General features: G+C 31.4%; 19 protein-coding genes, 3 long non-coding RNA genes and 2 other non-coding genes across 30 annotated transcripts; 13 read left to right on the top strand and 11 right to left on the bottom strand.

Moving 5' to 3' along the window:
- Window positions 1–22,104: 22,104 nt before the first annotated feature.
- LOC129915054 (cuticle protein 8-like) lies at window positions 22,105–23,083 on the bottom strand. The gene is made up of 2 exons (XM_055994512.1): window positions 23,072–23,083; window positions 22,105–23,006 (listed from the first exon to the last, which is right to left on the bottom strand). Exons 1-2 carry the CDS (start codon window positions 23,081–23,083, stop codon window positions 22,374–22,376), a joined length of 645 nt encoding a protein of 214 aa, XP_055850487.1. The 3' UTR covers window positions 22,105–22,373.
- A 2,508-nt stretch (window positions 23,084–25,591) lies between these two features.
- On the top strand, window positions 25,592–26,422 carry LOC129914836 (cuticle protein 21-like). The gene is made up of 2 exons (XM_055994261.1): window positions 25,592–25,603; window positions 25,679–26,422. Exons 1-2 carry the CDS (start codon window positions 25,592–25,594, stop codon window positions 26,414–26,416), a joined length of 750 nt encoding a protein of 249 aa, XP_055850236.1. The 3' UTR covers window positions 26,417–26,422.
- Window positions 26,423–35,742: 9,320 nt separating this feature from the next.
- On the bottom strand, window positions 35,743–36,281 carry LOC129914848 (U-Kazal-Dg21.2-like). Its single transcript, XM_055994272.1, has 3 exons — window positions 36,210–36,281; window positions 35,971–36,123; window positions 35,743–35,891 (listed from the first exon to the last, which is right to left on the bottom strand). The coding sequence occupies exons 1-3, from the start codon at window positions 36,274–36,276 to the stop codon at window positions 35,848–35,850; spliced, it is 264 nt and encodes an 87-aa protein (XP_055850247.1). The 5' UTR covers window positions 36,277–36,281; the 3' UTR covers window positions 35,743–35,847.
- A 1,388-nt stretch (window positions 36,282–37,669) lies between these two features.
- On the top strand, window positions 37,670–38,974 carry LOC129914845 (U-Kazal-Dg21.2-like). Its single transcript, XM_055994269.1, has 3 exons — window positions 37,670–38,331; window positions 38,403–38,555; window positions 38,633–38,974. The coding sequence occupies exons 1-3, from the start codon at window positions 38,124–38,126 to the stop codon at window positions 38,695–38,697; spliced, it is 426 nt and encodes a 141-aa protein (XP_055850244.1). The 5' UTR covers window positions 37,670–38,123; the 3' UTR covers window positions 38,698–38,974.
- Window positions 38,975–42,664: 3,690 nt separating this feature from the next.
- LOC129914842 (U-Kazal-Dg21.2-like) lies at window positions 42,665–43,395 on the top strand. The gene is made up of 3 exons (XM_055994267.1): window positions 42,665–42,952; window positions 43,021–43,173; window positions 43,241–43,395. Exons 1-3 carry the CDS (start codon window positions 42,721–42,723, stop codon window positions 43,285–43,287), a joined length of 432 nt encoding a protein of 143 aa, XP_055850242.1. The 5' UTR covers window positions 42,665–42,720; the 3' UTR covers window positions 43,288–43,395.
- Window positions 43,396–45,001: 1,606 nt separating this feature from the next.
- LOC129914840 (U-Kazal-Dg21.2-like) lies at window positions 45,002–46,405 on the top strand. Its single transcript, XM_055994265.1, has 3 exons — window positions 45,002–45,345; window positions 45,405–45,557; window positions 45,617–46,405. The coding sequence occupies exons 1-3, from the start codon at window positions 45,120–45,122 to the stop codon at window positions 45,682–45,684; spliced, it is 447 nt and encodes a 148-aa protein (XP_055850240.1). The 5' UTR covers window positions 45,002–45,119; the 3' UTR covers window positions 45,685–46,405.
- Window positions 46,406–47,367: 962 nt separating this feature from the next.
- Window positions 47,368–48,076, bottom strand: LOC129914846 (U-Kazal-Dg21.2-like). Its single transcript, XM_055994270.1, has 3 exons — window positions 47,798–48,076; window positions 47,582–47,740; window positions 47,368–47,518 (listed from the first exon to the last, which is right to left on the bottom strand). The coding sequence occupies exons 1-3, from the start codon at window positions 48,018–48,020 to the stop codon at window positions 47,478–47,480; spliced, it is 423 nt and encodes a 140-aa protein (XP_055850245.1). The 5' UTR covers window positions 48,021–48,076; the 3' UTR covers window positions 47,368–47,477.
- A 16,029-nt stretch (window positions 48,077–64,105) lies between these two features.
- Window positions 64,106–64,582, top strand: LOC129914852 (uncharacterized). The gene is made up of 2 exons (XR_008772255.1): window positions 64,106–64,389; window positions 64,456–64,582. It is a non-coding gene; the product is annotated as an uncharacterized LOC129914852 (long non-coding RNA).
- Window positions 64,583–75,433: 10,851 nt separating this feature from the next.
- On the bottom strand, window positions 75,434–77,365 carry LOC129915053 (uncharacterized). Its single transcript, XM_055994510.1, has 3 exons — window positions 75,951–77,365; window positions 75,582–75,734; window positions 75,434–75,504 (listed from the first exon to the last, which is right to left on the bottom strand). Exons 1-3 carry the CDS (start codon window positions 76,174–76,176, stop codon window positions 75,434–75,436), a joined length of 450 nt encoding a protein of 149 aa, XP_055850485.1. The 5' UTR covers window positions 76,177–77,365.
- A 16-nt stretch (window positions 77,366–77,381) lies between these two features.
- LOC129914849 (uncharacterized) lies at window positions 77,382–78,144 on the bottom strand. The gene is made up of 2 exons (XR_008772253.1): window positions 77,611–78,144; window positions 77,382–77,549 (listed from the first exon to the last, which is right to left on the bottom strand). It is a non-coding gene; the product is annotated as an uncharacterized LOC129914849 (long non-coding RNA).
- Window positions 78,145–78,955: 811 nt separating this feature from the next.
- On the bottom strand, window positions 78,956–79,627 carry LOC129914847 (U-Kazal-Dg21.2-like). Its single transcript, XM_055994271.1, has 3 exons — window positions 79,364–79,627; window positions 79,153–79,308; window positions 78,956–79,094 (listed from the first exon to the last, which is right to left on the bottom strand). Exons 1-3 carry the CDS (start codon window positions 79,575–79,577, stop codon window positions 79,057–79,059), a joined length of 408 nt encoding a protein of 135 aa, XP_055850246.1. The 5' UTR covers window positions 79,578–79,627; the 3' UTR covers window positions 78,956–79,056.
- Window positions 79,628–83,328: 3,701 nt separating this feature from the next.
- Window positions 83,329–84,404, bottom strand: LOC129914841 (uncharacterized). The gene is made up of 3 exons (XM_055994266.1): window positions 83,880–84,404; window positions 83,506–83,661; window positions 83,329–83,447 (listed from the first exon to the last, which is right to left on the bottom strand). Exons 1-3 carry the CDS (start codon window positions 84,106–84,108, stop codon window positions 83,392–83,394), a joined length of 441 nt encoding a protein of 146 aa, XP_055850241.1. The 5' UTR covers window positions 84,109–84,404; the 3' UTR covers window positions 83,329–83,391.
- Window positions 84,405–85,594: 1,190 nt separating this feature from the next.
- LOC129915052 (U-Kazal-Dg21.2-like) lies at window positions 85,595–86,236 on the bottom strand. Its single transcript, XM_055994509.1, has 3 exons — window positions 86,020–86,236; window positions 85,798–85,953; window positions 85,595–85,735 (listed from the first exon to the last, which is right to left on the bottom strand). Exons 1-3 carry the CDS (start codon window positions 86,234–86,236, stop codon window positions 85,686–85,688), a joined length of 423 nt encoding a protein of 140 aa, XP_055850484.1. The 3' UTR covers window positions 85,595–85,685.
- Window positions 86,237–89,470: 3,234 nt separating this feature from the next.
- Window positions 89,471–90,066, top strand: LOC129914839 (U-Kazal-Dg21.2-like). Of its 2 annotated transcripts, XM_055994264.1 has the most exons (3): window positions 89,471–89,684; window positions 89,754–89,909; window positions 89,984–90,066. In XM_055994264.1, the coding sequence occupies exons 1-3, from the start codon at window positions 89,474–89,476 to the stop codon at window positions 90,031–90,033; spliced, it is 417 nt and encodes a 138-aa protein (XP_055850239.1). In that variant the 5' UTR covers window positions 89,471–89,473; the 3' UTR covers window positions 90,034–90,066. The 2 variants fall into 2 exon arrangements, with proteins under 2 accessions (XP_055850239.1, XP_055850238.1); XM_055994263.1 differs by having other exon boundaries at window positions 89,471–89,909.
- Window positions 90,067–95,767: 5,701 nt separating this feature from the next.
- Window positions 95,768–96,476, bottom strand: LOC129914843 (U-Kazal-Dg21.2-like). The gene is made up of 3 exons (XM_055994268.1): window positions 96,236–96,476; window positions 95,995–96,171; window positions 95,768–95,932 (listed from the first exon to the last, which is right to left on the bottom strand). Exons 1-3 carry the CDS (start codon window positions 96,435–96,437, stop codon window positions 95,886–95,888), a joined length of 426 nt encoding a protein of 141 aa, XP_055850243.1. The 5' UTR covers window positions 96,438–96,476; the 3' UTR covers window positions 95,768–95,885.
- Window positions 96,477–100,640: 4,164 nt separating this feature from the next.
- On the top strand, window positions 100,641–100,713 carry Trnak-uuu (transfer RNA lysine (anticodon UUU)). The gene has a single exon. It is a non-coding gene; the product is annotated as a tRNA-Lys (tRNA).
- A 6,299-nt stretch (window positions 100,714–107,012) lies between these two features.
- Window positions 107,013–126,308, top strand: LOC129914834 (leucine-rich repeat protein soc-2 homolog). The gene is made up of 3 exons (XM_055994258.1): window positions 107,013–107,381; window positions 119,625–120,651; window positions 125,409–126,308. Exons 2-3 carry the CDS (start codon window positions 119,732–119,734, stop codon window positions 126,277–126,279), a joined length of 1,791 nt encoding a protein of 596 aa, XP_055850233.1. The 5' UTR covers window positions 107,013–107,381; window positions 119,625–119,731; the 3' UTR covers window positions 126,280–126,308.
- A 412-nt stretch (window positions 126,309–126,720) lies between these two features.
- Window positions 126,721–130,951, top strand: LOC129914850 (uncharacterized). Its single transcript, XR_008772254.1, has 2 exons — window positions 126,721–126,864; window positions 129,633–130,951. It is a non-coding gene; the product is annotated as an uncharacterized LOC129914850 (long non-coding RNA).
- Window positions 130,952–135,578: 4,627 nt separating this feature from the next.
- On the top strand, window positions 135,579–135,650 carry Trnad-guc (transfer RNA aspartic acid (anticodon GUC)). Its single transcript has one exon. It is a non-coding gene; the product is annotated as a tRNA-Asp (tRNA).
- A 402-nt stretch (window positions 135,651–136,052) lies between these two features.
- LOC129914835 (protein CREG1) lies at window positions 136,053–146,444 on the top strand. Of its 2 annotated transcripts, none has more exons than XM_055994259.1 (6): window positions 136,053–136,184; window positions 144,928–145,387; window positions 145,454–145,535; window positions 145,595–146,049; window positions 146,108–146,189; window positions 146,250–146,444. In XM_055994259.1, the coding sequence occupies exons 2-6, from the start codon at window positions 144,935–144,937 to the stop codon at window positions 146,384–146,386; spliced, it is 1,209 nt and encodes a 402-aa protein (XP_055850234.1). In that variant the 5' UTR covers window positions 136,053–136,184; window positions 144,928–144,934; the 3' UTR covers window positions 146,387–146,444. The 2 variants fall into 2 exon arrangements, with proteins under 2 accessions (XP_055850234.1, XP_055850235.1); XM_055994260.1 differs by lacking the exon at window positions 136,053–136,184 and adding an exon at window positions 139,286–139,391.
- Window positions 141,581–142,603, top strand: LOC129915051 (putative nuclease HARBI1; the record flags this gene model as incomplete). The annotated part of the gene is made up of 1 exon (XM_055994508.1): window positions 141,581–142,603. A coding segment is annotated over exon 1 (1,023 nt), but the record flags the coding sequence as incomplete, so codon positions are not given.
- Window positions 146,445–151,921: 5,477 nt separating the features above from the next.
- On the top strand, window positions 151,922–205,006 carry LOC129914833 (transcription factor IIIB 90 kDa subunit). Its single transcript, XM_055994257.1, has 7 exons — window positions 151,922–152,545; window positions 152,605–152,709; window positions 201,097–201,246; window positions 201,304–201,530; window positions 201,587–202,314; window positions 204,451–204,569; window positions 204,636–205,006. The coding sequence occupies exons 1-7, from the start codon at window positions 152,104–152,106 to the stop codon at window positions 204,767–204,769; spliced, it is 1,905 nt and encodes a 634-aa protein (XP_055850232.1). The 5' UTR covers window positions 151,922–152,103; the 3' UTR covers window positions 204,770–205,006.
- Window positions 158,242–182,530, bottom strand: LOC129914832 (BTB/POZ domain-containing protein 3). 5 transcript variants are annotated; one of them, XM_055994252.1, is made up of 6 exons: window positions 182,342–182,530; window positions 173,694–174,208; window positions 162,322–162,699; window positions 162,104–162,251; window positions 161,828–162,044; window positions 158,242–161,772 (listed from the first exon to the last, which is right to left on the bottom strand). In XM_055994252.1, the coding sequence occupies exons 2-6, from the start codon at window positions 174,100–174,102 to the stop codon at window positions 160,864–160,866; spliced, it is 2,061 nt and encodes a 686-aa protein (XP_055850227.1). In that variant the 5' UTR covers window positions 174,103–174,208; window positions 182,342–182,530; the 3' UTR covers window positions 158,242–160,863. The 5 variants fall into 5 exon arrangements, with proteins under 5 accessions (XP_055850227.1, XP_055850226.1, XP_055850231.1 ...); XM_055994251.1 differs by having other exon boundaries at window positions 162,319–162,699; window positions 182,342–182,529; XM_055994256.1 differs by lacking the exons at window positions 173,694–174,208; window positions 182,342–182,530 and adding an exon at window positions 165,449–165,776.
- Window positions 190,595–191,752, bottom strand: LOC129914838 (uncharacterized). Its single transcript, XM_055994262.1, has 3 exons — window positions 191,237–191,752; window positions 191,048–191,180; window positions 190,595–190,985 (listed from the first exon to the last, which is right to left on the bottom strand). Exons 1-3 carry the CDS (start codon window positions 191,389–191,391, stop codon window positions 190,755–190,757), a joined length of 519 nt encoding a protein of 172 aa, XP_055850237.1. The 5' UTR covers window positions 191,392–191,752; the 3' UTR covers window positions 190,595–190,754.
- Window positions 205,007–255,318: the final 50,312 nt, after the last annotated feature.

The following is a 255,318-nucleotide window of genomic DNA, read 5'->3' as shown; positions in this document are numbered from 1 at the left end:
TTTCAACAAAGCCCTATTCCACTCCTCTCGCCACTTCATATTCAAGACCGAAAACTCTCTCTCAGTGAATGCTGAAGTGGCAAGAACAGATAGAATATGGCTTACAATATCGAATTAAAAATATATAGGAAGGTTAACTCAATTTTAAATACCTTGATATTTTACAAGAAAAAATCTAATACTTTGAAATCTTAAACAAAACAAAGAAAAAAAGAGAACAAAATTTGAATTGAAAAAAGATTTAAATTTTAGTAAAAAATTAAATTTTAAGTTTGACTAAGAAACAAACACAAAACAAATAGGTTGTACTAAAACAACGACAAAAATTATAGTGTTTTGTACTCTCTAAATTACAATTGTTCAAATTTAGAAATTATAAGGTCGTATATTTTAAGCCTCATTCTTTTTTTCATTCAATTCTATCTTTAGAAATATGAAAGTTATCCACCAATTTGTAAACGTTAAAATGCTTATGTTTATGTGGTGGCACACTCAGCCTTAAGTAAAAAAATGGTTGGGTACGATTGACCGCATTTTAAAATCTCGTTTTTAAAATCTCGCATCTTAAAATCTCGCATTATGAAATCTCTTATATCGAAATCTCGCAATTACAAAATCTCGCTTAACGAAAGCTCGCAACATTAAAATCTCGCAAATTAAAATCTCGCAATTTAAAATCTCGCATTGAAATAAAATATTTATTAATTCGCGCGCGCGAATTAATAAATATTTTATTTCAATACGAGATTATAAGTCTGTCTGATATTACCTCTGCATAATCTACTTGCTTACTACTTTAAATTGTAATCATAGTAGGTATTATACCTATCAACAAAAAACTGTTTATTCTAAGAGCGAGAAAAACAAAATTGTATTTTGCTACATCTAAAAAGATGCCGTTATTTACATTTTAAGCAGTCAGTAAGTTGGCATCACTCTCTCTACAGCTGTAATATAAATTTATTGTCGAGAGTTTAGTTCTATGGAAAATTTAAGCTGCAGCAATCGAGATCCAAATCCAATAGAAATGCTAAACGAAGGAATAAAACCGTTATTCGCAATACATCTTTACAAAATACATATAAAAAACGACTTCAACTGTCAAAAATTTATTACTTGCGAAGCATAGCTCAAAACCTCTCGCTATCTTAAAATTATTGTTTTTGTATGGAATTATGTATATTATCTTTACTTTTTGTTTGTTAACTATTGAAGTAAATGACTTTCCTGGGAATTTATTTTTTTTGTTTTTGTTGTTTATTTATGAGAAAAAGATAGAAAAGGTAAAAGTTTGTTATATGCATATTAGACTTATATAATTCATAGTGTTCAAGATCAACTGGATTAAGGATTAAAAGGACTTAATTCAATCGAGTTTGTCGAGTTTTACAATGCGAGATTTTTGTGGTGCGAGATTTTGTTATAGCGAGAATTTTATGCAGAAGCGAGATTTTTTCTAAAAATGCGAAATTTTGGTTTCCGGGATTTTGAAAATGCGAGATTTTCTTATGTAAGATTTTAAAAATACGAAATTTTGTTTTGCGTGAAATTTTTAAAAATGCGAGATTTCGTTATAAGAGATTTTAGTTTGCGATCAATCGTACCGCTCCCGTAAAAAAAAGAGTATTTTTACGTACTCTATCAGAGTTATAGATTATAGAGTACACATACGTGAAATAGAGTACAATACTCTTTTTTAGAGTACGGTTGGCAACCCTAGCCACCGGGGATCGAACCTACGACTGTTGAGTTACTAGGCCAGTGCCCTACCACTGTGCTATCTCACTGTTGGAAATGAGTATGATAAACTGCAACTAAAGCTAAAGTGAGCATATAATTTAAAAAAATTTATTTTTGGTCGGTTTTTTTAAGATGAAGTATAAAAGTGCATTGGATGGTTATTTAAAAGTTTACCAATATTTCTGGCGCACTAAACTCGTGGAACAGATCCGCAATCCTTGAATCAAAACCACCCATAAGACCCTGTTTACAAAACATCCTAGTCTAAAAACGGCATAAGAAATTTTGGTCGTATACCAAACGAAGCTCTTTACTAAAACTATAGCGACCCTTTTTGGTCTTTTTTTTTGACACAAGCAGACAAGTTTTTACTGGCGATTTTTTAATTTTTCGACAAGATTTCTAAGGCGCATTATTTTATGCATTTATATTTTATATATACTTTATTTTGTGTTGTGTTAAAGTAATAAATATGTAAATTACAAAAAAAACAAAAATACAAAATTGAAAGCATGTAATTATACTCAGAAAAGACAAAAGATCTTTGAACCTAAGATGCAAATGCACGGGTCAGGTCACACAATGAAATAAAAAATAAATTTAAATAAAACCTTACTAGTGGCCTAACTTTTTTACACAATCACAACAAATGAAGCAGGTTAATTAATATTTTAAAATTAATTTTTCATTTTTAATATTTAAAAATCTTTTTATTCCATTTTGTATATTCCATGAAAAGAGTAATGACTAGGTAAACTACTGATTGCATTGTTTAAATAAGTTTAAACTAAACCATAACTATTCGATTGCGTGTTTAATAAAAGAAACTACAAAATAACTACAAATTTACACGTTGAGTCTTTTGACGAAATATTTATACCGGAACAAACAACTGTCGAACAATCAAGATTCATTTGATTTGTTTTTTTGATATGCTTAATGAATTTAAAATTAAATAAAAAAATCTCAAAAATTAAAAATATATAAAAAAAAATTCCCATCACGTTCTATTTCGTTACACTTTGTTTAAGATGGGCGGTTGGAATACCAATATTTCGTTCCACTTAGATTACACACCACAGAGATATTGTTGGTTGATAATAATATTATGGTCAGGTCACATTGGGCGATAAAATTCGAGCTAGACCAATTAAAACGGTACCAGCCAACAAAATAAAAATAATAGCAATATTTTTCTTATTGTTGTTGTTGTTGGTATAGATATATTGTCTGAGACAGTTACAAATTATTCTTGGATATCTCTAACTCTGGCTCCATAAGTTGAATATGACCAGCAGACCAGTCTTTGGAAAAAAAAAATGAATTAAAAAAAAAAATTAAAGTAAAATAAAATAGAAAGTGAGCTGGTTGTACGCGCGCACTACGCAGTCATGTGATCGTGGACGTGCGTCGTCGTAGGGGGCGACTTACCGCCTCTGTGGTATGCGAATAAGTACCAATATATACTAGCCGTTGGGTAACCACGACATCCAAGAGTGAATTGGCTATCGCGAAGCCTTTGAAAATAAGCTTTGTCATCTAAATTAATATCTGGCAATCTTTTTTTATGTTGTTTTCTTTTTTGAAAAAAAAAAAAATGACCTATATTATTTTTATGGTCACTCTAAATGATCTAATATTAAGAAAAAAACAAGGTGTTATTGCTTATACTTTTGATTTCGATGGCAAATCGTGTTAGTAAAAAAAAAAAAAAAAAACAGATAGAAGTATTGAGTTCCTCAATAAAAAAAAGATCGGTTTACATTTCAATGGGTTGCTCCACATACGAGTAGCAACTGTGAAAAAAGTAGAATGTGTAAAGACGCATAAAATACGTAAAACTGAGTTAAATCCAGCAAAACGTTGTATAGTTTAGGAGATGGAAGAGAAAATAGGTTAGAAAGCATACACAGAGAAAAATATGACCCGCTAAAAACTAACAGATTGCCATATTGTTTTACCGTCCATACATTTCATAAGGAAATCTTATTAAAATCAACGATTAATAAGGTTTTTTTAAGGAGATTTCTTATTATTTTTATAGAGAAAATCTTATTAAAATTTGACTGAAAAGTTGATTTTTTTTGCAACTTAGCACTAGAACAAAAATCGCGATCAATATTTTCATGGCAGGTTGGTTCAGGTGGTAAGGTTGGCGACTAATGATTTGAAGTCTCCAGTTCGATTCCCAGCCTGGTCATCGTTTTTTTTATTTTTTTGTAGATTTTAAAACAATAAGGAAAAATAAGGCATTGTAAAAGTCAAGGTGCTATAGTGTCATGCAAAAAGTGTGGTGGAGCCAGTAGTCGGCCAACTAACTTACTTTTAAGTGGACCTTAAAATTCAGGTTTTTTCGAGATTTAAACGAAATTTAAACTATATGTATGTGATCATTTATGCTTTTTCTTGTGAAAATGATGATGCTAAGAATGCAAAAATATAATGACTCTTGTGTAGTCGGCTCCCATTATTTTCACCTATTATTTATTAGTGCATCCTGATTTAAGGTTAGCATAGCAGAGCAATTTGCAGAAAATGCCCAAAACTCTACTTAAAAAAAAAATCATGTGTGCAATTCACACGTGGTAGAAGTGAAACTTTAAAAAATCATTTTTTTTTGAAAAAAAAAAATAAACCATTAAAAAGCTTACAAAATTTTCCTAAAGAAGAAAGCCATACTAAAATGTTTACTATGCGCAAAAAGTATAAAAATAATTTATTGAAAACAATCATTTTCATCAAAAAAAAGCGAAAAAACACGTAATTTTATTATTTTTTTCCCTAATAACCTATAAAAAATTTTAAACCATCTGAAAGCTTATTGTCCAAGCTCAAAATATAAATATCGATCAGGTCTATGAGACATCTACAAAAAGAGCTAGGATTTTTTGAACTCGATCAATTTCCATAACAAAAAAGCGGAAAAACACGTATTTTTATCTTCTCACGCTATTAAAACCATTTTTTTCCCTAACAACCTATAAAAACTATTACGTCATCTGAAAGGTTATTGTCCAAGCTCAAAATATAAATATCGATCAGGTCTATGAGACATCTAGGTACAAAAAGAGCTAAATTTTTTTAAACTCGATGAAATTTCATCAAAAGCAAAAAAAAACATTTATTTTTATGTTCTCATGCTATTAAATCAATTTTTTTGTTTGAAAACCTATAAAAAATTTTATTTTTTGTGAAAGCTTGTTTCACCTTTCATATGACGTAGGTATCAATCTCATTATAAAGATGCCTACAAGAGAAGTTAGAATTTTTTAAAGTCAACCATGTCGAATTTCCATATTGAGATTACGGTACTTCCTACACTGGTCTCCACAGGTGTTTTGAGGTATTTTTGTAATTTTTTCAATTTAAGATTGTGTAACTTGTAGAGCACGTACCGTTATGTGTAATATATTTAATAAAAGGTTATGTTATCAGCATGCATATTAAAGTTAAATCAAATTTGTATGTGCACTAGATCAAAAGATATAACGTGTGTAGAAAAAGAACATCTTTTTACCGTTTTCTCAGAATTTTGAATATGAAATTAATTATAGTTTATTTAATTACCTATCTACAGTACAAATTCATTCATCGATCTATTAAAACAAAAAAGTTATAAAAAGTTGAATGTTCGTGTCGCGTTTTCGTTTCATCTTGTTTCAAATCACTACGATACTAAAGAAGTTTTCACTTCAAAAATAATTTTCGTTATATTCGAAAAAATTATTTGAAAATTATGTTGAATTATTAAATCCTTTAGTAATTTTAATATACTAGATACACCACATCCCTACGAATTTTCCAATAAAAAAGATATTTTTTTTATTTTTCATATATTTATGTTCTGCTAATTTGAAGTTCATTTTTCCCAATTTTTTTTTTTTTTTTTTAATAATCTCAGAAAATGGTGTACTTAATTTAAATTATTCGAGCACTCAGTTATTCAAGACTATTTTTTTGAAAATTTTTATGTTTTTGAGAAAAAAAAAATCAAGCTAGGAAATAGGCAAAAATCTTTTTTCGTCAAAAAATGAGGTACTTAATTAAAATCAATGCGATAATGTAGTATTCAAAATAGTTTCCAAAAACTGTTTTTTTTATCGACGAAAAAAGATTCCTTAAACGTCACATCTATATTCATATTTAATAACTTAGAATGGAAAAAAATGTCCGCTTTTAAAATGGGAACTTCTATGTTGCAGCCTTTTTTAAAAGAAACATTGTCACATGATTAATTTTATCATAATCTTTATATAGTTTGATATTTTCATTCGTGACAGGTTCCAGCCCAGACGTAAATCTTCAGCATTGAGATTTAACTCTTTATATCTCAAGAGTATATTTTATAAAATAAACAACGTGTTAGCGTTTGCCTTAAATAAACACTTATTTAAAAAAAAAATCAATTAAATGAAATTTTGCATATATTTTTGGCATATTTTTGTGTATATTTTTTGCAAATATTTTGCATATTTTCGATATGCATTAAAATTTGTTATATTTGAATGATAACACGTCTAAATACAAAGTTTGGTATCAATTATGATCAAAAATAAGAAAGTATGTAAAATCCGAGGTCTAAAACAATGGCGCAAGATTTTAAACGGTTTTGTCAATTCAAAAGCCATTTTAACTTACTAAATTACTGAAATTGCTTTAGCAATTTACTTAATCGCTTTTTACTTAATCGCTTCGAACCCAAACTATGAATACTCAATAATAGTAAATTTGTTTTCAGTATAATCGTGTCAAACACATTACAACTAAGAAATATGAATAGCAAAAAGTTATTTTTTAAAATAATAAATAGCAAAACAAATGTTTTACTATCATGTAAGTTACATTCACTGGTCTATGACCACCAAAAAGAACCGAACAACTGAGAAAAAAAAGCTAAAAAACAAAACTCTTTCTGGATCAACATTTTTAATATCTTTTTTTTTTCAAAATTATGACCATATATGTAAAAAAATTGCTTAAAATATTAGCTTGAAAAAAAAATATTTATTGCAAATAAAAAAATATTGCATTAAAAAAATTGTATTGCAACTGAAAAATGTTTGCATTTAAAATAAAATTTCTAATGCAAATGAAAATATTTTGCTATAAAAAAAAATTTTACTGTAGGTACCTATACACAAAATTTTCTGCATTGAAAAAAAAATTCAATGCAAAATGTGTGAAATGTGCATTAAATAATTTTTTTTTAATATTCGTCGAATTTCTTACAATTTTGACAATTTGGCCTTGCATTTGGTTGGTATTAGACTAATTCAAAAAGAAATTATTATTTATTTTGTTCCTAGTTATATCGAAAATATTGTTGGAAATGACGAAAAAGAATCCTGTAAAAGTTACAGCCGTTAATATTAATATTAAGTACTGCGCGCCGTATCGCAATTTTCTATTTCCCATATGAATTACATTGGAAAGATTGTGTTTTTGATTTTGGAATTTTATAACTTTTTAACGGTATATCAAAAAGGCTAGATTTAATCATTTTCTTGTATAAAATTGAACGCTCTACAAAAAAACTCTCGATAAACCGCCCCGGTTCGAAAAAATTTCAGTTGCAATGATATTTTTTTTATGCAATTTTTTTATTTACAATAAACATTTTTAAAATTTCAAATGCACTTTTTTTCCAATTGATATTTTTACAACTCTGGATAAAGGTATGCATGTTACGTATTTAAAGTCAAACTCCCAGTTTCTCAATTAAAAATTTTCAAAACATAAAAATTACTCAAGAAATCAAAACATTCTCTCTTATAAACAAACAAGTATGCACTCTTATTGCAAACATACTCATAAATATAATGTTTTCAATTTCAAAAAAAAAAAAATACTTATGGTGTTCAAATGAAGTCATCGATACCACGATACTGCACCTTAAATGAAATTAATAGCGGCTTTCCATCAGAAGGTATTACAATCACTATCGCGTATAGTGACAACATAACCTCATATAAACACCAGTCCGCATAAAATAAAAATAAAAAAAATAAAAACAAAACAAAGAAACTTGAGCTTTGAAAGAAAAAAAAAAATCTTTGCCAATGAATCTTAATTGAAATTTTATTTGGCATTTTTATTCTTCAGTTGTTTGTTGCAGATAGTTTATTCAGTTATCGATTTACAACAAGATGTGATCATAATAATCACCACTTGACTCGGCGATTGATTAGCAAGTAGGTATATATGATGGCATTAAATTCATATATTATAAAAGTTTCAATATCTTCATTAGGTAGCTAGCTGGCTGCTGAAGTAGATAAACAATGGCTTGATGGATTTTTATAGTGTTACAAAGCAACAAAACAAAAATAACTAACTTATAAGCCGCCCTTGATGGAAGCTATTGTATTGATTTTGCGACTTTGACACAATCTGAAAGAATAAAGAAAAACTAGATGCGGTGATCCGCTAAATAAGATTTTATTACACAAATGCGCGCGACCTATGATGCAAGGTTAGGTCTTTTATCAATGTTAGGTGGGTATTGTATTGAGGAAAGAAATTATTAAAACATATATTGACCCAGAAAGAAAACAATTAAGCTCATTTAATTTTTGAGTCTAAAGAAATTTTTTTTATGGTTCGCACCTCAACTCTTTTGTTTAGATATAAGAAGGGCAAAAATTACATAAACAACTTATTAAATTCAACTAATTTTTTTTTAACAATTGAAAATTTATTTTTCATAAATATTTTAAGAATTTTATATAAAAAAGACATTAAAAACAACTCAAAATATAATTAATTATGTATGTTGCACAATTTGTTTGTATTTTTTTTTTTATAGAACTGTTAACTAGCAGCACGAATGAAATCTCAACAAATTCCGATCCATTAATTGAATGATACAACAACAAACTTCCACTAGAAACAAAACTATTTGCTCGCGTACTCATATTTAAAAAAAATTTATCTCAAATTAAATGTCCTCAAAGAAAAAAAAAAAGAAAACCGCCCAAATTAATGTATTCAATAGAAAAGATATTAAACAAAAACCCTATTACTAAATTCATATGAAATAAAACCAGCATGATTATTTCTTCCAACTCATATTTTTCTTATAAAGCAACCTTACAAATGAGCTCTTTAACTTGCATTATTTATGATCCTATTAAAAACCGATGAATAATTTATCGGCTTTTTTCAATATATTTTTCATATCAACTCTATATCGTTTATATGTTGATAGATCACAATGTGGGGCTGTATTATATGATGGCGATTTATTAAATGTAATTTAGTTCATTTTTCTTTGCAGAATGCAATAGATCAAATTGAATGAATGTATGTAGTTTTGGTATTTCACAAACTGATGGTATGTCACAATCGCAATATCAAGTTGACATATTTTTACTTCTTAGAAAGCTGTTTTTTTTTTTTTAGTTCATTTCAGTTCTTTTTATACTTTTATATTAAATTTGATTTCAACTCTTTATAAATTGAAAACTATCGCATTTAAGATATTAATTAAAAAAACAGGGTAGAAATACACATAATTACGATTCCAAATTTTTTAATTTGCAATATTAAAATCACGGATTGTTGGAAGAGAATGAAATAAATAAAGGTATGGGAGGAACAAATAAGGATGATGCATCAGTCAAATCATCCATTCATGACGTGAAACTTGTAAAAATGAATTTTTGGAATTTAAACCTTAATAGACCTGGATTAGAAATTTCAAGCAAAGACTCTGAATTTAACTCTGAGAATCTGCTGTAGCAGAGAGTTTCCACATCTATAGAAGACCTGCAATTTAGTAAGTAGGTACTTTTATTTTTTGTGGATAATCCTTTTTATCAAATATAAATCGACTTCTATAGATCAAAACTTATATTAACGGTTTTCTTATGGATGTCACTGTCAAAACCAAATTGATATGGGATCACACTGCAAGCATCATCTTTCAAAAACCACAAGAATAATTGAAATCGGGTTTTTTTTTAAATAATTACCTATAGCTTCTTAACGACCATTTGAAGAAAAAATAATGTCAAAATAACTTTTATAGAGAATTTTCGCAAGATGGGGTCCTTGCCATAAAGTTAAGAATGTCACGTTATTCCTCGGTACAAAAATTTAAGTATTGGACCGGTCTGGTAATTTTCTAGGCATGAATTCCATAGAAGTCGTCTTTTGAAGCTTTTCCCCTTTTGTACGTTATTTTTTATGAAAAAGTATCAATTCTTTAACTTTTTTTTAGTCAATCCGTATCTACATGATAGGTGTAAGTAAATGAGACAAAAACAAATTTGAGATATTTCGACAAAAACTTTAAAAATCCAAGAACATGAACCAAAAAATTGCATTTTTTACTAACTTTTGGAGTATGTAGGAAAACCATTTTTCTTATATTCGATTTAAAATCTTATAAGCTTTCATTATCTGAAAGAAAATTTTAGTGCAATTCATAAGAAAAAAAGTTATGCATGTTTAAACTTTGCCGCATATTTATTTTTAATAGAACTGGTCAACAAAATTGAACTTTTTTTTTGCTACAAGAACCAAAATATACTTTTCTAGTAGTTTTTGGGGTGCTAAACTCAAATCCGAAGTCAGATTGGTCTCCGTTTTTGAAATATTACCGTTATAAAAAAGCAAAAAAGCGCAATTTTGGCTGTTTTCGAGGTTATGTTTTTATGTGGGATAATTCATTATAAACAAATTTGTAACGGTGTCTATGAGAACATATTTTATTCTTCCAAAAACTGTTTGAATCTTTCCGAAATCTCTTTTATTAGGTGGTTTTAGGTGGTTTTAGGTGGCCCACTTGAGAAAATTTGACTCATAATCATATTTTTGTGTTTTCATATTTGGTAATTTGAAGTTTCCCGTGATAAATTCAGTTCTGCACAGATTTTTTAACAGACACACCGAAATTATGACTTGCAACAGAAGATGCACTAATTTAAATGTTAAGTTCCGCCGTTTTGCCCGATTTCTTACAAATCGGGGCCTTAACAAGTCTGTCAGTTTTATACGTGCTTGAAACACGTAAAATACATTACCTTACCTTACCAACGTTGAAAAAGAACGTTTGTCAAAATATTTTTTTCCCTCAAAAATTAGTACTTTATATACAAAAAATGCAGCCTCAGAGCACAATACCAACTATATGACTGACATTGACCATCATGAGATTCGCCATAATATACTAAATAAATAACCGTCAACTTACTTATTTTATGTTTAACCGTTATAGATTATTCTCATCAGTTAGAAAAATGTTCATTTTGTCAAAATACTTTTTCCGACTGTTGTACCTACTTATATGAAGATTCTTGGCTAAATATTAGGTACTCGTATTTTGGTATTCAAGGTATGTCACTCAAATTCAATCCAATAGCTGTAAGCCATATGCAAAAAAAATTGTGTAGATATTTTACGTCAAAGCATTTTCTGCAAAGTGAATACCAAAAATCTGTACTTCAAACTTCTGTAAATGATAAAAGAAAAATTGTTTTGAATTTTTGATAATGAAAAAAAGTGCGCACTTTTTTTCATTATCAAAACAATTTTTCTTTTATCATTTACAGAATTTTGAAATCTAGAATTTTGTATTAACAGAATTTTGAATTTACAGAATTTAAAAAAAAACAGAATTTTGAATTTACAGAATTTTAAAATAGAGTTTTGGAATACAGAATTTCGGAATCCGAATTTTGACACATACAGAATTTCGACCCCAACCCTTCAAAATTGACTTTAAAACAAATTTTCCAAAAACCTAAAATTACATTAGTATACAATTATAGGCTTACACAACATCACACGAAGTCTTAAAAATTTTCTGAAACAAATCGATCTCCATACAATTTCTGTGTTGACTTAGCTTTTGTTGGTAATGAGTTTAATTTCTAACGTTCTCGAAGATGAGAACATAACTTTATTTCACTACTTCTTTCCTTCGATGATCTGTCAATAATTTCTGCTTCTGTATAGCATGTATCTTATTTAATCAAGTCAATTTGCTTAAAATGTCACATTCACAGGACAGTTCGACAAATATTTTTTTTTATGTTGAAAAATTTAACACAATAATTTTCCACAAAAATGATTAATGTAAGAATTTTAATTCATTGAATTAAAAATGAAAACTTGCTTAGGGACTTGCTGAAATTTTTGTTTGAGCAATTCTTGCACACTCCAAGGTTAATTGACCAGTGGGAAAATAAAATCTTATTTCATTAAAACCAAGGCTTATCTCACTGCCTACGTTCATTCAAAAATTAAAATTCCTATTCCAAAGACATGATTTATTTTTTGTTTTCGAAAAATTCTTTGATTCATTAAAACCACATATTACTATTAGGGTGGACATTGAACAGATTTATATACAAAGTAATAATAATAATAATCAATGGTTTTAACGTGGTTTTATATATCTTGTACTCTTCTTAGTTAGTTTGGTAGCTTGGACATAGTGGACACTGGTATATCAACTATACCACGAGGCATATTATTTGAGAAATGGCCAGACATCACGTTGCGACGACGTACGAAAAAAATTCCAATGTCTTCATTAGTGACAACCATAAATGGACATTACGATATCAAAAATTCAGTTTTTTTAACGGTTGGTGATGGATAAAATGAAAAAAATAAATTCAAACTCGTATGTAACCTTAACGTTTTATTTTTTTGATTTTTTATTTTTTTTCTGTAAAGATTGTGAAGCTTTTTTTTATGTAAGCGCCTGGTACGCCTATTTTACTCTCGTTGATAAACAAGATACTAATTCGATATTTTTGTCTTTTTCATTTTTGCTATTTCGCATAGAAGCTGTTATTTCGCAATGGCACAAATATTTGTGAAAGACTTCAAACACTTTACGCTTGTTTATATCAACCAACAAACGCGTTTAAGTGGAGGAAAATACATAAAATCAGAAATATAAGAAAAATTTACCAATAATTTTCTTATACTTTTTGGTAAAAAAAAATAAATAAAACTGCGTGTAGTATTGTCCACTAAAAATGTTATTTGAATCCAGTTTGATTGAGAGTGGTGCATGGTGGTGGTATGAAAAGTTTCATTGAGGGTTAATATTTTTCCTGGACTCGTATTTTCGGAGGACGTCTGGTCAAGATAAGTTGTTGAAAGGAGTTTCAAATTATGGTTATTATTTTTATTTTTGCCTTCACGTTGGTTTGATTTTTCCGATAAAAAGTAGCAATGTCTTGAGCTAAATATAAGAATTTAAGATAGATTTTCCAAGGATTTCATTTGACGATTGCAAACTTGTGAAATAATTTGATATAATTAATTCAAATTTAATACGTTGAAAGAACTTGGCTTTTTAATTTGGACAAGGTGTTAATAAAGATTCTGATTTCAGAATAGATAACAACTTGATGGTAACCAGCTCTAAAGAGCCTATAAAAATTAAGCAGTTAAATTATTTTACGTGCAGGTGGCTATTGACATAGTTAGACATTTGAATTCATCTGTAGATTAGATTGATAAAGTCTGAAACTTTTAAAACCAACTACAAAAATTAAGTATTAGTCATCTACAGTTCCTATATCACAACAAAAACAAACCTAGATGTTAAAAAAGAGCAAAGTTCTCCTATATTAAAATAATGCTGGCACAAAAAGTACTGAGATTTAAAAGTGTAAGAAATTCTAACGTTTGTTTTTATATTGTATCAATTGAATTTTGATTGTTTACTTGACAATTTTTCTTTTAATTTATCGGTTCTTGAAGTTATTTAAAAATTTTTCAAGTAAACAATCAATATTTAATTGATACAAATTTAAAAAAAAAAAAAAAACTTTATTAATTGTAATTTGGTACACTTTTACATCTCAGTACTTTTTGTGCAAGCATAATTTTAATATAGGAGTACCTACTTGGCTCTTTTTTTCATATTTATGTTTTTGTTGTGATTTCACTACTTTTTGCAAGGTATTGATGTAGAATTTAAAATCTCTATATTTGATGAAAATTCAGCGAAAATGGGTTACCTGTCTACAATTCTCAGATTTTAAGTTTTTTTCTTTGTATTAACTACCAGTTTTACCATTCTACCAAATTTCAAGATTCTACGATAATCAGAAGTGCTCTATAATAATTGATGAAAATTCGGCGAAAATGGGCGGTTACCACGCCCCCTGAATTGAAAATCTCATATTTTCCTTTGCATAACACCACAAGTCCCATCACCATGTAAAATTTTAAGTTTCTACGATAGCGGGAAGTGCTCCATAATTTTGATGATCTGTCAGTGAGTTAGTCGGTCAGTTACGGTTTTTGCGATTTTTGAAGCTCTATATCTCAGAAACTACTCATCCTAAGTAGCTGAAATTTTATGAGGAGTTTGTTTTTTTACTAGAGATTCTTCTTCCTTTATTCATTAGATAAATTACAATTTTTTTTTCTATTGGAAATACGGACATGACAATGCTGCCGTCTGCCGGAAATGACATTTCAGTATAATAAATAAAATTATATAAAGAGAAGATGTATCAAAAAGATTTACAATACATTTGAAATAGTAAATTAAATAAATAAATATTACACAAAATATTAGACAAAAGTTTATATTAACATAGATATGAGGACTAAATTTGTATATAATTTTAAATTTTAATTATTAAATATTAATTTTTTAATTTTAAAATTTTAATTTTTTTAAATTTTCAATTATTTTAAATTTTTAATATTTTTTTAAATTTTTTAAGTTTTTTTTTTTTTTTTTTTTTTTTTAAGTTTTTTTTTTTTTTTTTTTTTTACTAGTTTAATAAATGAAGTTAAATTTCTGGCATATTTGGGCCATATTCATAAACACTGTCTAAGTTGCTACTTTATCCTATTCAAATAACATTAGATAAACCTAAGGCTAAGATAAACTGGGCTCTAAAAACGACTATGAATATACCCCTGTGGCATTAGCATTAGCAATTCCTTTTCTCTTTTTAGACCAGTGCCTATAATTTTTGAAAAAAAAAAAATATCAGCAGCAAATGAGTGGTGGGAACATTTTAGGATAAATGGTAAATATATGAGAGGAAAAATAAATTGCCCACAAACGAATTGGGGAAAAAGTGGGGTGGGTGTCAATAATCGTGGTGTTTAACAATTACCTTCAAAAGTAGACCTCATATAATTGGATACAAAAGCTGTAGATAATAAAAATATCTACAACTTTTTCTCAAATACTATTTTTATATAAGCTCGAAAATAGTGAGAAAAATGCAACAATATGATTTTCTGGTTGTTATTTCTATCTTTTACAAAAATAGTTGGATTTTAATAAAACTTGATTATGTTTGTTTACTTATTTTGAGGTTATTTAGAAATTTTTTTTTATGTGTTTTTAACGAATTTAATTTAAAAAAAAATAACCAATTTTCAAATCAAAAAAGTTACCGATTTTTTTTTTATTTTTTAAAAGTTTTTAGGTTAAAATCTTTTATTTAAAACTATTTAGAAAAACTACACTTTTATTTCAGAAAATATTGCAAAAATTTGAAAAAAAAAAAACAATTTTTAAGATCGATTTTTCCGTAAATGGCAGTACCTAATATTGGCCCGCCAGATTTTGTCATATATACCAAATTATACTTTCCTAATAGACCTAAATGAGTAATTGGTCCCCGGATACTAAAAGCTATCACCCTTAAAACCCAATATAAATTTAGTTTAATAGAATAAACACCCTTTCATCCATCATAATGCTTATACGGTCTTCTTTATTCTTGATGCCAATGACCATCGAAATATGTTAATCAATTTTTTTTAAATCTACCATTATTTTAACAGGGTGTTTGGTAGGTAGATACTCTTGTTGCACGTTCTTTCTCCCTTAAAAAAAAAAAAAACACCCTTTCACCAAAAAATTTCGATGCACTCTTTTCAGTCTAGGTTCTCATTGCAAATGATAAAAAAAAAAGTTGAAAGATATAGCTCAAACAAAAACTGCATTATTAATGCAGTTTTTTGACGATATATTGGTCAAACCACAAATGGCATTTGTTGGGACTTTGGTATTGAGTAGGGGTTTTCCTTTCAACATTTCCACTAATAAAAATGCTGTCCATAATTTTGTCCGGGTCAGGCTAATTTCTTAAAAAGTTCTTAGGCGACAAGAATTGATAACGGTATTTTGTAGAGGAGTTTAATAAAATAATTTTTTACTATGGGAGGAGGGGTCCATCTCCCCCGTTTAGTCGGGAGGGGCAATTTTCTAAAATATCACGTTAAATAGAAAAAAAAATTATTAAAAAACAACGGCAACACTTACAGTTATGAATGATACCTTTTTCAAAAGACAGAATTATACACTTGATTGTAATTTTTAAATCAAATTATTGCAATTAATTGTTCTCGAAATAATCAACTTCAAAGTCAAAATTTGGGAAAAAAAAAGTAAAAAAAAAAACACATTAAATACTATTTTAACCAAGACGGTAAATTTAAATATGAAATTAATCAATGAAATAAACTGCCTCAATTAATTTCTTATCAAATACTGAAAACCATATGCTTCTATGCTTATAAAAAGAAATTTGTATTTTTGTGAAAACTACATCTTACGAACAAGAAGTCTAAGAACAAACTTCTTATTGATGTAGGTACATGCTTTTTTTTATGTCCTACGTTGAATTAGAACCTGCCTTTCAAATACATAGCTCAGTTTTATTTGTGGTGGAAAGAATCTGATCCGAGATTCATAAAATATAAGCCGATTTTCGTTGAGAATATTTAATACCCTCAGGTGTATACTACAACAGTTCGATTTCCTATCTTTTCATTAACTAGAAACCAATCTTCCATTAAATTTTCTCAGATCAAGCCCATTTCTCACAGATCCCTACAAACTGCAACCTGTAATCCAATTCCTTCACCCAATTTTTTTCCATTCACCATAATAATAAATTCAGGAAACCCATGTACTAAATTGAAAACCAATGCAGCCCAAAACATACAATCAAATGGTGCATCTTTTTACCATGAAATGCATCATAAACCTCATAATCATAATTTTTTTTATTTTCAAACCTCATTCAATCTTTTCTTTACCCTCTGTGACGGAAATTCGCATATTCGTCTTTCACTTTCACCCAACTTCTATTGCGAGATGAGATCTCACCTGACGACATTCCCAAGTATATCTAGTTGCTAATGAATTATGGAGCCCCAGTGCACCCATTACACACATTATTACAGCCGTATAAAACATTAAATAGGTGAATGGATTTAGATAAGTTATGCCGGGGTTCCATCATCCAGCCCCCTCTCGAGTCTCGAGCGCAGCCGCAAGCCAAACCAATCAATCCTTAAAAAACGAACGTGTGCTCGACGGTCATCTAACGAGTTGTACAAGAAAAAGAGCTTGCTTGCTTATAGCCCGGACACTGATGGTCTCTAGCCCTAGAGGAGGAAGCGCATCTACAGAGTTTATATCGATTTATAACAAAAACAAGCTTCTTCACCCTCGAGGTGGAAAGATGCATCACGGGACATAATCACATCATGTGACTCTGACTCTGAATGGGTTTGTTGTGTGCTGCAGTCGCTTGTGTATGATAGAGCTCTGCACAAACTAGTTGCCTCTTAATGTTTTCCATTACTTTGATGCATAGCTTCCGCATTGTTTTGTGTAAACAAATCCATAAGCAAGCAATGGCTCGCGGGAAATATCATCTTTTTTCTTCTTCCACAGCATCAAGATGCCAGTAGGTATTTGAGCTTTTTGGAGATGTGTGTTTGTTTGGAAAAATGAATATTTTGAAAGTGAAAGCATTAAAATATTTTTAATAAATTAAATTTCAGACTTATGGGGTTCTACATAATCGTTAATTGTTGTTGACGCCATATAAATATTTTTTTTTATTTTTTGCTTTGCAAATTTAGATCGCTTTCGATTGAATGCCCCAAGCTAAAGGGGCACAAATGAATGCGTAGGAAATTAAATGAAGCCAACAGGTGATTAATTCTCTCTACTATAAGAGAGCATAAAACTACACTGAAATAATTTAAGCTGCGAAACGAAACAGAAGCACCGTAAGGAGGTATCCATACTCCCGCGTTTGCTGGACTCTCCAAAGGATTTCAAGCCTATAATGGCATAAAGGCTAAATCTCCAAAATTGTCTCGAAGATCATCCCTTTGGGACCACTTGAGGTTAGGTTAGGTTAGGTTAGGTTAGGTTAGGTTAGGTTAGGTTAGGTTAGGTTAGGTTAGGTTAGGTTAGGTTAGGTTAGGTTAGGTTAGGTTAGGTTAGGTTAGGTTAGGTTAGGTTAGGTTAGGTTAGGTTAGGTTAGGTTAGGTTAGGTTAGGTTAGGTTAGGTTAGGTTAGGTTAGGTTAGGTTAGGTTAGGTTAGGTTAGGTTAGGTTAGGTTAGGTTAGGTTAGGTTAGGTTAGGTTAGGTTAGGTTAGGTTAGGTTAGGTTAGGTTAGGTTAGGTTAGGTTAGGTTAGGTTAGGTTAGGTTAGGTTAGGTTAGGTTAGGTTAGGTTAGGTTAGGTTAGGTTAGGTTAGGTTAGGTTAGGTTAGGTTAGGTTAGGTTAGGTTAGGTTAGGTTAGGTTAGGTTAGGTTAGGTTAGGTTAGGTTAGGTTAGGTTAGGTTAGGTTAGGTTAGGTTAGGTTAGGTTAGGTTAGGTTAGGTTAGGTTAGGTTAGGTTAGGTTAGGTTAGGTTAGGTTAGGTTAGGTTAGGTTAGGTTAGGTTAGGTTAGGTTAGGTTAGGTTAGGTTAGGTTAGGTTAGGTTAGGTTAGGTTAGGTTAGGTTAGGTTAGGTTAGGTTAGGTTAGGTTAGGCTAGGTTAGGTTAGGCTAGGTTAGGTTAGGTTAGGTTAGGTTAGGTTAGGTTAGGTTAGGTTAGGTTAGGTTAGGTTAGGTTAGGTTAGGTTAGGTTAGGTTAGGTCAGGTTAGGTTAGGTTAGGTTAGGTTAGGTTAGGTTAGGTTAGGTTAGGTTAGGTTAGGTTAGGTTAGGTTAGGTTAGGTTAGGTTAGGTTAGGTTAGGTTAGGTTAGGTTAGGTTAGGTTAGGTTAGGTTAGGTTAGGTTAGGTTAGGTTAGGTTAGGTTAGGTTAGGTTAGGTTAGGTTAGGTTAGGTTAGGTTAGGTTAGGTTAGGTTAGGTTAGGTTAGGTTAGGTTAGGTTAGGTTAGGTTAGGTTAGGTTAGGTTAGGTTAGGTTAGGTTAGGTTAGGTTAGGTTAGGTTAGGTTAGGTTAGGTTAGGTTAGGTTAGGTTAGGTTAGGTTAGGTTAGGTTAGGTTAGGTTAGGTTAGGTTAGGTTAGGTTAGGTTAGGTTAGGTTAGGTTAGGTTAGGTTAGGTTAGGTTAGGTTAGGTTAGGTTAGGTTAGGTTAGGTTAGGTTAGTTTAGGTTAGGTTAGGTTAGGTTAGGTTAGAATGCTAGAAAAAGTACCTGTATTTAAACTGAAACCAGTACCGCCACCAAAACTTGGTACAGTACCACTTATATTCTTGCCTAAAATTAACTGTTTTCTTTAATAAAGAAAATTGTACCACGATCAAGACTTTATTTTCAGTGTATTTCGAACCTATTGCATCGCACTAATGCCGATATTATAAAAACAAAAAACATAATAAACGACGTACGAGAAACAATTTATTACCTGAAGTGGCTTTTTGACCACACAGAGCAAAGCGGAGGAAGCAAAAAGCGTGGCTGTCACACTTTTGGCCAAAGGCTCTCTGATCTGCCACCATCATGGATCTGAACGTGCGTTGTCCGCGAGAGACGATTGTCAAATTTTTTGAATTGAAGTTTCTCTTGAAATTTCAAAATATACACTAAAATATAAGTGAAGGGTTGGTTAACGATCGTTCGCTGGTTGGTTTGATCCGAAAAAAAAAAATACAAATAAACGCACAACATTTTGATTGATATACTAACATAAAAATTACATAAGATTAAAGTGAATTGCTTTTTTTGGTAACTTTCAATTTTCCTAAACTAATTATACTTAATTGGGTATATGGGTATATCTTTTGTGGCTATCAAAACGAATACCAACGAGACTTTTTAAAAAGAATCTACCAGTAATGGTTGGGTTGTTGGCTGGTTAGATAAGAAGAAAAAGAAAATAGAAAGAAAGAAAGATTTAGCTTAAAGCTATTTTGTATATGTTGATGCTGGTTTTTTTTTTTGCAAACTTATGGATTTATTTTTAAGATAACATACACATTAAGGTAAAATCATAAAAAAGTGATCTTGTTTTATGTTGAATACCATTTTCTCTCATCGTCATCACCATTTTTGCATAAATAGTACACTTGCTGGCGAAGGTTTTAAATGAAACTAGCAAAGGCGAATTTAACCAACGACATTTTTAAGTAGGTCATTTTGGGATAGTGTTAAATCAATAAAAGGAGAAGCAACACAAAATTTCGTGCTAAGGCAAAGAAAATAGAAAATGGACGTTAAAGCAGTTAAATGATTTGGGACCAACTCTTTAATTACGACGAATCTATCATATCTTTAAGTGGTACACCTGAGACGTCCAGTTCTAAGCCTTCGCACGCACTCTTAAATTTCTCTGAATGGTTTGCATTTGATTGACTTATATTTAACAAGCCGCACAACAAAAGCAATCCCTAGGTCCTGAATAAAGTATGTATTTCTTTAAAGTTGGATTTTGTCACACAGCATAATCTTTTGAAACTTTAAGAAATGTTAACATCCATACTTTAAACCAAGTTTAACTTATATTTATACGTATTTCAAGTTTCGAAATATATAAAATCTAATACAAATTTGCAAGTAAACAAGCCCGATTTTCAAAATCGGAGATAACGATTGCTTAGGTAATCACTTGTTCAAATGGCGACATGGTGCTTCATTACTCATAAAAAATACATGTCACCAAAATTTTCTGACAAGGTCTCGAGATTCTAGTATCTACTCTGCATTTACAAATCTATCAGAAACACCACTTTCGAATAGAGGTAGGTACAACAAAATTGTACTTTTTTTAAATTTTCTTTGAAAAATTCTGTAATAGTAAAAACTTTTGTGTAAGCTTTTTTTTTTCTTATTAAAAACCTGTTTCAAAACCCTAAAATAGAAATTAAAAAATAATATTCTTTATAAAAAAAAAAAAAACCGACTTTTATTGACCGAAACTTAGATTAATGGTTTTCTCTCGGATTCTATAGTCGAAATTGAACAAACTTGAAATGGGACCACACTGCTGCAGGCACCAGTTTTTGAATACAAAAAGAATTATCAAAAATACAAAAAGAACAGTCAAAAGTTATGAAGTAACAAACATACAAAAAAAAAACAGACCTCCTGCTTTTTGAAAGTCGTTTGAAAAATCAATAGAACAAATATTTTATTTACCTACAATTCATAGTTCTTTGTTTTTTTTTTTTTTTTTAACCTCGTAAACATAATATCCGAGGTTCTGACCTCTGAAGACAGTCAAAAACCACAAAAAAAAAAACAGTAAAATTATAGTATTTTTCAAAAATTGTTTTTAATTCAGTGATATTTATTCAAAATAACCTGTTTTTAAGCTTTAAAATACGGTTTCAAACAAAAAGATTTATTAGATAAAAAATTTTTTAAAAGCAAAACTATAGGTAATAACAAACAAAATGACGTTTTCCAAAATTTCGAATGCTGGTAGCGGGAAGCGACGGACGACGCGTAGGGATGGGAAAAACCGGCCGGTTTAAACCGGTTTCGGTGTTTTTGCTTCGGTCAACCGGTTTTTTTTCGGTTTCTTTGTCCTCCCGGCTTAAACCGGTTCTTACAAAAACCGAAAAAAAGCGCAAGAAAAAAAAACGTCGAACAAAAAAAAGACCCGACGAGACAAATAACTGAAAACCGTCAAAACTTTCATTCCCTTTCTCAACTAACCATATAATTATAAATTTTCATTCATATTCAGCTTTAAAAATTCCTCAAAACTCCTACTAAGATTGAGTTAAGAACTTTTATAAAAAAATCAAACTAAAAAAGGCTTAGCTTAGGGATTTTCTTCGAAGAGTTTATTTTTGGTTGACAAATTAGGTTATTTTTTTTTTTTTTACTGTCAAATCAAGCAAAAAACCGAAAACCGGGTTTTCCAAAAACCCGGTTTAAAACCGGCCTGTTTAACCGAAAGGAAAAAAAACGAAAAAACCGAAAACCGGCTTTTGTACTAACAACCGCCATCCCTAACGACGCGACGCAACTTAAAATTAAATCACCATATGCATTAACTTCCTTTCAGTTCTAAAAAACATCCTAACAAAGTTTGAGCAGAATCTAAAATGATTCCGATTGAACGTTTTCATATGGAATGGCTCATTATTTTTTCCAATAGTTAATTACTAAGCGTAATCACGTAAGAAGGTTCATCTTTTTCTCTTTTAAAAATAAGCTCATGCCTTTTAGTCAAACCGGTCCTAAAAAAAACCTCTTAAATTGGTATTTAACAATACCTACATAGACGTTATTTGGATTTGGTCCTAAGAATATATGTAACTCCAAAAACCCTGTGGAAGATCTTAGATTCAAATTAGATTTGTTTGTTCCGATTTTTGACTTTGGTCACAACATTAACCAAAATAGACTTTTAAAATATTTAACGTAACAATTTACTTATTTATTATGCAACAATTAATTTAAACTTAACAAGGAACAACAAGTCTTGGTAAAATTAATTATGATATTCTGAACCGTGTGGAGATGACTTCACAACGTATGCTGATGGGCCTGAGTTAGATTCATGAGCTTGAATGTATGGAGCTTGATGATTTTGAGCTGGAGCACTGTACAAACCATGAGCTGCTGCTGGAGCTTGAGTCTCATAATGAGTTGGTTCTGACTTATAGTAATTTGATGGAGAAGAAGCATAAGCCACTGGCTGAACGGTCTTAACAACAGCTGGTGCATGATGATCAGCTTCATGAGCTCCATGAAGTGGAACTCTTGTTACAACAGCATTAAATCCATGTTCATGATCAGCTGTATAATGTACAATTCTCCTGTAGCCATCAGCATCATTTAAAGAGTATTCTCCTTCAACTGCATCGCCATTTCTTGTCTCAGAATGACTCTTGGAATCACCAGTAACCGAATCGTCAACGTTATAAGCAAATTTGTATTGTGGATGTGAATCATATTCCTCGATTTTTGTCTTTTCCAATATTTGGTGGTGTTGGTGTGGTGGTGCTAAAACTACTTGATGCTCTGCAGGTCCAGATTGATAAATATCGTGTTGTTGTTGTTGTAGTTGAGGTTGGATGTATCCTGCACTAGCAACAGTAACAAAAGCAAGAACAGCAACAAACTAAACGTTTAAAAAGAGATTAATAAATGAAATTTTTAATTTAATTTTTAAATGCAGGCATATACCTTAAAAGCCATTTTCTAAAAGATTAGGTTTTTCTGGAGTGATCACGAGAGTGAGTTGAATATGAATGATATTGCATTCGATTTCCTAGCCCACTTTTATACAAACATTTTTAACTTCTGCAAACCACAATAATTTGCAAAAAATATAGTCTAATTTTCTTTCTGTCAACTTAACCTATAGTAGAGTAACTAAAGCAAATTATTAGGGAACCCGGCCGAACAGCTCTGATTTTGACGATTTTTTTTTTCAAACGTAGGTAATTAAAAATACTTTAAAGTCTATAGATTAAAAATTGCCGGTGTTGCCGTATTGTTTTTTAAAATTAAAATTAATTTTTTTTTTAACAAAACCAATTTTTTTGCTTAAATTTCATAAAACAAATGATAGCAAAAGATTCTCTAGGTAATTTAAGGAAAATATATAAAAGGCAGTAAGGGACAATCTTCCATCGTTTAAGCGATAAATGCAATTTTCTAACATTCTGACCTCAAACACAAAAAAAATATTTTGAAAACAACGGCAACACCAACAATATTTTAAAATACATTTTAAAAAAGCCAGAAGCTCATTCTTATCTCTTAAATTTAAATCCACTAAATTTAATCAAGACTTTTTGAAAAAATGGTCCTCAAACTCAGAATTAAAAAAAAAAATGTTATTAGAAAAATTTAAAATGACTTTTTTCCAAACTTTTTCTAATAAAATATGAATTTATTTAAAAAAAATTTTTGCTCATAAATATTATCAGTTGAATTTCGAAGCAAAAAAGGTAAAATATATCACACTTTTGAAAAAAAAAATGAAAATTTACTTCAATTTTAATGGTTTTTTTTATTAAAACTGAATGTTTGCATTGAAATAATTAATTTTCTCAAAGACTGTGGTAAATAGGAACTTTAAATTTTTGCTATTTAACTTTCAACAGTAAGGGTTATTAAATGAATAAAAAATAATTTTTTGTTTAGATGTTGAACCTAAAAAAAAAAATAAGTTACATTTTTTTTCAAAACTTTTATTAAAAAAAGTTCTTCGAAAATGAAATACTTTTTAATTTTTTTCATAAACCGTAATACATATTGACATTTCCTTTTATAATTTGAAATCATAATAAATGCGGCCAAAAAAAATAAATGCATTTTATATTACGACCAAGTTTAAAAAACGACATGTTAAAATTTTTTCAATAATTTTTTTTTTTTAAATCTGAGTTCAATTACCATTCTTTCAAAAGCCGTTCATTCAATTAACTTAATTTTAATTTTACATATATGACTAAGCTTCTAGCTTTTACAAAATGTATATTTGAATATTGTAGGTGTTGCCGTTGTGTTCAAATATTTTTTTTTTGTGTTTGAAGTCAATTAATAAGAAAATTGCATCTATCGCTTGAACTATGGAAGATTGTCCCTCACTCCCATATATTTTTTTTCCTTGAATTTCCTAGACAATCTTTTGGCATCAATTAATTTATGAAATTTAAGAAAAATTTTTGAAAAAAATTTGTTTTTGTTCACAAAAATCTTCAATTAAATTTAAAAAATCAAAACGGCAACACCGGCAATTTTTAATCTATAGACTTTAAAGTATTTTTAATTACCGACGTTTGAAAAAAAAGATCATCAAAATCTAAGCTGTTCGGCCGGGTTCCCTAATATTGCCAATTTTTTAGCTTTAGTTACTCCACTACTAGATAAATTGCCGCGAAATCATTCAAAAATTTGATTGAAATACTTTCAAATGAACTAAAAATATGTTATTTACAGTGCCGTTTCGCAATTTCTGATAAATCAGGCCACCTTTCTCCCGGGCGCCATTTGTACAACTTTAATTTTTCTTCAAAACTTTCAAAATCTCAAATAAATCATTATTTCTTGCAATCTTTTAAAGCTTCTGACAAACCACCAAAGTTGGAATAAGAAAAGAAAACAATAAACAAAGATACAAAAAAGCCCCAGTACCTTTTTTCAGAAGATTCTCTCACACGTTTCCATCCACCCATGGTAAATAATTGAGTAAGTACAATTTATTGGTACAATTTAGTGGAACCTGTTTGATTTTATTTTTATTACCTACTGCTTCTAGACATAACATTTATTCGCAGATTGATTATGTTAAGCTAATTTGGATGGAATCGAAGGTACATTGTTGTTTTGTACCCACCGCCTCTTTAGTTATAAAAATAAATTGCTAACAATTGATAAGATTTAAGTACTTCAGAGCACTTGTCTGTAGCCCGAGGGTGTATTAAAAGTAAGTTGACTTTTGCACATTTACCTCTATTGTATCAAAAGTTATAACAAGTTGAATTACTTTTCAAACTTTTCAAAAAAAAAAAAATGTAGGTCAGTAGTTATTGGGTACAGTTAGGTTAATGTTAGATAATTTCAACGTCCTTGAAACAATTTTAAACTATCAATCAGACACTTTACTATAAAATGATACTTGAATAAATTATTCAACATCATTCGAGCACATTTCTTTCACCTTACAACCACAGAAGACTCCAACCCGTTAGAGAAATGGCTTTCAAGGTAAAAGTTATTATAATATTATAATTTCCTTTAAAATTTAAAATAAAGTCCTTATTTTTTCTATTATCCTTATAGTTCACAGTTGCTCTTGCTTTTGTTGCTGTTGCAAGTTCAGGATATGTTCCTCAACAACAACAACAAGTCTATCATGCTGAACCAGTAACACATTCCGTTGCACATGAACCACATGCCGCCATTTTGACTAAAAACGTTGAAGAATACGATCCACATCCACAATACAATGTTGCTTACAACGTTCATGATTCTCTCACTGGTGATGTAAAAAGTCAATCGGAGACTAGAGATGGGGATGTTGTCAATGGGGAATATTCCTTGGTTGACGCTGATGGGTACAAGAGGACAGTTTCATACACTGCTGATGCTGAACACGGATTCAACGCCGTGGTTAACCGTGCTCCTTTGCATGAAGCTGGACATGTTTCACATGCTGGTCCATCAGCCGTTAATCATGCATCTCCAAGCTATATCCAAGCTGGAGATCATCATACTTCACAAGCTTATGAAGCTCCAAATTACTATAAAGTAGCTCCAGTTAGTCATACCCCATCAAACTTTGTGAAAACTGTCAGCCATGTTCCACTAACATACACCACACCAACACAACATGTCCAATATGCTCCAGCACCAGTTCACTATGCTGCTCATTCTCAGCCAATCTATGCCACTCCATCTGTTGTTTCTCCAGTAACCTACTCTTCCCATAACGCCCCATCTGCTTATGCTTCATCCGAATCCCATTCTTCTCCTATTTATGTTAAGTCTTCTGAACACAGTCATCAATATCATCATTAAGTACTTGTAAGAATCTCTTTTGTTATGTTTCATTTTTTGTTAAAAAAAAATAAAAGTAGTTTAAACGTTTAAAATTATTGTTATAAAATTAGTATAAAATTAGTTACTCTTACAAAATTTATTTTGTTAATTTTCCTGTGCAAACTCGTGATAATAGTGTCGAGTGTCGATATCGATCTGAATTTACCAATGAACGTTCATAAGGGCAAGGTGAGGTGAGTAAGGCGCTGTTTTCCCATATTTGCGCGAAGCCAGGCATACACGATTACGATCATTCTTCAACGTGTTGACGCTATATGTCTCTATCTTTTTCTACTGAATAAACAAAGACAGCAATAGTTAAAACGTTAACGTGTGACCGTAATTCGACACCAGGTCTTTAGACGTCTCAGTGTCTAGAATGATCTCTCTCCCGTTGCCAAACTCATGTATTTTTATAACTTTTAAGGCTTTCACGGTTTCTTACAGATATAATTTTTAAAATTCTCGGATTAGCCGCGTTTTTTAAACAAAGAAAGTACTTTTGTACTCACCCCGAACGTTTTGCATCAAGTTTCATTGAGCGTGGTCACCGGGAAACTGCCGTAAAATGTTATGATTGGTGAGATCGGCTCCGCAAGTTGTATTTGTGCGTAGGCTGTTCTAACTCTGGTTGTTGTTGTTGTTGTTGGGGTTCTTCTTGAGGTGAAGATTGTTGGGAGCAAACAATGCTCACTACATCACAAGGTGTTTTCACTTCAACTTGTATTTTTGTTTGGTAACTGTATTTTAAATAAAAATGATCTTAAAAAAAAAATAAATCATTTGTCGTTAGCCTTTTAAGACTTAAGCCAGAAAAATACATTTTTTACAGAATTTACTTATTATTCCAAGTGTTATTCCAAGTCAAAGTATGCGTACACTTGCCCCAAAGTTTTGCGTACACTTACCCCCATCGCAATTTTGTCAATATTTTGTTTATTTTGAACAAATTAGCAACAAATCCAATAAAATTTTCACTCAAATACAATGTTTATATAATAATAATCAACAGCTGCGTTCCTTTGGGAACTTTTATCTTAAACTTAAAACTACTTTGAACTACTTTTGATATACTGAAAAAGTAGTTCAAAGCAACTTTAAGTACTAAGAGGTAGATAAATATTCCCAAAGGAACGCAGCTAATAAATAATCAGCACTCAATGTGTTTTAATAAAATCACTGAAGACTAACACGTTTTTAAAATAGAGAAATATTACTTAAAACTTAGCTATTTTTTTGTTTGGCCTTCCTTCACAAAACAAACAAAAGTAAAGTGCGGCAACCAATGACCCAAGCAAATGACATATACCTGCTTAATTGTGCATTTATAGATACATACTTAATAATTATTGTCATTTGCGAAAAATTAACTGTGCGTACACTTACCCCGTCCGACTCTATCGCAAACATCTTATATTTTTAGAACACTATCTAGAAAAATTTGACCATTTGACCATTCAAATTCTTGGGCAACTATTCAAAATGGAGGAATATTTTAATTTTGTCTATGGAAATCGGAGAGTATTGAATCTGACAAAGGAAGTAATCCTTTATTTTTTTATCTCAACGTCGAGTTCTTCACCAATTTTTTCGAATATTTCAAAAACTCAAATACATAGTTTTCTTTATTTTGCCCTCAAAAATTTCAATTTCAATTTATTCAAAAATAATCTGGCATTATTGGTGAGCTTTTTCTTGGCGATAAACACAATTCAAACTTCATCTTAAATGTATGATGCTTATTTTAAATTTAGAGAGTTTTGATGGAAATTTTTAAAATAGTCAAATTATAAATAAAAGATCTTTACATTACTCTAAAATTACTGGCATTTTACGTGAGCGTTTACATTAAGTTCTCGGAATATAAGCAAACCATTTGGTCTTTCTTGGACAGCTTGAAGAGATGAGCACGATATAAAAAATTGAATTTTGAACACTTTATTGAACATACAATTTTCAAGAAAAAACATGACATAGAATCCTAAAATCGATGACGCATATATTACTGATTCCGACATTCTGTACTTTCGTTTATTTCGCCTTTACATACCACAACCCAATCTACATTCAATTTTTGTTTATTCTGCAACGTTCGATTTCAAACAGTTATCAATAATTTTGTTGGTTTAAGAGCCGATTTTTCAATCTTCTAATAAACAGTCAGTTAACTGTTCGACGAATAAAGTTATAAGGCTAATAAACAATCAGATAACAACATTGAATTTTTCAATTAAGAATAATCTATTCTACAGAATAACAAAAAAAAAATTGTCAAATTCAAAAATATTCAAAATTAAACGTCATTTTTATCCATTATTGTTTTTGCTTTCTTGTGTTCCTCTGTATTTTTTGTCAAAATTCTTTCAAAGCAGCTTTGGGAATTGACACAATATTTTTGTTTAAATTATTCCTTAGAATAGTTTTTATGGGTCTCTGAAAAAAACAGATAGTTTTATTCCTAGGAATAAGCTATATCTGCCTGTTGAAAAAATGATTTTTTCTCTATAATTGCCAATTTTTCAATAGTCAGTTAAACAGTCAGTTAGCACTTATTCCTCAAATAGAGAAAAAATCAATTTTTCAACAGCCGGATATAGCTTATTCCTTTAATAAAACATTTATTATAGGAATAAATCTATCTGCTTCTTTCAGAGACGAATAAAAATTATTCGAAGGAATAATCTCAACAAAAATAGTGTGTCAATTGTCAAAGCTGTTTTAAAGAAAATATTGATGAAATGGATTTTTTTGAGATTATAAATTATTAAGATGCTTTTTTTCACAAATTTAAAGACCACTAAATTAAAGACCACGTTTAAAAAATATAAGGGAACACAAGAAAACAAAATTAATTATGAACAAAAATGACGTTTAATTTTAAATATTTTTGAATCTGACATTTTTTTTTGTTATTCTGTAAAATAGAGTTTTTTTAATTGAAAAATTCAATTTTGTTATCTGATTGTTTATGAGCCTAATAACTTTATTCGTCGAACAATTAACTGACTGTTTATTAGAAGATTGAAAAATCGGCTCTAAGGGGAATAAGTACTAACTGACTGTTTAACTGACTATTGAAAAATTGGCCCTAAATGTAATTAACTAAGTTTTTTTCAAAATCTACAAAATAATATATTTTCTTTTTTATTAATTTAAAAACTCTACGGGAGTTTTTATGCAAATTTAATAGACCCAAACATTTGTACACCATGGGCTATAGAGCCTAATGGTAACAAAACTTAAACACTCCCCTCTAATTGCAATGGTACAGCACCGAAAGGCACCACCAAGAAAACGGGTGCACCTTCGTGACTAAGAAGCGGCAATTTAAAAAAAAAAAAGTATACATCTACATAATATCTTTGGAATTTGGTACAGGGGAGAACCTCGTGCTTCAATTCAAATAACGCGTCGATATAAAATAAATTTGCAATAATTTGTTTTCGCAGGTCTCCCTATAAACGGGCTGCTGTCTGTAAGCTGTTGTAGCTGCAAGCTTGCAACTTGAATCTTAAACAAGCGATTGAAACACAAAAACACAACATAATTATTCAGTCGCCTGACAAATTCTCAATAATTTATGACAATCTTTTTGTAAATATATGCAATATTGAGATTGAGGCATATGAGGCGTTTACCCTCGTGCGTTTGATGTTACTGGCTGCTGCTGCGTATTTGACCTCAATTCTTTCTAATCGTTTTAAATGCCTTGTGACTGCCAGTATGGAATCAACTTATATTTTGAAGACATAAAGAATATTTTGACCAAACTAACGTTTATAATGCAAGCTTAGGTGTATTTGAAACCGCGCATGCAAATAATATAGTAGAATTATTGATGTTAGAGATTTAACGTTTGGTCTGACTGATAAATTTAAACAAAAAGTTTCGAAATACATTTTGGAGTTATGCAATGAAATGTGATCGACATCGCATGGCACAGTGTGCAGGCACCTTGTAGTGTTGCAAAGTCTGAGGATTAATGAGAAATGATGATCTAGTGCCTTTAAAATTGCATCCACATTTTAGCAGCAACATTGAGGGGCTGCATCTTTCTTGCCATGTTAATCATGAACTCCTCGTCAATATCCTTTGGAGCAGTCGGAAATCGGAATTGACGAGGAAGCGGCCAGTTCCATAACAGTTTTTTGGATTTCTCCCAAAAAAGTGTTGAATTCACTGCTCCGCCGCCGCTTTCGAGAGTTTTTTTTTGGAATTGGAGTACGCTCGAACTCCTCTAAAAAAAAAAAAACTCCGTCTACCAACAATGGAGTTGTGGATTAGGAGTCTCCGGCGGTGAACAAAAATTCCCATGCTTGTCTATAAGAAGTTAAGTTATAAATAAAGTCATTTAATATTGAATAACTATTACTTTCTTGTTTGTATAGAGTCACACAAAAATTGAAGGGAGTCATAAAACTCCCAAGCAATTATTTCCTCGGCAGCGCTTCCAGAGGGAGATTCCATCCTCTTCTTTTCTTTTATGAATCGATCCCTCAAATTCTTCCAGCGCTGCCGACATGCACCAACTGAAACAACAAAAGTTTTAAATAAATAAATGCAGGAATGTATTCATAATAGGTATGTGTAAAATTACCTGGTCTCCTCAACTCCTTGTTAACTTGTAAAGGAACTCCTTGTCCTTTACTAGGGCGATAAGCTGTTCTTCAAATAACAATTAATAGAAAACAAAATATTTGAAATAATTTATAATTTGTATACCTATAAATATATTTATTTAATATATTTATCTTGCCACATTATAATTTTCCATTTTCACGAAAAAAATTGCGCCAACTCTTTGAAATTTAAATAACGAGAATCGTCAGAAAGCGCGCAAAAGTTCAGACTAGTTGAACCTTTTTTTGACAGATGGTGGCTTTCTTACGTATCTTACGTTTCTTTACGTTTGTCAAAAAAAAGCGTTCGTAGGAAAAGGGTCATTGTGAAATAACTTTTGGCAGCTGTCAAAATCGACGGAAAAGCGTGGTTGTGTTTCTGCTTTAAAGCTGAAACACAATCACGCTTTGCCAGACGCGTTGTCGCGTTACGTTGAGAAATCCTCAAAGCGCGCTTCTGTCACTTTGACTTTGAACAGCTGATTGAAACATAAAATGTGCTGTCAAATAAAAAAAACACAGTCACTCACAAAATTATTGGGCCAAGTCTTTATCTTGATTTAAATGTGGAAAAATGAAGAAGGATATTATAATGTGTTGAAAAATACATAACAATTTGTTTATTCTTTAATCCTATAGTTATAAAAGCAAAACCAATCAAAATAAATTCTCTTTTAAAGAGAACTAACAATAAAACTCAGTCACATCACCACATCATTAAATTATTGTTATTTTTAATACGTAAATTTTTTTGATTTAAAATATCTCGATGTCGTTTTTTTGTGCAAAATTTATATAGAGAAACAGAAAAGCACACCTAGTATTGGAATAATATATTTTTTTTGTATTCACATTTGGCCCAACAATTATGTGGGTGACTGTAACTATATCTGATAAATGTCAGAAAGCGAGCAAAAATTTAACCTAGTTGAACTTTTGCTCGCTTCCTTACGTTTCCTTACGTTTGTCAAAAAAAGCGTACGTAGAAAAAGCGTCATTAGGCGTGTTTTTTTGGCAAATCTATCCGTAGTAGGATTTCCCAAATATCAACACTGATGAAAAATGTATATGCACAGACAAATTTTTTAAAATTGATGAAGGGTAAGAATATGCAATGATATTTGTTTGAAAATAAATATTGCATTAAACTTTCAAGGCCTAAAAGCATGCAATCATTTTTTTCCAACGGCTACTGAATTTGTAATTATTTTGAAGTTTTCTTTCTTGGGCATTTTATCAGTTGTAAACGATTCAGTAATAAATTGCAAAAAAATCTCATTTTTCCTTTATAATCATGTAAATATACATAAGATGAGTGCCCAAAAGAATTTTAAAGATTTGAAGTATAAAATCATTCCATTCAAAGAGAAAGAAGGGAAATGTTTTTACTTATCAAATATTATGTACCTATTCCATAAAAAAATGTAATAATTTAAAAAAATGTTGGGCTTAAGGAGTTGTGACATTTAATAATAAATTGATTTTAATGAAAAAATGGTCTCCCTTTTAATTTTTAATTTAAATTTTTCTTTTAAATTAATTCAAAAGGGAGAAGGTTCTCATTTTTCTAATAAAAATTATTTTGATTTTAATTCGTTTTAATTTAAATGGAAAAAAGGAACCATTCGATATTGACTTCAAAAAAGGAGAGGATAACGCACTCCGATCACTTTTCCCGGAGTCAAGTATTCGTGGCAAATTTTACGCAAGCAAGCGGTGAGAAGAAAAGTGCAGAAGTTTGGCATGAAAAGGCAGTAAGTCACAATTTACAAATAACGACTATCATTTGGCATTGCACAAGTTCGCTGCGCTATGCTTCTGCCAATTGAACCATATTTTAGTGGCGTGTGACTTATTGGCAAACGCCTTCCTAGAACTTTTGGTGATACGAACAATACGAACGTTTTCTAGAATACACTTTAAGGAACCTCCTCGCCAGGCTCCCCGAATTCGTCACGACTCTGGAAAACCTGCCTCCTAGAAACAACACTGTGGAGTCATGTTTGATTACAACTTTAAATATAGCGTATTTATATGTTCTCCTATTAATGAACTAGGTTCTTATTTTTTATTTGTATTCTTTCTTTATATCTTTAGAAGTCTAATCTCAACTGGCCATTAACCTTTGAAAAACACCTCTTGCAATAAATTAGATAAGCGTTATTTTATTTCGAATAACTGATAGCAATAAGCATTTTAAAAGAAGCGAAAGTTTATTTTTTTTTTATCAAACTGACGTATCTTTTTTTTAATAGAAGTATTTCATAAAATCTAAAACAACTTTATTTCATTAAGTATCAACAGAATATAAATAGGTAGATGATAAGTGGCTACTGTGCATTAGGGTGTGTCAAAATGCTAAAGTATAGAATTTCCAAATGTAATAGCTTTTAAAAGTTACATTACTTGTCAAAAATAAATGCTGCGTTTACAATTATCATTTTAATTAATATCTTTGGCTCGCTCAAAATATAGGAAGAAATCAAAGAAATTTGAATTACTATAAGAGATTTTTGAAAAAAAAAAAATTTTTTAATTGCGCCGTTTTAATACAATAACAAATATATTAAATATATATCTTTATAAGAAAAAACTTTTAAGCTTATATATGTTGGAATTGAACAATTAGTAAAGAAGCTGCGAAACAATATGCAAAGGAAAAAATTAGAGTACCTACTTTTTTTCGGCCATACAAAAGTGACACACCCTACTGTACATGCACAAGTAGCTATATTTGACATGGACTAGTTTACATTTTATATCCTTGATATTCAATATCTTGGCTTTAATTTCATAAATATCAATTTGTACAGCAAATATATAGAATATGCAATCGGTACTCTGAGGATAAAGAGACACTTGAATGATACAAAAGATGCGTTTTTTTGACAATTTTTAAGAAGAGAAGCTAAAGCCTTCTTGGATTCGCGAAAGTAGCCTTGAAACTTGAAAGCGAATCGGAAATATTCTTCGATGAGCATACCGTAGCAGCACTAAAAACAAGCATTGGTACAATAATTTTGATATGCTTCAAGGAGTAAATGATCTTTTAATACAATGAATCCGCTATAATGGATTCGGAACGTTCGATATTTTGTTGCTGTAAATATTCGGAAATATCGTTTTTGGTTTTTGCTATGACCATTTTGTCAGTCATTTAGGCACTTATTTTAAGAGTTAAAATTTTCAACTCCTGGCTTTTCTTTGCTTGCTTTGCCAACTATCTGGGTCCCACTCTTGGTCTCCTTCGAGCAAACTGTCGTGGTTTCACAAAAGACTGACTTTCCAGGTTTTATGGACATCGAGATGATTTAAAATGATTATATTTGATCTTAGACTTAGGTAAACCGTTTACCACTTGCTCACACCAAAGTTAAAATAAATATGCAAGATGCAACCAATAAAAGAGAAGGACTAATAACATTACTGTAGCGTCTTGCGTTAGATCTTGATGCAGAGCTGGGCAAATCGTTCATTTCAAAAGATCGAATCGTTCAAAGATTGATTTCACCAAAGATTCGGTCTTTTCTATCAATCGTTCTTTCGTTCGTTCATTTAATAGAAACCATTTCTTTTTCACTCATTTCATTCTGACAAATGAGAGAAGAAACAATAAATCGCGTATAACCTGAAATATTAACATTTCAATGCAACCATATAAAACAATTTTTCGTTTATATTTTCTATGAGAGTTTTTTTTTAAATCAAATTATCTCCGCTTTTTTTTTTTGAAAATATATTTTTGGAAAATTTTAATGGTAAATTTGATTATTATGTCTCCGTTAAGTTCAAAACGTCGAAATAGATACATCAAAAATAAAAAGAAGTCAAGGTCAGATATTCGATAGAAATTCCCAATCGAATCCGATTCAATTCAAACTCTGAACCTGCTTATATAAACTTGTATCAGTTGTATGCTTGGAATCGAAATGATGATTGAGAATGAATGGAATGAACGAAATCCGAGTTCTGAGAGATTTTTTATATGATTTTTGATTGTGAAAGATTTGGATGAACGAAACGTTCTTTTCCACTTCGTGGTTTTTGATTGTAAACGATTTGGATGAACGAAACGTACTTTTCTACTTCGTACTTTCTTATTTTATGAACGAGATTTATATAAGGATTGATTGATTTGGTTTATAGTGATTGCAATCACTCAGAGTTTTCGGTGAACGGGTCAAAAAGTCCGAATCAATCACGATTGACACAGCTCTACTTGATGTTTATTAAAGCAACTACACATACAATTCTGCTTTGGAACTTTTATACTTTGGCAAACTATCTATATTAAAACTTAGCGATATTGTCGTTGATTTTTGTAGATTTTGAAATATTTTTTCTAAGCTGTTTTGGAATCTTTTGTGTCAGTATTCGCCGTTAAGAAGTGAAAATTGACAAGACTTTAATAGCAGTTGTTGAATGAAACTATTTCAAAATTTTTAGTAGATATGAAGGTACTTAAACCCTTCAATGAAAAGTGAGTTAATTCAACGCCCAAAATCTCAAACTTGACACAAGAGATAAGTTTTTTTGAAAAAATAAATTCTTCATTGTTGTTAAAGTTAAATTCTTCATAGTTGTTGACGTGTCTTACTAAGTCAAAATTTGAAAGCTTCTATTGGAAACTCGTTATCTATTATAAGATGGAAACGCAAAATGATTTTTGTTATTATCAAACGCTACACAACCAAATACTTTGCTATAGTTTATTTCATTTATATCACAAATAATTCTTAATACTCGTAGTTTTTTTCTGGACCTTATTAATATCAAATTCTGGTTGAAATTTTAATCATAACACCTACATCTTGTCGCAGAATTCGCAATGTAAGCTGAATTTAAATTGAAAAACAAAAAAAAAAAAACACATTAAATTAAAAATAACTTTTCTTGTACTGTTTCTAAACTTACTTTGTCCAGTTAAGCAATTATATCTGTTCATATAACAAATATTTAAAAATTCTGCCTTTCCAAATCTATAAATTCCACAAACTGGCAAAAACACTGAAATGCAAAATTTCGGACACAAAGGTTTACATTTTTCTGCTGTCGTTTTCTTTAAATCTAAAAAAGAAAAAAAAAATTTAGTACAAATCAAATAAATTAATTGTTAAGGTTAATTCAAATGTGAAGATAAATAAATTTCTTACCTTTTTCATATCTATTTCGTCGATTGCAATTTTCTTTTTCCCATTCGCATTTATTTCGAAAATTCATACATGTATATTAGGGTGGGTCAAAAAAAATCGAAATTCTTTTTTTTGAATTGGTACTCCGAAAAATCGATTGCTAGACCCCTCTAGAATATACACACCAAATATGAGCTCTTTATATTAATGGGAAGGTCCTCCGCTTTGCAATTTTCCATTTTTACATCAAGCTTCTACTAAAAAAAAAATAATTTTTTTATTAATTGACTTTTTAGCAAATTTCTTTTCATATTCTTGTAGGAAATTGAACGTTCTACAAAAAAGGCCTTAAACACTTTTTTCGTTTATCTAACCGTTGAATAGATATTTGAGGTCCAAAAATCGAGAAAATCTTTAAAAATTCGTTTTTTGTTCTTAATTTTGTAACAAATTGAAAAATTATAATGATCAAACGCGCAAGACATATTCTTGTTGGAAATTGATTGCTCCACAAAAAAGGGCTTGTTAACTTTTTTCATTAATCTAACCATTCTAAAGATATTCGAGGTCAAAGTTAAAAAAAAAATAATAAAAACATTTTATATTTTTAAAAATTTTCCAGCTCACTGAAAATTCATTATTTTCAATTTAGCAAGACGTATTCTTGTAGGGGCTTAAACGTTCTAAAAAAAAATTCCTTGGCATCAAATTGATTGCTTTAACCGTTTAGAAGATATTCGTATCCAAATCGCAATGCATACGGGTCATAAGAAAACTATTGAAATCAGTGAGCATTGGTTTGGATACGAATATCTTCTAAACGGTTAAAGCAATCAATTTGATGCCAAGGAATTTTTTTGTAGAACGTTTAAGTCCCTACAAGAATATATCTTGCTAATTTGAAAATAATAAAGTTTCAGTGAATTAGAATTTTTTTTAAATATAAAATGTTTTAATATTTTTTTTTAACTTTGACCTCGAATATCTTTAGAATGGTTAAATTAATGAAAAAAGTTAACAAGACCTTTTTTGTGAAGCAATCAATTTCCAGCAAGAATATGTCTTGCGCGTTTGATCATTATAATTTTTCAATTTGTTACAAAATTAAGAAAAAAAAAACGAATTTTTAAAGATTTTCTCGATTTTTGGACCTCAAATATCTATTCAACGGTTAGATAAACGAAAAAAGTGTATAAGGCCTTTTTTGTAGAACGTTCAATTTCCTACAAGAATATGAAAAGAAATTTGCTAAAAAGTCAATTAATAAAAAAATTATTTTTTTTTAGTAGAAGCTTGATGTAAAAATGGAAAATTGCAAAGCGGAGGACCTTCCCATTAATATAAAGAGCTCATATTTGGTGTGTATATTCTAGAGGGGTCTAGCAATCGATTTTTCGGAGTACCAATTAAAAAAAAAAGAATTTCGATTTTTTTGACCCACCCTAATGTATATTTATCACTAGCATAAATAGGATCCTCATTTATGTCACACTTATAGATCTCCTTACATTGTTTGATTTTGTGATTGGCTTCTGAAACGTTTAAAATGATCAAAAATAAAAACGAATATAAAATAACAAATTTTAAAGCCTTCATAATCGGACTCCGGAAATAATATCAATAAGCGGACTGCCATTTTAATTAGGTTTTATATACCTTAGAATATCTTCTCAGTGAATATTCGCTATCAGTCATTTGGTACTAATATTTAACTTTGAACATCCGGAAATCTTCTTCCGGAATTATTAAATATTTTGCAATCGATGGTTAATGACACAAGTTCAAATACTTTTTGTTATCAATATCATACTTACGACCGATAGGCCCATCACTGATTGATAAGGTGATTCAAAATAATATAATTTTGATATCAGAGGTTCATATAAATATAAATAAACGTGCTTACATATTTTTTGTTTATTTAAGAACATTATCATGAATTCGATTGGAATTCTTGTGTTAATTTTAATTTTAATTGTGACACTAGCCGAATCGCACTATCCAAAACCATGTAGTACGATTTTTCAATGTGATTATCAAGAAAATCCTGTCTGGAGCAGTGATTATGTTTCTTGTAAGGCTTTTCGAAACAACTGTTGGTTTAAATTAGAAAATTGCAACCGCAAAAATAATAAACAAATTGGTAAGCTAACATTTAATTTTATTTTTTAATAGGTTAATTTTATCTACATAAATCATTTTTCTTCTTTTAAGAATTAAGGAAAACGACTCGTGAAAAATGCCAAAGTTTTTGTAATAAGAAATGTACGAAAATATTTTTACCCGTTTGTGCTGATTACAGGCATGGAAAATACATGTTTAGTAATGAATGTGAAATGGAAAGGCAAATTTGTGAATCTGGACAAAGTGAGTAGTTAATTTATGACATATTTGGTATAAAAAATTGTTTCTCGTGAAATGTATATTGTATATTTTGTTTTCAGCTTATATCTTGAAGAGTAGATCGAGATGCGATTGCGAGTATAGACCTGAAATAATAACACTTTAAAATAAATTTTAAAATCAGTTACATATTTAGTTTTGTTGTTTGATTTAAACTGTTAAAGGTCAAGTTTATGAAAAATTATTTAAAACCTACCAAAAAACACCGAAGTATCAACAAGTTAATGGGGATACACAGAGGTAAGTGCGCTTTCATAAGAGACACAGCGAAAGTTTTAAAGCACATTACACATGTGAAATAGTTGCTTGGTAAAATAGTATTAGCGATTAGATTTTAAAAGTCGCGACCGAGAACTGTTCTGGTGAACTCTAGGGTCGAAAGCTGAACGCTGAAGTTAAGCTTGCCGGTATGTGATGTGTGTAACTAAAGAAAGTACCTATTCTAGTTAAAAGTCCTTTCTTTACTTATCTTCTTGAATCCTTTTCTTTTTCCTGGATTCTGGTTCTGAATTCCTTTTGATTTATGTATTTTTGGTTTATTTGGGCGAGCAGTTTAATTAGAATAGAAGTAGATGAACGTATCTGCAGCGATTCCAGCTGGATTTTCTGTGAACGGTCCTGCCAGTCCTACCAGTAAATCAAGAGGCTAACCTGAAAAATTAAGGGTTAGTATTTATATTTATATGATACAATTAAATGGAGTACAAAAATCAACTAACGATCGTACTAACTTACCTTTATTTTTTTTTTTTATTTTTCGGATTTATACATTTCAGTTTGTGTACTCTTTTTCATAGAGTTCTTTCCACAATTTCTCCATTATACATATTTCAATTACTACTTATAACTTTTTTTTTCGATAACTATTATCGTGTTTTTTTTTTTTTTTTAAGTAAAAACTTCTTTAGTATCGTAGTGATTTGAAACAAGATGAAACGAAAACGCGACACGAACATTCAACTTGTTATAACTTTTTTGTTTTAATAGATAGATGAATGAAATTTGTACTGTAGATAAGTAATTGAATAGACTATAATTGTACAAAATTTCAATTAATTTCATATTCAAAATTCTGAGATAACGGTAAAAAGATGTTCTTTTTCTATACACGTCACATCTTTTGATCTAGTGCACATACAAATTTGATTTAACTTTAATACGCATGCTGATAACATAACCTTTTATTTGATATATCTCACATAACAAGTTACACAATCTTAAATTGAAAAATACCTCAAAACACCTGTAAAGATCTGTTGCCGATGACCAGCAACCAGTTTAGGAAGTACCTACCGTTATCTGAGTTTGAAATATCGACATGGTTGGATTTAAAAAATCTTACTTTTTTTGTAGGCATTGTAGAAATATGATTGAAGCGTCATATAAAAGGTGAAATAATAATGATGTAAAATTATTATAGGTATAGAAGTAGGGATGCAACATCGTTAAAAAAAACATCGATGTTTGAATACATCGATGTTTTATTTACAACATCGATGTTAAAAAAACATCGGTTCTATCTTCGATAAATCGATGTTTTCCCGATGTATTTTTGTTGGACATACGTTCTACTGTATCTAAAGAACAAAATATTTATGTCTTATCTGTTTAAAACCCAAAAACCTAAGTTGAATTCAATTTTTAGGTACCACAAAACAGACAAATTTATCAACAAAATGAAACATATTTTCTTAATACGATTTTCGTTTTTATTTATACATATATAAATACCATCAATTCTAATCAAATGGAATCAATTTTTTTAACGTTCAGAGCTCTGAACGTAACTCACAAGCATGTCAATAATGGTCGCCATAGGCGTACACACCATTGGGTCAAGCGGGGCGGTGCCCCGAGGCCCCAACTGACGCTAGGGCCCTGACTGGAGACAATGCAGAGAAGGAAACTGTTATTATAAATAAAGTAGAAAAAATATTACCTCAGGGACCTCAAAAAATGCTACTTAAATAATCTAAGCGACCAACAAATAATACTTCTGGGGCCCCCAAAAAAAGAGAAAAAGCATTTAAAAAAATGTCGAAATGGCCCCTTAAAATTAATATTGTCCCGGAGCCCCGGCAACTCAACGTACGCCTCTGATGGTCGCGTTCTGATTTCTGAACACACAGAAACAGTCTTTTGAATGAAAACATTAAAAAAAAACTTTGAAGCTTTGAACACTAGACAAAAAAGATTGAGTTTGAGAGTTCAAGTTCTGTTATTATGCAAAAAAAGAAAAACGAGTAACAAAATGAACGATGTCGATGTTTTGCAGATTTAACGTCGATGTATCGGCGATGTATCGGCTTAAGAAACATCGATGTATACATCGATGTTTTTAACAAAAACATCGATGTTTTGAAAACATCGATGTATCGTTTGCATCCCTATATAGAAGAGAAAAGAGATTGTTTTGCTTTTTTTATGAAAACTAATTGGGTTAACAAAATTCTAGCTCTTTTTGTAGATGTTGTATAGACATGGTCGATATAAATATTTTGAGCTGAAACAATAAGCTTTCAGATGGTATAAAATTTATTGTAGGTTGTCATATAAAAAAAGTGATGGAATAAAAAAAAGTTATTTTTTTATTGCAAGAAAAATGATTTTTAAGGTTTCACTTCAACGACGTGTGGATTCAAACATGATTTTTTTTTTTTTGTTATACAAAGCTGGTCTTTTTTCAAATTCCACTATTCTTCATCAGTTGTTACTGATTCATCATCAGACATTTTATCTCTTTGCACAGTATTATACGACTGATTTATTTTAATAGACTAGCAATAAGCAATTTAGTAGAGGCAAGAATTGTTACTTTTGAACTTTTGCATAAAAGGGTTCTTGTTGTTGTTAACCATTTTTTCAATAAAAGATTTTTTTTTTAATTTTTACATATTTATTTCTTTTTAACTATATCTACGTTATTTTAACATAAAATCTATTCTTCTTTTAATTGCTTTATCGTTAAAGTCGTTTGTTGTCTTTATTCGTTTAGCATGTCGTTTCCATTTGATATAAGAGCTATGTTGCTAAATCTCTCCTAGCCTTGAGTACTCCTAAGATATGCTTTTATCCTTTTCAGAACTGAGAACGTGCGTTCCACCGAGGAAGTTGTATCAGGGATAGTCCATATTAGTTTTCACAGTGATGCTTCCAACTACGAGAGAATATTAGATGGCGTAAATGTTTTTGAAGAGTTCGAGATTTTTTTATCGGCAGATTATCGCATATAAAACCGTAAGCTCGTTTTTAATTTGGTTTATTTCAAATTTGTATGGATAGTATTCTCGAAGTGAGAATAGATATATTTCTGAAAAAAAAAAATGGATTAAGAAACTTGCTGTCTTATTTTCTTTGAAACTTTAGGTAGGTATCTAAATGCAGCCACTTTATCATTTGGTTCCCAAATATTTTCCTCGTCATCGCAAATATTCTAAAATATTTCCTCTATATTCCAAAACCACATTGACAAGGAAAGATTTATAAAACACCGTCTGGTGGTTGCTAATACACTGATATTTTTCTTTTAAAAAATATTCCTTGATTGCGAAAGTTCTTTTGCTTGAATGAGATGCAAATGTTGGTATTCCATTAACTCTACAACGATTCTTATTAAGTTGGTTGTAACCAGTTCCTACAATTTCTTAAGTCTCTTCTTCCTGATTGATTTGTTTTCTGGAGTACCCTAGAGGAAGCAATCTGACAATTCGGGTTTCGGGACATTCATAGTTCCCTTCCGTAAGGAACGCTGAACAAACCTGTTCTAAGTACGAGGTTTGCAAGCTAGTATCAGTCACAGTGAAAACAAAAAGAAAAATCGAATAAAATGTCAATTTATTTTTAAACTCGGTTTGGAAATTTACCTACTTCTTTGTCAAACGCTGATATAAACAAAAAACTATGTCATGTGCCTAAACTGGCTATAAAAATATAAATAGCACGTGGGAAAAACCCAAACAAAAACTGTTTACTCTAGTCATCTTTATGTACTTTTCGTGCTTAAAAATATACAACTGAACAAATACACATAATCTTGATATGTCTTAGTCAGACAGTTTGTCGAAAAAAATTATAATTTGTATCTATTAGAAAAGCTAAAAAAAAATTCATACACAAAATAGTATTCATCATGAAAGGTTCTCTAGTCATCTACATTACTAGCATTATTGCTCTATCAGTTCTACTGAATCCATTGAGTGTACTTTCCCAATCTACGCCTAAAATTTCCTGTTCGGCTTATATGAAATGTTCACAAATAGCCGATACTTCATACGGACTCATTGACGGCGTATGCCGTATATTCCGTAATCCTTGTTTACTTGCATTTGAAAACTGTGATCGTGAAGCTAGGAATGAAAGTTGTAAGTTTAATAATAATTTTTGACTTGAATCTTGAATGTCGATTTTTATTGTTTGTTTTTTTGTAAAGTAATCATCCCAACTACCAAAGAAAAATGCACACCTAGGTGCCCCAATATGTGTCCAATGTACATTAGTCCAATTTGTGGAGAATATGTGAAGGAAAGAAGAACTTTTAATAATGAATGTGAAATGGAAAGATACAGCTGCAAAAATGGAAAATGTAAGTTTTTTTTATGAAAATCAAAAAATTTAAATTCATATACTAGCTAATTTTTTCAATGTTTTAGCATTCCGACTTCTCTCCCAAGGGCAATGCCAATCAATAAAAGCTTAAATAAAAACTCGCCATTGGGATGTACTTTTTAAGTTTTTGCTTCAAGTTTTAAAGATATTAGATCCAAACAGCCATTTTGTAAATCATAATTCAAATAAAATTTTAAATCGCTCGAAAGTTGTTTTTTTTTTTATTCTATGAATGAATCAAACCCAAAAAAGCTTCAGGCCACCATAAATCTTTAGACTTTACCTTCAACCTCGGTGGTCCACAACGTAACGTTTTTTGTACACTCTAGCAAGTAGCAAGGCGTTGAAGAGTCTTATCTTTGGAGCGTTGATATTCATACGCTCTACGTGTCCGAATTATTCATAACGTTTAGCTTCGTTACCACGAAGATGTCATTAAATTACTCTCGTTGTGTCTTTTTCTTCAACAATGTTTGTGATGTTTTTTAATAAGGAAATACAAAGAAATAAATTAAAAAGCTTAGAAGAAATCTACTTTTTCCACCAACTGAGCAAAGAAGCAAATAGTTTGGGTGGAAGTACCTAATTTCTGACTTATTGAAATAAATAATTGAATAAAAATAATTTTTTTTTTACTTACGATACCGTTGATGGTTGATGATGTCCCGATTTACCAGAGACTGTCCCGTATTTCTAAAGCTTGTCCCGGGTTTTTATTGAAGAAACCAGGGACGTAAAATGCTAAAGCCATTTTAGTAATTAACTAAGTTAAAAATCAATCTTCTTTTTGACTAAGTAACTTACTTAAATAACTTCAGCATTTAACAAAATCCTTTATAGTTTTACGCCATTAGTTTTTAAAATTTTTCTTGAATTATTCAGTTCCAGCTAGTGTTTGTCATGAAAAAGCTACACCCGAAAAAGTTTTTTTCGAGCAATGAACATGTGGAAGAGTAACACACCCAGCTAAATTTAAAAACTTTTAAGAACATTTCAAAAATTGAATTAATTCAATTTTTGAAATTAAAACCTTAAAAAACAGCTCTCACGATTTTGATTTAAAAAGATATTTTATTAGAAATTAACAGTTTAAAGAGTTATAAGTCCGTGTTCTTGATTTCTGACTTCTTCGCTAACGGCTTAAATGATTTTAATGAAAATAATGCCATAAAATCGTTTAAGAAATCTTGATATATCAAAATTAGGAAAAATTAAATCTCATTTTTTTTTTTTTGAAGAGTCAATATTTTCAAACCTATCCCACAAAATTTGTATCTGTCCCGGATCTCGCTCCTAGAAATATGGTCACCGTATGTATGGTGGATTTTGAAAATTACTTTTAAATTTTTGAAACTCACCCTCTGGATATTTCATTTTCAATGTAAAACGCCCACAAGCAGCAGTGCATATGTACGAATTCATTGACGGAGATTTTTGCCAAATGAATGGCAGAAAATTAAAAAGAAGTTCTGCCCCCTGTGTCAGACCAAGAAACTAATTCTTCCATTTAAATATTTTTGTGAAAAATTGCACAGTGGGAGCCGATACCATTGCCATTAAATTGGACAGTTATTTTTAATCTTTTTAACTATTTTCTTATTGAGTAAATATTCTATAAATATTAATAGCTTTATAATTTTAATTTAGTAATTTTCTACTAAAACCAAACAACAAACAACCAATTAAGTGTAAAAATGCACTCTTTATTGCACTTTAAATTGATTTTACAGCACAAAAGATGAGAACGTATACCATTATCTTTTTTATGTACTTATCGTGTTGAAATTAACAACTGAGTCAATAATCTTGATAACACCTTCGGCGCAATCGTTCCTGAAAATTAAAAAAAAAAAGTCATTTTCTTTGTCTGCTAGAACCCAGAAGTTCACATTCAAAAGAGTATTCAGTCGAGTCATATACATCATGAAATATTCTCTTGTAATTTACATTACCAGCATTTTAGCTTTAACAGTTTTACTTACCCCATTAAGTGTACTTTCTGAAACTCCAATTTCTTGTTCTGCATGGATAAGATGCTCAACAATACCAGACAACACTTACGGGTTTATCGGAAAAGCTTGTCATATCTATCGAAATCCTTGTTTTATTACTCTTGAAAATTGTGATCGTAAAGTCAGGAATGAAACTTGTGAGTTAAATAATTAATTTAATTTTGTTTATTTTCTAAACGTGTTGTTTTTGTTCAAGTAATCATCCCAAGTACAAAAAAGAAATGTAAACCATTTTGTCCATCTGTTTGTCCACTCTACGTTCTTCCATTTTGTGCAGAATATTTGAATCATAAGAAAACTTTCAACAATGAATGCGAAATGGAAAGATACAATTGCAAAAATGACAAAAGTAAGTTTTTTTGGGGAAAATTTAAGTTCAAGTTAAATAATTTTTATTTTTGATTTTAGCTTTTCGGCTTTTCTCCCAAGGAGCATGTAAGTGTCCCGCTAATGGAAATGATAAAAGTGCAAATTGATATTAAATTATATGCTAGAAAGTATGAGTATCTAGGAAATCTCTGTACCTAAAACAAAAAGAAAATGATGCAAAATTTATGAATTACTTTGTTTTTTCAACTTTAAATTTAAAGTCCAAAATGAAGTACCAGGTAAGTCAAACCGCGCTGCAGGTAATCAAGTTTACAAGAGTCAGTCCAGATTGACAGAAGATGAGTTTAACTTTTTATTTCCACTTCATGAAGAAGAAATTTAAAAAGCTGCAACCTGCAGAGATGCCCTTTGCATGCGTCGTAAAACTTACTACATACATCTCGAACTTTGAAAAAATACTTGAAATGGTCCCAAAAGATTGAAACAATCAACAGTAAAAGAAAAACCAAAAATGTCAAACAAACATTTGATTTTTGAAAATTCACAAAGCACTTTGACTTATTTGAAAACTAATAACAATTTTTCTTCATAAAAAAAATAGAGTAGGTATACTTTGCATGAATTTTCATTTGTACCGTTTTTAATAGTTTGTACCTAATTGTTTACGAGTGGAAATCGTTTTTAATTGCACGCGATTTGAAGTTGTTTTTATTGTGAAATAATAATTATTGTGAAAAAATAATGGCACTTACTTGTTCTTTAACGGTAACCAATACCACAAAAGCAACAAAATCGAAACTCTTGAAGTCGTAATGCACTATTGCGTGTGACAACATCGACTGAATTAAAGCTAACCCTATACCTATCACATTAAGGCTTGGCCACACCGGAGGGTATGCGGTATAGCGGTAACGATATTTGTACTAAAAAAATTCCACACCTGAACGTTGATGTGTCAGTTTGGAATTTTTTTCATACAAGTACCCTCTCCGCTACCCGTACCGCTACCGCATACCCTCCAATGTGGCCAAGCCTTTACTCGGAAGGTCGGAAGTCAGAATGATGAGGAGACAATGAGACATCAGGTAAATTAAATTTATAGTATAGGGTAAATTCATATTACACATAGTATGTGGTACGTTCGGTTGTTGTCCATATAGCCCAGTCGGGATGTACAAAAAAATAAGCTGAAATGGAAAAAATTAGATCGTGCAATTTTTTCATCTTTGAAATAAAGACGTTTCAACTTCAATTTATTTTTTCCCTCAGTGTAGGACGGTAGATGGTATCACTGAGAGGGAGAGCTTAAAGTAAAGATTTTAAGATAAACGCAATATGGGAGTGTTTTTATATGTTTTTGGGGATGAGAAATCTAGCTGCAATGTTAGTTTTTGCAAATTCCTAAAAATTTATAAACAAAAAGAACTATCTGAGAATCGGTAAGTGTCATTTTAAACAAAATGAATAAATATTATAATTGATGTCTAGCAAGAGAATAAAATCTTTGAATTTTTTAAATCGGTTCATTAATACCTGAGATATGACCAATTGTTTATAATAAAAGATAAAGAGAGAGAGAGAGAAATAAGAAAAAAGAAATGGAATTCTTTGAAACAAATTCCCGGAAATTTTTTAGATTTATCGTAGAAGATTTTGCAATATCTTGTCCAAACTTGTCCTCATCAAATTAGAACTTCGGATCGGACCCTTGGGACTTCTCATTACCAACTTTGGTGGTTTAAAGCAAACACACTGCAAAGTTCTTATACTATTAATAATAACAGATAATCTTCTAACATTTACTTTGGTTTTAATTAAAAATTTAATTTAATTTTTTTTTTCAACTATGTACTCAAATTTGTTCAATTTATTAATTGTAGGTATATTAATCAATACCAAACATACAGATATAATAGGTAATTTTTTTAATAACAAAAAATCAGACTTTTGGACATTCTCCCTCAGCAAACAAGTCAAAAGCTAAAAATAAAAAAAAAAGTTATTTATCACAACAAACTTTTTCAAAGTTATATGATTTCATACTTTTTCCAGTTTTACAAACAAATTTCTTCATGTCACATTGACTTGCAAATGTTTGTTTCTCTTCATCATAATAGCCACAAACCGGAGTGTCAACCTCTGAGCACGGTGGAGCTGATTCACATAATTCTTGGCATCTCTCTTTTTCTATTTTTTTGGCTTCTACTCACAAAAAAAAACCTTTTATTTTTGATTACAAACAATTTTAAGCTTTCAAACCTGGTTCATCTCTATTAACACGTTGGCAATTGTCATTTAGCAAATAGCAATTATTTCTAAATACTTCACAATGTACATCATCGGATGTAGTCCAAACTGGTTCCGCTAAGGAAGAACACTTGTAGGCTATGCTACAACGTTTTGGTTCATTTGGTTTAGAATCACAAAATCCAAATACAGCCAAATGCAAAATAAGTGATATTAAAAATAATGAATTCTTCATAGTTCGGCCGATCGATAGAACAAATTTAAGCTTACTGCGAGAAAAAGTTAAATGTGTAGAAGCTTTATACAACACTATCGTTTAATTATCATTTTTTTTTTAAATTCACGAAGTCTTTATTTAAAAATGTTTGTTTTGTTTACATTTTATATGTATCGCTAACGTAGACAAGGTAAGGTATTGTCCATTTATATTTATACATATAAGAGAACAGCCATAAACTATACACTGAGGGAAAAAACAACTTAAAATCAACGAAAACCACGTTGATTCAACTATTTTTTGGAATGATTTTGCGTTGATCTGCATTAAAAGGAGACACAGTATTTAAGAACCACAGATGTTGAATAGAGAGAGTAGATGAAAATGCAGACATCTTCACAAATGCAGATTATAGGAAGATTATGGCGAAGACGAACATGTTCGTTTTCATCAATGCCTCTCCTTCTTAAGTACGGATTGTACGTATTGTATCTATCTCCCTTTACTTTTCTGCATGCAGACTAGAGTGACCGCAACTCCCATAGAAAAAAATTTTTGTCGAATTTTTTTCGGGGGAACCCCATAAAATGTTCCGCCTTTGCAGATTTTTAGATAGCCAAAATTTCAGCTCGATTGGATAAGTCTAAATGGTGCCGACACTCGCTCAAAGTATCAAAAATCTCTGTTTTTTCACTGTTTTTCGAAGAAAATTAGCTCTAGCTCCCAAACAGATGGGGTTATTTTCACTTTTTATATATTAAATGAAAGGTAGTGCTTATTACACATAATTCAGATTCAAAATTTGTTTAGTTTTACAAAAAAAAAAAATATTGTCATCAATTTAAATTTTCAGTACTTACCTCAAAAAGAGCTGAAGTGCAAACTCGATTTAAAATAAAACTTTCTATGTTATAGATTGATGTTACCTATCTAATTGAAATGCTTCTCGTATTATATATAATAATATATAATAATTTTATCAATTATAGAAGCACAGAGTAAAATTGACTGAAAAAAAAAAACAAAACAAAAAGGGCACCCAGTGGGGGTTGAACCTGCTATGCCTGGATTGATAGGCGAGCGCTTTAACATCGGGCTAACTCAATGTTGACAATTGTGACAAACTAAAACAAATCTTAAGATATTCAACGAAGTGTTATGGAATTTTCAGGATTTAAGCTTTTAATAGAAAAAAAATTAAATTTTAGAGAAATAATAATAATAAAAACACTTAAAGTCGTAAATGACATGGCAGAAAGAGGAGTCAAGTTAATAACCGATTTTAATAATCTTTTAACTAAAGATGAGGAACAAAAACAATATGTACTTCAGGTAGTCAGTGAGTGCCGAAAATTATATCCTGATGCTTCCAAAACTACTTTAAGTAAGTCACTTGATTAAATTTTTTAGTATTTACTTCAATAATTATGTATAAGAAATTTAACACGATGCACAGTGTGGTAATTCGCCAATCTGACTGGACAAAATAGAAAAAAAAAAGTTTAGCCACATGATTTTAAATCATGAGTTGAGCTTCTCAATACAATGGGTAACTGTAATTCATGTTTGGTTTTTTGGTTTTCATCTCGGATTAGCTTAAGCTAAGCTTGAAAGTTGGTTCTTGCCAACAGTTGGATGGAGATAATACAAAGTATTCTATTTTTCGCTTGAGTTTGGTTGACGATTAAAAACGCTTTGGTAGTTTTTTTGTTGTAATTGTTTTTTTAAATTGTTAATCTACATTTGGAGGTAAAGTATTAAAATTTTTATTTATTAATTACCATTGCAACTATTTAAAAAAAAAATAAATTCTGTAAGAAGGCTAGGAAGTGCAAAAAAAATATCTTTGTTTTTCAAATAGAGGTAAAGTTAATTTTTCCGCATTTTCCGGTCTGAAATTAATTAATAAATGTATTGTGGAGTGTTGTCATTGAGATTAGCTATTTACATGTCTCGCGTTTTCTCGACCGCCATACAACTTTTTTCACTTTTCAAAATGAAGTCAAGATTTTCAAAAAAAACAAATTTTCGAAAAATGTGTCAAAACTGCCAAATAAGATCGAAAAGACAGTTTTTTTGATCTTTTAATGAGCAGGTATCATCTTTGGAACATTTTTGACAATAAATAAAAATTAAAAACATATATAAAAGTTTTGTGCTTCAAGTTAAGCAAAAAAAAAAAAACAAAAAAGGTGGAAGACACTTTGGACCGCTCTTTAAACATGAATTTCATTTTGCTTGACCAATATTATGTGGTAACTAAATAAACAAAAACAGTAGATAGTTAAACAAAGAAGAAAAGAATTTTTAAAAATTAAAAAAATGGGAAAAATATAACAAACGAAAGGTTAAAAGTGCACCTATCCATTAGAAATAGTTAAAATCAGTAGAATCGCTCTCCGCAAAATTGAAAAAGCATATTCCAATAAAACCGTAAAGGATTTATCGAAATTTTCTTTGAGTGAAGGATCAAAATATATAAAAGATTAAGTTCTGATCCTCTGGAACCACTAAACCACTGGAATTTTCAACTAATCAGGCATCATCATTGATGAATGATGCTTTTCTGTCGGAACACCTAAAACAAGTTAAATGCAAAAAGTAAGCAAGTGTAAAAGGCCAGAAATAGGGACACCAAGAAATTTAGAGAATTATTAGCTTGAAAAACATCGAAGGTAATAATAAACACAGCTGCTTTTAATAGGCCCTTAAGTTTCAAGTTTGCATCGCACGAAAAGGAGTTACTTTTTTGAATTATCTGCAGATATTTTTAAAGGTGATGCCATTTTTTATGATTGGGAAACATATTTAATTAAAATTATTCCTTAAATTTTAATTTAAAGCATGATATTGAGAAAATAAATCATATATGTCACCTGTCAAAAACGTGTGTAAAAGTTCTATTTTTTAATAAAAACTAATTATTCTGCCTCTCTTTTTTCGTGAATAGCAAAAGAGTTTTTATTTATTGAGATTTTTCAAGCGTTTTTTTTTAATAATTAAGTATATCCAATCATAGAATATGTTTACGGAAACATAAATTCAAATACTATAAAAATTCATTTTCTTCATCACTATTTTGACCCACTTTTTGCAGAAGTTATAGATTTCTTTTTAAAAAATCTTTCTTTTTTATAGAATTTTATCTATTCACATTCATTTGTTTAAAACTGTTTAGAAAAAAAGTCGATTTAACGCGAGTTATTAATTTTGTATAGCTAGATTCGTGATTGGCCACACTGTGCGATGTTAAGTATTTTGTTTTTTAGAAATCTGTTAAATGTTTCGATTTTTTTTTTAAATAAAACAGTAAAAAAAGTTTCATTTTAAATCGAGTTTGCACTTCAGCTCTTTTTGAGGTAGGTACTGAAAATTTAAATTGTGACAATATTTTTTTTTTTTTGTAAAACTAAACAAATTTTGAATCTGAATTATGTGTAATAACACTACCTTTCATTTAATATATAAAAAGTGAAAATAACCCCATCTGTTTGGGAGCTAGAGCTAATTTTCTTCGAAAAACAGTGAAAAAACAGAGATTTTTGATACTTTGAGCGAGTGTCGGCACCATTTAGACTTATCCAATCGAGCTTAAATTTTGGCTATCTAAAAATCTGCAAAGGCGGAACATTTTATGGGGTTCCCCCGACCAAATTTCGAAAATCGATTTCTTGCGGACACTCTAATGCAGACGTATGTAAAACCAGCAGAAGACGAAAATTTTAAAATCAAAGTAGAACATCGTTAGTTTAAAGTGGTTTACTGTTATAAAACATCTTTAAATCAAAGATGTTTCAACTTAAAAAAAAAGCTTTAATTTATTAAAAAAATAGAAAAAATGGGCAGCCGCTGGGGATCGAACCTACAACTCTTGGGTTACTAGGCGAATGCTTTACCAACGTGCTATCTCACTGTTGAAAATTAGAGTGATAAAATGCAACAAAAGCTGAAGTCCGACAAAAATTTTTTTAACTTGTTTCAATTTTATTTTGAAGAAGTTTCATGTTAATTTTTTCAACATTAAATCAACGTTGAACATTTTACGTTGCGTTTTTTCCCTCAGTGTAGAAATATTAAAAGTTAAACTTCATGAACAAGTAAATTTATTTTTTGTTTTGTTGTCTTTTTTTTTCTTTGTTTTTTAATATTTATTTGAGTTTTCGTTTGCGCTTTTTTTTATTAACTATGCAAGTTTAAATAAAAATCGATATTTTCAAGTGTTGGCAGGGGTCGCAGCTGTCGGCGAAGGTTGGGACTCGAAAGAGACTAGGTCGCCAACGACAAAAGTTAGCCATTGCTGAAAAAAAACGTAAAAAAAAAGTAACAGAATTAATGTTGAACAACATTTTAACTAAGTTTCAACCACGTAAAAAATGTATCAAAAAAGAAAATGCAAAGTGTAATCGCCTTAATAGTCCAAGATCCCAGGGCCGCCAGACATTACTTATTTTCTCAAGAATAAAATGTATGGAATTACGTAGTGCTAGGACATACTATTAGTGTATGGATACTGGCTATCTTGTGCCGACGGCCATTTTACCACTAACAGGTGCTAAAGGTACGAAAAATACGTAGTTACTTTTCTTATTTTCTCAAGGCTGATTTTTATATATGATACTCAGGGAACTAATACATTAATTTTTGTAAGCTGCCAGACCCGTCCGATGGGCCTAACACCTTGCCAGACACGCATTTTAGTATACGGGAAAGTTAGATTTTGTTATATGGAGGTCTGGGAAAAAATTTATAACACATTTTGACTTCAGGACTCGAAAGAGTATCAAGATACGAGTCGAAAACCACATTTTGAACAATCGCATCTAGAGTCATTTGGCCGCCATTTTGTTTTTTTAATAAAAATTTCAATTTTTCACATAACTCATGTATTTTTGAATCTACAGAAAAAGCTTTGAAAAAAATAGTTTAACTTTACTTATTTTCTCAAGCTTAATTTTTATATATGATACTCAGGGAACTAATTCAATAAATATCTGTAAGCTGCCAGACCCGTCGGATGGGCCTGACACCTTGCCAGACACGCACAAATGCTAGCTATGTGTATCAGCGCCAGCGCAGCGTGAGCATGTTTGTAAAGGAGTTTTATAACAAAGCGTGTCTGGCAAGGTGTCAGGCCCATCCGACGGGTCTGGCAGCTTACAAATATTTATTGAATTAGTTCCCTGAGTATCATATATAAAAATGAAGCTTGAGAAAATAAGTAAAGTTAAACTATTTTTTTCAAAGCTTTAAGGTGTCTGGCAAAAAAAATGGCTGTCGGAATGGGTCTGGCAGTGTTAGTTATACGATTTTGTTCTTGTCTGAGTGCAACCTACACGCCTAGGTTGTTGTTACATCTAATGCAAATTACCCTGTACTAGAATATTTTTCCTATATAAAAAAATTGCAACCTTTTTGAAGTTTTTTTCCTACAGATCAAAAACGGACTGTCAAATCGAAAAACCGTTTATGTAATAATTGAAGGTAATAAAAAGATCTACAACTTTTACTTCAAGTTAATTTTCAAAAAAGCTCAAATAAAAGAGATATGACGAAAATATGGTTTCAAAAAAAAACCACCCTAACTCTTAAACCGAAGGTATAATCGAAAAAAGTAATTTAACATATATTGTAGTAAATTAAATTATCTTCAAGTTTGCAATACATTTTTTTTCTGTAGATTCAAAAATACATGAGTTATGTGAAAAATTGAAATTTTTATTAAAAAAACAAAATGGCGGCCAAATGACTCTAGATGCGATTGTTCAAAATGTGGTTTTCGACTCGTGTCTTGATACTCTTTCGAGTCCTGAAGTCAAAATGTGTTATAAATTTTTTCCCAGACCTCCATATAACAAAATCTAACTTTCCCGTATACTAAAATGCGTGTCTGGCAAGGTGTTAGGCCCATCGGACGGGTCTGGCAGCTTACAAAAATTAATGTATTAGTTCCCTGAGTATCATATATAAAAATCAGCCTTGAGAAAATAAGAAAAGTAACTACGTATTTTTCGTACCTTTAGCACCTGTTAGTGGTAAAATGGCCGTCGGCACAAGATAGCCAGTATCCATACACTAATAGTATGTCCTAGCACTACGTAATTCCATACATTTTTTTCTTGAGAAAATAAGTAATGTCTGGCGGCCCTGGGATCTTGCTCTATAAGGGCATTGTGTTTGCACCTTGCATTTTGCGATTCGATTCGGCCTGTTTCATGTTTCATTCACTCAGATTCCATCATTCAATCATTCAACCTCCACCAACTTCACTCAAATTTGTCATTCACACTTCATTCTTTTTTTTGTCAATCAAACGTGTTCAATCGAGGTCTCCATTTTCATTTTACAAAATCACTTAACTTAAAATTATTCAAAGTATTTAACTTATAGAACTGCTTACAAACTAAAATCAAACGTAAAATAAAACGTGAATTTTTATAAAAACATAAAAAATTTGTGAAACATTTATTTCTGAGCCGTGGAATTAACCAGCAAAATCAAGACGGCAAAAATGACACCGCATACAATTAATATTCCCGATGCAGTCTAGTATTTCACTCTACGGGCTCTAAAGAGAATGTCTGCCTGTAAAGCGGCCCTGACTTACAGTCCCAATCCCAACGCCATTCAAAATGGCTACAAACTCCGACAATTTAGATATGGAGACAGAAGATTGTCTCTATCGAAAGAGAGCACCAACAAACTATGATAATAAAAATGCAACGCAAATAATACAATCAAAAAGTCACGTATTAAAGTGAAAAGTATTCGAAGAAAGAGGCGACGACACCGAAAAGTTCAAAACTGCTCAAAGATAACCTGTCTTGAGGAAATCGACGAAGTTCTTCACAAACTTTCTTACAGACTTTCAAATGAGAAAGTGAATTTCCATCGTCTTGAAGATGGGCAGCTCTACCTAGTAAAATTAATCCCCCGTGTTCCCTTACTTACCTTATATGTTTAAATATAAAAATTGTGTTAATTAATATTAAGGGGAAAAAAAATAGAAAAATCATAAAGACTTTAAAGGCTTAATGACGATCAGGGTTCGGACTTTACTTCGATCGAAGTAGATTTACTTCGATTTTGGGAAAAAAAATTAAAATCTACTTCCCTACTTCTCTTTTTCAGAATCTACTTCTATTTGAAAGTAATGTCAGATAAGAACTTTTGTTTTTTTGGTTTTGACATTTTTTTGAGGATATCTCAGAAACCTGACGTGATAGGGCAAAACGGACTTCGGATTCAGTTTCACCGACCCAAAAACTATATGAAAAACCTGGTCGCAACCACAGGTCAGAACTTTTATATTTTTTTGTGTGGCTGTGTTATGAGTGGATGAAGGCTTAGTTTGGTATACGAACTTGGGAAGTCGCTTCAAGGATATCTCTTTTTCATAATTGCTTGTGGATTTTGCTTTTTTTAGCATGACTCTTTAAGAGAAGTAGTCAGGGGTGGAAGTGACCATGCAGATAAGGAGAACTGGGACACCAACATGAAAGGTTAAGCTTTTAGGCGCAATAATTTCGGGACTGTTCGAGAATTAGGAGGACGCAGCAGCCATGGTGCTAAATTTTTCTTTGTAGAACCCTAAAATATTCGCGGTATTTTTATAATTTTTTTTGCATGATATTGAATCGTAACATCGGTACAGGGCTACGGTAGCAAGAACCTCCCCATCCGACGAGCTAGGACGTGCTAAGATAGCATGCCAGCTGCCGTACCGTAACCTGTGCCCCTTTCCTGCCTGCTGCCAGGACCGACCTCTTGTTCCTGTAAACAGGGGGTCGTAATGGTGGTAATGGAGAGGTAAAGGATTCTTAGACGTCGACTCTATGAATTTAAAGTTTGACTCTAGTGGAAAGCCATGGCCAGGAACTAGACGACCATATCAAATTCCTGTTGAATAAGCAAGAGAACATGCAGCCATTTATCATGGGTATAGGTGAAAATTTCATGTTTGAAAATAATTACGTTTATCTAGATGGCATTTAAATTTAAAAAAATTATTAATGCTGTAGATATTTGTTTTCAATGTTTCCATCTTTTTAATCTCCAATATCCGCCTTCATGTTCGCAGTTTTGCACTTTTATTGAGTATAATTTTAAGAGAGAAATAGAGCATCAAAAATGTATATTTTATGTGAACAGCTAAAACAGATTGATACCTAATAGACCAGGGTCGATAATTTTTGAAACCAAAAAAAATCATAGTAGAATGAAACCCATTGGAAAAGGAGATGAATATGATGAAAATTAAAGGAAAAATAAATTACGGGCGAGCCGAGTTCGGGAAGTGGGTGGGTTGAGTTTTTAATGGTAAAAAATGGTATATCTTGATTTCCGGCAAAACTACACGTCCTATAGAAAAAAGTTGTATGACCAAGTTGTAGGTAATAAAAAGATCTACAACTTTTGTTCCAACAATTTTTTCACATAACCTCAAAATTTATGTGAAAAATTCAAAAAACTTAGTTTTTGGTTTTTTATTTTTATCTTTTTCAAAAACAAAAATTTTTCTACGAAATTTGGTGAAAACTTACCTTATTATGTCTCAAATACACTGGAATTTATTTGATTTAAAATATTTATTTTTTAACTTTTTTTTGACTTAATACCAAAAAAACACCCTAATTTTCAATCGAAAATTCACGTGTCAAAATATCAGCTTTTTTCAAAAAATCGGTGGGTATTTTGTTCGTTAAAATCTCTACTTTCCAATAATGTAAACAAAAATTTACATTAGTATACCATAGTACATGTTCTCGGTAAAAGCAAAAAGCTTGAATTCGAAAATTTTTTTACCATTATTTAAAATTTTGGACTATTTATTAAAATTTACACTTAAATTACTCAAAAACTGTAACATTAATCAATATTACATGAAATCCTACGTTTTTTGAGTACTTAAAGAGTAAATTCGAATAAATAGGCCAAAATTGTAAACAATGATAAAAAAAAATTTTTCGAATTACAACTTTTTTCATTTTTTGCATTTTACTAAAACATGTTCTATAGTATACTAATGTAAATTTTTTTTACACCATCAGAAAATAGACATTTTAAAAAACGAAATGCCCATCGACTTTTTGAAAAAACCTGATATTTTGACACGTGAATTTTCGATTGAAAATTAGGGTGTTTTTTTGGTATTAAGTCAAAATAAGGTGAACAAATTAATATTTTAAATCAAATAAATTCCAGTGTATTTGAGACATAATAAGGTAAGTTTTCACCAAATTTCGTAGAAAAATTTTTGTTTTTGAAAAAGATAAAAATAAAAAACCAAAAACTCGGTTTTTTGAATTTTTCACATAAATTTTGAGGTTATGTGAAAAAATTGTTGATACAAAAGTTGTAGATCTTTTTATTACCTACAACTTTGTCATACAACTTTTTTCTATAGGACGTGTAGTTTTGCCGGAAATCAAGATATACCATTTTTTACCATTAAAAACTCAACCCACCCACTTCCCGAACTCGGCTCGCCCGTAATTTATTTTTCCTTTAATTTTCATCATATTCACCTCCTTTTCCAATGGGTTTCATCCTACTATGATTTTTTTATACTTTTTAATGTTTTTGAAGGCATCGGCACTGGTCTATAATGTAAAAATAAAAGTTCATTTTATTAAATAAAATAAAATATTTTTATAACGTTTAAACTTTTCTTTTATTGAATAGACAGTTCAGATTTCGGATTAAAGTTGACAAAAAATTGCTCGACGATTAACCTAATATAATATAGGAATAGTATCAGATTAATTTAAGTAACATTTTGTGGGTAATTATTGAAGCAGAATCTAAGTAGTTCGAGTGACTATTATTATACCTTTCGTTTTTTAACTAGAAAAGTAAAAACCCCTTTAATGGGAATTTTCTAATTTATTTCTAAATGCAATTGACTAAACTTGAGTTTATAATTGGTAGGTAGGTTCTAAAAAAAATAATAAATAATGACCCACTACCGTGTTGATAAACAATATTGAACAATTATAATCTCATGAAATTATACGATTATGATAGATAGTGACGATGGAGTTGAGTTTAATATCAGTTTTTCTATGCCGTTTAGATTTAAAATAATGTTGTTTACATTGTTTGAAAAAATGATTAATATACCATCAATAATAGACATGTGAAGCGATTAAACCTATTAATAAACTGCAAAAACCTAAATACGTATTCAAAAAAGGTTTTTGCTTTGAAATTAAGTACTTTCGGTTTCATTTCACTCAAAAACTTATTTGGTTAAAGTTGTTCAGTAAATATGGTTGTTAAATTAATGTTTTGTTTTCACGTCAAACACAAATTAAACAAAACGTCTTGTCGTTATAAATAATTGTTAGTATTAAGAATTGATAACTACTGAAGATAAGCTGCTGATGTCATAACTTTGGGAGAGTGTGCTTGTTTCAATTTGAGATTATAGACAATAAAGTAATAAATTATAAATGTGGAGATAAATAAATTTTGACATGAGCATCGACGAAAGTTTTGTTTTTGATAAAACATATAGCGGAACTATACGCCAAAATATTCTTATCAAAAGATGCCGAAATTATCATGGTAAAATATTTTCCTGAAGAGCGCGCGATTGTACAATGTACATATCTATGAAGGTGTACATATTGTAGAAGATCACGAAGTAATCGTTGTTAAATTAATGTAAATTACTTACTGGATTCTTAGCCCAGTAGAATTAAACATTTCAAATGGAAAAAATTAGATCGTGCAATTTTTTTTCATAGGATGATAGAGGGGATCACTGAGAGCTTAAAACCAGTTTTTCGGGAAAATCGACCTTGTGCTTAAGCCGCCATCTTGGATTAAAGGTAAAACACGTTTTAGTGAATAACTCGGCCATTTTTGATTTTTGACAAAAATTATATATGTAAAACTTGTAGAAAATTTTATTTTCTATAACTTTTGTCTTAATAAATTTTTCTATATGACCCATATTTTTCGAGTTAATTTGAAAAAACTATACCCCTAATCAGCTTAAACTTTATACCCGCTTTGATTATAGATTTTAAGATCAACGCAATATGGGAGTGTTTTTATATGTTTTTGGGGATGATAAATCTAGCTGCAATGTTAGTTTTTGCAAATTCATGAAATTTTATAAACAAAAGGAACTATCTCAAAATCGGTAAGTGTCGTTTTAAACAAAATTAATAAATATTATAATTGATGTCTAGCAAGACAAGCTAGTCTTTGAATTTTTCAAATCGGTTCATTAATGCCTGAGATCTGACCAATTGTTTATAACTCACTCTCTCTTGTAAGCTCTTATTATAAACAATTGGTCATATCTCAGGCATTAATGAACCGATTTGAAAAATTCAAAGACTAGCTTGTCTTGCTAGACATCAATTATAATATTTATTAATTTTGTTTAAAACGACACTTACCGATTTTGAGATAGTTCCTTTTGTTTATAAAATTTCATGAATTTGCAAAAACTAACATTGCAGCTAGATTTATCATCCTCAAAAACATATAAAAACACTCCCATATTGCGTTGATCTTAAAATCTATAATCAAAGCGGGTATAAAGTTTAAGCTGATTAGGGGTATAGTTTTTTCAAATTAACTCGAAAAATATGAGTCATATAGAAAAATTTATTAAGACAACAGTTATAGAAAATAAAATTTTCTACAAGTTTTACATATATAATTTTTGTCAAAAATCAAAAATGGCCGAGTTATTCACTAAAACGTGTTTTACCTTTAATCCAAGATGGCGGCTTAAGCACAAGGTCGATTTTCCCGAAAAACTGGTTTTAAGCTCTCAGTGATCCCCTCTATCATCCTATGAAAAAAAATTGCACGATCTAATTATTTCCATTTCAGCTTAATTTTTTGTACATCCCGACTGGGCTATCTCCATCATCAAACCTTAAATTAAATCGTTATTAAATGAAACCAATTCTTCATATTTAAAATCGTGAGTCCGTAGAGTCCGTTTGAAATTCAATTCTAAATAATACGTGCAGTAGTGACATACTGTTCTGTAGCATGTAGCTGCAGAAGATACCAGATGTTTGGGAAGAGGTGCTTGCGCAAGTAATGCTCCTCCAGTGTATGCAACTACTACAGGGGGACAAACATGTCAGAGATTTGGAAATTATTGTATTTATATGGACCAATGGTGCAAAAATGACTTAAATGGTCTCCCAGGTAAGAAATAATTTATATACATATTAAAATAATTAATAACATCACTATTTTAATTTATTTTTTTCAGAAATGAAAGATATTCCTGAGAAGAACTGTCAGACCATTTTGTAGAGGAATAAACCGAAATACTTTATTGTTTTGAATGTTGTTCATTCAAAACCTACGAAATACTTGATTTTTTCAATGCAAATGTAAACTGCATAATTAGTATAAAAAATGTTTTAAATATTGCAAGAATTACTTTTTTAACTTGTTTTTTGTTTTAAAAATAAACATTTTTCCAAGCAATCATTATTTCTTATTTCTTTTCGTCGACGAGGAATAGTATTTTCAGTGAAATTCATGAAAATCTGGCACTCAATTTTATTAGAAAAAAAGTTAAGAAAAGATTAAATTCGTTTTTATTTTATCTGAAAGAAATATTAAAAAAAAAAAAAAAAACAACACTGCATTTGAACGCTTCCATTTATCGTATTCTTGATTTGCGTACATTTATCTGAAATAAAAAACGTTCACCTAATCCGGGAGTTTAGCCTGGAATGGTTTTGTTTCCGCGCAACACCTTTTTCCACTGAACCACAGTGGTAAATTAGCATTTAATTAGCTTGATCAAGATCAGCCATACAAAAATATTAATTTTTTTGGAAAAGACTTATTCTCTGATAAGGGGAAGGAGGGGCCTCTACTTTTTTGCTGTACAGGAGCCTCCACACCTCCGAATGTTAACTTAGCAAAACTCGGTGTTTTTTAAAGATTTTTGCTGTCAAAAAAATTTTCACAACATTTTTGAGATGGTTAGATACAGTTTGACCTGTCATATTTCAAATAATGGCTTGAAGTTGCTATTATTTTGTATATGTCGGTGCTTTCAGATAAACTAAGGAATTGTATTATAATACCCGGGTCCTCAAAATATCCGGGTACCCGAGTATATTCATCAGCTAGTGTTACCAAGTAGATACGCACAGTGGCGTTTCCAGAAAAAAATTTGGAGGGGGCTGGATCATTTTTCAAAAATTTCTTAGAGGGTACCTAAATGTACGATACTTTTTTCTGTTATTTTTTTATTCATCAAAACTTTTTACAGATTTTTTCCTATCACTATTTTCTATATAAACGCCCATGTTCCGCAATTCGATCGAAAGTGAATTGAAATCACTTTGTCTGCTTCTACACGAAGACGTAAAGTTCAAGATGCACATAAGAGCAAGAGAGAAAGAATGTTTGAAAAAAGGGATGGAAGATTTTCTACCCTGTGTATCTCCGGTCGAACATTGTGAGACTCATTTTGACGTTTCTCTTTGATCTCGTTCTTTTTTTTTGCTAAAAAAGCTTCGTGTTGTAATTTCATGTTTTTTTACTCACTCTTCTTAGAATAACTTTACCGTTTATTAGTGTTTTTAGATGAAACAAAATATAAGGGAATCGTACGAGATCTCCGAAAAAAAAAATATCCCCATGAGACAAAATCTGCAAAAATAAAATGCACGACTGGGTCGCACGTACTTGCTCTTGTAGTTCAAAGTATCTTTATCTTAAATATCTATTGGAAATTTAAGATTTTGTTTAGTGTGCGAAAAAAAAATTTAAAAAAAAAAATCGAAAGTTAAAAAAAATTTATTTTTAAAACTTTTTTTCAAAAACTTTAAAAACAATTTTTTTTACATTTCACGCTTCAATATAATGTCTCAAAATTTTGAATAAAATTGATTTTTGCTTTGATTAAATCTATGAACTTAAAAAATATGTCAATGTTTGAAAAATGACAACGCCATATTTCCGTTCTCCGAATTTTTTGAGAAAAACTAAAAACGCAGTTTTGTTAGAATCAATAAGAGTATTATGTACACCAATTTTAATCAAAATCGTTAGAGCCGCTTTGGAGAAAATTGCAATACCTCGAAAATGTTATATGGGAGGTATGCGTTAAAAAGGAGATATTAAAATAAAAAAAAAAACCGGTCTAGGGAATCACGTTCAAATCATCTGTAACAAGTTTCAAGCAAATCCATCCATCCGTTTAGGCCCTAGCTCGATGTACAGATGGACGCACAGACGCACACACGCACAGACCGACAGACGGCATGACGGAAACCACTTTTTTTATCTTCTCCATCATCATTACGATGATTTTGAATTTAGTGATTTGGTTTTGATTAGAACCTCGAATTTTTTTTCTACACGAAACCAATACTATAGAACAAGTAAAAATAATCCAATTTGCCAAAATCTAAAAGAGAAAATCTCCATGGATAAAATCTCCAAAGAAACAAAATCTCCACTAAATCTCCAAATCTCCAATGTCCAGTTTAGTCTACCGCTGCTCTTGCTGCCGGCGCCCCTGGGCAAGATTGCAAGTGACGCCTCTCAAAAAAAAAAAATTAATGTTTAAACAATTTTGTAAAATCACGAAAAGCAATAGCAGATTATGTCTTACCTCTCATTGTACTTGTTAATGCATTTATGTAACAATGTGCAGTTTATTAAAGTACATAAGCTTAACTTAAAAAAAAATTAAATATTCATGTTATTTAAGCAAGTAAGCTTACAAGTTTACCTTTATCTCTGACTTTTTTGTTTAAACACATTTAAAGAGTAGGTATAGTTGGTTTTATTTGAAAAATATTTGTTCAAAAACTTTTTGAACAAGGTAGGGGAGAGTGGGTCACTTTTGAACACGGGGCACATTTGAACACTGCATATAAAATTTTAGTTAATCAATCTTTTTTGGAAGTAGTTCGATATTTGAACCCAGTGGCGTATCCAGAAAAAAATTTGGAGGGGGCTGGAAAATTTTTTCAATTTTTTTTACCGACTTCCAAAAAGGAGGAGGTATTCAATTCATCTGTTTTTTTTTTTTTTGTTTTTTGTTACCTCATAACTTTGGATTGAGTGAACCAATTTTGATAATTCTTTTTGTATTGGAAAGCTGGGGGCTGCAATGTGGTCCCATTTCATTTCGTTCAGTTCTGGCCATAGAAACTATTAGAAAAACCATAAAACACAGTTTTGATCCATGGAAGTCGGTTTTGTTTTTTGATAGAAATGATTATTTTTATTCATCTTTTATCGACAAAACAATAAAAATATAAGTTTTGATAATATTTTGTCAAAAAATTGCAGATTCATTGAAAAAGGCACCAAATTCACGAACAGAAACAAAGTGAATTGAATTCGATAAAAAAAATTTAAATGAGTGAGAAAATACAGAACACCTTATTTCACTTTCGGCAAGTGAATGCAGGACGTGAAAGTCTCAAAAACTAATTTTCATTGAAATTCTTATTGATATTTAATGTTGACCACTAAGATTTTGAGATATAAACAAATTTTTTTCCAATATCTTTGAGAAAAAGATTATTTTTGAAAAAATATAAGGTAGGTACTTAAGACAATAAAATACGACTTGATTCCATAAGAAGCTTCGCAAAATTTAACGGTAATGTAATTCGACGTCAAAATACCAAAAAAATAATTTGAAACATTCTGAATTGGACTCAAATCCTAAAAAAAAATTATCTCAACCCTCACGGCAACTAAGGCACTTATGCAAACAAACACAAACAACCATTTCAGAATTTGGAGGGGGCTCGATCATTCAAGATTCAGTTAATCATGTAGATTATGATGAATTCAGCTAAATAATAACATGATTTTGGAGGCTTGGGGGGGGCTTGAAATTGAAATTCGGGATAAATGATCTTTAATATGAAGAAAAGAGATACAAGAAAAAAGAAAAAAAAACTAGAAAACTCATTCCTTTTTTTGAGACTTCTAATTCTTTCTTTCACTGACTCTATTTATTATGTATGAGTGGATATAGCTGTGGGATTCCCACTACTGTTTAACACTACTTAACATTCATTAATAAGTAAATATTAATTACGAGCTCAGTTCGCCTGATATTTAAACGCGTAGTTTACAAAATTGCCAACAGTTCGCAAGCAGTTTCTGTTAAGTTCATATAAAATCTAACTCTAAATCATGAAAAGTTTCTTGCTATTCCTTACATTCTGTGCGGTATTGACATACTGTTCTGTCACTGCCGCCCGTGCAGTAAATCCCAGTTGTTTGGTAAAAGGCGTATGCGCAAGTAATTCTCCTCCAGTGTTTGCATCCACTGATGGTGGAAAAACATGCCAAAGGTTTGGTAATGTTTGCTTTTATAAAGACGAATGGTGCACAAATGACTATAATGGTCTTCCTGGTAAGAAATAATTTTGTAGATATTTTTATTTAATAACATTTATTCAATAAACATATTTTTTATCAGAATTGAAAGAGATTCCTCAGCAGAACTGTCAAAGGATTTTGTAACGATATGAACCGAAAAACTTTGTTATGCTTATTTATCTTGAAATAAAAGTATAAAAACTTTCTTTGAATAATCCATTATAGAAGCGGTTTTTGACCTATAATTTGATTTAGATCAAGAAAATTTAAGTTTCAATTCAAACAACAATCTTACATTGCTGTTTTTGACAAATCATTTATCGTTGGGGAAAATAAGATTTTTAAGTGATGCTACGTATTTTTATCAATTGTTGGAACAGTTAATTAAAGGTTTTCCAGAATATATAGAAATTTATGCTATCTATTGTAAACCTTTAGAAAGATGATATTGACAATAGAAGGTTCAAAATTATTTGACTAACAAATATAAACAGTTCGGTAAATTTGAGTTAAGACAGAGAAAAAATTAAGTTGTATTTGGGGAACTGATTTTTTTTTTTTTTTGAGAACTTATAAGTAAAATCTTTACTTGGAGAAGGTCCGAATCGTCCATTTTGAAGATAGAAAATTGCTTATCTTCATTTGAATCCGTTATATTTTTGTTCTCGTTGTTATCTACTGAAAAATTAGTGTAATGAACTTATGTTTATTAGTAAATTATCAACTTTTAGCTTTCTTTTGTGGAAATCACCTGTAAAAGTTATTAAAGTCTCTATTGTCAAATGAGACATCATTCAGATTGACTATATATCTAAATTAAAAGGTGTGTCTATTTATTTGTATACAATTTGACAATATTGTGGGAACCCCACGAAAATTTCAAAATAAACAATACCCTTTTATAGCGGAAGTATAAAGTTCCATTAATCACTAAACCCATTTCATTAAATAATTTAAAAACACAATTATAAAACAGGTTCCATTTTACGTCTCCAACAAACACTCAGGTCGTAGAACCTAATAGTTCATACTTAAAAGCTAGTGCTAACCAAACAGTCCAGCAGTCGACAAGCAGCTGTTCTAAAGTCGTCTTCGATCCATCTAGAAATCTAAAAACATCATGAAAAATTTCGTACTATTCCTAACTTTCTGTGCAGTATTACAATATTGTTGTGTTTTCACTGCGGAGCGTCCAACGCCCCCAAGATGTTTGGTATCATCATCTTGCTCAAGTGACACTGACTACGTGTATGCTTCTAATGACGGTGGAAAAACATGTCAGGGGTACGGCAGTACTTGTACTTACAATGATGGATGGTGCAACAATTACTACGCTGATAAACCTGGTAAGGAGTGATTAAATATTATATTATTATCATTACAAGTACTAAACTCAATATTTTTTTTTTAGAATTAAAAGAAATATCTAAATCCGACTGTCAAAGTTGCTGTGAAGAATTGTCATAGTGAAACATTGGATTAGAATAATTAGTAACTGATAAAAATGTGTTAATATGAATATGAATATGGAATACGTAGATATACATAAATAAATATCAATGTGAACCTTATACAAATGTGAAAGAAGGAAACAGTGTTTTCAATTAATTCAAAAACTTTTGAATCTCTTCGGATTTTTAAGCTAAAAGTAATAAAATTTGTGTAACATCTGTTAAAGGGAAGAATCAGGCAGCAAAAGGGATCGAAGGAGCTTTTCCACTCCCAATACTTTCTTTCAGATCACAAGGAAGTTAAGGAAAAAAAGTAAAACTTATTTCTTAAGAATAAACTTTAAGAAATCTTATGAAATTGAGGAAAATCTGGGATGACTGAAAGATTAGGAAAATTACTGAAGTACAATCAACCGTATTGTGAAATCAGTGTTGCCAGTTGCCACAATGTTACAAGTTTAACAAAAATGTTACACTTTTTTCGAATTTTACTTTTTTTGTAACTGTGTTCAAGGTTGGATCCAGGAGGAGGCAGGGGGCACACCGAATAATGATAATGAGTGATGATAAAAAATTATAATTACCAAAAAAACAGTATCTCCAGCAGATGCTTTCAAAATAGAAACGGTGCTGCCAAATACTAGAACAATTTGTCAATTGCTGTGTACTTTTTCAGGGACTACCAGCACTACTTTCTCTACCTTACATTAATCATTTCTTCGCAACAGGATAACAGAAGAGCGTTTGAAAAGATTGGCTTTAATGCATATCCATCAAGACCTTGCTGCCGAAATGGAAGCTAATGAAGTGCTGGACATCTATGGCAGGAAATATAAAAGAAAAATATCTTTGATAAACATTTAATTTTTCTATTGACCTACCTATACATACTTAAATAAACTTGACTTGAAGAATGATACTTCACTTTATTTCGATCTGTTATTGCTGCTTTTTTTTGCCAATCCGCCCCTTGTGCCCCACATTCAATCCTTGCATCCATTTCTTTTTCTGTTGAGGCTAAAAGAAAGCTTAAAGACGTCCTTCATAGAACATCACTTTTTGGTAATTGTTGATGAAAAAACTGCCGTCAGCGCCAGCAGTGAGATAGCGATATTCCTTGAACTTGTCTCCTTCAAGCGCATCCAAAAATTTACAACTTGAAATCGAAAAGCTATCCTCTGTCATTTATTGTTTTTTTTTTTTTCAAATGCAAAAATACTTAATTCAAAGAATTCTAATTTCTAAGACTATGTTGAGATCCAAAAAAATAAGAAGATCTAAGACGCTGTGGTTATGGTTATAATGGATATTAAGTTCACCACATAGCTCAACAGCAGCCAGAAGCGTTTTTTTCTAAGCTGAACGCAATAAAACATAAAAAGGGTATAAATTAGATTTTAAGTAATAATTTTTGCATAGCAAATCAAAAAAGCTAGAGAGCATGGTGCAGCAGTTATCAGGTTCAACATGTTCTTCTTGCTGTAACACGGAAGTTGAGAATTCTCTTTTAACTGAATCTAATCATGAACTCGGGTTAAAGGAATGTATCTCTGCAGTCTGCACCTGCGACTTTTTGTTTGGCTCAAATCTTGTGCTTTCGCAAATATGAGATATGAATCTACGCAAGCAGGTATTAAGAAATAAATATTTATTTTAACCCATTTGATTAAATCAAAAAATAAAACAAATATAAACTTACTCAAATAATGACAAAAAGGCTATGTAAATACACATGTGTTTAAGTTCTTTTCTAAACACTAAAACACTATACATTTTATGATAACTGAAAAACAAAATGTGAAAAACAAATATAGCTTATATTCCAGTTAGGTTTAATGTGATCATTAAAGTATTTAAAGCTCTGAAACAATTTATTTCCTCATCAGTCTGAAATAGCTAGTATTCAGTTAATCCTTCACTATGCGTAATTTTATTCTATTCCTCACTTTCTGTGCAGTATTACAATATTGTTTTGTTTCCGCTGCGGAGCGTCAAATTAACCCGAAATGTATGGTATCAGCAGTTTGTTCAAGTGATGCTCCGCCCGTGTATGCTTCTAATGATGGTGGAAAAACATGTCAAAAGTACGGCAGTGTTTGTACTTACAATGACGGATGGTGCAGAAATGACTTTGCTAGTCTACCTGGTAAGGAGTTATTAAAACATTTTATTATCATATCAAGTATCAACGTATATTTTCATTTTAGAATTAAAACAAATTTCTATCGAAGACTGTCAAAGCTGTTGTGAGGAATTCGCATAAAAATGTTACAAAATGAGTACGTGTAAAAATAAAAAGATGTGAAGCTTATAAAATATAAAAATAAATGGTGTTTTTTTTATTTTAAAATTTTTCGAAATTCTTCTTGATAAGTATAAATTAGACCAAAAAAAAGTAGCTACTTTGACAAAAACTTTAAAAATTGAGCAACTTAAAGAAAAAAGATGTATTTTTTTTTCTTGGTCTTAATAATATAACGTGAAACAGTGAGTTTCACTGGATATTTTTCTCTAATTTTGTCTAAAAAATAAAGAATTTTCAAAAATTTTCTACAAATCCATCGAATGAAACATCAAAAGAAAGGACTCTTTAGACTCTATTCAGAAACTGAAAACCAAAAGTTTATTGGAGTTCATGTTGCTGAATTATTTGCAATCTAAATATTTTTTTCTTTCATTCGGTAGCAGAAATTTTCGGATCAAAGTCTCGAAACAAGTTTCATAATAATAATTCCTTTGACTCGTATCAAATGCGACTTAAAATGCAAATTTAAACTTACAGTGTAGCGGAATTTACTCGATATAAAAACAATTTCTGTTTGCATAATATTATTACTGAGGCAATTAAACTATACAAATATATACATTTGTTCTGTTTCATGAACCATATTTGAAATTGACAGTAGTTATTCTATTTTCTTTTATCAAATCAAAGATTTTTGACTTGATTTGTATTAAAAAAGCTTCGTTTCAAATTTGTTTATTTTTCAAGGCAAAAGAATCCAAAATATATTTCCGTCCAAACTGGAAACTCAACGTTTGAAACCCAGAGTTGCCAAAAAACCCTAAGTTCACAAACCAGGAGAAAAAATGATAGTTTAATGGTAGTTGACGAGATGAAACAGTATTCTTTGGAAATCTTGTCCGTGAAAAATAACTTACTCTTCATTGAAAATACTTAAAATTTAAACATTAATTATAGTTTCTTTTGACAAAGAAGTCCCCTTCCCAAAAATCCAGAGATACCCAAAGGAGATGGGAAACTTTCGTACGTTTAACCCCCCAAAACCCATTTGTTTATTTCGTGTTGTTGTAATCTCTTTTGTATTCGTGAATAAATGTGAAAAACACACATAGTGTAGCCACGGTGTTTTTACGCACATCTAAGCAAAAATGTACGATTTTTCACGCATACTTAGCCAAAAATGTATATTTTTTCACGCATACTTATCCAAAAATGTCTACCGCAGCTTGTAGGCAAACCCGTATGACGTCAGAAGTTTCTCATCTCTTTTGGGTATCTCTGCAAAAATCCCCATCCTTGTTGCTGTCAAATTTATAAAAACTCACCTCGAAACAATTGGAATTAAAAAGGAAAAAACTGAAACTAAAAAAAAATATTCAAAACACAAAGATATCATATGACCGAAGTTTTTAATGTCACAATTGTTTCTTTTTTCCAATTCGGAGGTAAGGCTAGGCGCACACATGCGATTTTAGTCGCGCGATTATTCAGTCGCAAATTAGATGACAAGAATTTCAATGAATGTAGACACAATTTTCAAATTTTTAATCTCGGGAAGCATGTGTGTTCAGTGTTCACAGGCATTGAAATCCTTGTGATCCATTTTTGCGACTGAATAATCGCGCGACTGAAATCACATGTGTGCGCCTAGCCTAAGTTTTTATAAGATAGACTTTGGAACCAGTTTGGGAAAACTCATTCTCTCCTTTTGTTAGTGAAGTTTTCATGGCCATTTTTGAAATGAACGTCAAACAAAGGCGTCTTAAGCGTATAAAACAAGTGAGACTTTAGAAACTATCAATTCCCAATTTGATAACATCAATATTCACATTTGAAGTCGCAAATAACAACAAACTGCATTTTTTGGATCTCCTTGTTCCGAAATCTTTAGGAAACTAAGACAAAATCTATCCGATGAAAGCACAATAAAACCAATTTGACCCTATTTCAACCTCCCAGTGAAATAATTATACGTTTTGTTTTAATTATGTTATTTCTTTCATAAACTTAAAAGTGTATTGCTGATGATGAATCAAAGCAGACTCCAAATGCAATTAAATAAAATTAAAAACGTTGTTTTTTGTTTTTACTTGTTGTGATCTTTCCGGTTTTCTATATTTCTGTTTAAATTATGGGAATCCCATTCTTAAAAATTTCAAAATTAAAAGTGCCCTTTGATGGCAGAAGTAGATAATACCTGATGACGAAAGCACCATGTTGAATCCTATTATTTAAATTATTTATAAATACATAGCAATTTCACCGGCACACAAAAAAAAAAAAAGTGTCATGAACCAGAAACCAGACCTATCTTTCTATATGTTTTTGGACCCGCTGAATCCGAATTTCAAGTCCGTTTGGCCCTGTCACCCTCCAGTTTTGAGTAATGTGCAAAAAACTCAAAAAAAGGTAGTTTTTGGGGTCTTTTTTACACTTTTCTCAAAACTGGAGGGTGACCGGGCAAAACGGACTTGAAATTCGGATTCAGCGGTCCCAAAAACATATAGAAAGATAGGTCTGGTTTCTGGTTCATACAACTTTTTTTTTGTGTGCTAGCACTGTCGCGACATGTCGCTGTCATACCCGGCACACAAAAAAAAAAGTTTCATGTACCAGGAAGCAGACCTATCTTTCTATATGTTTTTGGGACCGCTGAATCAGATTTTCAAGTCCGTTTTGCCCGGTCACCCTTCAGTTTTGAGAAAAATGGAAAAAACTCCAAAAAATTCAAACAAAATGCACTCACAGCTCAAAACTGGAGGGTGATGGGGCCAAATGGACTTCAAATTCGGATTCAGCGTGCCCAAAAACATATAGAAAGATAGGTCTGGTTTCTGGTTCATGACACTTTTTTTTTTGTGTGCCGGTGTTATTATTAAACAGGTTCTATTTCACGTCTCTAATAATGCCTAAGGTCAGATAGAACTAAAAGAACATACATAAGAGCTAAAAAAAAAAGCCAAACTGTCCAGTAGTCATCAAACACCTGTTCTAACGTGTCGTCTTCAAGATCCATCTAGACTAGACTAGATAATACATCATGAAAAATTTCGTTCTTTTCTTCACTTTCTGTGCAGTATTACAATATTGTTGTGTTTCCGCTGCGGAGCGTCCAATTAACCCACGATGTTTAGTTTCATCAGTTTGCTCAAGTGATTCTGATTATGTCTATGCTTCTAATGACGGTGGAAATACATGCCAGAAATTCAGTAGTGTTTGTTCTTACAATGAAGGATGGTGCAGAAATGACTATGCTGGCCAACCTGGTAAGGAAATGCTTTAACATTACTTATTTTAACGACACTTAAACAATGTTTTCTTTTTAGAATTAATACAAATTTCTAAGGAGAACTGCCGAAATGTGTTGTAAGGAAATATGCAAAATGAGAAAAGGAATTGGAATTTCTGACTAATAAAAATAAGTTAAATAAATGAGAAATACAAACTAATGTAAAGTTTTGAAAATATTAAAACACAACGTGTTTTATTTCTATCTGGTGATACATTTTTAATGAAAGCCTCGAAGACTGGAGGTTAGGTGCTGTTATCAGTGCAAATTTTGTGCTTTCCCAAAAAAATTATATGAATCTACCTAGCAGATATTAAGAAATCAATATTTATTTTAAACCATTTGATTAAATTTTAAAATAAAACAAACAGAAACAACAAAATAAGAAACAACACCAAGCTTCATAGAAGGCATTGGCAATTTTGTTTTTTTGTTTAAACTTAATTAAATATTGACAAAAAGCCCATGTAAATACATATGTGTTTAAATTTTATGCGAAACCTATATAAAAAAAAAAACATATATTTTTCCCATTTAGCCTTAACGTGAACATTAAAGTATTTAAGGCTTTGAATCAGTTACTTTCCAAATCAGTCAACAATTGCTAGTATTCAATTAAGCCTACACTATGCGTACTTATATTCTATTCCTTACTATCTGTGTAGTATTTACACTCAATAGTGCTCCTGCGTTTTCTTTCGGATTTGGAGAAGAAGCATGTTTGACACCTCCTGTGTGTGACAAAGAAGCTCCATTTGTTTATGGGTCACCAGATGGTGGATATACTTGCAAATTCTTCTCAAATCTTTGCTTGTTTATGGATCAGTGGTGCGCCGATAATGTACTTGGAAATCCTGGTGGTGAGAACAAACTAAATTATTTTAGTTTATAACAAAATTTATAACAATTTTTTTTTTTTCAGAATGGCAAATTATTTCTCAAGAGAGATGTTTAAATTACATTTATTAAAAAATTAGGCATGAATTCTTGACCAAAAGTTTAAAATTAATTTAAAAAATTGATTTTCTTTAAAAATTGTATATACAAAATTTTATAAATAAAAAACCAGAACTGCTTTTGATACAACTGTACAAGTAGTCAAATGCATACATTATATTATTTCGCTTTAGGACTATTTAACTAACTCACGAAGTAACTGCACCATTAGTATATTCAAGTTTTGTGAAAATGTGAGAAAATAAATAAATAGAACTTACATTGCTTGCAATTTTTTCGATTATCTAATTGGCGATTATCGTCCAATAAATTTTGTATCAAGCTTAATTTCCTTCAGGATAGGAGTTTTTAAAAAGTATTACCACTGGGATAAGATAACTATAGACCGTTTTAATTTTATTCATTCCGGAGAATGTGAGAATCTGCCTACGATCTCGACATCAATATCCATATCATTTCTATATACTCATGAGAGGAGTTCGGCATGTTATAAGATCCCATCAATTCCAGGGGGCAGCTTTGCAATCTTTTCTAGGGATTCGCCAAATTGTAAACACTCCAAATGCGTCCCATATTGGTGAATATTAGGTATAGGCTTACAGGAGCTATCATTACCTTTCCTAAAAATGGAAGATACGACTGTCAAGATAGCGAGAACAATATCGGAAAACGAACAAGGAGTGCAAATATTGTACAAGCTCGTCTAGATGTGGATATCTAATCTGTTAAGAAGAAACTGACATATGGAATGGTGTCTATCAGGTGAATTCAGCCCCAGGATATGTTCAGGACAAAAAGAGCCAAGAGCGAGAAGAAGAATTGCAAGATGATGGCCTTCTCAATTAACATAACCTCATAAAATTCCGAATTTATTCTAGACTGAGACGAGCAAAAATTCATCAAATATTCATCTCATACGTCATTCACGATGAAATCCAAGATGACGACGACGCAATAATGGGATAATATTGTATTTGTCAATCGGAAGCCAGAACTCTTGGAACTTGTGCTCACGTTTTCAGTATCCTTTGTTACCTAGACTACGCAAGTCATCAAACAATGGTAAAATGACCCCAACAGATTCTGCTTAATATTACAATGAATGCGATTCGTGGTCCTTTTGGTTGGGAAGGACGGAAGATTGTGACAGGCAAGGGTACTCACGTTAATCAAGCACCCCAAAGGGTACATAATTCTACTAAATCCACGTCATTGTTCACGGGTAACGCTTAAAGTAGTTAAAGAAAAAAGAATCCAGAGTAATCAGTAATGCACTTGACTCACATGTTTACAAAGAAATGATATTTTGGTAGCTTGCCACCTCCAAAGACAGAATGGAAGTGTAATACTGTTATACAAGTTCTTGAAAACAGAGATTGTATGAGAAATCTAGTACATTTCGATGAGTTTTGGAGATTTCTGCTCAAAATATATATTATGAATTATTATTCGGTGTGAAAAGAATACTATGCATGAAAATTTAATTTTACTTTGAAAACTTCATGAGGTTTTAATTATAACTTTTAAGGTTTTCGCGGTTGTTAACACATGACATTACATTACGGTTTTCGGATTATCCGCGTTATTATATAGAAATATAAAGTGAGTTCACTACTGTACTCACCCCGACCGTTTCGCTTCAAATTGCAATGAGCGTGGTCACCGGGAAACTGCCAGCGAGCTTATCCCAACCTCCGGCATCAATGAGAACTATTTGCCTCTTTTGGATTTCTGTCTTCGGGCTATTTCTGCTTTAACGGACAATTTTATTTGCAAAAAGATGGCGGTGCTCCTCTGATTGCAGATATTTGGATGGAGAATTTCGAGAAAAAAACCTCTGTACAGTTCGAAAGAAAAACCAAGAGTCTGGCTGAGATATATGGATGATACATTCTGAATTCTCAAAAATTCCGCTATTTGAATTTTTTTGAACACCTTAACGCACTACACCCAAAGATAAAATTTACAATGGAAAAAGAACACTAACCGATATCTTCATGCTGATTCCCACCACCATCCAGCAAATTTGAGATCCGGCGTTTCCACACTTTTTCAAAGGGTATAACCGATAGAGTGGGAAAAAATCTTACAGAGATACCTATGTTGTAAAAAGATGATAAGCTCCCTCAAATCACCAGAAGATTAATTTCTCCTCGAAACACCCGGAGTATATGCAGTACCATGCAGCTGTTGTTCTTCATATGTAGGACAGACTCAGAGGAGCATTGCTACACGCCTGAAAGAGCACATCAGCGCTGTTAGCAAAAAAACAAAGGGAAAAGTCTGCCATCATATGTGAGCATATAATCGTATCGATCATCCAGATGAACACCACTGGATCCATTTCGATCAAGCTAAGGTTCTAGCAAAAGAATCTCACTATATACCGCACCTGGTTCGTGAAGCGATCGAAATAAAACGACATCAAAATTTCAATCGGGACGATAGTTTTAAGCTGTCTCGTACGTGGAACCCTTAAATTAACTAATCACGATCTATCCAATTGCCACTTCACACCAACAAGGATACAGTGAATACGGTTTGGGAAAAACCGGCCGGTTTAAACCGGTTTCGGTTTTTTTGCTTCGGTCAACCGGTTTTTTTTGGTTTTTTTGTTCTCCCGGTTTAAACCGTTTTTTTGCGAAAAAACCGGCTGAAAAAAACGTCGAACAGAAAAAAAGACCCTACGAGACAAAAAACTGAAAACCCTCAAAACTTTCATTCCCTCTCTCTACTATAACCATTTTATTATAAATTTTCATTCATATTCAGCTTAAAAAATTCCTCAAAACTCCTACTAAGAGTGAGTTAAGAACTCTTATAACGAAATCAAACTAAAAAAAAGCTTTGCTTAGGGATTTTCTTCGAAAATTTTTTTTTTTTTGGTTGACAAATTAAGTTAAATTTTTTTTTGGTTATCATGCAAAAAACAGAAAATTTTTTTTTTTTTTAAACCGGTTTTTTGGCCTGGTTTAAACCCAACCGGTTTAACCGAAAAGAAAAAAAACCGGGTTTTGTACTAACAACCGCCATCCCTATAACGCGGATAATCCAAAAACCCTAATAATGTCAGGTTTTAATTAATCTTTAAAACTAAACTGAAACTACTTAAAAACTTTTCATAGAATTTATTTCACTAAAAAAAATTTGAATACAATTCGATAACACTGGAGGCTGGGCATAATCCTTCACTGTACAGATCGAAAACTATATAAAATTAAGATTTTATTTATTAATACATCAAGTCTTAGAAACAATATTCAAAGCATGTTTTTGATACTTACTTTGCCCCGTGGCACAGATAAAATTATCCATTTCACATTGACTTCCAAAATTTCGCAATTCAAATTCATAATATCCACAAATTGGAGTCCCATTGCCTACGCAAGATGTTTTACATAGTTTTTGACATTCTTCTTGTCCAATATCTATTGCTTCTGTAAATACAAAATTTTAAGTGTAAATATTTTTTTTTATATTTGCGCCACTTGAGTAACTAAAGTTTATTCTTAACAACACGTATTTTCGGGTGATTTTTGTATTAATATGGAAATATCTATTTGTGCCAGTAGCTTTACTTTAAGTTGAATAATATTTTTCAATATGTACCTACTCACTTTCTGAACTTTATCGCAACTTAAAAATAAACTAACCTGATTCATAATTATTTTGACGATTGCAATTGGAACTCTCGAACATGCAATTATTTGGGTAAACCTCACAAGATTCATTGTCAGTTGAAGCCCACACAAGTTCTCCCCCAGTCCTACATCTAAATGCTAAATTACACGGTTTTTCCTTTATTTCGTCATAATAATCTTGGGAAGCACACAATGTTACAAGCACGAGAAATGATAACAGGAATACTAAAAGCTGCATTGTTTTGGTGAACAGTTAATGGAAAACTAAAACACGATCTATTCATATCACTTATTTTAAATAGAGTAACAAAATATAAAACACATTTTTGTATGTAAACAATTCATAGACATCAGGGACGGCTTTAAGAGTTAAATACTTATTTTTGGTTAACGCGAGTTCTATGATTGTTTCTATGATATTTTTTCGGTGTTTAAACGCTCAAAAAAATAGTGTGTTACTGGCTAAACAAATATTGAACGATTTTTACATAGTCACAAGGTTTTGCCTTAATTTAAAAGCCTGAGAAGAGTCCTTTCAAAGCCATAGCAAAACTTAAAAGGACTTTTAGATATTTAAATTTACTGACGACACCACAAAGCAGAGTTTATAAAAGCCCCCGAACCAATATCTTAGTGCTTCCACAAATATAATTCATACTTAAATTAAACTACTATTTATTTTAATGCCACTTGAGTAAATTTAAAACAAAACATAATACACAAGGCACGACAATTGTGTCACACGTGCTTTCTTTTATTGTTTGTGGAATTATTTATTATTCACCTTTAAAAGTAAGTGGAAAACGTGAAAGCCATTCTTAAGCTTATAATTTCTTATGATTTCTTAAGGCTCACTTTTTTTCCCTTACCTTTTCTACGGCTCTTAACCGGTTTCTTACAGAGTTTCCTCCGGCTTTCAACGACTTTGAATCGGTTTTTCTATGGTATAGTACCGGCTATACATTAACCTTGAATACCTTACTGCTTTTGTTACTGTGTGTGTTTGTTACCGTTTTGGTGCAGGTGGAACTCAAGTAAGCCAGAAGCAATTACAATCCCATTTCATCCTAATATATTACACAAGTCTTCAAATTTTTAGGTGCCGAGACCAAGATAGGTATATACTTTTTATGTGCTAAACTCGAATCTGAAGTCAGAAATATCTTATCAGCTCCCGTTTTTGAAATATTACCGTAAAGTGGAATACCAAGATGGCGTATCTAGACTTTTGGGTCCCTGAATCAATTTTGTTTCGTCTCAAATTAACACTTTCGGGATGAGAATTCGCAAAAGGTGAAATGCAGAACATGGCAATATTGACCGATTTATCAAAAAAATTGTTGAAATTCCTGAAAAATGTTTCGTTCCATAAACTAGTATTAAATTCACTGTTCCAGAGCAACTGTCTTTTCATTCAAAGTTCAAACCAAAAATTGTAAATGGTAAATGCTGTTAAAAAATCTTTATTTATGAATATTTAAAAGAACAAGCAATTTCTTTGAGTAGCAAAAAGTTTTCATCAAAAATTGAAATGTTTTTAGAAATAAATATGTTTTCAAAATTTATGCTCATTCACAGTTTTACATTTATCCTTAGAGACCTCTTTTAATTCTGAAAAGTAATAAAAAAATAATTATTGTATCTAAAAAAAAAAAAAAACTGAATTTCCTACCAGGTAAACCATGTTCATCATGCTTGCACCATTCGTCCATATAAGTACATACATTCATAAATTTTTCACAAGTATTGCCTCCATTGGTAGAAGCGTAAACAGGGCCAGCATCAGCTGCACAATTAGCAACAACCAAACATCTGGGATTAACTGCACTCTCAGTATAAATTGAACAAAATGTTAGCACGATACAAAAATATAGGATTATTACGAAGAATTTCATGATGTTTATAAAAATAAGTATGAATATACGAAGTTCGTTTTTCAGACTGATGTGCCGAATATACAGAGATTTACCTAAAGACTTGATTAGAATTGCAGCTTGCTTGAAAAATTTCAGGAGATTACTGAAACCAAATAAATATAGTGACCATCTGATCTGTATTAACAAATTTTGAATTGGTTAAAATGTTCATACAGATAAAATTTTCTTGCAAAACAACAGCTGGTCACCCTAGGAATCGAAATATTTAATTTAAATCAAAGGTAATTCAAAATGTTTATCGTCATTTTTTTAGCAATCACTAATCAATGGTTTTTATGTTATTCATGGTGTCAGATAATTGGGGCATAGGTTATCAATTTTAAGGTTTAAATTAAATCTTTCACAAGAAATACCTATTTTCTTGGTTGGTTTCGGGTCATTGTCTTGCTGAAAAATGAATTCTTCTTCCAGACCGACCTTCAGGAGAGACTCTTCAATGTTCAATGCAATGCAATGCAGTGTTAACACTGGCTGTCATTGTGCCATTGATTTGAACTAGATTTCCTGTTTCGAACAAAGCACCCAAGCAAAACTCCCCTACAGCATCACACGGCTTCCTCCGTGTTTGACTGTTCTATCCACAGTTTAATACAGGAGCCGTTCTCCTTGAATCAAACACGGAATCGCGTTTTAAAGACAAAAAAATCGAGATTACTCTCGTCACTCCAAATCGCCTTTTTTGGCACTGTTGTGTATGTCAGTTAAAAGTGATACATGACCAAAAAACCGTTCCATGCATTGGTCAAGGTTATGGTTAATTTGCGGCTGACTTTCCTGCGGAAGAGAATTTAGTGAAGTTTTGTCGGTGCCTTCGAAAGAAATTAAAGCCTCTCCCCATAGGCAGCCTTTGCTGGTTCCACTGTCAAATAAACCAAGCAGAGCTTTGAGCTTTGCCAAAAATATGAACGGTAGCTGCTGACATTTACCACAAAGGTTAAGTTTGTAAAATGTAAATCTCCCAGTGAAGTGAACTTAAATACTCCAAATAAGTCCAGTAAAATATCACTTCCGTTTTGAAATGAATCTAGCTATTATTCAATAAATTTAAGACAATCCGCATTTTGAAATGATTTTTCTTTATTAGTTCGTTACTGTTTCAAAGAAGACGTGTTGTTGCAAGTTATCGAAGCTGACGTATTTTATTCCGATCAAGGTGATTGTCCAATTCTTTTTCCACAAGACTATCGTGGGCAAGCTCCTGCCCTGTACAAGCTCCAGGCTAATAAAACAATAATAAATTATATTTTCATACAGTTGCTTTCTAACTTAAAACTTACTTTCTTGAGTTGAACAAATACGTCTGCTCATTTCACAATCATTGCCAAAAGTTCTCAATCTATTATTGTATATCCCACAAACTGGTTGAAAAACTGCCAAGCACACTAATTCCCTACATAATTGTCGACATTGTTGTGTTGTTATTTTTGTGTATGCTAATGGAAAATGGAAATGAAAAAACTTATTTTTGTTATAATTTAAATTTCTTACTAGGCTTATTTTCGTTTAAAAGACTGCAATTTCTACTAAACAAAATGCAATCGTTACGGAATACGTCACAAAATAAACCATTAGTTGTTGCCGAAACTGGCTTTTCTTCATCAGAACATCTTACAGCTATGTTACAAGGTCGTGGTCGAAGTTGAGCTTGACACCCACAATAAGTTCCAATTAAATAGAATAAAACAACAAAAAATTTCTTCATCGCACTTTAAATCAGATTAACGAATTCTATAGAACTGTGAAGTTTTGTTGAAGTGAGTCAAGCTTTTAAATAATTTTCGATAAGACACGAAGTTAAATAAAATAAAACAATTAAATAAAAGTACCTTAATTAAAAATGTTTAACAAAAAATATACATACAAAAAATAAAATGAGTACCTATATATTTTGTTTACAATTTCTGTACGGAATCATGTTTGTTTATTCAGTTCGTGGTTGTATTTCTAGATTTTTTTTTAGTTTTAAGATGATTCACTGGGGCAAACTTTAATAAGAAAAAAGTAGGTACGGGTTTTTTGTCATGCCATTCATTCTTTTTTTTAAAGATGTTGCGGAATGTTGAACGTGAGGGATTAAAGTATTTCCATCAATGAAAAAACCCTCTGTGGTTCTTCCATTAGATACTTGTGGATTTGGGAGTTGCAAAGGTCTCTTAAAAAGAGAAGCTCATTATTATTATAGTACCTTTAAATTGCATTTGGAAATATTTGCTATTCTCTTTCGGACAAAGTCTTTTTTGCATTGGGATTTACTTCTGTGCTTTTTCTGTCAATTCCTGCAGTCTTTTATTTCTTAATTGCTTGTTATTGTAAACATTTCATAAATGTGACAACGATCGGTATTTTTCAATAAATTCAAGTCAAAACAATATTTATGTCACAGGAACCACTATTTTAGTCTAAGCTCTATGATCCCGCCATACTACGAGAAAAACGTGTCATTGGACTTTCGTTTGTTATGGTGTTTTCGTTTGGTAAAAAAAAATAATTATTGATCTGTTCAACTACAATTAAGTAGGTGCAACAGTTTTTTTTGACAGATTTAGATCAAAAAATAAATTGATTTGTTTAAATGTTATAAACCAAAGGTCAAGACCCCACTCCGTAAAAAACGATTCAATTTCAATGTTGGCTTCTGAATAAACAAAAACAAACTGAAAGACTATTTCGTTTTACGACATTTTTAACTTTATTGCTTTAATTTTTTCACAAATAATCTGCAGCCGTAAACTATACACTTCACAATCACTTTTAACAGTATAAAATTACCCAGTCGCCCTTTCGATGCCGCACTCAAGAATCAAGATAGCTATCTGTGCCTTTTTTAGCATTGTGATAATCTACTATCTACATTAGGCCAGTCATTATATACATTTGGAAATGCAAAATGACCGAGAAAGCTAAATTTTGGATATGTTGTAGAGGATGCTTAAAAAAGCTTAACTTGAAGTTTTCGACCAAGATTTCCTATGAGCTTTTTCCGCCATTTTGAAAAAAAGGATAAAACTGGTTTTTTGACAATAACTCGGCTATCTGACGAGATGCGAAAATTTTACAAGAAGCTTTTTTATAGCTTTTAACGAGTTCTACAATTCATGCATACACATTTTTTGTGTATCATTAACCGTTTTCGAGATATCGATTAAAAAAGTCAAAAATTTAGGACATGCCATTTGTTTTTTGACATAATCTATTTTTGGGTGATGAATATCGAAAAAATTATTAACATAAAATTTGTAGACCACATTCAGACCTATACTTTTAATTTAGAAAATATTGAGAAAAATTGAATAAAAAAAAAACATTTTTAAGATCGATTTTTCCGTAAATGACATAATATTTGCGAGAAATAATTTTCCATAGAAACCAAATTATACTTTTCTAATGGCCTTTGACCTTCTTAAATTCAATCTAGCATTCGAATAGCTCTAACGTGCAAAGTTTTTGAGATATTGAATTTTGAACGTTCAAAACACTATTTTTGTGATGTATTGGCATTGTTATATGTATCTCAACGTGATAGAATTTTTCTGACTAAAGATTCGAGCTCAGCATACAAAAAATCATTAGAAAAATATACTTTGATTTCTATAAAAAAAAACTTTTTGACTAGTGAAATCGAACAAGGCATTCACCCACCCCCTTTTCACCAATTAGTTTCTGGGCAATTTATTTTTCCGCTTTCATATACCATTTATCCTAAATTTTCCAACCACATATATGCTGCTAATAATTTTTTTATTTTCAAAAATTATTGGCACTGATCTAATTGCAATTTTTATGAACTAAATAATATAGAGATTGAAGCAAATTACAAAATGCACAATCAACACAAAAAGCCGGTATACTGTATTTACAAAATTTGGGTTAGTAAAATTGGGGTAACAAAAAAACCATTACCATCTTCTTCTCATTATTTATTAAATAAATACATACATTTGTATGTATGTGTTACTGATATAATGATATAAACATTAAAAAAAACATGAATGATTGTTTTTTTTTACAACCGAACGGGCGGCTTGCTTGGCGGTGGGCGCGGGCTAAACGACTTTGCGGCCGGCTGGAAGTCGTAATTTTTGTCCAAAAAATATATAAAAATACGACATTGAAGGTCTGAATGTGGTCTACAAATTTTATGTTAATAATTTTTTCGATATTCATCACCCAAAAATAGATTATGTCAAAAAACAAATAGCATGTCCTAAATTTTTGAATTTTTTAATCGATAAATCGAAAACGGTTCATGATACACAAAAAATGTGTATGCATGAATTGTAGAGTTCGTTAAAAGCTATAAAAAAGCTTCTTGTAAAATTTTCGCATCTCGTCAGATAGCCGAGTTATTGTCAAAAAACCTTTTATCCTTTTTTTCAAAATGGCGGAAAAAGCTCATAGGAAATCTTGGTCGAAAACTTCAAGTTAAGCTTTTTTAAGCATCCTCTACAACATATCCAAAATTTAGCTTTCTCGGTCATTTTGCATTTCTAAGCTGTTTTTTCCGACATAATGACTGGCCTACATACATATAACAGCGTTCGGCTTAATTTTTTCACAATTCCAGACTTATTGCATACGATTCCTTTCATTTCTTATGCAAGTAGATAGCATAAGAACATCACGTTTATGACTCCAATTAAGCAAAGTAATTCACCCATCCATCCTTTTGTCGAGCAATGCTTTCGTTTCTTTTTTGTTTGGGGTTTGTTTTATAACCGGTGATGGTAGTAGATCGGTACGCTGCTTATAGTAAGCTTGTTTATTAATTGTCAATAGACATTCATTTGGCCCTCACTCCTCACTTTGAAGAGCTTCACACAGATCTCGACTTGTCAATACCTTCCATTGCTAAAGTTGATCCCGAATATAAATTTCGTAGGACCACATATAGCATTTTATTCGCTATAAAGCCGTACTTACTGGCTTTTGAAGGGTTATAAATTTTTATTTGCAGTCAATCATTGAATTGGAATACTAATTCATCTACCACAAGTAGTTTGCCAGGAGTAAATTTTCTACGTTTTTTGCATCCTTTCTTGTAGCAAGGGAGTGCCTTATTGCATTATTTTCCATATATTTCATTATCTTATATTAATTTCATTAATCTTATATCTTTAATTATTTGAGACTTACCAGAAATGTTCTCCTCATCATCTTCACTTTCACGAAGTTAGTTGGAGTCAGAGTCAATTTTTATTGGTTTAAGAAAACGACATTATTTGGGATCTTCTATGTGTTTCATTTAATTTTGTTTGTAAGTATGTATACACTTGTATTATTTTATTTATCAAGATAGGTATATGTATTAATTACCGCAATCTAATAAATTATCTATTCAAACATGCAATAAAATTGATTAATTTATTTCTTAAAACCTCTTTTATTAATTTAATTACAAAACTTTTTAATAGAACAATGACCTGAAAGTTGAACCTGAACAATAACTGTTTTGATCAAGTTTAATTGTTTTTAACTAAATTAATTGTTGATTTTTTGTTTAAATTTTATAAAAAATTTTATTCTTTAAACTCTAGGTCATCTGGACATTTTTCAGCTCGAAAGATGCTGAAAGCTAAAAGAGAAATAAAATTGCTAGTGGAACAGCAAAAAAAGTTATTATTTTTTCATACTTAGTCCTGTTTTACAAATATGCTTTTCCATCTCGCATTGATTTCCAAACGTTTGCATTTTTCCCTCATTATGAAAAGCACAAATTGGCACAAAAAATGGCGGACATTCTGTGGCACAAAATCGTTGGCACACTTCTCTATCAGTTAGCAAAGCTTCTGCAAATGTTTAAAAAGAATAATGGTTAATAAATTGAAAGTACAATAGACCCAGGATATTCTGGCTCAAATTCAGAGTTGATTTTTTCTAGAAATTCGCCATTCGGACTCGGCAGAAAATTGTTCCTTTTGAAAAGGCACTCCTCATTTTTGAATACATATGTACTTACTTGAAACAAAATCAACGAAAAATATGCAATATAAATGTAGTTACTAACCAGGCTCATCTCTGTTAATTCGGTCACAGTTAGCACTCAAGAGGTGACATGCGTTCCTGTACACTAAGCAATCATGTCCAGTTGTAGTTGCCCAAACTGGCTTTTCTTCATCCGAACAGCGATAGGCTGTGTTGCACCTTTTTCTTAAAACATATTGAGAGTAACAAGAGCTTGCAATTACAAGCAAAATAAATGCAAATTTTGAAAATAATACCGAACACTTTATCATGGTTAAAGATATATTAGGAAAACTAAAATATAGACTGATATTCGTCAGGCTTTATATAAAGAATTATAATGCCTATGGTCAGTATCAGATAGTTATTAGATAAATAATAATTAATCGTGTTCAAGTTCGTTAATTAATTATTCTTATCACAAAAATAAGTTCATTTGTGATCACAAACAGAAGCATACGCAAGTTAGTTATTGTGATTTTTGTGTTAATTTTATAAACTAACAATGGATCAGGCAAACGTTGAAAAGATAATATCAGTTTGTCATTGTTTAACTATTTTATATTGTTTTATTGTTATGAATAATGGGTTTTTCGAATGCACCGTTTATTTGTTTTTCATTAGGTTTAAATTACACCTATGTTGTAGGCTTATTTGAAAGCATCTATTTTTTTTTTTACATGATTATTCGTTAAAACGTTTTTTACTTGCGATATAGGTACTATATATCAAGTTATGCATTCGTACAAAAAAAAAAAGTTGAGATAACATTTTTCCATGACATTACGATGGTAGACAATGCCAAAAAAGTGGGTCCCGGAAGTCCGTCTGTCTGTCTGTCTGTCTGTCTGTCTGTCTGTCAGTCTGTCAGTCTGTCTGTCTGTCTGTCTGTATAAGGAGCTACAGCCTAAACGGATGGACCGATTAATGTCAAACTTGGTATGTAGCGTTATTTGGCGACTCTCCAGAGGGGTTTTTGGAATTAATTTTTTTGGACCAAAAATAACGGTACTTGTCATATACCGATTTTAGTAAAATTGAAATATCTCAAAAACGGCTCCAACGATTTTGTTTAAAAAATTCAAATATTAGTTTTAAGCTGAGGTCTATATTTCAATGAAAATTTTTTTTTTCGAAAATCGTTATTAACGGTACCTGCCATAGAACCGTTTTTTTCAAATTCGAATATCTCCGAAACTTCTTATTCGATTTCAACGAAACTTTTTGTGAAGAAGCATTTATATAATTTAAATATAAACCAAAAATTAAATTTCCAAAAAAATAATTTTTGGATTTTTAAAAAAAATTTGAAAATTTTTTTTTGAAAAATCAAATTTTCGAAAACGGGACATTGAATTTTTTTGAAATTTTGTTTTTAGATGTTGATTAGTGATGTCTAGAAAATGGCATTACAATTTTATTTTAAAACTTTTTTTCCAAAAAATTATTTATAAAAAATTGTTTTTTTAAAAAACGGCTCTAACGATTTTGAAAATTTTTTTTCTAAAAATGCACGTTAATATATCAATCAAAACTGCATACTTGTTTTGGAGGGCAATTTAATTTCAGATTTTATTTTATTTTTTTTTTAAACGAATTTTATTTTTTTTTTCCAAATTTCTATATAAAAAGTCTTAAAAATGTAAGCAACTTTAACTCCAAGAGCAAGTTCGTGCGACCCAGTCGTGCATTTTATTTTTTTATGTTCATTCTAAAACCTTTTTCACAAAAATTACAGATTGAGAATTTCTTTTCTGGGCCGTGGCATCCACCAATTCTTCAATCTTAATAAACTTACAACTCATAGTTTTTATATCGATTTATATTTTTTCTTGCATTTATCGTTTTTTTACACAGTACGGTCTGGAAAACAAGAACCTCGATGAAGTGCGATGAAAGCTAAAACAAACATTTAGCGTTAAAATAATTGAGAAAAATTATAATTTCTTTTTTATAATTACTCTGTCCAGTTGTGCAAATATATTTGTTCATCTCGCAATTATTTCCAAAAGTACGTCTTTTGCCATTGTAAATGCCACAAACTGGATTATAGACCATCAAACAGTTCTGTAAGCGACATAAATCTTGACACTTTTTCTGAGAAATCTTTTTAGCTTCTGAAAAAAAATTAACATATTTTATTGAATAAGTGTTTTGATGATAAGTTTGTTTAAGATGTTAACCTGGTCTGTTTTCATTAAGACGATCACAATTCTCACTCATCATTACACACTCATTTCGAAACACCTCACAAATTTGACCACTAGTTGATGCCCAAACAGGGTTTTCTTCATAAGAACAATCATAAGCCACATTGCAACATTTTGGACTTTGTAATTGAGATTCACAATATGTGGCCAGAAAAATTGGTAAAGCTATTAAAATTGTTGCGAATTGCATTGCTTCAATAAAGATCAAAATATTTTAGTTAGTGATTATATTTTTTGAGCGAGATGAACAAGAATATACAAAAACATATGGATGAATGATTTTTAAGAAAATTAAGAGTTATTCTTATGCTATTGTGATTATTTATCTTTATTTAATTTTGTAATTGTTATCATCTGACTTATGAATTATGATAGTGAATTGTAACCTACTTGTGCTATTTGTTTAGTAATAATTATTTGTTTACATTTTTATTGCCTTTAGTTTCAGCTTTTTTTTATGAAACAATGAAGTAATAAGTTAACAGTTGTAGTTTTATCTCGGTATAACAAGGCCTTTTAACAATATAGTAAGCTAAGCTCGTGAAGAAGAAAAATGCGGGATGAAAAGTAAAAAAATGTAAACATATTGAATACAAAACACTGCCCATTAAGTAAATGAAATGCAAGAATTAGAATCACGGTACGTCAAACTAATATTTGAATGCCTTGAGAAATTGTAAATACAGTAATTATTATTATTGTACACATAAAAAAAAGTAGGTAAGTAGGTACCGTTGATTAAGCTTTTTAGAAATATTTCAATTTTTCCTTTGGATAATTCATACCAAGGCATGTTTTCGTGAATTTTTTGTAACGACAAAGTTAAAATCTATTTAGTAAAGCCAATTGTACGTAGGTACTTCGAAAGGGGAAGTTGCCTCATTTGTTATTGTAAAATGAACAAATTTGAAAAATAAACTTTCCACTAATTTTGAGCTGTGGGAAAAACGCTTTAAATTTTTGGTATAAAACGTTCATAATACTCAAAATTTTGCTCCAACCGACTCAAAATGGACAAAACATTCATTCAGTTAAAAATAAAAAAAAGCAAACAAATTGAATAGGTACCTTACCCCATGAATATGAATAAAGGCAACAACAAAAATTTGTGGAAAAGTTCAAAATTTTGATTTCAATGATTGTTTTTTTTTTTTGATAACACTGTGATAGTTCGATATTGCAACAGAGCGGAGACACATCAATTCTAGTTAATTCGAGTGTGCTGAATTCAGTGGTGGCAACCGTTTTAAAAATTTGGCTCAGGTTTTCGAGATATTTCGAAAATAAAATCTTAGGTCGGGACTATTAAAATACTGATAATTTCGAATAATTATGTTTTTTTTAAGCAGTTTTTAGTTTAGAGAAAAGCTATTCCTGTATATAGCTATATGTTTAACACTATTCCAACCTAGATTGTTATGTTTCGGTCGCTTACAAAGCATTTTTTAAACAAAAACTTCACTTTTTCATGTTTTTTTTTATTTTTTTGACTTTCAAAGCCTTTAATATGGATGCAATTTGAGTTGAACATTGATTCGGTATATTTTGTATTATTCGCGTAGCATATAGTTCCAATAATATACTGCAAATATCAAAAAGTTCTGTAGTGAAAATCAGCCTACTAACCTACGGAAATGTATCAAAACTTGAACTTAAGATTAAGTTAAGATAGTTTTTGGATTTGTAGCTTAAGCTCAGATAATAAATAAACTAAACAGTTTTTGGAAAAAAAAAAAAACGTTCTTATATACTTACATCATGCCGGGATAAAAGCAGTCAAAATAACGTTTTTTGCCTTTTATAACTGTAATATTTAAAAAAAGGCAGCCAAATAAATATTTATGGCTTCGAATTGGATTTCAGCACCCCTTTCATTTTCAGAAAAGTATATTTTGGTTCTTGTGGCAAAAAAAAAAAAGTTTAATTTTGCTTACCAGTGTTATTTAATACATTTCCATAGCTTAATAGGCTGATTTTCACTAGTGAACTTTTTGAGGTTTGCAGTATTTTATTCATTTTTGGAATTATATGCTATGTTAATAATATATAATATCCCGAATCAATGTTAAACTCAAATTGCATCCATATTAAAGGCTTTGAAAGTCAAAAAAATAAAAAAAAACATGAAAAAGTGAAGTTTTTGTTTAAAAAATGCTTTGTAAGCGACCGAAACATAACAATCTAGGTTGGAATAGTGTTAAACATATAGCTATATACTGGAATAAATTTTCTCTAAACTAAAAACTGCTTAAAAAAACTTAATTATTCGAAATTATCAGTATTTTAATAGTCCCGACCTAAGATTTTATTTTCGAAATATCTCGAAAACCTGAGCCAAATTTTTAAAACGGTTGCCACCACTGAATTCAGCACACTCGAATTAACTAGAATCGATGTGTCTCCGCTCTGTTGCAAAAAAAAAGTTCTAAAAACTATCACAGTGTAATTATTAGATATAAACAATTCTGTTACAAATAAGTGAATTGGCAGTACCCTACCCATGAACACCGTTTTTAAAATTTATTCAAGAATCCGACCTGGAACTGAGTTATACAAATATTTTATAAGCGACGTTAGGTGAATACAGCGGCAACTCCATCACTTCAATATAAGATTTTACAATACGAGCAGTATAGCAGCATTTTCCTGTTGCAAGATCCATTGTAAAGGTCCAAAAAAGTACTTTAGCTTAAGAAAAGCTGATTCCAATACTAACTTGTGGTTTATTTCAGTCATTTTTGTGCCTTGAACATTAAGTTCCAGTGTTACATAGATATATGATCGCACCCCAGACCATTACTCCACCCTCTCGGCTATGATAGCGTGTTGGAAATCGTTCCTTTATGCGGAAGTTCAAGTCATATGATGTTCCGCAAATTTAAGAGGAAGCTCCTTACCCATGTCATTCAGGTTTTTTTTTTGTCAGCTTTAACTTCTTTAGATGTGCAGCACCAAGAATAACACGCCGAATAGACCATTTGCTTGCATATTGCTTTTACCTTAGAGTTTGATTTTGGGTGTGCAACAGCTTGAATCAGAAGCAATTCGACTGATCTTACGTCTGTCCGCTGCAGCGCCCAAAAAGTATCAGAAAGTCTTAACAGAGGAAAGACGGTGTTTGTAAATCAGTAAATTACCCTAAATAATGACCTTTTGAGTTATTGATCGACTTTCCAATATTGTTTCGGCAAACTTGTCCTCGATGCATTTAGACTAGGTTAATAACTCATTTTGTTTATCCAAACCAAGTAGGTTATAACTACACAATATAACAATTCAGATTATAAATGAAAACAAAAATGAAACAGAACAAACACGTTTTCCCTTAATTCTTATCTTAATTTTAAAAAAGAGTTATTTAAGTTGTCGAAATAATTAAACGCATCGCAGTCGCAGTACAGTGTACAGACGATATTTCATTTCTACAATGAAGTTTCCATTAATTTGTCTTCTCATTTTGCTGGGAACGATTTACAAATCCCAAGCTCGAACTCCTAAACTATGTAATATAAAATATTTCTGTTCTTTGGAAGAAAAACCAGTTTGGACAACAACTACTGGGGTATTCTGTGAGGTATTTCTGAATGAGTGTTTGATGCTAAGTGAAAATTGTAATCGTGTGAATCAAAATAGACCAGGTGACACATTCAATCAGGGTTACAGCGAAGGCATACCAAAATACATGATTTTTATGATTGATTTTTCAGAAGCAAAGATAATTACTAAGAGTAAGTGTCAGAGTTTGTGTAGATCCTTGGTGTGTCCAGCAGTCTATGATCCGATTTGTGGCATTTACAATGGTGTAAGACGTACTTTTGCAAATGGCTGCGAAATGAGTAGATATATTTGTTCAACGGGGCAAAGTAAGTACATAATATGAAATGAATGAATTCTTTGTTTGTTATGTAGTTATCGAAAAACTTTTACTTTTTATCAGCTTTCCGCTGGCATGCCCCAGGAAGATGTTCTAGGAAGCCTGTTGATTAAAAACGGAGGAGGAAGATTATGAACAAAAAAATTTTATACGTACATAGTATTTGTCTCTTAAGTCTTAACTCAGGCATATAAATTACCCTGCTCAAAAAATAAAAAATATTTGTAAATTATCCCAATCAAATTGAAGGCAAAACTAAAAGTATAGATTTTTCTTTTTGATTTTTACTCTACTTCAGTACCTAATTGAAAGCAATAATTTGCTACTTTGGCATTGGCGCTGTTTGTTATAGTTCTGGTTAAGTGCCGCCAAGTCCTAGCAATTTGTTGCTCTCAAATCTATTTATAAAAAACAAAAATAATTTTATGCGATTTGTGATAAAATATTATTAATACATATAGAATTCTTAAAATAATTAAATTTTTCGATTGCTCATTTTATGAAATACTCGAAGGACTTCAATGAGATTGAGATCTATACTGATTAAAGTTCTTTTTTTTTAACGCCAGAAATAAAAGGCCAGCCATTCTCTCATGTGTCATGTCCCATTGACATCCTCTGAAAATGTTGCTTCGCAAACTGATGTGCTAAGATCATATGTATCTTTAAACGCCTATCGCTGCCTGTACAAGACCTCTCTTTGGTTTTCGGTTTTCTTTTGTCTTCGATTCTACTTTAATTTTTGACCACATGTGCCTCTATTGTTGGAATTGTTAGGACTGAATCGAAGTTCGAAGCTTAAAAAGAATAACGTGATCATTAAAACAGTTTATGAAGACGAACAATTGGATCGCATGCGTTTAAGTTGAACATATATTTATTATTCACTTACCTATGATTCGTTTCATCAAAAAAGTCATAAGACTTTTATTGTAAAAATTTAACCTTGTACGAGCAGGTAAGTAATTTTATTAAAATAGTACCTATATGCGCTACAATCTCAGCTTTAATAGAAATATTAACTAACTTTATATAATTACCTTGGGAAAAGGGAGTGATTCTTTTGGCAATGAGCGAAGGCCTGTAATCTACACGGTTAAAAATTCTGGAGTATTTTTTTTTAATACAGCTCTTGTATTAAATCAATTTTTAATACAAAAAATATTACATTTTAATACTTCCAAGATATTAAAATTATTTTTAATCTTTTTTGTATTAAATTTAAATATTTAAGTATTAAGTTTACTACTTGTAATACAAAAATGATTAGAAAATAACCTAATTTAATATCACCATTATTATAGTATTTATGATTAATATATATTTTCAATAATGAATTTTGGAATAGAATTCTTATTAGAAATCATATAATTAAACGGCGAGCATGGTTTTTGTGGTACAAATTACCGGGCCCCCAAAAACCGAAGGGGCATAAATTATACACGAAACGAAAGAGAATGACGCGTAGATGTGCAGAATCGCATTTTTTTTTACTTTTTATTAACCGAAATAACGAAATTAAACAAATTAAAATTCGATACAAAATAAAAAAAAAACAAAAACAAAACAAAACAAAAACAACTGGAATTCTATTGGAAAATTTCCAATCGACTGGAATGAAATGTCATTCATGACTGAATGAATGAATGAAAGCATTCAGCGAAAATCAAAAAACATTAAGGTGGGTTCACATTGGTGCGTTGTTTTAAGATCGCACGTAAACTATGGTTAACTTTCATTGTTTTAGTTATCTAAGTTTAGAAAGTAAGATGTTTGTTTTATTACCATGAATTTTTTTGTTAAAATCGAATTCTATTAAAATCAAGTCTATTACTAAGGTCCAATCTTTTGTAAACACTTTTGATACCTTTTCTCCTTTTCTCTCTTGAAAGAACATAAGAATTTGTCAGCAATTACATGAAGCCTCAAGAGGCGCGACTCTTTTTAAACATAATGAGTGCAAAAGAGAAAAAAGATGAATGAAAAAATTATCCGACCGGAGAGTCGTGGGTCGTGAGTACGAGACTCTTTTTTGACGTTTCTTTTTCCACTTTTTCTTTTTTCAACATTCCCTCACATTTCTTTTTGCTTCTTGGTGCGATACAACAACAACAAATTTTAATTCAAAAGATAAATGTCAAATTTGAGTCCTTGACTAGAGGCATCGTGTAATAGTACGCGCCTCACAGAATGATTACACACCCGACAAACAATTTTGGTTCTATAAAGCTTTACAGATGCAATTGTTGCTTCTTTAAAGCATTATAGAAGCAAAATTGTTAGTAGGGCAGCCACACAAAAAAATATAAAAGTTCTGACCTGGGATTGCGACCAGGTTTTTCATATAGTTTTTGGGTCGCTGAAACCGAATCCGAATTCAGTTTTGCTCCATCACGTCAGGTTTTCGAGATAACCTCATAAAATGTCACGAAAACAAAAAATTTGTTTCTCTGATCTGGATGTGCGAATATGTTAATCATATAGTTTTTGGATCACTGAATCCAGATTCGAAGTCAATTTCGCCCTATCACGTCAGATTTCTGGGATATCCTCAAAAAAATGTCAAAACCAAAAAAACAAAAGTTTTTACCTGGGGTTGCGTATAAATTTTTCATATAGTTTTTGGGTCGCTGAAACCGAATCCGAAGTCTATTTTGGCGTACCACGTCAGGTTTTTGAAATATCCTCAAAAAATGTCTAAACTCAAAAAATCTGACATTTTTCGAGGATATCTCAAAAACCTGACGTGATACGGAAAAATAGAGTTCGAATTCGGGTTAAGCAACCCAAAAACTATATGAAAAACCTAGACGCAACCCCAGATAAGAAATTTATTTTTTTTTGGTTTTGACATTTTTTGAGGATATGTCAGAAACCTGACGTGATAGGGCAAAATTGACTTCGAATCTGGATTCAACGGTCCAAAAACTATATGATTAACATATTCGTACTTCCAGATCAGAGAAAATTTTTTTTTGTTTTCGTGACATTTTTTGAGATTATCTCGAAAACCTGACGTGATGGGGCAAAACGGACTCCAGATTCGGTTTCAGCGACCCAAAAACTCAAAAACTATATGAAAAACTTAGTCGCAATCCCAGGTCAGAACTTTTATTTTTTTTTTGTGTGGCTGTGTATCAAAAGAAAATTCGAAAAAAGAGTCAAGCCTCTTGAGGCTTCATGTAAAAGCTGACTTTGACAGTTCCTTTATCATTTTACCAAGTTTTCACTTTTAGACGTTTACATTTTTGAATAAAAGTCACTAATATTTTATCGCCGTATGGCAAAGCGTTTTTCTTATGAGGTTCAGGGAAAACTAACAAAAACGTCTCTTTTCTTCCTTATACCTTCCAGCAGAAAGCTTATTTTTTGGTTTGAAAAACAATTTTTGTAGTTTTTTTCAAAAACAAATGGAGCTTGAAAGAAAGAAATTTTTTTAACTTTTGTAAATTTCCCACTTTTTCACTTTTTAGGTCATTGTAGTTATGGCTTTAACATGAAAAAAACGTTGTTGTGCGACGTTGTTGTGAACGCACCTTTAATAAATGTGAACCTATCTTTAATCATTAATAAGTATCTGAACGCATTCATTAAAATTTTAATGGAAACCTTACCAAATATCATTCCAAACTGGAAGTGCGATAAATAACGCCCTCTCCCTTCCGGAAATTTAAACTTCTACAAGCTAAGCTAAGACGAGAACCTACAAAGTATACAATGATGTGAATCATTGTATATATATTTCTATAGTACTATCATGAAGTCGAATTTAGTATTAGTTCATGTCGCCACTTTTTTGAGGTGGCGCTCAGTGTGTTTTTTTCATACAAATTCTGATTTTTGAAGTCACCACTAGAGTTCCTAAGATCGTTTTACTTCATGATAGTACTATGGAAATATATATACAATGATGTGAATGACAAATTTGAGTGAAGTTGGTGGAAGTTGAATGATTGAATGATGGAATTTGAATGAATGGAACATGAAACAGGTTGAATTGAATCGCAAAATGCAAGGTGCAAACACAATGCATTAAAGCGATTACACTTTGCATTTTCTTTTTCGATACTGTTTTTACGTAGTTGAGTGCAGTTAAAACGTAGTTCAACAATATCTAAATCAGGTTTAAAAAATATCAAAAAGTAGGTATATTATATATACCTGTGTATTTTGTCTTCAAAAAGTGTAGTTAATCGCAACAACAAATACTATACAAAATAATGAACCTATTTTGGTATAATTTTGTTTTAAGTTGTTGCAAATAAAAAAAAAATAAAGAAATTGGCGCTCGAATTTCGAGGGCGGGGTCGGCTAGTTAATATAAAAAGATTAAATTTTAATATGAAACACTTAAAATTTAATACATTTGGTATTAAATTCTAATATAAACTGTATTATTTTTTAATTAAACTATATTAAATTTTAATACATTTTGTACTAACCAAAAATTTTAGTTAGTAAAAGTCTATTAAGGACGTCATGATCAGTGGTACCAATTTACTTCAATTGAAGTAGATCTACTTCTTTTTTTCAAAAAAAAATTAAATCTACTTCCTACTTCGCACCATCACGAAAATAACGAATTCTACTTCATTTTAAAATCTCTGTTACAATCTACTTCAAATTATCAAAATATAAGCCAATTCTACTTCTTTTTGCAGAAAACCAAATATTTGACTAAAAATTGTTATAAAATAATGTATTGAAATAATATTTATACCGAAAATATAGAGTTTGAAGGAATTCAAATTTTTGGTTTTAGTTGTTTTTACTAATTAAATTATTTAACCTAAATAAATTTAAGAAAATAATTTTTTTTTAAGATGGATTTTTATTAAAAAATGATATTTTGAAATCTACTTCGATTTTTCTCAATCTACTTCCATTTTTTCTTCAAATCTACTTCGACTTTTTTTCTGCAAGTGGTAACGCTGGTCATGATTGCTTTCACTGCTGTCTTGAAAATTTATGGACAAAACTATATCTGTATGCTTGAAAATGTATATTTCTTGCCTCAGCAGTCTCCTCAGATAGGTTTTATAGATAACAAGCTAATCGGCAAAATAGCCTTTTCCATAACCGTTGAACCATAAATGAGAAGTTTGTATAATGTTGGAGTCATTGGGTTGCAGGGATATGAAGTAACATAGAGCTGTGCTTTATGGCCAATTGAGACTACCTCATGATGATTTTCAGTTTATACCTAACTAAGATTGAAATCTAATCCCGTTATTTAGAAAAAAAAATATTCTAGCCATTGCTAGGCTGAAAACTGTTACCTTCAAACCGAAAGTGTCGGTAACTTCACGAATTACCTGAAAAAGAATTAAAAATACGGCTAGTTTCCCGAACATGAACAACTTTTCGCCCTCAACTCAGAAGTAACAAGTGAAATTCAATTTTTCGTTTGGAATTTTGTTCACGTAAAACTCACGATAGGGCTGCATTTGAATTTTTCAGTGAATACATTTAGAGTGAGTTAACGTGGCTCAGTATTTAAAATTTTGAAATGGACAACAATAGGTACTATTAAAATTTTTAAAAGGGGAGCAGATTCGTTTTGCTGCGCAGTAGATTTTCATTTGGGCTAAAACGCATAAGATCTACTGCTAAAGGAGTAAGGTGGCAGCCCTGCTCATGGACCATTCCATCCCTAACTTACAGTTTATAACTTTTCGGGCAAGTAAGCTAGTGTTGGTTGCACATTTTATACGATAACGATAAGCGAAGAAAATGCTGATTCCAATTCTACCGACTGAGTTGGGCCAAAAAAGTGTAATTTTTTTTCAAAACTAGTATTATAAAAATTATTCAATATGATCACATTATTTTCAATCAAAAATAATTTTAGCTTAAAATATCAAATTTTTATTTCAACCACAATCTGTTAATTATATCGAGTAGGAACCTACCGTATACCAAAAGTGCCTGAGAAACATTTTTAATTCAAGCAAACAAATTCGCATTAATCCTCTTCGAGACCGCAATCATTTGTTTTAATTTGTTTCCATTCTGAAATTGTTGAAATAATTTGTTTAGCTAAATGTTTAAAAAAAACTTTTCCACGAACTCACTATTATTTGTAAAACAATTTTCCATATCATAAATGCAATTGTTTCCAAAAACTTCGGTATATTCTCCATTTGAAGCACAAATTGGATCATAAATAAATGGACATGGTCTCAAGCAATCTTGCAGAACAAGCGGATCAATCTGGTGCAAGCACAGTGTCATGTGAGTTGGTGTCCATGCTTCAAATGAGGAAGATTATAAAACAATTGAATTATTTACAACTATTGTCAAAAATATACTTACAACTTCCATTGCGACATTTATTGAATCTCATCAAGCATTCATTGTGGAAATACTTGAACTTATTATTGCCATCGAATGCACAAAGAGGCTCGATAATTTTCGGACAAATTTCTGGACAATCATAGTCTAGCTCATTTTCGGTTTTATAGGATTCCACATTCAAAACTAAAGCACACAATATTAAAACGAAATATCCCTTCATTGTTACTTAATGTAGCTTAACAAGCAATCTGAACGTATTTCATGCTTACCGCATTTTTATATTACTGCAACTGAAATCCAAGAAGGTACTTGAAGAAGAAATCTTATTAATCATTAATCGAAATCAATATATCGATAAGGTTGATATCAATTCGTCTTAACTATACCTTCATCACCAACTTGCATCGGCTTTAAGCCAATATAAATGTATGATATCCGCGCCTATCTTTAATTTATATATTTTTTTTGTGTAAATATTGATTTAATTTATAAGTTTACTCTGATACCGATTATAGTGATCTCTTTATTAATCTGACAAACGCAAACGTGTAATAATTGTGGTGATGCTTTTTGAGGCCATGATTGTTATTTTTATAACGATGATTGCTTTACAAGCGGAAAAATGGTCATAATACCTTTTATAGCAATTAACATGACCACAAATGAATGTTTTGTAATTCAATAAAGATAAAGAATCTACAAACAGAAGTAAAGGTGCTAATCTGTAAATGAAGAAAGCTTGCAGTTTGTTTAACATTGAATTCTAGGTATTTTTACATGTTCTCTGATGTTAATCTATCTACATTAAAAACCAAATTCGTTTAATTCAAACTCTTTTAAGAATATTTTTGAAGTTTGGCATCATTAACTAATTGAGCATTAAATTTAAAAGTCTTTTAGTTAAAACACCAAAATCCAACTTTTAAGAGGGATTTTTAGAGCAAATGGAGGTTTTAAACAAGATTTCTATTTATTCACTCTCCATTAGCGGCAAATATCATTTCATTTATTATTTTATTAAACAAAGTTACAGTGTCATGCATGAATATGGAAAAATGGGATGGTGAAAATGTGTTCAATCAATTTCATAATACCAACGTTTGGTAATTGGTAATTTTGGCTTACAGAACACGTCGTTTTTGTGTTGTTTTAGTTCAAACGACATGTACGTTATAGGGATGAATTGCTTCAGGTTTTGGTCACTTCTGGCATATCTCTCTCGCCAGACAAGAATATATTTATAGGCTTGCCAGAAATATTTTAGGGTTAAATGGACAACACTTTATTTGAGATTTTTAATAGACACAAAATTTGAAGAAATTAATGCATTTCTTATCCACTTCGCAGAGCGCAGAAGAGCAGAGAGAATATCTACACGACTAGTGAAATAAATCAGGGTTGATATGCTGCGTAATCCTAATCATCTCAAAAATTGCAATATTTTCAGCCCTTGGTTTCCACTGGTATATCGTAACACCATCCGTCTGTGAGTTTTTGCCTGGCGTTTTAGCTGCAAAATACTTACGGGTCATCATTTTTGTATTTTTATATTTTTATCCTTCAAATCTTTAAATTTAAATATGTATATTTTATTGACAAAAATGTAGCTTTTGACAGTTTAATTTTTCAAAAAATAAAAAATCCCTGGGATATTTTTAATGGAGTTTTAAATTTAAAGTTTCCATTAAAAGTAAAGACTTCAACTAAAGCAGAGTGAATTAAATGAATTTTTAAGGATGGGAACTTAAAGACGTCAATAGATTAACAAAGCTTTTAACTAAAACGACAAATTTAAAAATTTAATGGAGGCTCAATAAATTGGCCCTAAAAGTAAAGACTTCAACTAAAGCAGAGTGAATTAAATGAATTTTTAATGATGGAAACTTAAAGACGTCAATAGATTAACAAAGCTTTTAACTAAAACGACAAATTTCAAAATTTAATTGAGGCTCAATAAATTGGCCCTTAATGGCTATATAACATTAAGTTTAGGCTTTTTGGGACCAATTTCTGTCTAATTTACTGTATCTTCGAAAAAAAAAATTTATGTAAACTCTTTTTTCCTGCTTTTTATCCCAAATACAACGTTTTTACCAAATTTCATTAGGGTGGCCCATCAATTTTGTTTTCACTCTGAAAAAACACCCTTGTTCTTGTTTCCAATCACAAAAGTAACATAATTGCTTAATTTCAATAGGATGCCATACTATGTACTATTAGAGTTAGCTTTTCCAATAAACCCACATATTTTCAGCACCCTTCCATATGAAAATAAAATGCACGACTGGGTCGCACGAACTTGCTCTTAGAGTTAAAGTTGCTTAAATTGTTAAGACTTTTTATATAGAAATTTGGAAAAAAAATAAAATTCGTTTTTTAAAAAAATTAAATAAAATCTGAAATCAAATTGCCCTCCAAAACAAGTATGCAGTTTTGATTGATATATTAACATGCATTTTTAGAAAAAAAAATTTCAAAATCGTTAGAGCCGTTTTTTAAAAAACTAATTTTTTATAAATAATTTTTTAGAAAAAAAGTTCTAAAATAAAATTGGTATGCCATTTTGTAGAAATCTTTAATCAACATCTAAAAACAAAATTTCAAAAAAATTCAATGTCCCGTTTTCGAAAATTTGATTTTTCAAAAAAAAATTTTCAAAATTTTTTTAAAAATCCAAAAATTATTTTTTTCAAAATTATATTTAAATTATATAAATGCTTTTTCACAAAAAGTTTCGTTGAAATCGAATAAGCGGTTTCGGAGATAATCCGATTTGAAAAAAACGGTTCTATGGCAGGTACCGTTAATAATGATTTTCCAAAAAAAAATTTTTCATTAAAAGGTAGACCTTAACTTAAAACTAACGTTTGAATTTTTTAAACAAAATCGTTGGAGCCGTTTTCGAGATATTTCAATTTTACTAAAATCGGTATATGACAAGTACCGTTAATTTTGGTCCAAAAAAATTAATTCCAAAAACCCCTCTGGAGAGTCGCCAAATAACGCTACATACCAAGTTTGACATTAATCGGTCCATCCGTTTAGGCTGTAGGTCCTTATACAGACAGACAGACAGACAGACAGACAGACAGACGGACTTCCGGGACCCACTTTTTTGGCATTCTCTACCATCGTAATGTCATGGAAAAATGTTATCTCAACTTTTTTTTTTTGTACGAATGCATAACTTGATATATAGTACCTATATCGCAAGTAAAAATGTATAGACTTTTTTATTCGTAATTCCCATGGCAATGACAACATTTTTAACAAATAATGTAAAGGCTTAACTACATACACCACTTTTTGAAAAAGTACAAAAGTGAAAATATTTTTTTTCTGGCTAGCGCAATTGTTTTGTGAAAAAGAGTATACAAATTGTTTATTAGACCAAAAAATAAGCTTTCTGCATTATTTGTTTTAATTTTTCAGGCCGAAAAACTATACAAAAATGCGTTTGAAAATTTTCACTTTTGTACTTTTTCACTTTTTGAGCCAATGTAGTTAAGCCTTAAGTGTACCTTTTATAGGTACCTTTGATTTTATTGGACTTAGGTCTTTCCAAAAAAAAAAAACACCATCTCATTTTAAATATATTAGACTGCTTAGATCCTTGATTTATAAATGAAATATTTCTACCAATTTTAATTGGGTTACTATTTTTGATCTAGTTTTTGTGGAATGTAATAGAAAAAAAAATGTAATTAAAAAAAAAAACCTTTCACTCAAGAAATTTTTTCACCAAATTTAAAAAATTAACAAAATGTATGTATGTCAGCTGTTATGATGCCTTTTCTCACACACAACTTAACCCATCATAAAAAAACATCCTTTCACCAAAATTATTTATCCTTCCACCTTTGCCCCTGCTTTATCTTAAGCCTTCATCCCGAATTTCATCAGTGTAGGTACCTATCATGTTTTTCACATGGGTTTGGGTTGATTTTAATCGGCAATAACTTTTCTTAAAGCAATCGTATTGACTATTATTTTTATGTCATTAGATTCAGCATCAAAAAAATAACTTCAAAATATGTGTCATGTGATTAAATTCCACCAACATTTTTTTTCACTACCTATATTGTTGACCCCCTCCCTCTTTTCTGTGAAAAAACACCCTTCCATCTTATCCCAAAAGCAAACTTTTTGCCAATTTTCATTTGTAGGTATATCGCATTAAAAAAAAAAATCAAGAGTTAAAGTAGCTTAACAAACTTGCAGATAATTTCTCATAAAAATCGATTTTGGTAGAGTGCGATATGGTGTGGAATTCGCAACATAATTTAATAAATGAAATATTAGCCAATCTAACAGCAATCATAACAAGAAAAATAATTTATTATTTAAAATATTACTTTTTCATTTGTGCTCATCGTAGGATTGGACTTGTTCTTATAGCTCATTTTGCATTAAGCAAATAACTGCCCGGGTAGCTCAGTCGGTAGAGCGTTGGACTTTTAATCCAACGGTCCAGGGTTCAAGTCCCTGCTCGGGCGATTATTTTTTTTTTAATTTTTTGGTGCGGTATTTTTATGTTTTTTTTTTAATGTGTTTATTGATGATATAAACCTGGAAAAATATTTTTTAGGAGTAAATAAAATGCACATATTAATCCAGTGCATTTATGATGTTCATATGTGGGTGACCCAGCAGTTTGTACCACCCCCAAATTTGTTTTACTCATTCGATAAAGAATTATCATAACACTGATTTTTTGCGCTCGTGAAATTCACCTTTTGGCCGCCATCTTGGATTTTAGTTTTTAATATCTCGACTTCTGTTCATCCTAGGTAAAAGTTTGTTATACAGAAAACGCAGATATCTAATTAAATTTCGCGTCTTTAATGTTAAAAACACTTTTTCGATATACTGAATATTAAAAAAGTAACAAGCCAAAAAAGTAAAAAAAAAGAAAAAAAAAAAAATTTTCACCTTAATATTCTCTACATCTCTGCTGTACAACTTTTTTTGTATCGCTATAAATTAAATACAAAAGTTGTTAAAACGCCCTTTTTTGTCTGTGTTTTTTTATCTTTTAGGTACCTGTTTTATAGCCTTGTGTTATAAGAGAAAATTCAAGACGTGCAATTTTTTATTTTTAAGTCTCTTCATTTGGTAAAAAATGGGTATTTTTTTAACAAAAAAGTATTAATAACTGTTGTGTGTTGCCATTTCAAAAAAAAAAAAATATGCGCAGTAGATCCATACAAAAAAAATGCAGTAGATTAAAAAAATTCGCAGTAGATTTTTGCCGAGATAAAACTCCCATACAAGTTATCGATAATTTGTATGGGATCCATTTTAACTCGGCTAAAATTTTTCGATAATTTGTATGGGAGCTAAAATTTATCTCGATCAGCGTACCAGGCTTTAAGCCTGGTACGCTGCTCGCGCTAAATTTTAGCTGAGATAAAATTCCCATACAAGTTACCGATAACTTGTATGGGATCCATTTTATCTCGGCTAAAAATTTTCGATAATTTTTATGGGAGCTAAAATTTAGCGCGAGCAGCGTACCAGGCTTAAACAAGCAAAATACACGTATGTTGAACTTACAGTCAGAATACCTTTCTTATTACAACCAAACTCACGTATGTACCTACAGAATTTAAATTAAGCCCAGAGAATTCTCCGGGCTAAACAACTTAGCCCAAGGGGCTAAAGTGTTGTTGCATTTAACATGTAAATTGCTTAGCCCCGACTGCGTTTTTTTTTGTCCAGTTAAGACCGGTGGTAATAAAAAAACACACCTAATGTAGAAATTTAAATCGTAATAGCGCGGAAAAGTTGTGAATGGTGAAGACTAAGAAGGGGTTAAAAAATAATCAAAATCCGTTAATATCTTCAATCCGCGCATCGGCTCTAAAGCTTGAAAAAATATTAAAAAAATGGTATTTTAACAAAAAAATTTAAACACTCTAACATCTTTTTTTTAATATAATCATTTTTAGCAAAAAAACAAATCCGACTTCCATGGATCAAAACTGGGTTTTATGGTTTTTAAAATAGTTCCTATGGCTAAAAGTGAACGAAATGGGACCACACTGCAGCCACCAGCTTTACAATACAAAAAGAATTATCAAAATTGGTTCACTCAGTCCAAAGTTATGCGGTAACAAACATAAAAAAAAAAAAAAAAAAAAAAATACAGACGAATTGAATACCTCCTCCTTTTTGGAAGTCGGTAAAAAAATAGCTTTGGACAAAAAAAAATTGTTCAAATTGGGTAAGGATTTCCGGTCGCACATGCGTTTTGAAATTTGTCAAAATATGGCTAAATTCCTATTTTTACGAATTTTTTTTACGAATTTTTTTAAATGTTGGTCAAGAGGGATTTGACTATGTATCATTCTCCTCGTCGCCCAGTGGTGCTTTATGGCCTCAAAAATCATTTACACGGCAATTTTTTTGACGAAAAGTCATGAAATTTGGGACACTGAAGCATATTAACCCTCTGTAGGCACTCCCCTTTTTTGTGACGTGATAGGCACACGGGTGCGAATTTCGTTTATACTTTTTCATGTCGCTAGAACTTTTTTCGGTCACTATATTTTATAGAGAATCAAGTATGAAATTGATGTAGAATATTCGGAGGAATTCGAATATTGTATTCACAATTCCGAAAAAAAAATATTTTTACCATTAGGTATAAAGAGACTTTTTTGTAACCACTTTTTTGAAAAATCGTAATTTTTTTATTTTTGTCCTGCCAAATTCGCACCCATGTGCCGACAGAGGGTTAATCTACCAACTTTTATTTTTTTAAAATGGTGGCTCCAAAATGGTGAACAAAATAAGTGTTTATAGAATTTTCTTTTACAAAACTGAATATATAAGCTAGAAATTTAGATAAATTGATGTCAAAAAGATGTTTGCTCTTGGATTTGTTTAGAACTGTTCATATTCAATGAAAAACAAAATTAAAAAAATTTAAAACAAAGACCAAAACGTACCAAAGTAGTAAAAAAACACTTTTATACCCTTTTTATGCTATTTCTTGGATTTTTTTATTGAATTAGCAAATTTTTTACATCTTTCATATTTATTTTCACATAGAGTTGATTATTTTGGCGTTATATAATTGGCAACTATGTTTTTATGAAAATAAATAGGAAAGATGTAAAAAATGTGCTAATTTAATCAAAAAATCCAAGAAATAGCATATTTTGACAAATTTCAAAACGCATGTGCGACCGGAAGTGATTACCCAATTTGAACAATTTTTTTTTACTTAATATTTAGCTAATATAAAGGTTTTCCAAAGCTATTTTATTAAAAAAAAGATGTTAGGGTGTTTAATTTTTTTTGTAAAAATACCATTTTTTTAAATATTTTTTCAAGCTTTAGAGCCGATGCGCGGATTGAAGATATTAACGGATTTTATTATTATTTTTTAACCCCTTCTTAGTCTTCACCATTCACAACTTTTCCGTGCTATTACCATTTGAAATTCGAAAAAAAAAAACAAAAAACCACCCACCTTAATATACATACATAATATTTCCATCCTCTTATATCCAAAACGCGTTATTACAATTTTTTTAAGAAGTAAATTTTATGGGTCGAATTACGGCACACGATTACGATCATACGTTAACGTTTGGCATGGTATAAAAAGACAAGGTATGATCATTAGAGCCGCCATCTTACAAAATGGGGTAATAGTGTTTTGACGTTTGGCATTTGGCAAAGTCAAAAGCAACAACAATTTCAAAGAAAAATTTGTTTACAACAACAATTTTAATGGGCTGGGCTGTCAAAACCTTAAGTAGCCATAAGTTTTGACAGTTCTCGATACTGAGTTTTTTCTAATGATCATACCTTCTTTTTTTATACCATGAACGTTTGGACTATTTCTCTCTCTATTTAATAAGTAGAAAAAGATAGGGACACAATAGCAACTGTACGTAAACAAACGTCTGCCGTAATTCGACCCCAGATTTGTGTCCCCTAGAATCAAAAACAATCTATTCCACTTTTTCTTTTATTGAGTTATTTAAAAAAAACGTTCCTAAGCACTTTTTCCCGCTTTATTGAAAAAACAACTTCTAAATCGAATTAAACATGTACTTTTGATTTTAACCTGACTGTGCTTTCCTTTGTCACCCAACGCGTTCGGAAAAAATTATTTAATAATAAATTTTGGAATAGAAGTGTTTTGAAAGTCATGAATAGGAATAGTTTTGTTTTGAAACTTAGCAATATTCTATTTTGCTTTATATCAGGAATAGTGTTGTTTTGATTCTCAAAGAATGTGAAAAATATGGAATACATTCGTTTTGTAATATTTCTATAAAATATAACTCTGGAACAAGTTGACTTTGAAAGTGCTCAACCACACTCAAAGAAAGAGGTTGAAAAATTGAGATAAACTGCGTTTCTAACTCATTTTACACCAAAAGTGGAATAGATTGTTTTTGATTCTAGGGGACACATTTGTTGATTTCATATAGAATGACTCCTATAAAGCCTGGTACGCAGATCGCGCTAAATTTTAGCTCCCATACAATTTAAGCCGAGCTAAAATGTATCCCATACAAATTATCGATAACTTGTATCGGAATTTTATCTCGGCTAAAATTTAGCTCGATCTGCGTACCAGACCTAATACAAAACAATAACTGTGTGATGTTAAATCTGAGAAACAGAACTGAAAAAAAAAATATATAAATCGAACAGTACTTTTATTAAAATATAACTCTTTGCATCAAATGTAAGAGCCAAACATATTATTCATTATATCTACCTATCTCATTATTTTTTGTTTAGAAATTTTCATCCATAAGAGTAAAAAAGAAAAACAATTATTATTAAAAACAACTACTGTCTCACTTACGAGCAGTACTACCATATTTCTCTCCTACCATATCCATCTCTTTTAAACTCAAAGAATAAAAACATACGCAAAATCCAAAACAAAAAAAAACAAAAAAAAAACAAACCAAAATGAAATGAAATATAAATTTTCCTTGTCGTTCTATTCCAGGGATGAGAATGCTAAGCCCGAAAAGTGAAACATACTGCCCAAAAAAACGAAGTAGATTTGGAAAATATGTAGCAGATAATGAAAAAAAAAATATACAGTACATAACGCTTATAAGAAACTCAAAAATTGCACAATATTTGTTTCTTATAACCGAGTGTTTCTTATATTCTTAGAACGGATATAAGAAACAAGTTTCTTATACGGATATAAGAAACAAGTTTCTTATACACATCTACTACCCAGTAGCATGGTATAAAAAGACAAGGTATGATCATTAGAGCCGCCATCTTACAAAATGGGGTAATAAGGTTTTGACGTTTTATACTTGGCAAAGTCAAAAGCAACAAATAATTTCCAAGACAAATTTGATTACAACAACAATTTCAATAGGCAGCTGTCAAAACCTTAAGTAGCCATTTTTAAGTTTTGACAGTTCTCGATACAGAGTTTGTTCTAATGATCATACCGTCTCTTTTTATACCATGACCCAGTAGTACTACAAACTTATCTTCGCCTAAATATTCAATCCAATTATAACTACATAATTATGTAGCTATTTTATATTTTTCACAGATTTCTTTTCTATTTTTTCCCGATTTAATTTATTCAAGGATTATGTATCAATTTAGTTTTAAGTGAAATATTAGCTGTGTTCCTTTGGCCTGAAGTATCTACTGCTAAGTTGTTCTGCTTGTATTCAACTCCATTTCTTCAATAGAAAAAAATGTCTTTGAATGGATTCAGATGCACTAAAAAGTACTTTGCTGAGCAACATTTTTAGCAAAGGTAAACACAGCAGGGATATAAGGAACACAATCACAACAAATAACAAATTAACCACTGAACTGAAATTCTCTTCAAATAATGTCAAACTCAAATGACATTTGCACAGGTTGCTTTGAATTTTTCTTTAGGGCTCATGTTTTTTTAGTTTCGTAATTTTTTTGAAAGTTTCTTAAATCCAACCAACTTTATGTGTGTGCAAGAAAGTCCGTGGTTTGAAAAATGTTTCTTTTATCAGTGTTTTTCTTATAAACGTGTTTCTTATAAACATATAATTCAACATTAAAATATATGGTAAAGTACACGGTGATTTTGTTCGAGTTTCTTGTAAGCGAGGTTTTCTTATAAGCGTGTTTCTTATAAGCGATAAATACTGTACATATAAAACAAAGGAGAATGCCCAAAAATAAATATATTAAAAAAAAAAAAACCAGCACCGATTTAAATGAGACCTGCATGGCTTGAAAGCGCATCACTCGTAAATAACAAATATGATTTTTTTTCTCAAAAAGCCATCCCCGTGATTGCTATAATGATTTGTAATTTCAAATTATAAAGTGTTTTTTATTACAAAATTATTTTCATTGACTTGGTCTTAGTTCTATAAGCAAAGATGTGCCATCTGCCATATAATAACCTAAGATTGTTTTTTAAAAGCCGATGTCTGATTTATTTTATGCAAAATGCATAACCGGACCCACAGCCATTATGGTGATCTGGGCGGTGACATAAAATAATTGATATCTTGGATGGGTCTTTGATTTGGATGTATATGATGTGAAATTCTTGCAGTGCCTAAAGAGCAATAACAATGCATTTTTTTTAACAAAAAATGAAACAAGATGACACATCTTAAATGAAATTTTGTTCGTTAGAAAAAATTTTTTAAACGAAGTAGAAATAGGTTGCTACGTAGCAGATACATCAAAATAAATTAATGAAGTAGATCTGCTACATATGAAGTAAATACTCATCTCTGTTCTATTCTATTCTTATGTGTATCTCTCTTGTTCTTTTTCTTATTCCTTCTTCTATTTTATCATTCTTTTCTTTTTTTCTCATTTTTCCAGACACACACAAAATCAAATCGAATTGAAATCGAGAGGTGCAACATTTTTCAATTTGACTGTGGCTCTGCCAGTATCGAGAAAAAAAATAAATAAATTTTCACAAATTTTCCTTCACTCAAAAACCACAACAGAAAAAAAGTGCAAAAATACATTTTTCAATTAAAACAATATGAAATTTATTGTTAAAAATAATAATTCAAATGTTAAAATGTATTTTCGTTATACAGAATAAATAAAGATAAAAAACATAGTGAAAAACGCAAAGGAATCGTTTTTTCCCAAAGAAGAAAAATAAAAAATTGTTCCTTCTTCTAAATTGTCTGGGGTAAGTATTTTTTTTTTCAGCTCTAGGCTACACAGAAAAAAATCCTACCTCTCCTATCTTTTCCAAGAGACAAGATTTTATTTTTTATGTATTTGATAAAATAAAAGAAAAGTTTATGATTTTATAGGTTTTTTAAAAGGTTGACAAAAAGACTAGAATTCAGTCCCTTTACAAGGTTTTTTTTTAAAAGATTTATCTGAATTCAAGAAAAAAAAAAATTCTTGCCCCACCCGACCTTCCCTTGTCAAAGGGTAGGAAGTTGAGATATCGCAATTTTTATGTTAATTCTCTCGAGAATCATGTAGATAAAAAAATATAATTTCAATCGCTTATCACTTCTTTTGGTGACTCAGAGAAATTGTATTTATTTTTGGAAGGAACTTGTACTTTTTTTAATCAACAAACTCTTTAGCCCACCCTGAATGAAATTTAACTTATTTTTTTGTTGACCGAAAGATATTTAATATGGCTTCATTGACATTGTCTTCAAAATTCGAAATTTGATATAGTTTTCCTCTCCTTATCCTTTGCATTGAATTTACTTTATTGGTACCAAAACTACCTGCTGGCATTTAAAGTACCTAGCCAAGCAGAATTCTTCATAAAACCAACATAAAAATAAAATGCACGACTGGGGTCGCAGCTACTTACTCTTATGTTAAAAGTAACTCTTATCTTAAAGCTTTTACTAAAACATTTCTGTTAATCTAAAAAAATACATAAAAATCTGTTTTTATAATTAATAAAAAACCGTTTTTAATAATTTTGATCACAGAAAAGTAGAGTCGTTTGTGGTAAATGTGCGCATTGTTATTTGCTCGAAACTAGAGTGTACAAATTTAAACTTCTGCTGATGCACAATTAATTAGATATCTGATCTGCGTCGAAGTCCGTTATATTTATGCTTCTTTTGCTTTGAATGTTTCGAGAAAAAGCAAAAGAAAAAAAAGCCAATTTTCCTTAAAATTGTTTACAATTTTCAAACTTTGACAGTGATCTCACTCTGATCTGTCTTTGACTTAAAGTGAAGGCAATCGATTTTTTACTTGCGATATAGGTACTATATATCAAGTTATGCATTCGTACAAAAAAAAAAAGTTGAGATAACATTTTTCCATGACATTACGATGGTAGACAATGCCAAAAAAGTGGGTCCCGGAAGTCCGTCTGTCTGTCTGTCTGTCTGTCTGTCTGTCTGTCTGTATAAGGAGCTACAGCCTAAACGGATGGACCGATTAATATCAAACTTGGTATGTAGCGTTATTTGGCGACTCTCCAGAGGGGTTTTTGGAATTAATTTTTTTGGACCAAAAATAACGGTACTTGTCATATACCGATTTTAGTAAAATTGAAATTTCTCAAAAACGGCTCTAACGATTTTGTTTAAAAAATTCAAATGTTAGTTTTAAGCTAAGGTCTATCTTTCAATGAAAAAATTTTTTTTTTGAGAATCATTATTAACGGTACCTGTCATAGAACCGTTTTTTTCAAATCCGATTATCTCCGAAACGGCTTATTCGATTTCAACGAAACTTTTTGTGAAGAAGCATTTATATAATTTAAATATAAATCAAAAATAAGATTTTGAAAAAAATAGTTTTTGGATTTTGGATGAAAATTTTTTTTTGAAAAATCAAATTTTCGAAAACGGGACATTGAATTTTTTTGAAATTTTGTTTTTCGATGTTGATTAGTGATTTCTAAAGAATGGCATACCAATTTTATTTTAAAACTTTTTTTCCAAAAAATTATTTATAAAAAATTAGTTTTTTAAAAAACGGCTCTAACAATTTTGAAAATTTTTTTTTCTAAAAATTCATCTTAATATATCAATAAAAACTGCATACTTGTTTTGGAGGGCAATTTAATTTCAGATTTTATTTTATTTTTTTTTAAAGGAATTTTATTTTTTTTCCAAATTTCTATATAAAAAGTCTCAAAAATTTAAGCAACTTTAACTCTAAGAGCAAGTTCGTGCGACCCAGTCGTGCATTTTATTTTATTGAGCTTACGGCCGATTTCTTCACTAAGTCCTAGCGCTAGTACCGGTCCTAGTCCTAAAGTTGGTACTCAAATCGGTATCAACTCATTTCTTCACTCAAGTACTAAGCCCTAGAACTGTCAATTTAGGACCGAGTACTAATTAGGACTCGGTACTAGCTAGCTCCTCAAAATCTGCTAGTACCTGGTTATTATACCAATCGTTAGTACTCAAATCGGTACCAAGTTATTTCTTCACACAAGTTCTAAGCCCTAGTACTGTCAAATTGGTACCGATTTTTGCTTAGGACGTCCTAAAAGTTAGAACCTAAAAATCGACAGTCTAGCGACGATAAAACTTGATTTGGTTGGATTTTTTGCATTCATTCGAAAATTTAATTAGCATTTTGGAGATTTGATGTCTTTTTAAATAGATATTTTTTGGTTTTTTTGGTTTTTATTCTGATTTTGGCATTTTATTTTTTTTGAAATTGTGCATTTTGTAATTTTTATTTGAAGAAAATGGATTTAATTTTTGATGCACAATTGGAAAACCACATCTGTCCAGTAATAAAAAAAAGTTGTGGATAGACGTTTTTAATAAAAAGTAGGCGCCTATTACTTCTTCAAGTTAAAGTTAATAACGCAACTCGCACCGATTACTTCTACCCGAGATAATCACACAAAAAAAGACTGCACTTTTAAAAACTGTTATTTTTATTGAAATATATATGAAGGTACAAGCGTCTAATACGCAAACTATCTTTTTTATTTGCTAATATGATTCTTCTTCCGGCAGGCGACCCTCGTAGTTAATAGATCATGACATCTTATTTTTGATGGTGACACTTCTTGATAGAACTTGAATTTTATTTTTTTTTATTTTCATTTTTTCTTGTTAGGTCTTCTTTAGCGTCATTATAATGTTTTTAAATTATTTTCTAAATGGTGATTTCACTAAATTTAAACGCCTTTTGTCTATTTTGTTTCGTTTAATTTGCAGAATTATCAAAATAATATATTTAAAACATCAAAATATTGTCAAAATGACAGTTAGACCAGTTTTATACGAATTAATTCTTAGGACTGCGTTGTGAACTTAGATCAGGTCCTATAAATGTGAAGAAATGCTCAGGTACTCACTTTTTGTTAGGACCGAGTACTAGTGCTAGGACCTGGTCTAGCTAGATCGGGTACTAGGCTGACTTAGGACTCATGTGAAGAAATTGGCCGTTACTATTTAAACTTTATGTTCCAATTAAAATGTTATTGTTTTTAGTATTTATTTATTAACTAGCGAACCCGGCGAACGTTGTCCCACCTAAGAGTAAATAAGGAGGATATTAGGATAATAAATAATGCAATAGTCGGAATAAGTATTTTGACAAAATGAACATTTCTCGATCTGATGAGAATAATCTATAACGGTTAAAGTTAAAAGATCCAAGTAAACGGTCATTTATATGGGTGGTGTTATGCTTCGGTGTTCCCATTTTTGTGTTAGCAGTGCGAATTTCTGAGTGGAAAAAGTATTTTGACAAACGTTCTTTTTCAATGTTGATAAGGTACGGTAAAGCATTTTACATTTTTCTTGAATTTATTTAGGCTCCGATCGTAAAAAAGTGAGCAAATTGGTAATTAAATACTGAAATTAATGCATCTTTAGTTCTTATAATTTGGATGTGTCTTTTAAACCAATCTGTAGAAAACTGAATTTAAAGTGCAAAACTATTGACTACCAAATAAGAAAACACAAAAAAAACGTATACTACCCAAAATTTGCTAAGAATGGGCAAATAAAAGAAAAAATGCACTAAAAAAAACAGGCACATTTTGAGAATTCCACTTTAAATCGCAGATTGACCCATAAAAGACTGCAGTTGAAAATGCCATTCTGTCACCAAAAACTTCATTAGCTAAAGAACAATTCGCAGAGAGTTCGGGGAAGACAATTTTAATAACTTTACCGGGAGATAACAATAGCGCAAAATTTTAAACGATTTAGTAAATTGCTTAATCTAATTAGTAAGTTAATAAGCTAAAAATCTGTATGCTTTTTGGCTTAGTAACTTACTTAAATGGCTTAAGCAATTTACTAAATCGCTAATGTTTTTACCTTATAGAAACAAATTTAAAAAAAAAGTTAAGCGAAGTCAAATTGTTTTGGTTTTAGTGTCATAAGATCCAGCGTCGAAAAATACCCTAAGTTCATTTGCAATAAGTTCAGAATTTTTTTAAATGATGTTTTTTGCTTGTTTTTAGACAAAATGCATATGATGGACATGGTAAATTTGGGTGATAACATAAAATGTTTTTTTTTGTAAATGGGTATTTTATTTGGATGCATAAGATGCGAAATTCTTAATTTCAAAGAATCGTTAAAAAAAAAATATTTTTGTTGGACCACCGTAATTATTAAGGCTAGGCGTATGGTATGACCTTTTAAACCTTCCCTGGACTTCCACCAATAATTCAAGACCAAAAATCTGTCAAGCCGTTCTCGAGTTTTAGAGACTAACGAACAGCATTTAATTTTTATATATGTATATAGAAGATATTTGATCAAAAACAATAAAAAAAACTGCATTTAGGGTAAGTGTACTCAAAAATTTGAGGGCAAGTGTGCGCATGCAAATGCATGGGATTTCACTGCAAATATTATAAACTTGCATATAATGCATTAAAATTTCACAGTGTACAGGATAGATGAAAATAATGAGAAAATCGTAAGGAAGCGTGGGTCTTACACTCCCCGTTTGGTTTTTAAATGTCTTTCAAAATTGAAAAAAAAAAAACAACAATAGATATTCACTTACGGCCAATTTCTTCACATAAGTCCTAAGTCAGCTTAGTACCCGGTCTAGCTAGACCAGGTCCTAGCACTAGTACTCGGTCCTAAGGAAAAGTTAGGACCTGACCATTTCTTCACATTTATAGGACCTGATCTAAGTTCAAAACGCGGTCCTAAGAATAAAACTGGTCTAACTGTCATTCTGACAATATTTTGATGTTTGAATGAATTAATTTTGATATTTAAGGGAAGTTTGCAAAATAAATATAGGCAAAAAGTAAAAAAAAATAATAAAAAGATTATTGAACAATAAAAAAAAATGTGGTGAAACTTTACAAGAAGTCAACAGGCAAAGAAATTCGATTTGCTTATCAAAAAATGCCACAGTCAAGAATTAATTCATGAGTGCTGAATTGTATGATCTGGTAAATGTAGGAAATGCTGAGATACAGGATACTAAAACCGACAAAGGTGTAATTAAATACTCGAGGTATAAACGGATCCCTAACCTTAATGCAACAGTTTCGGATAGACATTTGTAACTTCATATGTATGTAATAAATATATGTTAACAAAAAGAATAATTTAAAAAAAATGCAGTCCAGTTATTTTCTTTTTTTTACTAATATCCGACTTTTAGAAAGATCGGAGAAAGTCCCTATACTTTTTTGGTACTTGTACCTACATCAAGTAGGTAAATTGTAAATTAAAAAAAAATCATTTAAATCAACAAAAACGCACTTTTCAAGAGAAACAACAAGAAATTAAAAAAATCTGTCAGATATCTTTTAAAAAGACTGAAATCCATTGCTTTTATTTAAGTAGGGGAAGGTGGCGGACAGTGAGACGGTGCAAACAGTGAGACAAATCATTTTTCTCTTTTCTCAAAGCTTGCACAGACATGTCGCTTCTTGTTATAACGTATATTTATCCTCGCACGTATTCTTATTCTGTTGCGCACAAATTTCAGTTGCGCTTTGACCTCCGTCGGGGATAAACACCAAAAAAATACCGCGAAGTAGTTTTCGGAGTGATTTTCAATTTTGAAAAGCAACATTAAATAAATAAGGTAAGTACTCAGATTTTTTTTATATTAGCCTTTTATACATGTGCTTCCATAATAAAACAAAAAACTGTAAGAATTCTTAGTGGTTTTTTTATTTTTAATTTTTTTTTTATGAAAACACAAAAAGTAAACAGTGAGACATAGCAACGGTAGCACATGAGAATATAGAGCTGGTGCTGCCAACGCCGACTCCATGTGGCCACACAAGCTGCCAAAAGGGATCCGTAGCCTTTGATGTTGACTTCCAGATCTAAGGAAAGCAGCCTTAAGTGATTTTTATTTTATTCGATAACAAATCTATGAATTTAAAATTGATCTCAAATGTGATCTTATATTTAGTTTTTACTCTTTTTTGTTTCGTTATTTTGTGTTATTTTTTTGAAGAAATATATTTATGTTTATTTATTTATTTAATAAAATACAAATAACTACTTATTAACCAATTTTAATCTGTTTCTTTTGGGTTTTTTTTTCTTCGTCTCACTGTTCGCCTTACACTGTCTCACTGATCGCACCCCTCGCAAACAGTGAGACAGTTTGACTTTTTTTACATTTCAGTTTGGTGTGATGCACTCATGAATTATTTCATCAAAATTTCTTCTACAAGATTAAGATAAAATATGCCCTAACATATATTCAAAGTTTCGTTACGATGGCCCGAGAGAATTCAGAGATAGACCTATTTGAAAAAAAGGTGTCTCACTGTCCGCCACCTTCCCCTACGTACTAACCGCTAGACTACCGATTTTTAGGTCCTAACTTATACCGAGTCCTAACTAATACTCGGTACCAATTTGACAGTCCTAAGGCTTAGTACTTTTGTGAAGAAATCACTTGGTACCAATTTGAGTACTAACGATTGGTATAATAACCAGGTACTACCTAATTTTGAGGACCTAGCTAGGACCAAGTCCTAACTAGTACTCGATCCTAAATTGACAGTTCTAGGGCTTAGTACTTGAGTGAAGAAATGAGTTGATACCGATTTGAGTACTAACTTTAGGACTAGGTCCGGTGCTAACGCTAGGACTCTGTGAAGAAATTGGCCGTTAGATTACTAAGCAAAAGGACCTGCGCACACTTACCCCTTCAATGGAACAAGTGTGCACAATATGACTATTTTTTTGGTTTTCTTAGAAAAACATAATTAATTTTATAAATTTTAGTTAATTTTTAATTAAATTTAAGAAGTCAAAACATATACATATCTCTAATAGTCAATTTACTTTTTTGATGTACATTCTATATTTTGCTTGTAATATTTCTTCAAATTCAAAGTGCGCACACTTATTACAAACGACAAAAAAAAAAAAAGTGATCGTCTGTAAAGTCGGTTTACAGACGATAATTTTACGTGATAACGTCATAAGAAAACAGGTTGTGTGTTTTTGATAAAAAAAAAAACAAAAAATTAAATTATTTTTTGTCAACTTTCTTGTTAAAAACTAAAAAAATAATACCATCTTATAGTATAGTACTTAAGCTTAAAGGCCCAACTATAATAGGCATGAGCTGGAACTCGCATAGGCTTATGTCAAAATCGAACGAACTGCTTCGTCCTGTTTCTGAAAAAATAAGTAGAAGCCATAATGAACACATGCGAGCATAGCTTTCTGTCATAATTTACATTTTTGTTTTCCATAATTTGTGTAGAAAAAAAACACGTTGAATTACACAAAAATATTTTAAAAACTGTTTTTATTTAATACACTTTGTGACGTTTTTATTTTATCTGTATATTTTGTAGAAAAACGGAATAACTTTGTGTGAATACGAATTTGATTGAAATTTTATACAAGTTATAGTCCTGCCTATTAGCTATCTACAGTATAATTTTATTTATCAATAAACAAACAAGATAAAAAATTTAAAAAAACTGTTAAAGACAGCCAAAAAACTTGGGGCAAAAAAAACTTGTTTTTCCTGTTATTCAGTCAAAAATCAATTAAAAATTCAAATTTTTTGCAAATGGATGTGCATGGCCAAACTTATATGTCCTATAAGTTTCAGATGTTTTGAAAGCTCCAAAAAATTGCTTAAAATAAAAAAAAACCTAAAAATACCCCTAAAAAAGTAGGTGTTTTTCAAAAATTCATATTAGAAAAAATCCCCTATCTTTTTTTCTTTATCTTTCGAATGGCATTTTTCAAATTGTCAAAAAAAAAAAATCCCTTACCTATAATCACCACTTTGTCAACCACATATTTTAGTTAAAAAAAACCGTTCATAACTTGGTTTTGAAATTTTCTAGAATTTTTTCAATACCTTTAAAATAGCCACTTTTTTGGAATTTTGTTTACCCCTATTTACCCTATTTAATGATTGAATTTTTAAAAATCCTTTATTAATATTCACCTTTAGGTTATTACCTTTCAAATAAGCTATAGTATCTCTATTGGTTTATTTTTAATTTCTAATTGAAATTTATGCCACACTTCTAAAAATTTCAGGCAAAACGGGAAAAAATGGCGTCACTTTTTCGTGAATGCTACCATGGTTCATCGATTCATAAGAAGTTATCACGTCAAAAATTTGAAAATCTTTAGAGCCGTTTTTTAAAAAATTAATTTTTTATATAAATTTCCAACATTTTTCAAAAAAAAAGTTGGTATGCCAACTTTACACGTAAAAACGAAATTTCAAAATTCAAAAAGTTGATTTTTCAAAAAAAAAAAAAAACTAATATATTTTTTAAATATCCAAAAATGTGTTTTTTGAAAATTTTTTAAAATTTGAATATTACGTTTACTTAAACGCTTTTGCATAAAAATTTTTGTTGAAATCGGGTAAGTAGTCGGTAAGAGATATTCAGAAACAAAAAAAAAATCTATGGCAGGTACCGTTAATTACGTTGCAAAAAATATTTTTTTTTATTTCAAAAGTTGTGTCTTCTTTATAACATTACACATAAAAATTTTAATCAAAATCGTAAGAGCCGTTTTTGAAAAAATTTACTTTTCTATTTCCAATCGAAAAAGTGGAGAAGAGTAAAATCTTGTTCTCCACTTTTTCGATTATAAAGTCTAAGTTGGTCAATAAACCATCTTTTCCGTTATATGGCAGGTACCGTTAGTTTTGGTCTTAAAAATTAAATTTGAATTTCTCCTCTAGGGATTTACCAAAAACAGCTAACAACCAAGACTCACTTTTTTAGAATTCTCCATCATCGTAATGTTAACTCGAGTTCGATTTTTTTCACGAATGCTAAACTTACCCTATAGTACTTACATATATCGCAAGTAAAAAACACGTAATTTGCAATAAGGATGATGATAATGTCGCCTACTTTAAAATAAAAGGCACTAAAGTAATCACACTCTCTGGGTGGTGACATCCTTTTGTGATGATGTACCTTGCCTATGTCTCTCCATGTATGTATTATTTTCTTCCATTATCAACCCAACCTTCAGCCCCCCTTTCCTCCCCTCTCAACATGATAACCCTTGAATTTGTGCATAAATTAATGCTTTTCCAATGGATTCACTTACTTTTTTTTTATGTACAAGGTAGTACCTATCCTATGTATCTATATTTGTTGTTTAAGAGCACAAACTAAAAACGAATGAAAAAAAAAGAACATTCCGTTCCTTGTATATCCTTCATCATCATCATCATCATATCCATAAAATTGCAATGGAAAACAATGCGCAGAACAATAAACACTCTATCTACATTGAAGAAGACGAGAATAAAAAAAAAAATACCATGTGGGATGGATGACCTTCATTCATGTAAAAAGAGTGCAACATATCGATAATATAAAATTAAAAACCAAAAAGGTTCGATGATGAATGTTGTTGTTTATTTGTTTGTTGGAGGAGAAACTCACTATGTTAATAACAGAAAAAAGGTTCAACAGGATCATATACAAAAGGAACTGTGTAGGTAGGATAATAGATAACAAAAAATATTAAACAAAAAGCAACTAATCATTATATTGATACATGCAAACCTGGTTGTTTCTTTGCTATCATGAAGTGGAGAGTTAATTCTGATTTACATATTATATTAATTTAAAGACTTTTATCCACTAAGTTTTTCCCATATATTATCGTATGTAAAGTAGACGATACTTCTCAGAAGTAAGTCAATATTATTTAGAAAGAGCTTCGGTTCGGATACGTTGGGGATCCTTTCCTGAGATACGTTTAACTTATTTTCAATACGAATGGTTTGATTTCATTTGCATTTACCTGCATTATTCTAAAATGAAAACTAGATCTCAAGCCAACTTAGAATTGAATTAATTGTATGTACAGGGTGCCACAAAAGTAATGGTCAAAACGAAAAGTGAAAACCCCTGCTTTGTTGTACTCAAATTGCAATGTCTTTAGTTCTAAGTTCAACTTTGGAAACTTCTTGACATATAGTTAAAATAAAAAAAAAAAAAAAAAAAAAGAAGAGATTATTGACATTGTTGATATCTATTAACTAACATCAACGAGGTTATAATTTGATTGTACATTGTATTTCAATAAAAAGAATAGAATAAAATAAAGAGTTTGGTGTTTCAAAAAAAAGTAAATTATGACCACTCGTTGACATGTACATATGTACGAGTGTCACTTTACTTGTACAAAGATATTTTATGTTGCACCAAAACTTTTGGTTCATTTTTCTTTTTTTTTTGTTCAAGTCTATTCGAAAACTGGATTCGAAAGGTTACACTTTGAGTGGTTATTATGTTAATATAAAAATTTAAACTTTTAAACAATAAAAATGTTTTTATTATTTAAAAAATCTCCATGGTACTTGCAATTTTTTATGAAACTGGCCAAATATGCCTGTAGACGAACATATTTGTCGCTCACGCAAAAAATCGTTGTTCATTTTTATTATCACCTAAATGGTAAAAGTCTTATAAATCATTACAATCGATAAAAACGCACTGGTTTTTTATTTCAATCAAAACTAAAAATTTCTTCAATATTTTTTAAAAAGAAAGATTTCCTTTATTATGATTCAAGCATTAATGTCGCAAGACCTAACTAATACTCGGTACCAATTTAACAGTACTACGGCTTAGGACTTGTGTGAAAAAATCAATTTGTGCCTATTTGAGTACTAACAACTGCTATAATTACGGTGACCATCCGTCCCGGTTTACCCGGGACTGACCCGTATTTCTACAGTTTGTCCCGGGTTTTTATTTAGGAAACCCGGGACGTATAAGTGCCCCGTATTTTTTTATTTTTCCCGTATTTGCAAATTCTCTGATTTTTGTATTCCAAATCTTAAACACTTTGTACGGAAAACAAGAAAACAGTGGTGGAAGATTAAAAGTGCTTTTCTAATTTTTCGGATAAAAGCATTAAGCCTAGTACGCTGCTGAAGTAAAGCGAACATTTTTCAAAGTCTCCAAAGTCAAAAAACTCTTTTGCAGCAAGAAAAATTACCAGAACAATTAAATGTGAGTGACAAACTATTGAAAACTCTGCAAATATTCCAGTACAGGTAAGAATTTCGTTGGTTAAGATGCGTAATGTGCAACGAAAATCAAAATTTTCTATTTCGTTGAGTTGGTTTTGTATGAAAACTTACGTTTCGCCTCTAGGCTAGACTTTATTTGTTTTTAAAAATTTTCGCAAATTATTTAGTTCCAACTTGGGTTTGTCAGGTTGAAAAATTTCACTTGGAAACGTTTTTTCGAATAATGAGCAACATATGGAAGAGTAAAGAACCCAGCTAAATTTCAAAACTTTTAAGCATGTTAAAAGTTGAATTAAAGATTGTACAGTTTCAAATCATTTAAAATAAAATTAAAATTTTAGAAACAGCTCTCACGAATTTGATTAAAACATATTCTTTTAGAAGTTATTAACAATACCTATTATTAAATAACCGTTTTCTTGATTTCTGATTTCGTAAACGACTTAAGCAAATAGTTTGAGAAAAGTCGGGCAACTGTTTGTCTACAATTGGATCATGTAATATTTCTTTATAATTTTGACAAGTTAAAAGAAAATGTATCCTCGTTGAGTCTTTTTGCTTTTAGTATTGCTTGTAGTATATATGATAAACTGATAATGGTTTATAAATCGTAATAAGTCTTAGCTATAAAGTCATGCTAAAAAACAAAAATTGTAAAAAATTTAATCGATTTCTCAAATTTATTGATTTTCAGCGTAAATTTAACATACTCAAATGTATCTTCAACGTATGTGGCATTCTCGTTCGATCACATTTCCAAGACGAATTATTTATTTTTGGATAATGGAAAATCCCAATTTTTTCTTCGTCATATTCATTGAAACTTATCTTTATCTTGAATTTAAGAAATATCATATTTATGAATCAGAATTTGTTTCTTTGTTCAAAAAATTTTGATTCATTGCAAAGTCATTGAATTTAATCTTTAATTTTCTGCTTCTATAGTAAATAACGATATATATTTTTTTATTTTCAGTTGAATCAAATAGTAACCAAATAACTGAAGACCTAAAAAGACTTGCAACAATTAAACAAAGCAAGCCAACAAAAAAAAAACTTTTCAAACCATTCGCTTTGCACTACATGTTCATATTAAAAAATATTTGTGTATTATCTGCATTGAAAGTTGCGTCCAGCTACGCAGAGAGACTCCAAAGATTTCTAAGAGAAAGTATGAACTTGTGTTCATCGATTGGAACAAACACAAACAGCGGCGGTGGTGGTGGAGCAGCTGGCGTCTTGGGTATTTGTAGTGCCGGTGGTCAAGGCAGTACCAACAATTGTAACGAAATGCCACCAGAAAATCGCCCCAAAGTAGTCACAGTCAAGCATCCCGAATCGAATAAACCAAAACCAACAACAAAAAAAGGCAAACCAATACCAGCCGATCAGGATGTTATCAAAGCCTTACAGCGTTGCCGTGATGAAGGCATTAAACGTTTGGACTTGAGCAAGTCATCAATTGCAGTCATCCCATCAACCATTAAGGAATGTACTCATTTGACTGAACTCTATTTGTACAGTAACCGAATAATAGCTCTTCCAGCTGAAATTGGTGCTTTGGTTAATTTAAAGACACTTGCTTTAAATGAGAATTCCTTAACCACTCTACCACATTCACTAAGAAATCTCACTCAATTGCGAGTGTTGGATTTAAGACATAACAAATTGGCCGAAGTTCCTGAAGTTCTATATCAGTTGAGATCTCTAACAACGTTATATTTACGATTCAATCGTATTCCATGCGTTGGCAATGGTGTCAAGAATCTGACAAACCTCACCATGTTGAGTCTGAGGGAGAATAAAATTCGTGAACTGAGTTCATCGATTGGTTATTTGGTGAATTTGACAACACTTGATGTTTCACATAATCATTTGGAGCATTTACCCGATGAAATTGGTAATTGTGTTAATCTGAATGCTTTGGATTTGCAACACAATGAGCTGTTAGATGTTCCTGAGAGTATTGGAAATTTGAAGAACTTGGTTCGTTTAGGTTTGAGGTAAGATTTTTTTTTCAAATTTTATTTATTAGTTAAAAAAAACTCTTAACAATAATATGTAATACTTAAATAATACTTAAAATTATATTATCATTTTTGATTTTAAAAATAATTGTCTCTGTTCAATATTTAACTATCCGATCCTATCTCTTTCTGTAAAAAAAAAATTAAAAAATTATCTTTTTTCGGATTTTCGAGAAAAAATCAAGGTAACCCCATGTGTAAAAAAAATACATTTTCTAAAATTTCCTCCAAATCCATCGAGTGAGACATCAAAAGAAAGGTCTCTTTAAGCTCTTTTCATAGCTGAAAACCAAAAGTTTCTTCGATGTCTAGTTCATGAATTATTATTTGCAATCGAACTTTTTTTTTCTTACATGCGGAAGCAAATATTTTCGGATCAAAGTCTCGAAACAAGTTTTAGTTTACAGATACGAGTTCACAATAAACAGGCCTATCGATTTATGTAAAAAATTACAAATATATTTTTTTTTTCGGATTTTCGAGAAAAAATCAAGGTTAACCCCTTGTCTTAAAAAAAATACATTTTCAAAAATTTCCTCCAAATCCACCGAGTGAGACATCAAAAGAATGGTCTCTTTAAGCTCTTTTCATAGCTAAAAACCAAAAGTTTCTTGGAGGTGTGGCTGCTGAATTATTTGCAATCGATTTTTTTTTTTCATGCGGAAGCAGATATTTTCGGATCAAAGTCTCGAAACAAGTTTTAGTTTACAGATACGAGTTCGCAATAAACAGGCCAATCGATTTCTGTAAAAAATTACAAATATATTTTTTTTCGGATTTTCGAGAAAAAATTAAGGTTAAAAAAATGCATTTTCAAAAATTTCCTCCAAATCCATCGAGTGAGACATCAAAAGTAAGGTCTCTTTAAGCTCATTTCATAGCTGAAAACCAAAAGTTTCTTGGAGGTCTGGCTGCTGAATTATTTGCAATAGAAAGATGTATTTTTTTTCTCTTCCATTTTCGAAAATCCGACTGTAATTTTATTTTTTGTCAAAGAACACCGATTGGGCAAGTATTCCCCATTTTTAAGGGTATCAACGAAAATTAATTTTTAAAAATTCACTACTGTTTTCAACTTCAATCAGGGGACTAAAATTAGTTGAACAAATAAATTCTGTAATTATTGACGTCATCAACAACTCTAGACTTCCCAAAAACATTAAAGTGAATAACTTCGACAGTTTTAAATCGGGTCTACTCGTTTCTGCTCAAGTAGAGAGGACTTTCAACTCATTTAAGACGCTTCTTATAGCGTTTTCGTTTTGTCGTCCGGGACTCTCCGGAATTCATTCAATGACAGTTATAATTCTGAAAAGAAGAGAAAATCGATTCCGAATTTCGAGGCAGAATCAAAACGAGAATCACGCACACATATTCACACCTAAGGCGTTAAAGTAATGCAATGTTATTGTTTGTTCTTCATTTCTAATTATTGAGATTTTTTACTATTCCAAACTTTAAATTATATTGAAATAAAGTAAAGAAAACAAAAAAAACGATAACTTTTTATGGAATAATAGACCATTGCCGATGCCTTCAAAAACATTAAAAAGTACAAAAAAATCATAGTAGGATGAAACCCATTGGAAAAGGCGGTGAATATGATGAAAATTAAAGGAAAAATAAATTACGGGCGAGCCGAGTTCGGGAAGTGGGTGGGTTGAGTTTTTAATGGTAAAAAATGGTATATCTTGATTTCCGGCAAAACTACAAGTCCTATAGAAAAAAGTTGTATGACAAAGTTGTAGGTAATAAAAAGATCTACAACTTTTGTATCAACAATTTTTTCACATAACCTCAAAATTTATGTGAAAAATTAAAAAAACCGAGTTTTTGGTTTTTTATTTTTATCTTTTTCAAAAACAAAAATTTTTCTACGAAATTTGGTGAAAACTTACCTTATTATGCCCAAAATACAATGTAATTCATTTGATTTAAAATATTTATTTGTTCACCTTATTTTGACTTAATACCAAAAAAAACACCCTAATTTTCAATCGAAAATTCACGTGTCAAAATATCAGCTTTTTTCAAAAAGTCGGTGGGCATTTCGTTTGTTAAAATGTCTATTTTCTGATGGTGTAAAAAAAAATTTACATTAGTATACTAAAGAACATGTTTTAGTTAAATGCAAAAAATGAAAAAAGCTATAATTCGAAAAATTTTTTTTATCATTGTTTACAATTTTGGCCTATTTATTCAAATTTACACTTTAATTACTCAAAAAACGTAGGATTTCATGTAATATTGATTAATGTTACGGTTTTTGAGTAATTAAAGTGTAAATTTTAATAAATAGTCTAAAATTTTAAATAATGATAAAAAAATTTTCGAATTCAAGCTTTTTGCTTTTAGCGAGAACATGTACTATGGTATACTAATGTAAATTTTTGTTTACACTATTGGAAAGTAGAGATTTTAACGAACAAAATACCCACCGATTTTCTGAAAAAAGCTAATATTTTGACACGTGAATTTTCGATTGAAAATTAGGGTGTTTTTTTGGTATTAAGTCAAAAAAAAGGTTAAAAAATAAATATTTTAAATTAAATAAATTACATTGTATTTGGGATATAATAAGGTAAGTTTTCACCAAATTTCGTAGAAAAATTTTTGTTTTTAAAAAAGATAAAAATAAAAAACCAAAAACTCGGTTTTTTTAATTTTTCACATAAATTTTGAGGTTATGTGAAAAAATTGTTGATACAAAAGCTGTAGATCTTTTTATTACCTTCAACTTTGTCATACAACTTTTTTCTTTAGGACTTGTAGTTTTGCCGGAAATCGAGATATACCATTTTTTACCATTAAAAACTCAACCCACCCACTTCCCGAACTCGGCTCGCCCGTAATTTATTTTTCCTTTTATTTTCATCATATTCACCTCCTTTTCCAATGGGTTTCATTCTACTATGATTTTTTTTGGTTTCAAAAATTATCGACCCTGGTCTATAAACAAATAAACCAAAATAAAACTTTCATCAGGCGTTTCACAAATACATACAAAGAAACCCAATCTTCAGAATCAAAAAGAAGTATCCAATATTGTTCGTTTGGAATTCCGAACTGGACAGTCCCGGACCGTTCTAAGAATTACCAAACGAAAACGCTATTAGAGACAATCGCAAAAAGCTGTTTCCTGAAAACTTTAAAAAAAACTTTTGGTAGTTTAACTTTCATTAATAATTATCAAGCTCTTTTTTCTTTTTATTTAATAAATGCTTTTTTGTCTTTTATTTGCCTTTTTTGAATTTTGTAGGTCATAAAAATCCTTTCCCTAAACTCATGTCTATATGTTATGCATTTTTTTCGATTTTGATTCGCCTTTTTTAACTGAGTTCGTAAACAATTTTATACTCAATGATTCATGATCAGATATTTTCCACTCGTCACGGACCGTAACGTCTAATTCTAGTGTATGGTCAGCTAACACAGAGTCTATTAACGTTCTGGCTCCTTGTGTTACACTTGTAATATTACTCTTGGCTGAGATACAAATTGTTTAAGGCCAGTGTAGGTTTTTTTGCAATGTTTTTATTCATTTCACTTTTGTTATTTCGAGTCCATTCATTTAAAAAATTTTAAAACCAAAAAAATTCACGTACAGGCATTTTTTCTGATCTATGTATATTATAAAATTATGTTTCATGAATCACTTTTTAAGACATCTTTATTGACAAATATCGTTTTTCTAGATACTAGATAAACCTAAGAAAAATCAAAAATTTCCAAAAAAAATTGAATACTTTTCCTTTTTTTAAACATTTTTGTTTTTCTTTTGTTTACCTACAATTTAAACGATATTTATCAAAAAAATTTGATTTTCCTCATAAAAAAGTGATTAGAAGTAAGTAAGTAAGTCAGTAAGTAAGTTTTTTAAACATTTTTGTTTTTCTTTTGTTTACCTACAATTTAAACGATATTTATCAAAAAAAAAATTGATTTTCCTCATAAAAAAGTGATTAGAAGTAAGTCATTTAAAACTGCAAAAATGTGGTGTTTTATTTCATCTCAAAAATTCAAACCCTCAGAACAGACAAACTGTTTGATGTATAAATCTGTAACTTTGCAGATTAGTTTCAGGTTTATTAAGCTTCAATAATTAAGCCTCAGTTTAATCTTATTACCCATAGTTAACAAAGTAGAGAATTAAATGAAGTTTTTAAATATATCCTTGAATTTTCTGTAAATTGATCCGTTGTTAAGGTATTGATAGTCAACGTCAAAAGTATAGATTTTTGTTTGAAAAAAATTTGGTAAAAAAAAAAAAATTGAAGAAGTTTGAAATAAAAAGAATCTTGGAGCTATAAAATAATAATCATTTTATCAGAAAAAAATGTTCCAACTTTCTTAAGAGAAAAATTAAAACAAAAAAAAATTGGGAAATTTTGGTTTTTGAGCAGTTCCAATGATTTAGCTAGATTACCATTCGAAAAATTACGATAATTTTTTACTGAGATACTATCGAAAATCACTAAAAAAAATTTACAAGAATTTTTTTTGTTCCTTTAATTTTTTGGGTTAGTGTACATTTGATAACTTCAGAGCTATCGCAATCCTTCGTATCATGTTCACCACTGCAAATTCCAACAGCAAGATTTATTTTTGCATTCTTATGATATTATGTGGTTAAGAACCAAACAATTATAATATAACACCTTTTTACTAAAATTAATATGATATGAACACCATTCCCTTATAAAATCATTTATTAATTAAATTTTTTTTCTTAGGTACAACCGATTATCAGCTGTTCCAGCATCTCTCAGAAACTGCAAATTCATGGACGAATTCAATGTCGAAGGCAACAGTATTGCCAATCTGCCTGATGGACTCTTAGCCAGTCTTAACGCTCTTACAACAATAACATTATCACGTAATTCATTCCATAGCTATCCATCAGGTGGCCCAGCACAATTCACAAATGTCACATGCATCAATTTGGAACACAATCAAATTGATAAAATACCCTACGGTCTATTTTCCCGAGCCAAAGGTCTCACCAAACTCAATATGAAAGAAAACGTTCTCACCTCATTACCACTTGATGTTGGTACCTGGGTCAATATGGTCGAATTGAATTTGGCCACAAATTCCCTGTCAAAGTTGCCGGACGACATAATGAATTTACAAAATTTGGAAATCTTAATTCTATCAAATAATATGCTCAAAAAGATACCCAATACAATTGGTAATTTGCGCAAACTGAGGATTCTTGATTTGGAAGAAAATCGCATCGAAGTGATTCCAAATGAAATTGGTTTGCTGCATGAATTGCAGAGACTTGTATTGCAAACAAATCAAATTCAAGTTGTACCAAGAACAATTGGCCATCTAACTAAACTCACTCACTTTTCAATAAGTGAAAACAACCTGCAATTTGTACCTGAGGAGATTGGATCACTTGAGCATTTGGAGAATCTGTATTTAAATCAGAATCCATGCTTAGATAAGTTACCCTATGAGTTGGCTCTGTGCCAAAATCTCAAGTATTTAAACATCGATAAGTGTCCATTGAATACAATACCACAAGAGATACAAGCCGGAGGGCCGTCTTTGGTGTTGCAATGGTTGAAAATGCACTCGCCATATAGGTCAATGTAAGGTTATCAAAAAAGATGGAATCATTGACGGGGAAATATAAAAAAAATACAAAAAACAAGTAATTTCCTTTATAAATAAAAATCAAAGGAAATTTATATTTATATATATATAAATGTATGTTAAGTGTGTGTGATTATAAACAAAACAAAAAATAGCTTTAAAATGCTTGGAAAAATATTTATTAAATATCATTACAAAAACAAAAACCTACACTTAAATATAAAAACAAAAAATCCAGAAAAAAATGGAATGCTTGAACTCGAAATTAGAGTTTAAAAAAACAAACAAAAACTGGCAGTTTGAAACAGAGAGTTCAATTGAAGAATCGTTTGAGTTTAAATATTCGATTGATTTGCTCATTTCTTTTTGACTGTTATAAAAAATGACGATCAATCAATAATAAAAATACTTTAAGAACATATAACAAATAAAATTAAAAAAAATACCTACAAGCCACTTGGAAGAACATCGAACGTGATGATACTGACAAAAACTGTAATTATTTTACGAACGATAAAAAACCGTTGAAATAATTTTTTTTTATTTCAATGGCATCGACTTATGGACTGTGAATTTAGTACTAAGGTAAGTTATTTGAATTTTGTTTTTATAAGTTAGTAAATAAGTAATTAATTTTATTGAAAGATTATTTAGTCACATAGTTTAAGTATAGTTATGAATTTTAGATAGCTTTGGCTTAACCTTCAGGTAAGCGATATTTCTTCATTGCTATAAGGTCGCATCGAAGAAGTTGTTACTGCAAAGGTGATAATTTAATTGTGATTGTTGTGCTTCTTCAATCATTGCATTACGTCTTCGTTTGTATGTACTAATAGTCCAGTGCATTTACATATATTTTGACCCAGCAGTTTGTACCACCCCCAAATTTTTTTTGCTCATTCGATAGAGCACTGGCTGAATATCATTACCCTGATTTTTCGCACTCGTGAAATTCACCTTTCGGTCGCCATCTTGGATTTTAGTTTTTGTTGAATATCTCGATTTCTATTTATCCTACACAAAAGTTGTGTATACAAGAAACGTAGGCAATTAAATTTCGCGTCTTTTATATTAAGAACAATTTTTCGATATTCTGAATATTAAAAAAGTTACAAGCCAAAAAAGTAAAAAAAAAACCGAAAAAAATGACAATTTTAAAGTTTTGAGCACTTTTTATCAAAATTATGAAAAAACGTTCCGAGAAAAGATTATTCACCTTAAAATTCTCTATAACTCTGTTCTACAACTTTTTTTTCTATCTCTATAAATACAAAAGTTATTAATACTTTTTTGTTAAAAAATACCTCTTTTTTACGAAATAAAGAGACTTAAATATAAAACAATTGCAGATCCCGAATTTTCTCTTGTAAGATAAAGCTATAAAATACTCACTAATCATTTAAAATTCAAGATTTGGTAAAAAAAAATTTAAGAAAAAAGTAAAGATAAAAAACACAAACAAAAAAGAGCATTTTTAACAAAAAAAGTATTAATAACTTTTGTATTAATAGAGATAGAAAAAAAAGTTGTAAAGCAGAGATATAGAGAATTTTAAGGTGAATAATCCTTTCTCGAAACGTTTTTTCATAATTTTGATAAAAAGTGCTCAAAACTTTAAAATTGTCATTTTGTTCATTTTTTTTTTACTTTTTTGGCTTGTAACTTTTTTAATATTCAGAATATCGAAAAATTGTTCTTAATATAAAAGACGCGAAATTTAATTGCCTACGTTTTTTGTATACACAACTTTTATGTAGGATAAATAGAAATCGAGATATTCAACAAAAACTAAAATCCAAGATGGCGGCCGAAAGGTGAATTTCACGAGTGCGAAAAATCAGGGTAATGATATTCAGCCAATCTACCGAATGAGCAAAAAATATTTGGGGGTGGTACAAACTGCTGGGTCGTCCATATATGAACATCCTAAATGCACTGGACTATAAGGCAAAAAGTTGTTCTTTAAGTGAGTCTAGGTTACTTAAATTCCAGTCTAAATCCATGCAATAGGAAAAATCCATGTAAAGCGAAAAAAGTGCAAAATTTCCTTTTTGATTGGGAGCCCTTCTCCCGAACGCCATGCCCCAGAATAGGGCTTTTAGTAAATATCTTAGACATACTAGTTTCAAAATACAATAAATAATTTGATGTGTTTCTTGGTAGATGAAAAAGTTTTTTCAAAAAATTTCATTAGAATTTCATGATTGAAATTCGACGATAGTTTGCAGGTTTATAAGAATCACCCTTTTTATGAATTAGAAATATTACGGACTTTTTTAATGAATTTGGAACTGAAGCTGTTGTTAATACGGGTTTACCGTCTTCACCTGGTGCTTTTTTATTGTTCGCTTTATCAATTATATTTAGGATTATATCATCGCTTATATCCGAATCTAGTAGTATATCGCACAAAACCAAAGATTCTGCATATGAGAATGAGAGACATGATTTGTTGAATAATAACCCCGTGAAGTGCAAAGCGAGGTAGCTGCGTCTATCACGACACGTTTGACCCGTTTATTTTCTTTGCTGTTTTCTAAAAGTCTTTTGTATGTTTAATAAGGCCTAACGATCGTGCTTGGTTTTTGTAAAACTTCACTTTTTTAAGGAGGCATAACTTCTTGTACATAGTGTTTGATTCTAAATATCTTCTTCTCAGGTCTTCATAAAAACATTTGCGTAGAGCATGTCAAAGAGCGAATGATTTTTTCCGAGATTCATTGCATTTAAAATCAAACTATTTGTATTTTAATTTTACTAAGCGAGTTTAATTTATTTTATTTTTTTTTTTTTTTGACTAAGTTTCGGAAAAATCTTAAGTTCTTTTTTTTTGAGAATCAGTTTCATTTGTCAACTTCAACACCATGGGCATATGGTCTCAGTTAGTTTTGCAGTGGACTTTGAAATTGGAAATTATCTCCATTTATTCACCGTTTGCTGCCCCATAATCAATTTTTTCCTACTCGGTGTAGTTAATGTAAGCTGGCACAACCAACCTCTGACGTAGCGTCAGAGATTCTATCTTTAGTCGTACAACGATAATTTGGAATGCATTACCCGCCTCAGTTTTTCCCTCCCATTTTAATGTTCATAACTTCAAAACCAATGTGCATCTGCTATTCGGCATCTCCTTTTACACCCTCTCCTCTTTTTATAGTAGGTACATACTTGTACTGCCTTAATATAGAGGGTAGCGAAAACATAAAAAAATATGAAAAATATATCATTTCTAAAAAAAACCCTTAACTCTATAAAAATCTCTCTTTTCGATTTAGTTTAAGAACTGCAGTTGTGTAACTGTAAATACATATGTACATATAACTTATTATTTTATTTCTTCCCTTTTTTTCTAGATTCAAAATAAAAATAATTCAACATCGCATTGCGGGTATCGTCTGTTAATCGTCATCATATCTAGTCATTTAAGACGAGATTATTTTTATAAAACTTTAAAGCACTGCACCGAACTTTTTTTTTAAACTATAATAATTATAAATATTTTTTTTTGTACTACTTGTGTTTTATTTTGTTTTTTAAAATGTTTTGTATTTTTGAGCACAATTTTTTAATTTATTCAAATCTACAAGAACAAAAAAACTAATAATTTTCTTGTTATTTTAGAAATGACAAAATATTTTTTTAAAATCAAAATTTTTTAAAAAGTTAATAAAGTGCAAACGGAATTGTTCATAGTAAAAAAAAAAAAACAATATAAGAAATATTATATAACAAGTAGGTAATAATAAATAGACAAAAAATAATATAAAACAAATATTTAATGCATTTAATGTTAAATGTTAAAATTTATATAAAAAATATATATATATACAACTAAAACATACATACAAACAAAAAAACAAAGATCAATGTTTATATATACATAAATACATACATAATAAATACATAGAATACAAAAATAATACAAAACTTTTCTTGTTAAACAAAAAAAAAAATGCAAAGAAAACTTTAAATCTTTCTCTATCGAAATTATTTTACTAGTTGAATTAAATCAACTTGATTCTTTTATAAACAAAAACAATGTTTTCACTATTTACCGCCATTCTGAGGAAAGGCAAGCAAAATAAAATATTCATCGAATTTAGTTTAAACTAAAAAAAAAAAAACAAGAACTATAACTTGTACATAAGAATTAAAAAAATCATATTATAAATTAGTTTTATAAATTTTTTAGAGTTTAGTGGTTTTCTTGAAGACATTTTGTGTCGGCGTAAAGCAAAATTGTTTTAAGTACATAGGATTTCTTAAGGACTTAGAACAATTTTGCTTTACGCCGACGATTTGTATAGGTTTTATTTTTTTCCCAAATTCTTCGCGTTAAAATATGTAAAGCAATGTTTCCCTTCAATTGAAATTGAGTGAGCCCAGCAGAAATAGTAGTTTTGGTTACTTTAAAATTCGTTAAGCAGTGGGTAAACGGTGTTGCCTCATGCTCTTACTGCAAAGCGAATCAAGTGATGTTCATACGGAATAATCAAAATATATTTAATTGTTCACATGTAATTTCTTGTTCACACCACTCTTGATTTCTGATTGTTTGTTTGATTTCTGATTTTTTTTTCACAAACATCTATTATTCCTCCAGATAATATTCAAACTAGCGTTGTAGAGAGGAAACGGTAGCTCGGACAAAAAAAAAACATTAAAAAATAAATAAATCTGAGTTCCATTTTTGGCATGGCCATTAGTTAAAGATTTTTTTTTTTAATTTTCAAGTGCACTGTGGCGTATGTGGAACTTTTTTTTGAAATAGTTTTTTTTTTTCTGGTTAAGCCTTTCAGTTGGCCAAATAAGGATGAATTCATAAACGCATCACTGCTTTTAGAGCACAACTTCTGTATGGAAAGAAAATACCACCTTACTTATAAAGCATTACGTTCGCACCAGAAATATTTTTGATGCAAATTTTTGATGTGTTTATGAACTCAGCCTAAGTTAAACACATGTATGTACCTGTGGAAAAAATTGTTTGTTTTATTTACTTTGGCAAAATCGTTCAATTGTTGCTGGGATCGAAGTACACTCGTTTTAATATTTTAATGCGTGGGAAATTATATTCATCATCATTTTTTAACCATTTTTTTATTTGATTGTGTTCAATATGTTATCATCTTTATAAGAAACTTTGGTGTTTTTTTTTTAATTTTTAAAATAGTACCAGCTGTCTGTCTCGACTTTCAGCTTGATAGTTAAATTGAGATGGTATTTCTCACAAGGTGACTTCTTTTTAGTTCTCCTAATACCTTGGCGTTGATTTTAAAAGGTTTCGTATTACAGAGCAAGAGCTATAATTTTTTTTTAGAAGTAACGTCAAGAATTTTAATTGCTATCAAGTTTTTCGTTTATTTTTTTTTACATTTTAAACCTAACTCTCAGAGAGGTCATGTGCGTAGTTTACCTTAGAATGCATACAATTTATTATTAATTATTTAGTTAATTTTTTTGAATTAAAAAATATTTATTTTGTGATAAATGTATTATTATACTTTTAAGAAAAATTATTAACATAAATATAAAGTAATAATAAATAATAAAACAAAATGTAAGTGACAAATTTATATTTTTGTCGATTAAATCAGAATAAAATGAACGCACATATTTTTAAACTAAAATTTGATTTTATAAAATAAAAAATAAATAATTATATAACAATATTATATGTAAATTTTATAGAATTTAAAGACATACAAAAATAAAAAAAACAAAATAGATTATTTTTTGTTCTATATTTTAAACCAAACTGTTTTTCTATTAAAATTATATTTTTTTTTTTCTCAAAAAACTAAAGGTTTAAAATATATAAATTAATGTTAAAACATATAAAATTGTAAAAAAAATTATGTCTTTAACTATACTATGTATATTTTTTCTACTGCAAAATTTCTCTATTCAAAATATACTGATAAATGATAACAAAAAATAAAGTTTTTGAAATAACAAAATAAAAATCATGTGTACCGGTAAAAATGAAATTAAAAGTATAAAAAAATACTCTTGTTATATTTTTATATTTCTACAAATAATAAAAAATAAAGAAAGCTAAATCAACGAAAATTCAAAGGAAAAAAAAAAACTAAAAATTCATATATATGTATATTTTATGGGTGAAATTAAATTAAATTAAAATTAATAACAAAATACCTACATCTAAAAAAATAAAAAAACACATGTAAAGTGGTACCTAATTCAGCACAAAAAAAAGTCTATTGAAGTAAAACAAAAAGCAAAAAAATTAAATAAAATTTAATAAAATATTTATATAATAAAAATAAATGTATGCATTATAATAATACTTACCTAAACTTAAATAAATGCAAAAATAAAAATACAAAAATTATAATACTATTGTTGATGTGTATGAGTGTCTGTCTACACATAATTATATATTAATGTTTCTTGTATGAAAGAGAGTAAAAATTATATTAACGATGGCATAAAAACTGAGCGAAAGAATCGGGAAAATATAAAAAAAAATAAAATAATAAATTATAAACGTCTATATGTAATCTGGTGTTTTATTTAAATTAATTGACTTTTTTTTTTTAGATATTTTCCTAAACCAGCCACTTTCTAGAAAATCCTACTCTCATTTTAACTGTTTAACTATGGTATACACGTAAACTTCAGTAGCTGGTTGAAGGTGCCAGTGAGAGAGTTGTTACCTACAGAACTGTTTATTAAAAAAATATATATGCATATAGCGTGGACTCCTGTCTGCTAACATACTCTAAAATTAACTGTAGATTCGTAAAGGGGGGTGAACCCCAAAAAAAAGGAAATTAAAATCTTTAGAACCCGTTAAGCGGGTAATCTAAATCATAACCAAAACTCGAGAGAAAATCGGGCCTAGTGAGGTATAAGTTGCATCATACGAGTAATGCTTCTAGGTGTGCTTCAGACTGGTAAAAACCCTCCGATTAGTATGAAATCGGACAAATTTCCGTTCCAACGGAAACCTCGCTAGGGCCAAATATCAGCAACAGTGGTAAAACGAATATTGTTGATAGTTTTTGATGTACCTATTGTGTCTCAATGTGGAAGGGAAGTCATAAAGCATGATCAATATAACCCTAAAGAACTTGATTTCCTTGTTGTTGGTGTTGTTATTTTTGTTGTTGTCGTGTGAGATGACAAAGAGCGTCACTAACTTTTCTGAACCTCTACGAGTGGAGGGACTTCAGAAGCATGATTATAATTTCCAAAAAAAAATAAACTGATAACCACTCTTATGAAAACATTTCGTAAGAGAGTACCTATGTATACAAAATTTTACATACCTAATTTTTTGAATAATTCAACTATTATTGAATTGGCGAAATGCATGTTTTATTATGTGGCTGCAAAATTGAATTCCAAATCTTATCAATTCTAATTAATTGTTTTTATTCAAAATCGTCATAGAATATTGATAAATTATAAATATGAGATGAATATTATCGGTTGTTGTTTTTTTTTGAAGTGATGAACTTGATTGTTTTCTTTTGTGAACGTTCTTTGATTGTTATTAAAAGTACCTACTATCTTGATTTATTGATTTGGTTGTTGACTTACTGCATGTATAATCATAAAAACTATAGACAAGAAGTGGTTTCTGGGGTATTGTCACGTAAAATGATAACGATCAAAAGTACCTAATGTTTATTAGCAAATAGCTGATAGATTATAGCCATAATATGAAAAAAGATTGATAGATATAATTGTGAAACCATTATTTATCATAAGCACATCTGTAAGTAAAGAAAAAGACCATTAAACGATTATGTAGGTACATCGTTCTTGTTTTCTTAATGTACATAAGGGTCTATTCTCCTACTGCTATTCGATTCACGTGAATCGAATGAATTCGTTAATCACATCAATTCGGGTCTATTTTATAAATTTTCAAGAACAAGTATTTGTTTAATATTAGTTTTAACCATCATCAATAATGTTTACTACTTGTTAATCAATTCACCTGAAAGTCTGAAATAAGAGGCCTTTCTCTTATTTCATTTTTCATACTTTCAGGTGAATCGATTAGCCGAATAGGGCAAGTAGTTAACGTTATTGTAATTAACCCATATAAGAATATGAACTTCTTATTTAGAGTTTTATACTTTTCGTTTCGATTTTTTCACGTACCTAATACTTATGTACCTTCACGGCGTAAAGCGTTAACAACTTAATGCAATAAACATTTTATACATTGATTTAACTTCATTTTTTGTTAAGATTAAAATTAAAGGTACTTGCCATATGATTACATAATTTATGAAAAAATTAGATTTTTTTTAACGATTTTGATTAATAAAATCTGTATGCTGCAGATAAGGTCCTAGTTTTGAAATAAAAAAAAAAATACTTTTTGAACCATTATTACCTTTCATAGAACCGTTTTCTTGATAATCTAGATTTTCTCGTAAACCTCGTAGGTAACTGATATTAACGAAATTTTTTGTACGAAAACATAGTAACCCTAATTTTAAAATAAGGAGTTATTTTCAAAAATATTAATTTTATAAAACAATATAATTTTTTTCAAAACAGTTCAATGAATTTTCTTGAGATAAAATAATTTCGCCATACAATTTTTTTTTTTTGAAAATTGTTTGAACATTTGTTTATGCATAATTATATTTGTTTTTAAAACGCCCTCACAAAAATTTAAAAAAAAAGTCCAAACATTTTTTTCTATACAAGAAATCAAATGTTATATTTAAAAGGGTGTTTTCTTCTTCGTTCCATTTCTTAAAATTAATTACAAAACTATATTAAAATTTTTGTTTTTAATCAGCATCTTTTTATCTTGAAAAGGGAACAGCCAATAGGTATGGAACTACATGCATATTATGTAGATTATTCTGTTTGAAAAAAAAGTAAGTAGGTAGGTACCTAAATATTGTTTTCAGAAAAAAAAAATAATATTAATTCAGGACAACAAACGTTACCTACAAGTTTAATCGGTAGTTGTTTGTCGTTGGACTTCTTTTTACTACATTTTGAACCTATATCTACCCTTCGTAGTTGGGAATACACATACGAATTACGAATAACTATGCTAAAAAAACACTCCTAGCAATGGATATAGGATATCATTATAAGCAAGCAGCAAGGGTGGTTAGAGCAGGGAACTGTTAAGTTTGCTTATATTGATAGCGAGTCGATTTAGAAGATACGATACGACACCCTTAACAGGGGTGATTTTCAGCTTGAAATAAAAATCACACTCCTCTCACATAAATTCTTTCGAAATACTTTTGTTTCCTACATTCTTATTTAATTTTGACTTTCAGAAATCCAAATCCTCGATAGTATAGTGGTCAGTATCCCCGCCTGTCACGCGGGAGACCGGGGTTCAATTCCCCGTCGGGGAGGCAATAGTTGTAATTTTTTTTATTTATTTATCTAAATTGTTTTTTGAGAAAATCATAGTTTACAAAATTTGTAATTAATTAAATTAATTATGTACCTACGTTGAATTATAACATAAATTTAAGTTCGCAGATGGTCTTTGTTTACGTAGTTTTTGTAGATAAAAAAAGGTTATTGCTTATTGTTTTTTATTTGTAATATGTATGAGTTGAGAATCTGGAGGCGTTTATTTAAAAAGAATAAATAATAATTGTTTTTTTTTTTTAATGTTTAGATTATTTTTGTATCTGTGTGTTATGAGTAAATGTACCTAGCAGGTGTATGTAATGTATAGTTTGTAAACAAATGGGTATTGGAAAACTGGAACGGATAAGCCTCTCGATCAGCTGGGAATTCCAATTTTCCAATGTTTCGTTTGATAACATATTTGCAGCGACCGAATATTGTGGGCTCATTTTGCAATTCGATTTCATCGCGTAACGTCTTGTCTGTGAACAATAACCTGTTTCTTTTTGTTTAAAATTTTATTTCGCTCGGTAAGTTTACGTCCCTTTGTTTATTGTTTATGTATTTTTCTTTTTTGTTTAAATGTTATTCAACTTGAACTCTTAACTTTTTACCGTTCCAAAGATAGCTCTTTGTTTAGAATAATGAATAATTGGGGTGAAATCACTAATTGAAAAGTTTATGAATTTAAATTTTAACCTACCTATACGTATCTTTATATACATACATACCTACTAAACTTACGCTACGTATGTAGGTATTACGTCTGTTTGGCTTTGGATTTTGTTTTGTGTGTGAATTTGATTCATATTGTTTTTGTTTTGGAATGCAGCGCATATCAAAGGTTAGCGAATTTGCCGGCATATCGTTATTTTATTTTTTTTTGTGGAACAAAGAAGAAATGATAATTTTTTGTAAAACCAAACTGATTTAAAATTTAAATTCTTACCGGAAGAATAAACGAGGTCTACAAGACTACAAGTGTTCATATTTAATATGTAAATCAGCTCAGTTACAAAATGTAGGTAGGTAGAGTTGTTTACAAGATAAGAATTATGATTTTTTAATAAAAAATCAGTTTGACAAAGACAAAAAGAGACAAGATATAGATGCATTAAGTGACTTGCGAATTTGGATTAAAAATAAATTGATATGTGTAGGAATCTATCTATGCGCATAGAATTTCATTTGTTGATAACCGAATAGAAATGACAATGCATTTTACATTTTTGGGATAACGTTTATTATTGTTTTTGTAAAATTCTAAATAAATCAGAGAGGTTGTCTTCTCTGATTAACAACTCGACGTATGTACATATAAGAATGAAAATTTTGAAGCACATTTCAAAATAAATTATAAGATTAATTTATTGGGTAATGTTATGTTTTTAAATATATATAAGATGACAAAATATTGCACTGTAGATAGGTACGGATTTTTGGGATGTTGCTAATTATTATAAAAAACAGTTTACAACAGGCATATCAAACTCAATGGCTTTCGCGGGCCAAAATAACAGGGTATAAATTTCTATGGGCCGCAAAAAAAAGAAACAATTAGAATTTTTATGAAACAGATTTATTTTTATAAAAGAACAATTATGTAGTAATATTAATGTTTTCTGCCTGACACTTGGCATTTCTTTTCTGCTACCATCTTCTCTACTTGTGGGGAAAATTTATTAGAAGTTATTACTTTTAAAACACCCCAGGTTTAGATCTGTAATTCTGGATCTAACAGGTGACTTAATTCCATTCATTAGTGAAAACAGCTGCTCGCATCGAAAAGCGCTTCTAAATATACAAATTATTTCATATGCCAATTTTCGAGTGTTCTCCAATCTGATTGGTAGATACTTTTATAATAATTTTTATCAAAAAAACTAAACCGACTTCCATAGTTCAAAACTGGGTTTTATGGTTTTTCTCATAGTTTCCATAGCCATAACTGGACAAAATTTAAATGGAACCACACTGCAGGGCCCAGCTTTCCAATACAAAAAAAATTATCAAAATTGGTCAACTCAGTCCAAAGTTAAGTGGTAACAAGCATAAATAAAAATTAAAGGCGAATTGAATACCTCCTCCTTTTTGGAAGTTGGTAAAAGTTCAGGCATCCCAAATTCATCGATTTTAGATCTTAAAACGGAGTCACACTGGATTTCGATTACCTCCATTTGCAAATGATTAGGTACTAACTCTATATTTATAAATCCGTCTCAAAAAAGATATTTAAAAAGCGAATTTTTTTCATTGGAATTCATTTCAGAAAAAGTAGCGACAATAAGTCGATTGCACATCGAATTTTTGGATGTTTGGAATTCGACATAAATCATTTTTTACAAATAAACAAATTAAGAGCTTTTTCCCGAAAATTCACCTAGGTTGAAACAAACCGTGTGGGGCTTTTTCGCTGCTTTCCCATCTGCACTGGAGAAAAGATAAACAATTATTTTCTCCAATGCTAATTTCAGCAAAAAAAAGCTTTTTTTCAACACAAAAAATTTTTGCTTACCTTTTCACCAAACGGACAACATCGTTTTGAAATGGAGAAATTTGTGTTCATTATAGACATTTAAATTTTATTTTTTTAAACAGAAATTGAATGTAAAAAAATTGAAATATAAGTTGTACCTAAATTAAGCTTGGGCCGCACAAATATAGAATGTGGGCCGCATGCGGCCCGCGGGCCGCAAGTTTGACATGCCTGGTTTACAACTTTGAAAGATCCTGAGACGTAGATGGATCCTTATGTTTAAGGGTAAAAATGTCATAAAGTTAAGAAGACCGCTCCATATTTCTCAACTTATGGGGTATAAAAATGGCGCCCAAACAAAGACAACAAAACCAAAAGGCTGACAGATTTGCATGTAATTTAGGTTGAAATTTTTTAAAACGAACTGGTACTTGTTTCTGTCATAACTTGACGCTCAATTCAAATTTACCACTTATAATGCATTTTAACTTTTCCCTATATGTAAATAGGTAAACAAAATTGCGGTAGTTATAACCAAGATTATATACGTTGGAATATTAGCTTGATTAAATAAATACCAAACAAAAAAAAATCATGTCAATTCCAAACTAAAAGCTACCGTATTAAAACTTTTAAAAATTTATGAGAGAGTGTGCGTGGAAAATGATGAATGAATCAGGCCGTTTGATGTTCATATATTGTGAAAGCATTTAATATAAGAACCATTTAAACGTATATTAATTAATTTCTTATGAAAAAATTCTAAATTTTGTTTTCGATTCTATCGAGTAGTGTCATGAGAAAGTGAACCACGAAATAAACTTAAACTACAAAAATAAATTTTTAATTCTTACCCATTTTTGACTAAGGCAAAAAAAACACATTTTTTTTTAGAGATTTTACCTGGTGCAGGTTTTCCCAAATATCATAAAATCTATAAGTTTCCTGGCAAACTTGTGAAAAACATTTTTCTTCAAATTTGTTTTCTCCATAAGAATAAATTTATAAAACACTATGTTTATAACACATTTATCGAAGAAAATCGGCCCCAAAGTCAAAAATTATCATGGGTTCTTACCCATGAAAAATAATTCCATTTAAAAATTAATATCTGAGAAATAAAAAAAGATAATAACATTTTTTAAATAGGTATACAGGTACAAAGAATTAGCATTTCTTCTAAAAATCAAGACATTAATGAAGTTTTTATCATAAGTATTAACGGAGTTATTAACATAAACATGAGTAAAGGCATACAAAAGTAAGCGTTTTCTTAAATCATCGCTAAAGGGTATCAACTTTGCAGATAGAGAGTTACTGTACAAACATTTTTTTCTTAGAATATACCCAAGAATCATCCCTCAAAATCTTATTATCTCATCCCGGGACACCCTGTATATATATTTTTTTTAAATCAATTTAAGTATTGCGTGAATAAAATATTTGAATTCTTTAGAAAATTCTTCGTCAATTTCATATAGCGACCAGCGCTGCCACCCCAGAGATAATTGAGCGCAGTATATTTCAAGAAAAAGCGCAGTAGATTGCAATATATCGCAGTAGATTTTTAAATATACAAACAACATTCAAATCACAGAAATATATTTTGCTACAACACAAATTAAATAAAATGCACGACTGCGATCGCACGTACTTGCTCTTATGGTAAAAGAAGATCTTATCTTAAAGCTTTTTATGAAAAAATGAGGCAAAATTATGATAAGATTTAATTAAACTATTTCCCATTATGTAAAAAAGTACATAATTTCTGTTTTTTATAACTAATAAAACACCGTTTTTAAAGGGTTTGGTTACAAAACGAAGTATGCTTTCTGATTTCTTGTATGAAAAGGAATTTTGAGAAAAAAAATTTTGAAAATCGTTAGAGCCATTTTTAAAAAAAATATATTTTTATATATGTACATATAAAAACTTTCTAACATTAAAAAAAAAAGTTGGCATGCCATTTTGAAGAAATAATTAATTTCCATTAAAAACAAAATTTCGAATCATTTCAAAAACCCGTTTTCAAAAAATTGATTTTTCAAAAAAAAATTTTGAAATATTTTTTTAAAAATCCAAAAACGTGTTTTTTGAAAATTTTTACATTTTAATATTACGGTTAACTAAACGCTTTAGTATGAAAATTTTAGTTGAAATCGAGTTAGTCTTGTAAGAGATATTTTGAAACCAAAAAAACGGTTCTATGGCAGGTACCGTTAGTAACCTTTTAACCTTTTATTTTTTTTTAATCAAAAGTTGGGTCTTGTTTGTAAAATTATACACAAAATTTTTTATCAAAATCGTTAGAGCCGTTTTCGAGTTATTTGATATAACTTGAACAATTTCTATGGGAGGTACACTTTCTAAGTGAGATATAAAAAAACAAAAAAAAAAACAAACTTTCAGAATTCTATCATCTGAACCAAATTTGAATAAAATCCGTCCACGCGTTTAGGCTGTGGAAATGTGTACAGATGGACGTACAGACGCATAGACGCACGGACACACAGACGCATGGACACACAGACGCACGGGCGGAATTGCGAGACCCACTTTTTCGGAATTCTCCATCATCGTAATGTTGGTTTTGATTAAAACCTCAAATTTTTTTCCGACACGAAACCCATACTTGCCCTATAGAGCAAGTAAAAATGAGCTCAACAGTAAACAATACAAAACAGCTCTATCTTCGGTTCCACGTCGTTTTACATGATGTCGGTAGCTTCTCAAATTACCTGAAAAAGAGTTAAAAATACGGCTTGTTTCCCGAACATGAACAACTTTTCGGCCGGAACTCACAAGTAACAAGTGAAATTCAATTTTTCGTTTGGAATTTTGTTCACGCAAAACGCGCATTTTAATTTTTTAGTGAATACATTTAGAGTGAGTGAACGTGTCTCAGTATTTAAAATTTTGAAATGGACAACAATCAAAACTTTGGTTAGGAACTATTAAAATTGTTAAAAGGGGAGTAGATTCGTTTTGCTGCGCAGTAGATTTTCATTTGAGCTAAAACGCAGTAGATCTACTGCTAAAGAAGTAAGGTATGGCAGCCCTGGGGGCCAATTCTGGTTCTGTGAACACGTGAATCGAAAAAAAAACTTTCATTTTCGGTTTCACACATTGTTTTCACTTTTTCGATTCATTTGAAATGAAAAAGCGATTCTCGTCCTGCGAATGAAAACATCGTGTTGAATTCAAAAACTTTCACATTGGTGAATATTTTTTTCTACTGGGATTGTGATTTTAAACTGTTTCAAATGTCAAAACGAAAAATAATATTTTTAAATTCTTGTTTCAATTTGGTTATTTCTTAAAATTTATTAAAATGCCTTCAATTTATGTTAGACTTCTAATTCAAACAAATCGGAGGAATACGCAAAGGTTCGATACATAAATATGTGCTATATCACCATACAAATAGATTTATTCTCTTTTAGAAATAACATGAGAATAATCAGAAGAAATTTAAGAGACAACGAAAATCCTTTCGAGATGATAACGGAGGAACATTTCATACAGATATACCGCTTTCCAAAACATTTATGCAGAGTTCTAATAGATGAAATAATCCCATTTCTTGAATCATCATCAAGGATACATGCTCTTCCAGCGCACACTAAAGTGCTATGTACATTGCGTTTTTTTGCTCAAGGATCCTTCCAGCGAGCTGTTGGTCAGGATTACTTATCTTCATTATCTCAAACATCAGTTTCTCGATGCATTACAGAGGTTGCAATTGCATTAAATTGCATTGCAAACCGACACGTAAAATTTCCAAGAGCTGCGCAATTTTTGCAGATAAAAAGGAAGTTTTTTGACATAGCAGGTTTCCCGGGTGTTATAGGGTTAATCGACGGTACACACATCAAAATTGCAGCACCAAGAAAAGAAATAGAACACGTTTATTACTGCAGAAAAGGTGGACATTCGAAAAATGTCCAAATCATATGTGGTGCAGATCATTTGATTTTTAGTGCTAATGCTCGATTTGGTGGAACTTCTCACGATTCCTATATTTGGAGATGTTCAAAAACAAAAACCACCTTGGAAAGGTTATATTCTTCAGGTGAAAGGAACTTTTATTTGCTAGGGGACGGGTATCCTTTGCAGCCTTGGTTGATGACACCGATCCTTGAATCTAATTCAAATGGTGAAGAGGCGTTCAACAAGGCACACAAAATAACAAGGAGTATTGTCGAAAGGTGTATAGGTATTTTAAAAAGCAGATTCCGCTGCTTGGCAGCGGGAAGGGTGTTATATTACGCTCCTGGAAAAGCAGGCGTCATTATTAACGCATGTATTGTTTTACATAACATGTTAATAAAAGCAAGAATTCCCCTGAATGAAGACCTTCTAATTGAAGCTGAATCTCAAGATGAAAGGGAAATAGCTATAAGGGGAAATTTTAATGAGCGCAATGTTTTAGCCGAAGCACGAAATATTCGACAGCAAATTGTACGAAATAATTTCCCTAGGTAAAAATTAAAAAAAATAAAAATAAAAATATCAAATTCAAACAAAACATTTATCTTTTATTGCATTTAACAAATTAGTCAAAGTGTTTTGGAGGTTTTCTAAGGCTATAATCTTCCTTTCCTCTAGTTTCAACCGTTTTTCTTTTATATCTAAATTTTTTTCTTCAAGTTCTATGAGTTTATCATTTGATAAAGGTAACGATTCTCGCTTCCGGTTTTGCCTGTTTGCTACCGCAGTTACTGATGGCCTTGAAGTTACTGTTTCCGAAACACCTGCAATTGCACGCTCTTCTTGATGGTTGCCGGCAGAAGTCGATGGTCCTACATTTTCATTTTGTTCTTCATCAAGTAAATTTTTCAATGTAGACCTTACCTATTATTTGAAAACAAAATTCATATATTAACATTTTAAAAGTTTTTGAACTGAACAATGTAATGTTCTTACGAAGTCCTCCGTTTCAATGCCTATTTCTAAAACAGGTTCATCCCCTTCAACATTTTTGTCTGTCATTATTCCAATTACCCGTTGCTCTAAGTCACTGAGCTCTTTGATTTTGGTGATTCCGTTGATCCCACTGCGGTTTTGGGCTTCTTTAATATCTACATATTTTTTCTTGCTGTTTCTTCTGCACAAAAAATGTAAAATTCATTCAAATGACCACAAAACTAGCTCAGTTACTTACTTTAAGTCGCCCCAAGTCTTCCTCCACTGTTCATAGGTTTTGTTAGCTCCCCCAAAGCATTGAGATCATTTGCCAATGATTTCCACGTATTGTCCCTTTGACGAGCTCCATCTACCGAAACAAATCTACGAAAATCATTAAAACGCGATATCATTTTTTAAAATAATTTTCTTACTTGACGTGTGCAATTTCCACATTTTGTTCCAAAAAACTTATTAAAAAATCTTTTTGGGCTTGCGTGACGCTCTTTCCTTTATTTTTTTTTCAAAAAATTATCCATTTAAAATGTTTAAAAGTTTCGATTTCAAACATTCACAATCGAATAATTTAGTGAAAGAAAAATATTCATATGAATATTTTTGATGTTTGTTTTCATTTTTTCACAGAACGAGAATCAAATTTATAAATGAACAAGTGAAAAGCTTTTCGTTTCACTTATTCATAGAACCAGAATTGGCCCCCTGATAGCGACATGAAAAAGTAAAAACCAAATTCGCACCCATGTGCCTTTCACGCAGGGTGTGTCTAAAGAGGGTTAAGAATAAAACCCTAGAAAAAATTCGTATAGTGTTTGACAATTGTTTATTGTTTTTAAAATTTACCCTGCTATGGCAGTTTTGAAAAAAAGGATAAAGGTTTCCAAAGTTGAACTTAAAACGACAGATATTGCACTTTAAATTCAACGAGACAGAGCAAAAAAAAAAGCTAACAAAAAAAGGGACGGATGTTAAAAAAATAAAATAAACAACAAAATAACTCTTATTCAGTAAATGTGTCCCCTCTATAGTGTTTCTTTTTCTTTCTTGTTTCGACCTAAGCTAGGCTAAACGTTATACTATTTCAACAATTTAAATAATTACATATGTTCCCTCTTCAAAATATTTCTGATTTTGATAAGTATAAAAAACAAAAAAAAAAAAAAAAATCATCTATGTAAATCTGAGTTGTTTCTGATGACTTCCAAATAACGCCTGTTTAACGTCCTCATTGACTCGACTGTATTTATTCATGTGCCTACAAAAATGCACTAAATATTAAAATTAAGATTTGCCAGTCAAACATATTCCTCTATTAATTTTCATGTTTAAAATACTTACATGCATAAAATTAAAATAAAACATATACACAAAATTACGTATACGCCATAGTGACTTTTTTTAACGTATACATTTTACACTCGTATTCTTTTTATTGAAAAAAACTGTTATATCATATATGTACTTTTATGCGAAGCTCAAATCCTGGAAATGGTCATTGCAGTTTCGGCATTTCAGAAATGACCAAGCTTAAGCAACATTACTTTTATTTATTTCATTGATGTAAAAATTTAAATCAGGTGATTTTTTGAAATTCTAAAATACAGGGTGATTAGCATAAGATGCTCGAAAAAGGTGTTGGGTTAAAAGATAAATCATATGGGCGATGAAGGTATTTTTCATTCAGTTAAGACGGAACAAAAATTTCCTAACTTATAAAAAAAAAACATTTTTTTCTCGGAGAGAGGATAAAGTCGTAATTCTTGTGGCCCTCATAAACTAACTAAGAGAATATAAAAACAATAATGTCTAAAAAATAAAAAAAAAAAAAATTTAAAAAAAAACTGTAATTTTGAATTTATTTTTTACAATTTCAGAGCCTAAATGGAACTCCGATCGATTTTAATAACAACCTTGTCAGTATTATGTCTGACAATAAATTTAGCTGAAGCTGGTTTCTCAGCAAGCGAAGATGATCAATTAACTACAGCATTTCGACAACGTCTTCTCAATCCAACTGATCATGCCAAAGTTGCCAGACAACTTGTCCATTCCGCCAATTGGGCATCGGTTGGAAGTATTTCCACCGATGACAAAATCAAAGATTTCCCAATGGTAAATGTTATATCAATATCCGATAGTGCTAAAGGTGATCCTTCTACTGGAAAAATATACTTCCTTTTGGTGGATCTTGATTTTACTGGAAAAGATTGGAGAAAAGAAAACAAAGTAACTTTTACCATAACAAGTGAACAAAGTGGTAATTGTTCGAAAATCGATGTTGATCCTATGGAGCCAGTTTGTCAGAGAACCTATATTAGTGGAAAAGTTGTAGAGGTAAATAATTATTTTTGGGGGCTAAAAATATGTATCTGATTAAATGTTGGGATTTTGTTGTTTTAGCTGAAAAAAGGTACGAAAGAGTATGATTTTGGATGGAATGCTTATAAAAGTCGACACCCGGCTTCTTTAAATTGGATTGCAGGTTCATAATAAGCTCATACAAAAACCATTTGAAAACTATCTAATTTTATTCTTATATAGAACATAGCTTTTATCTCTGCGTTTTGGATATTGAACATATCTATGTTTTGGATTGGTATGGTGGTCCAAAAGATATCCCAGTCGATACATATTATAAAGTTGTTTTAGAAGATAAAGTCACTCCTGTTCAGCCAACAAATCATGCCAAAGTTGCTAGGCAAATTGTTCATTCAGTAAATTGGGCTTCGGTTGGAAGTATTTCTACCGACAGGAAAACCAAAGGATTCCCTATGGTCAATGTTATATCAATATCGGATAGTGCTGTAGGTCAACCTTCAACTGGAAAAATTTACTTCCTTTTGGTAGATCTTGATTTTACTGGACAAGATTGGAGAAAAGTTAATAAGCTAACATTTACGGTAACAAGTGAACAGAATGAAGATTGTTCCAAAATTAATATCGATCCTATGGAGCCGGTTTGTCAGCGAGCTTATATTAGTGGAAAAGTTGTGGAGGTATTTTATTTCTATTTTAATCTAAATTAAAGAATTTTCTAATATGTTTTTCTTCTAGCTCAAAAATGGAACAAAGGAATTTGATTTTGGATGGAATGCATTTATTAGTCGTCATCCAGCAACTAAAAATTGGGTTGCAGGTAAATTGTTGTGAAATTTGTGAAAATTGTATTTTGTATTTATTTTTGTATTATTTTTAGAACACAACTTCTACCTTTGCGTTTTGGATATTCAACATATCTATGTTTTGGATTGGTATGGAGGTCCAAAAGATATTCCAATTGATGAATATTATAAAGTTGTCTTATATGAACATCCTATTACTCCAGATTTTTAAATTTTGTACATAAATTGTATGTAAATAATATACAATTATAAAATTGCTGATTTTAAAAGTGAAGTTTTAATACAGTGGACAAAAACATAAAGCTAAATAGACAAAATATTTTATTTTAAGAAGCGTGTGAAATAAATCTTTCACAGCCCTTGTTCTGGACAAAATTGCTTAATAAAGTATTCATGTACACTCGAGGGCATCACAACTGAAACGGACCAAGTCAAAAAAAGAAAAAAAAAAAATCCAAAACTAGTGCCAAAATCTTCGCAAGGATTGACTCTACTAAAATCTGTCGTTAGTTTGAAATATAAATATGTTTCGATTCAAATTTGTCATATGTTCAAGAAAAATACTCACCATAAGATTCAACGGTAGCGTTTTCACTTTTTGTGACTTGGTTCACTTCAGCTCTTAGCTCTCCATACCAAGGGTACAAGTTGGGAACATTTTGAAAAAAAAAAAAAAATTAAATTAGTTCGACAATTCTTCCAATGGTTTTTGCTGATTTTTTTTTGGGATTTTGAGAAATCTAAAAACAGTGTTGTCTTCATTTGATTTTCAATCTCTGGGTTTCAGATATTAACTATAGTAATCCCAGCTAAGAATCTAGTTGAATTTCTTTTCCTTTCGGTATACATACATAGTTACTAGGAAAAGTAAGGGATTCGGAAAAAAAAGAATAGAGCAATCAGACATGTTATTACGATGACAGAGAACGCGAAAAGTAGTCCATCTGTTTGTCTATCAGTCTATATATGTATTTTTTTAACTACATGCTAAACTTATGAAGCGATTGGCGCAAAATTTTAAACGATTTAGTAAATTGCCAAAGCCATTGTTGAAAGTTACTAAGTCGAAACTGATTTTTAGCTTAGTAAAAAACTAAAATGACCTTAGCATTTTACTAAATCGTTTAAAACTATTTGCACCATTATCTTTAAATTTGGTACTTATGACTTATCAGTCTTGTGAGATTTCCTGGGAGTGAAATAGAAAATGTATTCCCTACAAACAATTTCGCTTCTATAAAGCTTTAAAGAACAATGATAATCTCTATAACGCTTTACAGAAGCAAAATTGTTAGTTGGGTTTCCTATTAGGATTTAGGACCGGTACATGCCATATATAGGTAACCAAAATGAAGAAAAATAATTTTCTCAAAAACAGCGTTAACGATTTTGATTCAAATTTTGTGTGTGAACAAAAATATGGTCGTGTTTTTAAGGGATAGGAAAAATATTTTGTGAACCATTATAATGGTATAGGTACTGCGCTACCTGGTCATAGAACGTTTTCTTTATTTCTGACTTATGCATACACGATGGGCCGATTTCAAGCAAAGTTTTATTTATAAAAGTGTTTAAGTACCATGAAAATAGAAACAGTAAGTAAGTTATAGTAACATTTGCGAAAAACACCTTACAACTACACTGAGGGAAAAAACAACTTAAAATCCAACAAAAGCTGAAATCCGACAAAAATAAAAAAAATTTTTACGTTGTTTAAATTTTATTTTGATTGCGTTTTTTCCCTCACTGTATGGAATTAAAAAATAAACTTAAATTTTTTTTTTTTTGAAAACGTGTGCAGGAACTTTTTTTAATCATTTCTCTTAAATGTAATACCAAATTTTTTTTAAACTAATTCGGAAATTAAAAAAAAATTAGTGTTATCTTTGTATTTAGTTTTATCAAATAAGAACATTTTTAATAAGGCAAACAATAGCCTAAAAACTGAAAAAAAAAATTAATAAAACAATTTAAGAAAGGACCATGGGCATTTTGGGCCCACTTACAACATTGCTCAACAGTGATGAAACGCATATCAAATGAAAGGTCTTGAAGAGTACTTTAATTTATTATATCGGGGTAAAGTCGAAATCGAGCGCAAAAGTGGTGTTTTTGACCATTTTATAAAATAGTACATAAAATGAAAAAAAAAAAGTGTCAATACTAACTATAAAGTGTTTCACCTTTTTCAAAAGCTAGACATCCCACCTTTAATCTAGTATTAAAATAAACTTATTTCTATTATTAGTTTTCGAAAAAAATGATTTATTAATAAAAAAATGTAAAAAATAAGGTAAAATCAAAATATTTAGTACTACTTTTTTTTTCACTTTTTGTGAAATAAAGCTCTAAAATGACTTTTTTAATTCACTGCAATATCAATTAATCAAACACTGAAAACCAAATAGTTTTATCTCTTCTAGTTTTTGAGAAAATCGAAAATTACTAAAACTTCATTTTTTCCATACGATTTTGTATGCTGAGTATTTACGCTTACTTATCTTGAAGTTAACGAAAGAAGAATATATTAAGTTTGAATAAGTGACACCTTAGTCTTCTATTTTGTTCAATTATTCAATCTGTGAAAATAGACCCAATCCTAATACTTACGGTGATAAAATCTCTTGTTGCATTTTATGGCAAGTTCAAATCAAGTGCAGCAAATAAAACAAGATATATCAATTTGAAAACAATCAGTTATGTAACACCTATGAAATGAGTGACTTTTTATTTAAACATAACAGCATCTAGATATGTATAGCTCATAACTATAAAAATAAATAAAAATGTATTTTATGAAAACATTTTAAATAATATCTACAATGATGTTGTCTAAATGTAGAGCTGGCCGTTGAAAATTATTCTCATGTCTGCCGAATCCTAGGTACCATATAATGGATATTACATGGGCGCAACTTCCAATAGTACGTCTTCCTGTGAGACATGTGCAGTAGTAATGGGTAAAAGCGTCTTTGCCTCCTTGATCACGATCAATTAGGACGTACGTATAATACGTACGTGACCTTACATGCCGTGATTCCACACGCCCTCTTAACAGCCATACATTTTGTTCTAGTATATTGCATTGGCTTAGGTCACTTAAATTACTTTCCCTATATATTTCTATAGAGAATACTCGGTTAACGCATTCTCATTAACATATTGAACAAACTGTGGTCGACTTGCAGGAAGATCATTTGCTAAAACATGGCGCCTACTCCGCAAAGCTCGTGAACACAAATACATAATGCAACGATTTTCTGCCATTGCTGATTTTTTTCTAATATTTTTTTTTCATATATACTAATTATTTTTTATATTAAGTACACCTACTAATTCGTCTTACCTTAATTACAATTAAAAGAATTTGCACAATTGAAAGATCATGGACCAACTCGTAACCGATATCAACGTTTTGTTTATAGAAAATAAAATTACAGTTATCCAGACTAGAGCTGTAACAAATTGTATGTATTCGTTACTAAGATGTAACAAGTATTCACATCAGTAAAGAGTAACGAAATGTTATTTCCAAAACAATATCGTTACTCGAATAAAAAAATATCCTACACTTTTTAGAACATAAACAACATTAAAAAAAAAAGTTTAACAAAACGAATTACCAAATTCTTAAAGTTAGTGTTTTTGATTTTTATTTACCTACATAAATGTTTAAAAAAATATGTTTTAAATATTATATTGGATGTTATTGATACTGGCACTAGAACAAACCATATGCCATTGATTTTATCACCGTAAGTATTAGGATTGGGTCTATTTTCACAGATTGAATAATTGAACAAAATAGAAGACTTCGGTGTCACTTATTCAAACTTAATACATATATTCTTCTTTCGTTAACTTCAAGATAAGTAAGCGTAAATACTCAGCATAAAAAATCGTATGGAAAAAAATGAAGTTTTAGTAATTTTCGATTTTCTCAAAAACTAGAAGAGATAAAACTATTTGGTTTTCAGTGTTTGATTAATTGATATTGCAGTGAATTAAAAAAGTCATTTAAGAGCTTTATTTCACAAAAAGTGAAAAAAAGTAGTACTAAATATTTTGATTTTACCTTATTTTTTACATTTTTTTATTAATAAATCATTTTTTTCGAAAACTAATAATAGAAATAACTTTATTTTAATACTAGATTAAAGGTGGGATGTCTAGCTTTTGAAAAAGGTGAAACACTTTATAGTTAGTGTTGCCACTTTTTTTAATATATTTTTTTTTTCATTTTAAGTACTATTTTATAAAATGGTCAAAAACACCACTTTTGCGCTCGATTTCGACTTTACCCCACATAATAAATTAAAGTACTCTTCAAGACCTTTCATTTGATATGCGTTTCATAACTGTGGAGCAATGTTGTAAGTGGGCCCAAAGTCCATACAAAAGCGCCCATGGTCCTTTCATTTAATTTTCATTTATTGATATCAACTTAATTTAAAGATTTTTTATATCTTATTTATAATTAAGTACTTATTAAGGACTATTATAAAAGGCATCACTTATTAAATTAAAAAAATAAATTAATGTTAAAATTGTCAGCTTGTGAGTAGGGTAAGCGGGGGTACATTTGACACCGGGGCACATTTGACTTTGCGTTTTTCGGTATGATCGTACCCTTAATAAAGAATAGTTTGGATGAAGAAAGAAGCTTAGTTTGATTCAAAGGAACTTTGTGAAATTTCGCAGTCTTTCATTAACTTTTCGCAGAGTACCACGTGTTTTCTGTATTTCTGATCTAATTTTTGACCACTGTTATGTAAGCGATTTCTGAACCTAATAGAAAAGTTTTTTTTTTAATGGTGAATCAATATTTTGATAAGTCTATGCTCAAAGTTTAGTAAATTAAAAGCAACTTTGTAAAAAAATAGTATTAGTTATTCAAAAAAAAGAAAAGCACTTATGAGGCTCCTTCGGCTTCGGGGCACCTTTGACTTTTGCAATATGGGCACAGTTTTACGTTGATTTAGGGGAATTATATATTAAATAAATTATTTAAAAATAAATCGACATCAATTAATTTTGATTAAGATTTAAATGGAGGGATTTTTTTTTAAATATAATTATGGTATTGTTTTTTCTTCTTCTTTTTAGAAAAAGAATTTTTTGATTTATTTTTTTCGTTATATTGTTTAGTAGATTGTTTAACACCAAAACATTTTTTTTTTCTCATCAAACAATAGACGAGCAAGATCCGCTGATAGTTCTAAAAATATAATGCACACACGATGTGGGGTTTAATCCACTATTGTCAAATGTACCCTTTTTAAAGTAAATGACTTTTTTTTAGAAAACATTAGGTGTTTTTTTAAATGTTGAAATGTTTAAAAACAAAAAAATTTACTGTTAGTATAATCTTGAATAGTCAATAAATCAAATACAAAACAAAACATTGGAATACATTAACAGTTTTCGAAAATAGAGACCTTTGAAAACTAAATGTCAAATGTACCCCCTTCTCCCCTATGGTTAAAAGTTTTTTTTTAAATAGAAAATGGTCTAACATAGAATCTAAAGTAAAGTAAAGTGATTGAGAAGAATATTATGAACAATTTGTCTTGTTGGTATTAGAAGTGAAAAACGTGTCGCTCGTTACTTCAATTGCACACTCGCTGAAAACTCTAACTCGTCACTTTCCAAATGCCATCTCTAACAACAACCCCCTATGCACATCTGTCATTTATTGGGGGCATTGTTTTTTGACAGTCCAATGACATTTTTCCATCCAGTTTCTTTTTTTCTCTCACAAAATTCAAGTTTTTATTCCGTAACTTGATCGCGAGAACATGTGGTATTTTGTTTTTAATTATGTATTGCAATTTTTAATTGTTTCAGAACAACTAGACATTTTATTTGCATTTTTTTTTAAAACTTACTTCATTTGAACAAACTCAATTTGTAACAAAAAACTTAATCATGTCTGGAGTAAAATGTAAAAATTGCGGCTCAACTGACATTGAAGTCGACAATGCTCGCGGTGATGCCGTCTGTACAAATTGTGGTTCCGTCTTGGAAGATAATCTTATTGTATCCGAAATACAATTCGAAGAAGCTGGCCATGGTGCTTCGGCAATGGTTGGTCAATTTGTTGCTGCCGATTCGACTGGCGGCGCAACAAATTATGGTTATGGTAAATTTCAAGTTGGTTCGGGAAATGAATCGCGCGAAGTGACCATCAAAAAAGCTAAAAGAGACATTACACATTTGTGTCATCAATTGCAATTGAATCAACATTATATTGATACTTCATTGAATTTCTTTCGAATGGCTTTGATGAGACATTTAACGAGGGGCAGGAAAAGTACGCATATTTATGCTGCATGCGTTTATATTACTTGTCGAATTGAAGGAACATCTCGTAAGTTGAGAAATATACTTAATTTCCTTCTTAAAATAATGTTATTTATATTTTTTTAGATCTTCTGGTTGATATAAGTGATGTACAGCAAATTTGTTCCTATGAATTGGGACGAACTTATTTAAAATTGTCAAATGCACTTTGTATTAATATTCCTTCAGTTGGTAAGTAGTGAAATTTTGTATAAAAGAAAGTATTGAATGATGGGTTATTTGATATCTTAATTGTATGGGTGGGTGTTTTTTTATTATAAATTTTTGTGAAAGAAAGAATAATGATTTCGATTTAACCCTTACGTCGAGCTACATGAAAGTGGTGCAAATGATAAAGTGTACGAGTCGCCACGAAAGCAGATACAAGTTCAAATCTCGCTTACGTCATGTTGTTTGTTTTTTTTTTTTTTTTTTAATTTTGTATAGATACATACTTTGACCATTTAATAGAAATTAATGTTTGAATTTGGCGTAAAAGTTTATTATGTTGAATGTGCAGGAACTTCTTCCTAAAACTGAAAAAAAAAAAAAATATTCTACACCCTTATTAGTCTGGGGATTGGTTTTCGGATAATAGTTCCCAGTGTCCTTATCACCAAAATGAAAGGAAATAGTTTTTTTTTTTAAGAAAATAAATGGAATAAAAACGAGGACAAACGTAATGTGATAGAAATTTCAAATCAAATCAAATCCACAGATAAAACCTAAAATTACTGGACTATTATAGTAATAACACTGGCCAACAATTTTCAACTTTTTAAAATTTTCCAGAAAGATTTATATCTAATTTTATAGATTTGGGTTCAGTAAGCTCAAAAATCATATTGGTTTCTTTCTAGCAGCTCTAGTTTTTAAAATATTTTTGGGGAATATTCATACTAATTTTTCAGTTTTCGTTATTTTTCGAATTTTCCAGAAAAAATTATATTAAACTCAATGTATAAAGGGTCAGTAAACCTAAAAATCACATTCATTTATTTTTAGGAGCTAGTTTTTGAAATATTTAAGTTTTCCACATTTGAACTAGTTCATTTTAGTTCAATTTATTTTAATCACTCCGGTTTTGTTAGAATTAAAAAACAAAACTAGTTTGTACAAACCGTATCCAAATGTATGTAAAATTGACGCATTCTACATAATAAAACAAATACAACCTTAAAATAACAGATACATACGTACATATTTTATTTTCTATAAAAACTCTGAATTTCGTTCATATACTTGTCGAGCTTTCTGGTTTCTGACGAAAGTCTAGAAGAAGTGAAATCATAGTAATGCAAGGACCAAGATGCTACTTGTTTTTTGTTCTTGCTCAGAAATAAGAGTAAGTGGTGCTTGAAGCAGAAACGCTAATACTGGCACTAGCGACCTTTTGTTTTACATCTAAAAGTTGAGGTAGAGCAGAAAAACTGGGGTGGAATCGTGTAAGCTGATTTTTGATAGTTGACTGTCAGATTCAAGAAAATTCGTCTGTGTAAGATGTGACTATCATATTTTTTTAACGTTTTTAGCTGACACCTATTTAGGTGTCAATTTGATACAATTTAACATGTGTAGCATATTTTTTTCTTGGTTTTCGTGGTGCTTTTACTTTGTTTGGGAAAAATGAGTATTTTTGTGCCTGTGCAATTATTTAAAGCCTACAAAATCAAAATAAAGGAAATGAATATGAAATAGAAAATAGAAGAGCCAGACTTGAGGAAAAAATTAAATTATTTTTTACCTCCCCGACTCAAAGTAAGTATGCAATCATACCTTTGTACACAAAAATTTGAAAATAATATTTCGTGTTTTTAATTTCGCTCAACAAAGAATTGGATGCAATTTCATATGCACTTTGGTTCTGCACCCCTTCTTTAAACGGACTTCCTTTCACCCAAAAAATATATAAAAAAAATGATAATGTAAGGTGAGCGCAAGCTGTTTTGTAATGTCATATTACGACTGCTATATTTTGCTGTTTAGTTTGTTGGAACAAATCTTTTCCGCTATTCGCGAACTAAATTGAACTAAGTAAGTGAACTAAGTTCACTAGTTCCCCAAGATGAACTAGTTCATTGAACTAGTTCGTTCGCGAACTACACAAGCCTAATTTTAAATGTTTGTTAAGATTTTCCAGAAATTTTTTTGTCGAACCTATTGCATTTGGGCTCGCTAAGCTTAAAAATCACAGTGGTTGCTTTCTAGGAGCTCTAGTTTTTTTTTTTTTTTGATATTTTCATTTTACACATTTTGGGGTGATTTCATACTATTTTTTTTTTTAGATTTTATTATTAAGAGCGTTTTTTAAGTTTTGCTGGATAAATTTATTTTTAATGTATTTTATTTTGGATCAGTAAGTAAAATAAAAATACAAAAAAAAATTTTTTACATAAAAAAAAATTTAACAAAAAAAAAAATTGCTGGAAAAATTTATTTTGAATGTATTGTATTTTGGATCAGTAAGTAAAATAAAAATACAAAAACAAATTTTTTACATAAAAAAAAAATTAACAAAAAAAAAATATCATGTATGAATAACTCAAGAACTAGAGCTGCTAGAAAAAAACTAATGTTGTTTTCGGAATCAGCACACTAAATTTAGTAGTAAATGATAAACAACACTCTGGAAAATTTTTATGTGTTGGCCAGTGTAATTAGAAGTAAGTGAAAATTAATTGGAGTATATGAGCCCCTCCCCTGAAAATTGCTCACACACTAAACGAAATAAAAATAAATCTCTTGATAATTTCCATTGGATTTGCTACAAAAATATCTGTTTGAAATAGAAATCGACAGTAGAGAACAAGTTTATTTATTTTTTGTATTTATTATTTATTAACAAGCACTTAAAAGTAACTAGCTAATACATAGTGTAAAGAGCCTAGCTGCGAGGACTATTCTGCCCATAATCTCGCAAAAGCCCTAAATACAAAATTTTCGATTTTGATTTTTTTGCATATTTGGAGTTAGGGCATTGTCTCTGATTTATTCTCATTTATTTTTTTAGCCTAGGTCTTCAAATATGTCAGAAAATTCAAAATGTACTTTTGATTTTTTTTCATTTTTATATGCAAATTGCGATATTAGATTGAGTGTTTCGCTCTATAACTCAGAAGTAAGAAAAGTGTAGTTAGGGCCTTTACGAGATTATGGGCAGTATAAGCTCTGATTGTTTTACAATAAATTCAAATTTAGGATGAAAAAACTGTTTAAAATTTGTATGTGCACTGCCGGAGATAAGAAAGTACTTTTTTAATAAAAAAAAAAACAATTTTTTTAAATAGCTGTAGGTAAAAGGTACCCGTTCTAGAACCCTTTTTTCTCACTTTATGTATAAATGTAAATCAAGTAAAGAAAGTTTGTAAAAAAAGCAATTTTTTAAAAATTTTTAAATTTTGTATTTTTTTTTTTTTTTACTTTAATGTGTCATTTTACTTGTTATCGGACCCTCTATTCACTGCGTCAATCCCAATCCTCCATCTGTTGCCTAGAAGCCTAAAATATCATTTTTTGTTGCACGAGTTTCCATAAGATTGCATGTGTTTCCAAAACTTTGAAGCCGTTTTTCTCAAAACTACAATTTTGCAGATTCGTGGTTTTGGCTTTGTGCCCACGATATTATTTCTTAAGAATAGCTTACCATTTTTTTTTTCAATGATTAACAATTTTTGTCTAGCTATTCGAAAAGAGTAAGCGGTTTTATACCCTTTGCTTTCTAATAACGCATTCAAAAGTCTGGCAGCTTTCAATCAAGGCTTTATATGGTTTATGTGGGTTTAGGAAACACGAGTATTCCAATTAATGTAAGTAGGATGAATTAACACAAATTCACATTCTGAGTATAGGAACTAATGCTCTGTCATTTTCCCTAAACCTGAATGCACACTTCAATCTCGGCGATGCAAGAAATAGAACTCAAAATGTAAGCTTTTTTCAACTAATTATATTGGCTCTTTTCTTGGAAAGTTTTGTATTAAAAAAAAAATGAAAAGAAAAAATTAAACAGAAAAGTCTCAAAACTACAGCATTTTTTTTTTTAATTAAAAATTCATACTCGAACGTCGAATTCGAATTTTACCAACGTTTTTTTGCACATAATCATTGGTTTGGAAGAGCTTCAAAATCCAAAAACGAACCATGCTAACATGAGTTCTTTCGTTTGACTACTATGTATGTCTTTTTATACTTGCAGTGATGCTGTCTGTTTATTCCAATTCATATTAAAGGTTATGAATAAAACTACTAAAAGTTGTGTATGTTACCACCAAGTTTAGAGGCTAAAGTTATAGTTTTTTTTCACGTTGCCAACCTGAAGCTTAGAAAAATTCTTTAACAACTTCAAAAATGTATCCCAATTCACGCAGCTAAAGAGCAAGTTTAATTCTTGACAGCTGAAAAATTATATTTAAACCCAATAGTGTCAAAAAATTATCGCCGGCTTAACATTTGACCCAATTCACCCTCAAAAATCAATATTACGATGGAGAAAAAAAAATCGTTTTTATCATGACGTCAATTAGTCTGTTGGTTTGAACGACCATTTGTTCATCAGTCTATTCAGTAAAATTGATAAATTTGCGAATCTCCTTCATTCTTCATATTCATACTCATGTAAAAATATTTTAAGAATTTTATAGTTTTCTTAAAACTCCAATAATTTCAATAAAATTTTGTGTGATTCTAACTAAACTGCATTTTTAATTTTTGTTCAAAACACATTTGGTAATAGATATATGTATATAGCTTTGCCGTTTATGACTTATGAGAACAGTGTCGAAGATTTTAGCGATTCCTTCAACTTTAAATGGTTTCTACAAACTTATTAATTTTTTCAAACTTTGGGTGGACCCGAAAATTAAAGTTTCGATTTCATGTGTTTTTGTCTATCGTACCAGACCACAGTTTTTTCTCTGCAATGAACTAAAATAAAACACAATTTTTCAAACTAGATTAAATTTTTAATGAATATCATAAAAGTACAGTGCTTAAACTGAAATTTAAAAATAACGTATAAATCCTCCTGCCTTTTTTTCTCATTTGTTTAACTTTTCATATTTTGTCTTTTAATTTAACTTGGTCCTTTTAATATGGAAACAAATAAAAAAGAAGTCAAAATAAGTTGTTTTTTTTTTTTGTAAAAAAAATTCAGTATAAAAAATGCAAAACTGATCATAAATATTATTTTTTTCATAATAATCAAAGATTTATGTAATTAATTGTGATTATTATTGAAATGCTTGTGCAAGAAATTGAATAAGTTTTTATTTGTTTACTATGGCATAAAGTATTGTCTGGGTAAATAATTTCTGTCTTTTGTTTTATTGTGGTACATTCTACCTTTTTTAAAAAATCCAATTGTATTCTTCCCATACAATACGTTTGACTAAAAAATTCTACAAAGATTCTAAAAGAAGTTAATTATAACTTTTTTGTTCATTATGATTTGTAATAATATGAATATAAGTAATATAAGAACGTTATTTTATGAACTTTTTTTGAATAACCATTTTTTTTATCCGATTCTTTTTTTTTTCTTAATTTTTGGCTTTGAGTAAATATTTTTTTTAAATTTAATTTATAACATTTTTATTTGGAAATTATGTAATTCGATTACTTTCTTTATAACATTATATTTTTGTTTTATTTTGTATGTAATAATTATTATTTATTATTGTAGATAGATAAATATGTATTTTATTTTCTAATAATATTATTCCCCGCTTAATTTTTGCGTATTTTTTTTTTTTTTTTTCATTTAGAATTTTTATGTTTGATTGCCTTTCAAGAGTTTTAAGAACAAACAAAAATTAGCAAAACAAATTTCTGTTCTTTGGTGCAAAAAAATCAAAGTTAAATTATTGTTTGGCAATTTCTAATTTCGTTCAATCTACAGTTTTCTTTTGAAAACCTTTGATTTAATAAAATGCTACCAATATCTCGATTGTATCATGTGACGTATCAAAACCTCAGTACATTCAAACTTGGAATAGTTCATTCGGTTAAGCACTTGGAATGGTTCACATCCCAATGCCAATAACTCTTTGACAACTCGTGATAAACGTTTTAAAAGGGACAGGCCTCTGACAGACTTTACTTAGAAATTAAAATGAGGATTTTTAACCTGAGTTTCCTACCATTTAGGGCATTTTTTGTGAAAAAGGAGTTTAAGAAATGCATTTAATTTAATTTGTTCGTTTATTTATTCATTCGTTGGCACTCATGTGTACAGTGTTTTAAAGAAACCTTTTGGTCTTTTTAAATATTGAAGAACTCTTAAAGTTTTGCTCTAACTTCTCTTCTCTGAGTACTCGTTATGATGGTAATTCTTATGATATTTATCATAGCAGAGTCAAAGTAGTCCCGTACAAAAATGATAAAATTATATTTAGCGAAAAGAAAATTCCTCTCGAATGCTATCGAACATTTGTCTTATATATTGTCAATACTTGAATTAAGGACTATGTCTTAAGGGTAGAAAAAAAATAACACTGGGTCTCTTTATTAACAAAAGGAAAAGGCCTCTCAATCGCTAGGTTGCTTGTTCAAAACCCAGCTCGATGGTAGAAGTTTTTCAGATTAATTGAACATAAAGCGACAAAACACCACTAAAAAAGGAGTTTGATTATCGGATTGGTCCCCGTAAATGACTGTTATGTAATATTTCATACATAACGAAATTTATTAGAATCTTTGCCGTGAAGGCCGAGGTTTGGAAGTAGGATTGAACCCGAAATTGATTCTTCTCCTTACTTCGCCTTTTATTTTAATGTTTCCTATTGAACCCTAACTATTCCTACTTTCCAGCTATATTAATGGCACACTGGAGGCCAGTTAAGTAGAGGGAACTAAGTCCCACTTTTTGTAAATCAGAGATACTTCTGGTATCTCTGGTTGGTTAACTCCAACCTCTAAGTTTGGTGGCAACACACAAAATTTTGTTCATTTCAAACCATTCACCATTGCTTATTTTTGCTAACTGTGGTCCTCAAAGCTCAACGATCGCAATAAAACAGTCGTTGCCATTGAAAACCCCTTTGTCTTTCTAAGAGATTGTATGATCAAGAATTAAGAAAAGTAGAGTGAGTAAGTTAATCCACGAACTACACTCTAAAGCCTAGTACGTAGATCACGCTAAATTGTAGCAGACATTTTTTTCTCAGTTTTTCTTGACTTATTTTTTGTCCGTTAAATTGTGATGAATAAAAAATGTACAGTTGGAAATATGTGTGATTTTCTAGCTTAATCTGCGCAAAAATCGGTTGATATTCTTCAATAAATTTTATCCCGGGTAAATGTACGATTAAATTTTGTATGGAAGCTAGCTGCATTCTAGGATTTAATGCAAACGCAGGAATATTTTGCCCTAGCATCAAACTTTTTATTCCAATAGAGCAGTTTTCAAGCATAAACGCTTTAGACAAATGTGCAGAGCGAAATCTCGAAAGAAAATATAAAAACCAAATCATTGCATGTCAGATAGCCAATCCACACTAAAAGCAATAAAATCATCTTAAGATTGCAGTGCAACTTCTCCACATCTATTCAATGGCTGAATTCATTAACGCAGTGATGCTAGTGTTTTCTTTCCATGAAAAAAGTTGTGATGCAAAAAGAGTGATCTGAAAAAATGATCACTCGAAAGATCAAATAGATAGGTCAGGCATCTTACGGTCCCGATTGGGCACCAAATGACTATTTTTCCTGTTCCCAAAATTAAAATCAGGTGCTTTGTCAACAATTATGTACATCACCAAAAAAAAAAACCAAATTTACATCCAAAATAAACCAATCAAAACTAACTAGTCAAGTAAAATTCAGCAAAAACTTTTTTTTAGACTTCATTTAACATTATAAACTTTATTTTGTTGTTTTATAAGCTTTTCGTGAAATTAATTTTAATAACTTTTGATTCTCGTCGATTCTATTGAAAATATTTGAAATGAACCGAATTTCAACTCAAGTGTCGCTATTTTCATAATAACTTTTATTTTTTTGCACCAAAACAAAAAATATAATCTTAAAAATAATATTTTTCATTTCAAATTCCTGGATATAACCCACAAAATAAAAGAATACATATTTATTATATTTTATAAAAAAAGCGAGTCTCCTAAGTTCTAAGATAATGTGCATCGCTAATACAAAGTCAATACATATTTTTAAATATTTTGGATAAAACAAGCAAAAATTATTAAAAAAAAAAAAAATAAATCCATACATAGTATAAAATATTTTTTTTTTATATAAAAAATAAGAAAATCAAAACTTATTCGAGTCTTTTGTTCTTTCATAATTAATTAAATGAATTTAACCACAAATTAATTTTTCCAAATTAAAAAAAAATTAATTTGTAGTCACTGCACCACCCTCATCTAAATTAGCCGATGGTGTTGTACAATGTGAATTAGTTGGGCTATTCATCGGCGAATTGGTCGTTGGCCCATAAAATATCAATTCTGGTATTTGTCCACCTTGCACACCTGTTCCATTTGTACTTTCCGATGAACATTGAAATTGAAATGTCACATTACCCATGCACACCTCAGACATACCTTCTTGCCCGAAAAAACTCAATTCATTGCCATCAAGAATCACAGAAGCAGTATAATAGCATTCAGGTTCAATTTGAATGGGATTTGCAAAAAATACATGAAAAGTATTACTCGATCCGTCTGAAAAAAATTTCGTATCATTCTCAGCTAAAGTCCTTCCAAGTCGTTTCAATTCAATTTTAACACTATAATTTGCTGCACCAGTCGATGATCCATACAGACCAAAACCAACAATAAAAATTCGTCTATCCACCGAAAATTGAATAGAATCACAACGTCCACGATAGCGCCATTGATTTGAACGATAAGCACACGATTGAAAACGATGACAAACCTGAGTCTTCAGTCCAGCACGACATTTTGTCGGATAGTTTAGACTTGGTTTGGCATTTGCAGTAAAATGTAAAAATATATCAATTGTTTCGGGTGAAGTTAAAATACCAGTTTGAGCAACGCCATTGGCAAATTCTTCCAAAGTCATTGTGGGAATGCGAATTAAATGCAAAGCTGGTCCTAGGACATTTCTTTTATTTTGTGGTGTTGTGTCGATTTCCATTTTTTGACATGCATTCAATGCCCAATTGAGAGCTGCTTCAAAGAGATGTATCTCTTTGCAGTTCAGCGTTTCTCGAGATAGAATCGATTCGAATGTTTTCAAATCGATATCTACGAAGCCTTCAGATTTAATAGCCATTTCCGCCTTAATCAAAAAAATACATTACTTTGGATTAGGAATGAATAGGTTTTTAGTTTACCTGAGCGTCTATAACTTCCCAGCATCTCTGCATCAGTTCTGGCTCCTCGAATAGACGGGATTGACTGAGAAGTAGACAGGCGTTTTTTGCCGTCAAACTAACTTCCAAATAATTAACACAAGCTCTTGCTAAATGCGGTACAATATATTTTTTGGCAGCATATAAAGTTGCCAGTATATTATCAGGTTCCAATTGAATTTCATCACAATACAAATATCTGAAAAAGGTGAATAAAAGTTTAGGAATAAAGTAAATTGTTTTTGGTGTCGTTTTTACCTTAACAATGTAAGAAAAGCTGATGGTTCAACATCGGGCACTTTGATTTCCTGTTTATTTTCTGCTAATCCTCCATAAAACATTGCATAAAATACTGAACTACCAGTTGCGAGGATATATTTATGTGCAGGAATTGTTTGAATATTATCTGAAAAAGATGAGAAAATATAGATTAAATAAATTATTTAGTTAATAAAGAAATACGAAACTCTCACCACCATCAGATCCAACAACAAATTTAACATCAGACATTAACTCATTATTGAACATGGCAGCATTACGTTCGAGTACAGTTGCTTTGGTTGCTTGCCAATTTGGATCGGCTGTATCAACTGCATTGGATGATCCATTACTTGATGGAAGACAAAATGATGGTGAACTGCTTATGGCACCAGGCGATGCCAACGGTGATGATGGGACACTAATTGGTTGTGTGATTTGTATATTATCACGCTGCTGATGATGTTGCTGCTGTTGTTGTTGTTGCTGTTGTTGTTGTTGCTGCTGTTGTGGTGGTTGTTGTTGTTGCTGCGGCTGATGTGTTGCAGAATTATGCGGAGGCGATAATAATAGCCCTCCATTGTTGATTGTTTCCACTAAAAAAATAAGAAAGGGGGAAAAAGAGAACGTTTAGTAAATTGGCTTTTTTTAAATATTTTTTTGTCTTTTCGAAAGATTTTTGGATTGTGCAACATTAATCTTTATTTTTTTCTCCCGCCATGTGTTACATTTAAACGCTAAGTTATTTTCAAACTAAATTTTCTCCCAGTACCACAGTTAAATTAAAAATATGAAATTATTTACTCAGCATAACTATTTTGTAGACGTTTGTTGACTCAAATAAAAGGGAATGAACGAAAAAAATAAGAAATATTATGTGTAAGAGCTTAGAGTTATGTGCGGCTATTACCGCCGCTGATTCAGAGTGTCTGATTTTGTTTACTCTTGATTCCTGTGGTCAATAAAAATGATGCTTTTATGCATACATAAGTATGTATAACTGAATACTGGGTAGATGTATCTTATGTTTGCTTCTATGTTTAAGTGTTTGTGATTTATAAAAAAAAAAAAAACAAAAGAGTTCTTGAAATCTTTGAATGAGACAACTTTTATCTGTACCGGCAAACTGAAATTTTAAAACGAGATCCATTTAATTAATTGATCGGTGGTTATTTAAGGAGTTGGATTTACAGCATTTCTATGTTGTTTTTTTATGTGTTCTTAAAGTTATATATCTCTGTCTGTTAGAGACAAACTCATTGATAAAGTCTTTTCGGAATATTTATTTTTATATTAAATACCATAAGTAGTGCTTATTTGTTTTGAATACCCATTAGAGTAATTCCAAAAAGTTTAAAAAATTATGCCAGCGGTTCCACGAAGGAGCAAGGCCTGGCGAATTACAACTCTCAACCATTTCTGCATACAAGTAATATGCTTGAAAGAATAGAAGGGTTAATTTTAAATGTACTTTTTCATGTCAGCAATACTCTGTGTCAATTCCTCGCAATAGGCAAAAATTTATATGTTGAGGAGCCTGAATTTGAAACAAAAACCTCTGGAGTGACAGTCCAAAGCAATGCATCGTGGTTTAATACAAAATTCTTCAAAAAGTATGTATGATTTCTTTCGCGTGTTTCCTTTTTCATCAAAATTCGGTGAAATTAAAGTAATTTAGGTATAAGTTTTATTTCGGACCAAAAATGTTAATGAGATATTAAAACAAATTCAATCGTTAACACATCCCTCAAGGCAACAAATTTGTTTACTACTATTTTCTTCTTAAATGAAACACAGCCCTAAATATGAAACAAAATTTTTAGCTTCACACGTAAAAATCCTCCAACTCTAAAATAAAATTTTTAGAATAATTGCCTTCTATATCTTTTTTTGAAAGTTCACCAAATTCCAGATTATAATTTTCATTCTCTGATTTATTTTGCCATCTTTCGAATAGATCAAACGACAATATAGTTTTGATTAAGATATTCTTATAGTAAAAATCTGAATGTTCAAAATCAGAAAAATCCGTGTTTTTTTTTCAAATTAGATAATAATGGTTCTTTATTTAAAGTAACATTTTTTAGATAAAATTTAAAGATAAGTAATAGCAATAATTTAAAATTTCAACAACTTAATAACAAAGACTTGTAAATAAAATTAATTGACAATAAAACTAACTAGTTCACATACCTATAAAATCAAAAGTTATCATTTTCTTTTTGTTTTGACCATTGACTTAATATATATGGACTGCTAGAAGCATATTCAGGTTGGTTCCACTTGTTTCTTCGCGATACTAGCGCCCTAAAAAAAAGTGGAGAATAAGTGCAACATTTTTGACTAAGTGCGAAAGGAACAAATATAGAAAAACAGAGAAAGCACTACCTTTTAACGACAGATGTCATTCACTAAAAGTTTCCTCTTTTCGCCGTCTAAGGTTATACCGCTAGTAGAGCTAGAAAGACGTGGAATCATTTTTTTTCAATTTTTGTATGGAAAAGTCAAACGATTAGCAGTCCATATATAGTAGGTCAATGGTTTTGACATTAAGAAAAAAAAAAATAAAAACAAACCAGAAACAAATGAATGCTTACGTGACTTAATAAAGAATTATTGATATTGCGACTAACTCAAACACGCCTTTTCAAATGCACCAACTTCTTACTTGTTTATGTTCATATAGTTTCGCTATCGTCTATCAAAAATCTAATCTTTTGTCTTATCTAAAAACAGCAGTTTTATTAACTAAACAAAGCTTGTTTACTTTATTTTAATTAAAAATCAACAACAATACTAAACAATGAGAAAGAGAAGTAAATAAATAAATCTAACTGCCTTTTATCATGCGTTTACTAGATTTCCCAACTTTTTTGTGTACTTATTTCAAGGTTAACATCATTTTTGTTTATTTTCGTTTTTTTTTTTATCGTTGTTTTTATTTTTGCAAAACAACTTTACTTCGATTACGACGCAGCAGGGTAGCAATAGCAAAGTAAGTAGCTGCTGGGTTTGGGTAAGGGTAGACTCTAGACAGAAGACAGTCATCCACCTATGAATTGTATGAACTTGACTTGACTATTGATTACGACGACGACGGCGTCGTTTTTTTTTTTTTTTTCCTTCATAAAAATGGATTTTTTTCTCTCCATCTTTTTCTCTGTCACTGGAAATGACTGGTTTTGGATTTGGGGATGTAAAATCGATGAAGTAAAAAGCGCTTGCATCCAAAATTGGAATGAAAACTTTTTTACGACTTTTAGATAAACAAAAAATTATGAAAACCATAACAAACTTAAGACTTAATAATATTTATTAGAAAATGCCTCTTCTTTCTAAGCTTACCATTCATCCAAGCTTGAATTTGTGAATGAGACATGCTTTCTTGATTACGTTTTACAGATTTTAATGGAAGTAGTCTTGAATTTGAGTTATTTGGTGTTGCCATTCTAATTTGCCGTCAAGTTATTCCAAATATTCTATACTTTTCACATAATAATTTCATTATTTTTCCAATATGTGAAATAATAAAATTAACAAAATAATAATATAAATGCACTCTTTTCTTTAATTCAATTCAAATTGCAATTGCAGTTCCAGACAGAAGAAAAAAAGTAGCCATTTTTTTTATACTGTTCGATGAGAACTATACACAGACACAAGAGACGAAATTGTTTTGACAGATAAAATGGAAAAAAAAAATAAACATATAAATACCCCCACTTTAGGTTTCGAACCCCCCTGGGGCATTGATGGTTGAGTTGTGTGAAAAAAGTACTAGACTAGAGAAAAAAAAAGTAATAGAACTGTGATGGTATTTTGTTGTTGTTTCGTATTGGCGGTTATTTTTCAAAAAGTAAAATATTTTGCTTTTTGGAATGGAAAATGTTTGCATCTGCAGATTGTTTGCTAATGCTTTTATTATATGTATGTTGGAAATTGAAAATAATAGACAGCTTTCGTATTATAATTGTGAGTTTCAAAAACTGAGAAAAAATAATTTAAATTATTTTAAAAAATAAAACAAAGGGTTTCTAGTTTTTTTTTATATAATTATTACCTACATACGCCTTTAAAAATATGATTTTTTTTGCAGACACCCCGAAATTCTTCTGGTGCGTTTTGTGGTCAATAAACGCTCAATCAGATTGATGTTAAATCAGTCATAATCTAAATAATTTTGATTTTCGTCAATCAAGAAACAAGAAAATGTACATTATAGGCGTTTTTCTTTTTTAACTCAGAAAAAAGCTCTGAACAGAGCCTGAACATTCTGAGCACGCTCTGAACAGCCTCTAAACAAAGCTTGTTCTGAGCACCTAATTAGAGCTACTAATTCACTATTGCGCCATTATTTTATTTGTTTGAGATTTTTTTTTTTCAATTTCACTTGTTAAATGCTGGTGTTCAGCATTAAACTCGCTCTGCTCAGTTATTTTATTATGAGTCCATCGATCGCGCTCTGAACAAGCTCAGAACACGTTCAGAACGAAAAAAAAACACAAATTTGAAGCTCAGAAGTAAAAAAGAAATACAATTTTTTGTTTGACATTTCAGGCTCTGTTCTGAACTAAAAAAGAAAAACGCCTTATGTTATACATATTAAGGGGGGAAATCCCTCTGGATGACGAGTTTTTCAAGAATTTTTTTTGGAAAACTGAAAGCATTAATTAAAATTTGGAAAAATACATGATATTATTGACATCATGAAGTGTTAACACAATTTTTTTGAAGTAATAAAAAAACAAAATGGCGGCTCTACAGCCGTTTAAAGTTGATGCCTAGCGTTTGCGCCGTGCAATGCCCAGGTCAAGTTAATTATTTATAATCAAAAGAGAAATTTTTTTCCATTAAAATATATTTATATGCACTGCATGAACCTCAAATTAGCAAAAAAAAGTGTAAAATAAAAATTAGAGACCAGAAAAACGAAAAAAACACAATTTTTTTTTATAAACAAATTGTAAAAAAAAATATTTATTATGAAAATTATATTGAACTTTTAGGTTCATGCAATGACCAATGAGTTAACGAGTAATTTGCACTTTATTTCAAGTCGATAGCTTCATTAGTTTTTGAGTTACGTTGCACGGCGCGGAAAAAAACGTGTTTCGAGAAAAATTCGTTTAAAGTTTTCATTTTTGTACTGTGGTAGGCTCGCAACGCTTGGGTTTCAGGACTATCTGGGGACTTTTGAGGCTTAATTTAAGGCTAAGACCACTAAAATAGTTTCTTCGGTTGATGAATCATTTTTTTAGGCAAAAAACTTATAATGCAAAAATAAAAAAAATCCAGAGGGTTTTCCTCCATTAACCCTGTTCCATAGCATGTGGTAGTCTACTAATAGCCCCGTTCCATTGGAGGTGGTAGTTTACTCATGAGTAGATCTAGTACTACAATTAACACACGATCTTCTACTCGAGGAGATAGGGATGTGTAGTTGTTGTACTAGATTTCTACTCACGAGTAAACTACCACCTTCAATGGAACAGGGCTAATAGTAGATGTTTTGGTTAATCTAGTACTATCATCTATCTACTCATGCTCTTCTTCCCGAGTAGATACGATTTCTATTGAATTCGTTGAAAGTGCGTTTCATTGAAAATCGCTAGTAAACTACTAGAAGTACTTTGCCACCTCCCAAAGGAACAGGGCTATTATAACTCCCTAATACTTTCAAGTGATTGATGTGTATTGATTAACTTCTGAGCGGCCATTTTGAAACTATAATATGTGTTTCCGTTGACACAAAGTTATTAGGTCTGTTTGTTTTTTATTTCTCAGTTTAGTATTAATAAATTCTGTTTGTTTACACAATTTTTAAGCGTTCAAAAGTCAATGATAAAGACAACTCCACCAAGAGTACACACCTTTTTTATAATTCACACGAAATGTGAATTGAAACAGTACACAGGAAATTATTAATTCTTGCGTATCGGTGCCTTGTTAGATACCTTGAAAGCTTAAACTCAAAAGTATTATTCATTGACTTTTAAAGGTTGTCATACAACAGAGTCAAAAACAAATCATTTACTTTTGTGGGACTTACTAATTAGTACTGTTAAAAATTTGTACATGTTTTGAGTTGAAATCTGAAAAATTTATACGTACGAGTATGAGTGTAGGGAAAAGGTTAAAACGACATCTTTCTGCATTGTATTTCTAATAAAATGAAATTCAAGCAGACTTACCTAAATAATTCAATTTTGTTGAAAAGAGTACCTAATAAATTATGGCATCTGAATTAAAAAACATAAACATATTCCTACCAACGTTATTTAGAATTTGATAAAGTAAAACCTGAAAACCACTCAGGTTTCGGGTTTTATTTTAACTCTTTAAAACTAGAATTATGAAAGTTGCGAAAGTTGCAATCAGGTTGGTATTGAAATGCTTATTTTGACCAATTTTTGAAACTCGTCTTAGTTACTGAATATTAGGTTTAACATATGACCGAACATATTGTTTTGGAACTTATTTGGAGGTACAGCATACAGAACTACCAACCGATTTTGAAAATTGTGTCTCTTAGCCCCAATTTATTCACGCGCCATTAAAAATGAATTATCTGCCAAATTGCATATAACTTTTAAACTCTCCCGTTTTAAATGGCGACTTTATATTTAATACCTAGAGTGTGAATAAATTAGACCTCTATGAATTTGGGCCTTATATCTTTTTTAAATAAAAAAAAAAAATAGTTATACTCCCTATGCGTTATGTCCAGTTTCTGAATTTATTCCATTTTCCAGGTTTTAAGAGGATAAAATATCACAAAACTTATAAACCCTGGTTGAGCTTTTTTTAATTTGGATTTGCATTGACCACTTAAGACAGATTAACAAAAAATTTTGGCCTGCAGTGTATTGTGTAATGCAGGCATACCTACAAGGTGCACACATTTAAAAGTATTTCATTTTTTTTATTCACTCTATGATGATCGATTTAATATAATGCAATGTTATTGGCCCTTTCAATGACCCTTCCGTCAGTTTTGTTTTGCAATTTCTTTCTTTTCATTCATTCACATCAACTCGTATATAAACCAAACTTATGTTCAAGTCAAGAAAACAAAAAAAAAAAAAAAAAATCTTTAGACTATAAATTTAGCAATAAATTAACCCACCTTTATTTTGATAATGGGTATATTGTGCTTACTCAAAGCTAATGCCCGGGCATTGATTGCATAAATAATTAAAACATTTCCTTATATTGCAACTTTGTAACCTGTATAAATCAAAAATAACAAGTTTTGTGTTATACCATTTTGCTGTCAGCCAGCGATATATGATATTCGGTGATATTTGTCCATTTTTTTGTGGTTTTATTTTGAATATACTTTTATTGATGAAGTGTTAACCTCAAGAATGGCTTAAGTTTTCAAAACAATAATAAATTTGTTTATGTTTTATATTAATTTGTATTTTGTCGTGACTTTTTTTTTTATTATTATCGAATACCTGTTTGCATATAATTGAACTCGTTTGTCCACCCTGATTTTGATACATATCAGACAAATAAAATAATACAAAATTCCCCAAAATAAAACAAAAATTATGAATAATCGCATTACAGTAGAATCACCAAAAGATGAACTGTTTAAATAGTTAAATCAATAGGAATAAAACTTGATGAGCAAATGTTCTTAAAAAGCCTTTCCAGTTCATTGTTATTCCCGTCAAATATAACTGCCATCCCATACTATAAAGGTTATATTTGTAAAAACGTTTCTAAACATAAATGTGTTATTTATAAAAATTATGTAACCCTTAATGAAAGCATTTTAAATTACAAAAATAGACTGTTTAAAGGACAATGTAATAGGTTTCTCATTTTGTAAATTTAGTTTTGCTCTTTTGAAGGTTGCAAAGTGTACAAGAGTACATAATTTTAAATAAAATTCAATGCAATCTCCATCTATTCGCGCAGATAAGCATGTGAATTTACTCATTAATACTCAGTCACCTACAAAAAAAAAACAGAGGGTGGTACACTACTCGGCAGCAGAAATCTAAAACTACCAACTACACATCCTGTCTACTCGAGTAGAACAACATGTGTACATTTTAGTACTAGATCTTCTAATCATCTAGTTCTAGATACTCATAAGTAGTCTATCGCCTCCAAAGGAACGTGGCTAACAAAAATTAATAGAGGTTTTCTGTAAACTCAGTTATCGTGATAAAATAGCGGGAAAGGCTCGACTTTCCTGGTCAGCCCCGCTCCTTTGTGTAGATGATCTAGTACATTTACTACTAGATCTACTGCCTAAATCTAAATCTGCCCGAATAATTAAAAATTGAGGACCTTGCAAAGAGAAGAATACAGCTCCATTTTTTTTGTTTTGGATGAACTTTAAAAAATCGTGTCTTCCGTTGAAAGTACTACTACGAAAGTACTAGAAGAACTTCACCACACTTAAATTAAAAGAGCCATAAAGTAAGTGGAGTGTAGATGGAAGTACAAAATCTACCAATGATCTACTCATGATAAGTCTAATTTTTTTTTAAATAAAGATTTATCCTATGTTTTTATAGAACCTAAATATAAATGTTTATACACAACACTGCATGACTAGCTGTTAAGAGAGTTAGTGAATTCTAATAAATAAGACGAAAAATAATAATCTTAATCCCAAGGTAGGTATTTCCAAATTAATGACAGTCTTCCGGACACTTCCATTTCTATTCCGATCACTCAAAAAATACAAAAAAAAAAAAAATAAAACAAATAGACAACGTGCTTAGTAAATCTAATAGAATCTACAATCTACAATACATTACACATAAAAGGTAGGAATATGCTTACTTAATAAATAATAAGTTATAAGCGTGCGTCAAGTTGGTGGTCATCGATCAATTTACAATAAGTACGTAGAGATAGGTACTCATTTTAAGTATTGTTCAAATAACACCGTGCTAATGTTAATGCAAACAAAAAATATTTTCACGCAATTTGATTTTTTGCGGTTTTAGTTTTTCACGAAATAAATTTATTATAGAATCGAGATTTAAGATATTTTTTTAAGACAAAGGCATTTTGCATTAAGATTCTTTGGGTTTATCCAAAAGTCGTCACATTATTAAAAAAAAATCTTAAAAACTTAATATGCCAGACACATTTCTATATATTTTTTGCCGGCACGGCTCGATATATGGTTGAGAATGTGATTTGCTTGATATGCACGTGTAACAGAAGATTTGCGAACTTATCCGCCCTGACTCACGTCATACCTACGCTGTAGTTTGAATCTCGAATCATATAATATCTATCTACACTTAAGGAATAAAATATCCCATCTACTTAAGTAACTAAGATTGGATAATGAAATAAAATTGTGAAAGTGGTTAAATAATAACAAAATTATGTACCTTACGAGTACCTTTTGTGTTTATAGTAATCAAATATAATGAGAATACATTGTTTGATTGAGAAGAAAATTTTATCGAAGGGTAATTTATTCTAAACTCGTATTTCTGTGATTTTTAAGTATTGTGCAATTTCAAATATTAACTGTCTGGAATCTTCTGGGAATTTTTATTCTTAAAAAGTGTACCTAAGAAATACAGATTGAAGAATTTTATCTACACAAAAAATAGATATCTTCAACTTTTTACATCTTTCTGATAAAAAATTTCGAATTCTGTGGCGGCAAGTGTTCATTTTATGAGGATATATGGAATAGACATTTAAACATTAGCTGCGTTGCTTTGGAAATATTTATCTACTTTTTAGTACTTAAAACTACTTTGAACTACTTTTGCTATACTGAAAAAGTAGTTCAAAGCAGCTTTAAGTAATAAAAAGTAGATAAATATTTCCAAAGGAACGCAGCTATTATCATCATTGAACATACCTACCATACTGAACATGAACTGAACTAAGGCGATGGCGGTTGGCGGTCGCTCTTTCAAAAAAAAAAAAATTACGGAAACATACCTACATTTCTTAACTTGCGATAAAGGCAGAGGTAATAGGTCTGTTTGGTTTTTTTTTTGACAAAAATAGCCACGTTCACTTGAAGGTGGTAGAGTACTCATGAGTAAAAATCTAGTACAATATTCCCATCTCCTCGACCAGAAGATCCTGTGTTGATTGTAGTTCTAGATCTACCTATCAACTTCTCATGAGTAAACTACTCCCTCCAAGCTGCAATGTAAGCTGTCAAATTTTTAGAATAAAATCCTCTCAAATTCATGTCATAAAGGTGTTAGATCTTGGATATAAGTAACTGTTATTGAAAAAAAAGTCGAATTTGTAAACAATGCCCAAAAATTGCCAAATTAGTAAAACAGACTTTTAGACGTCTTATTACTATATTTCATTGATTTTTTTTTTAAATTAGCACAATTTTGACATCTCCCCTATTATATGGCTGCCAACTATGTTTTAAAGTAAATTTTAAAAATTTTCAATAAAACTAAGTATTTATTTTTTCAATGAACCAAAAGAAAAGTATATTCTAATAGATTTTAATATTCTAAATTCAAATTTGAAGTAAAAAAAAAAAACTATGACCTCACTGACGTCAGAGATTTTTTTAGACTCCGGATTTGATTTTGAATGTCATCGCTTGTCGCCATGACACTCATGATGCGGTTATTTATTTATTTTCGTTGTGCGACAAGAAAAAAAATAAGATAAACAGAGAAAACTATAGTTTTTGACAGATGTCAGATTTGTGTCCAAAAAAATTTTATGGGCTGAAATTCACAAGAATGGGAGGTTGTTATGGTCTCTTTTGTGAAAAACTCCACAGTTTCAGAGTACACAAACAGGAATTGGGTTAAAAATGTTTTAAAAAATGAAGAAATTATTCTCAAACAGACCTAATAAAAGACAGTTTTAGGATTCATAAGGACAGGTAATGGAACTCGAGATACAAATTATAGATAACAATTCGGCGTAGATTCACTATGCGATAACTAGCGTTCCATTGAAGTTTTCAACTGACAGCCCGATAAAATACAGACATTCTTATGAAAACATTCTTTGGAAAAACTATAAAAAAGTACGTTTGAAAACCGCAACCGATTCTAAGGTCTGGGTCCTTAAGGCCAAATTCGTATTCAGTCTTATTGCACCATGTCAAATTTAAATGATGCGATGTAACTTTTGGAACGGTTTTTATTCAAATTTATAACCTCTGCTTCTACATTTCGTTAATTTTTTTCAATTACCTACCTAATTATTATTTATTAAGTTACTATTTAAGGAAAATAAGGAACCAAAATCAATAGAAAAAAGTTTATTGACACATAAAATCGCATGTTTTCACCATAACCATAAAATCACTGACGTCTATCACTCCAGTCCAAACTCGTACGTGTATCAAGTCTGCTAAACAATAAACTGTCACAAGTTCGTGTCTAAAATATATTTCAAAACCTCCATTTTTATATGAATTTCCTACTCTACTTAAAAGTTGACGTACCTACAATTTCAAGGTCATAACATAAAAAACATTACACTAAAAGAAACAAAACATTACACAACCAATCCTCTATAAGTGTGTAATTTGAAACCTTAATTTATGTATTATTTAATATCAATTAAAAGTATATAATGCCAATTTTCTATATATACTTACTATTATTGTAACTATTTGGTATGCCTCGATTGTCGTTATTGCAAATATTTCTATTGTTGCTATTCCTTCGGCTACTGGCCATTATTATGTTATTATTATTACTAGCACGTATCATTTGCAGGTTTTCATGATTCCCATCACTGCTAGTTGGCGGCGCTGGTGTCGACGATAGTGGTGGCTCATGATAGTTATGGGTATACGCACTACCCCAGTGCACATTGAAATCTTCTTCGTCCAGTGTTAAAAAATGATCAAATACTTGAACGCCACGTTCAAGTGGTCCATGGAATTTGTTAATCAATTCTACACACTGTTGGCCAAGTTGCGTTATATCCGATTGACCTGTGGCCCAATAGAATAAATGACGTCCCAAATGACTGCTTAAATGATTGGCGAATGCTTCAATCATTTTTTTTTTCTATTTGATTCTAATCTTCATTATGAATTGCCACAAGGTTTACTTATTTGTTCGTTACTTTTTTTTTTTTGTTTTTAATGATGACACGCAGCGCACTCTATAATTCAAAATAATAAGACAAATCTTTTTTAGTTTAAATGCACGTAATTTGAGAAAATATGTACCCGGCGACTTTCACTTGAATTCTTTTTTTTTATTATTATTTTTCTTTAATTCAAAAAAATAATAAAAAAAAAAAAAAACTAAGGAAACAAAAGATAAGGAAAAAGAAATCATCAAATGCTCCCAACATATATAACATCATCATCATCAACCATGATTGGGGCTTTGGGTCCACGCGCAGGCTCAATTGAGAGCACCTTTTTTAATGATGGTATATAAGAGTCAAGACTTCGAAGAGTTATGCAAGATTCACATTCGAGTATAGCGCGCAGAGTTGAGAAACCAATCATCTCCCACAGTTATTTCTTTTTTTTTTTACTTTTGTTTTGTTATAATCTTTTTCCCATTTTTCCCCGGTGTAAGTTGTTGTTGTTTTTTATAATTATTTTGCACTTTTTTTTTTAAGTTTCCAAAAAGCTTGGTTAAGGTCGAAATAATATTTGCTTTTAGTTAGTAATTCTATTGTTTAAGCATTTTGGGACAAATAGGCAGAAATTATCGCACATCATTAGCAAGTTGTTGTGAAATACAGTCAAAGCCCTCTTTGTTGAATAATTTCGTTTGCGTAAGAGAAAAGGTTACCCGAAGATTATATTTATTTTCGGGTCTTTTTTAAAGGAAATAAAAGGTTTGCAACTCTAAAAATAGCTAACAATAAAAAAAAATTGCTGTGATTTTTTTTTCATTGGTATTTTCAAAGACTTAACATTTCAATTTTGATATCCTTTTCAATAATGAAATATCAATATTTTAACAGATATATTTTTATGACAAAACAGAACCGATTGAAAACGCGTGCTTACTTGGAATAATATCATAAAGATCTGACCATGACAATGAAACTTATATTTTTTCAATATCAAAAAATCGAAATTAACGCATCAGTGGTTTAAGTTGCATGTTAAGTTATTGCGTCATTTATCAAAGTGGAACTTTCCGCTGTCAAATTCAATATTCTTCTGCCTCCCATTTTTAGGTTCAATAAAATAAAATTTGTTATTAATTTCTTTCGTAGTGACGTGAAATTAATTTTTCGATTTATGTACGCACGAATTGAGCAAAACTTATGAGCACGCAATCTAATAACAGTCATACTTTTCAAAGCATTGACTGAGTGTCGTCGGACTGTCAAAATAGTTCGTAGATTCTTCAAATTTTCATGTTTTACACTCCAAAGAAAATAACTTTGCAAACATAACTTTGGAGAGTTAATAACACTAGTTCACAAAAAACTAAACATTTTTTGTGGACACCAAGTGCCGTTATACTTTTCGTATAGATTTGAGTCCAGAAAACTCGAAAATCTTATCTTAAAAAAAATGTTAATGGATAGGTTTTCGAGATATGATTTTTCAAAGTTTTTTGTCGTTGTTTTTCCCAGCATATTTACTTAGTATTTGGACTTTATCTTAAGTAATAAACGACCAATCTGAATAACTTTTTTGCGTCACTCCAGATGTTAAAGTGCAATGCATTAAAATATTTTAAAGAAATCGATTTGTTGAAGGAAATTTTTGGCAAATAAATCAAAATCTTTTGAATCCTCATAGTTTTAAATATTGCATGTGTGTAGTACACTTTCTGGCAAAGATAAAGTTATAGAGATATGACCATTTTTGTAATGATCAATCACAACAAAAACATTACTGTTAAAAAAAGAGCCAAGTTTTCCTATGTTGAAATTATGCTGGCACAAAAAGTACTGAGATGTAAAAGTGTACCAAGTTCTAAAGTTTGGGTTCAAATTCGTATCAATAAAATTTTGATTGTTCTCTTGACAATTTTTCTTAATTATCGATTTTTAAAGTTATTTCAAAAATTGCCAAGTAAACAATCAAAATTTTATTGATACGAATTTGAACCCAAACTTTAGAACTTGGTACACTTTTACATCTCAGTACTTTTTGTGCCAGCATAATTTCAACATAGGAGAACTTGGCTCTTTTTTTAACAGTAATGTTTTTGTTGTGATTTCACTACTTTTTGCAAGGTATGGCTGTAGAATATAAAATCTCTATATTTGATGAAAAGTCAGTGAAAATGGGTGGTTGCCACGCCCCCTGCCTGAAATTCTCAAATTTAAAATTTTTTCCTTTGTATAAACTACCAGCTCTACCATTCTACCAAATTTCAAGATTCTACGACAATCAGAAGTGCTCTATAATAATTTATGAAAACTCAGCGGAAATGGGCGGTTGCCACGCCCCCTGGCTGAAATTCTCAAGTTTTAAATTTTTTCCTTTGTATGAACTACCAGCACTACCATTCTACCAAATTTCAAGATTCTACGACAATCAGAAGTGCTCTATAATAATTTATGAAAACTCAGCGGAAATGGGCGGTTGCCACGCCCCCTGGCTGAAATTCTCAAGTTTTAAATTTTTTCCTTTGTATGAACTACCAGCTCTACTATTCTACCAAATTTCAAGATTCTACGACAATCAGAAGTGCTCTATAATAATTTATGAAAATTCAGCGGAAATGGGCGGTTGCCACGCCCCCTGGCTGAAATTCTCAAATTTTAAATTTTTTCCTTTGTATAACCTACCAGTTCTACCATTCTACCAAATTTCAAGATTCTACGACAATCAGAAGTGCTCTATAATAATTTATGAAAATTCAACGGAAATGGGCGGTTGCCACGCCCCCTGGCTGAAATTCTCAAGTTTTAAATTTTTTCCTTTGTATTAACTACCAGCTCTACTATTCTACCAAATTTCAAGATTCTACGATAATCAGAAGTGCTCTATAATATATTATGAAAATTCAGCGGAAATGGGCGGATGCCACGCCCCCTGAATTGAAAATCTCAAATTTTTGAAGCCCTATATCTCAGAAACTACTCATCGTAGGAGGCTGAAACAAATGTAGTGAGTTTGAAATTTCTAGCATCTTTGGTGTGGAAGTTAGAGGGGGGTCGAAAATGGCCTGATTTGTTTCCTGTAAATAAGGGTGTAGTGCCAAAGTTGCTAGAGAACTTGGCTGGGCACTACCGTGCCCCTTGATATTGGACTCTTTTTGTTACTTTTTGAGTTTTTATCTATAACTTGAAAAGCAAGCATAATTTTAAATTTCCTATCGATATGTAACCTTTAAAACATTTTTTAAAATTAAAATATTGTAAAAAAAACTTAAGAAAAAAACTATTCAAAAAAGAGAAAAAAACGAAATTTTTGATGTTTTTACAAAAATATTGTCTATTTTTATCCTTTGAGCATCTATAGGTATTGAATAATGTAAAGGAGAAAAAAATGTACTTTATTTTTCAACATAAAGATCACAAATATTGAATACGGCTAAAATTGTTTTTGGTTTTTTTCAACCATTTTTCTTTAACACATTTTACAACTTGTAATTAGGGGTTTTGTATGTTTTTATTATATATTTACCTTTTGTTTTGGTGCGAAAAAAAAGTCAAAAACTCACTTTAAAGAGTGCCCAAAAAAAAGATAGTTATCAATTTTGTTCCTGTTGTTTTTAATTAACATACACGGTTAAAAATTTTGTTGAAGATTCTAGGAAAATTTGGGTAACATGTGAGGCAACACCAAAATTGTATTTAAATTTAATACTTTGATTGCATACATTTTTGAGTCTAAAGGCTTGGCCACACCGGAGGGTACGCGGTAGAGGTACAGGTAACGGTACGGGTATTTGTATGGAAAAAAATCCAAACTGACACATCAACGTTCGGGTGTGGAATTTTTTTAATACAAATATCGTTGCCGCTACCCTAACCGCTACCGCGTACCCTCCGGTGTGGCCAAGCCTTAATACAAAATTTAATGAAATTTAAATATTTTTGTATTAAAAATTAAGGACGTATTTCTAAATTTAAACTTTCATGTCGTTTTCGATTGGACGTCCAGAGGCGTTCGGAAGCATTCAAAAGCCTTCTGAAACCGTTTTATTGGCACAAAAATTACAGCAAGAACGCTTCTCAGAAGAAAAATTCTCTTCTCGATTTTAAATCAGAAGCACTAATATATGAACACTGAAATGTCAACAAAAAAATACTCAATCATTCTTTTTTTGTTGTCATTTAAAAATGTATCTATTGTTTTCTGAAATTAAAACTAATTACAAAATTAAAATGGGTACCTTAATCTTAATGCAGTGGAATGATTTTTTTACCATTTTCTTCTTCATTATCGTCTTCAGATTTATAATTTTTTATAATTTTTTCGTTTGGAAGAAAAAATAAATAAAATATGTAAATATTTGACATTTGAAATTTCACAAACACAAAACAAACAGAATTGAGTGGAAGCGACATATTTTCTTGTATTATGAAAAAGAAGACGTGTATTTTATTTCAATTCTTAACCAGATAAAGTTATAATTTAGGTGCAAAGCAATTAGTTTAAATTTCAAATTTTCTTATTTGTATTTCACTACTTTTGATTACATTTTAATATTTTTTATTTGAAAGTAATAAAAAAAAAATTATTAAAAAACTGTGTAATAAAATTGCAATATTAAAAATTAATAATTTTTGTTTTGAAAAAGGCCTAATTCCAAAAGTTTTATTAAAAACTACGACAGAATTTTTAACCGAAATTCAAAGACCCAATTTCTTCAACCATCATAAAACAAAATTTAAGTCATAAATAAACGCCAGAAATACAAAAACCTAATTATCAAACACTGCCATTATTAGATTAACATAAAAGAATAGGTACAGGTTTTATGCCAATAAAATTAAAATAACCCACCTGTTCCTTAATTATACAAGAGTGCGTTCAGATTTAAATGGAATCCAAACAGTTTAGAACTTTTATTTTGAATTAAATTTTGTTTCGAAATTTAATCTTATTTAAGGGGGGAAATCCCTCCGGACGACACCCTTTTCAATATTTTTTTATGAAAAACTGAAAGCACTTATTGAAATTTGGAAAAAGACAAGATATTACTGACATTATTAAGTATTGAAAAATTTTTTTTTGAAATGAAAAAAATAACAAAATGGCGGCTCTGGAGCCTTTCAAAGTTGACGCCTCTAGTTTACGCCGTGCAATGCACAGGTCCAGTAAATCATCTTAAATCAAAAAGGAAATTTTTTTCCGTTAGATGATATTAGTACGCATTGCATGAACCTAAATTTATTTTTTTTAAATGAAAAATAAAAATTAGAAATCAAAAAAACGAAAAAAAAAAACATGTTTTTTTTACAAAGAAGTAGTTAAAAAAAATATTTACTGCACAAATTTTATTCAATTTTTAGGTTCATGTTGTGGCCAATAAGTTGAGGAGTAAATTGCTTCAAATTTCAAGTCGATAGCTTCATTAGTTTTTGAGTTACATTGCACGGCGCGGAAAAAAACTAGTTTCGAAAAAAATGCGTTTAAAGTTTTCGTTTTCGTACTATGGTAGGTTCGGAGCGCATTGGTTTAGGGACTATCTAGGCACTTTTGAGGCTTCATTTAAGGCTAAGACCACTGAAAATAGTTTCTTCGGTTGATAAATAAATTTATTACGCAAAAAAAAAAATAATGCAAAAATAAAAAATTCCAGAGGGATTTCCCCCCTTAACAAATAATGTTTTATAAAGATGTTTTTCTTGTACAGATTTTAGATTGACTTGTCGTTGTCCCATTATAAAATATTCTGAAAGTATTCAGAAGATAATTAGAAATATTTTTGCTGTTGTTTCAGTAAAAAAGTAGTATAACTGAAGCACATATGTTTGAGGTACAAATTTGAATTATTGTCACAAATTTAGGATATGATTATTTCATGTGTTGAAGTTCAAAATGCATTGATGTGCATGTGTGTTTTTTTTTTTTTTTAGACAACATTTTGAGAAAACCGGGAAGTTGTCAGAATTTGGACTGAAGACTGAAGCACATTATAGCTGTGTTCACTGACGCTGTGCTGGACTGTTCTAGGCAGAAAAGTACAGCTTTTTGCTGTTCATTGAGTTTTTTTCTGTGCTGAACTGTTTTAGTTTGCTGTTCATTGACAAATTTAGAACAGTTTAGAACAGGATTTTCTGTTCTTGCTTTTGAGTCAGATCAGGTTAGAACAGATTCGTGAGAAGTGTCAAAAGCAAAGCTGTCATTTTTTTTTTTTTTTTGATTTAATTGTGCGAATATTTCTCGAGTGCTCGTGGTTTTTATAACTAAAAACAATTTAATTAATTAATTATAAAAAATAGAAAAAATAAACGAGAAACGATAAACAAAAAATTCGCATAATTTACAATGGGCAGGTTCAGAAACGTTAGGGACTAAATATTTAGGTAATTTCTTGGTCTCTGATTGGTCAGCTGTCATAAAAAATCCTTCCAATTTGGGTAATTTTATTGGAAAGCTGACTGGAAAGTTAGGCAAGAAAATTTTCCCTAAAAATTTAGGAAAGTTTTTTTGTCAACATGACAGCAGATTGTTTTTATTTAAAGAATTAATTTAGCAAAATTAAATTTATTTGTGTGAAAAACAACTAAAAAGTGCATTATCGGTTATAATTAATTTTATTTATTCATTACAGTTAAGTGAAATTTGGTGTCATACCCATGCGAACGGTAAAATTCTTAAATAAATTTCGAAATTTGACAATATCATCATATCCAAACTAATTTAGTCAATTTACTCAAATTTCCGTTCAGAAAATGACGTTGCCTAAATATCGAGTCCCTAATATTTCCTGAACGTACCCAATTTCTCGGTCTCTGATTGGTCAGCTGTCACAAAAAATCCTTCCAATTTAGGTAATTTTATTGGAAAGCTGACTGGAAAGTTAGGCAAGAAAATTTTCCCTAAAAATTTAGGAAAGTTTTTTTGTCAACATGACAGCAGATTGTTTTTATTTAAAGAATTAATTTAGCAAAATTAAATTTATTTGTGTGAAAAACAACTAAAAAGTGCATTATCGGTTATAATTAATTTTATTTATTCATTACAGTTAAGTGAAATTTGGTGTCTTACCCATGCGACCGGTAATATGCTTAAATAAATTTCGAAATTTGACAATAGCATCATATCCAAACTAATTTAGTCAATTTACTCAAATTTCCGTTCAGAAAATGACGTTGCCTAAATATCTAGTCCCTAATATTTCCTGAACGTGCCCAATTTGTTTGTTTTTGTTTTTTTTATTTTGACAACTGGCGTTTAAATGACTGTTTTAACTTGTTCTGACGTTTCTCACGAAACTATGCTGTCCTGTCCTGTTCTGATCTAGAAAAATCCTCGTTGAACATATTTTATCAAACACTTGACAATGTTGCCAGATTTGAAAATCATCTGAAGAAAAGTACTGTTTGCATTGCGATTATACACTTTATTTAAGCCTAATGTCTCACTATTTGGATGCTTTGACTATATTCTTTTATTAATGTGTCAACTTTACTAAAGAATTTGATTAAGTATTATTTTTCATTTTTCATTTTTCTCATCTCAACTGTCAATTGCCATTTTGATAATATCATCTGACACTTCAATATAAGTAAACAAACATGCATTAATAATTTTTCACTCAGAGTCTTCTTCAAAAACATATATTTGATTCTGTTCGTTTTAAATATTTTGTTATAAGAGACTGATAGTTATTTATACATAATTTGAAGATTCACGTTGGCAACAACAACTTGTGAGTATGCGGGTGTGTTAATTGATTTCAGTAATGTTAGATTGATTGCTTTAGATGCTAATTGACTTTTAACAATATCAATATTTTTCAGTATTTTATTATTTTTTTGTATTTGCACTTTGTAAGTCACCTGTTTCACAAGATTCATGAAAAAAAAAATTTTCTTATTTCTATTTTGAATGATCCACAAGTTCCAACCGGATGGACGCATATAATCTAACACTTTTTTCGATCCATCTCTTATGTAAACCCAAAATCTTGAAACCACCAAAAAATATTAAAATGCACTCAGAAAGCTCTGTTCGCTTTCACTTTTTATTAGCACAAAGGAACATTATAATTTTTTTTTGTTAGTTTGATAACGGTTTGTTTGAACTTGAAAAAAAAAAAAAAACACAAAAGCTAATCTATACCGTTACGGTAACGGAAATAAGTATATAATTTCCCGCCAAGGAACTTTTTTTTCTTTGTTTAGTACCTGTTTGATTAAAAAAATTTCCTAAACAAGAACTGTCAAAGTCACATTTATAAAGATGCGCTATTAAAAGTTCAATGTTAGTTTTGTTTGTTTAAACAACGAAACGTATATAATCAACTCGAAGACTCGCGATAGTCATCGACTTATCGAGTCGATAAGCTTCAGGTGTTTGCGCGCCAGAAGACACTTTGAAAATGAACCTCACAATTTAAATCGATGTCTCTCTCAGCTCTCAGTCTCAGGTCTGGGCACAGTCTCACAGCTCAGGTCTCCAGCGATTGCCAATATTGCCACTGCCCCACCGACATACATTTGAAACCAGTGTGTCTCCCGTGTCAGTATCACACAGGTCTCAGTTCTCAGTTCTCAATCTTATAGTTCGATTGCAGTTTTGGCGGTTTTCTGTTGTGGTGTGGCAAATATTATTATAGATCGAATTATGTGAGAATACCTGTTGTATTGGGCTGGTCTGGTACCGGCGCGGTACGGTGCGGTGCAGTGGTGACAATCAACGTCGCGACGTCGCTTACCGAAAATCTTAAAACAAACGAGTCTAAAATAGCAATGTGAAACCAATCCAAAAGAGCTTAAGCGTGTGTAGGCTGGACAAATGCACAGAGACGTGAGAAATGATGCTCTTACGCACGTAATTACTAGTTCTTGGCTTGCTCTTTTCAATTTTTATGCTGAGTCAACAACATTGGTTGAAAACTGATATTTACCATTTTTGTATGGGTTTTTGCTTATGGTCAGCAAAATCATTTCTTCAACTTTTTATTATTGCTTTTTTTTCAATTTCAATGACATAGACACTAACTACTTTGGTCGTGGACGTTTAGAGTAGACACGGCGCTGGTGATGGAATGACATTGAAATTGAAAATTGAAGAAAAAAATATTTGTTTTTCAATTTGATTTGATAAAACTTGAAGAGTAGCTAAAAAAAACAATGGAGACTTAAAATGAATGGAAACGATGTAGAAATTCAAGTATTGTTGATAGTTGGGGCCATAACCATACTTGAACATAATAATTTTTAACGCCCATAAATGTAAATTGGCCTTATCAATAACTTCACACACCTGAGAGTTAAGAGAGTGGCGATCTTCGTTATGAAGTTGAACAACCTTATACAAGTTGTTGTAAGTACTCAAGACTTGCTGTCAAGGCCAAATCACTTTACAAATTTTTTGTATTGATTCAAACCGGTGTAGACTGTTGGATAGTTGGTTTGTATAGATTATGGAATCCTCATGCTATGCGTATATTTTTATTTTTAATAAGATTGAATGAATTATAAGGGGCTGGTGAGTAGAGTTTTTGGAAAGTACCTACCTCTTTTATTTACATTTTATTAATTTTTTTATTAAGGTTCTTTGCTCGTGTTTGGTGTTTATTTTAGATTAAACCTGTTTTTGGCAAGAAAAAAAAAAACTTGAATATAAAAATACCAAAAGTACAGTTCAGTTCAACGAATTGCTTGAAAAAAAAAATTAATTAATGAGGATAGATTTGTGGTTAACTGCTGTTTTTTTTTTTTGGAGAAGAATGTTATTGTATTTATAAATAGTTCCGGGGTTTTCAAGGAAAGATTTTTTTTTTCAGGAAGTAGTAAATATATTTTTAATAAAATATTTTTTTTATCAAAGAATTAGAATGTTCAAAAATACAAACATCTCGAATAGATGTATTTATTTGATGGTGTCCATTTCGGCACTAGTTTTTTTTTTTTTTTATCGCATATATGAACAAGTTTTGGACAAGTAAAATATCTAGCATGAAAAAAAATATAAATTGGCATTGTAGAAATATTGTCTATAAATTTTTAGTTTACACTTTATTAGTCACTGTGGCGTATGTGAAACATTTTTTTTTTTTTTTTGAAAACTAATGGCACTAGTTTACAAAAAACAAAAATTGCACACCAACTGACGTTATACTTTTTGTATAGATTCACCTAGAAAACTCGAAAATCATATCTTAAAAAATGTTTCTGGTTTTCCTAAAATCAAAACATTTAAATAGTAAATTTTTGACAAAAAACAAAAACCTACGTTGTAAAAACAATGACCAAATACAGCAGAAAGTGACCAAAATAATTTGAATCTAAGAACGTTAAAACGTTATTTTCAGGTACAAAATAATTTAAAAGTTAATCAATACATAGTTCACTTTCAAAAGCTATTTTAAAGATTTTGTAATAAACATTTGAGAGCCTTAAAGGAAAATGTGCACACATTTTGTTCATAAATTGGACTTTTACTGAGTTATTTGATGAAATGCACCTTTATACGCTTGAATTTTAATTTAAAATGGTAGATCAAGGCATCAAGATCAGCCTCGATGTAAAATAATTTCAGTTTTAATAAGAGAGAAGGCAGAATACCTATCCAAACAACGTGTAATAAAATTCGAATGAATTCGCCTTTTGAAGGATTAAATTTCGCACTACGACAGCTAAATAAAAATAATATCAAATTATACCTACATAAAAAATAAAATAAAACACAGCTTTTATCAGGATCACCGCGAACCAAGTAAGGAAAACTATCAAATAAAATTGAAAGTTTCGATTGTTACCTCGATCTTTGTTAATTTTTTTATAATGTCTTAAACTAAAATTGATATTTTTCAATAAAATATCTTCAATAGACAAGGGAAAATTCTTCGTTCTATCAGCTGAATTCTGGTAGAGTTCTTGACGATATCTCCCGTGATCTTCCTGGGGGTGTTAGGTTCGGAAGTCTACTTATTAAGGTACTACTTTATGCGGATGACCTTGTTGTTTTGGCGGATAACCCCACCACATTACAATTACAAATTAATAGACTTAAAAACTTTTGTGATAAATGGGACCTGATTATAAACACCTCAAAATCAAAAATTATGATTTTTGAAAGCACCCGTCGAAGGAGAAACCCGCTAGAAGCATGGTCATTGGATCGTGAACCTATAGAGGTGGTTAACCAATTCAAGTATTTAGGTGTTCTATTTTGTAGCAATCTCGATTTCCGGGCCCATGTTAAGGAAAAATGCTTGTCGGCAAAAACTGCAATAAACCTTATATGGAACAAAATCTTCTGCAATAAGTACATAGGCATCTCAGCAAAATTTAGAGTTTTTGAAGCTACTATAAACTCATGCTTATGCTATGCCAGTCAAGTTTTTGGTTACCAAGATCTCGATGAATTTGAGGTAGTGCAGCGCTTCTTTTTTAAACGAATATTCAAACTTCCAAATTATACACCAACTTACGCTATACATGTGGAATCAGGTATCCCTCCGATTTTTCTAAAAAATCTTAAATTTAATGCCGATTATATAGTAAAAGTAATGCAAAGGTCAAATGAAAATCTTCATAAGCAAATGATGGATTTCGCATTCCGAAGGAATTTATCACCGTTTAAAGAATGGTATGAAATAGCAAATTCACACGGATTTAATCTAAACCTAAGTACAACTACTCTTGCTAATTGGAAAGGTAGGTTTTATGAATGTATTGCATTGGTTGATGATTCATTGTATCTCAATTTCGTGAATAGGGCTAGAACCTCTCCAAGCAGATTGGTCTATAAGCAACTTAATCACACTTTGTTCGTAAACAATTATTTTAATAGTAATCTCTCTGCAAATCAAATAGGTACTTTGTTTAAAGCAAGAACTGAGATGCTAAATCTTAATTACAAACCTCACAGAAATGATAATCCCAGGTGTAACCTCTGCAATCGAAGATGTCAACCACTTCTTAGCCGTTTGTCCAATGCTACAAGAACTTCGAAGACTTTATTTTTCCAAAAGCTTTCTCAATCACCAGGAAGCGAAACAAATTTTAAACGGAGAGTGGGGTTGGAAGGACCTTTACAATTTTATTGATCATGCCTTAGATTACCGAAACAGTTTTTTAGAGTAAATTTAAATTTTTAAATATATGTATATTTTTATGTATCTTTATTTAAGATGTAACGAGGAAATGTATATTACAAACTTGGATATTATGCTTATTTAAATTCAATCTTTTTATTCAATTGTCTACATAATCTATTTATAAATTTTATATCTAATCTTAAACTTTCTTTTTTTATTCTCGATAAATGTCAATTTTCAGGCAGACGGCAAATATATTTTTTGCCATGCTAATGTTCTTATATAATTTTTCAAATGTATTTCGAGTTTTGATCAAATAAAGAATTTGTAATAATAATAATAATAATAATAATAATAATAGAGTTCTTGATAAATTTATTTTTATACCAATTATTTGACTTTCGAGAACTTTTAAATTGTAAGTCCACCAAGTGACCAATTTTAGTCACAATATTTACCGAAGCGGAAGCAAGCGTTGTGACTTTATAATAATCAACACTTTTTAATATGCTAACTGATGTTTAATGCGAAAATACTAGAATACGCTCATCTAGCAACTAAAGGAATAAGATAAACCTTCCCGATACAAGATTAAAATTAAACGAGTTGTAGTTGTATCAAGCAGTAGCTATCTGTAAAAAAAAATTATTTCGCCTTCCACCACAATACCTCACTAATGCGGAAAAGAAACGGACTCAGCCCTATTCTGCTATTCGATTAACGTGTGTCGAAAGATTGCCTTCCTTAATAAAGTCAAATTGTTTTAGAAATTCAAAAAAAAAATACTGAAGTTTAACTTTAACCCCCATTTAAACGCTTCTTATTTAAGACATTCACGTGAATCGAATAGCAGAGTAGGACCGATTGCAAAAATTATAAATTAACCCTCTGTAGGCACACCTCTTTTTTGCGAATTTGGCTTATACTTTTTCATGTCACTAGAACTTTTTTCGGTCTCACTATTTTATAAAGAATCATATATGAAATTGATGTAGAATTTTCCGAGGAATTCGAATATTGTATTCACAATTCCAAAAAATTGTATTTTCACTCTTATAAAGACCACATTTTATTTTTGTTCTGCCAAATTTGCACCCGTGTGCCGACAGAGGGTTAAAGAATGAATATAACTCAACTTCATAGCCAGACTTCTATCATGGCGATAAGATGTACTCAAACACTCCCTAAACTTAAACTTAGCGAAATTATTTTTAATTTGATACTAAATAATTGGACGTTAGTCTTTAACTGTTTCTTACTGACTTTTTCCATAATAGTTACGCACTTTTTGGTAAATAGTGGAAAAAAGTCCGAAAAAAGTCTGTTTAGAGGCTCTCCCCGCAGTCTACTAGTATCTATCCACAACATACAAAAATATCAATTTTTTTCGACCTAAGGCGTATTTTTTTCCTTAGGTCACTGGCCAACTGGCCTATTAACTACACTCAAATTTGTGTGTTCTCTGAAAATAAACTAAGACTACTTATCAGATACCTATTGTTTAATATAGTATACCTTGTATAATATAAATGAATCACCCAAGTTTGCATTTTCTGATTATCAAACTGATTTTGTAAAATGTAGGCCTACGATAAATTTTAATTCTATTTCTTCATTTGCTCTAATTACTCTAAAGTCTAAATAAATAATTTTACTGTTTTTTTTCACCTAAGTTACTTAAAAGATTAACCTTTTTTCTCAAGTGCATGATTACACTGTGGGTCGGTTATTGTTCCCTTCTCGCAATTTAACACAACAAAGAAAAACTGACGAAATAAGATCAGTAGTTGTTGCCTTCAACCTTTCATCTTTTTTTTTTTGAGTTGATTAAAAACCTACTACCACGGCAAGTGACCACGATTGCATTCGGATCGGATGAATGAGTGAACACAAAGAAAAAATAAATCTTCACATGACACATTGGTAACATAACGTTACCCACTCAAATTTCATTTTTAATTTGGCGGATATTTAAGCATATAACAAAAAAAGGTCAAGACTTGCATCATTGTGCTAAAATTGACTTCAAGTGCGGAGATCAGACAAATTCATAACACTTGTCCCAAAAAATATATAAACAACTTCTGTCTAATTGTAATTTTTCAACTTCTTTTCATCTTTAATTGATGATGTGGATTAGGTCGTATGTAGTTGCTTCATTTATCAAAAAAAAAAAACGTGTGTGTACACATGTACACGCGACTGAAGTTTTACTTCTCACTTTTTTTTTTTGCAAAACTACAAATTTTATTTCTAATAACATTCATTAATTTCTAATAACATAGGGTAGAGTTGCCTATTTTCTGCCGTCTCCAGTTTCCGGCCACCTTTCGAAAAATCGTTATAACTAGTGATTTCGAAGGCGTTTATTCCAAATTTTCCCTCGTATGCTGTTCTAACAAATAAGAAAACAGCATAAGAACAAAATTTTGGAATAAACCCTATGAAATCCCTAGCTATAACGATTTTCCAAAAGGTGGCCGGAAACTGGAGACGGCCGAAAATAGGCAACTCTACCCTACCTAATAAGTTCAGGACTAATGATATTGCAATAGAAAACAATACCATTCTGATTAAAGAAAGCCGACTAGGCTCTTCAAAAATTTCACATCTTATTTCACATAATTATGTAGATTAAAAAAGAATCGATTTTTTGTTCAGTACAACAGACTTCGCGAATTATTTACGACAAGTAAAACGCAATGAGATCGATTTTAATTCGATTTTAGAAGTTTGTGTATGGGCAATTCCATGGTAACTCACGTTACATTCACAAAAATTTCCAACACATAAATAATTTTTTTTTCAATTTTAATGTAAATTGATACGAAACTACTATCCATGAATGGAGCATAACTATTACTTTCATAATTCACTAAAAAAATTGTCTTTATTTTAACATTTACTTGGGAAAAATAAAAGTTTGATGGTAACTCACGTTACAAAAATCGGACACGAATTTTAAGGGTCCGACAATATGAAGTTTTTATGTGAAATTAAGTATCTTAATTTGTTTTCAATGAAGATTCCATACATACAAAATTACAAGCTTTTAATATGAGTGACAAAACCAAACATTTTTTCAATATTTCAAGGAAAAATTTTTAAATATTTAGGTAACTCACGTTACATTATTTTGGTAACTCATGTTACCTGCGATTTGTGGTTCCAAAAGTAAAAAAAAGATGCATTTTCACTCAAGTTTTGTTTTAATCGAATAGTGTGTAACGAAGCTTGCTTAAATGTTAACTTATTTTAGCACTCACCAGGGGATATTGTCATCGTCACTATTAGACTCATCATATTTTCAGTTTGCTTGTTTTTCCGTCATTTTCATGTGAAATTCTTCTGTTGCTGGCAAGCTTATGCTATAAAAATGCTTTAAGATTATTAAACTCCCTGAATTTTTATGTTGCTATTTATAAATAGTAATTTTCTAATAAAAAAAGTAAAAATGACTGCATAATTTGTTCAAAATTCGTGTCCACTTTTTCATGGAATTACCCGTATGGCTTTTCATTCTTGCAGGGAAGCTGCCTATGTAATCAATTTATATTGAAGGTTTTGAGTGAACAACAACAACTTGTGTGTACTTTCAAATAAACTACAAGAAACAAGAATCTTATGTCAAAATTCAAATAAAAAAAAACACTACTGGAAAAGTCAAAATGACATTTTCCTATAGCGTAGATAACTCAGCAGCTACATGTGCATTATTTTTGTGTGCATTATTGTGCCTGTTCACACGTGAAGAACGTCTAGGGTTATCATACGTGAAGAATTACTTCTGCGTATTTTGTTTTTCATTTTATGTTTAAAGAAAAATATAAAAATGGTTTTGAAACCAAATTTATGTTTTTTGCATCTTTGTTTAAAATTTTGTCACAAAATGACTTTGTAAATTTGCACTTTTCTCTTTTAGCAAATAGTAGTAATGGAATGACGACACCAGAAAGAGATGCGTACCTACGGGAACGGGTAGTTCCCAGCAAACGTAGAACTACAGAAAAAACCGGCGAAATATGTACGTAAAAGAAGTACTTCTTTTCCACTGAAAAAAGATAGGAGCTCGGGAAAAAACTCAGTTATATACTTTCTGTATATAAGAATACGTGAAGCATCTATCTCTTTCTTGCATGCAAGATGAAATGAATTTCCCCTCCATTAAAAGTACAGACAAATGTACTTCAAAACTACATCAGCGAAGCACATCTGGAAGTGCTTCTGATGTACATCTTCCAGTACTTTTTTAGCTACAGAAAAACCACTGAAACTCCATATCTAGAAGTACGTAATTAAGTGGGGAAATTTGTACGTAAGAGAAGTAGTTTGTTCCTAGTAAATCTAAACCTTTTGAAACTACAAATGAAATTACAAATAAACTCTGAAGTTAAAACTTTGGTTAGAGATTTAGATTTATTCAGTCGAATTGTATATAAAAACATGAACGTTTTGTGTGACACTTTACTTCAGACTTCTATGAGGAATGTTGGCGTTGAATTTCTCTTAAATCTTACATCTACGTCAGGAATTTTGGAAATTCTTTATCACTAAACGAAGGAGAGTCGCTTCATGCACACAACTGTTGAGGGGAACAAAATGCTTTCATCGCAATGTATTTGTAATACGAACTTGCACATCTTGATTGCCACTCGAACGGACTGCATCCAATAGTGTGGCGGGCAAGGAGTCTCTGACGTCATTTTTATACTCGACATAGAATTGTTGAATGTTGTTTGGATTAGAGCGAACACATCAACAAGTGGTCGGAGGGTGCAGACCTGAGAAAAAAAAATATTACCATCAGCTTCACAAAGAGCAGAAGGGAATCTCTTTAACTTACACTACAAGTCTGTGGATCACACTCAGGTATTGTAGTCTCTACTAAACATAAGATTCGTTTCACTCGTTCTGGATGGCGTGGAGGAAAATTTCGAACTGTAAACTCAGTCATTGATGTCTGGAATTGATCTCCACTAGAAGACAGAAAAATCAACAATTATATAATTTATTTATTTTAAAATAAGCATACCTATATTTTCCAAATACATGGGTGGTGGTTTTTGTATCATTTTTTTTTATTTTAATTTTTCTAAATGCACAAGGCTGAGGTTGTGCATTTTGATGATGGAAAGAAATGGTGGTGGAATTTTTGTGGCGTGCCAAAGAATTTGTGCTACTACACATTGTGTATTGAAAATAATTTTCACAAATAACACTGATTAAGACGATATTTATTTTTTCAAATTAAATTGTTTTATTTTGGAGCACAGAAATGTTTTTTTTTTTGCTTAGCTAATGTTGCTGTGGCTATCAAGGTTTCACTAGAAATGCAGGAAAATGGCGAGCCGCCATTACAAAAGAGAGAAAACCTTGACCATTGCATACATCGCACTCTTTTCCTCCCATTTACCAAAGAGTTTATTTTTTTCAGGAGAAACAAAACTACAATATTTTGAGGGGAGAGGTTTCGGTAAATAAGGAAACACATACATCTACAAAGTAAAGACTTTGTTGGTGGTTGTAATTTCCCCTAAACTACTGAGGTTTGGTTTGCAGGGTTGTATGAAAAAATTCCAAACCAGAAAGTCAAAGTTCACGTGTGGAAAAGTTTCTCATGTAAACGTCGGTCGTCGCCGTTCCAGCTTGGAATTTTTCCACACGTGAACGTTGACGTAAATCACCGGTTTGGAATTTTTTTTCATACAATTTCCCGTGTGGAACTGTTCCGGCTTGGAATTTTTCCCTACCGTAGTGCCACCGTATTCACTTTTTCGATTTTGGTTTACAGCTGTGGTGAGTTAAAAAATTTATTTTTCCGAAAAAATCTTAAAAAATTGGGTAATTTGCCTACGGCCTCTAATGGCCCTATTCTGGCAAACCTCACAAGTTATGAGGACCTCACAAGGTGAGCTGATTTTGATTTTGTGAGGTTTTCGCGTCACAAAAACTTTCGAATTTGTGATCTGCTCTGAAGGAGGTCACAACTCACAAGTTGGATTTTTGCTAGTAAGAAGTTTGTGAGAAATAAATTCTTACAAAATCGAGTTATGATCACCTTGTGAGGTTTTTGTGACTTGTGAGGTTTGCCAGAATAGGGGGGTAAATCACTTGATTTACCATACAAATATAAAGGCTTGGCCACACCGGAGGGTACATGCGGTAGCGGTACTGGTATTTGTATGAACAAAATTCCAAACTGACACATCAACGTTCAGATGTGGAATTTCTTTCATACAAATACCCGTACCGCTACCGCTACCGCATGTACCCTTCGGTGTGGCCAAGCCTTAAAGGCTTGGCCACACTGGAGGGTATGCGGTAGCGGTACGGGTAGCGGTGAGGGTACTTGTATGAAAAAATTTCCAAACTGACACATCAACGTTCAGGTGTGGAATTTTTTTAGTACAAATATCGTTACCGCTATACCGCATACCCTCCGGTGTGGCCAAGCCTTTAAATCTCCCCAAAACAAGATTTAGGCCGTTTTTGAATTGGGTTAAATACTTAACCTCTGTTAAATTTTTGACACTATTGTGGTGAATAAAAATGTTAAGTTGTTAAAAATTTAATGGGCTCTGGGACCAGGTTAAATTTTGTTGGCAGATGTTTTTTTTTTTTATTGAAAAGGAGTAGTATCATGGTAGAAAGAGGCAGAGAAAAATATTAAACAATAAGCTATACAACTGAAAATTTTTTTATTCACCTCAATAGTGTCAAAAATTTAACAGAGGTTAAATATTTAACCCAATTCACACACGGCCTTATAATCGAAATCGAAAATGAGGAAATCAAACATACCCAAACACACAGATTTTGATGTGCTGAACGCACTCATTTTCTTTTTTGACAACTTATGAAAAAAATGTCATAATAGGGGGGTTCACATTGGCCAACTTACCGGACAGACTAGCTGCCATTTGGTCTGATCGGATAGTATTTTGATAATGGGAACACACATCCGACGGCCACCCAACTAACTATTTCGATGTTATAACGATGGTGAGAAGCTTCTCGTCATGACTAATTTCACACCTAAAAGACTCATATAACCCTGTTTATCATCAAAAAGGCCCCCTTTTTCACTCCTATTAAACTTATGAGAAGTGCAATGAAATACTCCTGTAAAGTTTCTCATCAGTAGCCGAAAGTGGTATTCGATCCTATAAGTGTGGGAAGAAGTACACTGTAAGACTACTGTAAAGTTTGTCATCAACAAACGCAAGTGGAGGAGAAATAAAAGGTGAGTGAGGATATAAAAGGAGTGGAAATAAAACGAGGAGAAATAAAAAGAAATTAAATTGTGTTGCATTTATGTTGATTTTTATTTAAGTATTAATTTATTTTTATAAAGTTTATCTGAGGAGCTAGGCCCAACTAGCACAACAGCTTCTATAAATTGAGATCTCTACTACTAATACTACTTTTTATACAGCTTGTATTGAGCTTGCTTCAGAATTTAATTTCTTATAGAAGTTCGAACTTGTTTAACAACTTCTAATAAGTTGTTTAAATACTGTTAAAGAAACTTAAACGAAAAAAAAAATTGTTGTCGGAAAAGCCTGCTTAATGAATTTATACAAGCTTTACAGAAATTACCAAGTTTAGTAATTGATTTTTGGTTTTGATATTGAATAATCTAGCTCGGACACTTTTTGGTTTTGACATTGAATAACTTAGCTCAGACATTTTTTTTTGACATTTCTGATATTTGAACTGATTAAGTTTTTGATTTCATTAATGAATATACTAGGATGGCCGAAAGTAAAAAAGAATTCTTTTTTGTTTTTGTAGTTGTTTTTTTTTTTTAATTTCGATAAGACATGTATTAAAGAGCTATACAAGTTCTTCCGAAGCTATCTGTCAAATCTCACAGCTTCGGTAAAGCTTCATTTAAACTTCTTAAAGAGTTTCAAACTTGTATAACGTTCTCCTTTTTCCATGCCCAACAACCTTACTAAAGTTTAAAAGAAGCTGAAATGTAGCTTTTGTAATATCTTAACCGAAGCTGAAATTTTAGTTGGGTATTGTGTAACAAAAAATAAAGTATCTTGGCACTACTGTTTTCATCGAGATAATAGTAAAATCTGGATAATGATCTGGATTTTTCAAATATTTATACAATTAAAGTTGTTGTTGTTGTTGTTGTTTTTAATGCGTAAAGTGTCTTGATTTCAAATGTCTCGATTTCGTTTTTTTGAGCAAAACTCTATATAGAAAAACAAAAAAGCACACCAAATAGCACAAACTTAAACAAATTTTGAATTCATTTAAAAAATAAAGAAATATCTAATTGTTAAATATAATTGAGAAAATTGAACGAAATTATCATCTTTAAATTGTTTGCATTTCCGATTTACAATTGTAGAGATAAAATTTAGTAAAGCGCGATTTGTATACTGGACTTTTGGCCAGAAATTCACTTTCTACCGTGTGAACATTAATTATTATAATGTGCGCAATAATTATGCCCATGTAGCTGCTAAGTTATTTAAGATTGGTACTTGTAATAGAGCTAGGTGGCGCTACTTGCTAATCCTTTTGACAGTTCTTGTCAAAAAGTAAATTTTCACAGTGGTCCGTTCTTTTATTGAACAATGTTAACTATTGTTGTTATGTCAAAAAAATCGTTGTATTTGTTTTTGTTACATTTTGTTACAAAATGTTAACTTTGATTTAGGAACGACTAAATGTTACATTTTGTTGATCTGTCAAAAGAAAAATTTTTGAGATTAATTTTCTGAATGAATAAACAAGAAAAAATTAATTTGGTACTGAAATAATTCTTTTTAATTGAATTCTAAGCAAATTGAAACAAAAATATGCATTCAATAATTTCAAATATGGAAACAAACAAGAAATTCTCTTCTCACATCATCCCCTCTCTTCCCCATTTAGTTGTGTTTGACAGATTAACATTGAAACTCAAGTCCAGAAGCTGAGTTGGAAAAAGTAACAAAATGTAACTATTTGACACTTCAACACTGGATTTAGGAACGATGTTGTGACGTCACGATGTTACACTTTGTAACTTTTTTCTCATTTAGGAACGATGAAAGTTAACTATTGTTAACAATAGTTAACATCGTCGAATAAAAGAACGCATCACAGTCCACCGCCGGAAAAGAAGTAAAACTTCAAAAAAGCTTAAAGATGAACATTTGATTGCGACTTCCTTAAACCACTTGAAGCTGGCAAGTTTTTTTCCCTGAACCCATAACTTACCTTAAAAATATTTTAATCGCTAAAAGTGTCGTAGGTGCCAAACACTTATTTCGAAAACCCAATTTTAGCCTTTGACAAAATAAAATTGAAAGTTTTTGACTTGATTATGTTTAAGTGTACCTATGCTGAAATCCAACGGTTTAGAAAGGGAGTTTCACTTGTGTCATTATAAAACCATAGTTTAGTTAAAAATCATTAAAACTAAATAAAAAATAAAAAAAAGGTTCCAACTTGTAGGCAATCGTTGGACAATAATTATTTATTTTTTCTGTCTGTCTTGTCTCTGAGGTATTGTTTAATTGGTTGGTCACGTTATATCTATACGTTCGACTAATTGCCATCTCCAAAGACCTAATACTTCTTAATTAGCAAATTACTTAACAATAACGTAATTTGATTAGTCTTTGGTGAAAAGAAATGTACACAAGGGTTGTAGGGTATAGAACAAGTTTCGTAAACAAAATAGAACTTGAGGACAAAAATCAAACTTTCCTATCCAAGTGGGTTTGGGACATAATTACGTCCATCTATTGGTCTATTAAGACCGGTTTACACTCGCGTTTTTTGATGCTCAATGACGTATCTTGGTTTTTTTTTGTTGAGAAAATGAATTCTTAGCCCGAAGGAACAGCGATTGGCAAGAGTGATTTTTCGCTTTATATCTGCACTGATAACATTTTATGAAGTTATAGTGGAACCCAACTATAGAAAGTCTCTGACTACTTCAAAATTATATCTGTCTATTGTGATTCTCTGACCTAATCGGCTTTTTCCTGATTTGTTGATACATCATTTATATGGTTATACCTTCCGAGAACCAGATTCTAGTTTTTGCCCTTTTTTGGGGTTGTCTGGTTAGGTGTCTTGGACTCTTAAATTCTTAAGCTGACATATTTTATATATTTTAACAATTTTGAAAAATCACCCTTTTCAACCCACTTTCCTAGCAATAGCGGCAAAATAACCTGCCAAACGACTAATTTCGAAATCAACTCGCTAACACCTCACCATAATCGTTTTTGAATTTTGGTTTTGCCTTCAACCCAAACTTTTGATAAATCCCCGCGTTCAACGCAGGCCACTTGAATTTATGTTCTGAATTTCTAGAAGCTTTGATTGGTCAGGACCAAATGTCATCTAACTCTTAATGACATCTGAACAACCAGATGCTCTAAAAATTCAGAACTTAAGTTGAGGTGGCCTGCGTTGAAAGAGGAGGTTCATTTTCAATAAAAAAATATATGATTTTTTTGTTTTTACTTGCTCTATAGCCTATAAGGCAAGTATTGGTTTTGTGTTGAAAAAAAAATTTAGATTTTTTTCAATCAAAACCAACATTACGGTGATGAAGAAGTGCGAAAAAGTGGGTCTCGCAATTCGGTCCGTCCGTCTGTGCATCCATCTGTACACATTTCCACATCCTAAGCGGGTTAACGGATTTTCTTGTTGTTTTTTTTTTTATTTTTTTATATCTCGCTTAGAAAGCGTACCGCCCAATTTTTTATATTATATTTATTTATTATTTCAAAGCAAATTACTCTAAAAAAGGGTCTAACGATTTTGATTTAACTTTGCATACGTAATATTCAAACCAATTAATTACAATAAAATTGTAAATTTGTTTTTTTTCTCAAAAAAGTTTTTCAATTAACAAAAATTTGGTCTCAATGTCAGCTCTTCCCCTAACTACATCAATCAAATTTCTTTAAAATTTATATAGTTTAATAATCTACAAGTTGACTAACGTAAAAGTGCTTTGAACTCCAAGAGAATGTACATGCGACCCAGACGTGCATTTTATTTTTAATTCATATTTAAATGACCTGTAGTCCAAAATGCGTTTCGCACAGGCAAATGATGAGCCCAACACTTGTGCCTGGGCGAAACGCATTTTGAACTACAGGTCATTTAAAATTTTCAAATTGAATTAAAATTCACAAAGTCCACTAAATATAAACAAAAAAAATTTAGAAAATTATTCTTTGTGTATAATTGACCTGATTTACTCATTAAATTAATTAATAAATGATGTATTATTACACCACAGTAATAAATTATTAATACATAATTGATAAAATTGCTTTCAATTAAGAATTTTGATTTCTTTTCAATTATTATCCAATTAATAGTAATTAATTATTATATTTAATAGTGTAAAATTTAAATTTTCCACTTTTGATTGATTTTTTGAGGCTTTGGTTTTGGGGATTTTCTTTTTGGGATTATGGTTTTTGGTCATTCATCCATCACTTACACTTATTTATCGAAAATACCTTCAAACACTATATAACCCTGGCCTTCCTGTATCGTACAGAAGCAATGATTCCCTCTCAACTCGAAAAAAAAGTTACATACATAACTTAACCAACGTTTGTAGATTTTCTTTTTGATTGAAACTATTTCTAGGGTCTAAAACAAAAGTCCAATACTACCCTAAGAAATAAAGACGTTTGCTCCGTTTTTTACCAAAGGTCAATAAAATTCAGTTAATAGGCATAAATAATGCTAACGCCAATTCAAGCTTTTTTTGTAATAAAATTGGTTAAACAATTATTTTCAGCGGCTGGTTGGTATATTATTGAACAAAAAGCATCTAAGCCAATAGACCAAAGTCAACTCCATTTAGAGAGAGAGAGAGATGTTATTGGTGTATTAATACTATGTGTGTTGTATTGCTAGCACAAACATCGATCGGTCATGGGAGATTGAAAAGATGAACAACCTTGGATATTTTTCATATAGACATTGGTTTGGCAGTTCTATAGCATCTTTTCATATAGGTGTTGTATCTATGGCTTAAAGCAACGACAACTAACCGGCTCGGCTTGACAAAAAAAATTAGAAACAAGTTTAAAGTATCTGACATTGAGATTTAGCTGTGACTATGTTAAAAGTCTATTGGCTTTTTTTTTTTTTGTTCGAAAAGATAGAGAGAGCGTGACATAATAATTACCAAGAGAATACGAATTTGATAGGTGTAGCACTTGACATAGATTTTTAGTGGGAAACGAAAGATAAATCGATGGACTTTTAGGAGACATACACATTTTTTTACACAAAAAGACTATGTTATGTACATATTTGAATAGGTTATCTTGTTTTAAATAATTTCACGAGTTTAAAAGTTCAACTCACACCTTTTTATATTTAAACCATTTGATTTAACAAAGAAAACATAAAATAAGTTACAATAAATAATCATAATGTATGTTTTTGTTAGAAGTCAATAAAATTTTGATAATAATAGCTGTGTTTTATTTTCCTCGTGATCCAGATCAGATCGAATTACGGCACACGATTACGATCATACGTTAAGGTTTTGACTATTTCTGTCTCTATTTAATTATTATTAGAAAAACGATAGGAACACATAGCAACCATTCGTTAACGAACGTATGCTGTAATTCGACCCCCTGATCTGGATCACGAGAAAAATAAATCACAGCTAATATCATTATTTTTTCATAACCTAAACACTAAACCTGATTATAACTTTAACTTAGGTTGAGAAATCCCCTATCTTAGTCAGAAAACATCATTTTTTGGAAAAAAAAAATAATATTTTAATATAACCATAAGACCAACGGCACACTGTGGTTTAGAATGCTATGATAGCGTGGATCAATTAAAAGGTCCACTTCATAAAATATTTCAGTTTGAAGTCTGAATCGACATAAGAACAATTTTAACTATAAGCCTAACTGCGTCTAATTAAATCTATACTCCTTAAACTATGCAAGCAGACCAATATATTAAAAAAGACAAGCATCAAGCTACCAAAACTCTTCTCCTGGCCTTTTTGTATCACTTCAGTACCGATCAGACACAATCCGAGTGGATGTCCATATAGTCTAGCGAGGGCAAATGGCATCCAAAACACCTGTAACCTACCCTAGTCAAATACAAACTTAAAACTGTTCGGATCAATCTTAATTCACTCGGGCTACATAACTCCCTAGCGCGTTTTCGATAAAAACTTCAAAGTAACCACTTCCTCCCTAGTTTAAAATCCCTTGAATCAGTTTTGTCATTATAACCCAAAATTGTAAATCGTCACTAATTCAGATGACATGACAGTTTAATATTCACCTTTGCTGGGTGCTGGGGCATACAAAAATTCTGAGATGGGTAAATTTGCCAAAATTGGAACATAAATGCTTATTTTTCCCGACAAGACAAAACAGATTTACCCTTCGCTAATTTTGTATTCCTTTATCTTATGGAAATATCACATAAAAGATGACTTCATGTTCATCAAGCGAATCTTACCCAAACTAGATTCACAACTGTCTAAGTTTTTGCTGTCTTAGTTTTTGCTATCTCTGAGTAGATCCGCGATAACTTTCATAACTATATAACTGCATAACTATCTTATAGGCAGGTATGCAGCTCTTTTTGAAAATTATCTACCTACTCAATTCATACTGTCTAGTGGAAATAATATTTCCGACAGTTTGGCCCCATATTGGACTTAAGAACTTTGCAATGCACCTCCTACGCAAATCAATCAAGATAAATTATGTTCTGGCACAGTGAAAAAAAACTTTTTTAGATCGACAAAAACAAGTGACGTGCTGCATCGTCTTCACCCTCGTCTTAAGCTTCGAATAACGTAGGACTCTTACCTATATACTATATTAAAATATAATAAGTAGAGCCCAACGCTCGGCATGTATGAGCATAAATGAAGCTTTACGCACTGCACCATCGGTGGCACTAGATATCGTGCTCTATCTGCCACCCCTCAATATCTTTAGCAATGCGATTCGTCTCAAAGCCTCCTCTCAGTGAACAAACCAAAATCCTGGCCAATCAGCAATTTTGAATTCTATCGAATCAGTACCCAAGCACGCTATTTTTAAAACCATGCTAAATAAAGCAGGATGCTACATAAGAGATATATAGGAGATACACATTTTAAGTGGAACAACATTTTTACTTGTTTGGTCACAAACAAAATCTGACTTTAAAATAAAAAACTCGAAGAAGCTGTTATCTCTAAAAAGACTGTACATTGTACATAAGCTCTTTAATAGGCGTAGCGCTCTGCGGATTGGCGTATTCTTAAACTATTTCCTTAGAAACTGTATGGACGAAGAGGAAGAGAAAACGTTTTCTTCAAGGCAGAAAACTTATTTTGGAGTGTAGCCAAATTTAACAGGTTCATATAATCTCACAATATTCTGTTCTCTGGCCTAAGTTTTTGTGTGATAGCATGACAGTCGTCCGGTTTTTTAACTAACTTTGATTGCTGAAGTGATTTCCCTTCTCAATTTCTAATTCGAATATTTGGTGCCTCTTATCATTTTAAAGCAAGGAGAAGAGTTGCATCAAACTTGCAGCTAATCTTGCGAAATAATCAAAGTACATTGCTTTTGTGTCAATCGAAAACTTACTTACTTTAAGTCATATCCTTTGTTCACATTTTTTAAATAAAACATGCCTGAACCATTATCTGTTATTATTGCCTACCTGTGCATTTAAGTCAAATATAACCCTGTTGTAAGTGATATCCTACTAACTGTAATACAGCATATTATTAAGTTTCAGAGACATAACATATTATACCCAGATCGCCCACAATATCAAGCTTTTGGTACTTAATATTTACTTCAAAATCCTATTTTCTATTCTCTTACTAACTTCAATTTCATTCTTATTTTACAGATCCTTGCATATATATCATGAGATTTGCCAATAGACTACAATTTGGCAATAAAACCCATGAAGTTTCCAATACTGCACTTCGAATAGTACAAAGAATGAAGAAAGATTCATTGCATTCAGGTCGTAGACCTACTGGTCTATGTGGTGCAGGTAAGTCCCATAAACTTCATTCCATTATAAACTTTTTTAATAATTTCTTTCTTAAAGCTCTCCTTATTGCTGCTCGAATGCATGAATACAATCGAACCATTCACGACATAGTGCGAATTGTGAAAATTCATGAATCTACAGTACGCAAAAGACTGACAGAATTTGCCGAAACACCAAGTTCTGCTCTCACTCTAGATGAATTTATGTCGGTTGACCTGGAGGCTGAACAAGATCCACCTGCATTTAAGATGGCACGAAAAAAGGATCGTGAACGAATAAAAGATGTAAGTCTACAAAAAATCCAAGACCTCTTTGTATTTAAAAATGATTTATTTTTTAGATTGGAGAACATGAATTAACCCAACTACAAAAGGAAATTGATATCCAGTTAGAAAAGGATATGAAAAAAGCCAATACCAAAGGAAGAAGTAAAAATAATACTTCTGGCAATGATTTGGAACAAATGGATGCAACTAAATTCATAAACGAAGTTAATATGGAAATTCTAAGCGAATGTCTAGCAGATGATCCTGGTACACCAGATGTTTCAAAATTGCAAGGTCCAATTGTAATTGAAGGTCTTAAGCCCGATATTGTTTCAATGTGTACACCATCGGCAGTTGAACTTCAAGAGAAAACTCAAGAAGAAGGAAATCCAGATGAATTGGGTGAATTAGATCTTGAAGGGCTGGATGATGAAGAAATAAACAAATATATTCTAACACACGAAGAGGCGAAATATAAGAATGATATGTGGATGAAGCTAAATAAAGAGTATTTAGATGAAATGAAAATTAAAGAGGAAAGACTGGCAAAGGAACGTGAAGAAGGCAAACCAGAAAAGAAGAAACGACCTCGGAAGAAACAAATTGGGCCTTCGAGTACTCCGGGAGAGGCAATTAAGAAGATGTTGCAGGAAAAAAAGATTTCCAGCAAAATTAATTATGATATTCTCAAAACACTTACAAGTGTTACCAAAGGAGAGGATGAACCTACACCGGAGACTGTTGTGGAAGATGCTAAGGAGGTGAAACCTGTGGCAACTTCAAGCACAATTTCAATGAATAGGTTTGTTATAATTTTGAATACAAATCACATCGTAAACAATAGAATACATTTAAATGTGCGAAAACTAACAGTTTCCGTCAAATCAAGTCTTTCCAGGTGTTATCACTTGAATATTTTTATTAGTTAAGGTTACTTTCAACTTGCCTTTGTCGGGGGATAGATCTCTATTTCCAAAATAGCCTGTGCTCTATCTATAAACCTGTTTGAAACCCTTTTGCCCTATCGTTCCGTTAAATGTTTGTTTGCTTATTATTTGTTCAGTTAAGGCATTGTAGGTAAGTCCTTTAATGCACTCATCTTAAAGTGTTTGTTTTACTTCGAATTCATATTTTTCTAAGCGGAATTCTCTGTTTTTTTGTTTCCAAAAACAAATTTGCTTAAGTGGAACATAAATATGTATTTTTTTCTTACATTCGGAAGCCGATATTTTTGGATCAAGGTCCTAAAAAAAGTTTTGGTTTACAGATATGTGTTTAGAGTGCAGAGGCCTATCCATTTATGTAAAAAAATACAAATCTATTTTTTTTAAGATTTTCGAGAAAAAATCAAGGTTAACCCCTTGCCCAAAAATAATGTATTTTCAAAAAAGTCCTCCAAATCCATCAAGTGATACATCAAATGATTGGTCTTTTTAAGCTCTAATCATAACTTAAAACCAAAAGTTTCTTGCAAGTCCGGTTTCTGAAATATTTGCAATCAAAATATGTACTTAGGTACTAATGTTTCCTCCCCCTAAGATATGTTCAACTTAGAACGATTTATGAATAAAATTGAATTACGTGCAAACCGATAGGTGGAACTTAGAGCTTTATGTTCCACTTAAATATTTAAGTATCGTATTAGCAAATAGGCCATATAAACTTAAATTATGAATTTTTAAAAAGCTTTAATATTTTAGTGATTAACCATCACTTCAAACAAGTCCTAAAGCACATTCCACACGTCACATTCATTCGTCTTGTTTTTTTTTTATACCTATTGCGTTTTGAATAAAAAAAAGTTTAATTTTTGTATTGTTTTGTCATACCGATTCACAAAGAGGTATTTGCATGATCTACGCGGCCAAAAGTCAAAATATCAACGTTAACAAATATCCATTATTATTAGCTATTTATTATAATAGAAAATAGCGATGGATACGGAAACAAAGGGTATTAGACATTTCAATTTATTTTATGAAATTTGGTTTACCTTTATATTTTTTTAGTGGTGGGCAAAAAGGGGCCAAAATAAAGATAATTTTTTTAAGAATTTTATGTATGAAAATAAATTTCTTTGAGTATCCTGCTAGATCCCACAATTATTGTTATTTGTATGAAAACTTGAACGCTTTACCTAACAATATCTTAACAATTCAGCCGCAGAATACTGCAGTCGCGCGATTTTTCAGCACATAGAACAATTTAATACATTTGCATAATTAGTGTTAAAAAAATTATAATCTGAATTTTTTCACCCGTTATCTAATAATTTTGTATATTGGGCATTTAAAAATATTTTTTTTTTAATTTTTTTTTCAAAAAAAAAAAAAAAATCAAAAATTTCCAAAAAAAAAAATGTATTTTGTAAAAAAAATTTTTTTTTCCTAAATTTTTTTTTTGTAACAAAAATAAAAAAAAAATAAAAAAATTGTCTGCCCAAGTTCATTTTCATGTACATTATATTTAACTATGACCATCTTGTGGTAATAGATTCAGGGTTACGCTTTAGTGCTTCGGTAGGACCAATTGCACCAAAACACTTGATTGGAAAGTAGTTTAGTTTTCCATTCTACCCGAGAAGAGTGAGGTATTTGAGTTCTCAAGGAAAAATTTTATTATACATATATGGGTCTTATTTTGGTTAACATCCAGTCCACATCTCTCAGTTACTAAGATTTTCATTTTATGTATTTTCTCAAAACTACTGGGCAAATGTCAAAAAGCCCATTTACACCAGAAAATGATCTTTGATTCCGGATCCAGCTTAAGATTCGTGATTTAATTCTTTTATGACTTATTTAAAGAGTAGCTCCACATCTGGGAAAGATGCATGTATTCCTTAAGCTGAATATACTAGTTACATATTTGTTTTAACAACGTATTTTTCCATCAAATTAACAATTCTGATAAATATATTTGTTTTCTACATTTTTAGAAGTAAGCCGCCAGCCTACACAATTTTACAACCCCAATTCAAAAAACCAAAACTCGAAGTTGGTTTACCAGTTGCAACTGAAACGAAACCCAAAGTTGAAGCCCTGGTTGTTGAAAATGGTAAATATATTTACTCAATCACAAAAAAAAAAAACTTTTTATAATGTCTTTTGTATCCACCAATAGATGATATAGAAGAAGATGAAGATATTGAGGCTGAACCAGAACCTGAACCAGAAAAGGAATACTCTTCTCTCAAGGATATGCTTAATGATGGCGAAGAAGACGATTACTATGGATATGATGAAGACAACTATTGAAATCTCATCAGTACTTTTTTTTTTCTATTGTTGAATTTTTATGTTTAGTGCTTTAAGTTAAGTATATGTATGTATGTATTTGTTTTACATTACAAGATTTTTAAGTTAAATGCTAAGTTTTAATATATATTATGTATTTCAATAAAATTATAAAATATTCCGTGATTTGCATTAACAATATCGATGATTAGGTATTCAATTGTGTGATCAATTAATTTATGAACTATGCTAAAAAATAAAACAAAAATAACATTTACAAAAATTTTATTTATCATTTCTTTTGTTGTGTTGGTGGTGAATAAATCTTAGCTTAGCTTATGAGCAGGGATAGGATCTTGTGAACCTAAAAACTTAGAAAAAGGAAAAATAAAACTACGAAAAGGCATAAAAAGGCATTTATTGAGAGAAAGAATGAAATATAAAAATTAATTGTAGTAATTTCTAACAACCATGAGTTTTTTTTTAATTTTAGGTAACAAACTCATGCGATTTTCTCTTAAGAGTGCTTTAAAGGAGCTAAAAGATGTCTCTACATCTGTAGAGACGAGTGGAGCCAAATAAAAGCACTCGACATCACCCACTGCAACATTCGCCGGGAGCTCTAGATTTGTGTCCCCATTAAATTTTCAATTTATTTGTTCAACTCTCTCGAATCCATTATTTGCCAAAAAAAAAACTGATATGTACTTCTCAACAACATTTTTTGCGACTGCCCCTTTCCTGGCTTTCAAATCTCTTGATTTTGTCCAAAATCTGGAGAACTTCTCCAATCGTATTTTCTTGATTAATATTTAAAAATGTTAGAGCTTTCTCGGTTCATTTTGCATTTCCAAATATAATGATTGGACTGTAGGTAGATCTTTTCACTCGAATTCGTTAGTGTGGGGTAATTAGTGAATCCTAAATATAGATATATTGAGTTTTTAATATATTGAGTAAGTCTACTATTTGTTTGTATATTTGAGTGTTTTGTGTGTAGGCATTACTTTAAAGACGCTAAAAAGATAAAAAAAACATAGGAAAAGGCAAAAAAAGGCAATAACGAAAGAAAAGGCAAAAAAAGGCAAAATAAAATACATATATTTGGCACGAGGGGGACGTGAAACGTGTTTGTTTTTAATCTATAATGTTGTACGATTAAGCAAGAAAAAAAGGCAAATTCCACAACATCCTATCCCTGCTCATAAGTAAATAAATCTTTCAGACCTCTTATGCTTTTGTAGCACTTGTAAAAAATTCTTAAACGAAATTTTAAAAACAAAGTTTTTTTTTATTTAATATGTTTTCATTTGATTTTAGTTGAAATTTGAGATTGAATGGCTTTGTAGTGCAATTATGTATTCTAAAAGCTAGTTGAATTTTGACTACGTTCTCACTGCATTAGTAAATGTGCCCAATGGTAATGTGGGGATTTTTTTTTTCAAATTTGTATTTGATTTTAACGGCTTGTGGAAAGAGTCATCTAGTGGTAAGCACTAGTTTAACGAATTGGTTTTTGTATTGAATATTGTATTTTCATGGACAACCACCTAAGTCTCCAGAAAAAAATCAACTATTTATATTCAGCCATTCAGCTTTATAAAAATAAAAATAAAATCTTCAAAGTATGCAACTTTTACTAGCGTTAAAATTATTGGTTTGAAATTCATATGAATTGAGTTTCTGTTTGAATTCAAAATTTTACTTTTTGATTAAAAAACCATCAAAAGGAATTACAACAATTTGAAGATAATATGAAAAGCATAAACGACGAAAGCTTTTGTTTATCGTTATAAAACTTGATCTGAGTGTTTGAAGGAAATTATTCAATAAAAAAAACATATGCACTTACTTACGCACAGATTAATAAATTAACAAGTTATTAAAAGGAATTATTATATGAGACGAATATCGTCGGCTTATGCCGTATTTTTATGAGGCGATTCTTCCCATGCTGCGATACTTTTCGACGTAAGTGGACTCGCGTGGACGTAAGCCTTACTTACTTACTTTGTTGCGGACACCTTTGCCCAAGTAGTCAACCAACATCCAAGAGGGATTTGGAGCTACTGGACCGACAGTGGTCAATGCTTCCCTTCAACGAAGCCAGCATCTAGGAAGAGATAGGTTGGGACTGGGAAGGAGGCTTCTGATACTGTGAACGAGAAGTACCTTCCCGGTCATATGACGGGAAACAAATCTACCAGGACGCAGCTGTGCCAGTTCCATGGTAGGGTACCTGAAAAAAAAGGCAAAATATTAGAGGAATTCTAGTTTGAAGTAGATACATCCTAGGAACGTCGACCAACTCCCATCAAGAGTACGATCGACAATCCTAGTTTGTAATTTAAGGGAAAATACTTATCTGAGAACATAGTTGTATATCCAAAGGTCCATAAAATATATTTTTTTTTGCTGGCGCAGCTCCGTCCATGGTTCCTTGGGGACGCCAAATTGGTGGGCGCTTGTACGGAGCGATGGGGTAGGGTATATTAGAGCACAGCTCAAAAAGTATAAACCCCGAAAACCACAAGGGGTTAGTTTTATGGGATGTTTATTTTAAGTTTTTTTTATTGCTTCTATTTTTGCTAATTTTAATTAAGCAAAATAAATATTTTGAGGGACGATTTTTGTGCTTGCCTCAAGCGTGTTTTTTTTTTGACGTTAAAATCGAAGGAACAAACTAGTTTTGTTTATTAGAGAGAGATGGATATATATATCGTAATAGAGATGGTTATATGCAAAATTAAGAAAAAGCTTTAGGTCCAGTGCTTCTCAAACTGATTGTTAGAAAATAGGTCATGATGCAGAGAGGGGATGGGGATTGACATGAAGATGTAGCATGATACTTTTTTTCGGTTTCATAGGTACTAATACAGACAACCAATTTACCATCTGGTTTGAGTAGGTCGTTGACCCGAGGGATTCCCTTAACAGTTGAAATAAAAAAGATGGCCGGAATTTTTGTTGATAGGATGGGATGACGTCAACCTCAACGGTGTACGTCATCGGTAAAGAAAGCATTGTTAATCCATCTGCGCAAGTAGACACATCGTCTTTTACTAAGAGTGGGAGATTCCCCAAGTTGTAAGCACGAGTGTGAAGAATAAAAAACTTAATTGTAAGAAAATATTTAAGTGTAAAGAAAATCTTTTTGATGGTGATTAGTACATAATACAAGATACAAAATTTTAAAGGGTGAGAAATATAAAAATAAATAATTAGTGATATCGTTAGTTATAGTGGTTTACCTAATAATTTTAGTGAGGGTGAGTTTGGCGGTTCGCGGCTGCAACAAGGGAGAGTTAGCTGCTGCCGAGAGACAGTAAAGTCCATTTCCGAACAAGTAGCTGAAATATCTAAGAGCGGAATACATCCGCCGGATAACGACCAAGCCAAAGAAGGGTCTAGGAGAATTAAATTTCGATAAATCCGGTGTGGTTGGATAATAAAAGTCCGTGAAAGACCCGGACTGAACCAAGTAACAGAAAAATATTTATTTTTGGTAGAAAAGGCGTACTTGCCTTACTTTGTGCGCATGCACGAGTGCATTGCCGTGAATAAGATCTCACCCTCACCAGAGATTATAGTTTTGAGCATAAATTAAGTACAAAAATCAGCAGAATTGAAATCTTGGATCTGGCGAGAAGAAGTCTTGGGGCGAATTAACTGGCTTATTTCCAAGGAAGTCAGCGCCACAGACAAGAAGTGCGCCAGAGTCTCACATCACATTTTTTTTAAGTTTAAATTGGCGTGATAATTTTTTATTGATATACATATATGTTTTAACGTAGTTTTTTTTTGTAATTTTAAGTGTCGTTAAACGTTAGCAGGAAAAAGGTGAGGGTGCTAATAACGTTAAAATTGTCAGCTATTTCTGACGTGCAGTGGTTTTGGGTTCTTCGAACCATCCGTTTCATTTTTGCCGCAACATTTTGCAAAACCGTTAAGGTACTTATACAGAGCTCTATATAGGTAGATAATACGAGTTGAAAATCGCCTTCGCGGAAAAGTAAGCGAGGTGTAGTAAAGGGGAGCGGAATTTTAGGAACCTACAGCCAAAGAAGTCGTTAATTTGGGAAATTGTTTTAACTAGACATTGATCTAGATAAACCTCACACCTTTAACTTTGCTACTACTTTTGTATGATTTTCCTAGATTTTAAAGATTGTTTTTTATCGTTTTTTTTTTAAAGATCGTAATTCATCATAATTTTTATATCAAAAATCTGAACAACTTTCATGAAAATTTATAATACCGTTAGTGATGAGCCTAAATATGTATAGCGTTACTTTTTATAATTTTTCTTTTACCTTTTTTAAATAAATTTATGTAAATCACGTCAATGTGTCAGAAAACAAATTGTCTTTTTCTGAGCTTACAAAGCTAAATGGCTGTTTAAGAAATTTTCAGGGGGTGCGGTACGGCCGGTGAAAGTTCGGGTAATGTAAGTATGGTTCGATCGCGATAGTAAGGTGTTCTTGTTTCCAGGTCAGGGGGATTCGAAATCCAGGTCGACTGAATCCCAGGTCGGGTGGGTCTAGACCAGACTGTACCGTCAGCAGCAGTCATCCTAAGGTGCTATGGATGTTTTCTTTTATATTTTGAGATTTTATTTAGTGTGTGGTGGTACAAGAGTGAGGCATGTTAAAATATTTGTTGAAATAAGTGAGGTCTGACTACGGGGGCAAGATCCCCCCCCATATCCGTCGAGCTAAGTCGAGCGTAGCGAGCATGCCCTCGCCTCCGTAGCAGATATTCCTCCTTCCCAACTTCCTTCCTATCCTGATTCCTATCCCAGATTCCTAGTATATCCTATCCTGGTCCCCTATTCTCATTATCCAGCCCTCCTTTTGCTTATTTCAAATGGCGCCCAACGTATAGTGTGTAAAGATTTAGTAAATTCGTTTTTTTTTAGTTTTTGTTCAGAATTAACAACAGCGAAGGCGGTGTTCGGACGGAACGTAGGTCGTAATCAAGATCACTCTTAAGTATGCTTATTACTCGCGACGGAACGGATGGACACCACCGACGTATCATTTAAAATGTAAATTTTAAATTCAAATAGTGGTAATTAGACAGATTCTGGATGGTGTCAGCCACAGCATCCGCGAAAAGCGTAGGTCGTGCACAAGATAGCTCTTAAGAACGCTAGTACACTTGCGACGCAACTAGTGGATGGTGCCAAGGCAACAGTCAGAACATAGTATATAAAACTGTCTGAGTTTTTTTTGATGGGAAGTTTCGTAGGTCTTCTGTAGTAAGGTGGTGTCGTGCCTTAAGAATTGCGACGAGACCCACCTGATGAAACAACGTAAGACAGAACAGCAGTAGTTTTTTTTATCAAGGTTGGTAGGATTGATTCGTAAGTCGTGGACAGGATAGCTCATCAGAAAGCCAAACCAATTGCTACGAACAAGACTCACCTAACCTTGAAATTTAGTAGGATTTTTTTTTTGTACCCGTGTTTAATTCTAGATGTTTTATGTTAGCACCTTGGGAAACAACAACAAATAGTTTTTCGAGAATAAAACTCGTGGTCGAACCATACATATAAGCAAAAACCAGAGTTACCTTCGAAAGCCGCCAGAAACACCCCCGTATGTTTATGAAAAAAAAAAATATATAAAGATCTTCGTAACCCTTCATTCGAATATAACCCCAGCGAAGTAGAATTGTAAGGAAAATTTGAATACTTAAGTAATTAGTTTTTTTTTTAAATCGTATTGAATAGAATCTTAATTCCATTCAAAATTTTTAGGTTAATTTATTAATATATTTTTTCATATTTTTTGCATTTAATCATCATTAGTGAATAAAAAAAAAAAAAAAAAATAATATATATACGTACCTAGATATTTAAGATTTATTTGTGGTCAACTTGTGAATACACTGTGTCGTCAATATAACCCATTGAAATTTTTTTTTTTACTAGTAGCCTTTCAAGTGGCCATACATATATATATACACAATTTTAAGGTTTAAAGTAGTCATAGAAAAAAGAAAAGGTTTTTGTTTGCGAATAAGTGCTTGTACCTATATAAGTACTTCCAGTCTATTAAAAGTTTGTTCATTCGATGAAACGTCAGAAAGCCGAACAGCTTGAGGCAGACATAAATAGAATTCAAGAATTCGCGCAAAGCCGTATACTAACCAGAGCACTTCGTGAAAAGCTATCAAAAACTATTCCAGAAATAATGTTCGGAGGACGTTCTCCAGTACAGAAAGGGGGTACACATCCTGCTGGAGCACAAGGGGCGGGCACCTCAATTGGGGGCGTGAGTGGGCCAGATGGACAAACGGAACCAATAATTGATCAAAATCCTTCAGGAGCTATGAGCGATGGAGGAGTTGAGTTAGTGACAGGAACAGTTGACAGTCAGGTTCCTCCCTCCAGTGGTTCTGGGGGGCAGCAGAATGGTAATGGATCTAAGACCACAAGTGGAACCGTATCTCAGCCGGCCTACAGCGAATTAACTGTACATGTAGGAACATCGCCGGCTACGAATGGTCAGGGGCCGGTTACAGTATCAGAGAATAATTATGTCGCTACAGCACCTCCTGGGGGAGGTATTCAAGTTAATTCGGTGTTAGATATTCCACCAGTAGGGAACTCTAATGTTTTAGCCAATAATTCTTTAGATAGAGGGATTATGGATACATTAAGAGAGGAGATAAGAAAACAAGTTTTGAACCTAGTACAAGAACTGAAAATAGGGGTTAGTCAAAATCCTCCGTTGGTAAGTCAAACTCCTTCGGAAGTACAACAAATCAGAGGGCCGATGACTCAAAATCTCAATTACCAACAACCTACCCCTCCATTAAGTCATTCTCAACTAGATCCAGGCTCAGTACCATTTTATCCTAATAGAACTAATCGGGGAGCGTCTAACTCTAGGTCAGGTAGAGGGAACGGTCACGTTTCGCGTGGAGGATTCCACCCAAACTATTATCAAGAGCCACCTTGGGAAAATAGAATGCCTTCCAATTGGCACTTCCAAACTCCTCATACTAACGTTCAACAAGGATACCCATATTTAGGCATGAGACCGTCTGTCAGGTTGGACAAATGGGGAGAGAAATTTGATGGGAAAAGCGGGGAACTGAGTGTAGAAGATTTTGTTTTTAGGGTGGAAACATTACAGATTCAATATGAATGTTCCTGGAATGAGGTCTTGAGAGATTTTCACCTCTTGCTATCAGGGGCTGCCCGCGATTGGTACTGGTGGTACCTTCGATCAAATGGGAGACCGAACTGGCCTACGCTGAAGGACGCACTAGCTCGCCAGTTCCAAAGTTCCAAATCAGATTTTGAGATTAGTCTAGAAATAGCAAAGCGGAAGCAGAACGCTGGGGAGACAAGTGACGATTATTTTGCAGCCGTTACCAAACTCCGATCTCAGCTCAAGATACAAATTCCAGAAGTAGAGCTCGTACGAATTTTGAAGAGAAATCTACACGAACCAGCGCGATCGTTGGTATATCCCCAAATTATACATTCTGTAGATCACCTGAGAACGGCATGCAAGGAGGCCGAGTACGCCTTTTCCGGCAAAGACCGAGAAGGAGTGAGACCTTCTCGCCCACAGGCGCGGTTTGCGGCCAACGAATTAGATAGGGATACAGATAGGGTCAGGGATAGGGAACCATCCAAACAGACACGGTCTCAGTCTTCAGGTCAATATGCAGTTCATGAGCTCGAAGGGGAGGTGAAGAAGAGTCCATACTCCGAGGAGCAGTTGGAAGCGTTCCAGCACACGGGTGCCCGGCCAAAGACTCAGGCTAGGGAAAACGGGGGTACGAAAACATTTCTTTGCTGGAATTGTCAGAAGACGGGGCACACATGGGTTCATTGTCCCTTTCCACGTATTATCTTCTGCTATGGGTGCGGGAAAGAAGGTGTTATTTCCACTAAATGTACTCAATGCAAGCCGGAAAACCAGGTACGGAACGCGAAGTCGGTGGGGGACTCGCGTTCGACGCAGCCTCCACAGGATTCAACCGAAATCCTTTAAACCCCCAGAACGATGAAGAAAAACCAAAGATCAAAATTTTAACTAAAGAACAAAATACAGAAATTAATACTAAAATCCCAAAAATGTCGGTGGTGAAACCGCTTCATATCAGAATAAAAGAGTACAATGAGACAAGAGAGAAAATTTTTCAAGGAAAAGTAGGGGCATTATCAAAACGAATAGAGAAGACAAGAGAAAGATTCAGAGTTAGGAAGCAGACTAGAAAAAGTATTTTGTCTTCAGTAATAGGAACTAGTGCTGATCCCAGGCCATACGCAAAGGTGGAAATAGCACACAAAAATTTACTAGGATTATTGGATAGTGGGGCCAGTATCAGTATACTGGGGAAAAATTGCATGGATTTTGTAAATGATTTAGGAATGAAATATCAGAATTATAGGTCCGATGTCAAGACAGCGGATGGGCAAAAGCAAGCCATCATAGGAAAAGTGAAGACCTTAGTAAAGTATAAAAACATGGAACATTGGATCACTTTTTACCTGGTGCCTAATCTGGACCAAGAATTGTACCTAGGTGTGGACTTCTGGAAGGCATTCCAGATAGCTCCAAATCTAATAAGTGCCGTATCAGTACTAGAAGAAGACGCAGAACTGAAAAACGCACACGAAATTTCTAATGAACAGCGGTCCAGATTGGAAGCAGTCAAACTTAAGTTTTTGGATTATGATAGACATGGCCTCGGAAAAACGCCGCTGATGGAGCACGTTATCGATACGGGTGACGCGATACCGGTCAAGCAGAAACACTATCCTGTTTCTCCAGCGGTACAATCCTTATTGTACAAAGAATTGGACCGAATGTTGGAGCTTGGAGTTATTGAGGTAAGTGAGAGTCCATGGTGCTCACCAGTCGTTCTTATAAAAAAACCCGGTGAGAACGGAACGATTAAACATCGTTTTTGCCTTGATTCGCGGAAGGTTAATGCAGTTACCAAAAAGGACGCGAATCCACTACCTCATATTGAAGGGCTCCTCAGTCGGCTTCCAGATACCCACTACATCAGTAGTGTGGATTTAAAAGAAGCTTTTTGGCAAATACCGCTGGAGAAAGAAAGCAGGGAGAAAACTGCGTTTGCGGTACCGGGGAGACCCTTGTACCATTTTACGGTCATGCCCTTTGGGTTGTGCAATGCTGCGCAAAGGTTATGCCGTCTTATGGACAAGGTGATCCCTGCACGACTCCGAGATCGCGTATTCGTGTATTTAGATGATTTGCTCATTATAGCGCCGGACTTCGAAACGCATCTCACTCTGCTGGACGAAGTAGCCGAATGTCTCAAGAAAGCCAATCTGACCATCAACGTAAAGAAATCAAAATTTTGCTTTAAAGAACTTAAGTATCTGGGTTTTATCGTTGGTGGTGGTAAATTGAAGCCTGACCCAGCCAAAGTAGAAGCAGTGGTGGACTTTCCAATGCCAAAGAATTCAAGACAGGTTCGCCGGCTGCTTGGTCTAGCGGGGTGGTATAGGAGATTTATTAAGGATTTCTCAAGTTTGACTGCTCCCCTGACGGATACGCTAAGGAAAAAAAACACTAAGTTCGTAATGACGGAAGAAGCAATTACCGCTTTTGAGGATCTGAAAAAAGCCTTGACGACGGCCCCGGTGCTAACGCACCCAGATTTTTCGAAGCGGTTCTATGTGCAATGTGATGCGTCTGATTCTGGAATTGGTGCGGTACTTTTTCAGAGGAATGAAGCGCAAGAAGAGAGTCCGATTTCTTACTTTTCCCAGAAATTAAATTCTTGCCAAAGAAACTATAGTGTGACCGAGAAGGAATGTATGGCCGTAGTGATGGCAGTGAAAAAGTTCCGGCCCTATATCGAAGGTATGGATTTTACGATAATTACCGACCACTCCAGTCTGAAATGGCTCATGACAATGAAAGACTTAAGTGGCCGACTGGCGAGATGGTCATTAGAGCTACAATCATATGCCTTCGATATAGAGCATAGAAAAGGATCACTAAATGTCGTGCCAGACACTCTTTCTCGGGCACACTTAGATAGCTTGGTGATGGAAGAAGTAGCGCCGCTAATTGACCTAGATTCCGAAGAGTTCCACTCCGAAGAGTACAAAGACCTAATAGGCTCGATTCAAAAGAATCAAGATCAATTACCCGACCTGAAAATTGAAGATCCTTTTGTTTACAAAAGAGCACTCCCCCAAAATAGCGACGAAATCTTACTAGAAAACACCTGGCGGCTGTGGGTTCCATCCGGTTTAACCGAAGATTTAATTGCTAAGGCTCACAACCCTCCCCAGGCCGCTCATGGAGGAATAGCTAGGACCCTATACAGAATACGCCAACATTTTTACTGGCCTAATTTGACCATCCAGGTCAGGCAATTTGTACTCAATTGTGATATTTGTAAACAATCGAAATCTTCAAATCAAGTACAACGTCCTCCCATAAGTAGTAGTTTTGTTTCCGATCGTCCGTTTCAAAAAATTTATGTAGATTTTCTTGGACCCTACCCAAGGTCCAAGTCTGGAAATTCATTTGTTTTCGTGGTGTTGGATCATTTTTCAAAGTTTGTCTTTCTCAAACCCTTGCGCGCAGCTAATTCTAGTAGCATAATAAACTTCCTGGGTAAAGAAATTTTTAATGCATATGGAGTACCTCAGATATTGCATTCTGATAATGGAAAGCAGTTTGTATCAAAAGAGTTCCAAAGTTTTTTACTAAAATATGGGGTACGTCATTTTAGGACCGCAAACTATGCGCCCCAGTCAAATGCTTCAGAGCGAGTTAACCGAACGTTACTAGCCGCAATACGTTCATACCTAAAAGAGGATCAACGCGACTGGGATGTACACCTAAGTGACATCGCAGGCGCGCTGAGGAGCTCCGTACATGCTGCCATTGGTGTGTCACCATATTTTGCTCTATACGGGACGAATATGATGACACATGGAAGCGGCTATGTCCTGGCTCAGAAATTAGGTATGGTGGAGGATGGTGAGCTGGTAAATCTGCCAAGAAATGAGCGTTTACGGTTGATACGAGCCAAAATAAAGGAGAATATAGTTAAAGCAAATGAGAAAACCGAGAAAATTTACAATACTCGATCACGAAATGTCCGATACACCCCGGGTCAAGAGGTTTTTAAAAGGAACTTTACTCTTAGTGACTCGTCAAAAAAATTAAGCGCTAAACTGTGTCCAAAATACACAAAATGTAGGATCATAAAAGCCATAGGGAGAAACATGTATGAGCTTGAGAACCTAGCTGGTAAAAGAATTGGTATCTTTCATGCTAAAGACCTTAAGCAATAAGTTTAACTAGTCATTCACGATTAAAAAAGAAAATTAAGTTCATTTTTTTCGCAAATTTTTTAAGTAAGGTACTCTTCCAGGAGTCAGAAAAAGAAATACAATTGCTCATGATCAACAAGAGAAATAGAAAACCATGTCCAGCGTGTTAGCTGATAACTATAATTTGTAAAACCCCAGTACCTGAAAAACATTCTGCGAAACGACCTGTGATATTATGACATAAGTTAAATTTAAGATTATTTATTATACCTCTGTGATTTTTCTTTTGCCTCATAACAACGTGAAGAAAACCAAATTTTTACTAACTGTGATAATACCAACTACTCCTATAAAATCTGTGATCTGCTGTCTCTAGACAATACCATCTATCTGTGATAACACTCACAACCGCAATAAACATCTGTGATACCTACTTTTAAGGATACCCATAGATGTAAGATCTACTCATCTACCCTGTTATACACCTGTGATATTTTTTTTTTGTTTGTTGTTTTCCATAATTATAAAGATTTTATTTATTTATTTATTTTATTTTATTCCACCCGTGCAGGTATAATGTCGATGCACCCGCAAAATGCATTGAAAAATCCAAAAATTGGATTATAAGAAAAAAAATAAGATAAGAAGTAACTTATAAAAGATTAGGATATCTTATCCGATTACTTCAAGATAATTAAGGTACATTCGGTACCTATAGCTCATTAGAGCAACTTAAAACGTACTCACAGTACTAGCATAACCACTCAAGATGGAGATACATATTCCATATCGTAGAAAAACGCGTACTTCCCCCCCACAAGATAATATAAACGGGGCATATTTAGAATAAAAAGCGATTCTTTAATTGTGTTAAGCGATAATTTCTTAGTGTATTTACATACTCATTACTTAATACTAAACCAAAACATTTTATGATGTATCTTTTTCACAGATACATACTCGACACAAAAAAAATCAGGATAAAAGAATAATTAAACTTAACTTAAAGAGTTACAACTTACCGCAACGGTGTGGAATTATACTAAGAGGCTTATATATATAAGTAATGTTGAGCAATAAATATCCAGGTGACATGACGATGAGATACAAAAAATTAAGATGCAATAATTATATGCCCGGCTGATATGTAATGGGTTCTTCCCCACTTGGTAGATGTCCAGTAGACAAATTAAGACCAACGACATATAGTGTAGATCTGATTTTTGGATTTCGGAATCCCCCACATCTCAATATTATTAGTACAAGGGTATCCGTGGTTTCCACCGTCCTCCTGGTACTAAAAAGTACTGCTGAGTCCGGAGTTTTGTTGCGGACACCTTTGCCCAAGTAGTCAACCAACATCCAAGAGGGATTTGGAGCTACTGGACCGACAGTGGTCAATGCTTCCCTTCAACGAAGCCAGCATCTAGGAAGAGATAGGTTGGGACTGGGAAGGAGGCTTCTGATACTGTGAACGAGAAGTACCTTCCCGGTCATATGACGGGAAACAAATCTACCAGGACGCAGCTGTGCCAGTTCCATGGTAGGGTACCTGAAAAAAAAGGCAAAATATTAGAGGAATTCTAGTTTGAAGTAGATACATCCTAGGAACGTCGACCAACTCCCATCAAGAGTACGATCGACAATCCTAGTTTGTAATTTAAGGGAAAATACTTATCTGAGAACATAGTTGTATATCCAAAGGTCCATAAAATATATTTTTTTTTGCTGGCGCAGCTCCGTCCATGGTTCCTTGGGGACGCCAAATTGGTGGGCGCTTGTACGGAGCGATGGGGTAGGGTATATTAGAGCACAGCTCAAAAAGTATAAACCCCGAAAACCACAAGGGGTTAGTTTTATGGGATGTTTATTTTAAGTTTTTTTTATTGCTTCTATTTTTGCTAATTTTAATTAAGCAAAATAAATATTTTGAGGGACGATTTTTGTGCTTGCCTCAAGCGTGTTTTTTTTTTGACGTTAAAATCGAAGGAACAAACTAGTTTTGTTTATTAGAGAGAGATGGATATATATATCGTAATAGAGATGGTTATATGCAAAATTAAGAAAAAGCTTTAGGTCCAGTGCTTCTCAAACTGATTGTTAGAAAATAGGTCATGATGCAGAGAGGGGATGGGGATTGACATGAAGATGTAGCATGATACTTTTTTTCGGTTTCATAGGTACTAATACAGACAACCAATTTACCATCTGGTTTGAGTAGGTCGTTGACCCGAGGGATTCCCTTAACAGTTGAAATAAAAAAGATGGCCGGAATTTTTGTTGATAGGATGGGATGACGTCAACCTCAACGGTGTACGTCATCGGTAAAGAAAGCATTGTTAATCCATCTGCGCAAGTAGACACATCGTCTTTTACTAAGAGTGGGAGATTCCCCAAGTTGTAAGCACGAGTGTGAAGAATAAAAAACTTAATTGTAAGAAAATATTTAAGTGTAAAGAAAATCTTTTTGATGGTGATTAGTACATAATACAAGATACAAAATTTTAAAGGGTGAGAAATATAAAAATAAATAATTAGTGATATCGTTAGTTATAGTGGTTTACCTAATAATTTTAGTGAGGGTGAGTTTGGCGGTTCGCGGCTGCAACAAGGGAGAGTTAGCTGCTGCCGAGAGACAGTAAAGTCCATTTCCGAACAAGTAGCTGAAATATCTAAGAGCGGAATACATCCGCCGGATAACGACCAAGCCAAAGAAGGGTCTAGGAGAATTAAATTTCGATAAATCCGGTGTGGTTGGATAATAAAAGTCCGTGAAAGACCCGGACTGAACCAAGTAACAGAAAAATATTTATTTTTGGTAGAAAAGGCGTACTTGCCTTACTTTGTGCGCATGCACGAGTGCATTGCCGTGAATAAGATCTCACCCTCACCAGAGATTATAGTTTTGAGCATAAATTAAGTACAAAAATCAGCAGAATTGAAATCTTGGATCTGGCGAGAAGAAGTCTTGGGGCGAATTAACTGGCTTATTTCCAAGGAAGTCAGCGCCACAGACAAGAAGTGCGCCAGAGTCTCACATCACATTTTTTTTAAGTTTAAATTGGCGTGATAATTTTTTATTGATATACATATATGTTTTAACGTAGTTTTTTTTTGTAATTTTAAGTGTCGTTAAACGTTAGCAGGAAAAAGGTGAGGGTGCTAATAACGTTAAAATTGTCAGCTATTTCTGACGTGCAGTGGTTTTGGGTTCTTCGAACCATCCGTTTCATTTTTGCCGCAACATTTTGCAAAACCGTTAAGGTACTTATACAGAGCTCTATATAGGTAGATAATACGAGTTGAAAATCGCCTTCGCGGAAAAGTAAGCGAGGTGTAGTAAAGGGGAGCGGAATTTTAGGAACCTACAGCCAAAGAAGTCGTTAATTTGGGAAATTGTTTTAACTAGACATTGATCTAGATAAACCTCACACCTTTAACTTTGCTACTACTTTTGTATGATTTTCCTAGATTGTTTTTTCCTAGATTGTTTTTTATCGTTTTTTTTTTAAAGATCGTAATTCATCATAATTTTTATATCAAAAATCTGAACAACTTTCATGAAAATTTATAATACCGTTAGTGATGAGCCTAAATATGTATAGCGTTACTTTTTATAATTTTTCTTTTACCTTTTTTAAATAAATTTATGTAAATCACGTCAATGTGTCAGAAAACAAATTGTCTTTTTCTGAGCTTACAAAGCTAAATGGCTGTTTAAGAAATTTTCAGGGGGTGCGGTACGGCCGGTGAAAGTTCGGGTAATGTAAGTATGGTTCGATCGCGATAGTAAGGTGTTCTTGTTTCCAGGTCAGGGGGATTCGAAATCCAGGTCGACTGAATCCCAGGTCGGGTGGGTCTAGACCAGACTGTACCGTCAGCAGCAGTCATCCTAAGGTGCTATGGATGTTTTCTTTTATATTTTGAGATTTTATTTAGTGTGTGGTGGTACAAGAGTGAGGCATGTTAAAATATTTGTTGAAATAAGTGAGGTCTGACTACGGGGGCAAGATCCCCCCCCATATCCGTCGAGCTAAGTCGAGCGTAGCGAGCATGCCCTCGCCTCCGTAGCAGATATTCCTCCTTCCCAACTTCCTTCCTATCCTGATTCCTATCCCAGATTCCTAGTATATCCTATCCTGGTCCCCTATTCTCATTATCCAGCCCTCCTTTTGCTTATTTCAACTTAGGGTGACCAGCGCCGCACTGTTGTCCAAAATGACTTATCTCGTTGCAAAAATCATAACTTTTGAACGGATTGAGGTAGCGGTACAGTTTTTTTTTTAATTTGAAGGAAATTTCCAGGGCTGTTACACCAATGAATTTCAAGAAAATTGTTTTACAGGGTGTTTAGGAATCATCGGCCGAAAACCGATTTTCTTAAAAAAAAAATATTTAAATTAAAATTGGTATGCCATTTTGTAGAAATCACTAATTCACATCTAAAAAAAGTTCAGATTACACTTTTCCATGATATTACGATTATAGAGAATGCCAAAAAAGTTGGTCCCGGAAGTCCGTCTGTCTGTCTGTCTGTATAAGGATCTACATCCTAAACGGATGGACCGATTGACTTCAAATTTGGTATGTAGCATTTTTTGGAGACCCTCCAGAGGTGTTTTTGGAATTAATTTTTTTGGGCCAAAAATAACGGTACTTGTCATACACCAATTTCAGTAAAGCTGTAATTGCTCAAAAACGGCTCCAACGATTTTGTTTAAAAAATTCAAATGTAAGTTTGAAAACAAGGTCTATCTTCTAATGAAAAAAATTTTTTTGGAAAATCATTATTAACGGTACCTGCCATAGAACGGTTTTTTTTAAATCCGATATTCTCCGAAACGGCTTATTCGATTTCAACGAAACTTTTTTTGAAGAAGCACTTATATAACTCAAATATAAGCCAAAAATAAAATTTCAAAAAAAATAATTTTTGGATTTTTAAAAAAATTTTGAAATTTTTTTTTGAAAAATAAAATTTTCGAAAACGGGACATTGTATTTTTTTGAAATTTTGTTTTTAGATGTGGATTAGTGATTTCTACAAAATGGCATACCAATTTTAATTTAAACATTTTTTTTAAAGAAAATTTGTTCCTTCTGCCTTCATTTTTTTTCAAAGTACAAAATCTCGGCAGTGCGCAAGCATGCGCAGCTAAATATTTTTATTTTGAATCAACAATTGATTGGTACACATACCCTATTCGGCTTAATGAATGGAACCGAATGGATTTTTTACGGTACCTGCCATAAAACCGTTTTTTTTCAAATCCGATATTCTCCAAAACGGCTTATTCGATTTCAACGAAACTTTTTGTGAAGAAGCACTTATATAACTCAAATATAAGCCAAAAATAAAATTTCAAAAAAAATAATTTTTGGATTTTTAAAAAAATTTTGAAATTTTTTTTTGAAAAATAAAATTTTCGAAAACGGGACATTGTATTTTTTTGAAATTTTGTTTTTAAATGTGGATTAGTGATTTCTACAAAATGGCATACCAATTTTAATTTAAACTTTTTTTTTAAAGAAAATCTGTTTTTGGCCGATGATTCCGAAACACCCTGTGAAATAATTTTATTGAAATTCATTGGTATAACAGCCCTAGAAATGTCCTTCAAATAAAAAAAAAAATTGTACCGCTAACTCAATCCGTTCAAAAGTTATGATTTTTGCAACGAGATAAGTCATTTTGGACAACCGTGCGCCGTAAGGCGGCTACAATCCGCTGTGGATTTGGGCCTCAACCAACAAGCTTCGCCAGCCAGCTCTATCCTTAGCTCGCTGCTTCCAGTTGCGCACGCCAAGTTGATTGGACGTAAGCCTAAGGTGACTAAATTGAAAATACCCATACAAGAATTCTAGTGGACGTGAGATAAATATAGATTCCATATTAATAAATGTAAAAAAAATTTCAAAGATTTGAAAGATTTTTGTATTATTAATCAATTTTAGAAATAATTTGTGTGTGAAATTAGAAGATGGCAGTTAGCAGGTTCTCACTCAACGATATTAACGGCCATATTATTCACTAGTTTAAAAATACATGTGGATGTAAAATTGTCAAATGTCTAAAATAAATCCAAATCCAAAATAGTTATCCCGATTTCAACTATGAAAATAGTTAAAAATGACTCTGTTAGATAGTGAATATTATGAATTTGGATTTATTTTTGACATTTCAATTTCTTCATTATTAATTTACTAAGTTAAAAATCAGTCCGCTTTTTGGCTTAGTAACTTAATAAAATGGCTTTAGCAATTTACTTAATCGTTTAAAATTTAGATTTGTCTGTGTGTTTACTTTTAAACATTGCACAGTGGGTCACCTCCCATACAAAGTGCGGTCAAAAATATAATGACCATTTTTTTTTTAATGAAACACCTGTATTATCATTTTATATGATTTATTATTGCAAAAAAATGCATCAAGTCAGTTTTTAAAAATTTTGGTTATTTTCAAGAAAAATAAAAAAAGGTAAAAAAATTTTTTTTTTGAAAATATAAAAAGAAATGGTTAATGCCGGAAATGGACCTGCCTGTCAGTCGAGCACTTTACCCTTACCCTCTAGTTCAATCTTTTATAAAAATAATAGTGCCAAAAAGGAATCTTTTTAGTTTTACGTTGTAATTTTTTTTTCTCCGTGTATCGTCATTTAAACTCGTATTACTCGAAAAGGGGAAAAAAGGGGAAAAACGGCGCTTTTATTTCGAAAGGTAGGACGGTATTCTTCATTTGAGAACTTAAATTGTAGAGGGCACTCGAAGGCAAACCAACTAAATCTCTAATTTAATGAAAATTGAGCTAAATAAAAATGGTTAAAATTGCTTCGCTAACGAGCCCCATTACAATTAGCCTTAATGTTATTTAACAATATAATTTATGTTTTTAGAAAGTATTAACCTTCTCGTTTAATATCCATAACAATTTAATACTGTTCACAATTTTTAACACCCGCTATCACTATCGCAAGTTCACACCTTATAACTGCAGCGATTAAAAAACTGTACCTTTTTTTATATACCGACTTTGAATGGCTATTAAGAAATGAAAAAAAGGGTAACCGTCAAATTTTTTTTGGTTTTGGTTCGATGGGAGATTGTAGAACGTTGTTTAATCATTGGATTTTAAAAAATTGACATTTACTTTTTTTATTTTTGACCTATGGCGGGACCCACTGTGCATTGTTTAGCTGCTAACAATTTTACGTATTTCTTAAGAAAACTGAATGGGCTTTATTAAGATCCCATGAACTATGTTAGATCAACGTAAGCTTATTTTAATTATTGAAACAAATATTTCAATTAAAAAAAAAATCAATAAATTATAACCTTCTAAGTTTACTCGGATATTCTCAAAAATATAGCAGATGTATTTAGAAAAATCTGTTAGGTGTTAGGTGCTTTTTTGCATGAAAAGAGTGCCACATTCTTAACCCTTTCTTCAATATTGAGCTTCCAGGTCAGTTTTTTATCAAAAATGAGTCCTAAATATTAAGCTTGATCGGTTAGAGTAAGGCAAAGAGGTGCCGTTATTATTTGATTTTGTATGCCCTTACAGTATTGCCATAACCAGCTTTTTATCGCCAAATAGGCTACTTGAACATTTCACTCACTCCTTAAAATTTTGATTTCTGATTTAACGCAGTACCCAAGATGTTAACAGAGACAACCAATTTGCATATATTTTTCATATTTACGTATTACATATTTAATTTAACCCCCGTAAATGAGCGTGAAAATTATATTTATGAACAAAATTAAAATCGAATAATTATACTTGAAGAATAAGCAAAATTTATCTGAAAATTAAAAAAAAAATCAAAAATCTCATACCACAAGAAATTGTTTGCGTGTTTTTTTTACCATTTTTGAAAGCAACTAATTTTGGCTACAAGATTTTTTAAGATCGGCTACTTGCCTCTAAAATATTCTGGCAACAATGTGCCCTTTGCTGTTTGACATCCACTATCCACATAAGCCACTTCATCTTCATACCTTATCGGGATCAGTCAAGTGATGATCTAGTGGTTTTTTATAGGTGATAAGTGACTTTAAAAAATATTTAAAAAATGGGAAGACCTAAGCCAGAACCATAATTGGCAGATGGAGTCGGAAGCTACTGTGAATTGTTGTTGTTTTCTTTGTATTTTCGATAAGTTTGTATCCCCCGAGTGCGGTTGTGAGCGCTGTTCCCCTCCATTTCATCCGACGCACGGTTGTCCAAAATGACTTATCTCGTTGCAAAAATCATAACTTTTGAACGGATTGAGTTAGCGGTACAATTTTTTTTTTTATTTGAAGGACATTTCTAGGGCTGTTATACCAATGAATTTCAATAAAATTATTTCACAGGGTGTTTCGGAATCATCGGCCAAAAACAGATTTTCTTTAAAAAAAAAGTTTAAATTAAAATTGGTATGCCATTTTGTAGAAATCACTAATCCACATTTAAAAACAAAATTTCAAAAAAATACAACGTCACGTTTTCGAAAATTTTATTTTTCAAAAAAAAATTTCAAAATTTTTTTAAAAATCCAAAAATTATTTGTTTTGAAATTTTATTTTTGGCTTATATTTGAGTTATATAAGTGCTTCTTCACAAAAAGTTTCGTTGAAATCGAATAAGCCGTTTTGGAGAATATCGGATTTGAAAAAAAAACGGTTTTATGGCAGGTACCGTAAAAAATCCATTCGGTTCCATTCATTAAGCCGAATAGGGTATGTGTACCAATCAATTGTTGATTCAAAATAAAAATATTTAGCTGCGCATGCTTGCGCACTGCCGAGATTTTGTACTTTGAAAAAAAATGAAGGCAGAAGGAACAGATTTTCTTTAAAAAAAATGTTTAAATTAAAATTGGTATGCCATTTTGTAGAAATCACTAATCCACATCTAAAAACAAAATTTCAAAAAAATACAATGTCCCGTTTTCGAAAATTTTATTTTTCAAAAAAAAATTTCAAAATTTTTTTAAAAATCCAAAAATTATTTTTTTTGAAATTTTATTTTTGGCTTATATTTGAGTTATATAAGTGCTTCTTCAAAAAAAGTTTCGTTGAAATCGAATAAGCCGTTTCGGAGAATATCGGATTTAAAAAAAACCGTTCTATGGCAGGTACCGTTAATAATGATTTTCCAAAAAAATTTTTTTCATTAGAAGATAGACCTTGTTTTCAAACTTACATTTGAATTTTTTAAACAAAATCGTTGGAGCCGTTTTTGAGCAATTACAGCTTTACTGAAATTGGTGTATGACAAGTACCGTTATTTTTGGCCCAAAAAAATTAATTCCAAAAACACCTCTGGAGGGTCTCCAAAAAATGCTACATACCAAATTTGAAGTCAATCGGTCCATCCGTTTAGGATGTAGATCCTTATACAGACAGAAAGACAGACGGACTTCCGGGACCAACTTTTTTGGCATTCTCTATAATCGTAATATCATGGAAAAGTGTAATCTGAACTTTTTTTAGATGTGAATTAGTGATTTCTACAAAATGGCATACCAATTTTAATTTAAATATTTTTTTTTTAAGAAAATCGGTTTTCGGCCGATGATTCCTAAACACCCTGTAAAACAATTTTCTTGAAATTCATTGGTGTAACAGCCCTGGAAATTTCCTTCAAATTAAAAAAAAAACTGTACCGCTACCTCAATCCGTTCAAAAGTTATGATTTTTGCAACGAGATAAGTCATTTTGGACAACAGTGCGACGCTTCAGTCAATTGAATTATAGTTCTGAGGTGCGTTCTTTTTCTAACAATAGTCAACGATCGTTGTTATGTCAAAAATTATTGTTGAAGTGCCATTGTTAGAAATCGTTGGATTTTTTACAAATCATTTAGGAACGATTTATTGTTAGAGATTGTTAGACTGTCAAACCACCAGCTAAATTTCTTTTGAGAATACTTTTATTTCCATTATTATAACAAAAAAAAAATTGTTTTTATTCACAATAAATTATCTTTCATCAAAAAATTACAAAACTCTCTTTTTATTTTCATTTTTTCCGCTTATTTCCAAAAGAAAAAAAATCTTTGAGTTTGTTTTGTAAACAAAACATACACTTTGACACATCAACAATCTCATGAATGGGTGCGTTCACGTACGCACAGATACCCTATCCAAGATACCTAAGTATCCGATACGTTTGTGAACACGAAACAGCTGTTCATCAAATCTCCCATAAGATACACGAGAATCCAGAAATTTTTAGGATACCTTTGGATTTTTTTGCTTGTCAACACAGCTGATCGATCAGCTGAGATTTTATATGGGATTACAACAACACAAAGGTATCCGGATACCCTTAGATCGGTACGTGAACGCACCCAATGTTCAACTCATAGCTGCGTTCTTTTTCTAACAATAGTCAACTATGGTTGTTATGTCAAAAAATATTGTTGATGTGTCATTGTTAGAAATTGTTGTGTTTTTTACAAATCATTTAGGAACGATTTATTGTTAGATATTGTTAAACTGTCAAAACAGCAAAAAATATTGTTTCGAGAATATTTTTATTTCCATAATTATAACAAAAATCATGTTTTTTTAGTCAAAATAAATTCTCTCTCATCTAGGGTTGCCAGATATATTTTGACGAAACTAGTAATCGAGATGTAAAATCCCGGACGTTCCCGGACAAATAAGGACACAAAAAAGAGTACAAATCTAGGACAAAAGGAATGCATAGTTTTATAAAAACAAAAAAAAGCGGAACAATCTTTTCAAAATTTAACTAAAAATCACATTTTTAACCCTTGTTCCCGTAGCATTTTTGTCTTATTTTTTTCACAAAAAAAAAATGAAGGTACAAATTTTAGCTAATATTACAAAAGTTGGAATGTACCTAAATACAGTAAAAAAAAAATTTAAAATTCCATTAAAATCCAATTGCTCAAAATTTTAAACGATTAAGAGCCAATTTTTCAATCTTCTAATAAACAGTCAGTTAACTGTTCGACGAATAAAGTTATTAGGCTCATAAACAATCAGATAAAAACATTGAATTTTTCAATCAAGAATAATTTATTCTACAGAATAACAAAAAAAATTGTCAAATTCAAAAATATTTAAAATTAAACGTCATTTTTATTCATGATTGTTTTTGTTTTCTTGTGTTCCACTGTATTTTTTTCAAAATTCTTTCAAAACAGCTTTGACAACTGACACAATATTTATGTTGAGATTATCCCTTAGGATAATTTTTATTCGTCTCTGAAAGAAGCAGATAGTTTTATTCTAAGGAATAAGCTATATCTGCTTGTTGAAAAATTGATTTTTTCTCTATCCTTAGGAATAAGTACTAAATGACTTTTTAACTGACTATTGAAAAATTGGCCCTTAGTTAAATGCTAAAGCCAGAACTATAGTTGGCGGATGGAATCGGAAGCTACTGTCAATTGTTGTTGTTTTCCATAAGTTTTCATCCGACGAGTGCGCTCGCAACCGCACTCGACGGATGAAAACTTATGGAAAACAACAACAATTGACAGTAGCATCCGACTCCATCCGCCAATTATAGTTCTGGCTTAATAGAATTTTTAGTGAGTTACTATTTAAGTTAAGAAATGGTCTTTTTGACTTAGCAACTTACTTAAGGGGCCTTATATTTTTCTTAATCGTTTAAAATTTTGCACCTTGAGTAGTCTTACAATAAGGTACCTACTGTAATAAATAATAAAATTTAAATAAATTATTAAAATAAATTTTTGTTGGTCAGAGAATTCACTAACCAGTACCTCATACGCACATTTTTGAGTTTTGATTATATTGGAACAGAACACAAAAAAGAATTGAGCAGATAATAGACCAAAATAAAAACGCCTCGCTTTTAATGAACTCTCGTTTTTTGAATAAGGAATGAATTAAGAGTAGCATACAAAAAGTGAGATTTTTAAAGGCTTCAAAAAAGTACAATCCCGGACAATTGATAGAAACTATCCCGGACGTCCCCCACACAGCCAAAAAAGAGTACATGTCCGGGAAAACCCGGACGCATGGCAACCCTACTCTCATCATAAAATTACAAAACTCTGTTTTTATTTTAATTTTTTTCCGCTTATTTTCAAAAGAAAAAATTTTTAGGTTTGTTTTGTAAACAAAACATCCACTTTGACACATCAACAATCTCATGAGTGTCCAACTCATATCATGGAGGTGAGTTGGAAATAGTTACGATTTGTAACTATTTGACACTTCAAAACGAGTTTAGGAACGATGTTCATCTGTCAAATAGTTACAAATCGTAACTATTTTGTAGTTTAGGAACGACAAAAGTTAACGGTAGTTAACAATAGTTAACTATTGTTATAACGTTAACCGCCGTTAACGAATCAGCTTCACTTTCAAAAGAAATCAAAGCAGAATTATTAAATGAAGTTTGCTTTTGGTATGACATTCAAGAAATTACAGAGTTTTTTAAGCCTATTGTAATGTGAATTACAAAATTCGAATCAGATACAAATGCTTGATCCACAAGGTCCACCAAATTTTTAAGGATCTTTCAAATTCATGAATGTCTACTTTACTAGAGTCAGAAAATATAAAGTTATTAAATGAAAAAGAGACAAATCTACTTCTAGAAAAGTTTAGGCAGAGGATGCAATTCGCTGAATTGCCTAGGTATATCGCCGCTGCACTTTTAGACCCATCAAATCAGGGTTGTTTTCTTAGTGATTCCGAGCAGGTTATAGAAATCGAATTTATGAACGATGTTTCTAAAAATATGGACCTTGATGTAATGATAGATTTGGCTCTTTATCAGTCAAAAGAAGGTCTCTGGGCAAGAGAATTTGTCTGGTCGAGTTCTTCAACTAAAGAACCACTTGTTTGGTGGAAATAAATCATTGAGTAAAGTTGCAGCAAGTATCTTGTCGGCACCAGTAACTTCAGCAGCGACAGAACGTTCGTTAAGCACTTTTAGCTGGATACACAATAAAAAACGAAATCGCCTTTCCACTACCAGAGCCGGAAAATTAACCTGCATAATATCTCACAATTGGATGATTGAACTGGCCCAAACAATGAAAAATCCCAAAGAAAGAGATAACGAAAAGAACTTACCTAGCTTGAGCAATGTTCCCAGGCCCAGCAGATCGCGATCGTTACATACTGAGTCCAAGGAAAACGTCTCTTTTGACAAAACAACATCATTAATTCATAGTATCCGAATCGAGTGACTCAGATTAATTGTATAATATTAAATAAAACTTATTTATTATATGAAATTGATGTTTTTCATTCAAATTTATAGAGCCGTTTTCGAGAAACCAAACACTAATAAAAGTGGGTATAAGCCCCCAAATGGTATATACCGGGTATATTTGCCCATCACTAGGTAAACCCACATAGAAATAAAATGCACGACTGGGGTCGCACGAACTTGCTCTTAGAGTTAAAGTTGTTTAAATTTTTAAGACTTTTTATATAGAAATTTGGAAAAAAAAATAAAATTCGTTTTAAAAAAAAAATAAAATAAAATCTGAAATTAAATTGCCCTCCAAAACAAGTATGCAGTTTTGATTGATATATTAACATGCATTTTTAGAAAAAAAATTTTCAAAATCGTTAGAGCAGTTTTTTAAAAAACTAATTTTTTATAAATAATTTTTTGGAAAAAAAGTTTAAAAATAAAATTGGTATGCCATTTTGTAGAAATCACTAATCAACATCTAAAAACAAAATTTCAAAAGAATTAAATGTACCGTTTTCGAAAATTTGATTCTTCAAAATTTTTTTAAAAATCCAAAAATTATTTTTTCCAAAATTTTATTTAAATTATATAAATGCTTCTTCACAAAAAGTTTCGTTGAAATCGAATAAGCAGTTTTGGAGATAATCGGATTTGAAAAAAAACGGTTCTATGGCAGGTACCGTTAATAATGATTTTCAAAAAAAAATTTTTTCATTAGAAGATAGACCTAAACTTTAAACTAACACTTGAATTTTTTAAACAAAATCGTTGGAGACGTTTTCGAGATATTTCAATTTAACTAAAATCGGTATATGACAAGTACCGTTATTTTTGGTCCAAAAAAATTAATTCCAAAAACCCCTCTGGAGAGTCGCTAAATAACGCTGCATACCAGGTTTGACATCAATCGGTCCATCCGTTTAGGCTGTAGCTCCTTATACAGACAGACAGACAGACTGACAGACAGACAGACGGACTTCCGGGACCCACTTTTTTGGCATTGTCTACCATCGTAATGTCATGGAAAAATGTTATCTCAACTTTTTTTTTTTTGTACGAATGCATAACTTGATATATAGTACCTATATCGCAAGTAAAAATGTTAACAGTACGAATATGCACCTAAAACAAATTAATTTAACAGATCCAATAAATTCGTTTGCTTATATTTCGTCCAAGTTAATACATTTTTGTTCAAATAAGTACGAAGGAACCTTCTTTCACGCCAAGTGGGCGACAAATTTACGATATCATCTTTAAACCATCAGATTTGTTACGTTTGTTGTTTAGGACCTTACCTACCGCATTGACGTTCTTTCCAACTTCAACAACTACAGTAGTTCTAAGTTTATGTGTGATGCATTTTTATATTATGTATAAAAAATGACAATGAACAATTCGATTAAATTGAAAATTCCTTGTGGCATCTATAAATTCACACTACATGAATTTAAAAGTATCTACGTATTTATTTGTTTGTCTCTATTAAAAGGTGATTTACGTCCAGGTTATGGCTTCTTAATTAAGCAACTCATCCTTGCATTCTGGAATATTAATATGTAAGTGAGGTCTCACATGTTACTGACTACTTGAGTTATGAGTGCAACAGGGTTTTATTATTTTTGTTATTAAACCCTTCGGCTGGGGATATTGAAATCATCAATTTCTGTGAAAGTGTTAGGAAATCAAAATAAATTTCAAATTCTTCGAAATTTTAAATTTTAATGGTAATTTTGGGTTTTGAATGAATGTTGCTACCTGTTACATAGGTTTTTTTTTTTTAACTTAAGGTTTGATTTTTGATTTGTTTTTCTTTGATTAAAATTCTTATTGTGTCTTTTTACTAAAGCTACTGGTCTTCGATGGTCAAGAAAAGTAATTGGTAGGTTCTTATATATGAAGAAATTTATAAGATTCTTTCGAAAACAAAAGGGCATGTGGCAGGTTGCAATACTTAACCGAATTCTTTGTCAACTTGTTTTAGCACTAAACTCTTACCACTTTTTTACCCACTTAGGCCAAACTTCCGGTTTTCGTTTCCTGTAATTTATAAAGATTAAAAATACTGGTCACATTTTAAACCACATACAACCATAAGAACAAACCGCAAAAGAAAAACATTTTCTGCTGTCCGAAAATATGATCAGCTAATTTTCTAAAGGTATCAATGATGAGAATTAAAAATATTTTTTTAATGAAATCCGTTAATCGTTAATGCATTCATAAAAATATTACGGGAGAAATGAGCTTTTTGCCATTGGAGTGGAGTGAATTTAAAAAAAAAAATATTCAGACTGGCTTTCTATGGCAATTGACATGATGTCTAAGGTAGCCCTTGAAGCGAGAAATAAAGACTTACGAAAATTCAGAGAGAAATGGAAGATTTATTTCATACTTTCCCATCTTCTTTATTCATCTGATCCTTATACTTTAATAAGGAAAACAGCACTCTGATTCATGCAAAAAAAAAAATGTGTTGATCGCATCTCTGATCAATTACTACTTATCTGAGCCTGAAATAAGTGAAAAATCAAATTTTTTTTTCTATAATATTACGTTAAAAAAAACTGATTAATTTTGTGCTTTTAAATATTTTATGAACAAAAATATGGTTTATGTTTTGTCACCGATTTAGTAAGTGTAAGTAAAAGAAGTTTTCTTTTTATTTTAACGCTATCTAACGGTAGTAGGAGAAATCATGCGACAACTTAACGTCATTGCGAAAATACAAAATCTTTACACGAAATTCTTGTGTGCAAAAAAAAAAGTAATTTAAAGTCGAAAGACTACAGTAATAAGATAGTCAAACGATCCAAAAGGAATTTAATAAGTTGTGAATTCCAACCTTAAGGTAAACTAATTGACCCTTATTTGTGTTTTTTTGGTTAGTAAATTTTTTGTTAATAGGCGATTCTTGAATGTTAGAGCCGTCATATCTGTACTGCCCCAGGAAATTTTAATTCGGAAAATTGCTTCCAGAAAACTCGGAAAAGTTACTCCGTATGTATATCCTCAATAATACCAGGCAAGCAGGAAATTTAGTCGTTGACTTAAATAGAAAAATAGAAAATAAATTTTAATCAAAGAAGTTTAATCCGATCATCGAACCATATACCACCGAACTAAAAATAGCCAAGCAATCAGGGAGGGCATAAGCCTGATATGATTATTTTGTTTGTAATGTATAGTAATAGGTAGTAAGTTCAAATAAACCACCCGCCACCCCATTGACGAGCTAAAAAGGGGTATCAGCATATCAGCACGGACCATCATAAGCCTAAAAATTAGTACATCAAAAGACAGTTGAAAATTGAAATTGTCAGAAATCGAATAAAATTAAATCGAAGTAGAAAAGTGATTGAAAATAATTATTCGATCATTTAAACACCCATAGAGAGTTTTTTTTAATGAGCATCACGTGAAGTACAATATTCTAAAATTTTATTAAATTCAACTGAAATCACTTTTTTCGTACTACCTAGGGGTCAGGCCAGGGGTCAATTTCGGGAATACGCCATATCAGATTTTGTTGTAAAACTATGAATTCATATTCTACTCCATCAAAGTAACCTAACTGCATCAAAAAATGTTGTACTTCAAATATTAACTTTGATAAAATTTTTAGATTGATCAAACTACAAGCATTTCCCTCACTTAGATCGTTTTTTTTTTGTTAAATATAACAACGCTTTGCCGTTGCGTCGTCAGTCGTAGTGGAAAAATTGTTTTCCTATGTGACCTTTCTCGATTTGCTAAAAAAAACACAATAGATTAAGGAATGAGCAATTTGAAATCACGGTTCTATGCAAAGCTAATGCTAAAAAAAAAAATACCACTAAATACGAATACCTAACATTTTTAAATTATATATGTACTTTCAATCCTGCATCAAAATAATCAGTAAACAGTATGGTTTTAATTTTTAATGGTGCTGGAACACCAATATTCGAGTATAAGTTCCATTATCTGTATCATAGGTCGAAGAAAAATAAAAAAAAAAATCAGGCAGTCTTAAAGCTTACTTTTGCATGTCAAATAGGGAAATAAATAATGAAAAACAAGTGCTGAAACATATAAAAAGAAACATGTACCTAAATTAGTTCGAGCCTTAGTTGTTCAAAGTTTGAATTGAAATACAAGAACTGACTTAAAAACTGACCATTTTAAAAGTTTATCACTTAACAATCCTCATTGGAAGTCAAATCGAGCTAATTAAATGGCTTTATCATTTCGAGTGATCACAGAACTTTCTCCTGATAAATTTAACCCGATAACAACAGAAAAAAAACCTCCTAATTATAAATTCACAAGCAAAACAGAGAATTACAAGAAAACAATATTATACTGAGTGGATTTGCCAAAACAAAATTGACCAAATGACCAAATTCACAGAAATTCGCTTACTTGCCTTTAGTATTCAGCAATGCATTTGGCGGTCAATTCGTTTGAAGCTTCGTGAAAAAAGCCAAAAAGCCGACATTGTTGCTTTTAAATGTTTTTTTTTTTGTATTTTATTTCTTTTTTTTTTGTTTGTGCTGGTAGTCGAAAAAGGGCGGAATCCATAAAAAACCAAAAGGTATACAAAACACACCAGTATAACAACATTGGCATCACAACAAAGACCATCGGTTTCAGGTTACAAGTTTGAAACACACGTATAGACGACCCGAAGGCATAAAACCTAAACTTATAAAAGCCTTTGCGGAACAAATAATAAAATATTTTTGCATACGACTAATTTGTATGCGCCCTCGCCATTTGAATTATGTGAATGTCGACATACAAATGTGAGGATACCCACTTCTTGGCTTGGTGGCGGCGGCATGAAAATGGAAACTTGGGAATCACGATCTGTGCTTTTTTGCTTCTTTGGGATGATGGTGGTGACCAACAAGCAGAAGCAGCAGCAGCAATAGCAACCAGCACCAAGAGTTCCTTCCTTTGTATCTTCTTTCTGTTTGCAAGGAAATCGGAAGAAACACTATACCACACCAATTCATGTGATTGCATTTAGTTATTTATTTTTAAGTAGCCAATGTTTGATTGTGTACCTACGAACGAACTTAACTACGTTCCTATGTTTTGTTGGACCAGGACCAGGCGTATTTTTGTAATCAAGTTCCTCTTAAATACCCACGGAGTGAAGAGCTTAGCAGCTTGATGGGCTTCTCCTCACCTGGCACTTCTAACCGTTTATAGCTTATATCATCCAGATATAGTCGACTACACTGTATATTTGTGCGACTTTGTTATCAGGGCTGAACTTGTGGTTGATAATGTTGAACGGGGCGACTTGGAAATTCTTCTTCATATAGACTTACAGAAAGGAACTCAAAAACGTTCACGGGTTTTATTTTTGCAGGAATCGTTCATAGGATTTTATTAACAAAGATAAAACCGCGGACTGCTATTAAATGAAAAGGTGGAAATTAAAGATAGGGGTGCAAAAGCCCCCTTTTCGTTTTTTTCAATATATCTTGTAAACAAAGTAAAATTTTGGTATATTGTATTTAAAACCTTTTGTAGAGTATTAAATTTCCATACCAAAACAGTCGAAGCAATCATACAAAAATCAAAAAACAATTTTTTAGGTTTTTGTTTGTATCTTAGTGTAGAATTATGCACTAATTTTAATTAACTTTACAATTACGTTATATAAAGGTGTCCTTACTAATGTCCTTTACGGAGAGTCAATTTATCACCTTTGGGTTTTGATGCAGAGATTTTTCCTACACGGAGAAAAAAGATCACCTAAAAACAAGCGAATGCCACCTCAAATTAAGCGGATTTCTGCATGGTTTTCTGCTAAGATGACTTCCGTTTTAAATTAAGGTGCCAATCATCTTATTTTTATGTGGAAACATTTTAATAAAAAAAAAAGAACTTGTAGCCACTGGGGAACCTTCAATTGTTGAGTCACTGGGCAAAAAGGGCTATTACGATAGTTATTTTTTTAGAGCATGCAGTAATAGCGTAGGAGCGCTTCCGAGACGTTCGTTTTGGTAATGCTTTAAAATGGCGGGTAGAGAAAATGCTCGAGGACACGACCATTTATGTCTTCCTCTATACATGTGCCAAAAAAAAAAATCGGAAATGAAGTTTCGGGTCCCACTCTTTTAAAGAGGACAAAATAATCAAATACCACCTCAGATCTAGGTCTTTAAAATAAGTAACAAGTCCACTAGCGGATAACAAGATCCCACCCCACCCACGACGAGCTAAGCATGGTAACCTATAAGGTCTAAATAGTTATCGACGCCATTGGATAACTCTTCGGACCACTACCCATATTAATTGATGGGTCGGTAAACGTCTTGTCTTGTCTTGTAATAGGGGGTAGAAGAGTCAGGGGAGTAATATTTTGGCATGAATACTCGAATAGGAAATACACCGTGCTAAATAAACAAAATATATTTGTGTATGAAAACTACATACTATTATAATATTTAATTTTAAAACGTTACAGATGGAGTGTGCAATTTTTTTTCTCCGTGTATTAATTGCAAAAATCTTACGTACACACATACTTACTAGATTTTTGTGATCGCTTTTTTTCCTGTTCAATCCATGTGGAGTTGTCAATTACGAAATTCTTATTAGGTTTTTGCGGTTTTATACCTTTAAGTAATGGTCAATGGTATTTCAGGCCAGTAGGCAAATCTATTCCTTCGATTAGAACAGGATTATTTTCGGTAAATTCTGTATAAGTATTTGTAGCATTTACATTTCACAATTGTCTCCATCAGCACCAACAAACAAAAATTCGTTGATTGAACTAATGTATAGTGCCCACAAATTTTGCTAGGTCTGAGCTTTGAGGATCAGTTTGTACACTTTTCGCTATTAACTAATGTTTTTTTTTTTCTTCGACTCGCTTGAAAACGTTAAAAAGATGTTAGGTAAATCTTCGTTGTTTTCGTCATTCAAACTGAATTTTTGTATTTGATCAAAATCTTTGCCTTTCAAAAACGACTGTTTGAACCTGTAACCTTCCCAGACATTATAAAAAAACGAATGAAATTTTTATTGCGGGTAAATAATCCACAGAGAAGGTATGATCATTAGAAAAAACTCTGTATCGAGAACTGTCAAAACTTAAAAATGGCTACTTAAGGTTTTGACAGCTGCCCATTAAAATTGTTGTTGTAAACAAATTTGTCTTGGAAATTGTTGTTGCTTTTGACTTTGCCAAATATTAAACGTCAAAACCTTATTACCCCATTTTGTAAGATGGCGGCTCTAATGATCATACCTTGTCTTTTTATACCATGATCCACAGCAAGCACAGTGGAGCAAATATTTGTTTGGTAAGATTTAATCCAGGCAACTGCGTTGTTCCATGAATTTTTGAGTGGCTTAAATGCTCACCTGATGAGCAAAGATACTGTGTCGTGTGTCCACCAGCAAAGAATCTAACGGATGAAAAACTTTTAAAATATATTCGTAAAAGGTTTGCTGATTTTAATCCTTTAACTATTCTCTTTAAAGGATAAATGTTACTGGTCAGTGTAGAGGAAGGATTAGTGGATGAGGAAGAGTTGGCAAGGCAGGAGGCAGCATAACTACCTTATAAGTAAAAAGAAAAAGGGTAGGGCGGAATATGTTACAGAATGTCTGATGTGGGAAACGTGGCCTATTTGTGGATGCTCAGCTCTACTCGCCGTATGTGGGGCGAACCAGACCTAAGCAACAGCCAAAAACATGAATCAGGCCGGTTTACAAAAAAAAAAAAAAAAACAGTTCACCACCCCTAGGGCAATGCAGGTGTCTTTGCAGTGTGGCATTTGGCATAAACCCACCCAACCATGGGAGTTCGTTGGCCTTGTATTCCCCCAATCTAGATGTCGTCCAAGTAGAAATCAAGTCATTTCCATCTTTGAAGATCGGCTACCATCCGCACCCCTTAAAAATTTCTTCAAGAAGGCACGTTTGGAAGTTTATTTTGCAAAAAAATTCAGTCACAGGAGTGCTTTATCATGAGCCGCCGAGAATTTACCTAAAACATACTTAATGTTATCGCTTCCAATTGGATTTTCTCTCTGATTATGTTTCAAGTACTCCTGTACAAGATAACAGAGATCCTCCTTGTTTAGGAAAGCCTTTTCCTTGACAAACTTTTATCACTGCTTCTGTTAAAATAGTCTCTGGTTCGGGTAGTGTCTTTGAAAATTTAAAGCTTAAACGAAATTGTAACGTAGGTCTGGACACGTTGAACTTAAAAGATGATAGAAAGCTGGAGTTATCATAAATGACTCTTAATTCCTTGGAGATACACAGGTTTTATGAGTGCTCATGACATTCACTATAACTCCTTCGTGAAAGCTATGAGCCTCCTACGTTCATAAGCTCGTCAATATACATAGCAAAGAGCCCGGGAAAAGGATAATACCGTTTCTTAAATTTTATATTCTTCCCTGCACTATTACCAACTTCTCCAAATACGCCCCTGTATTATATTGCATCAGTAACAGTGCGATTTTCCACAGAAAATCTTCTGTTCAAAACCTTGTTCAACATTGACCAACAGAAGTGATGACAGCAGTTGGATCAAATGTTTTTCTTCTTAAGAAGAATCGTCATTTGTTTGTTTTTTGTTTGTTTTTGTTGTTATTTTGATCGTTTGTTTTGTTTTGATTCTGTTTTTTTGTTGTTGTCTTTGGCAAGGTGGTGGTGATACAGCACTCTCTGGGAGAGATCTCACCTGGAGATATGGAACAGATAAACCTACAACGGAGAAGGGTTAATTTATGATTTTTGAATTCATTTTATATAAACGGTTGCACCAAGTGCACACGCAACGTTCAAGATTCGGATTTGGATTCACAGATTCAGATCCAGATCGGGGCAGCAACAGTAGAGAACATCATCGTCATCGTTATATTCTTGTTGTATAAGTCGTATAAATAGTAGTTGGATTGAAAAGACAGACGGAAGACGACACGGGCAGAAGAAGAAAAGTGCGGCACATCATCGCCATCGCCATATCGTGGAAGACTTTCAGTAGGTAGGTAGGCAGGCTATCGTGTTTGGGTTTATGTTGCATCGCTGTTAAACTTATTTAAGACAACAAATTAGACAGCTCAACGTTTGGCCGTAATTGTGCTTCCAATAATAACGAAGAGACGCGACGGACGAAAACGATACCACAACTATGACGAAGACCATCAGATGATGCTGTGCAAAAAGGGGAAGAGAGGAAGAGCTTCGATATCCACAACATAATGCTGTATTCCGTGCTTATTTTTGATTTGTATTCGCATTTATTATTTTTAACAAGTGTAACAAACAAATTATGATTATCGACACTAACTTGGTGGGGCTTATGTTAAGTGGTATTAAGTCGTTAAGACTAATGGCTTTAGATGCAGGCTGGAATCTTTTTTACACTTATATAAACTATCTACCGACACATTAAACTCAATGGAATAAAGTTGCCTATGTATCTTTACCTTAAACGTTATTGTTCCAAGAGCAGTTGGGACGGGATGGTTTGTCTGAGCATATGAAAACTCTCTTGATGTATTCACTTTGCGCCAAAAAGAAGGATATCGTCTGCCGAAGAAGATAAAACCTATACGATTATATCGGTGATTCGTCCGAGATCTTTAACGTCAACGGTTCTCTTAAGTTAAAGAAGTGTCTTTATAAAATTTAATGGTAATGTTAATGTGCAAGTACATTGTATTGTACACATCATTGTTACATTGTAAGGAAATTGGGCCAGCATTTACATGAGCCACGTGCTACGGAAAAATATGTGCAAAATTTCTAAAAAATAATTTAAAACTTCTCGTGAAAACAACTATTCTGTGATTCAGACACCTGACCAAAGCCAATATGCTCTACGTCTACCTCCCAGAAATGCCAAAAAATTGAAGATAAAAAGGGAAAGAAAAATAATTGTTTTTACATTCCACTAAATTTATATCTTATATGTTTTAAATTGCGAATCGTTTGACTTATCTGAAAAATGGCTGGAAGAGAAGCATATCAAAATATTAGGTCATATTGGCGGAGAGTGATTGTTGGATAATGGACGGCAGACGGCACATTTGATGTTGTACCAAAAATAATGCGACATGCGACAATTATATTCAATTCATGGAAGAGTAAAACAACAAATTTTTCCTTGTTCCACTTGAATTTTGCAGCGAAAATTTTTACACGTTCCCACATGGTGTTTTGTTTATAAAATTATTCTTTTTCTTTGTAAATCGCTACAAAATCTGGAGAGAAAGAGAGCAGAGAGGGCACTTAAATACATGGCTCATTTTCATATATCACGAAAATGTTTAATTACCAATTGAAAATCAAATAGTTCGATACCTAATAGTGCAAAATAGTTTGAGGAGCAGTCAAAATCTCAGGGGTTGTGCGATGCATCGACATACGTACTACGTAAAATTAAAGCTCCTAAAGGAAAGTTATTTAATAGAAAAATATATATTACAGTATTTCTGTACAGCTGTTAGTGGATGCAAACAATAAAATTATTTATTTCTATTTTTGGCGGAAAGCCTTTACTAATAGTATTAGGAACACTGAGGACACGGTTTGGAAGGCTCCTTCTTAAAAGTAAACAAAAATAAATATGGTAGTAAACTAAGTAATGTTGGCCTATTTGAATCAGAGAAGGAGATGGGAAACTTCTGACTTCATACTGGTTTGCCTACAAGCTCCGATTGATACTTTTGGCTAAGTATGCGTGAAAAGTCGCATTATGTAGCTATGCGTGAAAACACTGTGGTTACGCTATGTGTGTATTTCACATTTATTCACGGATACAAAGAAATTACAACACGCAATAAAGAACTGGGTTTTGGGGGATAAAACCTACGAAAGTTTCAGATCTTCTTTGGGTATCTCTCTTTCCAATTGAACTTGACGACAACGCGATCTCGTTGCAACCGCAACAGATTCCCTTTCAAATGTCTTTTTATTCCAATGGGAGATTCCTGCCAATTTCGGCTCGTTCCATTCTTTTATTTTTGAAGTGCTGCTTTAAAATTTCAAACTAAGGGCCATTTGCTGAGTCGAAACTTAAATAATTTATGTTATTAGGAAAAAGTAGGGAATAAGAATATATTCTTATTCCCTACTTTTTCCTCTGTCATTTAAGGATCAATGTAGTACTTAAATTCTTAAGTTTCGATTCTGCAAACGGCTCTAAGCTTTTTTAATTTATAGGTAGTTTTGTGTTGTATAATGGTGTTCAACTCGTTCCAGACTTTTTGACATTCTTTCGTAGTCTTATTTTCTACTGAGAGAATTCTCTGCCAACTCTCATTAATTTGACAGACTTCCTAATTTAGTGCACAAAAAGTCTGGAGCAGACCTATTACAGTTAAGTAGAAATATAGAAAGTAGATAATAAATTTTGCTTAACATCTGTGTCATACATAATATGTCATATCTTCACAAACACAAACATTTTCTTACCGTCAAAAGTGGATGGTTTTTCTTGAACTAAATCAATTTATTCGATCGACTGATATTTAAAAGAAAAATTGTGTTTTCGATTCTATTTCAATTCGATTCTTCGATCTGGTATAGTCATATACCTGGATCGAAATTTCAATTCAGATTCAGTTCGATCTTTAAATCGGTCATACAAACGGGGTAAATGCTTGACTAGCATTTTCCGCTCAAACTAAAAGTAGGTATGTGAGCTGCTAACCTCTGATATCTCATATCTCATTCCGAATAGCTCCTTCAAAATGTCATCGAAGGGGTTTTGTACTGGATGATGCTCCTGTTACTCGAGAACAACTTGTCGCAAAGAAAATTTGCAAGGACGTTTCTGGTTGAATTTTGTCTATTTTTGTGTTAAAAAACATAAAAATTTTCATCATTTCAAAGCTGTTAATTTTTTGTTCAGTACCTATTTATAATTTTGTTGAAACAAAAATGAATTTTTAGAACAAAATGATAATGCGAACGTGCTCCAGCTTCCTGAATGTGCAAAAATCGTAATGCAATCTACATTATGAAAAAGAGAAACGATTTTAATCATTGTAACCCTGAGGCTTTTGACAAAAATTTTTTTTTTATGTGAAAATTGCACTATGGGAAAAAAGTCAGAAGACAACAGTAGATAGATAGTTGGACGGGAAGTTTCAAACAAAATTTCAGAATTTCAAAAAATGTGGAATTTGACTTGCATTTTCGGGAGATTTGTATAGTTATACTTTTGAAATTAAAGAACAATAGTTAGAAACTCGGTTACCTTTTTGTTTTAGTTCATTATTTGAAATTATGGTTTTTTATGTTTTTTTTGGAGTTATGTGCGAACTGGGAAGTACCTAACTGAAAATGAGATTCTTTGCTCTTGCGGTGCTCTAATTCCGAAAGTAAAAATGATGTATGAAGCAAATAAAGATAGTTACATATATTTCCAATCTTGAAAATTTTCTGTGCGACAATGACCAGTCGTTCTGGAAATATTGATACCTACGCATTTTAAAATATCAAATCTAATTCATGAAATGATCTAAAAATTGTTTTTGCTAAAATTGTACAGAATTTTGGTCTAAAACTGTGGTTTCATATTTTAATTTATCATTGACAACTATACCTTACTGCGTAAAATAAGCATACCTACTCCAATCAAGTGAAATTTTGTCTACTACATTCCGACTTGGTAATATAATGACTAGGTACAACATTTTGGAACTCAAAGTTACAGGTTTTCTTAAACCGCCCTTTAAAGTTAGTTTCTTGTAAAATTTTATATCGCTATTATACATTATTTGTTGTAAGATAGTTTAGCACTTTTTTAAAAACGACAAAGAACATAGCTAAGATTTTATGATGGCAAAAAGATTTTATAAAAAAGTGACATCGCGCATGCCAAGAAATTAATGTTTGTTTCTTGGGTTTAATTTTTTTTTTTTTTTGTGAACAGAATGAGCAATTCTGAGGTCAAAACGATGCGACTCAAGCCAGTCATTGTTGCCGCGTGCTCTTCAAAAAACCCTCAAAAGTGCCGCAAATTTACGACCTTACCTCAATTTTTGTTAAACATGCCTCAACGGGGCAGATGACACAAGGACCGGCATTAAATTTTAATTATATTACGTTCTGTGTCTTTTTTGTTATTGTTCTTTTTCTTGTTGTTGTTTTTTATAATACTGGATTTTTTTTGCCAGAAATGTGTGTTCTACATCTTGAGAGAGCTTTTTTATAATTTTTTTTTATTTTTTATTAACAGTTTTTTTTTCTTCATTTTTATATAAAGCATTTGAATACAATGCAAAGCAGTAATTTTAAAATAAATTCTTTACGTGCATGGAATATTAAATGATGTGTTGTAGTTTGTTGTTTATGTTGCGGTGCGGTACGGTATCCGTGCGATGATGATTTTCGGCTCGTAAACCTTAAGCTGTCGCAGATTTGTTGGCGCGGGATGAGACTCTGAATTAACAGCCAACCAGATGTGCCGCACTGATCTTGGCTATGAGACATTAGTGATCGTGTTATAGAAACAAAAAAAAAAAACACGTTTTCTATTATATTTATCTTTTTTAACATTTTGTGCTCTTTCCAACTTAACCAGTTGTGGCTTGTGGACACCTGAGATTTGTATCGTAAAATGTTTATGTCAAATTTGATTTTTGTTTGTTTGTCAAAATAGTTGTAGTTCAGTCAGTACCCATAGTACCTACCTGTCACTGTCATGCCACCTACACGTATCTACACTTTCGATTTGGTACACTTAGAAAAAAGACAAAGTGTAATGGAATAATTGAAAAATCAGAATAGACGAAGCTCCCTTCATCCGGAAGTACAGAAACTTCCTTAAAGATGGTGGAATGAAGCAACTTTCAAGAACATTTAACCACGTGGTTGTTGGAGACTTGCTAGTTTGCACTGATTGAAAGGAAGTACAAAATATAATCGAGTCACTTCTCTTAATAACATCCAGGACTGTGACGGGAGACCAAACTCCGAAGTTAAATATTGCTTTGAAGCAATATTGATGAAGCTGTAGCAACCGGGGAGAAAATGGCTAAGTGCAACCAGCGGAAAATAAAACGGTTCAAAAATATTGGAAAATATTGGGTACCGAAATCCAAAAACGTGTCAAACAAACAATTCAAAGAACGGAGGAGACGATAACAACCTCCGTGAGTGCCGAAAAAAAAAAGATGTGGAGTTCGAAATGCTTAAAAAGAATGAAATTAAATGTGGGATTGTTTCCCAAATTTCAAAAATTTCGTGAAACTGAAATTATTGATGTTACTCCGCGACAGAAGAAGGTAATTTCCTTCTGCAATACCAGCAGTAGATCAATTTTAAAAAGAGTGCTACCAAGACTAGACATTTATATAGCTAGGATTTCAGAAGACAATATGTGAAGAAAATATTGAAAATCTGTAACGTCTTCATATGAAAAAATAAGCTACATAAGTTTTCTTCAAACAATGAATAGTGTTTGACTTGTAAACTGTAACTCAGTGGGGAAAAAACATTGATTGTGAAATCAAAGACAGTGCAAAACAAATTGAAACATCATCTAATGCGTACTACATTCCAAAATTTGCTAATCATCTCTTAAGATATGCGGGTAATCTGATTTTTCTATTAATTCAATAATTTCATATTTCAATCTTAACTAACTTTAAATTGAAATTTTCCTTTTCAAATTAGGTACCCAAATTTGGATATGGCAGAATTACCGCATCTAGCGCATGTGTTGAAGGCAAATTCAATAATGAAAAACAATTTTATTTGTTTATTTGTCATTTAAAATCATATAAATTTATATTTTATTATAATAATTTTATAAATTATCAGCGGGTCATCCAAATACCTTCCTATATTCCCATCCAGAATAATGGAATTCGGTCTGGTGGTCCTCCAAAACATGGAATGTATATCTTTGTAAGTTTTTCTTGCAGCCCATCTTTGGATTTATCTACTATCAACCCGAACATTTATTAATAACCAGGAACAAGGTTTAGAATCCATTCCAAGGGAAAAAAGTCCATCGACTTACTATTTCACTGGTTGTTGTTTGATTGCAGAAGACAAAGTACCACAAGAAAATTTCATGACTGAAAACGAAGATTCTTAACCCTCTGTCGGCACACGGGTGCGAATTCGGCAGGAGAAAAAATAAAAAAATTACGATTTTTCAAAAAAGTGGTCACAAAAAAGTCTCTTTATAAGGGTGAAAATATTTTTTTTCGGAATTGTGAATACAATATTCGAATTCCTCGGAATATTCTACATCAATTTCATACTTGATTCTCCATAAAATATTGTGACCGAAAAAAGTTCTAGCGACATGAAAAGGTAAAAACCAAATTCGCACCAGTGTGCCTATCACGTCAGAAGAGGTGTGCCTACAGAGGGTTAAAGAGACTCAAGAATATGTGAAAACTGGAGTAAAACAAAAATGAAGGACACTGCTATTTATAGGATGAAACTCATGGAAAACGGAGAGCTAATAAAATTGCATCAATTTTATTAAAATTCATTAATATGAAATTGGAGGTTTTACCTGATTTACCAACTGTAAGAATGATGTCTGACTCCATTAGAATAAGAATTCCATGGTTGCCGCACTGTGTATTTATTTACTGTTATACTTCTCTCCAAGCAGTAAGCCATTCTTTTTTCGAACCTGGGCTGGAATGTGATTCTATTTTCTATGTATTCCAAAAATTGAGAGAAAATTGCACAATTTAATTATTCTAGAAGGATGGGTAAAAAAAATACATGCAGCAAGAAGACAATTTTCCGTAATATCGATGACAACTATGTTGCATGATGATTTTTCAAGTATGGCAAAAACCATGAGTGTTACAAATAACAATTCTATGGAAAACTGTATTCTGCACAGAATTCCGAAAATCTGGAAGTGATCAACTTGACGTTTTTTATAAACCGGAGTTCGAAGAAGATTTTACGCAAGCTGCCTTAAGCTGGAAAAAAAAGGAAGACGAAGCAATGACGCCTTTAAGCTGAGGAGAGCCTCATCGGAACGGCTCCCCATTTTAAAAGCGAAATGGAAAGACTTGAGAAAAATGTGCGACAATGCCGAGATCAGGGCTTCTTCAACACAATTTAACCCTCATCGACTGAAAGAGATTATTTGCCTGAACCGGAGAAAATCGGATTATGAAGAGTAATACATACATACTAATTTTTGCAAAAGAATGAGAAGTCAATTATTTTATGACAATGTAAAAAACTGTAACCTTTATATTATTTATAATACAATATTTTTCTCTTTTAAAAATTTTAGTTTTACAAAACAAAAAATTTGCGCAGAAATTAATTTTGTAGCTCGATTTTTTTTTTTTAATCTGAATAATCATCTGACGATATGTCTGACAGACTCCCTTTTTGTTCTTTCTTCGGACGAAAGAAACCAAGTTTGTACTCCCTGAATATTTTGCGGAATGTCTCACAAAATACCTCTCTAAGTTGTTTTTCCTCACAATAGGAATTGAACTTACCGTACAATATAAGTGAGTACAAATGTACATACATATATAAAGATAAGATGACACTATGACAGTCATCTCGTGACCACGATAAGTGTAACCTTATAATTATAATTAAAATGTGTATAAACCGCGAATATGAAAGTTTAAAATTAAAAAAGATATTAGATCCATTTTTTTTTTCTAATATTTTAAATAAATTGGATGAAATACATATTTTTTTTTTAATGTAAGCTAATTAATTTCTCTGAGTGCATAGATAGGTAAGCGTCAGTTAAAATAAATGCACCAAACAATCTAGGTTTAGTGTGAAGGCAAGTACCTATCTATGTGCGTAAAATTGATATGATCATTTCAATTTCAAATGCAAAACAAGACACCATGATGCGAGTGAGAAAAGTCATTAAATCAATGTCCTGTCGCATTTTATTTAGAAGCCACCCAGGAGCATGAGTTTTCTATATGCATTCCTGGTACCTGTATTTGATACCTGCGATGTTTGTATACCTTACCTACAACTAATGCAACTGCACATAGGTGACAGTTTACATGTTTACACTAATAAATTCACTTGGATTGAGTAATGTGTTCAATCAGAAGTACGATTTTGTTGTCACAACCTTATTATTAATTCAACTCAAATGCAGCCTTCCTGGAATACTATAGCACTTCTACAACACTACACTATACAAAGTACATATACACGGTTCTGTCATGGCCCGGATGAAGAGGTTTTGTCAGTAAAATATTTGATGCGCATTTGTGAAAGTACCTATCTACCTATCTACATAATATACCTACTCATAGCAAGTTTTATTGTTGGGGCTGATTTTTTTTATTTCTTCAATAATTTTATTTAAATGATTAATGACATTTTTAAAAACATTCTCTTGCATACTTTTTTTCTTTTTTGTATGAATAATTTAAACGAATAGCTTAGCCTCAGTTCTCAAATTGTATTCTGCGAAATCCAAACGTTCCGGTTCCGACAAAGTATCTATGGTTCCATGAAAGAATCTACATATATAATCAAATCTAATCCCTATCCTTAAAAATTTAAAGTAATTTGTGATTTGAATAACATTACATAACATTTGAATTACATTACAATAGTGTTTGAAGGAACTTGAATCTAAAAACTAAAAACAATAATCACAAATCGATTTCAATTCCGACTTTTCAGTCTTTACTTACGCAACAATTAAATATAGATCAAACAAATTTCGACCATTGCAGCGTTGTCGCGAAAAAAAAACAGAGAGGGCCATTTCAAATTTTTTGAGGGCCTTAAAACATAAAACTGAAATTTATTTAAAATTGTATTTATTCTTTTTTATTAATGCATTAATGGCCGATTTCATATATATTTAACAGGCTTTTAAAATTTTAAATAACGTTTTTTGTATGGGACAAACGTCATTTTAAGATGTAAAAGCATGATAAATATTTAAAAGGGCTTTATGAAACTGGCCACAAATTTCTTAAATCTAATTAGATTAATTAATAACACTGTGCAAGTCGAAATTCTTGACAGGTGCGCGATTAACTGTTTCGCCCTATTTCGGACCCGAGAAATCGATTGGCGTCATTAGTTTTTCGATTTATCGGTACGACTTCGAACAAAATTTTTTTTGAAAGATTTTCAATTATTTTGAGAATTTTCCACTTTTTTTAGTCATTTTTCAACCAAAAACAATATTTATATTGCTAATAATTCTGCTCAAACGTTATTTGCTACCAGTTGAAAGACATTATAAACAATCTTGAACAATTTATTTGAAAATTTAGTGATTTTTTTTGAAAAATTTAATAAAAATCGAAATTTTTTACATTGTTTATCGTTTTTTCGCTGTTTTTGTTCTCTTTTGCACAAATACATTGCATGTTTTCCATTAAAAATTAATTTTACTGTTAATTTAGTGTTGGTTAAACTTGTCCGAAATAGGGCGAAACAGTTAATCGCGCACCTGTCTCAAAAATTTTTTTCAAAAAACTTGCACAGTGTAATTAGATTACAAAAATAAATTTAAAAAATCACAGATGTACATTAGTTTTTTAATTCAAAGACATTTTTTAGTTTTGATTTGAGCCACTTAGATTTGTGGGTCATTTCGAAATGGCCCGGGCAAAGCGCCAAAATATAAATAGGGGTAAAGTTTTGGAATACTATACATAGTTTGAAGGTATTTACTTTTTTCTTAGTAGTTCTGTTGTTATGTTAGTGCACGTTTTAAGCGTTAGTTTGGTTTTTGCTTGCCAACCGTTAAGTTTGATTTGTGGTTTGTTGACAAGAACATAACTCCCATTATTTAGAATGTTTGAAACTTTCGCATTATAGTCAGATTTATCCAATACTACAACTTTATTACCTTTATCTACTTTTAATATGATGATGTTGTCCTCAGCAATCTTTTTGCGTAGAGATGTCAAAATACGATTTTGCTGTTTTGTCAATGTGCCATATTGTTTTGGAGATGATAAAAAAGCTTCAATGGTTTTTTCAACATCCATCCGGATTGCATTTCAGATGTTAGGACTAAAATTAAGTCCCAAATTCAAAATATTCATTTCTTCATAGATGATAGTCCATATTATTTACTTCAATCACCCCTGTTCTGATTTTCGTTTACGAAAGCAATACTTTCGTTTTTAAAAAAGTAGTAGAATTTCATGTCGTTTTTAATTCTTGCAAACTTTGGTGTTCTAAAAAACTATCGTCGTGCTATAACTTTATTTTTTTGACGTTTTCATTTCGTTCCGATTTTGGTTTGCCGTTTTTAAATCTGTACGAAAATAAATTTCGGTAACAATATCAAATTCAATTCGGAGCGAAAATCAGAACAGGGGTGAATGTATGTATGTACAGTACATATATCCTCTATGGTTCATAAAGTCGAGTATAATGTATAAATGTAACTTTTCTGGCTATGTAACCTTACAAAAATTAAATTTATCATTACGAGTGTGTTTCGACTATTTCTTTCGGAAAGTGAAACGTCATTCTTTTGCACTCGTTCATTGATAAATCGAACATACAAACGCTAGTAATGACAGTTTAGTTTTAAAAAATGAGTGTAAAAAAAGTGTTACGTCAAGTAAAAAAGCCTGGGCCCATTTTCTGTAACTTTATCACTTGCGTTTTTCAAAGTCTCTAAAATCCATTTGCTTCCATAAATAAAGCAAAATTTCTTTCAAATTCAGAATTTATGAATGAAGAAATTATGATTTTGAAATTTCTTTTATTCTTATTTCTTTTATTTTTATGATTCTTAAGTCATTCAAATTTGGTCAGACGTTCACTTGAGATAAATTTTGACTTCAGTGATCATTATGAACGATTTTTTGACAATACTCTTGTTCTTAAAAAAATTGTAACCTACTTCCAACGGATTTCGGATTTGGCTGCAGGACCCTAGGTGGGTCTAGTTCGTTGTTTCTACACCCCACTTTTTATTTTTTGTGTTCCGAAATTATTAGATGCTCATTTAAAAGAATTAATTTTTCAAATAATAATGTGCTTTACTCGAACGTACAAGGTACAAACGAAATCATAAATAAACTACAGAATGCACTTGAAATGTCATTTCTTGGTCTAACCTCTATGGAATGTTCAATCCGAATTCCAATGAGATGCGTACCCCTCTAAGTTATTCCAATTCAATTATTTTCTCTCTCAATTCGCCCAAAACATCATCCATAACATCGTTTCGTAGGTATATATAAATTCAATGTTTCACAAAATAAAAGTCTTGTTATCGTTTTGTCATACAAAATTATACACTGCAACCGACATTCACAAAACTTTTTTTTTAAGCCAGATGGCTTCGACACAAACAAACACCAGAAAATTAAGCGATTTAGATCGTTTGGGACTTGAAATACCCGTAATGCTGGGACGATCTTCAACGACAAGATGCAAACAACAACAACAACAAAAAAAAAGTGTAAGAAAACAAACCCAAAATGAATATAAATCCCCAATACCAACTGCTCGACACCATCATCGCGTTGTTGTTAAACTGAAAACCAAAAAATACCACCGAAAAATTCCTCACCAATGTCATCAATTAAATGCGAAATAAAATGTTCACACCTGAGATCTTTATTAGTGGCTTTGGTTTGGGTCTTGGTCCTGGCAAAGAAGGCGAACATCAGCTACAGAGAAGTCAATGATTCTCGTCTCGATTCGTATAACACTCTTGTGTGCGTCCAGCCCCCTGACCATTTGTTGAGCAACACCAATCTATCCGTAAATTGAGGAGGTACGCAACAAGATTGAGTTTTGGTCCAAGACACATCACTGCTAAAACGGGCTCAGACTCAGATACACGCGGACGTGCGAGAAATCAATACAACGAACTTGGCTTATAAAACAAAATAAGGAGTGAACGCGAATATCTACTTGAAGTAGGCTGTAGGCACACTCCTTTAAGACCCTCTCACGTCGTCGTCGTTATACATTTTTGGTCGATACCTGTTGTTGCTGATGGGAATTAGCTTTTAGAGTCTAGAAAGTCTCGATGGAATCGCTCGCGAAAGGCGAAAATCTCTTCCTGGCCAGTATGTATAGCGTCACCGTGTCTTTAGCATGCAATTCAACGGAATTTTGGTCTTAACTGGACGACAACGAAGACGTCGAAGACAACGATGAAACTTCGAATCCAAACGACGAGAGTCCTTGTGAGCTGCGATCGACAGATAATTTAAGATCTCTGGACGAGAGTATAGCATCTCTAAGTTTTCGGTTCCGATAAATCACGTGTGGTGCTCCACAACCACCAGAAAAAGTCGCGATGATGATAATATGTGCGCCAGATCTCAGCACCAGAACGTGCTATTTGCCCATTTGGCTTCGAGATGTAGCTGCAGTACTGGCCGATGATGGTGCTGGTTGCTGGTGCAACCAATCCAGCTAACATATCGATGTTTTTAGTTTAAATGTTCAATGTAGCCTTTAAGCGCATTCATTTGCATTTGGCGACAAAACGGTGTTGAATTTAAAAGATACGTTTAGCCCCTTCTCATTTGTCCCCTTGCTCGGTTATTCCTAAACCTGTGTATATATATAAGATTCGTGAAAGAGTTTTATTATTTTTATTTTGTTGCTGTTTTGTATACACAAAATGAAACTTTGTCCACGCATCCTCGTGTCTTGGGCATTTGGCTTGTTTGGTAGATTTTATAATTTTTAATCCAAAGTCCTTTTTAGAGCCAATTAACTGAACACCATTTAAACATCCCCTTTAAGAAGAATCCAAATGTTGTTTTCTTTGTTTTATAAGAAATTCTTTGTTATTGTTTATTTTTGCTGTACAGGTAGCGTTTTCTTGAAATTTTGCCAAGTTGTTATGGTATACATATAAGAACATGTTTTTCTTCGTAGCGTTTTCGTTACCTCATCATTATCTAAACTCTCTTCTATCATCAAGGGACACGGTAGTTCTCAGTCAAATTCTCTAGCAAATTTGGCACTACGTCCTTATTTACAGGAAACAACTCAATGCATTTTCGGCCACCTCTAACTTTTATACCAAAGATTTCTGAATTTTCAAATTCGCTTTTAGATACATTTCAGCTTCTGCTAAACTTTAGTAAGATTGTTGGGTATGGCAAAATGAGAAAGTTATACAAGTTGGACCTTTTATAACAATGTAATTTTAAGGCCTATAATGAGTTCCAACGACGCTTTAGCGAAGTTGTATTGAAGCTTAGAGTTTTGGCAGATAGCTTCGAAAAAGCTTGTATAGCTCTTTAATACAAATTTTATCGAAATTAAAAAAAAAATAAAAACGAAATTACTGAAGGACTTGTTAAGCATTTAAATACATGTCTGATGGAGCTTTCAAATGACTTATATAGCAGTGTTATACAAGTCTTATGGAAGTTGTAAAAACAAAAATAAAAAAAAAGAATTTTCTTTTTTGATTAGTTTTGATTTTATATCATGAATTTTATCTTTTAACTGAAATTGATAATTATTTTAAAAGTACATTTATCATTTTTTTATCTCACCCAGGAATCGAACTTCGTATCTGCTTGCTTTAAGTTCACCACTCTTCCCACTCGGCCATCCTACGATCTTCATTGACAAAATCAAAAACTTTATCACTTCAAATAAAGAAGATGAGCAGTTTGTTTCTCGTTTCATTTTCTTTGTTTGAATCTGTTTTTATAGATCTCGCGCATTTTTCTTCCCTGTAAGTTGTTCAGTCTTTTAGCTGAGATAAAAGTGTTGTTGTTGGAATGGAAAACTGTAATGCACCGGAGAAGCTGTTCAAAACACACCTAAGGACTTATACATTACCTGGAACGTTGGATATAGGTTGGACGGATTATATTTATGTGCTAAGTAAAGAGTAGTCGTACATTGGGACTCTAAGGGAAGTTGATCTTAGAATTCCATCGACTTCAATGTTAATCAAAGAACGTTTGAAAGTATCAAAACACTTGAATCCAGACAACGATAGAATAAATTTCAACTAAATAAATGTAATTCGAGATAATTTGTCATTATTAAATTATTTTTTTTTTTATTTTTTAAATTCTCATAGGTAGTTTCTTCCGGAGAACAAAACCGCCAACATAAATAGTCCGCAGCCATACTCATACAACGTTTATCAAAGCCTACCATCAACTTCTAGTGAGCCTTAAAAAGTGGCAATTTTTCTAATCCTTTTGGAAAACGACTATGGCGTTTTAACATTTGCTGAAAAACCAACAGACTATACTGGAAAAGTTCGAAAAACTTGAAGCCAGTTTGCGGTCTGTTTTGATTTCTACTTCACGGAAGGATGTGTCCTTTAAACTGATCGATACTATTGAACAATGTCGTGAATTTGAAGAAAATGATGAAGAGGAAGTAGTTAGTAAACATATGTTTTTGTAGTATTTTTCATCATGAACGATGTACCCATATTATTGTTTTGGAGTACAATATAGAGCTGCCAGACGTCCCGATTTCGGCGGGACAGTCCCGACATTTGGACCCTGTCCCGATATCTGTCCCGATTTACAAACTGTCCCGATTTTGTCCCGACATTCCGATTTCGTTTAAAAACTTTTGGAAAAAAATAAAAGTGAGTGCTATATGAATGAATATGTCCTTATATATCCTTACTAGGATCATTTGCAGCATGTTAAGTGTTGCTTTTTCTTTCTTTTTAAATATACATATTCACACTTTTTTTTATTATAAACACGTATAAAGTAAAATTATTGGTCCAAAATTTTTTTGACTATCTGTTGTGTTAAAATTTTAAGCATAAAAAGCTTTTAGCTTTAATTTATCAACTCTCAAATAAAAAAAAACTGGCAAATCGCATAAACTTTTTAAAAACTTCTTTTTTTAAAAGGCGACGTTAAATTTAATGGAAATTTGGGATTTTACCTACATTTATTAAAAGATACATCAATTGACATTTTTTTTGATGATTTTTTATGTACAGTATTTATCGCTTATAAGAAACACGCTTATAAGAAAACCTCGCTTAAAAGAAACTCGAACAAAAGCACCGTGTACCTTACCATATATTTTAATGTTGAATTATGTGTTTATAAGAAACACGTTTATAAGAAAAACACTGATAAAAGAAACATTTTTCAAACCACGAACTTTATTGCACACACATAAAGTTGGTTGGATTTAAGAAACAAAAATTACGAAACTAAAAAAACATGTACCCTAAAGAAAAATTCAAAGCAACCTGTGCAAATGTCATTTGAGTTTGAAATTATTTGAAAAAAATTTCAGTTCAGTGTTCAATTTGTTATTTGTTGTGTTTGTGTTCTTTATATCTTTGCTAAAAATGTTGCGAAATAATGGCTGTGTTCCTTTGGGCTCAGCAAAGTACTTTTTAGTGCATCTGAATCCATTCAAAGACATTTTTTCTATTGAAGAAATGAAGTTGAATACAAGAATACAAACAGAACTACCTACTTAGCAGAAGATACTTCAGGCCAAAGGAACACAGCTAATATTTCACTTAAAACTAAATTGATACAAATAATCCTTGAATAAATTAAATCGGGAAAAAATAGAAAAGAAATCTGTGAAAAATATATAATAGCTACATAATATATGAAGTTATATTATTATATAATTGGATTGATGGATTGAATATTTAGGCGAGGACAAGTTTGTGGTACTTCTTGGTAGGTATATTTGTATAAGAAACTTGTTTCTTATATCCGTATAAGAAACTTGTTTCTTATATCCGTTGTAAGAATGTAAGAAACACTCGGTTATAAGAAACAAATATTGTGCCATTTTTGAGTTTCTTATAAGCGTTATGTACTGTATAAGGCCCAATGTATGCTCTATCCATTAAGTTAAAAGACGCCATTTAAAAATTTAAAATTTGTCAAATCGCATACGAATTTTAAAACTTTCCATTTTATATGGTGACTTTGAATTTAATGGACAGTGAATATATTGGGACTAAGTTTATTTTTCAAAAAATGAAATTTTTAACAATTCATATTTTTGCTTGAAATCCACAAAAATGTAGGAAATATGCCAAATTTTGCAATCACACACGTGATTCCTTTTATTTGTTTTTAATAATTTTCGATTTCAAGTATTTTTTTGGTGTCCCGATTTGTCCCGACTTTTAAGACCTGTTGTCCTGATATTAATAAAATTTTATCTGGCAGCCCTAGTACAATACTTACCGTTTTCAATACTTACAAATTGTAATTCCCATTAGTTTCTGGAAGTCAGTATATTATTTTTATTTATTAATTTCATTATTCATTATATTTATACATAGTACAAATTTAAGGTTACCGTTAAGGCTTTAGATGGGAATGCATTCAATTAATATATACCAAGCTCTTGAAGCAAGAAAGAACATTTAACTCCAGCATTATTTATGTTTTTAAACTACAAAAAGTCCGTTGCATCTTTATTTCCAATATACAAACGCATCTAATCGATTCATTGTTTACCTACAACATTATACATGAAACAAGACAAACAGAACATCAATGTTAAGCTAATTAAAATTTTAACAAACAAAAAAAAAACACAATTTATGCAAATCAAAGTCCCACAATGAGCCTACTACCAGACCTCCATCCGAAGTAAAAAAAAACAAGGATCCCCATATTCCAGCAATCCCCCAATCAATTAAGGAAACTTTTTTTAACTCTTTCCATACGCGATTACCAGGAATCACGAACCTCCAACTAAGGAAACCTCGCTCTCATAGTGGATATATTTTTGTATAAGGCTCATTTGTTTACTTGCACATATGAACTGCCAAAACGAATGTGCTCAGCTCCTTGGGAAAGATTCAAACAAAGCTGAAAACAGGCGCCCAGTAATTTTTTTTGTTTGATATGAAATTGGAACCTTTTGTGCACTACCAATGCTCTAGGTTACGAACGTGGTTCTATAAAATGCGCAAACACTCCAGACAGGTCACAAAAGCATACAACAAAATGCGAGAAAAATCCTCCAAAATGAGAGGATTCGGCCAATTTTCTGTTCTGGATGATGATGATGCTGCAAAGTGTGCCCCAGAAAGAAGACGACGACGGAGACAGGGACAGGCTTCTCAGGACCAAAGAACCAAAATTCAGCAAGGAACAACAACGCGCTATATTTATTTATATTGCGCGTCC

The sequence above is a fragment of the Episyrphus balteatus genome, chromosome 3 (genome assembly GCF_945859705.1).
Source record: "Episyrphus balteatus chromosome 3, idEpiBalt1.1, whole genome shotgun sequence".
NCBI classification, from domain to species: domain Eukaryota; kingdom Metazoa; phylum Arthropoda; class Insecta; order Diptera; family Syrphidae; genus Episyrphus; species Episyrphus balteatus.
This window is presented reverse-complemented; position numbering and strand designations above follow the sequence as displayed.

Excerpts from the sequence above, each read along its gene's own strand:
- LOC129914835 (XM_055994259.1), top strand. The coding sequence starts at position 144,935 with ATGGAACTCCGATCGATTTTAATAACAACCTTGTCAGTATTATGTCTG. Across the intron at positions 145,388-145,453 it reads TTAGTGGAAAAGTTGTAGAG|CTGAAAAAAGGTACGAAAGA; the intron begins GTAAATAATTAT and ends TTGTTGTTTTAG. Across the intron at positions 146,190-146,249 it reads AACTAAAAATTGGGTTGCAG|AACACAACTTCTACCTTTGC; the intron begins GTAAATTGTTGT and ends TATTATTTTTAG.
- LOC129914848 (XM_055994272.1), bottom strand. The coding sequence starts at position 36,276 with ATGAATTTTCGAAATAAATGCGAATGGGAAAAAGAAAATTGCAATCGA. Across the intron at positions 36,124-36,209 it reads ACGAAATAGATATGAAAAAG|ATTTAAAGAAAACGACAGCA; the intron begins GTAAGAAATTTA and ends TTTCTTTTTTAG. Across the intron at positions 35,892-35,970 it reads TAATTGCTTAACTGGACAAA|CTTACATTGCGAATTCTGCG; the intron begins GTAAGTTTAGAA and ends ATTTAAATTCAG.
- LOC129915053 (XM_055994510.1), bottom strand. The coding sequence starts at position 76,176 with ATGCAGCTTTTAGTATTCCTGTTATCATTTCTCGTGCTTGTAACATTG. Across the intron at positions 75,735-75,950 it reads TCAAAATAATTATGAATCAG|AAGCAATAGATATTGGACAA; the intron begins GTTAGTTTATTT and ends TTGTATTTACAG. Across the intron at positions 75,505-75,581 it reads TATCTGTGCCACGGGGCAAA|TTTTCGATCTGTACAGTGAA; the intron begins GTAAGTATCAAA and ends AATTTTATATAG.
- LOC129914841 (XM_055994266.1), bottom strand. The coding sequence starts at position 84,108 with ATGATAAAGTGTTCGGTATTATTTTCAAAATTTGCATTTATTTTGCTT. Across the intron at positions 83,662-83,879 it reads AATTAACAGAGATGAGCCTG|AAGCTTTGCTAACTGATAGA; the intron begins GTTAGTAACTAC and ends AAACATTTGCAG. Across the intron at positions 83,448-83,505 it reads TATTTGTAAAACAGGACTAA|CTTTCAGCATCTTTCGAGCT; the intron begins GTATGAAAAAAT and ends TTTCTCTTTTAG.
- LOC129914845 (XM_055994269.1), top strand. The coding sequence starts at position 38,124 with ATGAATTCGATTGGAATTCTTGTGTTAATTTTAATTTTAATTGTGACA. Across the intron at positions 38,332-38,402 it reads CAAAAATAATAAACAAATTG|AATTAAGGAAAACGACTCGT; the intron begins GTAAGCTAACAT and ends TCTTCTTTTAAG. Across the intron at positions 38,556-38,632 it reads AATTTGTGAATCTGGACAAA|CTTATATCTTGAAGAGTAGA; the intron begins GTGAGTAGTTAA and ends TTTTGTTTTCAG.
- LOC129914834 (XM_055994258.1), top strand. The coding sequence starts at position 119,732 with ATGTTCATATTAAAAAATATTTGTGTATTATCTGCATTGAAAGTTGCG. Across the intron at positions 120,652-125,408 it reads TTGGTTCGTTTAGGTTTGAG|GTACAACCGATTATCAGCTG; the intron begins GTAAGATTTTTT and ends TTTTTTTCTTAG.
- LOC129914839 (XM_055994263.1), top strand. The coding sequence starts at position 89,474 with ATGAAGTTTCCATTAATTTGTCTTCTCATTTTGCTGGGAACGATTTAC. Across the intron at positions 89,910-89,983 it reads TATTTGTTCAACGGGGCAAA|CTTTCCGCTGGCATGCCCCA; the intron begins GTAAGTACATAA and ends ACTTTTTATCAG.
- LOC129914843 (XM_055994268.1), bottom strand. The coding sequence starts at position 96,437 with ATGAAGGGATATTTCGTTTTAATATTGTGTGCTTTAGTTTTGAATGTG. Across the intron at positions 96,172-96,235 it reads TAAATGTCGCAATGGAAGTT|CATGGACACCAACTCACATG; the intron begins GTAAGTATATTT and ends CCTCATTTGAAG. Across the intron at positions 95,933-95,994 it reads AAATTGTTTTACAAATAATA|AATGGAAACAAATTAAAACA; the intron begins GTGAGTTCGTGG and ends CAACAATTTCAG.
- LOC129914840 (XM_055994265.1), top strand. The coding sequence starts at position 45,120 with ATGAAATATTCTCTTGTAATTTACATTACCAGCATTTTAGCTTTAACA. Across the intron at positions 45,346-45,404 it reads TAAAGTCAGGAATGAAACTT|TAATCATCCCAAGTACAAAA; the intron begins GTGAGTTAAATA and ends TTTTTGTTCAAG. Across the intron at positions 45,558-45,616 it reads CAATTGCAAAAATGACAAAA|CTTTTCGGCTTTTCTCCCAA; the intron begins GTAAGTTTTTTT and ends TTTTGATTTTAG.
- LOC129914833 (XM_055994257.1), top strand. The coding sequence starts at position 152,104 with ATGTCTGGAGTAAAATGTAAAAATTGCGGCTCAACTGACATTGAAGTC. Across the intron at positions 152,710-201,096 it reads TATTAATATTCCTTCAGTTG|ATCCTTGCATATATATCATG; the intron begins GTAAGTAGTGAA and ends CTTATTTTACAG. Across the intron at positions 204,570-204,635 it reads AGCCCTGGTTGTTGAAAATG|ATGATATAGAAGAAGATGAA; the intron begins GTAAATATATTT and ends ATCCACCAATAG.
- LOC129914838 (XM_055994262.1), bottom strand. The coding sequence starts at position 191,391 with ATGTGTAGTAGCACAAATTCTTTGGCACGCCACAAAAATTCCACCACC. Across the intron at positions 191,181-191,236 it reads CATGTATTTGGAAAATATAG|TGGAGATCAATTCCAGACAT; the intron begins GTATGCTTATTT and ends TCTGTCTTCTAG. Across the intron at positions 190,986-191,047 it reads GTGATCCACAGACTTGTAGT|GTCTGCACCCTCCGACCACT; the intron begins GTAAGTTAAAGA and ends TTTTTTTCTCAG.
- LOC129914842 (XM_055994267.1), top strand. The coding sequence starts at position 42,721 with ATGAAAGGTTCTCTAGTCATCTACATTACTAGCATTATTGCTCTATCA. Across the intron at positions 42,953-43,020 it reads TGAAGCTAGGAATGAAAGTT|TAATCATCCCAACTACCAAA; the intron begins GTAAGTTTAATA and ends TTTTTTGTAAAG. Across the intron at positions 43,174-43,240 it reads CAGCTGCAAAAATGGAAAAT|CATTCCGACTTCTCTCCCAA; the intron begins GTAAGTTTTTTT and ends TCAATGTTTTAG.
- LOC129914846 (XM_055994270.1), bottom strand. The coding sequence starts at position 48,020 with ATGAAGAATTCATTATTTTTAATATCACTTATTTTGCATTTGGCTGTA. Across the intron at positions 47,741-47,797 it reads TGTTAATAGAGATGAACCAG|AAGCCAAAAAAATAGAAAAA; the intron begins GTTTGAAAGCTT and ends TTTTGTGAGTAG. Across the intron at positions 47,519-47,581 it reads TGTTTGTAAAACTGGAAAAA|CTTTTGACTTGTTTGCTGAG; the intron begins GTATGAAATCAT and ends TTTTATTTTTAG.
- LOC129914847 (XM_055994271.1), bottom strand. The coding sequence starts at position 79,577 with ATGAAGAAATTTTTTGTTGTTTTATTCTATTTAATTGGAACTTATTGT. Across the intron at positions 79,309-79,363 it reads TTTAAACGAAAATAAGCCTA|CATACACAAAAATAACAACA; the intron begins GTAAGAAATTTA and ends ATTTTCCATTAG. Across the intron at positions 79,095-79,152 it reads TATTTGTTCAACTCAAGAAA|CCTGGAGCTTGTACAGGGCA; the intron begins GTAAGTTTTAAG and ends TTGTTTTATTAG.
- LOC129915052 (XM_055994509.1), bottom strand. The coding sequence starts at position 86,236 with ATGCAATTCGCAACAATTTTAATAGCTTTACCAATTTTTCTGGCCACA. Across the intron at positions 85,954-86,019 it reads TCTTAATGAAAACAGACCAG|AAGCTAAAAAGATTTCTCAG; the intron begins GTTAACATCTTA and ends ATTTTTTTTCAG. Across the intron at positions 85,736-85,797 it reads TATTTGCACAACTGGACAGA|CTTTCATCGCACTTCATCGA; the intron begins GTAATTATAAAA and ends TGTTTGTTTTAG.
- LOC129914832 (XM_055994251.1), bottom strand. The coding sequence starts at position 174,102 with ATGATTGAAGCATTCGCCAATCATTTAAGCAGTCATTTGGGACGTCAT. Across the intron at positions 162,700-173,693 it reads ACCAAATAGTTACAATAATA|TGGAAACAATCAACAATGGA; the intron begins GTAAGTATATAT and ends TTATTTTTTTAG. Across the intron at positions 162,252-162,318 it reads TGTTGTTGGATCTGATGGTG|ATAATATTCAAACAATTCCT; the intron begins GTGAGAGTTTCG and ends CATCTTTTTCAG.